Source organism: Thermobia domestica, chromosome 18 (genome assembly GCF_964235325.1).
Source record: "Thermobia domestica chromosome 18, izTheDome1.hap1.1, whole genome shotgun sequence".
Taxonomy (NCBI): Eukaryota; Metazoa; Arthropoda; class Insecta; order Zygentoma; family Lepismatidae; genus Thermobia; species Thermobia domestica.
The window spans coordinates 21,832,086-22,120,443 of NC_137471.1; the positions used below are offsets into that span (position 1 = coordinate 21,832,086).

The 288,358-nt window shown below is 36.5% G+C and overlaps 1 protein-coding gene across 5 annotated transcripts; it reads right to left on the reverse strand.

Moving 5' to 3' along the window:
• Window positions 1–473: 473 nt before the first annotated feature.
• On the reverse strand, window positions 474–194,344 carry LOC145675877 (chitooligosaccharidolytic beta-N-acetylglucosaminidase-like). 5 transcript variants are annotated; one of them, XM_081746664.1, is made up of 5 exons: window positions 194,041–194,344; window positions 146,451–146,673; window positions 23,521–23,654; window positions 9,652–9,669; window positions 474–3,094 (listed from the first exon to the last, which is right to left on the reverse strand). In XM_081746664.1, exons 2-5 carry the CDS (start codon window positions 146,652–146,654, stop codon window positions 1,321–1,323), a joined length of 2,130 nt encoding a protein of 709 aa, XP_081602790.1. In that variant the 5' UTR covers window positions 146,655–146,673; window positions 194,041–194,344; the 3' UTR covers window positions 474–1,320. The 5 variants fall into 5 exon arrangements, with proteins under 5 accessions (XP_081602790.1, XP_081602789.1, XP_081602793.1 ...); XM_081746663.1 differs by lacking the exon at window positions 9,652–9,669 and adding an exon at window positions 19,459–19,524; XM_081746667.1 differs by lacking the exons at window positions 9,652–9,669; window positions 146,451–146,673 and adding an exon at window positions 19,459–19,524 and having other exon boundaries at window positions 194,041–194,343.
• Between the last annotated feature and the right edge of the window lie 94,014 nt (window positions 194,345–288,358).

A 288,358-nucleotide genomic window follows, 5' to 3' on the forward strand; every position in this document is an offset into this window, starting at 1 on the left:
CAGAAAGCAGTTTCTTGCGGGCAGAAAAAAAGAATTTCAATTTGATGGTTCACCAGGTCTAGATTCATAATAGATACTCTTGTGAGGAATAATATATCGCAGAACCGAGAATAGTTCCTGTCCGTTATGAAGAGGTTATTGAAACATCTGGGGAAAAAAAAGGACTGTCCGCGTCCGTATCTGAGAGTGTCCGTAAAAGGGAGGGTTTTGTTCCATAAGGGAACATATATTTTTGCCAGGACAAAAAAAAAGTGTCTGTATTATAGAGGCGTCCGTTATTGAGAGGTGTCCGTTAAGGGAGATTTCGCTGTATCAATTTGGAGGTCTACTGGACCCCTGCGCGAGTACTGGTGTCACAAAAAAGGGCGCGAGTATTTACAGGGTCTTTTTTTAAATACAAAAAATACGCACATATATACCCAACCAGTAATGGATGTAAATTGTTAATTTGAACACACAGACACACATTGATGTTATTGTATTGGTTTATTTCTAAAGAACAAAGGAAAATATAAGTATTTATGTTGGTCAATCAGGCAGAGCGAGAATTTCCCCGAATTTTCACATTTTATCGAGAAAAAAATATATACCTTTTTCTCTTTTTGCTAAATTTACCTACGAAATTTTCCTAGATTAGGGAAATTTCCCTCAAACTACGAACACTTTCCTTTTGAACAATTTGAGTCTGTCCCGGCTAGACTGAAATGTCTGGGAATTATCTATACATGCATTATTTTGCTTTCTATCTTTAATTAAAAAAAAAATAGAAATTATCTCACTATCATACATCTAAATGATTTACTAATGACACAACTTTAATTGCTAAGGTACAAAATTCACATAAAAAAATAAAACATGTTTTTTTTTTTTTCTTGTGCTCAATATGTGTGGCCTATCACGTATCATGGTAGAACGAGGAAAAGAGTCTTTAAAAATATTTCAACAGTCTATAACAGTTAAATAACAATGGCGTTTTCTCTCAAACAAACAAACAAACAACAATTATTATTATTATTACTAATAACTAGAATATCACAGCACAAATTGTTTGCATCTTAAGCCACGTATAAAATGCAAAAGGAATTTTTTTTTTAGTTTGGAACAATAATTTTACATTCAACTAGAAATATCATTAAGTAGCTCTTGGAGCTTTAAGATATTATTATTTTGTCTTTTGGTGGCATTTTATGCCATCGTGTCCTGTCACCATTAATACAGGGTCTTTATTACTGCGATCGTATCACAGACACAACATACAGTTACGAGTATTTTCTACATAAGTTTCCAGCACACTTTTCTGTTGTTTAAATTTTAAAAAAATCACTCACATTGAGTAGGATTTTGGTAACACCATTCAGGATAAACGGGGTCTGCAGCAATACCCCTACTTACAAGTAACTCTCTTTGGTAAGCTATTCGCGTTTGAGCTTCTATTACGCTTGTTCTGAGCGGATTGGTCCATAATCTCTCTGCTAAAGCAGCTCCCCGCGGCCATAATCTACTGTCTAAAGAATTTTCGTCTACTATTTCAGTAAACATGCAAGCTTCACCACCTAACAATAGCTTCTTCGCATCCTTACGTGGAATACCATGTGAGTCTATAATTTCATCAGGTATATTTTCATATACTCGTGCCCAATTTGAATAAGGACTACAGGAACCATCGCTTATCGAGGGTCGCCAAGTACCTGTACCACAATCCAAGTACCAGGCGTCAACATTTGAAAGTATCACCCGATAACCTTTCTCTAGTAGTGATTCTAACACTGTGTCTTTTTTGTTACTCCACATTTGTATCACATAAGTTTCTTTATCGAGATATTCCTTAATATTGTTAGCATCTGTAAGCTGACTTGTCCATAAAACAACAATCGGTTTCTTTCCTCCGTAAGCTCTGACCAGCGAATCAAGCGCGCGTTTCTGGAACATACCCCACATCTTTAACATTTCTTGCGGAAAGTTATTGGCATATAGTTGGTCACGAGGTATTTTAAGAGCACTTAAGATTTCCTCACTTCGACCCCAGCACTCCAAGAAGACTTCGTCCCCACCCATGTGGAAAATGTCACTTTTGAATAACTCATGCCACTCTGTGTAGATGTCTTCTAATATTTTATAAGTGTTATTGTTTACGGGGTTCAATTGTCCACATGGTGGCTGATAACAACTAAGCATCCATGGCTGTTGATTAACACATAGAGATAATTTTCCTTTACCTTCCAACTCGCCCCACTGCCACCCATTCCCTGCATGTGCTGGTGCGTCCAATTCGGGCACTATTCTAATTCCTCGTACAAGCGCGTAATCCACGAGGGACTTTATGTCCTCATGGGTATAAACTTGTTCAGGTGAATAAGCGCCCCATTCGGACATTTGCGGCACTCGTTTCGATTGGAAAGGAAAGCTCTGGGAATCAGTCATGTGCCAATGGAATGTATTTAATTTATTCGCTGCCATTCCGTCAAGAGTTCGTTTAATAGAAGGCACACTGAAATAATTTCTTGATGTGTCCAACATTAGACCGCGGTATGCATACGACGGTTTGTCTGTAATTGATGCTGAATCAGCAATGTAAAGCTTTAGCGATGTATCATCGAATGCTATCAACTGACTAAGCGTTTCTAAACCGTGTCGAGCGCCAAAAAATGTATCCGCGTCTACGTACACAAACACTGCTTGCTGTTCTTGGCGACGAATTTTTAAGCTGTAACTTTCCGAAGTGCTAAGTGTAAGGTAACTGTCCGACTTTAAAACTTTTATATTCACTTTTATTTTAAAATCTTCAGTATAGTCACTAACCCCATCGGATAAATCTATTCGCTTTATGTTTTCCCGAAATATTTTAGTGGCTCTCCCGATTAACGCACGAACTTCTTTGCTGGGAGCCTCTATCTTCACAAACTGAAATGTGTTTAATGAAAATGGAACCATCTTCGTGCCTAGATCCCTGGTTCCGGTTGGCAGCGGCCAAAGAGCTCCTCCGTCGCCACATAAAATCTTGCACTTGCTCAGGCTTTGCTGGTCTCTACTTGTGGCCTTTTCCAGCTTCATACATACGTTACGCTGGCACTCCCACGTCCACATGGAAACGAGCCTGTAAAGAAAAGTACACAAACAAAAGGATTAATCGGAAATTATCTAATACTTCTATAGCAACGATACATAATATATGGATGAATCAAGTGAGTTCGCCATTTCCGGTAGGAATGAGAGTAATGTTCCAAAAGTTACATTATCAGTTTCAAACAATATGACAGTTTTCTTTCGGAAATTTACATGAAAATTACAATCTCCTTTCAATATAATATACACTTGATCAACTTAATGGAAACACCAGGAGTCGGAAATAAGACAAATGTTTTCGTTTTCAACCATCAAGCATTGACCACAGCGGCCGAAATGTTGGTGGTGATGTGTTAGGTGAAACTCCGGATAACATGAGGAGCAGTAAAATGCCAGTGTCCAGTGAACTGAGCAGAGGTCATAGTGTAAAATGGGTGACTTCTCTGATATCCAAAGAGAACAAAACTTTGGTGCTCGTTTATGTAGTGCGTGCGTAACAATCGTAGTTAAGTGTATTGGGTATGTCGCGCGCACGAGAGAGTCTCCAATGTGATGACGGCCTACAAAATCCACAGTAAAATCACATCGGTGAGGAAGAATAGTGGTTGGAAGGCAACTCTCAGTAACGTTACTCAGAACCGACGTGTGACTATGGTGCAACTGACGGAGAAACTCAACACAGAGACACCGACAGACACAGTTCGGCGCGAGTTACGTGACACGGAAATACGGGATCGGGTTTCACGGGCGAAAGCGCTGATAAAGAACCATCATGCTTTAGCACAACACCAACAGTGCAGCAAACGTGCAACATGGATCGCTAATGACTGCGAATGTGTGATGTGATGATCATTCAGTTTTTTCACACCATGGACCTGTTTATGTGTGCTAGGGGCCGAAAGAAGCACAAGATCTCCACTGTCTGTGCGCAATCGTGAAACATGGTGGCGGTCTCTGTGATAATGTGGGGCGCATTACCCTGGTTTTCAGTGGGTGCTGTGCTGACGCTTACCGGTCATATCACTGCCCGTGATTGTCACTAATTTGAGGTATTATGTGCATCTATGGTCCAGATGTTGTTTGTGGGCAATGACACCATATTTTAGGACGCTGGAGCTGTTATGGTGTGGTTTGAATAACAGCGAGATGAAGTTGAACACATCCCCTGGCCGCACGATCTCCGAACTTGAACATAATTGAACAGATGCAGTCCGTTTTGGAGATACGAATATGTCTCCATCTTCTCTGACGGAACTAAGTGGCGCACTGCACAGGGAATTGTCTAATACTCCAGTTGCTACCAGCCATAACCTCTAATGACCCAATTTCACGTAGCATCACAGTTCTGAGGACGAAAGGTGGTCCAACACCATATTAATTTGGTAAGTTGAACTTTTCTTCAGGTGTTTCCATTAAATTGATCGGTATATATAGAGAAATAAAGAACTTAACGCATACTAGTTCCTAAGTGAAGTCTTAACCCGACTACGGTAATTCTCATAACTTTGGAGCTATGGACCTTTAAAGTTATTTTTTTTTTATGTTTTCGGCAGCCTATAACTCCGAAAGGAAGCATTTGTGCACCCAGGTTGATCTATACTTTTTGTCTTACCCTTGGTGTCAGGAATCACCTCCCAAACGTTGTCGGTGTTGCTTTGAAACACTCTGTATAAACCAGCCGGTATTCGCACGGCAAATGCAGGAATTCTAAAAGATTTCCAAATACATATGATCTAAAAATTTAACAGTTAAGCTTGAAGTTAGCAGCATCAGGGGCGTCATTATACACCTCAGCGTCTACAACATCTATGGCGACTAATGGGGGCAACACGGTCATTTTCAAATATTTTGATATGTCACATCCCCCCTTCCACCTTCCCTCGTAAAAACCGTTCGGATTATTGTTCTCGCTACATTAACCTATATTTTGGAGGGTGAATATTCTGGTACTAATTCTGATTTACGAATGGCAACACTGAAAATTACTTTGCTGGATTATTTATTACTTGCCGTTGGTTGTCTTTACATGAAATATTCTAAGAATATTGCAAATTTCTACGTATTTCAACTTTGTTATTTTTGACACATGAACATATATTCTTTTTTATTTTATAATTAATACGTGAAAATGTTAATATGTATAGAAAACTTCACAGGTCATCCTCCGAGTCCAAGGGTTCTTTATCAGTGTCTGTAAAAATCATTATTATCACAGATCTCTTCATCACCACTACATTTACACATTTCTGTGCTCTGGTAAAGTCCGTGTTTTACACATGCGATTTACAACACAAGGTCCTTTCCCACAACCACAACAAACTAGTATCAGTAACCATTCTGGTTCACGTGGCATCGAACTCATCATAGGAAAATACTTGTTTCCAGATTTCTCAAATCCAAACTGTGATGGTTCTGGGAGGTTTGAGTGTTGCTTATCAGCATTGCGCCACCCCCACTTAAAATACGTGGTGTCAAGGAGGATTTTGTTGGAGGTAAATTTTCACTTTGCACATCTTTTCTTGAAAATATCCACCAGTGAATACCTATATCTGATATTTTTTTCCTGGTAAGTAAACTTGGCAAATGAATTGCTCGACTAGTTGCTCATCTTCTAATTTAAATTCTTCTAGAGATCCAAGTAATGCCAAAGACTGAAGAACTTCTTTCTTTGCTGTTTTGAGAGCTTTCCAAATATATATATATATATATATATATATATATATATATATATATATATATATATATATATATATATATAGTTTGCCTCTATTCTTGAAGGACCCGGTAATATCACTGCCTGAAAGTGCATGAAGAGCTAAACAATGCCTGAACTTTTGTCGGCCCTATACTGGAATAAACGAGATTGACATCGTTTATTAGCACCAAATCTGATGACAAACATAGTGCCTTTTGGAAAATGTGACCGCCACTTGAATATATGTGCAGGGTAGTAGAATGACGTAAGATGTACAGCTCACAGGTGACGAGAAGAACCCTAGCAGAAATAGTGTGACGTAGGTATATGGGCTCTCCCACTTTCCGCACGGGGGTTTCAAATGACACCACGGAATAGCACACAGATAACTACCCGGAGTAGCAGACGACATTTAAGTATAGACCACACCTCAAAAACCGAAAATGGACTTGACTGTGTCGTTGACCTTTCCCCGCTTCCCTGTTTTAGGGTTCTTCTCGTCATCTGTAAGCTGTACAATGAATGTAGAATAATTTTGGTATCAGATTCTTTCATTCCTTCAACTAGTTATCAGTTTTTTGTTTAATCATTTGTGCATGCAATATGCCTTTATTTGCGAGATATGATGTTAGTGCATCCTTAGTTTTGAATGAGATAAGAGAAATCTTATTGGAAATCTTTGGGTACTGGTAGAGTCTGTAATTTTGTACTCAACAGGCATTTCTTTCTCCTCTCTTGTTTTCCTCGGAGGGTTCTTGAGTGAATCTTCTAGGTAAGTACCTGGTAAAATTGAAACACCCTGTATATTTCACTAGATCAGTTTCAAGATTTGTAGGGCAAAACAACCTTAAATTTGTAGGGTCTTAAATGGTTACCCACCAAATTTGGTGTAACTCGGTAGAATAAGGGGTGAGAAAAAGCCCAAAAAAGGGGGCGAAAAGCCATTCAAAATTTGCTCATTGTCAGAAATTATCCTTTCACATTGCTCACTTCGCTCTTCTTAATTGTACTGCACCTCGCTTTTCTACTGTTTATTACAAAATAAATACAAATATTATTTAAAACGTGGTTACACAGGAAACAAGACAACATGGTAAGTCACCAATTACCGTTCAGTTCATTTTTCTAATTTCTTCCTTAACCTAGATATTTGGCTAATTCATATTCTGGCCACACTGTAATTTCTATGGACGGTAGCATAGAAAATTCTTTTTGATTCGTATTTTTGGGTATAGAACAACATTATCTATTATTATGGCAAGTTACATTTCATTATCTCTTTTTCACTTACGGAAAATGGGCAAAAGAAAAATGGTTATCTTTTGGATCATTTTTAGTTGTCTGCACCTTGAGGATGTTAATCAGAAGAAAAATTCTTTGCTAGTTTTCTTTAAGGAAAAATCAAGAAGTTCTAATTTAAAGCTATTCGTTGAATTTTACAATTTTTTTTCATTTTTTTAACATTACAGAAAATACTGTTATAGCACATTATCACAGTTTTGCTACAAAACTTTGTAGCACCTACGCCTACTACACCTAAAACTGCCCTTGTGCGAGATTTTCTTCTGATAGTCCATCGACTGCAACGGCAGTAAGTAGACCGTGTCATCACTATCTTCTGGGTGTCGGAAATTACTTAAAATAAATGAGCGTTCCGAAACAGCACCTAAGCCAACGCGTTGGCAAGTGCTGCACTGGAGCACCCTCACCCGTACCCCAACTTCTGTAGTTATTTTGCCCAATGGGCTGCGCTCCCACTGTCAAGCGGATTGAAACCAGGTCAATAAAAACAAGTTCTGATGTTCTAAACCTATTTAGGTTGGATTTTAGGATTTAGATTGAGATCTCTACGCTTTCGGTATCTAAGGCCATTTAGAGCCCATCACGTATGAGGGATAACGCCCCTCGGCGATCACACTATCCGGGAAAGGGAAAGAAAAAGGGATTGGGGAAGGAAGGAAGCGGCCTGGGACCTATAAGTTAGGTATCATCCCGGCATATGCTTGGGTGTGAATAAGGAAAAATCCCATTCAGAATGGCTGACCTGATAAAACTTTTTATACTTTTTCGACCGAGTGCTCCCACCAGGAACCGAACCCGGGACCGTTCGCACGCCTATGTAGGTTGGCCAAACCTGTTAGGTAATTGGCAGACAAAATCGCGTACGAATCGCCGAGATCTAATCAGACGTAGTTTGAGGGAAATATCCCAAATGTACGATGGATGAGAAAGGGCTTGACTTATGGAGAACGTCCTTTGAGCGATACTTACTCGCGGATTGTCGTGTAATGCAACAAGAGGACATAATGTCTTTTGAAAATTTCTCAATGCTTGTGACAAAGTTCACGATGTATTTCACGACGTTCGATACTATAAAGATCCGTACTTATCGTTCCGCAGCGACGAGAAACACAGGATGGTTCTACTCCACTTTGCCTCACCATATCAGCAACGGCATCTTCCAAGGTTTTGGAAACCGTTCTGGATTTTGATCAAGATCCAACCACTCTCCTGACCCTTTACGATTGTCGTACCTTAATGCATTTTTCATCAAAAGTAACAATACAATGCAGGGAGCTTTCTCAGTTATTCCTTACAGTCACAGAACTGCACACCTTCAAATGACGACCATTGTTGTTGTTTGGTGGCGCACCTATGACTCCAACTTTTTACCTCACTGATTGCATAAAGCAGCCGAACAACAGTGCTATCCTATATATGCAGGGTCGGCCCTAGGCAATTTGCCGTCCCTCTTTCTCCGCAAAGAACAAATCGTAAAAGATACGATTTTAAGTATGTTACCCCATCTCGAAGAACGAAGGAAAGGGGAAAGTGCATTTGCACTCAAAAGGACATAAACACTACAAATACAATCTCGCTGTGTGTGAGTTTTCTCATTTCTTTAAATAATAATCTATTTATATTAGTGAAAGATAAAGTAAACACGCCTACAGAAGAGAGATAGCTTCAATCTCAATATATCAGTTTGCAATTTCAGTGCAATTAGCTCTTTTACCTTTATTTCTTGATTTTCCTTCTACATCTCTTAAAAAATATTAAAAAACTTCCACCTTCAATGATATGGAACTTGTTTGTGAGAAAGACTAGTTTTCAGATCAAAATTGTGATAACTAACTAAATGGAACATGTGTTCGCTACCGTTCGAGAATTGAGTTCTTGTATTTGACAACAATCAAGCAATTCATGCTGGGTTTTATTTGATCATTTGTTTTAACACTGTCCATGTGACCTTAAAATAATGCGACCTCAACATGATTTATGAATGTAGTATTCAAATAGAAGGTCAACTTAGTAAATAGAACTACCATCATCATGAAGTCTATTTCCAACAAGAAATATTTATTTTAAATAATATAGTTATGACAGATTTTTCCGCCTCTCGAAACTAACTGCTTCATGCAAATCAGACCCGTATCCAGGGGGGTCTAGGAGGACGGCCCCCCTAAATTTTTACTGGCCCGCTCTAAAATTTTCACAGTAGGCTTGCAAATGAACTATAATATGGTGATGAACTACAATATTTTTGGATCGGGCCCCCCTACATTTTCGGGCTGGTTACGAGCCTGATGCAAATACATGTGTTGCACATACGGTAGAGCCGGCCCTGTATACGTATATGCCTACCTACTAAATATATTGCAAGCATTATTATAATTTTGTATGCAAATTTTGCAGATGTAAACCTAACCTAGGAATTTGATTTCGACATTCTCTTATTTTTACGTTCTACGATATTCTGATATATATTTTCATTTTACTAAGCGAATGCAAGAAAAATAATTATTTATAATAGTTATCCGATATTACAATCACTTTCTACTATCAGACAATGATAATGTAACAGGTTTTCTGCGAGTTTATCAGTTACTTACCTTATCGTAGAAATTGTCCTAAAGAAAAAACAATGTGTTGTTAGTAGTCTATTTTTTATCTACAGAAATAAGGTGAACAACTATGATTTTTTTAAATAGTGGTTTATGTTTATGTATTTCGTGAACGGGAAGATAAGTTCTGAATTTGGTTAACTAGAGCATCTGATTGGCATAAATTGGCAAGAAGCACCAAGAGACACCGATTACTTGAAAACGTGAACAGTAGGGGCTACAGCAAAAACATTGATGGAAGTTTGAAAACTAAAAGACATTTGATTTTGTACAGTTAATGGCGGACTTACGATTGACCACCTGCACTTACTACCGTTCGTAAACATTTGGCTGAGTGATAAGGGCACTGATCCTGGAGGGCCCGGAGCTCCCAATGCTCATGTGGGCCCCATATATTTTTTATTTTTATATGCATTGTTATATGTATTTTTTAATGAATATACAATATTTGGCATAATTTGAATTCAGTTTGTCTTCAAAATCGTCATACGTATATGCTTTCTTAGACCCTTCTCTGAAACCAAACGCGCACCCGAATGCCCCTTCCTCCCCAAGTTACAGAGAAAAATCTGCCCTTTCTGAGTAGTTATTATTACCAACGATCTATATGAAAACTAAAAGACATTTGATTTTGTACAGTTAATGGCGGACTTACGATTGACCACCTGCACTTACTACCGTTCGTAAACGTTTGGCTGAGTGATAAGGGCACTGATCCTGGAGGGCCCGGAGCTCCCAATGCTCATGTGGGCCCCATATATTTTTTTATTTTTATATGCATTGTTATATGTATTTTTTAATGAATATACAATATTTGGCATAATTTGAATTCAGTTTGTCTTCAAAATCGTCATACGTATATGCTTTCTTAGACCCTTCTCTGAAACCAAACGCGCACCCGAATGCCCCTTCCTCCCCAAGTTACAGAGAAAAATCTGCCCTTTCTGAGTAGTTATTATTACCAACGGTCTATAAAAGTAATAAATAAAGAATAATAAAAACATAATAATAGTACAAATATGTAACTAGTTTCGAAATGTAAACAATTTTGCACAGTCCGCAGCAAAACTACGCTTAACAGGGCAGGGAATCAACGTCTAAGTGGTATGAATCACGTCAGGAGATACCTCGGCGTCCTCCCTTGCACACTTATTTTGGAGCAAAAGACTTCGTCGTTTCACAAGAAACTTGCATGCTCATGTTGCAGGTTTTTTGCTGCGGACTGTACATACGTAGACAGTGTTTGAATTTAACCTCATGCAAATTGTAAAATTATGAATCCAAAATAATAATAATAATAATAATAATAATAATAATAATAATAATAATAATAATAATAATAATAATAATAATAATAATAATAATAATAAACTATTTAAAACGAAAGATTAAAACAAAGTGTAATATGACTAATGAAAAAGTAATTAAAATTACTTTTAGAATTAGAATGACTAAAAGTAATTAGCGAAACTAAGGCTATCTTGGTCAAAATTGGTACGAAATTTGGTCGTGCGAACACTTACTAATTGGTATGAGTTAAAAAAAAAATAAATGATCTTCTTAGACAGTTTTCCATACAAATAGAAAGGAAGTAATGTAATCGCCTGTATGAACAACTATTAATATGTTTAATTCGTGAGAATTCGTACAATCAAATTTTGTACGAATTTTGATCTAGTGTAACCGCAGCCTAAATAGTCGGCCAACGATTGGGCAACATGGTATTTTATACTACTGTATTGTATAATAGACTACAAAATGATCGACTCTCGGCCGAGCAGTTATAAATCGAAGTAAGTTGTAAGTCGCCGACTAACTACAAGTACAGTATATACGAAATAAATGTTCGCTCTTATTCAAAAAAATCATGACCATTGCAACGAAGATGTTCAAAAAAATAGAAAGGAAAAAAATAATTGCATGGGTCATTTGGCAATAAGAGACATTGAACTTTCATGCATTCACTATAGAGGTCAGGTGTTCTTGAGTAATTGATAGTAGTTCTAGTTTATGCTGCCATCTAGTGAAATTAACATTAAATAATGTAACCGATTACTCGGCGTATTCAGTGTTGAATTCAGACATTTTCACCCGGGGGGCAATGTCAACTCCTCGGGGGGAGGGTTGTTTTTCTGTATTTTTGCAAGAAAGCAGTATATTTAACAATTCCATTCACATGCACATCTTACCTAATATTGAGACTAATTGCTGATAAATATTCAATGTGAAATTATAATTTTAAAAAAACAATCGTTTGATTTCATTTAAAGCATTAAATAAAGACTGGCAAAAATATTTTACACTAAACTTTAACTGCTATTTACAGTAGCTATTTTTGTTATTATTTCCTATATTCAGTAGTTACTGTTTGTTACTAATGTAGAAGTTTTTAAAAAGATTTAAATTAACTCAAATATTTTTTGTCTTAAAACAAACACACACAGAAATATCTCAAAAAAAAAAAAAAAAAAAAGTTATCATTCTTTCTCACACTTCTGATTCTAAATCAAGCATATTAGCCTTGGTTTCTTCACTGCACACACATCAATAGTTTAGTTTACGAAATCTTCAGTAGGATTAGTGCCGTGTCGTGGAAAATCAGCGCTTGGCGCCAGAGTATACGACGGCACCCCCGTATATATGAGTGAGGTCGACAGACCAGCCGCGAAAGGTGAGAAAATTTTAAAAAGTAAACCATGCTTTTCCTTGATTTTGAGCACTTTTCATTACTTTTTTCCTTTCATTTTATATAATATGTGCACATGTGTTTTATTCCTCTGTTCTTCTTTCCTTCTTTTATTTTCTTTTTCCCTCCCGAATTTTGCACCCCTTACTTCGGCGCCCGGGGCCATCGCCCCGCTTGCCCCTCCCCCATGGCACGGCTCTGAGCAGGATCTTCATCACCTTCAATAGCAATCTTTCACTTATATACTACTATCATATTGATAAATTCTATATAAGTCTCTAATCCAGGAGGGATAACTGTTCCTCCCTGATCCCTCTAAATGACGCCCTCTGAATCTCTCCGTTTAACTGAATTATTTTTAATTAAAGAAAGGTGTGTTTACTTTAACGATCGTAAAACACATTTACGTCTGTTACTTCCGATGCGAGAAATGGGATTTAGATGCCCTATTTCAAATAATGCAAGAACTGTACATTTTCAAGGAATGAAGTCTGTTGACATCAGAGATCATATGGAATGATCGAAAGATTTTCCCTATCTTTTCTTTCCTATCTCAATCTGTGCTAATGCTACCTATTAACATACAATAGATATATAGGGCGAGAGTATAGTATCTACTAAAATACAAACCTTTCTTCAACAGTTGACAGTTTTATGTTCTGCCAAACTCGGTCATAGTGTTAAGAAACACAGGTTTTATTGACTATTTGGTATTCTATCTTGGATGTTACATGTTTAATATTTATATAGAGTGGGAATGCGTTATTTATATGTATATTGAGAGATTGGATTTCGTCTGCACGTGCACGGAAAGACAAGCGAATAATTGGGTGAGGTAATTTCTACATTTTGTGACTGAAATTTTTTGAGTTTCTCCGCGGGGGAATGAATTTTCTTCGGGGGGAGATTCCCCCCGGGCTACCCCCTGAATTCAACCCTGGGCGTATTGCAAAAAGGTAAATCTATCGTTTCAAGACGTACCCACCAGCGCCGTAGTCTGACATTCCGACAGAGCAAATTCTAATACGTTGGTTCTAAACAAATAAATCAATTGATGAAAGCAAATCAACTTTGATTTAATTCGTAGTATTTCATGTCTCGGATCCCCCTATTACGAAATCCTGCGAATGACCGTTGAAGGATTGTGAGAATTCGCTGCTAGGATATAAGAACAACAGGTAGCAGCACTGCTACTCATGTAACTCTTGTCAGACAGTTCATAGGCTTACAAAACTACTTTCGTGGCCGATTACAGGAGAACATGTTACGATATTCGTTAGTTGGCAAAAATGTCAAATATACTGTGCAAAGCTTTGTTTATTGCAAACAATAAAATCCAATTAAAATTTTGACTGACAATTACTAGTTACTACTGATATGCTCGGAAGGCCATCTCTTTGGTATTGAACTGGCCACCTGGAATCTCTAACCAGGTAAAAAAATAGGGTATCCGTAGCTGGCGGAGAAAAATAAACGAGTCATTTGGTGTTTCCATCCCCATTGTTTGAATTTTAATCGCGATCTTCTGTATACGGTTGGATTACTTGCCTCCTCGAGGTCCAAGGAAACAACCGTCGAATTGATTATAAGCCTCCACGGAGGCAAACAAACTAAATTGATCCTAATAGTTGACGACCCTTGCTATTGTTTTTGGCTTCTCGATTTATTTGATACTCTCCTCTTCGGAGGCTGAGATCCTCTCCTCCTGGACACAGTTGACGACCTTGGCATACCTATCGGCTAACGAATTCCTTTTGTGTTTTCCTAACACAGTACCATGGCTTCTCCTACACAACCCTCATATCAGCATTGCGGATTACCACAGATCATCCCAGGTCCATCTGACGCTGCTGCTCTTGACAGGCAACGCAGGGAAAGCCACAAACGTGCTCAAGGCAATAGTCGATCTCCATCTGGATCCCGATCTCGCTCACGTTCGCCAGCTGTTTCACGACAAACTCTGTCCAAGCCATCAAAGAAAGCACACACCATTAGCGATTCTGAATCTGAACTTCAGATAGATCTAGGAGACGACCGGCAATTTCCCCCATTACAACCACCGCAACGTCCACCGGTATACAGCTTTCTCCTTCAACAGTTTGATCCTAAATTCGCCAATCTCAAGATTCTGCTCCAGCAATTCTGTAAGTACGTACCTCGTACGTCAATGTCGGAGCTAATACCTACTCGCAATGGCATCATCATCAAATCCACAGATGAGAAACTGGCCTATAAAATTCTGAACCGCTGCAGCTATGAAGTCTTTGGCAAAACAGCCACTATGACAAAATTAACCGACAAAAGAGCCAAACAACCACCACCACCACGGAAATCGCCTACCTTGTCTGTAGTTATACGTGGTGTGGACCCGTCGATTACAGACGAAGAGGTTGCCGAAGAGCTCAAACAGGAAGGCCATGTCATTACGAAATGCATCTGCATTAAGAACAATATGGGCCCGACATATATGATGCGTGTTCTTACTTCGCACCAAGAAACTATCGATGAACTTCTAACTTCAGGGGCATTTATCTTCAAACGTCGACACCGGGTCGAGGCATGTCGCACTCCACAACCTCTCCCGCTCCGATGCAAAAAGTGTCAAAAATATAATTCGCATCCAACATCAAAATGTCCCAATCAACAAACGTGTGGCTTTTGCTCCGGATCTCACTTCACTAAGGTCTGTCCAAATACCCACCAACCTCCTAAATGTACCACATGTCCTGAACAACACCCAACGTTCAGTTACAAATGCAAAGCCAGGCCACCAGTGGACGAGACTAAACCTGAACTTGTGGTGCCTATCAGAACGCCCGAAACTAAATCTGAATCTCCGCCTATCACTTCAGTATATCAACCTATCACGATCGAACAACTTCTTGCATTTTTCACCGTAGCTCTGCAAAACATTCATCCATTTCAAAAACAATATGTACTCCAACAAATCCAACTTGCAGCTCAAGCAACTCTTAACGTCACATTAAATGCTATATATTCAGGTCCGTATGCTTATATCCATGCTACTGCGGTTCCACCTAGCTCTTAAACACCTCACTTACTGTATACCGATCATTATGGCTTTAATATTTCTGTTTCTGAATATCCGGTCTCTTCAATCACATAAACCACTGTTTGAACAACTACTACTAGAAGAACAAGTCAATGCATTTCTCCTTAACGAAACTCATCTCAAGCCTAAACAAAGCTGCAAATTTTCACGATACACACCGCTCAGACATGACACAACCATACCCATGTGCCGTGCAAATGGCGGAGTCGCCCTTGGGTTTTCTCCATCAATCGCCTATCGCCAACATTTACTGTCAATACCAAACATCCCGGAATAAATCATTACCACTCTATACTACAAAGATATATATGTCACTTTGGCTACCATTTACATCCGCCCTGGTCATGCCATACCTCTAAAATTTTTTCAGTATATCTCAGACACGTTCCGCACCTATATCATTATGGCAGACATAAATTTTCACAGTCGAACAGCCCGCCAAAAGGAAGAATTTCTAGATTTCATTGCAACCGAAGCATCCGGCATATTCCATATCCTGCCTCATTCTACCCGACCGATCTCGGATACCACTCCAGACGTTGTCATTACTTCAGCCAGTATCTCTGCACGGTGTACTCTCACAGTACTCGATCCGCTTGGTAGTGATCATGTTCCCGTTAAATTATCACTCACTTCTTCACACCGTCCAGCACCCCACTTACCTCCTGTCACTCATACCACGTTGCGCTTCGACAAAGCCGACTGGCCAGGATATCAAAATTACCTCAGTAGCATTTTTGCAAACTCAACTTTATCAGAAACGGAGGAAGATCTTCATAACTCTTTGGATAGAATAACTACAGCACTCCAAGACGCTACCAGCCGTTTTATACCGACTAGTACATCCCATAGTTATCACCCAACGCTCCCACCCCATTATTTACCACTTATCAGACGTTCACGATCGCTCTACAAAGATTACAAACGTACAGGAAATCTAGAGTCATTGCACTTACATCGTCAATTTCAACGCACAGTTCACAATTATGTTAAAGCATATAAACTCCGTCAATGGATAAAAGCTTGCAATAATTTGGCAGACGATGCACACCCATCCAGATACTGGAACCGTTTCAACATGCTCACTGGTCGCAAGACCCACACTACCTATCCTCTTCTAGAGAATGAAAATCCTCTTCACACAGATAAAGAAAAAGCAGACGCCTTCGCAACCTATCTACAATCTATTTTCCCTCCGTCTAAAGTAGCCATTCCTCGCAGGCATCCCACACATACCTTTAACATAAATTCACCAGAACTTCAACCCAGCACATCTCATGTTTTACCCGAACATCCTCTTACTACGCCTATCACTGTAACAGATATAAACTCCGTCACGGCTCGCAAACGCAATACTGCCCCTGGTCTGGACTCAATCACTTATCGTCATGTCAAAGAAGCGCCTCTCGCCTTACTACACCTTTTAGCAACTATATTTACGTTTATTCTCCGCACAGGTTATCTTCCCCCTCAGTGGAAGACTTCCAAAACACTCATGTTTGCTAAACCACACAAACCACTAAATTCCGTATCATCTTACAGGCCCATACAATTAACTCCGACTTTCAGCAAATATTGGAACGCATCCTTGTCAAAAGACTTCACACTCACTTAACAGCGAAAGAATTGCTACCTTTACATCAAGCTGGTTTCCGACCAGGATATAGTATTAACGATCAGTTACTTCGCCTCACCAACATGATCACTAATCATTACAATTCTTCCAAGCCTGTCTGTTTAGTTTTATTCGATCTCGAAAAGGCATTTGATAAAGTATGGCACCTGGGACTTTTATTCAAGCTTCTGTTTTTCCGTCTTCCAATCACGTACATCCGCTTCATTTTTAATTTTCTTTCAAACCGCCTGGCTTACATTTACATCAATGGCAGTGTCTCTTATCCTGTTTTTCTTCATAGCGGCGTTCCGCAAGGCTCTGCCTTGTCCCCACTGCTGTATCTGCTTTATGTCGCTGACATGCCGTCCTTACCGCAAAATATTCATACATTTCAGTACGCCGATGACACGGCTTTCCTGGCGTTAACAAAGACTATCTCTCAAATAAACACTGCGATGAATGAAGCTATCCGTCGCTTTAGCGATTGGTGTCGGACGTGGCGCTTAACAATAAACGCTACGAAAACTCAGGCCATAGTCTTTATTCCACCGAAACGTCGATCACGAGTTCATCGAAACCCAGCTCGTCTTGCCCTTACCGTCAATGATGCTGCCATACAGCACTCAAAGACAGTGAAATACTTGGGTATAACATTTGATCATCATCTTACATGGCGTCCACACCTCGCTACCGTAGTAAGCAAAGCCAAAAATAGATTAAATTTACTTAAATATCTCATAGGTACAACGTGGGGTCTCCATTCTTCTACGCTCATCAACACCTACAAGGTCTTCCTCCGTCCCGTACTTACATATGGTTTTACCTCCTGGATATCAGCAAGCGCAAAACATTACGAAAAGCTGTTAATAATGGAACGACATGCTCTCCGCCTAGCCTACCGCATTAAATTACCAAGTCCAACCCGTGAATTGTACGACCGCATCACATTTCCTCACCTACTTTATCATATTGAAGCTCTTCGTATTAAATATATAACTCAACGGTATGACAGCGAACACGCTTTATTTTTTGAAACCGTTTACAGCGACGCTCCCTACACTCACAGCCATCACCACACGTCTACACCTCTCTCACTGCTTTTCGCATTATATAAATATACCGTACCTCCAAATCATCCGGACTATAACATCATCAGTATCCTCAGCACATCACACGTACCGGCCCATATCTCACCTTCATATCATGCACAGTAAACCCGCTTGTTACTAACAGGACCTCCTCACGTATAATAAAATAAATAAAACTTATGGCGGTTTAATACAGTTCATAAATGTCTCTTTGCCCAACAGAAAATATTTTTTTCCGACACAAATATGTTAAATCTCTTTCCCAAATAGAGGGTGTAGCCATAGCTAGCTAACTTTAAAAAAAAACTTTGGTATTAACATACAAGTAACGCGCTAAAGTAGTATTTATTCTGAGTTTTAATCATGTATTTGGTATGGAACTTTCAGGGTATAAATACCAATACAACACGTTGTTAACAAAATTGAGAGTAGAGAATTAAAGGCGGGAGCATGCGTGCTTAAGGGCGGCACTAGCGGTTCAGATGAGGAGAAACGGCGGGTTCCGCATTATTACCGCCATGGCAGTAAAATTGCGGCATTCGTGTAATTTCGTAACGGTACCGTTGTCATCGGCCAGCCAAATTTTTGATGGTAGGCCGCCGCGGTTCGCAGTCGATCCAACTATGTCTTGTACAGGGATATTCAGTGTTACAAACTGAGAACATCACACAGTGTCACAAACATTCGCAAACGTGCAAATTTTGGATGCCTCCATTACAGCAATAGTGGAAATGAGATGAACGTGTTAATGGACATCGTAAGTACCTTAAGGTTTTTCTACGTGACTGTGACACAAAGGTGTGCCACTAAGATCTAGATTCTAAGGGCGGTATTCAGAGAGAATTCGTTAATCGAAGGTTAGTCGGAGACTAGTTAGTAAGCATACTAACTCTTTACTAAGGAAGGTGCACTTTTTGGTATTCCGAGTCTACTTTTAGTACAACTAAAATGATGATTTGGGTATGATTAACTTATAGAACCCCAATGCATCGGCGAGTAAAATAAATGTGGCAACTACGGAAAAGTAGATGAGCGCATGCGTAGTCTGTAAAAATGAAAATATACGAAATACGAAATATTGTGTCGCACGCTAAATCGTGGGTAAAAGATTAGACTCTGCTGTAGATTAATTAGTCACATGTGATTAACTTCGTCCAATACTACGTCCTAATCAGAGACTCTGAATACAATTTTGATAACCATCCGTTAGTCAACCCCGTAGTAAGGTGTTAATCAGACGTCAAAACTACTCTGCATAAGGCCCTAAAAATCTAACTACAATTAGACTAAAAATTACAAACAGCACCGCTACAATTAGAAAAATCATTCTTACTTAGGCTTTCTTTGATACGTATTGTTATAGATTGGAGATTGAAGGACCACGCTGAAAACTTCTGATCTGTAATCATAAAAGACGAAATGGTTTTGTCGTCATAGTGAACCACTAACCTAAGTATTAAGGTAAATTATACATTATAATTATATGTGTATCTATTGGCAGTCCAGAAATATTGAAAGCTCACATATTAAGATAAACCTAGCTCTTTGCTACTAATTTACTTCACTATTCTTTTGTAACGTCTTAATATATTTCAACAAATCCTTTCGATAACGTTGAGCGAATAAAGTAATTTATAATTTTGGGGTCTTGCTTTGGTGTCAAACTCAACACTGCGTTGAACTTCGTATCATTTATCAGAGTTATTTTCTGTTGTATCCCATATGGTTTTGTTCACAATCCACCGATACGTGTTTTTATTTACAAACATCAACCGTGTGCGCCTTACTACGGATTACTATAGCTGTAGACAACAGGGACATCAACTACCCCATTGGTCATGCGACAACGAAGGACCTCCAGCGCCACTGCTGCACTGGAACATCTATATATATTCTCTTGGGCTGTGATAAGTATGCATCAGTCCCCGGCTGGTCATATCCCCTTCCTTAGCGTGCAATGGAGCTTCGGAAGTACCTTAACTAACCCAAGCCTTTAGCTTGCAGTGGAGCTTCGGAAGTACCTTAACTTACCCAAGCCTCTAGCTTGCAATGGAGCTTCGAAAGTACCTTAACTAACTCAAGCCCTTTAGCTTGCAGTGGAGTTCTAGGCCTCTTTTCCCTCCTGGCTTGCACTGGAGCCGTGTGGAGACCTTTACCTCTTTCTTTGCTTGTAGTGGAGCATTGAAGAGATTCCTTATCACAATACCCGATTAGCTTGCAATGGAACTTTCCCGGGACTTTAACCCCTCACTGCTTGCAGTGGAGCATTGAGTGTCCTACTCCTGGACACCTACTTTTATCCAAACATTAGAGAACTTGTACTTGTTTGTATCATACTATTTTAGAATAGAATTTTATGACAAAATCTTGTAGTGGGAGAAAATGATTCCGGACGATGGTTTGTTCTACTAATGCTCTATCTAGACCTGCATATGCTGAACTTTACAATACACTCAAAAACTGTACTACCGGTTTTAATCTGTTCCATATATTAATTAATCCTTTTAAAATGCATGCATAAATAATATCGTTTTAAAACGATTAGAGATCCTAATTATCCATTTAGATTAATTAATAAATAACTGTCTATTATTTACTTATTTGCGTTGATTTAAGTAATCGAAACTTAATAACACTTTAGCCTACCTTTAGTAAAATTTCTGTGCTATCTTAGTTTACGGATACATACAGTACATTCATGTAATATGTACTTCTTCCATTCTAGTAGCTTATGTGCGAGGAACCCATTACTGAATACCCTGGGTGCACGGGGCGCGGTGGCTCAGTGGTAGAGCGTTCACCTCTGTTGCTTGGGGTCCCGGGTTCGATCCCAGCCCCCTCCAAGTGAACTTTGTAGTAGACAAACACCGTGTGTGGGGGTTTCCTCGGGGTTCTCCCACTTTCTTCATTCCACAATTTCATTCATTACTCATCATCACCTTCTCCTTTAGCCTAACCGGCGTAATCGTGGGACGTAAAACTCAAAGATTTCATTTCATTTATTTTTTCGGAAACTGAATTCATAATATAAAAGGCCATTTCGCTATGTCTTGCTCTTTTCTTCTATTGCAATAAAGGATACTGGAAATAGTTAATTTGGACCACTTTAGAAATCAATAGATGGATAAGGAAGGAGATAAAATTTCCTCTTGAGAAGCTCAATTGATTGCAAAAAGTATATCTCTTTATCTTCTACCGTTTTTGCTCTACGGAAATCAGTATTGAAAGCGGATGTAGTAATAAATTTCAACCACTTCTGGTTTTGGTAGAGTGTTGCGTGTTGTGATGGTATGTACTCTTGACATCCTGAATTGATTTCAGGAGATCGCTTGTATTGTTCTATGGCGGTAAATATTAAAACCCGTAATTCATTAATTTGAGTTGAGTCTTTAAGTTTTACATCCCACGTGTATGTCGGCTGGGTTAAAGGTGACAGTGATGATGAGAAATGGATGATATGGTGAAATGAAAAAAAGTGGGAGGAAACGGAAAAATTCCGAGGAAACCCATGCACACGGTGTTTGTCCACCACAAAGATAATTTGGCTTGTGCTGGAATAGAGCCAGGGACCCCAAGCACCAAATGTCCTCTACCACTTTTTCTTTTAAAGTTATCTGACTCACTAGTGTAAGGTGTGTCCGAAGAGAGCAGGCACGTCAGCGACGGTGGATATACGTGTAAGCGAGGATAGTTTCTCTTGTTTCTCGGTGTCTTACGTGGCAGACAGCTTTATCGTTTACTTATTGCGCAGCTTCATGGCTATAATGTATCATGGCGTCCTTATGGACTATTAAGTGCTTAGAAGCGTACGTGTTGGATTATTATTTATTTATTTTTTTTTTTTTAAGATTACTATATCGCGCCGAGTCGTGAAGCTTAGGCTCTAAACCAATCATAGAAATATTTTGATTGAGCTTCAACACATCGGAAAACTTCGGTACAATTCGTGGAGCCGCTTCCCGAGCGCACACTTGGGGAAACGTCGAACAGCTGAAATTCACCAACAATGTTGCCAAACTTTGAACACATAGTAAACGAGTATATAAAAAAGGGATTTAAAAATTACCAATAATAACACTGCACAACATTAACTACTGTAACAATTCTAAAATGGTAACAATAGCACAAATAGTAATAACGAAAATATAACGCAACTAAAAACAATTAACAAAACGGAACTTGACGCCAATCCGACAACACTGTACTCTCGGGAGATATTTTCCGTGTAGCGTGAGAGAAGACACTGACAAAATTTAATGGGTGGGGGTTGACGACTGGAACACACCCTCGTGTTCTATTGGCTGGTGAAATCGGTAGATCTAGGTCAAGCTTCACGACTCGGCGCGAGTACTATAGTGATGTAAAGGTGAGATACAAATATATTCTGATTACTTATGTATTCCTCCTTTGTAATAAGATCTGACATTTCTCCTGTAAATTTTACAAAATTTGTGCATCCGTAAACTGGGATAGGGCCAAAATTTCTTTTACACAACACATGCCTAAGCACCCCAACTTCTATAAACTTGAGACCCCTCATAATACTCATCTTCTGATCTCTACTATCAAACTCACTTTGCCTACAAGATGACCCCTTACGCACATTCTAAAAGGGGGTTGCCACGTTAGAAGAACTTGTAGCTGTCATAAAAAAATCTTGAAACCCTACCATATTTCACCATGTACACATGGTCTTGAAAGGTTCATAAACCATTTTTTCCATCTTGCAAGTAGCTGAACAGTGTGCAACTTTCTGGGACGTCTTGCTTGCTACCTGCTATCGCCCTCCCGCTGACATAAAAGTTTCGCAGCTTTCGAAACAACGGATTCTTTTGGACAGGGAGGGGACGTGCGCCAAAATACACGTTTTTAATGAGGAGGTTCACTATTCGTCCACTAGAGTGCAGTGCTGCATGGGTGGAGATACCTTTCTTGTTTTCAGGAAGTTGTAACATCTAAACAGTAAATTTAAAAAAATGGGTTGCAAGGTTTTTTTTTTTTTTATGACAGCTACAAGATTCATTTAAAATGAAACGTGGTCTAACAGCTATGGACATTCCCCAAGAGAAGTCCGGGTGGCAATGTAACAAATTGTTACCCGTGGGTCTTACTCCGCAATATCAGTGCATCGTAACGCATCGCAATAGGAACGATGAAGCAATAAGCAATTATAGAACTAGTAATGCTGACTTTCGAAAACTAAAAGGTGCATTTTTCGTTTAATTGACGCAAATCCGTACGAAATGATGCCTCTAGGGAACACATGGTTGATAGAATCATGGAACAAGCACCTCCTGCTTCAAGTAGACTCATTTACCCCTACTTTTCTTAGTTTACGGATCATCGACATAGTATATCATGATGAAATAAAAATAAATCGATAACCATTGCTTACTTTTGCTTTTCTGAGGCCTTCAGAATATCTTGGTCTGTGAACACTGACACCATGAAGAAGAAGGTGATTGTGAGAAATATCAGAGCCAGGATTATCCACCAGTAAAGCCTTACCCGCATGTCGGGCATTGCTTCCTAAAGAAAGAAACAAAAAAGTAGTAAGTTTTAATAATCCAAAATATATAATAGTATCTTAATTATAATATTCTACAGATTTCAATATTTGTTCTTAAAAACAATTGGATCTCATAAACGGTCTTAAGTTAAAACCACGCTTGCGCAGTGTTGCTGACCGAACAAGAGCTTAAACTGCACTAGTTAAGGAGCTGCGGTGGCTCTGGTGCATAGGATCTTGCATCGTTTGGCCTAATCCTTGTTTCGCCTAACCAATTATCTGACACTTTTATGACAGATAAAAGATAAGCTTTATGTCCGCCATTTTAGGCGACATAAGGATACTCGTTTGGCCTAATCCTCGTTTTGCCTAAAATGGTGGACTATAAAAAAATCGTGGAGATAAAACTGGAAGGAAATTTTTCGGAAAAAAAAATATTCCCTACTATGTGAAGAACTGAGAAATACAGATGCCAAACCAGTTAAATCTCTCTTCCATATTCAGTTTCATAAACTGTTAAATCCCAAACCTGCAAATAACCTAATGAGAAAAGCAGAATCAAACCCAGTTAATTTCATATTTCAAACAATTTGAGGTTTCGTACTGTATAGGATGAGTTTGGTAATCTAAATATTTATTGCAACTCTTCATAAATCATTCGAAATTTTATTTGGCAGAATTTGAAGGGTGTGCTTTCATTATTTTTTTTTATTTTTGGACTGAAAATTAAAAAAAAAGAAAATGAAATATTTAATTTTACGTCCCATGGTTATGCCGGTTAGGCTAAAGGAGACGGCGATGATGAGAAATGAATGAAATAGTGGAATGAAGAAAGTGGGAGAACCCCGAGAAAACCCACGAACACGGTGTTTGTCCACCACAAAGTCCACATGGCGCGAGCTGGATCGAACCAGAGGCCCCAAGCACCGGAGGTGAACGCTCTACTACTCAGCCACCGCGCATCCTGGACTGAAAATGGGGACACTATACGTCTTAACCTAATTGTTCGTGAAACTTTTCTGTGCTTATTTGTTTTTCTTTAATAATTACTAGACAAATGCACGCAAAATCGAAAGAAAACGATACTCTAAGCAGCGATGATCATAATTTTCTTATCAGACAACACCAAAATTGTCTAGAAAACGTACAAGACACATTAAAAACTGGAAACGAAATGTAGCCAAAAAGACATGGTGAGTGGACTATCTATGGTTAAAAGTCGTTTGTTTTGCATTTCAGGGTAACTCTTTACTTTGAACAGAACATTGTTGGATTAGGTTCTTCTCTAAACGGTCTCTTCCGCTTCAGCAGAACCTCTTTCTTAAAATGTCTCGTGTCAATTATCATTCAAAATTATAGCATGCTTCTGGTACATGTTAAAAATTTTGCCACTTATTTACCATTTCTGATTCTCTTTCTGCCACTGTTTTGCTCAAACTCAACATTTGCACATTTTGTTTTGCTATATTTCAAATTCATATATTGGGATAGTTGGCAAATTAATATTCACCCTATGTTAGTCCATAAAAGGTTACAAGCTCTTCCAAAATATAGTCATTCAGTTTAGAAATGTATACGGATAGGTATAATTAACTCCGCTTGTAGTTACGAAGGGTTTGACGATTGAAAGCAGCTCAAAGCTCGCGTTTTACAAAGAGGTTTTTGAGGAATAGAAAACCGAGAAAACGGTGATGCACCAGAGGACGACGACGATATGGATTTCCATTTAGTAGATGATGATGGAGAGGAGGTTACATAATTCAATTTTTTGCACATTTGGATCCATTGTTTTCAATTTAGAACAAAATTAATGTAGCATTTATGTATACATATTCATTTGTGCCAATCGTGTGCAATGTATAGTTGATAATACATTCCCCCCCCCTTAATATTTTAGTAGGCATAATACTGATTTCTGACTCTGATTCCCTTTCTTTTTGATAGGTTTTGTATCTTGAGCCACAACAAAAATGGTCGCTCGTCCAGATGCAAAAGCTGTTATTTCCATTTACATACGCAAAACCTGTTAAATCCAAAGTATTTTCTTCAATAACGCAATTCACAGACTAGTGTGATTATACAGCTTTCGACAGACCAACACTCACATTATTCTTATTTTTTAAATGTTCTCTAGTTTCTAATGTTATTTTACAATTATGGCGTGTTTAAACAGTTTTTCTCGATTTGTCACAAATTTTAAAATGTGAATTTAACGGGTTTTGCTATTTACCTACTCATATATAATCGTATATATCCATGGTCCTAGTAAATACATAAAGGAGTTTTGGTAATCCTAACTCCTCGAAAATAGTTAATATAATATTAATCTATATATTTTACATTTCTTAATTCTTTATATACTAGGGAATTTTCTCTTATATAATTTCCCTCTAGTTGAATTTCCACGATTTTTTCTTATTGTCCGCCATTTTAGGCATAACGAGGATTAGGCCAAACGAGGGTCCTTTTTTCGCCTAAAATGGTGGGCACAAATCTTATCATTTATCTGTCATAAAAGTGTCAGATAATTGGTTAGGCGAAACGAGGATTAGGCCAAACGTGGCGACACGGGTGCATAGAGTCCTTGGTTTGATCCCAGCTCACGCCAAATGAGCTTTCTGGTGGACAAACACCGTGTGCCTGGATTTAGTTGGTCCCCAGATTTGGACCCTTCCCCCAAAAAATTCTAACTCAAAATATATTTGTACATTTTCTTAATAAAACTATGTTTGTTTAACAGGGAAATAATTGGTACAGTAAGAAACATTTGATTTTACACTTCATCTGTACTCTTTCTCTTATAAAAACAATCTTTTATTTTTTTAAAAAAAATATAGGTGGAAGTATTTTTACAATTACTTATCGTCTTTTCGGAAGTAGGGTAATACCCGTTCAATTCTGCATATTGTATGTAGTATTTGACCCCACTCTCCAACAAAAAATTATGGGTGCGAACCTGTTCACATTGAAAAAATGAAATGAAATATTTTAGTTTTACGTTGCACGTTTGTGCCAGCTAGGCGAAAGACGGTGATGATAAAAAAAAAATGAATCAAATGGTGAAATGAGGAAAGTGAGAGAAAACGGGAGGACCCCGAGGAAACCCACGCACACGGTGTTTGTCCACCACAAAGCTCACTTGGCGCGAGCTGGGATCGATCCAAGAACCCCATGCACCAGAGGTGGACGCTCTACCACTGACATGTTCACATTGAGCACGATCGGATACATAGATTCTGGAAGGGGGGAATTTTCTCGAGCTGCCCCCTCAAATCGCTCCGAAATACGCCTCCTTATATCTTCCGAAATCGGAATGTTTTGGCCAATATCTCGGGAACGATGAGAGTGACGCGAAAAATGGTTTTTGATGCTCTACACTGAGAAAAAAAAATGTAGGTGGCGTACTTAAAAAGAGAGGTTACATGCGTAATTCCTGTAGTTTTTGGACTTAACGTACAGCAGACGTATAACTGAAAACGCATGTTTTATAATATTTTCTGTATAGGTGTTCCATCTATACTTACTTTCCGTATGAAACAATGTAGGCGGTCAGGATCTCACATACAAATGGACGTATATAACATATAGCTGACGAAGGTAACATAAGTATATGAATGTGATATACGGAAAACTGTTAGATGTCAGATATCCTGCAACGGCATGATGTAACATCTAAGGGGAGTGCCTATGTAGCATACAGATAACGTATGGTCCGTACTGATTTCTATAGTAAGCAAGAGGATACTGTATATTTGTACAATATACCACTGTCCGGAGAACGGATTTTTCTCTGTGTATGGAATAGAGGGCTCAAAATTGAAAAATTCGCAAGCAACAAACACACATAGACGTAGAGAATTCAGTAACAATTTTTTTAAAGTTCATTCAATATGCAATTCTAAATGTGTTTATAAGAAGAAAAAAGCAATATTCACTACGTGGAAACAATATAACAATAATTCCATAATTATTTAATGGGAAATACATAATAACACCCACATACATATATGTAAGATTAATCTCAGTATTTCTGAAGCACGGGATTTAGTTGAATCGTTCTCTATTCTTCTGTGACATTACTTTTATATTTATATTTTTTAACCTTTTAATTTTCTGTTTATGGTTTAGGATTATGTGTTAAATTTAAACCGACAATATTGGACACCTCAGTAAGTAAAATTATGGTTCTTTTCACGTCTGTAAACACTAACTATATATGGCAATGTCACCTTTGCGTTAACTAGTTTCCTATATTATATCTTTGCTATATAATTTCTTATATGGTTGAAAATAACGACAAAAAACACTCTAAACATGAAGTCAGTTTATGGGTTCATGAGAAAATTCTAGTTTTGTTTGATGTTTTACAACAACTTATTTATATTTTCTAACTGAACACTAAAAATAACGAACAAGAAATACGTTGGGTAAACGGTGTTTATATTTCCTGTACGTTCCGCAAATGACAACTATTTTTGTTCCTAACAATACGAGGTTGATTCAGAAAGTAAGGTTTCATTCCTTGACTTGTTCGAACTTTCCATCAGGCAACAGCAGGCGATTACTGCTTTATCTCACAGTCGTCGAATGCATTAGGCAGTGGCAGGGCGGGTGGGCAAGATGAGCGATAAAATGGACAGCCAGTTACGTGAAGTTACGTCATGACGACTTGCTGAGCTTCCATATTAGTTATGAATCATCTACCACCCAAGCATTTCTTCAACGACCCGATAACGATTCCATGTGGGAACACAGATTTCTCCTGTGCTAGCATCGATAACTTTGTGCACCGTTGAAACAAATGATTGGCAAACATGTTGACTTTATTCGAAAATACTGCGTAGCAACTTATATCTGCCTTTGAAATAAAATATTTCTTTGTCAAAATTTAGCATTTCTTCAGCACCGATGCTATATAAAACGTGGACCTGCAACTTAAGATAGATTCTGATAATCTTATGCGTACAAATTTCAATGCTTTCCACCGGGAATCAAACCTTAGACTGCGTCCACCAGTCGTGTGAGGTAGCTATTAGGCCAGAGAAAAAAGCTGGCTCAATGAGATATTTTCTTACTGGTTTTTGCATCATTCTCGTACATCCATGCCGGTAAAATAAAGTTTATGTCATATCGTTACACTTTAATGTAAAACAAAAGTGTTATACAGCGTTATGATACCCTGTTAAACAAATGTAACAGTTTCATAAAGACGATAATAGTTGTGCTTCACATTAACGTCTTAGATATTTAAGACAAATTCTAACGTAAGTCTAACCTAACGCTCGTCAATATAAAAGTAAGTTTAATTAATTGACTGATTAATTTGTGTATAATGAGACGTCCGCAGCGAGAGGATATTTGTCCCAATCACGATAAGCCCAACAGTCGACACATTCTGTACATTAAAATTTCAAAATAGAAGTTATAAAATAGTGAAATTCAAGTATCAATTCGTCAAACTACGACATGGATACAAAACAAAACGAAATAAACTAAAAATTCGAACAGGGGATGTGAAAAGGTGAAAATAATAAATAACAAAATATAAAACAAGGAATTAGAAAATAGGCTTTTAAAATTGTAGAAATAATAGTAACATATAACAAGGAAACATTAAAAAGTACATCTCAAAGCACGCTTACTATTTCAATATTAAGAATAAAAGCGAGAACATGGTTACTACACATCGCATTATCCCCAAAACCTTATTGAGAATTCATAAGTAGCCCTACATGTTTTCAGAGGTCTGAGTATTCCGGACATTCTGCTAGAATGTGCCGAATACTCAGTGGGACGATATAATTCTCACAATACTGACAGTTACCGCCACGTGATAAATAGGAATGAGTGAAGTGGGAATGTCCGATACGCAAACGAGTCAGGATCACTTCATCCAGACGCCTAATACGCGACGACGTCTGCCAATTTCCAAAAATAGCTGCCAATTTACTGAGTGGAGCTTAGTTAGGTTCCAATTTGCTTGCCAATGAGGGCACTGCCGTTGGAGTAAATTGTTATGGAGATCCGTGAACGGCAGAGAGTGTTTCAGTGCAACCCTAATCATTGCAACGCTCTTTGCTGCAATGTCGGTACACATTCATTTGCCCGAATCTCTACATGTCCATGCACACAGAAGATTACGATGACACTATCCTGTTACTGTAGCTAATGATATCTCACAATAGTCTGGTCTCTTAACAACAAAAATGGCTCGGATCGTGACAGATCGGACACAAGTATGAAACTTGGCAGACTGAAAGTACTTCGGTATTCAATTCGTTTTAGGGTCGGGTGCCAAAATTTTCTGGCCGCCATTTAGAAATATGCCGCCATATTGGATTTTATGTAATGTACTCTTAAAAGATCATTATCTCGGTAACTAATAGTCCGATTTTGATGATTCTTTTTTAAAATTGTAAGTTAAGTCCGAATGTAATCGATTATAACAGCAATGAAGACAAGAAAATATGATAAAAACGAGAAAATTAGAAATATTTAAGATTTTATGAAACATATTTACATATAAATTAATTTTTCTCCAAAATGGTCCATTTTATGAAAGCATGTACCCTTTGAAAGAGCATATAAAGAGCTTCAATTTGATGTATAATACGTTAAAATGCGATGAAAAATAACCGAAATATAGTTAAATTAAGAAATTAGTACAATAGAATACAAGGAGTGTGCAGAGAGTCAACTAGACGAAACTTGGTGTTATGTGATAACAAGCATGCTAGGAACCTGGCAAATTAATATTTTTTCTCCACTTTTGTGAATTCTTATTCAAATCAATATTATTTACATTATTACTATTGTTATTAAATGATCATTATACTGTTCATATAAATTATATTATGTAAGACACTAAACAGCCACATCATAAATACGTCTTTGCATATATGTCAATTTTTAAATTTAACTCTTTCAAACATAATAAATAGCTACTGAAAAACTGAATATTCCAAATCAAAATGCTAACAAAGTAACAAAAATTGATAATATCCAATCGCCTATTCCACAAAGAAAAAATATTTCTTAGTCACATTGCTATTCATCACAGGAGCTTTCGCAGCAGCAAAGATCTGAACACCATTCGTTGAACATACGCACTGTTTTGAGCAAAGAGGAAGAGCTTTGCAGCTATACTTTAGCAATTCTCTTGAACTTTTAGAAACTTCTGGTTTGGTCATCCATAAGGGCTTCCACGATCCACCGTCTTTCACCCAGCCGAAGGTTTCTTTATTTGAAAATATTCAGTAGTTCAGACTTATTTGACGACAGTAAAAGTTTCTCGTCATCAATGATGATGGCCAACTACGATTTTCATGAGAAAAAGAGTTGCAGATCACCCTCACGCGGTTTGCATGACATATACAACCCACTGAACAAACTGTAATCATTTCTCAATTCATCTATCTTCTGTTCAGATGATCTCCTACCCTTCTTTAAGTTTTCTCAAGAAAACAAAAACTATTTTTTTTATGGGAGACTAAATTGACTTGCTTTGTTATACAAACACCGAGTAAATAAAATCTTCATATTGGTTTTTACCAATCACTTTTATGACTGCAACAGATTTTGAAGATCCTGCAAGGCATATGCATGTGATGATAGATTCATTACCTGTTACGTATCTAAAATAGGATTTCCTGCAGCACAAATTGTGTCATGGAATGTTTAACAAAGATTCTTGAAACTTACATCACTTCCAACATAATTTTCGTTAATCATTTCTTCAATGTGTGATGCATCTTAAAATTCTTTTGTGGGTCTGCATAACTCAGGAGCAGTGAGCATCCACCGTTGAAACGCAAGTGGATTTTTAGTTAATGGCTCCACTGGAGTCTCTAACACTTCTGTTATTTTGGTCGAACGGCGTGAAACAAAACTTTTGGTTAGTCTTTGAAAACACTCAGTTCTTCTTAAATTCTGTCTTACCTTTATTTAAACTCTTCATGTCCCTGAGATGTACAGATAGAGGCAGAAGACGCTCCAACACAGTTATATATAATAGGAAGTTACTTTGTCGGTGAGCTCTAACAAATATCAAAATTAGAAGTTCCAATTCCAGTACAAGATCCCAATACGAAAACATAGATCTTTTCTATATCATTCCTTCCCGCCACTGTTGGAATTATAGTTTACAGTTTCTGGACTCTTGTTCTGTATGAAAGCCTGCCATTTGAAGAAAGCTAGAACTACAGCTGGTTTCTGCTGTGCTCTTCTGGTTCTGGTTAGGTGTAAGCAGTCCAGGAATGAATCAGCTGACTCTGAACCTGCTACTCCGGCCTCAGCTAAGGACGATGTCCATCCAGTACCATTTAGTATGTGGCCTAACACTCTTCAAAGGGCCATTTCTATGTGTAGTCCACCAAACATAACGTAGAACGTCTCCACAGTATGAATCGGACCATCTCCACTTTATTTGTTTTGCTATTGCAAAGAGAGGTTGGTCAAGGAAATTAACCTGTATTTGATTAGGATTACATCGATCAGTAACTTTCTTTATGATAAATATATCATGCTTCACCATTGAAAGAGACGCCGCTTTTCAGTAAAAATTGGCAACATGACGTTGGTACCTTTAGTAGAACGTACACTTCCTGATTGAGTCAAATTATACTCTGCCCACAAGCATTTATTTTCACCTAGCAGAGAATTTTTTTCAATCCACCGCCTCTCTGTCTAAAGTGCTTCTTCGAGCCATGACCGTATTGGTTCTTGAACAGTAATAGGAACTTGCAGTTTGTCAAAATCACATGATGATACTGATGGCACAATAGCACAGATATCTGGTAAATCTGGTAATAAGTAATCTTCTACTGATGAAGAAACTTCAATTCGCTTTGGGGGTAAACCAGGGTTGGAATTGGAAGGCAATTGTAATACGCTAATACTTGTTCCATGGAAAGATCCTGTCGAAGTAGTTGATGATGTGTTGTGGTCTAAATTGTCCAATGCACCGATGGTGTACACTTTAGTCATTAATGGAAAGGGGCAGACAAGACCCTCTAATTTGTAACGTCTGCATGTCATATAACGATATGGATAGGCATAAACTTTTAAATCAACCCTCGTATTTCCCCAGCGTCAACTCTTAGAAATATAACGCAATCAGCTAACATTTGGAGGAGAAAGAAACACCGGAATTTGTTACCAAAAAGGTACCTCAATTTTCCAGACAGCCCTGCTTCTCCCGTCAGTCCAAACAAGGTAAAGATTTTTTGCTACTCTCGTGCTGAACGCCCACGCAGCAAAAACTCATGACAATGACAGATTTTACGTGACAATGTAAAATCTATCAATAATCATCAGTTTCACGACTTATTGGAATTCTCAGTGCTTTTAATGTGATTTTAATCAACTCATGAGTCATCCATTATGCATTATTAGTAAAATAAAGAACCAAAAACTTAATGTTTTCTATGAACTATACTTCAGTTTGTTAGTGTATTCCTACGCTGTCGGACTGGCAACGATGTGACGCGCGAAGAAGCGGGAAGAGCGTTGACATCTGCTAAGCAAATTCGACGTATTCAACATACGCTCTCAAAATAAGTTTGATTTTAAAACTTCAGAACTAAGATGGATAGTAATTAAGTTCTCATATATATAAAATGCATCAAGAGATCTGGGAGCAGTGATATGTGTATAAATGATGTTCCGATAGGAAGAAGAGAACATGCATATGTGTTAATAAGAGTTATTCTTATATATTTCTTTCGCCAATGTAACGAACTCATAGAAGAACCCTACTGTACATCAAGGAATGGGATATTAAACTCATCGTTATCCAGCAATGGAAGTCAACTATTCAACAGTGCACTAGTGAATTTTTAGCATCGTAACCGTCGATCGCGAATATCGTGCGCGTTAACGACGTCGTCTCGTAATCGCGTTATGAAAGGGCCAATCTGGTTTTGAGTGAAGTATTATCAATCATTTGAAAATATTAGCGTATTGTTTTAAAGCTATATGTGATGTGTGTAGTGAAAGTGAATATTAATACAAAGTTTGCCTACAATTCTTGTTATTTTTCTTGAAAGTGAAAATAATAATAATGATAATGTGTATTTAATAAATTTAATAAATTGTGTTTTCTCCTTAGCTGTCAAAATACCAATTTAAAGGAGTATTTAATTTAACCGAGGATGTGAGCAAGGTATAGTATCTCTGAAGTAGATCAAACCAAACATTCACTTCGCATCTCGTTACTCATCTGGTGTTAATCTAGCATATAGATCCTATTTTATGTGTTTGTTACAGGTTCTGATGATGTTGTCCACAGCCTGACTTGACAGTGATGGTGGGCACACGGGCAATGCCTAATATATTATAACGCCCGGATCCTGTGACCGTGGGAGAGAATTTCTGTTATCTTGCCAGTATTTAAATTTGTAAATTTTTTATCTATGAAATTATATAATGTCGTACAGTGGTTTTCTCATTTTAAAGGTCCAAGGTTCAAATCCGTATTTTTAGACCCACTTACAATTAAATCTGGTACACTGACCTCCCAATACCATTATAGTCACTGCTGCTATCTGAACTTCAATTTGGAGCACACGATTATATGTTACAAAAATGTCTAAGTTATGTAAATTACTGACAATCTTTTTCTAGCAAGCGGCGGTTGATGAGATACGTTGTGCCTTTTTTTTGTGGTGCTAATATTCTGTTCTTAAATTTAAAATATATTAATTTGACTTATTGTTAGAGCAGTTTGCGAATATGTTATAGAAAATTCTTCTATGTTAGATCCATACAGTAGCAATTGAACGAAATTCTTTAGATTTTCTGGAACACTTTCATCTTGACAGTTTTCTGTAAAGTATCCTGAAAATGTTTGGCACTCCCAGTTTATCATATTTCTTCTTAAAGACTTTGAACACATTGAGAAGGCAAAAATCTCCTCTTCATTTGATCGTTTAGACATGAAATCCTCGAGTAATTTCTAGTGTCCTTTCTTTAAATACCAATAACATTTTGCCATCACTGTTCACTGTATCAATACCAATAACATTGTTTATGCCACTTCGCTGCATTGTCAATTAGTGTGTTTACTAATTATTCATTTCCAGTGACAAGTTTCATAGATATCTTCTAAGTTATCGAAATCTTTATAGGTCCTCAGGAATTCTGAACACGAATCGCGTATAAAAGACTTAATAAACACATAATTTCAAATACTGCAAGGAATGATATTTTTCAACTTAAAAGGCACACTACACTTTTAATATGTTCACAGTTACATTATAATAACCAATATTATGTAAAACAAAATAAAAGAACTAGCTGTTCATGTCTACATAGAACTGCTGCAATGAAAACTAATATAACAATACTAAGTAATGATTAAACGTAGTTATTATTAAGTAATCACGACAAGAATAAAAACTAAATAATTTAATGATAAAAAATTTCTGCCAGACACCGCTAAATTTCTCAAAGTTGACCGATTACGCAGTCTTCCTATCTGCTCTGGGTTTGTTTTCAAGACTTATATTTCGACTATTTCTCATCGCATTTTCACGTATTATACATCAAATTAAAGCTCTTTTTATGCTCTTTCAAACGTTATAGGGTACATGCTTTCATGAAATGGACCATTTTGGAGAAAAACTCATTCATATGTAAATATGTTTCATAAAATCTTAAATATTTCTAATTTTCTCATTTTATCATATTTCCTTGTCTTTATTACTGTTATAATCGATTGCACTCCGGCTTAACTTATAATTTAGAAAACGAATGATCAAAATCGGACCATTAGTTACCGAGATAATGATCTTTTAAGAGTACATTACATAAAATCCAATATGGCGGCATATTTCAAAATGGCGGCTAGAAAATTTTGGCACCCGACCCTAAAACGAATTGAATACCGAAGTACTTTCAGTCTGCCAAGTTTCATACTTGTGTCCGGTCTGTCACGATCCTATCCATAACAGACCAGACTAGAAGGAATGTCTTGCACGGTCAGTGCAAATAAACTCAAAACGTAGCTAGAAGCTGAAGTACATGGTGGACAGCAAACTTAACTGCAGTTAGTTCAGCTGTGAATTCTGAACATAGGTATTGCAACTTAATATCTGCCTATAACGAAGGCATAGCCAACAGTATTCTCATGTTGGAACCATCTATATAAAACACATTCAGCCGTATTCAGTCAGAGACGTTTTCACATGTGATTAGTCTCGTACTAAGAGTTTGACTAATGCATGAGTAATGACTAATGACTAACTTCCGTATTTAGAAACACATTGGTTATTTTATCAACGATTTCTAACGACAAAAGCCAGCCACGACTTTTCTGCAGGGTTGTCCAAGTACATTACGAGAAATCTAGGTAACAGAGAATTATTATCTCACCTTGATTTCTCTTAATGTGTTTGGACAACCCTGCGGGAAAGTCGTGGCTGACCTTTTTCGATAGAAATCGTTGATAAAATAACCAGTGTGTTTCTAAATACGGCTCATTAGTCATTAGTCACGCATTAGTCAAACTCTTAGTACGACACTAATCACACGTGAAAACGTCTCTGAACACGATTGATTAAGATTAGGGTACTGATCTGGCCACGCTGCGAATTTCTGTTGATATTCTGGTTACTTGTGTGGTGTTTAGCGCGTGACAACCGAAGATGAAGCCTTGATCAAGGATGTTATAAAATAGAAGATCTGCCGATACAACAAAATTGTGAAGCCATACGTCACAGTTTCGCCACACCTACTCTGCCCACTCCGAGCCACTAAGATCGCAATGTTTCGAGCCAACCATCATGGCGGAAACGAGAGTAGCCAATCAGACGTACCGGCTCCGATGATGCTCGGTTGTTTTCTTAGCTTTGAGTTAATATGATGAAGATACGTATGGGCAGATCCTCTATTTTATAACATCTTTGGCCTTGATAGAGTCAACGGCCATGTTGGATAACTACAAGCATATAGCAAATAAAGACATCGCTACAGAAACCTAACTTAGCGTTTGTGACTTAAAAAATAAGTGTAATATAGACAAAAATAAATTGCATTTTAGTAACCTTAAGATATCACATATTACATCAAACGAAATACTGAATAATGCACGCCTTGCCTAATCTATCCTTCTATCCCCCGTTAGTGAATATATTAAGTTCATGACTTCTGCCTTCCCAGAGAATTGTTAACCCCTTTCTGCATGATTTTTTTTTTCGTTCAACGAAAAAAATAATCAGTATTGAAAATACACACAGAGAACCACACACACAGAATATCACAAAGAATATGCCAGATGACACCAAAATCTCTTATTCATACACGTCAATATCACACACAGGAGACGAAACAGCCATTTGGCGCCTTTGATAAACCACACAAAAGCTAAAGTAAAAAACAGGGAATGTGCCATATATGGCACGGCATGCGGTAAGGGGTTAACTCGTAGTCCACCAGGGTTACCAATCTCAGATAACAAAATTATCGATTTTCGTCTAAAAAAATCGTATATTCGTTATGCACTTGATAATTGTAGAACAAATATACTACTACTAATAATAGTAATTAATATAGTGGAGATCGGGGTATTCACGAACACTTAAGCTTTGATTATAAATAACTCTTTTGTTTTTAGAGATAAAATTTAGATTTATTGCGTATAGAAAGCTTGGAGTTTTCCTGTTAACTAAAGTGCAGAGGAACATTTTTCAAAAGTAACATTTTTCAACAAATCAGTGAAATCTTTTTAAAATGTACCTATGTTCGAGATTGTCCCAGTGACCTGAACACACTGTTTACTTTAAACTTTCCTTTACGAAACAAGTGAAATGCATTAAAACACATTAAAAAATATACCGTAATTTAGTATTTAAATCTTTTTAACAAAAAGAGACACTGACCAAAGCTTAAAACCCACTTTATTTTAAATTATAATTTGTAACTGTTTCGGATATCTAGCATATCCTTCTTCAGACACTATCGAAATTAATGAAAATACCTTTGTTATTATTCGGTATTTTCATTAATTTCGATAGTGTCTGAAGAAGGATATGCTAGATATCCGAAACAGTTACGAATTATAATTTAAAATAAAGTGGGTTTTAAGCTTTGATCAGTGTCTTTTTTGTTAAAATAATCAATCCAAAGCCATGAATTGTCTTACTATTGTCTTACTATTTAAATCTTAATAAGAATTTTAGTTACAAACATAACTATAGCAAATAATATAGCAAAATATAACAAATAATAAATATAGGAAACTATTCTAATTAATAAAGCTAATAACACTTATTAAAAGGACATGATTTATTTCGAAACGAATTTCATTAATGTATTACTTACTTTTCAATTAAAAACATTATTATTATTATTATTATTATTATTATTATTATTATTATTATTATTATTATTATTATTATTATTATTATTATTATTATTATTATTATTATTAATACTGATAATTTATTTCACACAATAGGGCAATCCCGAACTCTCCGGGGTAGGTAAACATTCTGTCTGGTATTTCCCACATGAGACACCATTTTGTTGTTCAAGTTGAAATTAATTGTTGACTGTATACAGGCTAGTAAGATTACAAAGAACTATTGCCTTATTTGTAACAATATAGATAAGATAAGAGCCAACTTATCTTGCCCAGATTGTTGAATCAATGTTATAAGTGAATCGACAAGAACAACAAAACGCCTTCTCTCTGGCAATTCATTCAACTGTCACCAAATTTATGCTATATTTTTCCAGATCTATCCGCTAGCGTGCAGCAAAATCGTCTGTTTTCTAACAAGCTTCCTTGGACGTAAATTTGGGTGTTCGCCATTACCCCAGTGTTCGCGAATGGCTCGGTTTCCCCTATATAATAAATTTATCTAGTAACCTTCAGTATCGAACTCCAAATCGGTGTCTCTTCTCACCATTATATATATATATATATATATATATATATATATATATATATATATATATATATATATATATATATATATATATATATATATATATATATATAATTCTTTTTAACACTACTCTGACAATAACAATATTTCCACCCTCTCGTAAACGTAATTAAGCTTAAAGAATGGATGCAGGGGTTGTCATTTGCCAATTCTCAAACCTTATTGATTTATTTTTAGCTGGAATGACTTTTAAAAACCTCCGTGCGTGTGTTTTATAATTATTTATTGCATATCTACAATTTATTTCTACATTCAGAACTAAAACAAACAAAAAAAAAAGTGTGTGTTCTAAAATTATCGTACTTTCGGCTATTTATGGGAAGAATATTATCGTATATCAGGAAAAATTATCGTCTGCTTGGCAGCCCTGTAATGCACAAATATTCAGCTATGTAGTTTATTACCTAGAAATAAATCCTACCTTTTCTGGAGAAAATAAGCATCTCATTTGGTTTATCTTTACCATGTTGGGTACACAATGCTAAAAGTTTGCCTTGAAGTGACCTGATTTTCCCTCGCACTTCTCACGTTAATTGATTAGTTTTAAATAAAAATGCATTTCTTCTTTTTCTTTATCAAAATATCATTTGACGTCAAAAGCATACAAACACGGCTAATTATGCCACACGTCAACTAATATGGAACATGTGGAACATGTGAAGCGCCACCTAACTAAATCTTTAACAATGGCTCTCTTCATTTGATGCCGCTTTATCAGTGTTGCCAACAAATTAATACAAAAAGTCGCTAAATAGAAGATGGAATGACTCCAATTTTGAGTGAAAACTCGCTAAAAGAAATTATTTGTGAAATTTCGTCTCTCTCTCTCTCTCTCTCTCTTCATATATATATACATATATGGGGGGGTATGTATGTATGTAAGAGAAGTGGTCAATTCAAGTCATAATACTATCTATCAAGGATCTTATAAAATAGAGGATCTGCCCTTACAACAAAATCTTGAAGCCATACGTCACAGTTTCGTCACCCCTACTCTGCCCACTCCGCCCAATAGGATTACAATGTTTTGAGCCAACAATCATGGCGGAAACGAAAGTAGCCAATCAGACGATGGCAGAAACGAGAGTAGCCAATCAGACGTGTCGATGCTCGGTTGCTTTTTGGCTTCATCGATTTTAATAGGATGAAGATATATATGGGCAGATCCTCTATTTATAACATCCTTGCTATCTATGCTGTAGGAACGTAAATGAAAGATCGTAATAATGTAACTAACAATATTTTCACTTTTAATACAATATGCTATATTTTTTACTTTATGATCAATTTCACTTCAACGAATTCAAAAATGAGTTTAGGAAAACGAACAAAGTAAAATTTACAAAAAAATCTTACATACTTCAATTTTAGTCACGCTTCTACAGATAATCAGCTTGCTATCGGTAATGTATTCTTTGTGTCTCTAAGTGGAAGCTCTACAAACTAAAGGACATTAAAGGTTGGAGTTGATCCCCGCTAAAGGACAAGATATAACAGCAATAAAACCGGGAATGTGGAAATAAATGCTATGTACTTTCCCAGCTCGTCAACGCCTGCGCTGATTCAAATAACCAAAAGGAAAATAAGCATATATCTAAACTGATTCAAACTAATAGTACTTGATTACAGGACAAGTTTTTCACAGCACAAAAGTCGCTAGATTTGTAAGTAAGTCGCCAAATTGTCACTCAAAAATCACCAGAAAAGTCGCTAATCGCAAAAATTATTTTTTGTCGCTATCCTGGAAGTCGAATCCCCTAGATTTAGCGACTTTCCCCCCAAATTGGCAACTCTGCCGCTTTTGTCAACTATTTCGCTTTTAGTTCTTCAGTTGTTTATTGGTATGTGATTGGCTATGTTGGGAAAAGTTCAACATATAAATCGAAGCCATTTTACTTTCATCATAAAATGTCACATTTTTATGTGACACTAGACTACAAAAATTACGATTCACAAGTTTACACATATCGACCAACAACAATATAAAAGTTTAACAAAATATCAGGATAGTATAACGCGGGTATAGGTAACGCATAACCATTGATGTTCCAAATACAAGGAATAATTGCTGTAGGTCTACGGCTTGAAGTGAAAATTTGAGTTCTGCGTCAACGGAATAAGAACTTGGGAAGAACAATATGCTGACTAAGTTAATAAAAACAAAAGTTTAGTGTGGAAATCACACAGCCAAGGGCGCCCATGTTGTGGTTTCCAAGGGGGGGCAAGAAAAAGCGACATTTTCAAATATAGTTTCAAATTTTGCTGTAACTTAACTATTCTAAAAATTCTATTGGGTTTTCGATATTCCGGAGTACAATTTCCTCTAGGGGGGCGATCGCCCCACCTTGCTCCCCCCTGATGGGCGCCCTTGCACACAGCCCTTTACGCCCATTGCCTTACGTACGAGGAATGATCAAAAATAAGATTACAAAGCCTATTATGGCTTATATGTGAGACATAGCTGGAAGATCAACACACCTGATGATAGAGGGCACTCAAAAATATCCCTCGGTGTAATCACAGTTTTTGTTCAACCGCTTATCACAACGGCTGATAAAGTTTTGTATACCATTTGCATAGAAATCCGCGTAAAGTTCTCGTAGCCACCATGAGGCAGCGGTTTTGAAATAATCACATATCAGATAATGGTGGCCACGCATTGTTTGCTTTAGAACAGGAAGAAGGTGAAAGTCATTGGGGCTAGGTGAGGGCTGTAGAAGGGGTGGTCTAGTTGTTTCAAGCGTAACGTCCGTAGTTGAAATACTGTGTCTACGGCTCCGTAGAGGGTTGTCATTAACAATATTGGTCCGTCTTTCTTTAAAGGCACGACACACCACTTCCCTACATGCTGCTTTGAAATTTAGGCCTCCCCATTGTTATACGTGTAGTTCACTTATGTCCTACATTTCCATTCCACTAACCGGTGATGTTCACCTGTTAACCCCTCAAGAGAGGAGAGGTGAGGTAGGTATACTCCAGACGCAGAAATAATTTAGAAACACATAGATTTAAATATCTCTGACAGAGGGGACCACGATATAAAATCAAATTCTGAATTATTATCGGTATTTCCAAGAACATTTTGGCGTAATATGACAGTATTAATAAATTTTCTCAAAATTAGTCAAAATAATTTACAAACTTCAAACTACAGTTGCATTCTGGGAAAAGAAGCAATAGATCCGCTCGCTGACGGCCGGTGGCGGTTTGTAACTGACGCTACCTCTATTGAGGTCGCGAAATTCTTTTGAAATGTGTGAAAACCTTCTCAATAAGCGTCAGCAGGTGTAGTACTTTTAAGGTGGATCACTAGGTGTTCTCGGTGCTATACTAAAAGCTGCTTGAATAGTGCGGCGTTGCCAGATAGTGTCGAGCATTTACTGATACCAGATAATAAAGGGAGTAATCATGGAATTCTGCTTGGATACTTACTAGAGAAATTAGTTTTCGACCCTTACCACAATCTCGCTTCTCGAACTGCAACGCTAGAATCCAGGAATTTTCTTATTGTGACTACTACAGTAAACGTACAAATTTGGCAACAACGCATTATGGCGTTTTGCGCAAGTTTCGTTTCAAAATCTATTTCCTTAAATGTAAATTAATATGTAAATAAAATATGAAACATAACACGAAAAACGATCAAACAATATATATATTTTGTAATAAGATCGTTACTTTAAAATACTTTACACATACAAATAAACATTTCATAAAACGCAGCACTTCTAGTAAGATCTAACAGGAAGTGCCATCTTGTGTGCTCATTGTAAAACGAATCAAATATTTGCTTTTATTTGTTTCATTTCTCAATATCAGGAGACAGAACCAAATGAATCGGTGTCTTGTGCTGTAGCTGAAACATTACTCTATCTTAAAGTACAATATTTATAATATGTAACGTTTCATTGCGCAGTAGTTAAGGGAATGAGCTAAAACATGTACTGACTTCCGGGTAGCGATCCACCTTAAACAACAGGAACCGCACCACTGACTTCACTTCTATTCTTGACCAATTTTCCATACGAGTCATAGTTTTTAATGTCCGCTTCTCGGGTATACATGAACAGAATCCGAAGTCTTCAAACCTGCACCAAAGACAGACATGTTATTAATCTACAAATAGATTTTCATTAAGTTACAATCAATAACATAAAAGTTTTGTACTTTGTAATCTTTTTATTATTATTCTTATTCTTCGTATATTGTATTAAGCCACAGTTTTACTCGTTTTCTTTTGAATCGGAATAGTCCATTGATAGCATATCCGAAACAGAGGGGCCACTTTGACTTAACCTCGTCCAACCTCACGCTCACAAACTCGTTTCGACCTCACGCTCACCTCACCGGTCTGACCTCACGCTCACTCAACCTCACGCTCATATAACCAGTTTGACCTCACGCTCACTCAACCTCACGCTCACATAACCAGTCTGACCTCACACTCACTTCGTGAGGTTGAGGTCGAGTGAGTGTGAGTTCCGAGCTCGTAAGCGCCAATGTCGTGAGTTTGCACACCTTTGGTCCGAAACCTCGTCCAAATTGCCCACCATCAGCTTCTGTGCCATCCTCTCAAACGACGATGTTATTCTTGCTTCCGTCTAATGCATAAGGAATGAAGCACTTATTGAACCGACTTTACGATGAACGTGGCTGGAATGTTTTTTCCATATGGCATAAATTCTATGTGCCACCGCTCCCTAAAATGAAAATGAAATGTGTATGTTTGGACACTGCTCGCAAATCTTGCAGTACCCGGTCCACCGAACAGATCTCAACCTAGCTTGCTGCGTTTCATTGTAGGTAGTTTTGCTCTACCTGGGTACAAGGGCCATATGCAAAGGTTGTTAAATAAGTTAGTTCCCGGATGCTAGCACTAGCAAAAGTATTTAAAATCTAAATTAGATTAATACAATAGAGTCCCTAAAACTCGGCACTCTATAACCCGGCAGACCGGACAGTGGCGTAACTAAAGGCTTGGGGGCCCTCCCGCAGACAATGTGGAGCGGGGCCCCTTGCATACTTCCCACTTCACGATTTGGGGGACCCCTGATGGCTTGACCCCCCCCCGCAATGTGGGGTCTGCGGGGCCCTTATTTACGCCCCTGAGTCCAGATAACTCTGCCACACCCTGACAGTGCGGAAAAAAACTCAGCCCGCAGACCCGTTTAAGGCCATTGCCCGCGTGCGTGTGTCCCCTCTTCCCGCTCGCCTCACACTACCGTTCCTCTACCACGTGTCTGGTCAGTGTATTCATTAATTTTCATTTTCATGTATAGTAAAGGCTCTATGCTTTCGCGAAGTACGTACTTTACCTTTGTTTAAGGGTAAATGAAATGAAATCTTTGAGTTTTACGTCCCACGATTATGCCGGTTAGGCTAAAGGAGACGGTGAGATGGGTGATGAATGAAATGGTAGAATGAAGAAAGTGGGAGGAAACAGGAGAACCCTGAGAAAACCCACGCACACGGTGTTTGTCCACCACAAATTTCACTTGGTGGGGGCTGGGATCGAACCCGGGATCCCAAGCACATTGTTTAAGGGTAACTGGGTAGTTTATTCTCTGTTATACTCTCAAGCAACAAGGAGCTCCTCGTGACTAAGCGGTTAGCGTACGCGCCTTTGGCGTGGGAGACCCGGGTTCGATTCCCGCCGGGAGTTCATGTGGTTCGGATTCCACGTTAATCAGTAGGTCCACGTCTCATATAGCCTAGCTGCTGAACGGGACGTTAAACTCAAACTCAACTCAACTCTCAAGAAACCAATACATACAAGTAACAGTACTATCTTTTCTGAGGAAACATTAGTACTTATTCTTTTCTAACCCCACTCACGATAACCCGGCAATTTCACAAACTCGGTCACTCTTCAGTCCATATTAGGCCGAGATTTCGGGACTCTACTGTAGAAGAAAATTGAAAAAAAAAAAAGAGACAGAGAGAGAGAGAGAGAGAGAGAATCAGAAACAAAAGATCAAGAAATGGTGATTAATACCATTAAAGACAGATGCCTGAATATCAATAAAACAAACCATGATGAGAAAAACCATTGCATGTCTAGATTCTAGCATTTAGTAAAACAAAGAGCCCGTATGAAGGCCGAACAACGACGGGTAAAAACTTCCATTGCTGGCAGTGGCGTATTTACGATTTTGTTTCGGGAGGGGCTTTGATAACTTCCGGCGGGGTCTTTGCCTGGAAATGTGAAAATTCTGCAAGATATTTCATTTACTTTACTATACTAAGTAAGATTTCGGGGGGGGCTTAAGCCCGGAAGCCACCCCTCTAAATACGCCACTGATTGCTGGTAATTCAGTCAGGATTCGAATTAGATCCACTACAGGACAGAAATTCTATACCCCGAAAAGAGCGTCATTTGGCAATTGACCCACTGAGCTTAAGAAACATGCCTTTTAATAGATTATATACCAATCTAATCTAATATAAATAATTTGTTTGTGTGTTTGTGTGCGGCCTGGGGACCAGACGAGTGGACCGAGAGTTACCAAATTTGGGTCACGGGTACCTTGGTCTAGGTCCCAGATCAAGATGAAGCGTTTTTTTTTTAATTTCGAACCAGGGGGTCTCAGGGGGGGCGTTTACCAGGACATGTAAAAGTTGTAGAAAATGACCGATATTCGTGCCGAATTCATAGTTTGCGCGGTTGCTGAGATCAATGGTGAAATTCCGATCGTATTAACTTCCAAATTCACCCCATTTGGCTGCGGTCTGGAGGTCATCGGTGGGGGGGGGGGGGGATGCCGAGACATGTAAAAATAATCCAAAATGACCTACATTAGTGTCAAATCCTTAGTTTTCGCGGTCGCTGAGATCAATGGTGATACTCCCACAGGCGTTGACTTTCAAATACAGCCTCCATGCGAACAATAGGTATTTCAGCTAGTCTAATATAAATAAAATAAAGAGTTTGTTTGTCTGTGTGTCTGTTTGTCTGTCTGTGTGCGGTCTGGGACCAGACAAATGGATCGAGAGTTTCCAAATTTGAGTCATAGGTACCTTGGTTCAGGCCCCAGACCAAGACGAAGCTTTTTTTTAAAATTTCGAACCGGGAGGGTCTCAGGAGACGTTTTAACTGGGCAGGGTTATGTAAAAGTAGTAGAAAATGACCGATATTAGTAGCGAATTCATAGTTTGCGCGGTCGCTGATATCAATGGTGGAACTCCGATTGTATTAACTTCCAAATTTCTCTCATTCGGCTGCGGGTCGGGGATCACTGCAGAGGAGGGATACCGAGACGTAAAAATAACACAAAATGACCTACATTAGTGTCAAATTCATAGTTTACGCGGTCGCTGAGATTAATGGTGACATTTCTATTAGCGATGACTTTCAAATTGAGCTACGATTGTATGCGAGCCGTGGGTCACCTGCGGGGAGGGGGGTTATCGACACATGTAAAAATAAACCAAAATGACCTATATTAGTGTCAAATCCATAGTTTTCGCGAGTGCTGAGATCAATGGTGATACTCCCAAAGGCATTAACTTACAAATATAACCTCCATGTGAAGAATGGGTATTTCAGTTTATATATTAAAATGCTACAAAAGTTCGTACGTTTGTGGGCAATCCTTTCGACAATGAGATCTCAAAAACTACAAGTGCTAGAACGGTGCCGTTTACGCTGATCGATTCCAAATTTTGTGTAGATTGTTCAGTTCTCACTGAAATTTTCAACATCTTCCCTTTGTTTTTCTATTTTAGGTGTCGTTTTGGCCCTATTAGTTTAATATTGCAACTAGGTTGATACCCTTGTGGAAGGCAACCTGTAGAGGAGCAACGTATTGCGGGTTGACGGACTGTTCAGACGCTTTGCTTTAATCTGAATGACAAAACCTATTACAAGCTGGCAACTTCGAAGGTTTGTGGACCCACAATGAGGCATACTCAGATATGGAATTATAAGAAGAAAAAATATTTGCATTTGGTATCATCTATTACTTATCCAAGTTTGCTACAAGCTCAGTCCAACACAAGAGTGCCGATCCTGGGAGGCCGAGGGGGCCCTGGCCCCACCAAAGCTAATGTGGCTCCCCTATTGTATTTATGAATATACAATATTTGGCATAATTTGAGTGCAATTTGTCTTAAAATCTTCATATATATGCCTTCTCATCTGAATGCCCCCCCCCCCAATTTACAGAGAAATCGGCGCCCTTGGTCCAACATTCTATGTATTAAAATACTAAATTTATATGTTTGTCTATAGCAATTCACTCCCTTTGAGAGTCTTCCTGTCCTTTACTTGTGTTCGTAAATGGACTTGTACAGATATAATGAGAAGTGGGAAGGGGATTCACGCTCATATTAGAACTATGCGCTGTGTCAATAGCGCAGGTTCAGCTAGTACTAGTAAAAAAACACGTAAGTCTCATGTCGTTCGAAAACATTGCTCCCTTCCCCTCTGGCAAAACCTGAAATGGCACTACTTGTTCCGAGCTCTGAAGCAGATCCGAGCCAGCGTCTGAAATCGGGACTTGTTATTCTGCAGGTAAAAGGCAGCAAGGTAAGATAGTATGATCTGTATCATGCAATGAATTAATTTTTCAGACGTGTCTTTGAAGCAGCAGACGGGAGATCCTCAGGGACTTGCTTCTAAGGAATTTCTTTTATCTTTGACAAGTTCTGGAAACTGACTTTATGCCAGAAGTTGAAAAAATGGAAAATAATAGGTACAACACGTCATTGAACAATCTGAAACTGTTTGAACCTGAAATGGACTATTTTCTGTCGCGATTCATCACTATGGACGAATGCTGGTATATCACTCAGCACGAAAGCAAAAATCAATCCAAAAGTGGAATTACCCTTCAACTTTCACCCAAAGAAGGCAAAGGTCACTCCTTCCATAAGCAAGATGATGACCAGAGGTGGAGTGGGTCAGTGGATCGTGGGTCAAGTGAGTCAAGATTTGTGAATGGGTCAGTTGGTCATGGATCAACATGACGTGACCTACTGCGACCCACTCAGCTCAGTGCATTATAGAGAGCAACTTCTGAACACTGGTGAATTTGTCTACGTTTCACTTTCAAGGCTTCCATTTTTCTTCTTTTTTCATTTGTTTCTATTTGTGAACCGGAGACATATAAGTGAAAAGAACTTCAGGCATTTTTGGATATTGATATTAGTAATTGTAATAATAATAGCAATAGGACTTGCTACTTGGCTTTCGAGAAACAGCCTGTGCGTTTTTAGACGAGCTAACTACTGGAAAAATATATTGTTGAATCACCTCTCCTATATGAATTATTATATTAAAAATGAATGTAACTATGTGTGTGTGATCATCACAGCCAAATGTCTAAGCCAAATGAAATGACTTCTGGTATATAGTTAGGCCCCAATCCCAACTGGGATGTTATCATACCCGGGGGATCCGAAAAAGTTAGTATCTCAAGAGTGGGTCAGGGTTGGTCGTGGGTCAGAGTGGGTCGCTGTGGGTGAGTGGGTTGTGGGTCAAGTTTTCATTGACTCACGCCATCTCTTGTAATGACATTAGCTTTGGAGGGGTCATGGTCTGGTATTCATTGATTATTTTTAAAGGGATCACACCATCAGAGGACAATATTATGCTGACCTTACGAAAAAACTTAAAATTCAAGTCCAAGAAATACTGACCAGAAGAGTTATCTACCACCACGACAATGCTCCAGGCCATACCTAAGAAGTTGTCATGGTAACTATTCATGAATACGGATTTGCACTGGTTTCTTATCCTTCATATGCACAAGATTTGGCCCCTCAGACTTTCATTTGTTCATAAATCTTTAAAAGGAGGCTGTATGTATCTGGAGAACATTCTACAAATGATACTGATGTCATTATAGCTGTGAACAAATTCTTGTGATCACAACCTAAATATGATTTATTTTCCCACTAGGAAAAGAAGACTTCAACACCAAGGGAGCAAGTGTGTTGATCTACAAGAGAGGGGAGCACTCACAGGGTGCCCTCCGGGTTCGAACGCCCCCCCCCCACCCGCCACACACACAAAAACTTCCTAACTCAAAATGCACTTGTATACTTTTCAATAAAACTATTTTTGTTTAATACGGAAATGAAAAATGTGATCTTACACTTTATCTGTAGTCTTTCTCTTATAATAGTTCGATCCCCGGCCAAGTAAATTTGTGGTGAACAACACCGTGTTCGTGGGTTTTCTCGGAGTACTCCCGTTTCCTCCACTTTCTCATTCCACCAATTCTTCCATCACCATTCACTTGCTTTAATCATCGTCTACCTTAGCCTAACAATCATAATCGTAGAACGTTATATTCAAGGATTTCATTTCATTTCATTATTTTTAAAAAATCTGGTGTTATATACCCTATTTTTTTTCTCAAAATATAGATGAAAATGTTTTACAATTACTTATCATCTTTCCGGGTGCAAAATAATACCCGTTCAATAGTACATAGACGTATGGCTTGTTGTATTGGACCCCCTCCCTCAAAGTCTGTACCCATCCCAACAAAAATTTCTGAGTGTGCGCTTGCTACAAGAGAACTATATTAAAGAATGAAGACATTGTCAACTCTGTATTTCTTACAGTTTCCTGAAGGCTCAGAACATTTCAGCCACTCCTCGTATAGTACAACAAAACCTCCTAAATGTTCCTGAAGGAGTGTCCTCTGAGAATAAGAAATCTACAATAAACAACCAATGACGTAATGCAAATGTAAATTATATTCGTTTCCTTTTCCCCAAACAACCTACTTCCTGTGTCTTCATATTATGACAGCTCCTCCCCTATACTTCCTCCATATTAAGGTCTCCAATGAATCATACACTTGGATCTCAGTGCTCGTACAAGAATCGTCCCAAAAGTCAAGAAGATATTATACAAATGAGAAGAAATGTGTTTCTTGTTTTCTGCGCAGCACATGCTACGTAGTCTCTTCGCAATAAAGAAAGAAGACCAGTAGCAGTGATGCCAATTCCTTCAGAGCCGTTTTCCCTTCACGAGCTTCAGAATTTCCCTTTTCCGAACAAAATTTCCCTTCATCCAACCGTTCAAGTACTTAGTAAACGTATTTTTAATCGTTTTCGCTTCCACCCCCACACCCCAATCTTATAACCACATACCGTATCTGACAGCCTTCCCTTGAGCTTACGCAGAATTTGAACTTGATTTGTTGTTTAGTTATCTAAGGCGTCGCGATAGAGGAGGGGAAAGGATATGGAAAGGTGTAGGCCAGGACCTATGTTAAAGGTGCAATCTGTGCATTTGCCTGGTGTGACTGAGGAAAAACCCTATAAATACCTCGGTCAGGACGGACAACCTAAATAAATCATAAAAAATATAAAATAAATATTATGTAAATTTAATTTTTATCCTAGATATCATGATAGATTTTAATATTAATGTAACATAAGGTACAAAGAAAATATTAAGTATATATTTGGTATGTACTTACTTAAGAACGCACTCCCATATTTACTGAAACGAATACAAACAGTTACAAAGAAAACTCTAGCTGCTACTGTCTTTGGTTGTACACGAGTAATGTTCGTAAGCACAATACAAACTAAATCAAAGTTTAGAGATGCGGAATTCTTAAGAATTTATAATTCTGTGCGCACAGTCACCAGAAAATTTGTAAACTTACACAAACACACATACACTAATGACCCAGTATTTGCCCATATTGAAGAGAGGTTCAAATTTCCCTGCAATATTGAGAGATTACAAGCAATTTCCCTTTTTCCCTTTTCTCCAAAATGTACTCAAAATTTCCCTGCGCCAAGGGAAATTTCCCTTCAATTGGCATCACTGGTCTCTTCGCAATAAAGAAAGAAGACCAGAAGTTCAATAGCAGTTAGCTAACATCACAAGGGCAGCTGCGTAAAAAGGAGCTTAACCTTCGAACCTCCAGATGTTCGCTTTCATTACATAAATTTGCAACGAACCAGGTTTTGCTCACTTCAACTGTGCATATGCGGAAGAAAGGGGTTTGTGCGCAGGATTTTTTTTAGAGGAGGAGGCAGAGTTTATAGTCCTTTATTTTAAATTTATTTTTTAATTATTTGTTTTCATTTAGCAAAAAAACGCTCAGCTTGGGATAGGAGAAGGAAAAGGATGTAATAAGAAACCGCCCAGGGTGCGATCTGTATTGTACACTCTTGCTATTTATGACATAATTTCAGCAAAAAAAAAAAAAAACACACACACACACACACAAATGCTGACCAGCGAGTGTCACATAACAAGCATTTTTACAACAAAAGTGGCAAATACAAACTTACTCGGCGGTTGAACTTGGAAAACATTGCTCGTAATCGGAACTTAATTCAAATTATTGCTTCACTTGAATTCCAGGGAGAGACCATGGAACCATTTTGCTCCCTCCCTATTGCGGCTACAGGCATATAATTTGAAGTACTCTCCAACTTCCTCTATAACAATTGTTGCGTAAGTACTACAGGATTCTGAAACTTGGATAGAGCACATACTAGTTTCTAAGTGAAATCTTGACCTGACTACGAAAGGTCCCATAGTTTTGGAGCCATGGTCCTTTAAAATTCATGTTGTGGCACCGCGTAGCCTAGTTGCTAATGCTCACGCCTTCGATGCGAGCGGTCCCGAGTTCGATTCCCGCTGCGGGCACTCGATCGAAAAAGTGTAAAACAGTTTTTCAGGCCAGCCACCCTGAATGCGGTTTACCTCGGTTTTTCTAATTCAGACCAGGCAAATGCCGGGGTGGTACCTAACTTATAGGTCCCAGGCCGCTTCCTTTCTTTCCTTTCACAGGATAGTGTGCCCGAAGAGGGACGTCATTCCTCAAACGTGACGGGCTAAATGGCCTTAGACGCCGAAAGCCCAGAAATCTAAATCCTAAATTATTAAAATTCATTTTTTTGTTTGTTTTTTGTTTTCAGCAGCCTATAACTCTGAAAAGAAGCATTTGTGCACCCAGAATGGTCTATAATTTTTGTCTTATCTTGATGTCAGGAATCCCCTCCCAAACGTTGTCGGTGTTGTCTTGAAACGCCCTGCATAAATAATACTTCAATTATTTTTGTCACTCAAAAAACTGGGGGAGGGCTTAGGACGCTGGCCCTGGGTTATATCCGCCACTTGTCAGCATTCTTCACTACAGGTAAGACAAAAAAAAAAAAAAGCAAAAATATCTTTTAGTTGTTCTTTTTCCGCAACACTCTTATCACTTCTAAGGCTAAAAAATGAACGAAAAGCACACAAGAATGTTTTTTTTTTTTTCATATACGTAGAATACGTACAGAGAGACTTGATGCATGCAGGTGTGTTTACGAGTCAGAAATCCCGCATATTAACGCTTCAGATGTAACGTACAGAGACTTCTAATGAAGGAAAAGAAAAGCTTCGCCTATTTTGCCTCTTCTACCATGTTAAGTGAAACGGATAAACTCTATTAATCACATTTACCAATCACTTTTCAATGAGAGTTAATTGTATTCGTGGCCACAGAGGAATGTGTCATTTTTTTTTCAAACATTAATATAGTAATAAGCGTATAAGTCGTAAACATTCTTTTACTAACACAGAAACTATTTGCCAATATATTTTAGTATTCTGCCTTCTACGTTATTTACCTATAGGATTATTGGTAGGGATGGCCACAAAGTTCCGGTTCTGCGAAGAACCGGTTCTCGGAGATCCGGTTTTCAGAACCGGTTCCAGATCTGGATCCGAAAACCCGGTTCCAGAACCGGATCTTAGGAACCGGTTTTAGGCATGGATCCAAAGAACCGGTTCCAGACCTGAATCCGAAGAACCGGTTCTAGACCTGCATCCGAAGAACCGGTTCCAGACCTGGATCCGAAGAACCGGTTCTAGACCTGGATCCGAAGAACCGGTTCCAGACCTGGATCCGAAAAACCGGTTCCGGAACCGGATCCGTTCAGACCCGCAAACCAGTTCCACCAGGAACCGGTTCTGACCATTCCTAATTATTGGGCGTCCATACACAGGGTGTTACATAAATGTGTCAGTATTTTGAGAACAGATTCCTCATATAAAAATAAGAAAACTTCATACGGACCTGTGCTCAAAAGTGGATAGTTTTGGAGTTATAAGATGCCAAAAACGTGAAATAAATGAACTTTAAAAGTTCATAGCTCCATTACTATGGAACCTATCGCAGTCAAGTCAATATATCACTGAGGAACTGGTATGTGAACTATCCAAATATCCATCTTTCAGGACCTCCGGTACTTACACAATCATTTTTAGAGAGACTGTTTGGAAGTACTTGATCACTCCCCATCTACCTCTCTAAAAAATTGGTGGTTTCATTTTCGAACAAGCTGAAAACTGACGGCGCCAAGTTTGTAGAGTATGGAAGATGAAGCAACGCGTTTCCCATACGAGTTCTTGAATTGCGGCTTTGGGCATATTGACAAAATCAGGACGGGCGTTGTCGTATTGGAGAAGAATCAATTCCGCCTATTCGGTTCCTTTTTGCTGAATTGGTGCAATTGTTGAACGTAGAGCTTCGCAATCACAGTTTGGTTGCGTCGAAACAGTTCGCAATGAGTGACCAAGTGTTGAGCGATGTCGAGCGAGGAAATCAGCGGCAATTGTGGAGCGTTGATGATTGTTGTTTTCGCTGAAACTGTGTAGCACGCCAAGCGCGGTGTTTCTGAACATTGCCCATTGAGTAAAGGTGTTTTACCAGTTTTTTTTTAATCACTATTTATATGTTTCACCGATTCTCTAGTTGTTTGACGTGCATTTTCGTGAAGAATGGGGCTCAATTGCTCTTCATCGAACTAAGTTGGTCGCCGCTGTGTGGCCGTCCTTGAGGACAAAATTCCTATGCATGAAGTGCGAAAATCAAGGCTGTATGTACTTTAAGGCATTGTTCCTTCTCCACACACAGCACGAATCTCACGAGCACTTTGGCTCCTAACACACCAAGTGGGGTTCTCTAGAGACCCAATATTTGGTGATACTGCTGCAACTATAAGAACCAATTTATTCTCGATTTTTATATGTGCCCTGTATCCTTTTGGGATATCTGCTACATAATTAGATTAATGATACGTTCGTTGAAAAAGTGCAAAAAAATAAGTTGAGAAATTAAGCCGGGGTCAAGAGGAAATGGTGTCAAAAATGCTAAGTTTTGTCTACTTGACATTAATTTTAATGGAATAAATTTTTTTTTTTTTTTTTTAAAAAAAGCAAAACATATTATCTTGTAGAGGAAACAATTTAGCGCTTAAATAACATAAAACATTTGTTAATGTGCTTGAAAAAAAATGAAATGAAATCTTTGAGTTTTACGTCCCACGCTTATGCCGGTTAGGCTAAAGGAGACTGTGATGATGAGGATAGAATGAAATGGTGGAATGAATAAAGTGGGAGGAAACTGGAGAACCCCGAGAAAACCCACGCACACGGTGTTTGTCCACCACAAGGTTCACTTGGCGGGGGCTGGGATCGAACCCGGGACCCCAAGCACCAGAGGTGAACGCTCTACCACTGAGCCACCGCGGCCCCAGTTTTAATGTGCTAGATTTCTTCGCGCATTGAAAGAAAACAAAAAAAGTAAAGTTCATTAATTATTCTTGAAAAAATGATATGTGGAAAAATTTAGGGTAAGACATTAAAATATCTTGCGCCGAATACTTGAAGCTCTATAAAGGAGAAGATACCGATAAGCAGTGTCACTAAATAGAAAATACCATAATCTTGTGTAAAAAGATGATAAAACTGATTCGGTGAAAAAATAATTGAATTCTTGCCTACATTATTATTATTATTATTATTATTATTATTATTATTATTATTATTATTATTATTATTATTATTATTAATAATAATAATAATAATAATAATAATAATAATAATATTAGAACAGGGGTATATACGTTACGAATCAGTTGAGCAGACTCTATGCTGCAGAAGCTTAGGGGTTAGAGCTCGTGCCCCTGGGGCAGGAGGTCACAAACTCGAATCTCAATGAGAGAGCATTGAGCACACTGCATTGATTCACCTCCCACTTTAAATTGTCCTATATTACCTCGCTGCTGGGGGGTGCACTAGCGTAATCATAATACCATTACAAATTTAAAAGGTCGTGTAGCGTAATCCTAATACTACCACAATATTATAAGATCCACTAGTGCGTTCCTAATAACATAATCTTATAAATCCCACTAGCGTGATCCTAATAACATTACAATCTTGGAAGGTTCACTAGCGTGATCCTAGTAACATTACAATCTTATAAGGTTCACTAGCGTGATTCTAACAAAATTACAATCTTAGAATATCCACGAGCGTAATCTAATAACATTACAATCTTAGAGTATCTACTAGCGTGATCCTAAAAAAAATATTATGATCTCAGAGGGTCCACAAGCGTAATCTTAATAACATTACAATCTTATAAATCCCACTAGCGTGATCCTAACATTACAATCTTAGAAGGTTTACTAGCGTGGTCCTAATAACATTACAATCTTATAAAGTTCACTAGCGTAATCCTAATAACATTACAATCTTATAAAGTTCACTAGCGTAATCCTAATAACACTAGCGTAATTCTAATAACATTACAATCTTATAAGGTCCACTAGCGTAATTCTAATAACATTACAATCTTATAAGGTCCACTAGTGTAACCCTAATAACATTACAATCTAATACGAACCAGTAGCATGACAAACTGTAATAAAACATTTCTTAAAAATTGTTCAATATACACAAGCATTGACATGTACAAGATCATATACATACATGGTGAACACTTGTGTATACTATAAAATATATGCAGATTTATAGTTTATTTAAATGTAGGCAAACAAACGCTATATTGAATGTTCTAGTAATCTACATAGTAAACGAAAGAATATGGTTTTCTTTTTCCTTCCTGCGAAGGGAAATAGGTTAGATTCCTCAGATGGCAATTGTTTAAATGTTATGAAGCGTATTGTGTACATACAGGTACATTGATGCGTGCTTATCTCGATTCTGTATGCGACAAACAAAATCCAATTTCTCTCGCAAAGATATACTTTGAACGATATGTGTCAGATCTTAACTCCAGATGACGAATGTAATATTATTTTTCTTGCACTGGTATGAATTCACGGGGTCGTTCAATAACTTCTAAGCGTCATACATAAGAAATAGATGGATGTTTGGATAGGTTTTCTGACATTTCTCAACGCATTTAGCACATAGATCATTCATTTCTACCGTTTCAAGTTGAATAAAGAGTTAATGCAGGACAGAGGTAACCTTATCTTGGAATACAGAATCCATTACAAAAAAAAAAAAAAAAAAAAAAAAAACTTCTATATATCTCTTACCGTTTTTGCTCTATGTAAACGAATATTGAAATCGGGGGTGATAATGAATTACTACATCCGGTTTTCGTAGATGGAGAAGTATGGAAGAGGAATGTATTCTTGAGATTCAGTCGTTCCAAGAAACAGCTTGTTTGCTATAAATTGCCGATTTTGATCTATGACGATCAACGTTAAAACGGAAAATGGTAGATTTTTTTAGCACTTTCAGTCTGAATTGATTACAAAAAATCGCGTCTCTATATCTCGTATCGTGTCTGATAGCTGTCGACAGTCGGACAGACAAAGCCGTCTCACACTTATACACTGCATAATTTGAAAGTCCAAAAACCAACTCAATTACTTTATGATATGATGATTTCCTAGTTTGATTATTTCCGTAAAATTAGGATGATTTCCTAGTTTGATTATCTTCGTAAAATTAAGATGATTTCCTAGTTTGATTGTCTCCGTAAAATTAAGATGATTTCCTAGTTTGATTATCTCCGTAAAATTAAGATGATTTCCTAGTTTGATTGTCTCCGTAAAATTAAGATGATTTCCTAGTTTGATTATCTCCGTAAAATTAAGATGATTTCCTAGTTTGATTATCTCCGTAAAATTATGATGATTTCCTAGTTTGATCATTTCCGTAAAATTATGATGATTTCCTGTTTTGATTATTTTCGTAAAATTATGATGATTTCCTAGTTTGATTATCTCCATAAAATTATGATGATTTCCTAGTTTGATCATCTCCGTAAAGTTATGAAGATTTACTAGTTTCATTGTCTCTGTAAGAGAAGTTATTCACTTGCAATCAATAAATACCGAGTGTGTTATTTTCTATCGTGTTCCCGGCATAAGATATCATAAATTGGCGCAACTGTTTGTTGACTGCGAATTCAAGCTGGATATCGGCAGCGATATCTCGTGCAGGCACCCTTTGTGTGTAGTCTATATGTATGTATGTATGTGTTTGTGTGGTCACAAATTGAAGAAAAATCATAACGAGATTTGTAGACAGAGTTTTCTGGGAAGAATTCAAGCTACACACATGTTCTGCCTCACACAGGAACTTTTTTCAATCTTCTTTCTGTTTTTCTCTAATATAGACAAAGAAATTTGTTTACGTTTAGCCACCAACGTCTATGTTGTATAAATCAGTGGTATTCAATCTGAGGTGCGCGTACGACTTCTTATAAAGTACGCAAAATTTTATAAATAATATATTGTACTATACTACACTGAGAAAAATCCGTTCTCCGGACAGCGGTATATTGTACAAATATACGGAATCCTCTTGATTACTACAGAAATCAGTATAGAGCATACGTTATCCATATGCTACATTCACACTGCCCTTACATGTTACATCATGCCGTTGCAGGATGTCTGACATCTAACAGTTTTCCGTATATCACATGCATATACTTATGTTACATTTCTCAGCTATATGTTATATACGTTCATTTGTATGTGAGATCCTGACCGCTTACATTGTTTCATACGGAAAGTACGTATAGATGTAACAAATATACGGAAAGTATTACAAAACATGCGTTTTCAGTTATACGTCTGCTGTATGTTAAGCCCAAAAACTGCAGGAATTACTCATGTAACCTACCTTTTTAAATACGCCACCTACATTTTTTTCTCAGTGTATATTTATGCCACGCTAACTGTAACATAGTTCTATTAAATTTACAGCACAATTCTTGTGTTTCTAATGAAACTGGATTATTTAATAACTGAGTAATAAACTCTATAATTAATTTTTGAAATAATTGTCAAAATCCTAAGGCGAATATTCGATCCAAGAAAGACGGGAATGGTGAATGGCCGAAACTTCACAAAGAGGATGGTAGTGGAGACTTGCTTTAAGTATGCTTGTTTCTAGTGTATCTAAGTAACACATTCAATATTTTAATACGATAAAATTTGTTTGCTCATGATCCGGGCTTCTGAATTCCTCTCTGTAGAATAACACAATATCTTGAACAAATTAATTAGCGTTTTTCCTGAAAATGTTCAAATGTAAATATTTTACTTTCTCGAATTCAAAAAAAAAAAAAAAAAGGGAGAGAGGGGGCATAGTGGTAGAGCGCTTACCTCTGATGCATGGGGTCCCTGGTTCGATACCCAATCAAATAAGTCTGTGGTGGACATCGCGCACATGAGTTTTCTCAGAGGTACTCCCACACTCTCATTCCACTGATTATCTTATCATCATTCACTCTCCTTAATCATAATCCTGGGATGTTAAATGGAAGAATGTCATTTCATTCCATATATAGGGGAGAGAGGGGTAGCTCCGGTCAGGAGATAGCCTTGATCAGTTCGATATAGCGCGAAAATCTTGTCGTAAATAGAAGCAGATGTTGGCGCCTCACTGGCCGCTGTCAGATAAAGTAATTTTGAGAGCGACGCCATTGTAGGAATGATAGGTATTAAATAAAGGCGTTTTTTTCGCTGCGTTTGATGTAATATTAGGGAAAATATTCGACACTGTAAGTACTATTCCATTTGATGTTATTATTAAGTGACTTTTTAGATAGAAACTATGCTTATATAGTTCTAAAACAATCTATAAATTAATGCATTCATTTGTTTGTATGTTTGGTGTTGACCGTGTTGTACTCAAAACATGCGTTTCGGGTAGCCCCGGTCAAACGGATGGGGTAATGGCAGTCAGTGACCGGGGCTCCCCGGCATTAAAATAAACGATAATAAATAAGTCTTGGCAGTCAACCTCCAAACAAAGCTCATCAAGTGTAGACCCTAATCTAACTCAGAGGCCAGAGATGATGAAGTTGAACAAGGAACTTCCACTGGATCAAGACGTATATGTTCATTTGATGATTTTTTGCCAATACCAATAGATTCATATTTCAAGTATATTAAGGTGTTGACGAAAAATATATGTAACTTCAAAGAATAAGTAGTTTTTTTTAAAATCTTCTTTACACGAAACTGCGGTTTATTATCTGTCCCTGTACGTACCCAACTATTCTAAAGTTAATTTGAAATGAATAAATTTGAAATCTTAATGGTGTTGAAGTTTTTTTTTTCCATATGTAAAGCATGGGGAAATCCCTGACTGCCATTACCCAACCGTGTGGGAAATAACGGTCAATTGAGTATGCTCAAATTTTCGTTTTTAGCTTGGCAATGAAATAAGATACGTATTTTGAAATTGGTCACAATAAAATAGACAGAATTACCTATAGAATCAACTTATCGCGGAAACTTTTCGTGTCTTGCGAGATAGATTATAACGATTTTTGCTTAGGTGACCGCCATTCCCTTATTCTCCCCTATATATATGTATATGGACGTATACAGGGGTGGGTCCTAAAGCTCGGGACTTTCCTTTCCCGAAATCCCGATTTTGTTATAAATTTAGTTTAATTTTAGGGGCAATGTTACAAATTGTAATATAATTTATTCTCATGTTGAATTTGGACCCCTGAAATAAATTCCTGCGTACGTGTCAACCTATTTTATACCAAGTTAGTATTCTACCTTTAGTATCAACAGTGGCGTATTTAGGGGGGTGGCTTCCGGGCTTAAGCTCCCCCCTCCGAAATCTTACTTAGTATAGTAAAGTAAATGAAATATCTTGCAGAATTTTCACATTTCCAGGCAAAGCCCCCCCCGAACGTTAGCAAAGCCCCTCCCGAAACAAAATCGTAAATACGCTATCAACCTAAATTGCTGGGATAATGAAAAACCGGCAAGTAATTAAACAAACTTAATGGAGAAAAAAAACTCACAAGATCAAACTAAAAAGCAGAAAATAATATTTTTTTTAAAAAATATTAACTCAGTTCAAAAAAAGCGCTAAAAATAGCAAATATAATAAAAACGCTAAACAGTAGAATAATAATAATAATAATAATAATAATAATAATAATAATAATAATAATAATAATAATAATAATAATAAGCGCTTAAAAACAAAAGAGAAATTATTACCATTGTCTATAAAAAATTTGAAGTCTATGCTGAGCCAGACAGATTAATACTTAACATAAAATTAGCTTCGATGTTAATTGTAAGAGGCATTAACCCCTTTATTAGCTTTCGGATATCTGGAGATTTGCTGCTAGCAGTAGCGAATTTCAAAATAGAGCTCAGATTAATGTTAATCAGAATATCGCTGGGATCTTGAAAAGGGATGCGCACGAGACAAGATTTGAGGATGTCTCGTCTCGAAAATGTGTTGTAAAAGTGATGTCTCGACTCGAAAAATTCATTCTTCTCTATTGGAGGAGGTATTGTCTCGACTGGAATTTTGTCAGGAAAATTCTGTCTCGACTCGTCTCGTGCGCATCCCTAGATCTTGTTCCTTCTTGTAAGTGAGAAAAGTTATTCACACTGTAAATTATAATTATTTTTTTTAATAATTTTCTTCCACTGAATCGAAGGTCGCAGATAAAGGAATCAAGGGTTGCATGTGCCCCGCGGGGGGAGGAGGGGGAGTTTGACATGCCTGTCGTACAGCATAAATATAAATATTTTTTTTTAAGTTTCGCACAACCTCATAGCACGTTGTTTAGTTCAATAAAACCTATCGAATAGTATATGTCTAATTTTTGGACAACGGGCGCACCTGGGTCCGCACCTCTCCAAATTCCGTAACTCGATAGACATTTCTATACTTTCTTATGTGAAACTATGGTTCCTCTACGAGAGAAATGGTTGATGTACATTAAAAATTTGATCTTTCACTGCATTTCAATTCTTTCTTTTCATACGCAAACAATTTAGTTTTATTATTTTTGCTGAGAATATAGGTGGAAGTACTCTAAAATTACTTATCGTTTTATCGAATGTAGAATAATACCTAGACATAGCGACTACTACTGGTGGACACCCCCAACATAAATTTCTGAGTGTCCCCATATAGCGTAGTCACCCAAGTAGCATTTTGGGTTGGCAAACGGTTGGGCCAACCAACCATGGTTGGTTGGCCAACGGTAATTTTGGCAGTACTGCAAATCGTTATGCAAACAATTATTTGCAACTTTGGGCCAACAGAAGATTGTGTACAGTTGGCCAACCAACCAATGGACAATAGTGTGCTAACCATGGAGGAGTTGGGCCAACGAAATTCTAACAAAATGCCAACGAGAAAATCACAGTTGGCCAACGATCGTTATCCTACAATCTACCAACTATGGTGTGGTTGGGCCAATGGAATGCCAACAAAACATCAACGTAAAAAAAAAGTTGGCCAACGACCGTTATCCTACGGAACGCCAACATTGTGACAACAAAATAGAATATCGTCTTTCGATTTGTTGCCAAAACAACGATGCACCTACGTTGTTTTGTTTTCGCCTGTTGGCATCGATGGTTGAGATTGTCGAATTTGCCGTTGGCATTTAGATAGTGGCTTTGCCAACAATGCCTACAAATAGACAACGGTTGGCACACCGCTTGACAATGAAAATGTTGCTTGGGCACTAACGTTTTCGTCTTTTGTGTGAGCAGTCCTGGTTCGATTCCCGGTTCGAACACTCGGTCGAAAGGGTGCAAAAGCTTTTCCAGGCCGCCATCCTGAGTGTGGTTTCCCGGGTTTTCCACATTCACAACGAGATCAGGGTTGCCAACGTTCCTTAAGAAAAATCGGCACGGGACAATTGGTGTTTGAGTCCCCTCCTGACCGGGACGGTTGGCAATACTGACCTGGACGGTTGGCAATCCTGACCGGGACGGTTCGCAATACTGACCTGGACGGTTGGCAATCCTGACCGGGATGGTACCTAACATACAGGTCCCAGACCGCTTCCTTCTTCTCTTTCCTCGGATAGTGTGATCGCCGAGGAACGTCATCCCTCATACAGGCTAACATGGCTATAGATGACGAGAGCCCAGAAATCTAATTCCTAATCCTAATCCTAGTGACAGGTTAACGTGGCCCCAAATGCCGAAAGCCCATAAATTTAATTCCTAATCCTAGTGACGGGTTAACATGATCCTAGATGCTGAAAACCCATAAACCTAATCCCTAATCCTAATCCTAATGACGGGTTAACATGGCCCTAGATGCTGGAAACCCAGAAATCTAATTCATAATCCTAGTGACAGGTTAACATGACCCTAGATGCTGAAAACCCAGAAATCTAATTCCTAATCCTAATCCTAGTGACGGGTTAACATGGCCCTAGATGCTGAAAACTCAGAAATCTAATTCCTAATCCTAATCCTAGTGACGGGTTAACATGGCCCTAGATGCTGAAAACCCAGAAATCTAAATCCTAATCCTAATCCTAGTGACGGGTTAACATGGCCTAGATGCTGAAAACCCAGAAATCTAATTCCTAATCCTAATGACGGGTTAACATGGCCCTAGATGCTGAAAACCCAGACATCTAAATCCTAATCCTAGTGACGGGTTAACATGGCCCTAGATGCTGAAAACCAAGAAATCTAATTCATAATCCTAATGACGGGTTAACATGGTCCTAGATGCTGAAAACCCAGAAATCTAATTCCTAATCCTAATGACGGGTTAACATGGCCCTAGATGCTGGAAACCCAGAAATCTAATTCATAATCCTAGTGACAGGTTAACATGACCCTAGATGCTGAAAACCCAGAAATCTAATTCCTAATCCTAATCCTAGTGACGGGTTAACATGGCCCTAGATGCTGAAAACTCAGAAATCTAATTCCTAATCCTAATCCTAGTGACGGGTTAACATGGCCCTAGATGCTGAAAACCCAGAAATCTAAATCCTAATCCTAATGACGGGTTAACATGGCCCTAGATGCTGAAAACCCAGAAATCTAATTCCTAATCCTAATGACGGGTTAACATGGCCTAGATGCTGAAAACCCAGAAATCTAAATCCTAATCCTAATGACGGGTTAACATGGCCCTAGATGCTGAAAACCCAGAAATCTAATTATTAATCCTAATGCTAACAAAATTTCAGGGTGAGTACTTGGGATTCTTTTTTTCGCTAAACACTACTAAGATTGAAATTTTTAAGTTTCGTATTCAAATGAAATGAAATAAAATGAAATCTTTTGAGTTTTATGTCCCATACGTTCATGTTGGTCCTGAACCGCACTGTAATAGTGAGTTGAAAGTAAAAGAAACCAAAACGCACGCCCTTGGATTGTTCGTATCAATAGACAGATGGAGGTTAGCTGTTCAATGAAGCATCGTCCTCATTACCAAAGATTCAATGCACAGGAAATAATATTGTAAAAAGAACGGGATCGTCTATGTGATAGGCCATCAACCGTACAATAAACGTCGTATTGTTCAATTGATTTTTCCATCGCTGTCACGAGATGTTTTTCAACCTGAGATTCATTTCCTTTTCACCGGTGTTTTCCAACAATTAACTTTATGGGAGGCAACAATGTTTTTATTATTATTATTATTATTATTATTATTATTATTATTATTATTATTAATTTTTTTATTCATATTACTTGGAGGCGTGTGGGAATACCTCTCTCTATCTGTACGAACGTAGTTTATAGTTTTTTTTGTGAACGAATACAAAAATACATAAAGTGAGGGTAAAAGACTACCAAATCCCCGTCAGATGGCAGTAGTTTCTTTTATCTTCCCCCTTCAATTTCACAAGAGGTCGTAAGGTAAACCTTTAACCCTTTCCGACCCAGGTCATTTTTGGCATTTCCCTACATTTTCAGTTAGTGACTTATTGCTCAAAAACTGTCTATCCGACTGATATGAGGATGTGGATGAAGGATGTGGCTATTTTCTTACAAAGATGTGGCTCTTTTTTTTTTTTTTTTTTTTTTTTTTAGAGTAAGTTACACTGCAGCGTTGCCAACGGGAGGGAAATTATTCAGGTATATGAAGGACTGAAAATTTACAAAAAGTCCCTAACCGAATTTCAAGATCTTTTGAACTGGCATCACTGTTGCCACATGGATCCAAGTCAAATAAAAGAATTCTTTGGTGTGTTGACAAGGCACAGTGAAAAGCTGAAGTCGCTGGCTGTCATACAAAGAGAGAAAGAAAAAAATCCCTGTCATCATACACATGAAATCTTTACACTTTTTACGCCTCAGAAGCAAAAAATTAACGGGTAAACGGCTCCTGAACGGGACATGATATCATCTCCATGATCTTCAAATACACTCTCAATAATTAGTCAGGTTTCTAGCCTCAGCAAGCCATTATCGCACTTCACATCTCTCAACAACTGGCGTTTCATGGTTGAATGAACTTTCTCTTTTTCCTGAAATCAGCATTGCAACCTTCTTTCTTAAGATAAAAAATTTTAAATCTAAATGTTTAACAGAATAAGGAGATATCACTAATAAATTTAATTTCGAGAGTGCACTAAGTAATACGAAGTACATCGCACATAATATTATTAACTTCCTAGTAATGATAGGAGACAAGACTTGAAACTTAAGGCTTTTATAAGATTCAGGAGTAGTAGTTAACTCTTGCGAGTGACATCTTTCTGGACTATCTTCTCAAACGTGAATCAGTTTTATCAGAAACGACTCAGGAGATTTTGCTTATATTTCAAAATTAACAGATATACCGGGGCTACAGCTTCCTTAATTATGCTATTGAAACTTTTTATAGTGCGTTCTGTAGGCCATAAGGACGAGGCTTTCAGATAGTGATACGTTTGTTCCAATGTACCTGTAGCCAACAAGAGGGAAATAACAGAGGGGAAAAAGGGACACATTCCGAATTTTTCCAGACTATGTTCCTTGTTAACTTGGAGTCGAAATCGGTCAAGGATAAGGATTGAATCTTCCTTCTTAACTTGGATTGAAATCGCTCAAGGATAAAGATGGAATATTCCTTGTTAATTTGGGGTTGAAATCGTTCAAGGATATGGATTGAATGTTCCTTGTTAATTTGGATTGAAATCGCTCAAGGATAAGGATCGAATGTTCCTTGTTAACTTGGGGCTGAAATCGGTCAAGGATACGGACTGAATGTTTCTTCTTAACTTGAATTGAAATCGCTCAAGGGTAAGGATTGAGTATTCCTAGCTAATTTGGGCTGAAATCGGTCAAGGATACGGATTGAATGTTCCTTGTTAACTTGGATTGAAATCGCTCAAGGATAAGGATTGAATATCCCTTGTTAACTTAGGGCTCAAATCGCTCAAGGATAAGGATTGAATGTTCCTTGTTAACTTGGGGCTCAAATCGGTCAATGGTGGAATGAAGAAAGTGGGAAGAAATGGTAGAACCCCGAGGAAACCTACGCACACAGTGCTTGTCCACCACAAAGTTCACTTGGCGGGAGCAAGGTTTGAACCCGGAACCCCATGCACTAGAGGTGAACGCTCTACCACTGACCCATTGCGGCTCCGTCAAGGATAAGAATTCAATATTCCCCATTAACTTGGGGTTGAAATCGGTCAAGGATAAGAATTCGATATTCCTCATTAACTTGGACTTGAAATCGGTCAACGATAAAGATTCAATGTTTTCCATTAACTTGGGGTTGAAATCGGTCAAGGATAAGAATTCAATGTTCCCCATGAACTTACGGTTGAAATCGGTCAAGGATAAGAATATCTTTGACGGTTATGCTAGCTAGGCTAAAGAAGACGAGGGCTAAAGAAAGTGGGAGGAAATGGGAGAACTCCGAGGAAACCTACGCACACAGTGCTTGTTCACCACAAAGTTCACTTGGCGGGAGCAAGGTTTGAACCCGGAACCCCATGCACTAGAGATGAACGCTCTACCACTGAGCCATCGCGGCCCCGTCAAGGATAAGAATTCAGTGTTTCCCATTAACTTGGGGTTGAAATCGGTCAAGGATAAGGATTCAATGTTACTTGTAAACTTGGGGATCGAAATCGATCAACGATAAAGATTCAATGTTTACCATTAACTTGAGGTTGAAATCGGCCAAGGATAAGGATTGAATTTCATCCCTTAAATTAAGGTTAAAATCGGCCAAGGATAAGGATTGAATTTCCTTCTTTAAATTAGGGTTGAAATCAATCATGGATAAGGATTGAATTTCCTCCGTTAACTTAGGATTGAAACCAATTAAAGATCATTATTTAATGTATCTCACTTCTTAAAAATTAAGTTTCTCTTACCTCTATTGTAGTATATGATACAGCTAGTAATTGATAAGCAACGAAACAGTACAGAAAAAGAGACAATTTGTTAACACACAATACAAAGAGTAAGGTACGTAAACAGTAATGTTTCTTTTATTTTCAAGCTTCATTAACTTTTTGTTTTTAGAACGTTATCAACTTGAATTGTTATATGTCGTTTCTTTGCCTACGGAATCACTGCGACAACAAAAGTAAGAAACCTTGTGTGCGTAAGCTGTACTCGCACACGTATCATACAGCTATAGCTATTATCATTTGTTTGTCATTGGACAGAATACATTTACCTTAAACAGCGAGTTAACATGCACAGAAAATATCGCATGCAATGGAAAGAAACCGGTTCGAGAAGCCACCAGCAGGGATAAAAGCAAATTCTCGCTTCGCTTGTATCTTCTTCGTATGGCATTAGGACAAAGAAATTAAATAAATGGGGCAAATACAGTATCGTTTTTCGATCAACTACAATTTTGTGCAGGACTCATAAAATCAAACCCTACACTAAGTTATTGTCTGAGTATACCGTATACAAAAAGTAAAAGAAAGAAAAAAAATTTTTTTGTAGACTTTTCCAATACAATTAACCGTGTTCTTTAAGTAGTTATGTATGAGATCACTGGCGTCTCTGGCATGTAAAATTTGTGGGGCGGGGGGGACTCAAAGAAAATGATTTAAACGGTATTACCTAGCCCAAACTGTTTATTAACTTCCATTCTATTTGTTACCTTTCTGCTTACCTTCACACACCCCCTAAGGTGTATCAAGAACTCGATTACAATCGTTTCACAGCCTGAATATTATATTCCAAATAAATATAATTATTATTATTATTTATATGATATTCTGTCGTTAGTACATAAATTAGAAAAAAAATATTGATTATTTTGTACTTCAAAATATTGGGGGGACATGCCCCCCTCGTCCCCCCGCCAGAGACGCCCGTGTACGAGATTAGATAATTCCATTTTATTAGAAATTTTTACGTGAGACTTGTTTTGTAGAGGCCTTAAAAATGCAATGTGTGATCAAAAAATAAGGTGAATAATTTTATTAGAAACAAAGTAATAAGCTTACATGGAATTTTATTAGAAACAAAGTAATAAGCTTACATGGAATTTTATTAGAAACAAAGTAATAAGCTTACATGAAATTTTATTAGAAACAAAGTAATAAGCTTACATGAAATTTTATTAGAAACAAAGTAATAAGCTTACATGGAATTTTATTAGAAACAAAGTAATAAGCTTACATGGAATTCTATTAGAAACAAAGTAATAAGCTTACATGGAATTTTGTTAGAAACAAAGTAATAAGCTTACATGGAATTTTATTAGAAACAAAGTAATAAGCTTACATGGAATTTTATTAGAAACAAAGTAATAAGCTTACATGGAATTTTATTAGAAACAAAGTAATAAGCTTACATGAAATTTTATTAGAAACAAAGTAATAAACTTACATGGAATTTTATTAGAAACAAAGTAATAAGCTTACATGGAATTTTATTAGAAACAAAGTAATAAGCTTACATGGAATTTTATTAGAAACAAAGTAATAAGCTTACATGCAATTTTATTAGAAACAAAGTAATAAGCTTATATGGAATTTTATTAGAAACAAAGTAATAAGCTTACATGGAATTTTATTAGAAACAAAGTAATAAGCTTACATGGAATTTTATTAGAAACAAAATAATAAGCTTACATGGAATTTTATTAGAAACAAAGTAATAAGCTTACATGCAATTTTATTAGAAACAAAGTAATAAGCTTACATGGAATTTTATTAAAAACAAAGTAACAAGCTTACATGCAATTTTATTAGAAACAAAGTAATAAGCTTACATGCAATTTTATTAGAAACAAAGTAATAAGCTTACATGGAATTTTATTAAAAACAAAGTAACAAGCTTACATGCAATTTTATTAGAAACAAAGTAATAAGCTTACATGCAATTTTATTAGAAACAAAGTAATAAGCTTACATGGAATTTTATTAGAAACAAAGTAATAAGCTTACATGCAATTTTATTAGAAACAAAATAATAAGCTTACATGGAATTTGATTTAATCTCTTTCAAAGTACTGTCCTTTACAGCAATGCATTTTTCTCAACGTTGAATCCATGACTGAAAGCATTTCTGGAAGACTTCTTTTGGAAAGTCGTTGAGCCGCTCTGTCGTGGCCCTCTCCATGTCAGGAATGGTGTCAAAATGTTTTCCTTTTAAGCATGGTTTTAATTTTAAGGAAAAGCCAGAAGTTGCATTATGGGTGCTATATCCGGAGAGCACAGCGAATGTGGACAGGAAGGAATTTTCGGCCCAAAACTTGCGGATTAAAAGCAAGGTGTGGGATGGCGCGTTTTCGTGCTAAAGAAAGAAGCCATTTGCCCATTTAATCGACAGGTTAAAATGCTTTCCAGGGACCCATACGAGATGTTTAGTTCTTCGGAAAGCTCTCGAATAATAACCATTCATCTGTTTGAACAAATCATTTGTGCTACTTTTTGCACGTTTTCATGTGTTTTAGGCGTCAAAGGACGTCTCGATCGTTGCACGTTTTCAACCGGCTCCTTGCCGCTTTTGAATCGCTCAAAACACTTGTAAACAGTCTTCAATACCACCGATTCATCGCCATACACTGGTTTTAGCATTTCATGAGCTTCTTTGACACTTTTTTTTTTTTTTTTTAGCTTAGAACGAAACTTCATATTCGCGCGATCAGTACCGTGCCGTGAAGGGGGCGAGCGGAGCAATGGCCCCGGGCGCCGAAGTCAGGGGGCGCAAAATTCGGGAGGAAGAAAGAAAAGAAAGTATAAAAAATGCAAGAAGAAAGTAATAATAAAATGTGCTCAAAATCACGGAAAAGTAGGGTTTATTTTTGAAAAATTCATTACGCTTCGCGCCAACCATGGTGGCGCTTCGCGGCTAGTTTATTGTCCCCACTCATATATTATGTACGGGGGGAGGCGCCATCGTATACTCTCGCCCCCGGGTGCTGATTTTCTTACGCACGGCACTACGGGCGATACACCCTTGTAACACATCCTCACTCTTGTGCCTTTGGAAGACACCTAGCATGTCACATCTCGTTCAAAGTCGACACGGATTGTGTCAAAGGTTTGCGGTACCGGACTTACTAGTTGAAATGGATACAACATCCATAGATGACACTGTGGAACTATAGTATATTCATCATACTTTTTGATCAAACCACCAGTCAATGAGCGAAGAGAGGCGAGGAAGTTAGGGCGCCGAAGATGCAAAAGTGGGCGCTATTTGAAATCACTAAGCCTTAGAATTTTTTTTAAAGATGTCCATATATTGTGTTGGAGTGTATATACTGTGTGCAGTGCTTCTCTCATGCATGTCACTGGTAGTGTAATCACAGTTACATTGATTAGTTCTTCTTCATTACTATACAGGGTGGTCCAAAATGTGGAAACGCCCTATGTCTAATAAGTGGTAAAGCTGCAAATTATAACCAAAGCTACAATGTAGTTGGGGAATAGGGACGGGGACTATGTTTGAGGACGCAACACAATGATGTCCCCATCTTCAAATTTTACGTAATTATCTTAAATGAAGACCATAGCATGTGACATGTCATTATAATATCAGTTTTTCGTAGAAATTGAATGGCACTGTTATTGTTTCTCTAATGCTAACCATAACGAATATTGCTTTGTTTGTATCGTTACAAGTGACTTACTAGCAGAAGATGGTCTTAATGCTTACAGAGCGTATTGAGATCGTGCTGATCTCTGTAGAACAAATGTCAAGTTGATTGTAGATGATTTTAACCTCCGTCAGAAGACGCTATCACTGCTATCGAAGGATCGGTGATTTCCTAAGTTTTTTCAGCACAATAGTGCCCCACCCCATTACGGTTCATATGTTCGTGGGTATCTCGATCAGCAATTTCCAAATGAGTAAATTTGTCAGCTAGGTGCTGTGGCATGGCTCCCTTGTTTCCCTGACCTGACGCCACTGGAATACCATCTGTAAAACCATGTTAAGCCTGTTGCATCATCCATATGCGGTGAAAATTTGGGATTGCTAGCATCTCAAGAAACGAATTGTGGACACACTTTCCAACATTACAGCCGACACTATGCGCCATATATTGCATGACTAGGAACTCAAAATGCATCTGACAATCGACCGGAATGCGGAACACATTAAATGTGTCCTGTAATAGTGTGTAGTCCTTGCAGTATGATTAACCTCTTTCGCTTGAGTATCAATAAAGAAACTGTCATGGCTTTGTAACGGTTAGTGTTCGAGCAAAAATAACAGTGCCATTCAATTTCTATGAAAATTTGCTATTAAAACGACATATCACATACTATGATTTCCATTTAAGGTAATTGTGAAAATTAAAGACGACAGACGTTATTGTAATGTGCCCTCAAACATTTCTCTTCATCCCTATTCCCCACTTACGTTGTTACTTTCTTTATATTTTCCAACATTTACCACTTTTATTAGGGTGTTTTCATACTTTTGGAGCACCATGTAATTACAGATTTGCCGCTTTCATAAAGCAGTGGCTTAGGCATTATTCTTTCTCTGTGATTGAGCCCATGTTTACAGGAACTGCTAGATGAACTCGGCGAGGGTTGGTTCCATGTTTTGGGACTACAAGAGAAAAAAAAAGGAGAGATCCACTCTCTTGAAGAAAAACCTAAAATGTTTGGCTCAGATTGGCTTCTCACAAGATAGGGTCTACAGAGTTTTTGAGTTGAGTTGATTTTAACGTCCCTTTCAACAGCAAGGCTATATGAAACGTGGACCTACTGATTAACGTGACATCCGAATCACATGAGTTTCCGCCGGCAATCGAACCCGGGTCTCCCAAAGGCGCGGATGCTAACCGCTTAGGCACGAAGAAGCTCTACAAATGGTTTATGTCACTTTCCTTTTCGACCTTGAGAGGTAAATAATGGAAGCCATATTGGATTATGGGCATAGTAATTTAGTTGTAGAGTGCTCATCCCTGGAGTGAGAGTTCCATGTTTCGATCCCAGGCTATCTCAGTTTTTGGTGGACAACATCGTGTTCATGTTTTTTCTGCAGGATCCCAAGTACCCCTCTCGTCCATCGTTATTCACCAATTTCTTCATTAATAATTAACTTGCATTAATCACCTGTCTCCTTTAGGTGGATACCTCAGGACATAATCGTTTCAGAATTTTCATATACATATTTTAATATAGCAAAGGCAGAGTTTTTTTTTTAAAAAAATACTTTGATCAACAGGGGAGGTTAGAATCCGGAATCCTCCCTATTTGGTACGCGACTGTCTTTAATGTTAAATTGAAAAAAAAATAAATAAATGAAATCTTTGAGTTTTACGTCCCACGCTTATGCCGGTTAGGCTAAAGGAGACGGTGATTATGAGTAATGAATGAAATGGTGGAATGAAGAAAGTGGGAGGAAACGGGAGAACCCCGAGAAAACCCCCACACACGGTGTTTGTCCACCACAAAGTTCACTTGGCGGGGGCTGGGATCGAACTGCGATAGAAGTGATCTGAAGAAGATACGTATATGAGACATTCAGAACACAAAGGAACTAAGTCCATTTACTAAAGTTGAGACAAAAAATGAATGAAGTTTTTACGGTACGCTTACATATATAGAAACATTAGCACTTTTTTTTTTTTTTTTGTACATTATAAGATATTTACAATATCTGGACATGCATCTTTTAGGCTTTGAAAGGAGTTTCAGATAGAGATCTTAATGACGAAAATGTCCAAAATTACCAAAAAGTGAACTTGATTCCAGAACTGGCGTGGGTCAATGAAGAATTGGCCCACAGACCCACCACCCACCATGAACCACTCTCATGCACTGTGACCTACTCTGACTCACCAAAACCCATCGTCATCAACTCTGACCCATGATTGACGCCCTCCTCTCCATTGATTAAAGACTTTACACTTGTAATAAAAGAAGACTGTGACATTATTACTAATCGGAGTTTGCCCAGCATGTTTTTTTTTTCCGCTTAGATATCTCAGGTAAGCAAATAGAAACAAATTGAAAAAGGAAGAAAAATGCAGGGCTTCAAAGTAAAACGTTTACAAATTCACCGGTGTTTAAAAGACGCTGTCTACAATGCACTGAGCAGAGTGGGTCGGTGGGTCACAGTGGGTGGTCAGTCGTAGTGAGTCACGTCCTGTTGACCCACGAACCACTCACCCACTCCATCTCAACTTGATTCCTTTGTGCACTGAACGCCCATATCCCTTGGTGACGATGAATTGTTCAGACTGGTAAGTTACACTTTGTTATTTCTATCTTTCTTTAAAAAAGACTTAAAACTGTGTAGAAGATTAAAGAACGAATAACTCAATCATTTTAGTGTTTCATAAAAAAGAAGTCATCAGAAGAAGAATTACACGCACTATTTGCTATCTTATCTCTGTTCTTCGTGGCATAAGAGCTCCGTATACAAAATGTATATATATATATATATATATATATATATATATATATATATATATATATATATATATATATATATATATATATATATATATATATATATAGATAATATTGTAACAATAAAGCCGTATCTCTTAGCGGTTGACATCACTTAATCATAAAAGTTAGTGGCGCATGTAATGAGGTTTTCTCAAGCGTTACCTCCGTCATTGGAACGCCATTCGTGGCTATATTGCATTCGATTAGATGTAAGAATACAGCCTTCGACCATAGGTGAAACACAACGTTTTATAGCGATGGCGTTACTCTCGCTAAAGTTATAAAAATAAAAAGTATATTTTTAACACTAGGACATCCTTTAAATTTTAATTGAGATATTTTCAAAAGTCATTTTTCAATGGCATCTTATCTTTCAGTTTTACGTCCCACGTTTACGCAATGTACACAAAAGGAAACGGATAATTAATGAAAAGAATTGATAAATGAGAATGAGGAAAGAAACGGGACAACCACGAGAAAATCCACGAACATAAACAGGGCTGGCTCTACCACCTGTGCAACACTTACATTTGCACGGGGCAGCAAAAGCTGTCATATCGTTTAAAATAAATATTTCTTGTTGGAAACAAACTTCATGATGATGGTAGTTAAATATATTAAGCTAACCCTCTATTTGAATACTACATTCATAAATCATGTTTAAGTCGCATCAGTTTAAGGTCACAAGGACGGTGCTAAAGCAAATGTTCAAATAAATCGCAGCATGAATTGCTTGATTATTGTCAAATACAAGAACTTAATTCTCGAACAGTAGCGAACATCTGTTCCATTTAGTTAATTATCACCTAGTCATGTCTTTGTCACAAAGAAGTTCCTTATCATTGAAGGTGGAAACAGTTTCTTTTATTATTATTAAACAGATGTAGAAGGAAAATCAAGAAGTAAAGATAAAGAAAGCTAGTTGCACTAGAGCTGCAAACTGATACATTGAGATTGAAGCTCGATACTGAATTCTATATAAAAAAAATGATTACCATCTTTCCTCTGCAGGTGTGTTAGCTTTATCTTTCACTAACATAATAGATTATTACTTAAACAAAAACATATATAACGGAATTATATTTGTGGTGTTTAGGCAGGGCTGTAACTTGTGGGCAACTGCCCCTCCCAAGGAAGCTCCCTGCCGTTCAAGGGGGCCCATTTTAAGACAATATTGTGTTACTCCATATATGATACTAGTGATGAGCGCAAGAGTCTTGGTCTTGCAGTTTTTGCAAGAGTCTTGCATGCAAGACCAAGACCAAGACCAAGACCAAGACCAGGAATCCCGATGCAAGACCAAGACCAAGACCATACCTGCAAGACCAAGACCAAGACCAAGACCATACCTGCAAGACCAAGACCAAGACCAAGACTCTTGCGCAAGAGTCTTGCATAAGTATGGTACTACTTGATTTTTTATAGAATGTAAAAAGGAAGTGGAAAAATCATTATATCTTTCACGTGAACTTCTTGGCTCCAGTGAAAATACCGCCGGAGTGAATTTGTTCCCAGTAGTTTATGCAATCCATGTGAGTCGATCTGCTCCTGTAACATATAGCTACAGTATGTCGTTTTTTGAATCGGTTGTTCACGAGACGACCGACAGCATAATTCTATGAATTGTTACAAGCTATAATAACTTCAGTGTCTGATTTACTTTGGTCATCATTTGATCATTCACGACGGCCCATGATTGGATTTTGGGAAATCATACGAAGAATAGTTGTGTCCATAAGAAATGAATAAGCAAAAATAAACTAGAGCATGTTATGGACACGGTAGCTCAGTGGCAGAGCGTGCACCTCTGGTGCATGGGGCCCTGTTTCGATCGCAGCTTGCGCTATGTGAGCTTCTTTGGTGAACAAACACCCTGTGCGTGGGTTTTCCCGTTTCCTCGTACTTTCTTCATTCCACCATTTCTCATCATCACTGTTTCCTTTAGCCTCAGTGTAATAAGCGTGGGACGTTAAAGTAGATACTTCATTTCATTTCAAAACATATTAATGGTGTTCTTCCTTCCAAAACTAAAGAAATGTAGTATTGAACATCGGCAATTCCGTACACCATACATGCCGACTACATGGGTGTGGCCTTGGCTCTGAGGTTCAAGCATCCGTTGGAAATGTTTAATGTGTACTTATAAAATTAATATTGAAATAACATTTTCATGACATTGACAAAAACTTAGCGCATGTGATCGCAAGTTTGATTTCATAGGTGGATGCTTATACGTTGAATAATTGTTTATCAATATAACTTATAGCCCCCTTAGGTATACGCCATATCTAGGATTTAACGATATAACATTATACAGCAATAAATAATCTATATTTACAACTGAGAGTGATTTCGTACTTATTTCAAATAACTTGAAGTTTGATGCCGTTATTATGTATTTCTAATGTAGGTCAAAAGTATTTACATAAATTGAGTTTACACAAAAGACATAGACAGTTGAGTCATTTTCAGTTTTCACTCAAATTATTCTAAGATATTGGGGCCGCGGTGGCTCAGTAGTAGAGCGTTCAGCTCGGGTGTTTGGGGTCCCGCGTTCGATCCCAGCCCCCGCCAAGTGAACTTTGTGGTAGACAAACGTGGGTTTGGGTGTGTGCGTGGGTTTCCTCGGGGTTCTCCCGTTTCCTCCCACTTTCTTCTTTCCACCATTTTCATTCATTTTTCATTATCACCGTCTCCTTTAGCCTAGCTGGCATAATCGTGGGACGTAAAGCTCACAAATTTAATTTCATTTCATATTCGAAAATATTAAGAGGTTTAATTATTATTATTATTTTATTTTTTTCTCTCTATTTTGGTCAATATTGCAAAACATACCATCATCGTCATAATAATAGCTATTCTGCCATTATTGGCAGGTCACTTGCTGCAGCTGAGAAGGTTCAATGATGTGGTCCTCAGCTAGTCTCTTCGTCTTAACGTAGCAATTTTCTGTCTTAATATCTTTATTCAACTACAATCTCTTTCGCCCCCTCCCTCTAGCATGTCACTCATAATACAGTTCCTCCTCAGCCAATGTCCTCCTCTTCATTACATCTAAAATTCTTCTTTTCTCCCCTACTGCTACTATTTCTAAAACTTTCGCATTCGTTTTCCGTTCAACCCAGCTGATTCTCTCCTTTTTACTCCATGCCCACATTTCGAAAGTCTAACTGTTTCATCGTTTTTGCGTACCGGTAATGTCCTTGTTTCTGCCCCATACAGTACATATTAGAATCAGTAAAACAAAATTTCAATATTTAATTGGGAGTTTGTTTAATACAAAGATGAGCTAATCGTGGTTGGAAAGAAAAAAATCTGACACCTTTAGAGTGTAAAAATAATTTTGCAATTTATGGTATTTCAGTAATCTGTGCCGTCTTGGTTTTCTTTCGTGCGTCTCACTGTCAGGGCTAGCCTCCCCAGTTTGGGAACCAGTGGAGTATTGTATCTGTTAAAACATAAAAATATTACGAAATGTTGTGATTTATCTTCTAAGTAGTGAAGCGTGATCACCCATTGAAAAAAAAAAAAGTAAAGGTCATCGCCTATGTTATACAGTATCATCACACTTACACGAAGGTAAAATATATTACATTTAGAAACATACATTGTATTTCCCTCACTATTGACGCAATGTAGGATTTATTATTCCTTATATCCAGAGTAAAATTTACTTATGAAAATCATAGATTTCTTAAAAGCAAAACTTGCAAGACTCTTGCAAGCAAGACCAAGACTGGGTGTGCAAGACCAAGACCAAGACCAAGACTAGGTGTGCAAGACCAAGACCAAGACCAAGACCGAGGGTTCCAGTGCAAGACCAAGACCAAGACCGCATGTGCAAGACCAAGACCAAGACCAAGACCACCCGGGTCTTGGTCTTGGTCTTGCATTTGCTCATCACTATATGATACTAACGTGAAATTACAAATGAAGCATCAAACAGGTCCACTACCTTACATAAACAAAACAGCGCACAAAAGGTAAATAAAACAAAAATGAGTCGTGGGCCCATTTCAGTAAAAAAAAACAAGTCTACTATGAGGGGCCCTAGTAATAATATTTATTCGTATGGCTTTGAGATTTGTCAATATTGTCCCCTTAATTAATTTGTCATGTATGGAATGGACCAGGAGCGCAACTAACAGCCCCGCAGACCTTGTCGTGCGGAAGGGCCCACAGGCTCTAGGGGCTCATAAGAAGTAAGAGAAAGATGGAAAGAGGGGTCCAACAATTAGAAAAATAACTTTTTCTAGGGGTCCTAAATACGCGTATTAATGCTTGTCTCCCAGAAAAAATCTAAGTTACGGCGCTGTGTTTAGGCCTTTCTGAGTGCGAGTGTACTTTCCCTCCCATTCGTTGTTCATGATGGAGTAACATACTTAAAATTGTGGCTTTTAAGATTTGTTCTTTTCTTGTAACTTTCAATTTCTTGTAACTTTGTATCCAATCGAAATGTGTTACATCATAATTCTGGCTCTACATGAACTCCTTAAGATACTCATCTCTAGTGTCCTTACTTTGTAACACTATAAAGAATGTATTGTAAATTTTTGTTTAACATATAGACTTGAAACATGTAATCAATAAATTGACGTTGTTGCACTTTAAAAACTATAACTTATATTGGATTGGCATACGAAATTCCAGAGTTTTTAGCCTTTAGTTTAAAGAGTTTTAATTTAAAGTAAGAAGCATATATCAGGACATGAATCTGCCACACACACACACACACACACACACACACACACACACATATATATATATATATATATATATATATATATATATATATATATATATATATATATTATTCTGACTAAGGAAGAAGTTGGCCAAGTGCTATATATGGAGTATTGGACTGTAAGGTTTAGAGACTTGAACATTACGGAAGTTGGTGATGATATGGTGTTGGAGAAAGATGGAGAAGATAAAATGGACAGAGAGAGTAACAAACAAAGATGTTTTAAAACAGATAGGAGAGAAGAGAACGCCTTTAGCCAGCGTCCTTCGTAGAAACGCCAATTGGATTGGACACATCTTGCGAAGAAGTTAAAAGTAATTCGACTTCACGTTTCAATGTTGATTCCTATTAAGTAATATCTGCAAAAGATGGCGAGAAACTGGCTTTCAAATGGATTCAGCGTCCAAAAAACAGGTTTCATCTCTCTATTTATCCTCCTATGGCAACCTGAAGTATGGATCTACTACCACCGGTTTTACTCTTCAATTCGCATAGTTTGTAAGTCTACATTATTTCTCAAATTCCGTGTTCTCCCATGTTAAAATTTTAGCAAATAATTAGCAAAAATGTTCGTATTTTGCACAGGAAGAGTATTATAGAAATTGCAAGGAGAAAGCAGACTTTGGTAAATGAACTTCAGGTCCGTCTTTCGCGAGGTACTAGTGCACATTTAAAGTGTTAATATTACAAAGTGGGAGAACGCAATAGCCAGAAATAGCCTAGCAAAAGCACCTTAAAGTTTCCGACTCGCCGCATATATGATACGACTTATAAAGTCATCAAGTGATAGCGTGGCAGAGTGAGAAGCATCTACGACTCACATGCCACGGGTCTCGGGTTCGATTCCCGCTCTAGTCAAACTTTTTTGTTTTTGCTTTTATCAATAAAGTAGTCATTTGTAACTACAAGTAAAATATTAATTCACCATATGTTTATAATGCATAAAACAATAGAAATGTTTAAATCAGTTGTAAAACCTGTCAATGTTCCATGTTAACTAGCAACAAAATGTAACCTATTCCGTAAATATATTGATATCACGAGTTATATTATTGTTACTACAGTCGTTGTGTAAACATGATCTTGACGCTTCGTGGACACTGTGCGAACTACAAGGAGGATGAGGAGGAAATTCCCTTTGGTAATACTGGATGTATGCTATAACCAGAGGCGTCATTTCAGATTTCGCTTGAGGGGGCAGGAGCACCACCGACATAAGACTCACGTTTTGTACTAGTATATTAGAAGACAATCGATTAAAGTATATGTGTTTCTCAAACTCTTCGGGTAGGCAATTGCCCCCTCTTGCTCCAATAAATGACGTCCCTGGCTACAACTGTTATACTTTCCCATGCTATTATCATCTGAAATGAAAAAGAAAGCCCTTTACCCGTTAGAAACGGATTTTCGAAAATGGACAAACGTCTGTCTTTTTATATGTATCTAACTATTTTATTCAGTGTCACATTCACAAAAGCTTTGGATTGACTTCTGTTCTTAGCCAACATGATCCAGTCCCTACTTTGAATTCCTATTTCTGCGACATCTATCTTGATATTAACCTGCCGTTCGTACTTTCTTCCATTCTGGTTACTCACCTGCTCACCTGATCCTCCTAGACTTGATGACCCCAACAATGTTTGGTAAACCGATTAAATTATGTTTTTTATATGTAAACCGCTTACTGCAGAACGCAAACATGTCCACATTTCGTAACGTTTGCAGGAGAGGCAAAAAACTGAATAAAATATCTTTACGATACTTCCACCACAACTCGGAAAATCAAAGGCGTCGAGATGCCCGTTGTCATTGAGCGGACAAGTGTCATTTCGGTGCTACACGATCCATTGACCTATTACAATTACACATCATTATCACCACGCAAAAGGAAATGTGTAAATATTGGACATGTTTACTTTCTGCAGTAAGAGGGTCATGTATCTAAGAATTTAAAACACATGTATATATGTATGGAATGTCGTATCTTTAACTTAAATGAATCTTCACATAAGCACTTTCGGAATAAATAAAGGGAAATCTAAACCTTGCAGATATGCCACCCTCCATCCACGCATTTCCTCCCTTAGAAACGGAATTTTTGAAAATGTTGAAACATATATTCTTTTAATTTTCATTAAAAACTAGTATATTGAATTTTACTGGCACTGGACACTTTCCCAATAAATACAAGGAATTTGAATATTGTGAAAGTGGCCCCCCCTTAAGAACAACATTTTCGAAAAACGCTGAAACATGTATTTCCTTATTTCTAATAAAAGATTATGCACTGAATTTGCAAACTCCAGCTTAAGCAAATCCTTAATTTCGGTATTTTCGAAATAAATAAAGGGAAATTTGGATATTATAAAAATGATCCTTCTTTTCTCCCTATAAGAACGAAGTTTTCGAAAAACGCTGAAACACGCATTCCCTTGATTTTAACGAAAAGTTTGTACGCTAGTTTTATGATCCTAACTTCAGGAATTCGTGAGATACACTATTCTTGCGAAAAATTTTGAAGCACCTTTTCCCACCTTAGGATAAGTATTTCCAAAAATCCCTAATTTATCCCTTGCTTTCGCGACAAAATTAATTTTCTGTCCAAATTTCACATTCGTAACTATAGTATGACCTGGACAATGATGAATTAGTCATTTCTACTCTTTTATATAGGGGAGAGGTGGGCAATGGCGATCATCTAAGAAAAATGGGTTTTTACTTAGTTTCATTTGCAAAATATATTTAAACAAATTTGTAAATACGTACTCCAATCCTTCTACAATAAGTGTGTAAAATAAAAAGAGGATCATTTTTCCAGTTCGCGAACACGATGGAAAAAACTCAAATTGCTACTTTGGTCGCCATTCCCATCACATGCTGGTAATGGCGATCACAGTACAAGCTTAATAAACACACACAATTTCATAGGCAGTTCAAGTTTTTTTTTTCTACACTACGCCTTCGAAAGACTGAGAAACGTCAACTGAATGTTTTATTAACGTTTTTTTTTCAAAGACATGTCACAGATATATCCATGTGGTGCGTCCACAAGAGTACAATCAACATGCACCCACGATTCACAAAGGTTACACCGATACCAAAGTTTCAGTGTTTGACTCAAGTAGGCGTATTACCTATCTTAGGTCCAGCCTCTTTTATAATTTTTGGCTGGAGAAGTATTCCAAATGTTTGTTAGAAATGGAGATCACCATGATGGTAAACCGATCACGTTGATCGGCATCCCCAACATTGCGCCATTTTGAAAATTGAGCTGGTTATACTGTAAAACGTAGTTTATTTGAAATATAACTATGTGTCGTGCATTAGACGTAAATATAACTTGTTATGAATCTTAGTAACTTCAAGATCTTACGACTTAAAATTGTACGCATCGTAAGTTGAAATATGCAGATCCTTATAAGAAAATCAACAAAAACAAGTTTCAGCACGCTGTAGACTTCAGTCTTCTCTCGTCAATACACAAGAAACCTTGCTACAAGAGGCAGATGGCAGCACTAGTCTGACTTCTCCTCGGGTCATGCAAATGGGCAAAGTGGGCTGATCACCATTCCCTTCCTCTCTCCTACAAGGTATGCTCAAAAAAGTGTCAAACCTTTGGTTGGAAAAACTACATTTATTGATTTGGAAATCCGAAACACTAATCCCCTTCATAGCAGCCTCCTTGATGATGCGCACATTTCTCCCAGCTATGGGCACCCGAATTGGGGACAGGAGGTCGCCCTCCTAGCTCAAGAAAATGTATACTAATATAGCAAACCACATGTATTAAATACCAAAAATACCATACTAATATAGCAATCATGGAGCTAGCCCTCCCTCTAGAAAATTTTCTTCGGGCATCCCTGCTCTCAGCGCTCCCACCATTGTCGGAAACACTTCTGAAACGCAGTTTTTGGAATGGTGAGCAATAATGCCGTCGCATTCGGCATGATGTCTTTTCTTGACTCAAATCGTGTACCTTTTAATGGCATTTTCAGCTTCAGAAATAACCAAAAATTACACAGAGCCATATCGGGTGAATAGGGAGCCTGATGATACACAGGAATGTTGTGTTTGGCGATGAAAACCTGAATCCAATTTCGCAGACATTCTCCTCATGCCCAAATTCTCGTTCAAAATTGAATGTATTGATCAGATTGAATGGTTTCCGTTGCGTATCGCCAAGCTTTTAGCAAAATTTGATGCTATATCGGTGCTCAAGTTTTACTGTCATTTTCCCAAAAATAAATAAATAAATAAATAAATAAATAAAACTCAAATCCGAGAACCGCTCACAACACGTCTTCACTCGTTGGCTGACTGCCAGCGACTGATGCATTCTGCGGGCGGAAAAAAAATTCACGACTGCGCATGAGTGTCCCCTCTACATCCACACTGAAGAAAGTGTTCCGCGCTTCATTAATTTACGCGGGAAAAATTAAGGTCCGATACTTTTTGAACACACCTCGTGTTCAAGATAGATTATAGACTAAACAAAGAGTTATGGGGAAAATACAATTCAAGGACGATAAAGAAAAGCATGATCATAGTCTGATAGTATTATCTACGAAATACTATAAAATCATTTCCAGACCTTTTCGTATAGTCTAAACTAGGGATGGCCACATTTTCCGGAAAAGGAAAATACTTTTTCCGGAAACCGGAAAATTGAAAACGGAAGACGGAAAATTTTCCGGAAAATCGGAAGACGGAAAATTTTCCGGAAAAACGGGACGGAAAATTTTCCTTAAAAGCGGAAGACGGAAAATTTTACGTAAAAACGGAAACGGAAAATCGGAAGACGGAAAATTTTCCGGAAAAAGGAAGACGGAAAATTTTCCGGAAAAACGGAAGACGGAAAATTTTCCGCAAAAACGGAAAATGTGATTTCTGGACACCGGAAAACTCTTTTTTCCGGAAATGGTCATCCCTAGTCTAAACTAGAAAAACTGGTGTGAAGTTCATGACGTGATATAAATTCGAAGGACTCAATTTTTTTGCATTATATGATAGATCTTGAAAATGAGTATTACCAGATTACTTAGTAACAATTTGTGAGTTTTAAATTATGCGAGCGGCTCCCTCATTTGTATACAGGGTGTTAAAAAATGTGTCACTATATTATGAGAATGGATTTCTCACATCAAAATAAGAAGAAAAAAACCTTCATGTGGACCTGTGCTCAAAAGTGAATAGTTTCGGAGTTTTAGTGTGCCGAAAACGTAAAATAAGTGAACTTTAAAGATTCATAGCTCCACTACTATGGGACCTATCGGAGTCGGGTCAAGACATCACTGAAGAATTGGTATGTGAACTATCCAAATATCCATGTTTAAGAATGCTCCAGTACTTGAACACCAATTTTTAGAGAGGTAGGTAGAGAGTGATCAAATATTCCCAAACAGCCTCTCTAAAAATGATTGTTCAAGTTCCAGAGGTTCTGAAAGATGGATATTTGGATAAGTCACATACTGGTTCCCCAGTGATGTCTTCAGCCGACTAGGATCGGTCCTATATATTAGTGGAACTATGGACCTTGTTTAAAGTTACTTTTTTGACGTTTTCGCCATCCTTATAACTACGAAATTATGCACTTCCGACTAGGGACGGCCACAAAGTTCCGGTTCTCGGAGATTCGGTTTTCAGAACCGGTTCCGGACCTAGATCCGAAAACCCGGTTCCAGAACCGGATCTTAGGAACCGGTTCCAGATCTGGATCTGAAAACCCGGGTCCAGAACCGGATCTTAGGAACCGGTTCCAGATCTGGATCCGAAAGCCCCCAAAGACCCATAAAGGAGGCACAAAGTTCACCTTCAAAAATAATGCAAAGAGGACCATGCGCTTGTGCCTTCCCCGCCCAGACCCGCTTGTGCCCCCAGAAAAAAAAATTTGGTCCACCAGTGGGTGTTGAGCCAAATGAGTTGGCCAGTTTGCCTGTTTAGCCAATGAGTTTATTTAGCCAAATGAGACAAGCGGCCGCCGCCTGGGCGCCTATCTGTCGCTTCCATTTCATTTAGCATACTGTTCACAGCCTGCCAGCAGCTCGGGTTTAGCGTAGGGATGGTCACAAAGTTTCGGTTCCAACGGAACCGGTTCTCGGACATCAGGTTCCAGAACCGAATCTTGGGAACCGGTTTCATACATGGATCCGAAGAACCGGTTCCAGACCTGGATCCGAAAAACCGGTTCCGGAACCCGGATCTTCTAGAACCGGATCCGTTCAGACTCGAAAACTGGTTCCACCAGGAACCGGTTCTGGTCATCCCTACTTCCGACCACAGGTCCATACCAGCAACTTTTTCTTTCTTATTTTGATGTGAGGAATCTATTCCCAAAATATTGTGACACATTTTTGTTAACATCCTGTATATTAACTGTATGTGTATTCCTCTGTCCGGTTCAGGGAGACAAATAAATCACTGAAACTACTCGATGGATCAAAACAAATTTTGACCAGGATGTAGAGAGACAAAAATTAGGAACCACGTTCATTGATGGAGAGGTGATATATCAACAGTCTCCTACTGCAGACTTAAGAGTCTTAATCCCGGCGAAATTAAAATACCGCTAATTTTACAGTAATTATGTGATATCATCAAATAGATAAAAGATAATCGAAATATGGAACAAGAGCGCCCTAGACAATATTATTTTACATAAGAAACCGTTATCACAACTCACTTATCTGCTTTCGATTTCGAGCCATTTTGATAAATCGGCATTTATTTTCGCGTTTCTAAACAGCTGAAAACGGAAAGCCACTAGGTGACTTGTGATAACGGTACCTCACGTAAAATAATATTGTCTAGGGCACTCTTGTTCCACATTTCAATTATCTTTTATCTATTTGAAGATATCACATAATTACTGTAAAATTAGCGGTATTTTAATTTCGCCAGGATGAGGCCTCTTAATACGGCGGCATAGTTCCCATTATGCTATGACTACTCTATATTTGAAAAAAAAGAAGAAAGAAAGAAAGAAAGAAAGAAAGAAAGAAATGAAATCAAGTTTTCATTTTATTTTCCCAAAGTTATGTGCTATAGGCTTAGAGAGGCGGATGATTCAGGCGGATGGTGAATAAGGATGCGCACGAGACAAGTCGAGACAAGATTTTCCTGACAAAATTCGAGTCGAGACATGGCTCTTCCAATATATATATAAAAAAAATATACATTTTTCGAGTCGAGACATCACTTTTACAGCACATTTTCGAGAGAAGACAGTCTCAAATCTTGTCTCATGCGCATCCCTGCAGGTGAACGATGATGGAAGAATTGGTAGAATAACTATGTGGGAGAAAACAGGAGTGCCTCGAGTAAACACACGAACACAATGTTGTCCACCATACACTTACTTGACTGGGGGTTGAACCAGACACCCCACGCACCAGAGACAAGCGTTCTACTACTGAGCCACCGTGCCTCCCTCTTAATGTTGATGTTAAGCGTACAGCGGTGCAATGTTGCCAGTTTGTAAATGAATGTTACACACTCCGATGGCATACAATAATTTGTTGCTATTGTGCTGCCAAAATGTCTTGAGACGTGGCAAAAATGCGAACTAAAGCTTACCCACCCACGCGTTGAGCCAATAAGGGTTCAGCTGTTGCTAAGCGAGAGAAAGCGAGTGGAATTCCTTCCGCCGATAGCAGCGCTTGCAACGGAAGATTAGGGATCAAGGCAATGTGGTATATCTATAGTATTGTTTGTCTTCTTTGTAATAAAATCAGTCTCGTTATTTAATTGTGATTGTATACAAATCCAGTGTCATTCCAGAGATGATGATGAATTTATCGAGACCTCTTGTCAATGGCATACGCAAAATTTCATTAAGGGGGAATGCAATTCATGCACTCAATCTCATTTTTTTAAGAAGAAGCATGATTTTTCGTATATATTTACAAGGTGTCTCAAAAGTCCTCTGACATAGGATAACTGTTATTATCAGAGTTACAACAAAATGTAAGAGGGGAAAATCGTCTCCAAATATGATGTTTTCAATCTAAAGTGAAGGTTTTTTTTTTTTTTTTTTTAAATCGGACGAGCCGTTTCGGCTGTACACCCTTTATGTGCCCAACGTTAAATGAAAATGCAGCGTTGCCATTTACCTGGACCTGGATACATTTTGTAAGAGTATAGTGAATGGGGGAATGTCTGAAATGGGGGCTGCCCATCTACACGTTAGTGTAAAGACAGTAGCTTCATTCACTTATGTTGTGGGTTCAGGTAAATGGCAACGTTGCATGTTCATTTAACATTAGGCGCATAAAGAGTGTACAGCCCAAACGGCTCGTTCGATTAAAAAAAAAAAAAAAATCATTCACTTTAGATTGCAAACATCATATTTGGAGACGGCTTCCTCTGTTACATTTTGTTGTAACTCTGATAATAACAGAGTTACCCTATGTCAGGGGGCTTTTGAGACCCACTGCATGTATATCTTAATATCGTAAATACTTATCTTTTCATAATATTTTGCTATTGCGTATGACACTGCCTCTTACACAATATTATATCCAGCCGTTTACGTTCTACGTGACAATAATAATAATAATAATAAAACTTACGATCTTAACACACATGCACACACACTCACATAAAAGACATTATTCTTATCTTAGCTTCGAAAAACAAAACAATAACACTAAAAACTCACGATAAGAAACTTGTTGCTAATCCATCAATTTCTAATCCATGATAACTATAGTTTACTGAGAGGTACTTTTGAAAAAAAAAATCTGTGTCTTTTATCTTCCGTTTTACAACACAGATATTTTGGGAACAGAAATTTATCTGTTGTTGTCACGGAATTACAATCCTCGAAGGCGACATGACATTTTAGTTAAATAGTATACTATATGTTCACTACATTGAAGATGAAATCTAAGTTTTACGTCCCACGCCTATGTCATCTGTAGGGTAAAGTAGATGGGTGATTCATGAAAATGATATGAAAGGGATTGATGAAATGGCAATGTGAGAGGAAACAGAAAGACTTTGAAAAAGCTCATGGACGTGACTTTGTACATCACAAACTTACACTGAGAAGAAGCCGTTATGCGGACAGCGGTATATACTACAAATATACGAAATCCTTATGTTTATTACGGAAATCTGTACGGAGCATACATTATCCATATGCTACGCACTTTTCCGCTTAGATGTTACATCATTCCGCTGCAGAATGTCTAACATCTAACAATTTTCCGTATATTACATACGTATACGTTTGTTACATACGTCAACTATATATTATATACATTCATCTGTATGTGATATCCTTACCGTCTACCTTTCTTTCATACGGAAAGTACATATAGATGGATCATTTAATACGGAAAGTACGTATAAAACATACATTTTCAGTTATACGGAAACTACAGGATTTACGTATGTAATGTACGTACGCCACATACTTTTTTCTCAGTTTACATGGCCTGGTATCGAACCATAAACTTCTTTCAGTACAATGACTCCCAGTTATTTGAGGCAGTCTTTTTGCTGGACGTGAACACTCGAAACATATTATGAAAAAGAACTATCATAAAATATCTTAAAACAAATGAAATACAATTTACTTGTACAAAACATTAATCATTACTTAAATTTTATTTTTCTCTCCAATACGAACGTTGAATTGGTATTTAAATGGAAATTATTATGTTCAATGAATTCGTTTAGAAATTTTGATTGTGCATAATTTGGAAACCCAAAGCCTGCTATTTCACACGCTAATATAACAGATCAAGGTTTACCACGATGCCAAGTTTGATTCCGATGGGATGAGTTTCCTGTATGGGTTTTTGTTTTCGAATATATGGCACAAATTTTTACAGCCATAACACACAAATCGAAAGCCTGTACAACATAACTTATCTCAGTCTTATATAATAAATTAAGATCTAACACCATGACAAGTAGGGATGGGCACGAGCGAGTTCGAGCAAGTTTTCTTTGAAACTCGACTTGACTCGAAACAGACACCTTTGAACTAGATTCGAGAACTCGGCTCGAAACTCGACTTAAAAAAATCTATTGTGGTTTCGTTATCGACACATGAGATGAGATGCAAGCAGTGTCCCCTCTCGTGAGCAACACTAAATGTATTCTACATTACGGCTCACATTTCTCATGGCTTTCGCTTTCCATTTTAATCAGACCATGATTTCAAAACGAGCTAAAACGAGCTAAACGAGCGAGCCATGTATCAAACTCGACTCGACTCGAAACTCGATCTCAAAAACAGCAACTCGACTCGGAACTCCACTCGAGAAAACTACCTTTGACTCGGCTCGAAACTCGACTCGAATTCCAGTCGAGTCGAGTTTCAGCTCGACTCGTGCCCATCCCTAATGACAAGTTTTATCCTGATCGAGTGACCTCGGTGTATTGGTTTTTGTTTTCGAAAATATCACGCAAAATTTGATCCCCTACAACTTAGCGGCCCCGCGCCGCCTGGGTGAGAACGGTCCGAGGTTCGATTCACAGGGGGTACCCTCGACCGAAAAAGTGTAAAAGCTTGTTGAAGCCAGCCATCCTGAGTAAGATTTTCCTCATTACATAACAGGCAAATGCCGGGATAGAACCTAACATAATGATCCCAGACTACTTCCTTCCTTCCCCATTCCTTTCCTCCCTTTCAGTTTCCCGGATAGTGGAATCGCCGAGGGACGTCATCCTTCATATGTGACGGGCTAACATGGCCACAGACGCAGAAAGTTCAGAATCTAATTCCGAATCTTACTATTTATATAGCAAGTCAAGGTCTATGATCGTGTCAAGTTTGATCCCGATTGGATGAGTTCGGGTAAACTCGTACGTGATCCAGTGTCTTTGATTTTTCAGGGCGGGGGGATAAATGAAGCACCTAAAGGGACATAACATAGTTATTCCCTTATGTATATACAACCCGCAATGTACTTGGGCCTTTTGGGTTGCCTAATTCGTAGGATGCAATCCATTAGACAATGATTTTGTTTTGTTCTCATTGAAGAAGTCCGTAGCACCAAATAAACCTTAAGTCGGTCCTATGATTCAAATCTGTTTTTCCATAGTTTCTTTCTTCTAAACCTTTTCTTCAGTTGGCTGGAGTCGACTTTTTGGATCACTGTTCTCCATCTGCTTTTATCTTGTGTCATATCCACTAATATCGTTCTTCACATAATATCCCAGTTACCCACCTTGGTTTTCCAATACACCCATTTTACAGAGGGGTAACTCACTGAACTGTATAGGACAGAGGGTAGAACGAGAAAATGGGGATCGAACCCCAACCATGAAGTCAACAGGTGTCATAACGACTACGCTACCCGCTACTAGAGGTCTGCACGGGCTCGGAACGAGCCCGCGGGCCGGACTCCGGCATACAAACCATAGATCACTTCGGGCTCAGGCCGTAATCTTTTAAATATACAATGATATTTCTCGGGCCTTTTCGGGACTAATTTTGTAAATATACTGTACAATGATACTTATCGGACAGTTCTTTCTGGAGCAACTTTTAAAGCACAACTGCAAAATTAAATCTCTAATTGCTGTAAATAAAAATACAATTTTGCGTTAATTATTAAGTTTATGTAATTCGGGCTTATTTCGGGCTCATTATTACACGGGCTCGGGTCGAGCTCGGCCTAAGGAATAAAACATTTCGGACTAGGGTCGGGCTTCACATTAGAAATTCACGGGTCGGAACTGGGCTAAAAATTCCGGCCCGTGCAAGACCTCTATCCGCTACTGAAGGACAAAATTGTCCTATGACTGTTAGAGATTTCTCCCACATATCCGCGCTATTTAAACCTTGAAAACTATGATATCGAGTCTGCCAGGTGGCTATGGAAACATTGCCGTACGTACTTGAAGAATAAAAGCAATTCACTCGTTTCTCTAAAAGTTGTTGTATAAACAAGCATATTTCAGATAAACTGGAATGAATAAAGTTATTTGAAAAACGTTTTATCACTCTGTTATCAAATATTTAATGGCAGCTACTCATACAGTTGACTCAGCAATTTTCCATTGTGTTTGTTTAGCCTCGTAATGTTCTTTATTATTTTTTTTTATTATTTAATTCAATATTACTAACACTTAACGCGGGGAGAGGATTGTCGAAAGATGAGATATTTTCCAATAAAAAGACATTACCGAGCTAAACAAATTATGTGCGTGACTGCAGGCCCGTATCCAAGGGGATCTAGGGGGGCCGGGCTCCCCTAAATTTTTCTGGCTCCCCTAAATTTTTGCTGGCTGCCCTAAAATTTTCACGGTAGGCTTGTAAGTGAACAACAGGGTGGTCCAAAAGTAGGTATACAGTTCCGTACTGATCAACTCATTACTTTTTATATCATTTCTTATCGTTATCCATCACGTAGACTTAGTTTCTTTACTATTTGTTCTTAATGTCTTATACCTTAAGCTCGGAACAGTCGACGCAAATAAACCTATAAGCTAGAATGTTATACTTGATCAATGCAAGGGTGTATACCTACTTTTGGGCCACCCTGTATAATATGGTTGGATTGGGCCCCCCTAGCTTCTACCAAGCCCTCTCTACATTTATGGGCTGGCTACCGGCCTGCGTGACTAAAAAAAGCGTATTTTTTTTTCAGAAAATGGAGGAAAACTAATTTCTTTCTAAACTTTAAAACTGATGCTGATACAAGAACCATGCCACTTATTGAGCAGTAACTGATATTGAAACTCACTCTACTTTATTAAGAGATTGACATACGGTACTAAAAGTAATACAAAATTTATCATTTTTCTTTCACTTATTTTTCATAAGTGAAAGGAGCTAATGAAATGCAAGTTACCACAATCATATAATGTTATTCTACAACAGAAAATGTGAACCTAAAGAATTTTCAATGTTGCCATCCATAGAAATTACAGTGTTGCCAGAATAACATTTCCCCCAAAATCTAAGTTAAGGCAGCAACTAGAGGAACGAACTCAACTGCATTTGATTACGTATCATGTTGTTTAGGTATCCTGTGACACGATTCCAAGACAACATGGTACGTAATCAAGTGCAGTTGAGTTCCTTCCTCTAGTTGTTGTCTTAACTTAGATTTTGGGAGAAATGTTATTCTGGCAACATTGTAATTTCTATGGATGGCAACATTGAAAATTCTTTAGGTTCACATTTTCTGTTGTAGAATAACATTATCTATGATTGTGACAAGTTGCATTTCATTATCTCCTTTCACTTATGAAAAACAAGCAAACGAAAAATGGTAAATTTTGTATTATTTTTAGCATGTCAGGCTCTTAAGTGGGTTCATTTAACAAACATTAATAATATAAGTAATTAAAAATATATCTCAAGTTAATGCTACCAATGTGGATATACTCACAATACTCTATTAATAAAAATGCTACATTTCGAAGTTTTTTTTTTTTTAAGGTAATAACCAGAGTTAATATTATCCATGATTTATATTGAAAAAGGCCAGCCATGACCTTCCCCCAAGGTTGTTCAAACACATTAGGAGTAATCGAGGTAAGATAGACAGATGTTCCTGCGGAAAAGTCGTGGCTGGCCTTTTTCGATATAAATCGTCGATGACATCGGAATTGGTTGGCAACCATCAAACGGCGACTACAGCGGCCGGACTGTTGATGGTGATGTGTTACGGCAAGCTCCGCCGGACTACGTGAGGAGCAGTAAAAGATACTGGTCTAGTGGCTAGCGGACGCCTTTCGTGTAAAGAGTTTCCGTCTGGATTTCCCGTGGAAAGGCCTTGAAATTTGATACTTCGATAGGATGCGCACTCCATACTATTCACCATATGTCGCTCCTTCAGATTAACATATGTTTCTGTTCATGCAACATGACCTTTCTAAACAACAGTTAAAAATCTTTTGAATGAAGATCAAAAAATAGATCGATAAGGATGGCTTCGGAAGAACCTGCATTTATTTTTATCGCAGAATCCATGATGTTACCCAAAAGGTTGCAGCATTGGAAGGATACTACTTTCAATAAAATATAACATACTATACTTTTGAAATTAACGTGAGTTTTTGTTGTAGAAAACAGCGAGAATTATTCCAATAATCTAGTATATCATAAACATTCAATTTCAGTAATCAGTCGTATTCTTTAGACTACAGGGAACAAGCATACGATGTTAAAATTTAAAGATTTCAGTTCATAATTTCAACTAAGTTCTTAAATCATAGTAAGGTAAACGCGCCGGATTTCGACAGGTTAAGGACCTCTTTCAAAATCAATTGCCTATTATGGCCATAATATTGGTCGGTGTTGGCCCATTTTTTTCCTTGAAATGTACAGTCTCTACTAATACTAAAAGTCACTTCAAGGCTCAAATGCTAATGTTAAAATTTTTTATAAAACTGGAACTCGCCAATGAAACCCGAATTCGACACACTTCACCTGGTTTCGACAGTTGCGGTATCTGAATTCGACACCTTCAATTATATCCATGTAAAACATTAAGTCTGCATTATTATTAGTAGTAATCTCTTCTCAGCTTCAAATATTGTTTTATTATTATGCAGAAATTATTAGACGGGCAAAAAACCACAACTTAAATTTTCTGAACTGAGTAGTTACTTCGATGATCCTCAATTCGACATGCAGGAACCTGATTTCGACATCCCATATCGAACTGAGGTTACAACTATCGGAGAATTATGCAACAAATAGCTTTATGAAATACTTTGAACATACTTGTACGTTTAGATATTCAGTTAAAATTATATTTGCACTACTGAGTATGAATTCGACAACCTTGTCGAAATCCGGTTCACGTTACAAATAAAAGCTCGTGTTTTCGACAACCCCCCGTTCATGTTACATCACAACCTTTGTCCTCACAGAAGAAAACAAAACGCACTGATTGAAACTCCTTTACAACATTAAAGTACCACTATTTGCTTGAAGCGAACCTAGCTTTAATAAAAGTCTTACGAAAATTACCTGCCGTCTTATGATTTTCTTAGGATTATATGTTTTTCTCGAAGAGTGTATCACACACACAACAATGTATTTCTTTTCTCCATGCGTATGACTCATCTACTGTAACCGCATTTTTGACACGAGAAAAGACACTCTCATAATGTTGCCACTTCTATTCACGATCGCAGGGATGACATCTTACGCTTATTTCAAAACATTTAAGCACTGGTATGTCGAATTCGGGTGCCTGTCGAATTCAGGCGCGTTTACCTTATATGGATATTTAGAATATTGGAAGTAAGCATAAGAAGTAGTTTCCTTATTTTATAAGTGTAGAAAAGCTCGTTTAACAATAAAGAAATACTAAGTTTACAAGTTTTTCCCCTTCTAAATGTTAATATGGCAGAAGTTCATAACTAACTCTATGGCCTATGAAACCCAGAAGTTCAATGCCGCGTTCACAAAAGCTCTCCATTGACTTCTATCCTTAACCAACTGGATCCAGTTTCTACTTTGTATTCCTATTTCTGCGAATTCCATCTTAAAATTATTCTCTCATCTGCGACTAGGTCTTTTTTCCGATTGGGTTTCCAGTTAAAATTTTGGAAGTGTTCCTACTATCTTCCATGTTGGTTACATAACCTGCACACCTGCGACTCCTAGATTTAATGACCGTAAGTAACAACGTTTGGTAAACAATATAAATTATGTAGTTCCTCGTATAAAGTTTCTGCTATTCACTATTCTCATTTCTCTTGGGTCCGAATAGTCGTCTTAGGATCTTATTCTCAAATACTTGAAGTTCATAACCTTTAAAATTCTCCGACCATAAAAATAATAAATTTGTAACACAACGGTGCTTAACCTTCCGATAGTAACATAAATTGAACAAACTAGTCAGGTAACATGGGGTTACACATAACCCCAACGCCAGAACTGTACAAAATGACACCACATTTTAAGCATTCCCACTTACAATGTAAAATAACTTTTATATATAATCTAAGCTTACAATGTTAACGTTTATATAACTGTAATTTATAATACAAGCGTGTTTTTAAAATACACTTTAATATTGAAGTACAGCATCATTGACTGCAATGGTTTTTCGGTATCACGTAAGTCATTACACACAGTGGATGCAAATTTCTCTTCGGTTCTCACTACATGTAGGTAAGTAGCACTTGCAACATGTTGTTTTCACCCTTTAGTCCCTTGTACGACGACAGATTCCACATCTTGTTTGCTTGGACAATTTCTGAGAAGGATCATTATTGTCAACGTTCTTGTCAATACCCAAATTTCTTTGATATTGGCAGTAAGCACGAAGAATCTCCATATTATTACGGACAACGATCCTTGAACGTTTTGGAGGCACAGTGGACCAAAGGGGTTGTCTACCTTTTAGTATATTATCTCACTCTTCCTCGATGTCACAATCTGGAGCTTCTGTCTCTATTTCAGACTATGAATCCGATTACACTTCATTATTATCCTCTTCCTCACTAGAAATATCATCAACACTTAACCTCAGCCTCTTCGTCTAACATAGACGAAACAGTCCTTAAAATGTGGAGCAGACACCTTGATACTAGCCACTATACAAGAAAAATATTAATATTACGCTTCAAAACTTCACTAACACGAATGGTAACAGGGGTGACGCACCACCCCAACAGCTCTATTTCTCGGTAGACAAATCGAATTCCACCGCGAACACTTTAGCACCGCGAACTACGCTTTGAATTTTTCCAGGAATACACAAAGACTGAAACTTAAGTGCAGTGGTGCTAGGTACATACAGAAAAAAAATATTTTCGCTGGGGTTACGTATAACCCTTGTTACCATCGGAAGGTTAAAATTAGCACTAGCCCGAATATTTAAAAAAAAAAAAAAAATCATAATTATAATTATTATAGAGACACACGACATTGTTATAAAATACAGCAGAACTCATGGGAAATAAAAGATTTACAACGAAGGAATCTCGCAATTATTTAATTTAGTGAAGCAGGGAATGTACGTATCGTTTTAGTAATCATTAGGGAAAATGTGTCAACTGACTTGAAAATGTTAACGAAACGGGTATCCCAACTAGGACTTCATTTTATTGAAAGTTTTTGCATAATATTTTGTGGTTCAAAATTTGGTTTAGTTCTCCTGAAAACGTTCAGTTTATGGACTTTGATTGTTTCTCTTCTGTACTACTCATTCTCGAGCCAAGACTTCTCGCAGCTATATGGTTTTAGTGTACTCGCTTTCGGTGCTAGAGAGCCAAGTTCGATATCCGGTGAGACCTCAAGTGGTTCGGATTCCACGTTAAGGTGTAAATTCATGTCTCATACAGGCTCAGTGCTTAACGAGGCGTTAAAGTAGTCAAAATCAACAACCAATCATTTTTTAACTAGTTTCACGAACCTCAAAAAGTCCTACGACCACACGTAGAGAAGTATTATTCCTTTAGTAAAGAGCCTGGTCCAAAAACCAAGAGAAATAGGAAGATATACCATTCGACTTTTGGGAAAAATACAAACCACCGCATGGCATTTTTTTTTTTTTTTTAATTAATAGCCTTTTACACTCACTATTCTCGGAAAGAGCAACATAAAATTCTCACAGACTGAGAAAACAGTGTGTCAATGTAAGTGTGGATGGATATATACAGTAATCATTCTCACAGCATGAGTGGCGCCTTGAATTCAGGCCAAGGGAATCTTCATTCTAATGTCTTGTGTTGCTCCATATATCTTTACACTACTGTATTTATTTATTTATACATGCTACGATTTTTGCCATATGCACACCAGACTGTCTAAGACATTTTAAAGGCAGAATGATGGAACAGCGAATATTTCAGCCTACTATGACTAATGGAGAGCTACGGCGGATTTAATAAGGTTTAAAGGTTTGGAGGATATGTGTCCAACATATTGAAATCATCATCCTAATTTCTGTCTTTCTGAACTAGAGTTCACTGCTCCTTAATTCAAGAGTATTTATGTATTCAACAATCTTCTAAATACAGTCATATAAGTTTAGACTGGAATCATTAACAAGTAAACAACAACTATGGGAAAAAGAAGGTTAAAGAAGTCAGCCTGAGTCTTCTTAAAGGTACCATCCGACGGTTCGCCTTACAATACTATCCTTTGACAGAACTGCTAACTAATTTATAATTACACTAGCGTCAATTACCTGCTACGCTGAGTTAAAGTAAGAAAAAATAATAATATATCCCGTCAGTCAGTCACGTTTTATTATTACTGAAGTGCTCTCTAATACTGTTTATTTTCGATCACTTTTATACAGGGTGTTTCAAAACAACACCGACGACGTTTGAGAGGTGCTCCTGAGGATTTCCTTGCTTCAGCACAGTTGTATCAGACAAACGAAATGAATTCTAGAGCCTCTGTTTTCCAAGTTTTTGTTTTTCTTCCTGTAATGCAAATTTCTTTCTTCTTCTTCTTCATAGGCTGGTTCTAAATTCAATACCTATTTTTCATTTAGATTATCCTAAAAACTAGGACCAGTTCTAGCTGGCGTATGACACTGTTTACTAATGTGAGGTTTACCATTTATGATTTCAGTAGTTGATCCAATGAAAACCGCAAAATGGCTGCTGTATACAGTGTAGAACACAGAGCTAAGACCAACGTCAGGTATGAAGTTTGGAGGTCGGTGGTGCGTCTGGGATCGACAGAATGGCCTACACGCAGCCCTGATCTAATACCATGCGACTTCTTCCTTTGGGGTTGGACTAAGGAACAAGTGTACACGTTAAAACCAAGGGATATTAACAGTCTTGAACAAAATATCCGTGAAGTGTTTGCAAATGTTCCAGTTGAGATTCTAAGAAGAACAGTGGATTTTGTTCCTAAAAGATTCCAGAAGTGTATGGAAAATTCGGGGAAATGTAACTTAATAACCAAATGGTAAATTCTAATAATGTATTCAATGGAAATATTCATTATTACGAATAGGTACTGCCTTTACAACCACCCTGAACCACTATATATATAAACTCAAAATAACAATTGGAATCACTTTTAAAAAGTGACAATTATTATTTAAATACATTTTCTATAGCTCACAAAAGAACAATGAGAATTTTATTTACTAACAAGAGAAAGAATTAGAGGAACAGTTATAGGAATAAAGATAAAACAGAAAGCTTGTACCGATCTAATTGTATCAGCTCTAAAGTGTTTCGAAGCACTAAAGTTTGGTTTGAGTGATTTATGTTATCATTTAGACACCTACGTATTTGTTCAGCAATCATGAGTTCATATGTTGAGTAGAAGGAAAGAAAGAGAGAGAAAGAGAGAGAGGAAGAATGGATTATGACATAGTCAAACTTAAAATGCGAAGAAAAAAATCACGTTGCCTAAACCGGATAAAGAAATGCTTCTTTTAAAATTGTTTTCGAAAGAAACAGAATCTTCTATTTATTTATACTACTTGTATTACATTATACATACAAAAATGTTTGTTTAAAAATACACAGTTACATATGTATCTCCAAGCAAAGAGAATCCAAGTAGGTTAGTAAGTTATTTTGTTTGCTATCTTGTTATAAGTCACGGGTTCGATTTCATGTAAGAGGGAAAGATTCCCTAGTAGGAGAGACAACTTGCAAGCCGCTTCCTGTCAGCTTGCATTGGAAGTCGGCAAGCTTGCATCCGGCTTGATTGGAAATCGTGCAAGCATGCCGCAAGCTGGATTCCAGTAACGAAGTTACATGGGGGCAACCTTGTATTCAATGTTCAATTCAAGCTTGACGCAAACGTTTCACGTTGGAGGCAAGTTAATAGCCAATGAACTTCTATGACGCTCTGAGAAGGATCTTGCAAACCGCTTCCTTTAAGCTTGCATTGGAAGTCGGCAAGCTTACATCCAGCTTGACTGGAAAGCGTACAATCATGTCACAAGCTGGATTCCAGTAACGAAGTTACATGGGGGCAACCTTGTATTCAATGTTCCATTCAAGCTTGACGCAAACGTTTCACGTTGGAGGCAAGTTAATAGCCAATGAACTTCTATGACGCTCTGAGAAGGATCTTGCAAACCGCTTCCTTTAAGCTTGCATTGGAAGTCGGCAAGCTTGCATCCAGCTTGACTGGAAAGCGTACAATCATATCACAAGCTGGATTCCAGTAGCGAAGTTACATGGGGACAATCTTGTATTCAGTGTTCCATTAAAGCTTGACGCAAGCGTTACACGCTGGAGACAAGTTAATAGTCAATGAACGGCTATGGCGCTCTGAGAAGGATCTTGCAAACCGCTTCCTTTAAGCTTGCATCCAGCTTGACTGGAAATCGTGCAATCATGCCGCAAGCTGGATTCCAGTAACGAAGTTACATGGGAACAACCTTGTATTCAGCGTTCCATTCAAGCTTGACGCAAGCGTTTCACGCTGAAGGCAAGTTAATAATCAATGAACGGCTATGACGCTCTGAGAAGGATCTTGCAAACCGCTTCCTTTAAGATTGCATTGGAAGTCGGCAAGCTTGCATCCAGCTTGACTGGAAAGCGTGCAATCATGTCACAAGCTGGATTCCAGTAACGAAGTTACATGGGGACAACCTTGCATTCAGTGTTCCATTAAAGCTTGACGCAAACGTTTCACGCTGGAGACAAGTTAATAGCCAATGAACGGCTATGACACTCTGAGAAGAATCTAAAGTATCGCTTGCAAGTACAACGAAAGGCAGGTTGTGTGAAAGCACGCGTTGAAAGGGCAAGTGTAGAAAGCCAAAAGCCAACTGGCCAAACGCTTTCTTGTTACTTGGGATAGACATAAGCTTGAATCAAAATCTACTAGCAGTTATGGGAGACCACGTACTCGAAAGATTTCGTAATTGTTTTATGCGGAAACATTTAAACGTCTGTATCATGACAACACTTTTCCGATAATCGAAACGAGATAAGAAGAAATTTCTAGAGAAGAGAAACAAGACGACGGTTACTAAATCAGTTACGAGAGAAGATAAGGAAGCCTTATTTTTCTTCTCGCCTCGCCTCATGGACAACACTATTCTCCCGGGTCATTTGGTTTCGCAATAGAAACTTTAAGGATACTGAAAATATCTGATGGATTGACATTAGAAATTAATGATATGTGCCTGTTATACGACAAAATTTTAAGATGTCCGAAAGTCATTGAATCATTTTACGGTAAAGAGCCCAGAAATATCCATTCAGGAAGTCCCGTTTTAGGACAAAGCGGACGTTACAATTAGACCACTCCATGGACATCCCAATATCCTGAGATTCTAATCTATTGAACCTCCATAGGATTTTTCTGTGGGAAGAGAGCTGATGTGGCTCGAAATGTCCCATTAAATTATAAAATCTACTTCTTCTTATCAAGTTCGTGATGGATGCTGAAGTCTCGAAGAGACCAGCAGAAGAAAGCACATAGTAATAATAATAATAATAATAATAATAATAATAATAATAATAATAATAATAATAATAATAATAATAATAATAATAATAATAATATAATGTCTTGTACAAATCAGAGTAATTTTCACGTTTCAATTTTGAAACTATGGTCAAATCACTCATTTTCACCCAGAAAGGAACATATTCCGTGGAAGTCAAATTCTTCAGTACACATACTCTCGATACCAGATTAGCTTAAATGTTCAAAATTTAACCAGAAAGACAAAGAGAAAGATTTGTTAACCTTTAAAACTCGTAGTATCCTTTCGGACTATTGCTAAATTTATGTCTTAATGCCTAATCTGGATAAACCGAAGATAGCATACTGGAGTAACATATATAACTGGAGCAAGGGCGCCGATCAGGGGGGCAAGGTGGGGCGCTTGCCCCCCTAGAGGAAATTGTACTTCAGAATATCGAAAATCCAATAGAATTTTTACATTAGTTACAGCAAAATTTGAAACTATTTTTGAAACGTCGCTTATACTTGCCCCCCTCTGGGAAACCACAACATGGGCGCCCTTGAACTGGAGTATCTAAATAATAAACAAATCAAATAAAATACTTTAAATATTTTAACACTAAGAAAAATGAAACAAATCGTGACACTTGAGTGACAACAACAAGCACGATGAAGCATTATTATGTGTCTTTAGAAACGTTGTTGTAGTGTATATAGTTTGTTCTAACTGTTTTGATGTATTATTATGTGTCTTTAGAAACGTTGTAGTGTATAGAATTTGTTCTCAGTACGATTGGTGCATTTTTATGTCTTTAGAAACGTTTTAGTGTATAGTTTCTTCTCAGCACTTACAGGGTGGCTTAGTGGTAGAGCGTTCAACTCCGGTGCTTGGGATCCCTGGTTCGATCCCAGCTCGCGCCGTGTGGACTTTGTGGTGGACAAACACCGTGCTCGTGGGTTTTCTCGGGGTTCTCCCGTTTCCTCCCACTGTCTTCATTCCACCATTTCACTCATCTCTCATCATCACCGTCTTCTTTAGCCGAACCGGCATAACTGTGGAACGTAAAACTTAAAGATTTCATTTCATTTTTTTTCTCAGCACTTACAACCATTTTATGTATCATTAGAAACGTTTCAGTGTATACATTGATACGTTTTTATGTGTATCAAGAACATTTTAGTATATATTTTGTACTAAGTGTATTAATATGTTTGTGCCTTTAGAAACGTTTCAATGTATATTTTGTTCAATTTACGAATATTAATGTGTCATATAAATCTGTTTCAGGATTATGTATACTTGGGGTAACTTAGCAGGTTCACTACAGAGGGAGAAAAGGATTACGGATTACACAAGTCATCAAAGTGACAATCCATATTTCTAGGATCAAGCAAGCGTGACTTACAATATTCTAACGTTGGTGTGTCCGTTACTCCACACAATAAAAGATGAACTTAGGAGAATTTTCAATGTTTTTTCGCAATAGATAGGCAGAGCAATTACCTCGTTAATAGAGTCAATTTGTTAAAAATCTTAACGAGTAACAGCGATTTATGTTCATCCATTACTCCACCGAGTTCATTATATTAATTTAGTCAATCCGTTAACATCTTAGCGGCTAACGGCGACTTACGTTCATCCGTTAGCTAGTCCACACGATGTCTTGAGTGAAAGCGAATATTTTAATTCTATTTCTTTAGCAATAGATAGCTTGAACGATTATCTCTCGAATGCGTTAACGGAATCAACCCGTTAACTCTTAACGGCTAACGGTTATTATTGTCCGTTCGTTAGTCTACACGATAACTCCTGAAAGACGGTGAATTTATAAATTCTCTTTTCTGCAATATATAGCTAGACCAATTATTTATGCCAACTTTGTTAATGTAGACAATCTGTTCATACTTTAATGGGTATCGGCGATTGACGTCCGTCAGTTAGTCCACACGATAACATTTGAACGTAAACGGGAGCGTTCGTTAATGGAATCCATCCGTTAACATCATAACGGTGAGTTTAACAGTTGCTATCCATATCCCATTTTCAACCAATGAAACAACGGTAGCAAAAGTTTACATATCTCGCCGTTAGATGGTAACAGAAGCAACTTCCAGTGATTGCCATCTACCGAACGTAATTGAAACTTCTAATGCGTGATCCTTCTTGTCCGTCTAATACGTGAGTCCATCAGAGTTTGTTATTCAACCTTCCGCGGAAATTTATTTACATTTTAATAAAAATATATTTTATAATACAAGTAGCTAGAATTACATACTGTACTTATATAACGTCTATTATTTTGCCCATAGTGATCTGTCTTGAAAGGTTGGGTTTGAATTTGAGTTTTTTGGGTGTTATCTTTAGGAAATACCAAATAAGAAGAAAGAAAGAAAGAAACTCTCTCTTTCTTTCTCTTTCTCTCACTCTCTCTAGAAAAGAAGTCTCTCTTCTCCTCTACTCTCTTTCTTACTTTCTCTTTTCTCTAGTTTTCTTCGTTTCTCATTCCTTTCTTCCTCTCTTAGAGAGAGAAAAGAGAGGGTGAAAGGAAAAAAGAAAGGGAAGAAGAAACGAAAGAGAAAAGAGAAAGAAAGAGAGAAGAGAAGAGAAGAGAAGAGAAAGAGAAGGAAGAGAGAAATTTCTCTCTCTCTCCCTCTTGTTCTCTCTCTCTCTCTCTCCTTCCTCCATTGCAAAAGGTAGAAAGGGAAAGAAAGGCAGGAAAGAGGAGAGAGTGTATTATGGTCATGACCTGCCACTAGTATTGTCTCCAAATCACGTCCAGTTCTTGAGTCCGGTGTAGTTGGCGAGTGTGCAGACCATCATGTAAGATCAACTGTCAGTCCAGGCCGTTCCCCATCACACACTTTCTCCCCCTCCAAGAGTTGAAAAAGTTTGAGCGTAAAAAAAAACACACACGAAAGAGGAAATTATTGCATTGTCACACGTCGTAGTTGATGAATTGCCAAGAGGCTGCTGAAGTGGGATGAATTAATTGGAATAATTAATATTTGTAGGCACGTATTGATGCAAAAAAATAATTGCACAACAGTGGAAAATGTAGCGACTAATTGGTGATATAATCTAATAATATATAGTGATATAATCTTGCAACTTCTTCGTATAACATTTTTGTCTCGTGGTGCTCAAGTGTAGATCTTCTTTAAGTACATTAAAAACAAAAGCATTTAAAAGATACATTCTTTGTTACTTTAATGATGCTCAATTGTAAATAAGATTGGCAATGGCAGATCGAGAAGATAAAAACTCGGAGTGCAGTCAGAACCCAGACTAGGATAGGTCCCATATAGCACATGGACGTCCACGGGACATCCGAGATTGATCCGCAATGAACAACGGGACATCCTGGAATCATCCAAATTTACTCCTAGGACATCCATAAAACCTCCGCAGGATATCCAGATGTCAGCTAATATTCCGGAAAACAGGATATTCAACGGGACCTCAAAGGGATGTCCACTGGTAAATCGTGGGATAATGTGGTCCTAGGTATGTTCGGCGTGGGATTTCCCTGTGATCTCCTGTCTCATCCGGGACGTCCCGTGGACATCCTACGTGGAAATCCTCTAGAATGTCCCATGCAGGACGTCTATGGGATCTCTACTCATTGTCCTGATAATCCCGGGAACTGTGTAGGATAATTGGGATCAAAATGGGACGTCCTATGGACGTCGTGTGCTATGTGGGGTATATCATGAGTTTACTATAAACTTTAAAGCTTACAATATTTTTGACACTAAAAAATTGGTGGAGCCTAGGGCCCCGGGCCCCGGGGTGGATCCGCCACTGGAGATTGCCCAGTAACGAATAGATTTTCATGCAGATTACGAATGCCCCCAGCAAGAAAGTTAAATTTTATTTATAATATGGATTAATGCATGAAGATGAAACATAGAAACTAGATATAAATTCCAATCAACCAAACTATCTTGACTCGAGAGTGTAGTTCGAAGATACCATTAAGCTAAATACATGTTAATACCTTAATGTATGAAATTACATTTCTGGGTTTTACGTCTCACGATTATGACCTTCAGGCTAAAGGAGGAGGGTGCTAAATGAAACGAACTGATTACAAAGAATTGGTGAAACGAAAAATATGGCAGAAAACCCATGGACACGGTGTTGTCCACTTTAAATTCACAAGGGCTGGGTTCGAACCAGGGTTCTCTCGCATAAGATGTGAGCGCTTTACCACTGAGGTCCCGTGTCTCCTTTAATAAATTATTAAATGAACTGTATATATGGAACATATCTACGGAAAAGGATGAATAGAAATAAGAAACTAAAACAAACTAAATAACTGACGTGTAGTAAGTGTATGACATTGTTACTACTAACATCACTGGGGCTGCGGTGGCTCAGTGGTAGAGCGTTCATCTCTGGTGCATGGGGTCCCGGGTTCAAACCCTGCTCCCGCCAAGTGAACTTTGTGGTGGACAAACACCGTGTGCGTGTGTTTCCTCGGGGGTTCTCCCACTTTCTTCATTCCACCATTTCATTCATTTCTCATAATCACCGTCTCCTTTAGCCTAACCGGCATAACCGTGGGACGTAAAACTCAAAAATTTCATTTTTTACTAACATAACTATAAAATATTTATTTTTATGCATAAATGTTTGAAAGTGATGTATTTAGTTTCAACTCAGCGATTTACCGTGAGGGCTGCGATTCCCTCTATGAAATTGGTGCAGGGGTCTCCCTTCGAACTCTCCTTGAATTTAATCTCTACCGAAAATAACATAAATAGTGTAGCGTCCTTTCCAACGTCCTGCGATTCTACCATTTATGCAGCAAGAAAAGATGATAAATGACTTATGATAAATGAAATGAATGGGGAAAAGATAATAACATTTATACAATGAACGAGATTTGAACCCGTGATACACAGGTGAGGCCTAACGATTATACTGCCTTACCATCAAAGAAGAATCGTTATTTCGATGTAATCCTCCATAAGAGAAGCAGTAGGTACACTAAACATACTTCGACATCCGATATGAAATTCAGCAAGGTATTTGTATGCCCTAGTGCCTTTAACAACCGCCTGCCTCTGTGTCATCAAAACCCTAACCTTCCGTATTACATGTCCGCCTGAGTGAGGTCTCCCAGTATGGTACGAATGAAACAAATCCCATCGTGCAAGTCTCCGTAAAAATGGAAAAGGGTCTCTAGAATGAGGCTTTTTAAAAGCATTAGTCGCATAGGCGTAACTAGAGAGGGAAAAAAGCTTTCTGGAATACTATTGGTCTACAGGGTGAAACTGCACTACTTTCTTGTAACTCTCAGAAGTAAGAGATCACCCAGTCTCTACAAAATATCCTACTCTATAACGCCATTGCACATTAGAAAACCAGAGTTGTCAAGAAAGTTCATTTGTACTCGTAATATGTATACTGGTTAATTCTCAGTTTATTAATTGGGAATCTTTTAGACCTGAAGACTAAAAATGGCTTTCGATCTTTTATTTATTTCTTTATTTTATTTAAGAACAGGTGACATGATACCCAATAACATCAACTCTAGGGACGCCACTGATTTTATCTTCCCTAAAACGGTCTGGTAATAATCACTATATGCGTTCCTTCATGGAACACATATCGGTGTTGCAAATTTTAATTTGATACATACAAGGATAGTCTTTCTTTGGGTGTTCCCTCAGAATGCAGGTTCTGGCCAATCTACCCTAATTTTGCCAAGTACGATCACTAATAGCCATTAGCCTTTCACGCTGTTCTATTTGCTAGCGCGTGCACGGAGACCCAGATTGGATTCCCAGTAGGAGAGACTTGGAAATTTGAAAGTATTATAGCAGTTCGAATTATATCTTAAAACTGTAGATCCACGTATCGTATAGGCTCAGTGTTGAACAAGGCCACTAACTTCGAACTAATCAACCAAACAAAAAACCATTAAAGCAAGGGTAGGGCGACCAGTTGCTTTCCCCTTGGTTGTAAAGTTGTACGTGTGCTAGAAAGTAACAGCGGACAGTAAAGGACTGGATGGATAATTAAGGTTAGAAAAGCACGTGCACATGGAGTAACTAATTGTTACTTAATCATACAGATACTAAATTGCATACATCAATTAATATTACTCCGGCAAATAGTGTTCTTCTATCAAGAAACCAGATTTTTCTCAAAGAATACGGTGGTAGCAGAATAAAAAGGAAACCAGTTGAGAATGCTCCAAGAGCTAAGGGCGCTGATCCTGGGGCGCCCGGGGCCCAAAGCTCATGTGGGACCCCAGATTGTATTTATTGAATATACAATATTTGGCATAATTTGAATTCAATTTGTCTTAAAATCCTCGTATATGCCTTCTGCATCTGAATGTCCTCCCGCCCCAAATTTACAGAGAAATCGGCGCCCTTGCCAAGAGCATTGCCAGAACGAACTTAAATAGAATTAATTTTTCTTACTAACTTCTACAGGTTTTATATCAATGCACTTTATTATTATACTCATTAAACAATTCTTGTAATATATCTACCCATTTATAATTTCCTTGAGAACTTAACTTTTTTCCACATCAGTGCACTGCAGTGGCGTCATTTAGGGGGACAGGAGGGGGCAATTGCCCTCCCAAGAGTTTGACGAGCACACATAATTTAATCAATTGTATACTAATATACTAGTACAAAACATGAAAGTCTTATGTCAGTGGTGCTCTTGTCCCCCCGCCCCAACCGAAGTCTGAAATGGCGCCCCTGTTCCACATGTCTTGTTTACGAGTTCTGAAAAAAAAAAAAGTTCTACGATATGTTGTTTTACGAAGACATACTCAAAATGGAGGGCTCACAACTGAAAAATTCGCAAAATATGATCTCTCTATGATCTACGGTTACCGAGGTATGGATGGCTTCTTAAATCTCCCGAAATCGGAACTTTTTTTGGCCAATATCTCGGGAACGGTAAGTGAGACAAGAAAAATTTCATTTATTCTTTCATATAGCTTTTCATATGGAATCGAAATCAAAATTTCATATCGAATGGAACGCTGAAAATTATATATATATAGCAATTAACACACACACAGACACGGAGAATTCTTTAACGAACTTTTTAAAGTTCGTTGAAAGTGCATGCAACTTAATTTTGGCTAAGACAACTTCTTATACAGTAACTAATATTTCTTTTGAAAAAGAAATTTATCATACTATTTACCTTTGAATCGCGCGACATGGTTAAGTTGCTTTTCCGTGCGACAATTCTTCGTTGTACTTTGTATTTTGTTTGACAGCGTCCGTCAACAAATGCCAACGTCCTTCATCCTTCCGTTTTCCTCTCGGTGTATGTCCCGTCGGAAACTTTTTTTTTTTTCTTTCTCAGCACCTACACCAACCGAAAGACTCACTGATTTCTTCGGCACTACAACTGTCACGCACATACTGTAACAAGCCTTGCAACTGACTGATTGAGCTGCAGTGTAGCCAACAAGCAAGACAATTTGCTACAAACGTTCACGGGCTATGCACACAGTTACATAATACTGCTCTCGTTTGTTGATTTATTTTATGTTCTCAGCACAGAGCAGCAAGTTATATAGAATCGATCCAATTGTTTTAGCTCTACAATAATACTCTTAGCATATTTGGTTTGATTTGATTTTGAGATTAGCGTCCTTTTCAGTATCGAGGCCATATGAGACCTGTCATAACTACATTATTTAAAATAAACATTTCTTGTTGGAAAAAGATTTCATGATGATGGTAGCAGGCACCCAACCAAGAGGAGGGTCCGGTGCCCCCTCCCCCCTTCGAGACCAGAAATGAAAAAAATAAGGAAGATGAAACAAAATGAAATGAGAAAAAGAAGGATAAGCATTAAAAATTTAAAAAAAAATCTACAGGAAGCTTTTGGTTACTCTTTCTTATGAGGAGATTTGTATTACTTGCAGTACATGGTGGCGAGGTGAGCGAGATATCCTCATAAGAGTTTTCTAGAAAAGTTACAGAATTCTCAGAATTTCTGCTACTAGTCAGGGAGATTGCAAGCTTCCGAAAGCATAGTGCCGTTGAGTAACAGCGTGGACATTTTTTATCATAATTTTTCGTCATCTCATCCTTGCAGAATCAAACATGTTACTTCAAAAACAATTTTCTACTGCTCCTTTAACCTGTCATTTGGAACCGACAATAGTTGACGGAATAATAAATACAAAGATTTATATGGAAAAGGAATTCTATTAATATTTGATTCGACAGAAAAAGGAACGCAGATATTGTAAAATATTTTACAAAACATTATTGAGTATGTACTTTTCATAATACTTGAGATCATAATGAAAGGAAAATTGTTAGGCCTATACTTAAATGAACAAAGAAAGGAACATAAATATTGTAAAATCTTTTTCAATACTTTTTTGATTCTTTTATTACTCGAGATTTCTTCATAGTTTGTTATTAAAATACTTGCCAACATATCCTCATTTTATTGTCCTAACAAACCAATATATGTTGATAGTAAAGTAGTTTACATTGATCAAGCTCCTGAGCCTTCAGAATTTCATATCACGTCCCCCTCCCCCCGTTACGAAATCCTGGCTAAACGAACCAATATATGTTCCAGTAAAATAGTTTAGAATGATCGAGCCCCTGGTGTGATGATCACAGTATTTCATGTCACGGACCCCTTCCCCCTTCACGAAATCCTGGCTACGTGCCTGATGGTAGTAAAATTTACTAAACTGATCTTCTATTTGAATACTACATTCATAAATCATCTTTAGGTCGCATTAGTTTAAGGTCACATGGACAGTGATAAAGCAAACGGTCAAACAAATCGCAACATGAATTGCTTGATTGTTGTCAAATACTAGAACTCAGTTCTCGAACAGTAGCGAACTCCTGTTCCAGTTAGTTAATTATCACAATTTTGATATAAAAAATAGTCTTGTCTTTGTCACAAAAAAGTTCCTTATCACTGAAGGTGGAAACAAGGTTTTGAATTTTTTTAACAGATGCAGAAGGAAAATCAAGAAATAAAGGTAAAACAGTTAGTTGCACTGGAATTGCAAACTGATATATTGATATTGAAGCTTGATATGGAATTCTATAAAAAGGATTACCATCTTTCCTCTGCAGATGTGTTGCTTTTATCTTTCACTAACGTAATAGATTATTATTTAAAGAAAAAAATACAGGCACAACGAGATTCCATTTGTAGTGCTTAGATCTTTCTGAGTGCGAGTGCACTTTCTCTCCCCTTTCGTTGTTCATGATTTGGTGGCATACTTAAAATCGTGGCTCTGAAGATTTGTTCTTTCTGGAGAAAAGGGAGACGGCAAATAATGCCATTGCGCTTGGTGGCAAATTGCCTAGGGCCGGTCTTGCCTACAACTTAATGTGAGATCCGAACCAGATGAGTTCTCTCCTGGAATCGAACCCGAGTCTCCCACGTTAAAGGCACATAAACTAACCGCTTAGCTATCAGACAACTGGAGACTTACCATATACCTGAAAAAAAAGTATCCAAAGATGAGAACACACTAATCAACGTGTCTTATTGAGGTGAGCAAAATTATGTGTGACTGTAAATTCTCATGTGTAATTTTTGAGGGGGGGGGAGACTATTTTTGTAAACCTCAAACGGATACTGAACGATAACAACGCCACCTAGTAGGCTGAAACTGATATTGAGGTACAACCTCATCAACCTCTTCATTGTAACCCTAGGGAGACGATAGTTCATACAGTAGTCGAATAGTAATAGATAAATAGATAGTAATAGATAAAAGATAATCGAAATGTGGAACAAGAGCGCCCTAGACAATATTATTTGGCGTGAGGTAACGTTATCACAAGTAACCAAGTAGTGGCTTTCCATTTTCAGCTGTTTAGAAACGCGAAAATTAATGCCGATTTTCAAAATGGCTCGAAATCGAAAGCAGATAAGTGAGTCGTGATAACGGTATCTCATGTAAAATAATATTGTCTAGGGCGCTCTTGTTCCACATTCCGATTATCTTTTATCTATTTGAAGATATCACATAATTACTGTAAAATTAGCGGTATTTTAATTTCGCCGGGATGAAGACACTTAAGGAGATGTGGTCCAAAAATTAATTCTAAAAACTGTAATTTTCGATATGACACACATATGAATTAATGGATAGCATGAACCTGAATAAAACGACGCTGTTAAGGATAAATTCTAATGTGTAGTTTCGAGAAAATCGAATAACTAATTTTTACAGCGCTAAAAACATACGAGGTGCGTTCGGAAAGTAACCTTCCATTGGTCACTGTGTGTGAAGGCATAGGTACCATCTTTGCACAGACGTGCGCGGTAGATTAGTCTGCATCCAGCCGTAATTGAGTGAAGGTTGTCTGATCACTAGTTCTACTTTTGTAGCGTCTCAAAATGGGTACTGCAGTAGAAAACCCTGCCAAGTGCGAGGTGCGAGCTGTTATACGTTTTCTTAAGAGTCTTCATCCCGGCGAAATTAAAATACCGCTAATTTTACAGTAATTATGTGATATCTTCAAATAGATAAAAGATAATCGAAATGTGGAACAAGAGCGCCCTAGACAATATTATTTTACATGAGATACCGTTATCACGACTCACTTATCTGCTTTCGATTTCGAGCCATTTTGAAAATCGGCATTTATTTTCGCGTTTCTAAACAGCTGAAAACGGAAAGACACTAGGTGACTTGTGATAACGGTACCTCACGCAAAATAATATTGTCTAGGGCGCTCTTGTTCCATATTTCAATTATCTTTTATCTATTTGAAGATATCACATTATTACTGTAAAATTAGCGGTATTTTAATTTCGCCGGGATGAAGACTCTTAAGACAAGACAATATTCGGCAGCAGCTATTCATCGGGAACTTTGTGCCGTGTACGGACCAAGTGTGATGAGTAGTGGAGTTGTTCATTTAAAAGTGGACGAACAAACATTCATGACGAAGAGAGGAGTGGCAGGCCATCAGTGGTCACTGATGAAGTCGTTCAGAAAATTGATGGAAAAGTCCGTGAAAATCGACGTTTCACAATCTCAGAGCTCTCTGATGAATTTCCACAAATTTCCAGGATTTCAGAGCTTTCCGGTGATGACGAGGAGCTGAAAGATGCGGTCACAGCCTGACTCAAGGCAAAGGCGAGAGATTTCGTACGCTGATGGAATTTTTAAGCTAGTGCAGAAATATGATACGTGCTCGAATGTTTATGAAAACTATGTTGAAAAATAGAGCAAAGTAGAAGTTTTGAGATGTATGTAGTAAATTATTCTCATTTACTTTGGTGTTTCTTCTTTTTTTAACCAATCGGAAATTACTTTCCGAGTGGCCCTCGTATATCGTTCGTTGCGAAAAGGTTCGTTATTCTGCTGGAACAGTGTTTATTTGTGCAATCCACTGTTAAGCAGTAGATTGTATCCTTCTTGTTTACTACCAGTAACACACACACACTTCTAAGCTCGTACATATCCCTATCAGTGATACATATACTCTTATTAGTGATGAACTTACTCCTAACCAGATTGCAAGGATTTGTATTTAGTTACAGTCACTTGTCAGTGAATATCCAATTACCGATCTAAAATTTTCAAATTATTATTATTACTTTTCTCCTACAAGGTATTTTTGTTGTTTTTGTCCATTTTTTAATCTATGATGACTGTTTCAACAGCATCGTGGTAAATGGGATTTATAATATTGTAATGTTAGTCCGTTACGCCACAAGATAACTCTTGAAAGAAAACTAATATTTTAATTCTGTTGTCTTGCAAACTCCGTTAATAAAAAGTCAATCTGTTAATATCTTTAAAGGTAACAGTGATTAATAATAGTATACGTGTCCCACGGTGAATTTAACGGCAGTAACTATGTCCCACAGTGAATTTAATGGTAGTATCCATATCTCTCAATGAATTTAATGGCAGTATCCATGTCCCATGATGAATTTTACGGCAATATCCGTGCCCCACGGCGAATTTAACGATAGTATCCATGTCCCAAGGTGAATTTAACGGCAGTATCCATGTCCCAAGGTGAATTTAACGGCAATATCCATGTCTCACGGTGAATTTTAAGGTAGTATATATATGTCCTACGGTAAATTTAACGGCAGTATCCATGTCCCACAGTGAATTTAAGGGCAGTATCTATGTCTCACCGTGATTTTTACGGCAATATCCACGTCCCAAGGTGAATTTAACGGCAGTATCCATGTCCCAAAGTGAATTTAACGGCAATATCCATGTCCCACGGTGAATTTAACGGCAGTACCCCTGGCTCACGATGAATTTTACAGTATGTCCCACGATGAATTTAACAGTAGTATCCATGTCCCATTTTCCACTATTGATAGGTAACAGAAGTTACCCATCGCACCATTTAGATGACAGCAAATATCCTCCACTGGTTGACATCTAGCGGACGAAATTGAAACTTCTTAGTGCCTTATCCTTTTTACAGTGGACCAGAGTTTATATATCTTGATCAAGCTACATTTTGATCTTGAAAAGGGAAAATTATATTACTGTATCTACAATTCAGAAACGGCCACACGGAAATTCATACTACAGTAAAGTAATTTATTCTGTACCGTATAAGACGTAGAAAACGGAGACAAAATAGCTCCGGCGTACTCAGCCTAAGTGTGTTAATCCGATCCTGATCTCCTAGGATATTGTTAGGAATAATTTACAACGGAAGGGAGAATTTAAGGGAGATGTCGTGCCCCATAGCACTCTCTGATGGTAAGAATGGTCACAAAGGAAGAGATAATTCACATTTTGCGCCCTAATCGAAGTTTGTGAATGGGCAAGAAACAAATAATCGCAATTAATTTAATTTAAAAAAGACATATACATGGTGTTACTTAGGAGAAGGGATTGGACATTAGGTTTTCTAGTGGTCTCGTAATGTTTCAAAATCGAATTTTCGTCTCGAATAATTTCTTCTCGTCACGTTTCGATTCTTTAAAAGCTTTTCTCATCCTACCTCGGAAATTTTCTTGTATTGTTTTTTTTTTTCGTAAATTTATGTACAAGATTTATTTCCTGGTTTTGTTTTTAATTTTACGTCGCGAGAGGTGCACGAAGGGTGTGATATAACAACATTCAAACTATATTTATTATTGGAGAATAGCCTATTGAATAATGACTTGCATATTCATAAGCGTTGATAAATGCCCTTCATTGTGTTCGTACAATCATTTCATCAATTTATAGTTTATATCCTATGAATCATTTAATACTACAGCAGTGTTTGGCATCAAAGACAAGGGTGAACTACAGTTGCCCATGAGCCTCCAGAACTTTCTTTACTCATTTTCAATCTGGAAATACACTTCTCGTCTTGTTTTCGAGATGAAAATCGGGACGAGACGATACATTTCCACACCTACACAACAAAAACAAAACAAATAATTGAATTGAAATAAAATGAAATCTTTGAGTTTTACGTCCCACGGTTATGCCGGTTAGGCTAAAGTAGACGATGATGATGAGTAATGAATGAAATGGTGGAGTGAAGAAAGTGGGAGGAAACGGGAGAAACCCGAGAAAACCCACGCACACGGCGTTTGTCCACCACAAAGTTCACTTGGCGGGGGCTGGGGTCGAACCCGGGACCCCGAGCACCAGAGGTGAGCGCTCTACCACTGAGCCGCCGCGGCCCAAAACAAATAATTGTTAGACTATTGCTTTTAAATATCGTAAACAAAAGTTTTAAAGATTGGATTCTTAATAATAATAATTTAAAAAAAAAAGAGTTTGTGCAAACTCAGAGAAATTCGAACTGGATTGTTAAAAAAAAAAAACAAGAGACAAACATGCCATTAAATCGTTAAAATAAAGCATAAAGACAGAATAAAGAACGGCCAATAAATGAAAATAAAAGGAAACCAAAATAAAAAATTAAGTGTGAAGATAGATTAGAATAGGTACAGTCCGCAGGAAAAAAAAACCCTGCAAGCTGCAACATGAGCATGTAAGTTTATTGTGAAACAACGAAGTATTTTGCTTCAAAATAAGTATACATGGTACGACGCCGAGGTTTCTACTGCGTGATTCGCGCCGTTTAGACGTTATGTTGATTCCCTACGCTGTTAGGCATAGTTTCACAATAAACTTACATGCTCATTTGTAGGTTTTTTTTCTGAGGACTGTACATATAGCAAAAGGCCGACATAAATATTGTTTACGATAAAATTGCCGTACATAATTTATTCACTGCTCCTTCAAGCTGTCTGACAACCACGTAAACATAACTAAAATGGAAGAAATTGCTGCAAAATAGGTAAGTGTTATACATTTATCTTAATTTGTCATTCCTCCTATCTGTCTGTCATAAAACCAAACTAGAGAAAGTTCACGACTAAGAAATGAGGCATCACAATCAACATGTGAAACACAGGTGGGGAAATAGTTTACGGAGTTTCTCCCCTCCTTATTATCAGAATATATATGACTTAAACGAAGTCAAACATAACCAGAAATTAAACTTTCCGTTACAGAAATTGTAAAGAACTTGGGATTGCTTTCAATAGTCCTAATCGCCATCATCAAGGTTTCTTCGTTTATTTGTTGAAGTTTAGCGTCGACCACGAGGTTATATGAGACGTGAACCTAGGGGTAGTCACAGGCGGGTTATAGCGCGCAGGTTGCGTCCATGAGAATATTTGCGAGAACATAGTTTTTTCATTAAAAATGATAAAGTCACACAGGAAAATGGTAAATTTGGGGTTAGAATGATAATTTTGGAGGGAGAATTGTAAATTTAGGGTCAGAGTGGTAATTTTGGGGACAAATGGTAAATTTGGGGAGAGAATGATAAATTTTGGGAGATAATGGTAAATTTGGGGTCAGAATAATGAATTAAGGGGAGAATGGTAAATTTGGGGAGAGAATGATAGATTTGGGGTCAGAATGGTAAGTTTGGGGTCCAATTGATTAATTTGGGGAGAGAATAGTAAATTTGGAGTCAAATTGCTAATTTGAAAAGAAAATGGTAGACCCTAAATTTCGGGTCAGAGTGGTAAATTTGTGGGAGAATTATAAGTTTTGGATCAAAGTAGTAAATTTTGGAACAAAAGAGTAAATTTGAGGACGAATGGTAAATTTGGGGATAACATAATAAATTTAGGGTAGGAATAGTAAATTTGGGAGAGGATGGTAAATTTGAGGTCAGAATGGTAAATTTAGAATAGTAAATAAAATGATAGATAAATTTTATTTTAGAATGGTAAATTTGGGGGAGAATAATACATTTGGGTTCAGAATGGTAAATTTGGGGGTATGATGGTAAATTTGGAGTCAGAATGGTAAATATTGGGAAGAATGGTAAATTTGGAGGAAAGTGGTAAATTCGGAGACAGAATGGTAAATTTCGGGGAGAATGGTGAATTCGGGGTAAAATATGGTAAATTTGGGTTAAAATAATAAATTTGGGGGAGAATAGTAAATTTGAGATCAGAATGGTAAATTTGAGGTCGGTATGGTAAATTTGGGGAGAAAATGGTAAATTTGGGATCAGAATGGTAAATTTGGGGTCAGTATGGTAAATTTGGAGAGAGAATGGTAATTTTTAGGTCAAACAGTAAATTTGGAAGAGAATGGTAAATTTGGAGTTTAGAATGGTAAATTTGGAGAAAGTGGTAAATTTGGGGTCAGAATGGTACATTTGGGGAGGAGGAAGATCGGTAAATTTGGGAGAGGTTGTCCCCCAAGTCCTTGAGGGGAATATACACATCAGCATTAACTTACAATTTAAGATCGAAACGAGCTAAATCAATCCGCTCAATGTTCTTCCCCGGGGTAGGAACTCGGGATCGCGTGCATCAAAGACACAAGTGTTAGCTACTAGACCAGCGAGGAGAGCTAAAGAAATTGGAGCTATTTTCAATGGTCTTGTAAGGATTGTATCATCATAAGCATTTTCTTCTGTCTGCCATTACGAGCAGATTACTTTCCGCAACTAAAAAAAAATACCATACACTAATCCCTCGACTAATGTCTTTGTCTGTCCTGCAATCATTTGATCTATTTGTAGTTTTTGTAACAATAAAACAGTGTTTGAGATCTAAGATTGGGTTAAACAATATTTCAAATTAAACTTGTGAAATTTTCGTCCTGTCTAGAAAACAATTGTTTACTTCTTGTTAAGAATGGTCGTTTTTTTGTCTAGTCTCGATTTTAAAAAAATACTTCTTGTCTTATTTTTGAGACAAGACGAGAAATGTCTCATCTAGTGATAACACTATTGAGGATAGTAAATTTTGAGTTCGAATGAGCCAGCCTTTTTTGTTTTTGTTTTCAAAATTAGCATCTTATGTTGATATGCAATTTTTTCAAGAAAGTACCGGAAATTGTACATTTACAAAGCCCAATGAAAGGGACAGGCCCGTGCTGGCCCACCGGGACACCGGGACGTGTCCCGGTGCGCCCTTCGAAATATCACAGAAAAAATAAAGGTACAAGTTTTTAGTAATAAATTCTTACAGTTTTATTGGTAAAGAACCCGTGAAAGGTGCAGTGCGCCCTTTACATTAGGCGCCCTTCCGAGACCACATCAAAGATAAACGATTTTATTTACTTTTCTGGTATAGCACAGTTCTGTACAATAAATGCACACAGTTACTGTTGGCGAAGAACCCGTGAAAGGCACAGTGCGCCCTTCACATAAGGCGCCCTACGAAACATCACATTATAGATAAGTGGTTTTAGTTATCCTGTATACCGTAAATGCGGGCTACTTGGACCCTTAAGGGGCTACTTGGACCCATACCAAAAACTCGTTTAAAGTCACATGTGCAATGCAATAATGAGTGAGTTCAGAGTTAGATCCGTTAGATGGGATCATAATGCAGGCGTACACATATTGAAACTAGTTCTGTGGTAGGCTACGATTGAGCAGCATTGGTGAGAAAGGTCGTTGACGAAAAGAGTGTATTTATTAAGCGCCAAACTTTTATGTGTGGACACTATTTGCAAGGAAGTGGAACCAATGCTAAGTAAACACATAAGTAGTTACATATAGGTTAATGAAATTGACATGGTAAACTTTCTCATATACAATAAGATGTGTGCGTAATTGCATTATACAGTATATGAAGTGTGTACATATGACCTGGAAAACATGGATATTTTGTCCCACATCTTTTGTTATCTTTATCCCACCCCATCCTTTGTTATCTTTATCAATAAAAAATAAAGGTCTGTTGTCACGTGTCACACAAGTAAGGATTTTTCATTGTTTCCTTAAGGATACCGGTTCAAAATGGTACAACAATATAAAAGATTGCTGATTTTTCATAACAGCTTGAAGAATGTTTACCAGCAATTCAGTCGCGGAAAATGTCGCGAAAAGAAACAGAAGCTCACTTCAAGATAAGTCGTTCCACCATAGAAAGAAGATTAAAGAATAGGTCAAGGCAGAATCCGGGCCATCTGAAAGTGTTCACTGAAGAAGAAGAATTAACCTTCGCTAGTCATCTTGATAGAGTTTGTGATTTCGGATTCCTCGTTAATTAACTTGATTTCAGATTTATTGTGAAGTCCTATTTTGCCATGCATGGGAGAACTGTCATTGCTTTCTAAGACAATCTTCCCAGTCGAGATTGAGTGAAGTTATTTTAGAAAATGCACCTCCAGTCAACGACTAGATTCGCTGCTAATATAGATAGGGCTCGTGCAGCTGCAGAAGAAAACGTAATCAGCTATTACAATCATTATATTTGATAGTACCTCTTAAAATGTTCTGTTTGTGGTTTGCAGTAAATAAAAAAGTGTTGTTCTTGGAACACCTACGTCCTATTTAGTCTCAGAGCAGATTTCAATGGTTTTCTGTAGGAAAATATGGGGGTGGGTTCAAGTAGCCCGAACGCGAGTCTTACTTGGACCCATTTTTTACAATAATCGCCTGTGCTTTGTTTTCAATATATGTAACTAAAACTGTCCTCGATATATGCAATAAAGCCTGTAGTTTCACTTAATATGGGTTATGACAATAACTTTCGAGTTTTCGTGGATGAAAATAGGCCGAAAGAACGAATTTGTTGCAAAATTGGGTCCAAGTAGCCCGTATCTACGGTACCAACTTTGTTTGATAAATCCAAATACTGACTGGTAGTACAGAACCTGTGAAAAAAAAGAATACAAGGCGCCCTTTACATAAGATGCCCTGCGAAATATCACTTTTTTTTTATTTCATTCTTCTGTATTTCAGTTTTGTATTATAAATTCATACAGTTGCTATTAGCAGAGAACAGGTAAACAGTATAATCACTTACAAAAATATTATAAAGTTATATAGCTATAAAACGAAACAATGTGATACATCAAGAATAGTTCGGATAGTCAAACGTACGATGCATTTATGTAATACTACACTGACACTAGTCTCTAATTTACGATCTTTACGGCATCGAAGCTTTCAGAATCTTAATATGCATCCATATATCCGAACATATTCATTGTTCTGTTTGTTTTAAAGCAGTGTTCGGATGATCAGTACCTGTTGTATTTCTGAAATATAGCTGTATTAATTTCCGTAAAATGTAGTCTTCTAGTCAACAGGGCACGGCGCGTCCTCAGGTTGTGGATGGAGGAGAAGGCCTCTGGGATATAGAGGTTAGCTGCGAATATACTGAGTAAGCAGTGGCGGACAGACAAGGGGTGATAATCCAGCTTGAGAATTTGGTGTGAGGCTAACAACCTCATCCTGTTTTAAAAAAAAAAAATTGTTCAAATAAGTTCGCAGAATCCTCGGATCAGAACTGATAACTTTGCACGAACTCCGCAAAGTAAAATCGACATGAGATTTGGAACATGAAATATAAGAAGTCTCTATAGGGCAGGCGCGTTAAAATTTGTAAAATATGAGTTTAGAAATAGAGTTTGGACCTATTGGGATATCAGGAAGTTAGATGAGAAGGAAATGGAGGAGTCAAGTCGGGACATTTTACGTTCTTTTACGGGGAAGAAATTAAAAATTACCAACTGGAAACAGGGCTTTCCGTTCACAAACGAATACGTAATATCAGCAATTACACAGGTTGATTGTAAATGATAGATTTTCTTTTACCTCTCTTAAAGATTGGTGGTGTAATATTATTGTTTTAAATGCACATGCCCCAACAGAAAATAAGGATGGCGATTTAAAAAATACAGTTTTTATGAAAGAATAGAACGGGTATTTATCATCTCCTACAATACTATGAAAATGCTTTTAGGCGGTTTCAATGCGAAAGTAGGACCAGAGGGTATTTTCAAACCGATTATAGGGAATAAATGTTTGCATAAGGAAGGTTGTGACAACGGCGTTAGAATCGTGAACTGTGCAATATCCAGAAACCTTATCGTGAAGATTACAAAATTCCTACATCGCGACATTCATAAATATACTTGGATTTCATCAGATGGAAAAACACACGTTCAAACTGATCATGTTTTAGTAGACAGAAAAGAACAGTCTAGCACAACTGATGTTCGGTCGTTCAGAGGAGTTGATTGTGATAGTAAGAGAGAGACTATCGTTGAATAAAGGAAATATTCAATATCTGAAAACGGAGCGTTTTTTTTTAAATAGGGGAGAGTCAGGTGAGAGGGGAGCCAGACTGAAGTGTCGAATACATTCTCGGTTTTAGAAGGTTCGGAGTGCACTAGTGTTCAAGATACTTGGTTGAAATTAGAGATAACATTAAAATTTCAGCAGAAGAGATATTGGAGCACGCAGAAATACGTAGGAACAAACCTGATTCAACCAGGAATGTACTAATGTAGCAAGAAGAGAAAAAAAGAAGAAACTGCGTTGGCCACAAAATCCGAACGAAATAACTACATAAAATTTCATTGTCATCTGGCAGAAAACTTCTAAAATTGTTAGAACAAAGAAACGCGACTTTTGAAAGTTAAAATTAATTAACTTGAAGATAATAGTGAAAACAAAAACATTCAGGACATGTATAAATGCATCAACGAACTTAAGAAAGGCTATCAACTTCGTGCTTATATATTAAAAAAACCTAAAGGATCAGTTCTCACTGATACAGATAGCATCTTAAATAGATGGAAAGATTTCTTTGACGATTTGCTTAACACATAGCCAAAAACTAATGCGCGTGGAGAAAGTGAAATGCATGCAGGATAGCAGCATATTCCAGAACCTAACCAGACAGAAATAGAAATCGCTATTTAAAAAAGTTAAACACACATCTCCGGGTGTAGACGAAATTCTGATTGACTTAATTTTAGCTGGAGAGGAAAAATTGTAGAGCAAGATACACAAACTCATTCTCATTATCTGGAACAAGGAGGAATTACCACAAAAGTGAAGAGAATCAATCATTGTTCCAGTTCAGAAGATAAGCAACAAAACAGATTTAATAATTATCGAGGCATTTCTCTTCTGTCAACATCCAATAAATCCTCTTAAACATTGTATTAGCAAGATTGACTCCATACGCAGATGAAATTATTGGAGATTATCAGAACGGATTTAGGTAAAATCGATCAACTATCGACCAGATATTTACCATTCGACTAATACTTCAAAAGAAATGAGAGAATACAACATCCTGGCATATCAATTATTGACTTTAGATTCTGGTAGGAGGGAAACATTGCACAACATGCTTACAGAATTTGCAATACCGAAAAAGGTAGATTAATTAAGATGTGTTTAAATGAATCCCAAAGTAAGGTTCGAGTAGAGAAATTCTTGTTCACGAGCTTTCACGTTGAGAATGGCCTGAAACAAGAAATGCGTTGTCGTCATTATTATTTACTTTGTTCTGGAGAACACGATAAGAAAAATCAAAGACAGCAATCAGGTCCTAGAGCTGAATTGTATTTGCCAGGTTATGGCGTATGCTGATGATGTAAATTTAATAGGTAATGATAGAATAATAGAAAGGAATGCAGAAATTTTAATTAACGCTTGCAGGGATATAGGCTTAAAAGTTTATGCAGAGAAAACTAAATAAATGGAAGTTTGTTGGGATCGTAATACTGCATTTTATGGATGCGTTAAAATTCCAAATAATATTTTCTTTCGACAAAGTGGATACTTTCAAATATCTTGGATCATTATTAACAGACCAAAACCATAATCACTAAAAAAAAAATTTATGTCAACTGAAAGCAGGGATTACGTGCTATTATTCAGTTAAAATATTTTGTTGTCACCAATTCTGTTGAGGAATTTGTAGCTCAAAATATAAAACGATAATCATGCCTGTTGTGCTGTATGGTTGCGAAACATGGTCACTGACTCTGAGGGAAAATTGCAGGCTGAAAGTATTTGAAAACAAGATTAATAACCAATATTCGAACTCCAAAAGGAACGGGAATGGGGAAAGGCGGAAACTTCATAAGGAGGAAGTGCATAATTTAATACCGTTTACCAAACATTGTTAGATTCATCAAGTCTAGTAGGCTCAAATGGTCAGTTATTGTAGCCAGAATGGAAAAAATTATACACGCTTTCGAAGTTGTAATTGGAAATCCAAATAGGAAAATGGCCGTTAGGAAGACCGAGGCGCAGATGGGAGGACAATATTAAAATGGTTCTCGCAGAGATTGAAATATAAAGTAGAAACTGGGTTCAGTTTTCTAAGGACAGAAATCAATGGAGAGTTTTAGTAAACGCGGCAATGAGCCTCCTGTGTCCATAGGCGTGCTATATTAAGTTGTTGATACATTTAGCTTCTTTTTATTTGGCAGAAATGTTATTACAGGAACTAAAAAGTTTTTCTGTAGTAAAGAGGATTTCGATTCGAGGTTAAAATGGCACCCATACTTTCTTTCAAAGTCTCTCTCTCTCTCTCTCTCTCTCTCTCTCTCTATATATATATATATATATATATATATATATATATATATATATATATATATATATATATATATATATATATATATATATATATATATATATATATATATATATATATATATATATATATATTCGTTTGTATGGGCGCCCTTTTAGTAGACTTGTCCACCGCCCTCATTAATATCCCAGCACGGCCCTGGAAAGGGAGCGTCGAAATTCTTCTTGTCGTTACGTTAGCACAACTGCCTTTTATACTCACGCGGAGTTGGAACGCCATTTGTCACTTTGTTTGTCTACAGTGCTCCATTTGTTAGTTCATCGCAAGTGTGAGTAGGCGATTTTTACAATGGACAAAATTATCGAACAAAGAATCTGTCTGAAACTTTGCATTGCATATGGAATTGTGTGTGTCGAAGCGATTAAATTTGTTACATAAGGCTTACGGTGAATCCACTTTATCAAAAACCCGTGCGTATGAGTGGTACAGTGTATTCAGAAGGTGTCGAGAGGTGCTGGAAGATCTGCCTTGCTCTGGTCGATCATCAACGTCTTCAACTGAACCTAACATCGCTAAAGTAAAGGAAATGGTGACTGAAAATCGTCGTTTAAGTCTGAGAGAGATAGCTACTGAAATTTGTACCATTTCAAACTTTTGTTTGGGCATGAAACGTGTTGCTACTCGACTAGTCCTGACGCACCATTTCACAAGGCTTCATTGTGAACGAATTTTATGGCCAAAAGCTCAACAAATCTTCTCGTACAACCACCGTACTCCCTTGATCTGGCTCCGGCCGACTTTTTTTGTTTTTCCAAAACCCAAATTACACTTTGAGGCACCCGTTTGGAGTCGATAGAGTACAGCAAAGAGAATTCGCGGTGAATACTGAAGTTGATTCCGGAAAATGCGTTTCAAAAATCTTTTGATGATTTGATTATTTGGTCTATTCGTTGGGATAAGTGTATTATCTCGGAAGGGACCTACTTTGAAGGCGATACAATAAATTTGGATGAATAATGCATATTTTGTGTTTTATTGATCAATTCCCGGTAGAGCTCCTTCGTGGCTAAGCGGTTAACACACGCGTCTTTGGCGTGGGAGATCCGCGTTCGATTCCCGGCGGGTGGTCAAATGGTTCGGATTCCACGTTAATCAGTTGGTCCACGTCTCATATAGCCTCTCTGCTAAAAGAAACACTATACTCAAAATCAAATCAACTCAACTCAATTTCCGGTACATTCTTGACAATGTATAAGCACGGTCGGCTATAAAACACCAGAAGACAAATATTCTGTACTGAAAGAAAAGAATCCAGTAAACGCCTACATTATTTTCTTCCGTCATCCATTATTGGATATACCTCTTTCTTTCACTCCTATAATACACCTATTAATGGTCATGACTAAAAACACATTGACAGATTAATATGTGAATTTATGTGTGTACGAACCACATAAGAAACAAAGAATGTTTGCACACTACTTCTGAACCTAGTTGCGAATCATTTGCGTTTCTATAAATTACTCTTTTCCGATTAAGTAAGACAAAAAAAAAAAAAAAAAAAGGGAATAAACAACGATAGTTTGTTATTACACAGTTATTGTATCGCGTGTCACACGCGACAAATAAATTTCCTTTCTTTCGCCTACCTCGTAATATTATCATAAGAGCAAAAGAATGAAAGTCAATCGGCAAAGAATAGAGGAAAAAGCGACTAATGCTAATCAAGGCATTTCATTAGAAAAGGACTAATGAAACCAAATATCACAGAATAGACATTATATATAGCTGACGTTCTTTTCATGAACAAGGACACTAGTGCGATAAGCTGTAAGATGTCAGATGGGAATGGAAATTGCGGCGTAGAGTGTATTTTAATGATAGAACTTAAAAAAAGAATATACAACTGAAATTTGCAAAAACAATGATAGATAAAATAAAAAAGTCGAGGCAAGCAACTTTAAGTGGCGAGAATTTTTTGTTTCTGTTTTACATTTGTATAATAATGAATAAACTAAGTTTCTTTTGGTCACCTAGAATGTTTTCATTACGAAGACGTTTTAATAATTACCTGTAATGCTTCTTCTTTTTGGATTCCTTCACAGTGTTGTCACGCAGCCCATTAAATAAATCTTGCTTTCTCAATTCTTCGTGTCTACTTCTTTCCATAAAAGTAACCAAGAAAGTTCTGTAGCTTTTTCACCCACCACCTTCGAACATTGATATGTCACCTAAGACGTATCTGGAAGATCAAAAATAGTCCCCATCAGCATCGATGATCTTCTGCCAACGTTCTGGAAGGCCATGGATTCCATCGCGGTAGAACTAGGTTGGCCGTGAAGCGAAGAAGGTATCAAGTGCATTTTGCACCTCTACTAGGGATTTGAACTGGCGTCCTCTAATGTGATTGTTCAAGGAATGGAACAAGTGATAATCGGACGGTGCAATGTCCGGGGAGTATGACGGATACAATAATGTTTTCCATCCAAGGCGTAGAATGGTGTCCCGGGCCATTCTAACCACATGGGACTTAGCGTTGTCCTGTAACAGGAGAATCCCTTTGCGATTCAGAAATGCTGGCTCAAGAGTTTTGAGTATTTCTTGAACACGATCAATTGTAGACAGTACACAGTCGCATTGATGCTGTGACCAGCTGGTAGCACTTGCCGATGCACGACGAGGCGAGCAGTCCACCAAACACAAAGGAGGACCTACTCATGGTGAAATGCTGGTTTCGGCTGTTTTGGAACCGGTTCATGGGATGCTAACCAATAATAACGGCGCCGTGGAGCTTCGTACAGGACCCACTTCTCATCAGATGTCAACACCCTGCCCAGAAATGGCTCCTTCCTCAGACAAGACAGCAAGGAAACACAGGTGTCTGCTCGGAGTCAAATCATGTGGGACCCATCGACCCAACTTGCAGTGCTTCCCAAGTTGATGGAGGTGCTGCCGAATGGTTTGTCCACTCACACTTACAAGGGAACTTTTTCTGGTATCATACGAGATATGGAACGAGACTATGGTCAATCGATTTGTTTTAGTGAACAAGAAAATCCATAGGTGTGAAAAACCCGGGATCGCAATCGTTCCGTACTTATGGTGGGAGTAGGAGCACTGGCAACATAGCACGTTGTAGATTTTGAGACGAAATATGTAGTGAGTTCGATGCAAATATGCATAGAAGCGCAGTTAAACATATACTACAATGTGGCATTACATTCGACAATACTCTGACAAGTGAGGGCAGAGGCATAGAACGTAACGACAGAGGAGGAGGGCGGATAAGCGTGAAGTATAGCGTAGGCGAAAACTTCCATAGACGATATGAACAAATACAAGCTGTCTGTCCATTTCAGTATGAAATGAATTATCTCTCGACTGGAGAATTCAACTTCTTAAATCAATATTGTCTAAAATTTCCCTTCAAACATTGAAGAGATGTTGAAATTTTCAGAAATATAATCTGCTCGTTTACTTCTGCTATCCCATCACGGCACAAACTGCGCAGGCTTTGTGTATTTTAAAAAAACTTTCGTTACTTCTGGTAGTTTTTTTTTCTGCTGTAAGTTTCATAGTGCATATTCCATCTTGTTTCAGAAAGGCTATGAAAAAAAAAAAAAAATTGCCCACAAGTGTATTTCAATAATATTTGTAATAATCTCTGTTATCTTGAAAATCGCCAATGAGCAATACAAAAGTCACTAAATGCTCATATTATCAATGGACTAAACTTCATTCTCGTCACGAGATGTGTTTAAAAGATTGTTAAATCCATAAATTTAAATCTAATTTTGCTTAATGTAATCTCTAGAAAAGTTATGAAAAATTAAAAGAAAAATACAAATTTATCAAAGATCCAGGTCCCCACCACTTTTATAGGTGGAACTAATGATATGTCTAGACTCAACGTTGACTGCACATCCAAACACACACAATTTGTGTGTAATATAAATTTTGAAACGCATTTGGTAGGTTTGTATGTAAGCACACAAATGATTACACTGAAGTCAACTTGAGAAAAACTTAACTACAGTGCAGAGTTAACAGCCGACAGCGCAGTAATCCAATAACATGCTTGACCATAACATTTCTATTTATAAATAGAATGGGTTTGATTGTTATAATATAGTCATTTGGGAACCTTTATGTTATGAGTCGATTTTGGATAGATCTTCATGATTATGATACGAGGTGTGTTATGATGATACAATATACGAGGTGTGTTTAAAAGTATCAAATCTTTGGTTAGCAAGATTACATTTACTGATTTGGAAATCCGAAACACTAATCTCCCTCAAAGTATTCTCCTTGGAAATGCATATACTTCTCCCAACGCTCCTGTCATTTTTGGAAACACTACTGGAAAACACAATTTATGGAATAGTGAGCAATCGTTCCGTCGCATCCCACATTATGTCTTTTCTAGACTCAAATCGGATTCCTTTTAGTCGTATTTTCTAGGGATGGCCACAAAAATCCGGACCGGTTCTCGGAGATCCGGTTTTCAGAACCGGTTCTGGACCTGGATCCGAAAACCCGGTTCCAGAACAGGATCTTAGGAACCGGTTCCAGATCTGGATCCGAAAACCCGGTTCCAGAACCGGATCTTAGAAACCGGTTCCAGATCTGGATCCGAAAACCCGGTTCCAGAACCGGATCTTAGGAACCGGTTCCAGATCTGGATCTGAAAACCCGGTTCCAGACCTGGATCCGAAAAACTGGTTCTGGCCATCCCTAGTATTTTCAGCTTGAAAAATAACCAAAAGTCACACGGAGCCATGTCGGGAGAGTAGGGTGGCATGATGACGCATAGGAATGTTGTGTTTGGCGATAAAAGCCTGAATCAAATTTCACCGATACTCATACAGAAATTCTCGTTCAAAATTGAATGTACCGATTCAGTTGAATGGTTTCTGCTTGGGTATCGCCAAGCTTTTAGCAAAATTTGATGCAATATCGCTGCTCAGGTTATTTCAGTCACTGCCAGCGACTGACGCTGTCAGCGGGCGAGAGAAAAATCACGATTGCGCATGAGTGTCCCCTCTACGCAGTGGTGCCAACCCGTGGGAAAAATCCCATTTCGTGAGATTTTTGGGCCTTAATTTTCAAGAATGGGGTAAAGAGATTTTTTTCATGAAATTGGTCACATATATGGGATTTTCCCCTCACCTACAACATATTTCTCAATTATGGAAACCTGAATGTGGTTGTTCCTTGTATTGTCCTATTTTCACAACAGTTTTGACTAGCTGTTGCAACCACACGCTGTCGCAATTCGCCGCCAGGAAAACACAACCACAGGTAAATGCATTTGTTTAGGAGCAGAAAACTCAATTATAGAGATCGGGAATGAAAGGTCAAGGGAGGTAATGTTATGTTCAAGTGCGTCCGCGAAACAAGTGCTCTTTCGTCTATTTCCCATGTTACACCCAATGCGTCGTCGAAGTCTTGACTGCTCAATTTTTGTTTAATCTGTTATTACTATGGAAGAATTGGAATTTTTTGGAACATTTAGACTTACATTAAGAAAGATGGGTGTTATATTTGGAGTTTTTAAATGCAAATTTCGTAATTAGTGCAATATGGGAATTTTCAGGACAAAATGGGAATTTTTGCCTCACGAAATGGGATTTCGAAACATTTCAGGTTGGCATCACTGCCTCTACGTCTACACTGAAGAAAGTATCCCACGGGGAAAAAAAAATAAGGTTCAATACTTTTTGTATAGCCCTCGTAAATCAGCAAGAACAATACCGTGACAAACAACACCTAATCTTAAGTTCTACTTATAAACGTTTCGGTGTGGTTTGCGGTGACCACATACTGTTTTCATTCATTAATTTTAAAATAAAAACACTGCTATAAGTAAAAATTCATTAATCTCTAGTCCGGGCAAATGACACTGTGGGAAATAATGTTGAAATGCGGCAAATGTTGAACAGTGATAATCTTTAAAAAAAAGAAAACTGAATTTTCTGCCTTTTATATGATACACTTCAGCTATTTTAATATAATTATTCTTATTTAAAACAGTATAAAAATGTGATGTGTATGAGTATATATATATATGTTTTAGTTCGTGAAATTTGAAATTTCCTTGTCTTTATACAAAATCATTTAACGAATTCTATTACACGACATATTTGCATTTTAATAATAGCAAAAGCTTTTTTATACATTGTTAAAAAATATATTATACACAACATATAACTGTCAATATTTCCATTATAGACTTGATAGCAATTACAGTTTCAAAGAAACTAATGTACAAAAAAGACATAAACTGTGTGTGTAGTGCACATGCAACAGGAGACAATAATAAAATTTAGACTGTGTAAATTTCCTTTATTATTTTTTTTAAAAATCGATGTATTGTTTTCTCATTTATTGTGTTACGTAATATAATGCCAAATGTTTCTAACTGTAAGATTAATTTTCCGTCGATTTATTTTCGGAAGATTACAACTTATAGTGTTAGTGTTAGTAATATGTGTCAGTGTTAGTGTTAGCGTTAGTAATATGTGCGTCTCGGTTAGGAGAAACCAAACAACCATAGATACAAAACAGACTAATACTTAACAGTGTATTTTGTTACATATTTTAAAATTCTCTCTGTATATAGGATAGTTAGAGGTTTGGTAGAGTAAATTATAGCCCGGAATCGACTCCCACTACCATTTTTATTATAAAAATCTTCTATAAATAGTATTTTACAAGAATAGTACAATAATGTAATTTTTTCTAATACAAGGAAGAGAACGGTGACCCAAGGTCCGAACAATCTAGGGCAGGATGTCCACAGAACTCCGCATCAAGCTAAGTGGAGTGGATTTGGAATCCCCAATGCTCCGAAGCAAGCAAAGAGGGGGCTAAGAGTCACAGAGTCCCGGGCAAACTAGGTGACTGAGGAAAATCCCGACAGAGCTCCGAAGCAAGCTAAACAGAAGGAAAGGAAAGCCTAGAGTTCCAAAGAAAATTCGAGGCTTGAATTGGGAAATTCCTAGAGCTCCAAGCAAGCTAAAGGAGGGATTGACTCATGGGCGCCCGAACAAAAATTCTCTGGGGCTCAAATTCCTGGTTCTATATTATGGTTGTTATTTTTTATTTGTATAAAGAAAACCTTAAGAAATTTAATACATTTTCATGAGCCAGGCGGCTCGGGCCCTACCCTGTAGAGACCTGCACGGTGCCGAATTTTTCGGCCCGAGTCCAATCAAACCCGAACGTTCCTAGGTCCGGCCCAGCCCGGGCCCGAAAAGCTCTGGAGATTTTCGGCCCGAGCCCGGCCCGGCCCTGATAAGTTTTTTAAAATTCTCGGCCCAAGCCCGGCCCGGGCCCGATAAATTTTAAAAGTTTTGGCCCGACCTCGGCCCGATAATTTTTTTTAAGAAATTAGTGAGCCCCAATCTTTCTCAAAATTTAGTACTAAATTTGACCTAACCCTCAGGAACATTCTCTAAACTCTGGTTCACAACCTGACGCTTGCCTCCCGAATGGTACCATTACCTCGTAGAACTTTGCCTGTCATCGAGAGAACAAAAACTCCATTCCCTGTAACAAAAATCTAACTTAATTGACTTTTAGCATAAAGTGAAGATGGTAATATAGCGACAGGCAAAACATTCCCACCTCTTCTTGTTATATTTTGAATTCAGTAAAGGTCAAGGTCAGAGCTCAATTTACCGCATAATGCCTGCAATCCTCTATAGTGAAAGTGGAGCCGCTAAGCAACACAAACTGTAAATAGCTATTGCATTCTTTGTAACATTTTCACGGACACACTTCTTCAACGTTTGGCTTTATTCCAATTATAGTTTAACGAAAGTCAATAATTATTAAAGAATTGCAATTGATCGGCCCAGCCCGGCCCGACCTGAAGAGAAATCAGTGTCGGCCAGCCCAAGCCCGGCCCAGCCCAAAGAAATAAGTGTCGGCCCGCCCAAGCCCGGCCCGTGTAGGTGTCTACTACCCTGCTCTTCCCTTCGGGCGCCTATCAATTGACTAGCTGAGACTGATGACTATCCATGAAAACCTCTCGGTTATATAGGCGCTGTTGTTCCCTCGTCTCGTCATGTGACTGGCTGGTGGGGTCGATTTTGTCTCTGTCGTCTGCAACTGTAGTACTCCATAGTAAGGTGCACCTGGTTATTGTTCATAAACAGGAGCACATGTAGTATGTTTGTAGACACAAGCATATGTTAGATGTTTGTAAGCACAAGCACGTGGTACATTAGAATATATAATCATTTATTCGAGAAAAATAAAATATTAACTGCATCAGATTGGCAACAACGACTTGTCTCGAAAACTACGCATAAGAATTCACCGTCAATAACGTGATTTTGTTCAGCTTAATGCGATCAATCCGTTTCATATGCGCCTTATTTCTTCACAATTTTAGCTAAAAATAAATCATAATTTTCCGCCTTATGCAGAGTCATTTTGACGTATGATTAGTGTCATACTAAGGGCCTGACTACTGCAGGAAACATATGCTAGTCGAACTATTTAGTATGGCACTAATCACGCGTCAAAACATCTCTGCATAAGGCGCTTTGAGTTTATATCTCATCGACTAAAATCTCTACCAGGGGCGTATTCAAGGGGTACACCGGGCCCGGAAGCGCCTCCCCCAAAAATATAATTCGTAACTCTACTACGCCTCATCTGTACACTCATGTCCAAAATTGTCGCATATCTATAACCGTCTTCTTGTAAGAATATAATTTGATAATGAGTTTGCAGGGTACTTTTAATATTGATACTATGTGTATAATCAGGAAATGTATATTTGTGGTAAATTTCATAGGAAAAGAATTATTAATACGAAAATTAGAATGAGTAAAACAAAATGTTGCTGAATGGACAAGAAAGTTTTATTTTCGTTTTATTGTTCTTATTTACTGTTTTTTTTTTTTTTTTTTTTTTTGACATGAAATTTGTCACATACATGTCTTTGCCGATTATACACATACTAACATTATAAGAAATACCGGGCGAATTCGTTATCAAATTATATTCCTACAACATGTTTATAGACATATGACAATAATTTTGGACATGAGTGTACTTTTTTCCTTTGTTATAAAAATAATCTAGTTCTATCGTTTTTTCTAAAAAAAACATAGGTGACATTGATTAACAATTACTTATCGTCTTTTCATATGCAGAATAAGACAGGTTGAATATTAATAGACGTACGGTATTTCCCTCCTTCCAATACTTTGGATTCCTCCCGCCAGACATTTCTGTATGCGCGCCTCTTCTGTACACACTATGATATTAAACTATCACTATCGCATTTGCCCTCATTCCCTGTACTAGAGCGTGTAGACAAAGGGCTAGTTGGTAGTTGGAGTGGAGGAGCAAGAACCACATTTGAGATTGAAGAGCCGGACAAGAGTAAAGTGCAAGGGACAAACTGAAGTTGAACAAGTACAAGGCGAGGGTTAATCGGAGTTGAAGGGTAAGGACAAGTGCCAGCTCGGAGTTAGGTAGTGAGGGTAAGGACCACTCGGAGTTAGAAGATAATGATGAAAGCTAACCGGAGCTGGTGAGTGAAGAGAAGTGGAGAGAGATAACCAATTTGGATTTGGAGTGTTAGAATGAACTGCGAGCATCTGCCAGTAAGGGTTGAAGGATAAGAATGAGGGAAAGCCGAGATTCAGGTGACCAGTTGGTTGTTGTTGTTGTTGTTTCGGATTGAATTACTCTTTCTTCAGCGAGGCTATTTAAGAGGTAAACTTATAGCTAGACGTGGAATTCGAACCACACGAGCTGCCACCGGGAATAGAACGTGTTGAAAGATTCATTTCCAGCTAAAAATATGGTCGACATGAATGGATGTACAGTACGTGTGATCAGCAATGAACTGCCGATAGCGAGACGTCATCATTGTGCCCTCCACACGCACTGGGGGTGGCCTATGACTGGCCATGTGAATGTTCCTCAAATCATAAGTGAACCACTACTGTCCTGTAGTCAATCTGATCTACACGTCTCAAGCAATAGATCCCCTGAAAGACGACGGATCCTGACCCGGCAATCAAGGTGATGAAAATAGTATCGTGATTCATCGGATCATGCAATGTTGTGTCATTGCTGTACGATCCAATGACGATTCGCACGTGCACATTCCAATCGTTATCGATTATATCAGAGAACAGTTGTGGAGGCCCATATCTAACGGTGTACGGTGAACAGAATGCCCACCCCAGACACATTCGTGCTTTGTCCACCGGTACAGTGTTGAAGTTTGCTATTAATTTGCCACATATTTTATCCTATCTGAGTTTTCAACCTCGAAAGTCTACGATTTCCGACATTTTTATGAGGTGTGGCCGCTCCAATTTCTTATAGTTTGGTATGGTGTGGATTTACTCGTTCATTTCCCATCCTTGAAAGACAATAAGCATGGCAGATGGCAAACACCCGATAAGTCACGCTGTTTCCCAAATGCCATTCCCAGTTATCTGGCCACCCTATCAGGCTTTGATAAATCGCAGTCCTTCCCCATTCAACGCGCAAGCATTGCAATGACCAATCGTGTAAGATTCCTGTCACCGTCAAGCGAGCGATTTTGCTGTGGCCCATGGCTCTTACGTCAGCCAAACGATGTCGCCGGTGATCATAATGAATTGGCTGGTCAGTGTGTTTTGGTGGCCTTTAGTTTACTGAACAATCGCAGAGATGTTGGCGTCGTCACAGGTAAAATATCAGATACAACTGCAACCCCCCTTTTTTTAACATCACATAATTTTAACAACCTAACAAAGTTAATCTTCGAAACTTTTGCTCTGGGCTCCCCTACATTGCGGGCCTAACGGGTTCGTTAATTACGCCACTGGTTGAGGAAGAGCAAAACAACATTCAATCAACTTGTACGTTGTGACTTCTGAGCACCTGCAAAGCCTTCATGCATGACGACGTTGATTACATGAATTGCTTAGTTTTATTTCAATTCGTTGCGTTGGCAACATTGTCCGCTGTGTATGAATGACATCGACGCAGTGCGTGGCGGAGGTAAGGCACGACCGTTCCGCCGGCTTCTCTTTCCCTCCACAATAACAAACAGATGAACAGAAATGGGTCAGTGCTTCGCCTCAATGTGACACTGTGTCATCGTTCCAGAAATTTTTGGTATTCTTTTCCCACCTAAGAGAATGGCTGCCATTGTTCACTGTTTATGATTCTTGTTCTTTCCCTCCAAAAAACATGTTCCATTCCGATGATGGCTGTAGCGGAAAACTAACTGTTCATCACCAATTACGCCATCAAATATTTCTCCGTTTCTACTCTTACAATATCTTCATCTTTTTCATTTCCACCTTAAAAGCTCATTGAACGCAACGGGGAAAGTTGGATTATTGATTTGGCGTCCCTTTGAGCACCGAAGCTAGATGAGACGTGGACCTACGACCAGGGATGAATTCAGGGGGAGCCGGGGGGAGGATTTCCAAGGGCGACGATCCTGGGGGGCCGGGGGGACCAGGCCCCCCAAAGCTCATGTGGGACCCCTATTGTATTTATGAATATAAAATATTTGGCATAATTTGAGTGCAATTTGTCTTAAAATCTTCATATATATGCCTTCTGCATCTGAATGCCCCCCCCCCAAATTTACAGAGAAATCGGAGCCATTGGGGATTTCTCTCCCGAAGAAAATTCATTCCCCCGGGAAAACTCAAAATTTCAAACACAAAATGTAGAAATTACCTCCCCCAAACTCCCCTCCCCTCGAGGAGTTCACATTTACCCGGGTAAAAATGTCTGAATTCAACACTGCCTATGTCTTAACGAGGAACAAAACCGCATGAGCTACCACCGACAATCGAACCCGGGTCTCCCGCGTCCAAGACGTGTTCGCTGATCGTATAGCCACGATGGAGCTCTACAATGGGCAAGTAGAGCTCCACTTCCTATACTTTAAAACTCTATTGATGACAGGGGCTAATCCAGGACGGACTTCTGGGGGGGGGGGTTGTAATACTGCTACTTAGAGTTACTTTTAAGAGCTCCAATCTCTGGGATGGGCTTTATTTATATATAAAATAAGAAAGTTTCCTCTTCTGGGAGGGGGCGATTGCCCCGATCAGCCCCCTGGATTCGCCCCTGATTGATGATCTGCTAAATCTTCATTTCTTTTTTTCTACTATCAAGAGTTCAGTTCCTCTCTTCTTGGCATGATTTTTTGGTTCATTAAAAGTTAGAAGCCGGAAACTTGATAAATAAGGCTCAGGAAATAGCCATCGTGGAGTAATTGATGAAGCTACCATGTTCAAAGTCGTGCAATACTTGCAAACATGTAACTTTCCCAAAACAATAACACTTACACAAGGGTAAAAGTGGATCTGAAAAGGTGGGGGACAGTAGGTAGCGGCATGATATAAGCCGTTACCCCTGCCTATCTTTACCCTTTGTATTTTTTTTAGGAACTGGGGGAACGCCGTACATATTTTTTCAAGCTGGGGAACGGCGTCCCCCTGTGTTACCATCACTTTTACCCCCTGCACTTACATTCAGCGATGATTTCTCGGGGTATCCCGGGAGAGAGGGAAATTTCTCACCCGGAGCCACGAAAATTCCCCCAGGACCATATATCCTAACGTGCTCAATGTGGAATCCCAGTATTTTTGTAATACAACTTTTCACAACCCAGTGGCTTGAACCCCCCCCCCTCCCCGCGGAGAAATTCTGAAATCAGCACTGCTTCAAATCAAAGACTATTAAAAAATATTTTCAGTTACATCAGGGGCGTCATTCCGTAGCAGTCTTCGAAAAAAAAAAGTAACGTAATACAACGAAAAACGAGCAAATATCAATTATAACTGCTGCGGCCATTATCGTAAATGAAAACGCAGATTTTCCATTGCGTTGGCGCAAACCATTACGGAATGGTGCCCTGGGAGTGTTACATTATTTTGAGCTAGAAGGATACTGCACACAGTAAAAAAGAGTATTTATTACTGTTCTTATTTGTGAAGTTTTGTCTCCACCACTGATCGATTCAATCACAACCAACAAAGGTAATTATATAATCTGAAATGCAACGCATACCGTCTTCTTCTTTTTTACTGTGAAAAAATCTTCAAGTTGAGAAGAATTCGCTCCTCTGCCACTAACAACAGAAACAAAAATATTGGGATTTTGGGAGATGAAGTTTTCTACGTATAACAAGGGAAACGGGAAAACTCCGAGAAACCCACGGACACTGTATTTGTCTACTATAAAGCCCACTTGGCACGAGCTGAGGTCGAACCAGAGACTCCACATACCGGAAATGAACGATGTACCACTGAGCCATCGCAGTAAGCATCCTTTTGTTTTCTACTTTTAAAAATGATTTTCCTATAAAACTGCCAGGTTTTGTTTTCCGGTTATGGATCCTGTGATTAGGAAAGTGATTTCACAATATACCTAGGCTACTTAAGAATAAGTCTTATGTTGAATCATGGGCTGGATAAAATCGTGGTTGGTATACAAACTGATATTACTTGGCTTGCCTCCAAGGATAAGATATGCAACCTATACTAGCACTGGTGTCCTTTTGGCTGCCTAACTACCTTCCCGGTGACTGCAAAGTCTACTTTTTATTTTGTATAAAATTTACTCTAGGAGCGCGTCCCTCTTTCCAGAGACACTTAATTGTAGACTACCGACATTTTATTAGAACTTAATGTAAGCTTAGCATGAAAAAAAAAAATAAAGTCCTGAAAAACCATTTTGGGAGTGAAGTTATCTTAACATGAAATTAGAAGTTCATTTTTTCACATAGTTTGGTATTTCTTTACTGTTATACAGTGTTAAATGTTTGAAACAGAGAACTTGAGAATAGCGTTTCTATTTTTCTTATTCAAATTTCCTTCTATAAAAGTATATACCTGTTTCTTCGGGCTAAGCTCCCATTTAAATATGACTTTAACCCCAAAACACACTACTAATGATATTATAATTTATACTGTAATGTCTCGCACATGGGTCTGTTTACTAACAACCAACACGTGCTCATTTATAAGCATTAACCATGTGCATCTTACTACAAATCATTACAGTGGCAGACGACAAAGACACCAGTGACACCACTGGATATGTGACGACGAAGGACCACCAGCGCAACTGCCACACTGGAGCAGCTATAAAACTAGGAGGGTTTTAGCAATTATTGTCAGTATTTAGCTAGTCACTTTTACTTTTTAGCTTGCTTAGAGCTCTAGGAGTTACCTAACACAAAGCTTTTAGCTTGCTCGGAGCTTTAGGCCTAATTGCTCATTTAGCTTGCTTGGAGCTTTGTAGATTTTAACACATTAATCATGTGCGTCCTCCTCCAAATTACTACAGTGACAGACGACAAAGACACCAGTGATACCACTGGTTATGTGACGACGAAGGACCACCAGCGGCACTGCCACACTGGAACAGCTATAAAACTAGGAGGGTTTTAGCAATTATTGTCAGTATTTAGCTAGTCACTTTTACTTTTTAGCTTGCTTAGAGCTCTAGGAGTTACCTAACACAAAGCTTTTAGCTTGCTCGGAGCTTTAGGCCTAATTGCTCATTTAGCTTGCTTGGAGCTTTGTAGATTTTAACACATTAATCATGTGCGTCCTCCTCCAAATTACTACAGTGACAGACGACAAAGACACCAGTGACACCACTGGTTATGTGACGACGAAGGACCACCAGCGGCACTGCCACTCTGGAACAGCTATAAAACTAGGAGGGTTTTAGCAATTATTGTCAGTATTTAGCTAGTCACTTTTACTTTTTAGCTTGCTTAGAGCTCTAGGAGTTACCTAACACAAAGCTTTTAGCTTGCTCGAAGCTTTAGGCCTAATTGCTCATTTAACTTGCTTGGAGCTTTGTAGATTTTAACACATTAATCATGTGCGTCCTCCTCCAAATTACTACAGTGACAGACGACAAAGACACCAGTGACACCACTGGATATGTGACGACGAAGGACCACCACCGGCACTGCCACACTGGAACAGCTATAAAACTAGGAGGGTTTTAGCAATTATTGTCAGTATTTAGCTAGTCATTTTTACTTTTTAGCTTGCTTAGAGCTCTAGGAGTTACCTAACACAAAGCTTTTAGCTTGCTCGGAGCTTTAGGCCTAATTGCTCATTTAGTTTGCTTGGAGCTTTGTAGATTTTAACACATTAATCATGTGCGTCCTCCTCTAAATTACTACAGTGACAAACGACAAAGACACCAGTGACACCACTGGTTATGTGACGACGAAGGACCACCAGCGGCACTGCCACACTGGAGCAGCTATAAAACTAGGAGGGTTTTAGCAATTATTGTCAGTATTTAGCTAGTCACTTTTACTTCTTTTAGCTTGCTTAGAGCTCTACGAGTTACCTAAACCAAAGCTTTTAGCTTGTTCGGAGCTTTAGGCCATTTTTACACATTTAGCTTGCTTGGAACTTTGTGGAACTTTTAACTCAAGTTACTTAGCTTGCTTGGAGCTTTGTAGATTTTAAAACATCTTTGCTTACGTGGAGCATTGGGGATCTTAAATTTACTTTACCTAGCTCTCTCTGAACTCTGTGGAGATCTTTTCCTAGGCTGCTCGGGCTTTGGGATACCTCTTTTTACCCAGTATTAGTCAACTATTTATATTAAAGAGATTTGTATTACACGGTTTATAATTGTAAATAAAATATTATAAAATTCGGTAGTAAAAGAACGTTCTCGTGTAAAATTTTGCTTTATATATACTATGTGATGAAAAGTATGCGGACACCCCCAAAACATACGTTTTTCATATTAGGTGCATTGGGCTGCCACCTACTGTCAGGTACTTATTATCAGCGACCTCAGTAGTCATTAGACATCGTGAGAAAGCAGAATGGGGCACTCCGCGGAACTCACGGACTTCGAACGTGGTCAAGTGATTGGGTGTCACTTGTGTCAGAAGTCTGTACGCGAGATTTCCACACTCCTAAACATACCTAGGTCCACTGTGTCTGATGTGATAATGAAGTGGAAACCTAAAGGGACACGTACAGCACTAAAGCGTAGAGGCTGGCCTCGTCTGTTGACTGGCAGAGACGGCCAACAGTTGAAGAGGGTCGTAAAGTGTAATAGGCAGACATCTATCCAGACCATCACACAGGAATTCCAAACTGCAGCAGGATCCACTCCAAGTACTATGATAGGCGTGAGGTGAGAAAACTTAGATTTTATGGTCGAGCGGCTACTCATAACCCACACATCACGCAGGTAAGTGCCAAACGACGTCTCGCCGCCTCGCTTGGTGTAAGAAGCGTAAACATTGGACGATTGAACAATGGAAAAACGTTGCGTGGAGTGACGAATCAAAGTACACAATGTAGCGATCCGATGGCAGGGTGTGGGTATGGCGAATGCCCGGTGAACGTCATCAGTGTGTATAGTGCCAACAGTAAAATTCGGAGGTGGTGCTGTTATGGTGTGGTCGTGCTTTTCTTGGAGGGGGCTTGCACCACTTATTGTTTTGCGTAGTGCTCTCACAGCGCAGGCCTACATTGATGTTTTAAGCACCTTCTCGCTTCCCACTGTTGAAGAGCAATTCGGGGATGGCGATTGCATCTTTCAACACGATCGAGCACCTGTTCATACTGCACGGCCTCTGGCGGAGTGGTTACATGACCATAACACCCCTGTAATGGTCTGGCCTGAACAGAGTCCTGACTTAAATCCTATAGAACACCTTCGGGGTGTTTTGGAACGCCGACTTCGTGCCAGGCATCACCGACCTACATCGATACTTCTCCTCTGTTCAGCACTCCATGAAGAATGGGCTGCCATTCCCCAAAAAACCTTCCAGTACGTGATTGAAAGTATGCCTGCGAGAGTGGAAGCTGTCATCAAGGCTAAAGGTGGGCCAACACCATATAAATTCCAGCAGTACCGATGGAGGGCGCCACGAACTTGTAAGTCATTTTCAGCCAAGTGTCCGGATACTTTTGATCACATAGTGTATATATATTACTGAAATATATTTGATCTCCAATAGCTCTACAAGTAATTCGTTTGAACTGGAAAACCCCGTATCACCGATGTGCTCTTTGACTTTTCTATCGAACGGTCGATTTTTCGTTAACTCTTTAACAGGTTGACTGTCACGGTCAAAATGTGTGTGCGACTTAATGGAGTCAGATGTGATTGAAGATAGTCATTAAATCATTTTGTTTTTCATTTTCACGAGAGTTGCCGCGCGTAGTGGTTCCGCATTCAATTCCCAGTCGGTACACTCAGTCGAAAAAGTGAAACAGCTTTTACAGACCAGCAATTCTGAGTGAGATTTTCCTGGGTTTTCCTCATTCACACCAGGCAAATGCCGGGACGGTACCTAACATACGTCAAGATCGCTTCCTTCCTTCCCTTCCCTTGGATAGTGTGATCGCCGAGGGACATCATCCCTCATTCGTGTCGGCCTAATATCGCCATAGATGCCGAAAGCCCAAAAATCAAATTCATAATCATAAAAGTTCTGGCTACGCCTGTGGTATCAAACTTCTAAAAGTTCTACCTGTAGAGTCACCTTTCATGTACCCCAGTTGCTGTAAAGAAGCATTAAACTGCAAACGAATAACTTGTAATGTTCACTTTTATACGATACATTTCTTCCTAACAACTGTTCAAACATTCTGCAATTGGCAATTCATTTTTCCCCTTTCTTTTGTCGTCGTCGCAAATAAATTACGTTTGCAAGAAGAGAGCTGGTAGCTCTCCTAGCCAATGATCTAATTTGTGTTTCGTTGAACGTGAAAAGCAAAAATAAAATTAACTATAACACAGTGCTAAACCTCTCCTAATGATTGCTTTGAATGGCCTATTGAATGAAGCCATTTGACTAATGCCTTTGTGAGGCGATGATTCATAATGACTTTATTTTAGATCACTCGTTCCGTTAATCATTTCGGCAAGGTGATAAGATCTCTTGTCCAACCATCAACCAACGTTAGCTATTCAAGTCAATAAAATAATTCCACGCAGAACAAAACCCAGTAAGTTAATGAACGTACTAAGGAGCACTTAACTCGGTCATATTTTGTTAATGTCCTGGAACAGAAAAGCATGTGAAATCATCTCGATAACACAGTAAAGAATGTTCGTAGTTCTTAAAATTGTAATATTTTATACGAGGGTAAATCAATAAGTAATATTTTCATTATCACTGATGTATCACTGATATTATACTGATGTAAAACATGAAATTTAAAAGGAAAATCTTTGAAACTCGTCTTGTAGTTGGCAGTATCACTGTAGTTCGATTATGTGTATCTCTAGCGCTGCCGTGTCGCGACAAAACGCTGTAACTTGAGTTACATTGTTTTGTCGCTATAAGCATTTTTGAATTTCCCCCACCGATACTTATGTTCACCAGGCCCAGCATTGAGCTGAGTCAAATACTTTTGAAAATATACCAACGAGAATTTCGATGTAAGTAGGAAATTAGCCGGTCTGTAGCGACTTTACGGCTGTTTTTCTCAAAACTGCTCCGCCAAAGTTACAGCGTTTTGTCGCGACAGGGCAGAGCGGCAGAGGTATGAACCAGGGGTGTCATTTAGGGGGGCCAGGAGGGGGCAATTGCCTCCCCAAGAGTTTGAGGAATACACATACTTTAATATATTGTCTACTAATATGCTAGTACAAAACGTGAAAAGTCTTATGTCGGTAGTGCTCTTACCCCCCTCAAGCGAAGGTTGAAATGACGCCACTGGTATGAACTACTGGGTAAAAATAAAGAGTTACAATCATCTACTTCTGAAGAGGAGAGGTGGGTGTAGTTCATTTTTGTAGGCAAACAAGGAAACTCGAGTGAAATTCACTGGGAAATGATGTTTGAGTAGGGAGAAATGTATGGACACCAGTTACATCTGCAGGTAGTGCAATTTCTTTGAAAAGGATTGTGTGAACATTGCGGATATGTCACTTCCCGTGCGTCCAGTAACAGTGTCAGGGAACAGAATGTCACGGCCATTGAAGAGCCAATTCGTAATAACTAAAGACCGTATGTTAGGCAAAATGCTTATTCTTTAATATTAAACATATGATCAAAAATAACATTATAAAATTTATATGGAGGGTTATAGTTTTAACTTAAGCCCATGTTATTTTGCCTATCTAGCCCAGTCCTGCCTAAATAATTGCTTTAGTGCCTACTGTTGCCTATTCTATGCAATTTCTTCAAAATAAGACTTTATTGGGGGAAAATATATAATTTAGTATTTCAAGAAAGGATTCTGCCTCTTCCGAGAAATATAGCTAAGTGTTATTTGTACTGATAAGATGTGAAACTTTGGGCTGTTATGTGTACTGGGAGCAGAGTTGCCTTCAACATTGGGAGGCGGGCAGATTTGAGGCTTATTCTGGAGGGTCATCAATTTCATCTTACTTTCCTTTGTGGCAATCGGACATAAATCATCACATTTTTTCCCCCCACAAAACACATTTCAAATCGGATTATTGGGGGGGACAGTCCCTCCAGTTCCAAGATTGGAGGAGACATGTCCCTCTCATCCCCCCTGGGATTTGCTCTAGTGGATGGAATACATGTCAAGCTTCTTTTTTATATATAGAGTAAAAGAAGATATTAATAAGCAGGTATATTTCTATATTCTTCGAACGTTATCTATGACTTGAATTTATTTTTTAATTGTATTGAGTATTTTTCTTCATTATTTCGAGTTTCATTTTAGTGACTATTTTAATGCCTATTTTTTTAAATTTTAAGTGTCTATTTGCCTGCCTATTTTCCAAGTTTTTAATGCTTAAACATCCGGTCTCTAGTAATAACCGACTGTCATCTTTTTTGGTCCTATGAGGAATCTCTTGACCGGCTAATGTTTCAATTCTGATTACGAAGTCAAATCGGTAAAGCGCCGACGACTATACTCCTTAAAACACGAACTTCTAGGAAAAGAGTATACTGAAACTTGTTTTAAGATGGGTGGAAATATGTTGAGAAACTTGATGCCTATGCTATAAAGTAGCTCTAATAAGAACTTTTACTTTTTATATATTTTTTGTGTGCTTCTTAGTACACTTTCTGCCATGGACGTACGCAGGGGGTGGGTCCTGGGGGTCCTGACTTCCCCTCGAAATTTCGATTTTTGTGTAAATTTAGCCTAATTTTAGGGGCAATTTTAGGAATTTTAATATAAAATACCCTCATATTGAGTTTGGACCCCCCGAAATAAATTCCTGCGTACGCTATTGCTTTCTGCTACGTCAACTGTTGTACATTACTTATTGATCCATCCTCGCACGTTCCAGTTACTTCACTTTTTTTTTTCTTTTTACAACTATTAAACTGTTGCATTTTCTTGTTAAATAACAATTGACCAGTACACAGTTGTATGCACTGGAAGCAGATTTTGCTCTCACGAAATGCTGTGTTTAAGTTACTTGTCCACAGTTTATGGCTTTGCCCTTCAACTTTCGTCTCCTCAGAGTGTCAGGTTACTGTGAGCTAAGAAAATGATCAATCGACGACACTTGATTAAAACAGTTGCATTTATTACAGCATAAATTTGACGGAAATTTATTGAATCGTTTATAACTTTTTCAGTATAATTAATTCTTGGAACGGATTGACGGAAACACATATTTTGTTCCTGGATAGCATTATTTCCAGAAAGCATGTGTTGAGGATGCAAACAAATAGTCAATTTAACAGATCAAAGTTTTGTTTTGTGGAAAGGACAACGAATTTTAAAAAATTAAAATTTGGCAATATGCAGAATATTATTGATTGACACACAAAAAAACAGAGGCGGACCTAGAAGATAAAAACTGGGGGGTGGGAAGCAACCAAAACAAGACTATGATAAGTATATCATGAGTTTACTATATACTTTCAAAAATACAGGGTTATTATAAATGATGGAAACATTTTTAAAAATTCGTAGTAATTAAAGTACAAATCCAAAATGAACAATCTTTATACCAATGGAAAGAGGAAGGTTGAAAGTTTCGGTGGGCAATGATGGTTCCCGAAGCGGCCGGTAGAGTTCGCGCGGCAATAGGCCGCCATTCGTTTCCCCCCCCTCTCAGTTCTGAGTGAGATGGCTACCATTGAGCACAAGGTTTTCTGCGTTCTTGAGTTCGTAAGAAGTGAGTCACAAATTGTAGTGCAACGGGCATTTCGTACAAAATTCGGTATTGAACCACCAACTAGAAAAAGCATTAAGCGTTGGTTTACACAATTCCAACAAACTGGAAGTGTGTGTAAAGGGAAAAGCACAGGCCTACCGCGTGTGTCAGAGGATGATGTCAGACGTATTGAAGAAAGTTTTGTTTGCAGTCCACGTAAGTCTACCAATAGAGTTAGTAAAGAACTTGGAATATTCCAAGCAACTGTCTGGAAAGTTCTCAAACGGCGTTTGCTGTACAAGCCCTACCCATTACAACTTGTGAGGGCTCTCAACTCTAATGACAAAGAGATGCGTCTCGAATTTTGTGATTATGTGCCAGGAATGATGGAGGATGACGCGTTTCTACAGCGCATCCTTTTTAGCGATGAAGCGACTTTCCACCTTAGTGGAGAAGTCAACAGACATAATGTTCGCATATGGGGTTTGCGAGACTCACCGAAGGTAAACGTGTTCTGTGCCATATCCCGCACAAAGGTTTATGGGCCATTTTTCTTTGCGGAAAGAACTGTAACTGGAACAACGTACCTGGACAAGTTGGAACAATGGCTGTTCCCTCAAATTATGGAAGATTCACAGGACTTCATTTTCCAACAGGACGGAGCTCCGCCCCATTGGCACCTTCATGTACCAGGCTTTTTGAATGTACCCCTTCCTCAGCGCTGGATAGGTCGCAGGGGAAATGAAGACCTGGCTCTACACTTCTGGTCTCCTGATCTCACCCCATGTGACTACTTCTTATGGGGTTATGTTAAGGAAGCTGTTTACGTCCTACCTCTACCGATAACTCTGGACGATCTGCGGAACCGTATCACAGCTGCCATGCACTCAGTAACAGTAGATACACTTGCTCGTGTGTGGAACGAGTTCAGCTAACGCATAGATGTTTGCCGTGCAGCAGACGGTGGACACATTGAACATTTATAATGTATTGCAAAAAAAAAAAAAAAAAAAAAAAAAAAACCTGAAACTTCCACTTTCCATTGGTATAAAGATTGTTCATTTTGGATTTGTACTTTAATAAATACACATCTTTAAAAATGGGTCCTTCATTTATAATAACCCTGCATATAAATAGTAGCTTCAATTATTTTCGTCACTCAAAAAACTGGGGGGGGGGGGCTAGGCTCCCCCAGCCCCGGGCTAGATCCGCCACTGCAAAAAGACTTATAACATGACTCGAAATCAGGGGGTACTCACGCGTGAGGTCCACCGGATTCAGGCCACCTCAAATTTCGTAGCTCAAATAACGTTCGTACACTTTCTTAATACAGCTATACTTGTGTGTCCTAAAGATTGGATTTTACACTTCGTCTGTACTCTTTCTTTTCTTATGAAAATAATCTAGTTCTATCATCTGTTTCTGAAAATATGGGTGGCAGCAATTAATAATTGTTTATCGTATTTCAATACTACATAGACGTATTGGACCTTCCCAAAAATTTTTGGAATCCTCCCAAGAAAAAGTTTTTGGGTATGCTTCTGCTCGAAATGAACATAAATTTTTGCCGAGGTGCAGAAACATAAAGATGTAGAAGGCGAAGAATTGCTCACACTAAAGTTTGTCTTTGGGAAATAAAGAATGACTTTTCCAAAAGTAATATTTTTACCTTGAATACATGTTCATTTCGAATTGATAAAGGTCAAAGCTGGAGTGTCTATGAAGAGGTACCGATACCATCCATTCGGGTTACAGGTTACTCCTATAACTTCAAACTGACCGGATACGTTGTGACTTATTATTTCAACGCACTTTAGCCAATGCCATCTGTTGTAATTTTGTGAACTAGGTACACTCTTGCTGAATTCCGTGCTTTGATTGTGCAATTGGCATTACTTTCACAAAAGTAAGAAAAACAAGCATTTAGTCGAATAATAGAAATTTTCTAATTCCACTAGTCAGACGCAATTAGAAAATAACACTTATTCCCCAGGAATAAAAAAAAATGTTATATAGTGGCGAAAATTGCGTATAACTTTAAAAAAAAAAAATAATTAGATAATTGAAGAGAAACAAATAAGTCAGCCAAAGAAGGCGTTCGGAGAGAAACAGAAGCTTGTGACCGAAAACCAGAAATATTGACATAAAGAAAAGGCTGATGAAGGCATAAGTATGGAGTGTAGTGATATATGGATGTGAGACATGGGAACTAAGATAAGAAAAATAGAAGCTCCTAACCGGAAACATCGACATAGAAGTGAGGGAAAGATTGATTAAAGCATAAGTATAGAGTGTGATGTTGTATGGATGTGAGACATGGGAACTAAGATAAGAAAAATAGAAGCTTCTAACCGGAAACATCGACATAGAAGTGAGGGAAAGATTGATTAAAGCATAAGTATAGAGTGTGATGTTGTATGGATGTGAGACATGGACTATAGGTTAAGGAAATCAGAAGCTTATAACCGGAAACATCGACATAGAAGTGAGGGAAAGATTGATTAAAGCATAAGTATAGAGTGTGATGTTGTATGGATGTGAGACATGGACTATAGGTTAAGGAAATCAGAAGCTTCTAACTGGAAACATCGACATAGAAGTGAGGGAAAGATTGATTAAAGCGTAAGTATAGTGTGTGATGTTGTATGGATGTGAGACATGGATTATAGGTTAAGGAAATCAGAAGCTTCTAACCGGAAACATCGACGTGAACTAAAAAAAAAAAAAAAAAAAAAAAGGCTGATGAAAGCGTAAGTATCGAGTGTGGTGTTGTATAAATGTGAGACAAAATCTGGGAGAAGAAAAAGGAGATTAGAAGTCTTCGAAATGTAGTGCTATCTAATGATGTTGAAAGTGAGATAGAATAAAAGAATCTTGAATGAAGAAGTGATGGAAATGGTAGGAGAAAATGAGTATAGTGAAGAATATTTCGAAAAGAAGAAATAAAATGATGGACAAATTATGAGACTTAGAAGAATCACGCTACTAGAGTATGGAGAGAAGGCAGAAGGAAAATACGTAGAGGAATTGAAACCGACTAAATACTGCAATAGAAGATATAGGAAAGAAAAACTACAAGGAAATTAAATTATAAGCTTTGTCAAACCAATCGGGAGTTGGCTGACTAAAAAGAAGAAATAAATAAAAGTGAAGGAGTCTGAATAGGAACATCAGAATATAATAATTTGTACACACAATTAAAATTTTACATTGACATCAATATTGTCCATGAATTCTTGAACACTTTTTGAACAGCTGCTGGTGACAGACAGGAAGCAGGTCCGTATCCACGGGGGGTCTAGGGGTTCCGAAGCCTTCTATATTTTTATTGCCCCCCTAAAATTTTCACGGTAGGCTTGCAAATGAACCATAATATGAGGATGAACTATAATTAATATGATTGGACCGGACCCCCCTAACTTCAACCGCCTCCCTACATTTTTGGACTGGCTACGGGCCTGACAGGAGATCCGGTGAAATATTGGTTAACATATGACGAATGCAATCCTGTAGTTGCTGCATAGTTTATAGATTGGTGTGATAAAACCATTTTGCCATACAAGAGTCTTACAGAAAAAAGTCACAAGTAAGAAAGCATTATAGTATTGAAGATTTAGGTGTTTATTGCATGACGCAGACACGGAAGAAGAACTTCGATAAATCACTGTAAAACATTCTGTTTAGAGATTTTCGGGATAGACAATTTGATCAATTCTAAGATCAACGAGGTCGAGAAGTGGTGGTGGGAAGACGAGGTTAAGGAGTCAGACTGGACAGATCTCATGACGATAGACCATCACTGAGATGCTATATTGAGACGATGACTAGATATTTTAATCCACTGATTGACCACAGGTCCTTACTGTGGGTATTTTATCACCTTGTGATCCACTGCCATCTCCCTGTTTTCTGCTGTTTCGCGCGTAGACACCAAAACGCTCTGGACATAATCCAATGAAGTGGATAATGACGATACGCGTGATATACGGAGATAATCCTCTTCAAGGTTTCACTGGTGGCATCGAACCACGATTGAACTTTTACTAGCATTGCTTAGGAGCCTCTCACAATTTCTAGAGCAGTCGCAAACGTCCAGATCACAAGTGGGGTAGTGGGTTATCAGTCAGTGGGCTGATCCACCAGTAATACCTACTCCTGGCAGCAGTGAGGTTATGTGAGCCATGGCATCCGAACCACATGAGCTTCTATTATGAATCGAACCCAGGTGTAGCAAATATGAGTTTGCCAGGATCGGCATCGGAGCGTTTAAGAGCAAGCTCACAAGCCCCTTTTGGTGTCACGAAATGTTTCTGACATCCAAGACACCGAATCTCACAGTACAACCCCAACTCTGCCAGAGAACAACCAATTTCTGAGTCCAGATGAGGGACTTGCTAATCCCAGTTCTGCCTACCCCAATTTTATGTGCTCAGTTACAACGTGCACTGTAGGAACCCAATAGCAGATAGTAGTCGCCCATTTAGGAGATGGGACAAGCCTGTTCTTATCCTGGAGGGTCAGCCATAACCTTTCCAACCAAACTAGTGACACAGTGTCATTCTTTCCACGTATCCCTAAAGAAAGGAACCCATAATTGCCAATTTGATCCCCGAAGAGGGAGAACAGTGATGCTCACTCACATTCAAGGATCGACAATGGGGAAAAGAACCAGAAAAGCTGCAAGCCATCAGGACGAGCCAAACAAAACAGCAAGAAATTCCACGACCACGAAGTAAACTCTGCCATCCAAAACCTCGAAGTTAATGCAGAACTATCACATCCAAATGGCTGAAGTACAATCAAACCATAATTTAATCTATCCTTGGATCTCATGTAACTCGTATCTAAACATTTCTATTTGTTTCCACCCGATTTCTTTATAGCTACAGCACCTAAAGGATGCCATTTGTACACTCTCTCGCAGGACACGCGTACTATCCCCAGGTAACGCAGGAAAAGTAAGTACTTTGTGTGATTATCTGAACCAATCTTAGGTTTCGCCACTTACCTGGATGTGGAGGGACGACCACTTCTTGGAATACCTTCCAAAGAACTTCGATTGATAATTCGCAACCGTCTTTGAAAACATTCTAGTACAAGCTCCAAACACTCTTCGCCACCATCTCTGCACGTGTAGTCCTACCACTGAACCCCACACTTCGTTCCTTGAGCCCAGTTGAGCCCTCTCGCGGGATGACGAACATTGCGCCATTTTAAATTCTCTTCTGCCACTAAAATATTAAACATAAAACTGTTGTTAGATTTCCAGCACTTTAAGAAATAGAATGGGTACATTTGTTGGATGAAAATCCATTAGTAGGGCTATTTGGAAAAGTTAAAAATAGAGAGAGACAAAAGATGGTATTTAATATTTTAAACCGTAACTCGTAGGACAATGGGAACAAACATTTAAACGTTTCATAATACGTCGAAGCAAAATAACGTGTTCTAAATGTTCATATTCCGTATTTAGAAGCATTTCTTCATATTCTACGCATGGGGCCGCGGTTGCTCAGTAGTAGAGAGTTCTCCTCTGTTGCATGTGGTCCTTGGTTCGATTCCAGCTCACATCAAGTGAGCTTTATGGGGAACAAACACCATGTGCGTGGTTTTCTCGGGATTCTCCTGTTTCCTCTCACTTTCTTCATTTCCCGTTTCAATCATTTCTCATCATCACCGTCTCCTTTAGCTTAGCCGGCATAACCGAGGGACGTAAAACTTCAAGATTTCATTTCATATTCTACGTATGTAGTGTGCCTAACTTTGTTGAATCCAGTGACCTTGCGTCACTTTCAAAGTTAAGAGTACACTCCCTCCCCAATGTAGTATGGAAGGTTTCTTTCTGAGCAGAATAACAGTGATGCACTGAATCCCACGTCCCAGCTATACTTACTGAAAAAGAAAACTATCATAGCAAGTGGAAATCTGTCAGCATTTCCAGTATTTACACCGCGGTGTTTTGAGCCAATACTACACTTCGTTTGATGAAAATAAGCGTCCGACATCGCTAGATATCGAGTCCTACAGTATGACCAGAACATGGCAGAGTCGAACTCATGATCTGAAATCAAGGGATGGGATACAACCCTAGTCCTGCTTACCATAAATTAAGGCTGAGATATCACCTGTAGTACCGGAACCAATGACATTTTCCATATGCCAATTTGGAAATGCTTTCTCCTCCCCCTGCATATTTTCATATCTTCATATTTGGCTCACTTTACATTATGAGAATGAAAACCAGTGCCAGTGCCACCGTAGGATTTACTTGTACCGTTAATACATTCCAGTTGAACTGAATGCCGATTAACCGAATTTCTGGATTCACTGAATCACCAGAGAAAAGAAAATATCAAAATTTTTTCACAAGCTAAATTAAACTTCGTTTTAGTTGTAGGGCTTTAGTTTAACAACGTTCAGTTTTGAAGTGCCTCTAGTGTATAGTGACTGTTGGGGATTTTTGTAATCTCCTGTTAATATTTTTTACATTGATCCAGTAGCGTAGCGTGATATTCCGAAAGGGGGATGCCAAAGTTAGTCATTTGTGCGATATAGTACTACTGCAAGCAGCAATACATAGCTATTCCGAATGGAAATATAGGGTTATACAAAATTTAGGAGGAAGCCTCCCTAATTGGAGGTCTAGTGGGGCATAGAGAAGCGAATGCGTGGATTACGTTAGAATTTAATAACTAATTGTCTCAGCTCCTTCTTGCCACTACCGTTGTGACGAGAAAACTAGGCCCCACTTTTGTATGAACATTGTTTCCAGTATCGTTCCCTTCATTTCTTTCTCGTGGGCGGCTTTTTTCTCCACATACCACACGTCAATCTCGTTCTTTCAAAAAAAAAAAAAAAAAAAATATATATATATATATATATATATATATATATATATATATATATATATATATATATATCGCCCCTAAAAATTTGTCATCTTGGGTCCGGAACTCAGATGCCCGTTTCTGAATATGGGGGGGTGGACAAGATTGTAGGGAACATGTTCCCCTTATGTCCCCGAGATTTGTGGCAGTGACTGAAGGGCCCTGGCACAATCTTTGCGAGTGACGGGGAGTGGTGGCTCTCTTGTCAGCTCCTTTACGATGAAGATTACAATTACGATGCATTTAGTTACGATTAAGGCATAACTATTTTAATACTATTATTTACATAACCGGCATGCTTCAAAAATGCGTTGAACTAACCATTTCCGTTTTGTTCTATTTCCTTTATATTAGGGCTTGTACGTTCTGTTCAGAAACTATAGCTTAGTTCAAAATATATACAGTTGGAAATACTTGAATATGCCAGCGTATATCTAAAGCGAATGTAGGGTCGCAAGGGATGAGGAGGAGTGAGAAGGGAAGTATTGCGCATGCGCATTCAACAGAAAGCAGACGAAAACCCCGATGCTTTCAGTAGGCCTGGAAGCCCGAGGAAAATAGCATACGACAGGAGGAAAGACAGAAAATGTGCATCTGAGCGACGCGCATGCGTAGATTCCTCTTGTCAAAGTAAGTCGAGAGAGCGCGCCAGAAGATTGCAGTGGAAATAATTGTGATAATTTCAAGCAGACAATTTATATATAATGAAATACGTACTTTTTCTTATTAACAGGGGATGCCGGGCATACCGGCGTTCCCTTACGCTACGCCGCTGCATTAATCTGGCAACAGTATTAAACAGTAGTGATTGATCTGGCAACAGTGAAACGCAGTAGTAAGTGAGAGTGTTCAAGCATCAACATGATAAGATGAGGAACAATTTCTATCAGGCTGATTAGAGCAATTATTTAGTGCAGTGTTGAACATTTGTTACCTTTGTACAGTTTGAACATCTATAATCTTAGATATTGTAGTGCAGTAGAAATAAATTGGTTGTTTCATTTTCAGTGTGGATTTAATTTCTTTATTGCACGTATCAAGGCATTCCATTCACAGACAGTGACATTGAACCCTCCCAGGCTTATATCCCTTTGTTTTATTATGATTACGCTAATGAGCCTTCTAAGATTATAATGTTATTAAAATTACGCTAGTCGGCCTTATAATATTGTAATCTTTGTAGGTCCGTCAGTTTTTACACATGACATGTTTTGAAAGAAAGTTAATTTTTAATTATTTTTTTTAATAGAGAGCTAAAGTGACTTTTTTTTTGGCAAAGTTCATTGGTAGATTCAATCTATGAAGGGTCTTCACTACAGCGAAATTAAACTACCGCTAATTTTAGAGTTTTTTTCTGTAATATCTCCAAAACTAAAAAATATTCGAAAAGCGGAAAGGTAGTGAATTAGACAATACGATTTTGCATTTGATACCTTTACCACAATTTATCTATCTGCTTTTGGTACGCCGCTATTTACAGAACCCGCAAAAAATGCTAAATCTGTCCACAGTTGCAAATGGAAAGCAGATAGATGTGTTGTGTTAATGGTATCACATGCAAAATCGTATTTTCTATTCACTAAGTTTCTGCTTTTCGAATATTTATACTTGTTTTGAAGATATTACAGAAAATCTCTAAAATTAGCGGTAGTTTAATTTCGCTGCAGTGAAGACTTAGCGTCTTCACGGGTTACAGTAGATTTACTGCATGTTATTGTATCCTGAAGGTATAGTACCAATAATGTACGGCATCAACAACAACCTGTGCTTGATATGTTTAGAAAGATACGCAAATATAAAGTGATATATCCGTATATATACAGTGGCTTACACAGAATTTCATCAACGGGGTGTGAGGTGTCAAACTCAAAAGATTATATCATTTCAGAGTTTTGTATACATATTTTAATACGGTAAACGTGTATTTATTCATATTTTGTTAAAAGAGGTCGAGTTAATACACAAAATTTCTCTTTATGTATGCCATTGTATATATTGTTTATCTTTCAGAAAACATAGAAGCAAAATTTCTCAACTGAGATTTCATATTTTAGAATTTTGATTTTCATATTTTCTTTCTTCTGTTTGTTCTTCATAGTTTGTCTCTTGTTAGTTAATGTTCTATAAACAGTTTCCTCCTACCCATCGCGTACCTAAGTGGAGGAAGTGTGTTAGAAAATGTTCCGCTCATTTCTTCTCATTTATGATTTAATTGTACAAAGTTGGTCAGTAACTTGCTTCTAAGATTATGTAATTCTTATGGTCATATTGCATTATACACAGTGCAGTCATCAGTTTATTTAGTCATGCAAATATGTTCCACCAGACGCTTCATCGTCGGAGCGAATATTCATGTTTTCAATTGCGGCCAACGCGTAACATCGGCTACTGGAGCTAATTGGATAATGTAGTAGACATCACTTCCAACGTCCTTGCCGGACTGGAATATTGCGCTGCTCGTGAGATCAGCATTTTACCCAGAAGACCGACCGTACTCACCAGATGGTGTTGTAATTGCAGTCTCGACCAAGGATCTTATAAAGTAGAGGATCTGCCCTTACAACAAAATCTTGAAGCCATACGTCACAGTTTCGCCACCCCCACTCTGCCCACTCCGCCCAATAGGATCGCAATGTTTTGAGCCAACAATCATGGCGGAAACGAAAGTATCCAATCAGACAATGACGGAAACGAGAGTAGCCAATCAGACGATCGGTTTTTTTTTTTTTTTTTTTTTTGGCTTCATTTATTTTATAGGATGAAGATACATATGGGCAGATCCTCTATTTTATAAGATCCTTGGTCTCGACAATTGATGAGCTACTTGAAGGAAAGAAGCAGTGAAACTCTGATCTCAAAAGCGGCGAGGGGAATCGATTTGCTAACCACTTATCACCTTAAAAGTCATTAGAGCTACAAACTAGCTGGTAAGTTCTGGTTCCCTAAGGACTGTTGCGCCAGAAGATTAGTTGAGTAGACGTGATAACCCAAATAGCAAGATAGCTTTCGACCAGTTGGCGCGTGCTTGACTTTCGGCTTTCTACACTTGCCCGTTCAACGCGTGATTTTATAAAATCTGCCTTTTGTTGTACTTGCAAGTGATAGCCTACTTTAGATTTTTCGCAGAGCGTCATAGCATCACTGGTTCTTCATTGGCTATTGACTTGTCGCCAGCGTTAAACGCTTGCTTCGAGCTTGAATGGAACACTAAATGCAAGGTTGTCCCCATTAACTTCGTTACTGGAATCCAGTTTGCGGCATGCTTGCACGCTTTCCAATCAAGCTGGATGCAAGCTTGCCGACTTCCAAGGCAAACTTATAGCAAGCGGTTTGCAAGTTGTCTCTGCTGCTAGAGAAGTACACTGGCTCAGCGATAGAAGACTACAATTTGAATACAGTCGCCAAGGGTTAAATCGTGTTCCCTGTGTATTGTAGCGTCCAAGGCACTTCATCTCCTCATCATAATCCTACCAATATTAATCCCTTCGTCCCTTGTTTATTTGTTTCTCTCCTTTACTTACGCATAACATATGATTATTGCAGTCCACTCTTGAAGTTGTTCATGATCTGTGTAGGGAGCACGGTAGCTCAATAGTTGCCCACGCCCGCTGACCTAGTGGCTAGCACATACGCCTTTAGTGTACGGGGTCAACGACGCCGACTTTTTAAAATTTATGTGGGTGCATATCAATGTCGGGACGTGTTAGCCTATATATTTACAGGGAAATCTCAATATGCGATTGATTTATTTTTAATTAAAATCTGTTATGAACACTGTCATAAAGGACTGTGCTGTGATAAAGTAAAATATGTCGGTACTATATGGGGCTGCCCTAGCACAGTCGGTAACACAACTGATTTAAACGCAAGCGAAACGGGTTCAAACCCAAGTCCAAACTAAAAATCTTGTGGGTGCCAGAGTCCCGGAGCACCCACGTAGTCGGCGCGCATGTATCGGATCCCGGTTTCAATTCCCGGTGGGAGAGCCTTTGGAATTTTAACTGTCCTCGATGTTTCTGTGTTCGTGTCGCTGTCGTTCTAGGTTACTGAAAGTTAAACGAGTAAAATAAAAGAGAACCCTAGTAATAAGCAGTTAAGCAAGTTAATGAGGCACTTTTGGCGAATCAGTTAACTTTTTTTCTTTAAAAAAAGGTAGAGTGCTTACTTCTGGTGCGTAAGGTTCCTGGTTCGATTCCCGGATAAATAACTTAATGGCAGACTACATCGTGTCTGTACGTTTTCTCGGAGTACTTCCGCTTCCTTCCACATTATCATTACACCAATTCTTTCATCATCATTCTCTTGCTTTGATCATTGTCTCCCTTAGCTTAAGAGGTATAATTGTGTGACGTTACACTGAAAGATTTCATCTTTCTCGTTTCATTCCATTTTCTTCATTCCACCATTTCATTCACTTCTCATCATCGTCTCCTGTAGCCTAACCGGCATAAGCGTGGGACGTAAAACTTAAAAAATTTAATTAATACAACACATTTTTTTTACTATTTACCTGAAATGTATTATAGCGTATTGTGTATACATTGGGTAGTGAAACTGATCATTTTTCCTCATTATATTCTAAGATATTAGGGTACGATACCCAGATTTGAGGATCAAAATGTGGAAATACTTGAATCCGGGATTTTGTCCGGGATACTCGGATCTGTGACAGGCCCGTATCCACGGGGGGACAAGGGGGGCGGGCCCCCCTAAAATTTTGGCTGGCCCCCATAAAATCTCACGGTAGGCTTGCAAATGAACTATAATATGGTGATGAAGTATAATATGATTGGGTCGGGCTCCCCTAACTTCTACCGGACCCCCCTTAATTTTTGGGCTGGCTACGGGCCTGATCTGTGAGTGTACCAAATGTGATACGTATTAATGCCTATTACGTGTACTACCTGCCTATTTTTGAGAGACTCTGGTATCTTCATTAGTTCCGGAAATATGCTCCTTGAGAGCAATATGTATGAAATAGAGTGGCCTTTCAATCAATATCTCTAAAACACAGTGACGTAACTAGGGGTGGCAAACCGGGCTTGTGCCTCGGGCGCCAGATTGAGAGGGCGCCGAATTGGGCAAATATTTGGGGGAGCGTTTTGGTTTGGTTGGTCAGGGGGCGCTAAGGCAAGTTCTTGCCTTGGGTGACAACTAGCATAGTTGCGTCGCTGCTAAAACGAAGCGGATGAAAACATGGTTTATGCTTGTCATGACCCATGCTATCATTTCTCAAAATATGGGCCTTTCCTATATCAGTGGGTAGGACATATACAGTATACATACCAGTGGGTAAATCCAGCACTTTATTCTTAGCTTACCCTTTATATTCAAATGACAATATGAGATCGGGTTTACCATCTTATTCTTGATGGAAATAAAATCTTTAAGTTTCACGTTCCACGTTTATGCCGGCTAGGCTAAAGGAGACGGTGATGGTGAAAAAATGAATGAAATAATGGAATAAAGAAAATTGAAAGAAATCGGAGAACTCCGACAAAACGCACGCACACGGTGTTTGTCCACCACAAAGCTCTCTTGGCGCGAACTGAGATCGAACCAAGGACCTCATACACCAGAGGAGAACGCTCTATCACTGACCTACCGCAGCCCGTTATTCTTAATGGATTGCTAGTCCAAAAAATAATGTTATTTCTGCAAATTGATGGAAGGCGTATCCCAAATTTCATTAAAATCGGATAAGTTTTATGAGAGTTATCGTGAGATACAGGCCCGCAACCAGCTACAGAGGTTTGGGGGGGCATGAGTATGTTTGGGGGGCCATGAATTTGTTAAGTCATTAAAATTTCTCTTACAAATAGCTACATTGTGTTTTTTTAAAATTAATAATAGCATTTTGTGTTAAGGTCTGGAGGTGCCACGAAAAGTTTAGGGGGGCCAGGCCCCTAGCCCCCTCTGGTTGCGGACCTGGTGAGATAGACGAACTGACAGACAGCGGCGTAGTCACAACTTCATCAAGGGGGTCCAAGTCTCAATCTCATGTATTTTCTTTACACGGGTTACGGATGTAAACTCAATGGTTCATACAAGAATTCAACCTCATACAACAAACGTTGTACTGGATTTTCTGCATGAACATTTTCAGCTCCGTGTGACGTAACGTCGACATCCTGAACATTTTCAACATGATGTAATGTGGCCGCCACACAGTCCGGATCAGTGTGCGAATTGAAAAATTTTCCTAGGGGGGGATGAATTTTACCCATATGCGCACCCAGTCCTCCCCCCATATATATATATATATATATATATATATATATATATATATATATATATATATATATATATATATATATATATATATATATATATATATATACTAACAAGTACAAAACAGTTGAGATGTGAGATCTTTCATAAATTTTCACTCAAGTAATATTTAGGTTAGCTACGCAGCAAAGTAGACCTACTTATCTTTATGTCCACTTAAAAATACTCCAGAGGGGGAAAAAGTTATCCCTGCCAGGGATAAAATTTTTCTTCTCCAGGGTGGGAAAGATTTTTGTCAGGGGGGAAATCCCTGGCATCCCCCCCGCCAATTCGCACCCTGGTCCGGATCATAATCCCTATGATTATTTATGGATATATTTAAATGAAACTGTCTACCAGAGCAAACCACGAAATCTCATGGAACAGCAAACAACCATTTTGACATATTTTTCAGAGTTGGGGAGGATTTGTACAAGGGTACCGACCCTGGGGGCAAGGGGCCCGGCCCCCCAAAGCCCATGTGGGCCCCCTATTGAATTTATGAATATACAATATTTCGCATAATTTGAATGCAATTTGTCTTAAAACCCTCATATATATACCTTCTGCATCTGAATGGGCCCCCCCCCAAATTTATAGAGAAATCGGCGCCCTTGGATTTGTGTCGTAGGGTTATAACTAACATCAATGTTCGTCTCATTGAAGTAATATACCGAACAGGTTTACATATTGAATATGTCCTTCATGACCATTAATCATGCACGTTTCAAAGAATAAATCGATGTTCCGTTCTATCACATATTTTGTATATTAAAATTATATTAGGAAATTTTAAGTGTATGACATTTCGTGCGCCACCCTGTATATCCGTCCTCTGCCCTCCGCCGAGCCACGTTTGTCGAAGTGACTAGAATATTCCTTCGGGGAGAACACCCAGGCAACACACACAAACCTACAGTTAGAGAGCAGAGAACCTACATAATTAAAATCGTTTAAAACTGTCTTTTTAAAAATAACCACGTTGAAAGAGCCAGTCTTGTTTATGTATACACCAAACAATGATTTAAAAAACGTGAAAAACCACCGTAGGATAATAACAGATACAACTTGTGTTCATGATAATATAGTTCTTTAGTAATCCTATCTATTTTTTTTTTTTTTAAAGTAAACATTTGACCTTGAGCCTTTCTACCGGTGTGGATAACAAACCTTGCTTGCGTCATATTTTAAAGTTATAACGGAAGTGCTAAGGCACGTCAAACTCTGTTTGGAATAACGCAACGCAAATGTTTAGTTGATGAAACGTGGAAAACGTAACAATACATTATAGTACTTTGCGCAAGATAATCTACTATCATTGTTACCAGTTCCTCTGATGATACAATGATTAGCGATTCCTCGCATTAACCACAGTTAACCCTTATCCGGGCAAGCTATTTTTGTAACATAGACTGCAACTGGGGCCTTACCAACTCTATTAGCCTTACCAACTCAATATGTTCATAACTTTAACTTCGACCAAAGATAGAATAATTCAGAATTTTATGACATCGAAATATTTATGGTTATTAAGAAATTCGAAGAAAATTATGAAGCTACTGGGCCTGGGAGGCCCCGGTTGCCCGGATAAGGGTTAAATGTGCACCTCACAGTAGTAATTACATTTATCAGTTGATAGCTACAATGTATTAAAATGTATAACTTGGACAATATATAAAATCGGAACATGTGGCGGTTTGAGATCTCACCCATAGCAGGTATTGCTCGGGGTTGGGAGATCAACACTTCGATATACAGTGGCGGAACTAGCCCGGGGCCAAGGCCTCTCAGGTTTTTTGAGTGATAAAAATAATTTAAGCTATTATTTATATATTTTTGAAAGCTTATATTAAATTCATGATATACCTATCACAGTCTGAGTTCTTTCTGCCTTCCTATTTTTTATCTTCTACATCCGCTACTGCCGATATAAGCAGATTTTCATGTTTTTTTTTTAATTAGTATGTTGTTATACTACTAATTTAAAATGTATACATGGAACAAACTCGGGGAAAGGGGGCAACTGACCCCCTTAAAAGACCCCAATGATCTCACTGGAAAAAGTAGGAGGTAATTGTTGACTTGATTTTTTGAGTTCAGCGTTGCTTTCAGCGGTGAGGCTAAAGGAGACATGTACTTCAGAGTTGGCGTGGGTCAATGAAAACTTGACCCACCACCCACCGTGACCCACGACCCACTGACCCACCACCCACCATGACCCACTCTGACCCACGACTCACCATGACCCACCACCCACCATCAACCACTCTCATCCACTTTGACCTACTCTGAATCACCAAAATCCATCGTCATCAACTCTGAACACGATCCACAGCCTCTTCTGAACTGACTAAAGAGTTTACACTTGTAATAAAACAAGACTGTGAAATTGTCACTAATCGGAGTTTGAATTTCTAGTCAATCGCTCAAGCACCACTCTGTTACAATAACAGTGGATCTGACCTTTACGATATAATATGGTAAAGTGTTTGTCAGTGAGGAAATTGAAAGAGTTCGAGGTGGAAGGAAATTAGTGTGTACCTAAAATATACTTGTACTAAGAGAGTATTCTTGCAAAGGAAAATACCCCTGAACAATATGGAAAAGGTTATGGTTTCTCAGTTCACAGTATTTTTCTCACAAAAGACTTGGAAAATCAGTTGTTCATAGGGTATAAAGGTGCTCGGGTACCCTATGTGAGAGCATCCCCATAAAGTATGCTCATAATTGTAATTTGTGTAATCACTAAAACACCACGTTAAATTTAAATTACAAATATGCATAATTGCAATTATTATGAATATTTATTCAAAGTAGTTTGCCTAAAGCAAAGAAGGGACTTACTAAAAAATAGGTACAAAGTTGAATAACACAAATAAGCCATTAGTAATACAAGTATACATTTTGCGTACTTGTAATTTTGCATACTCGTAATTTTCCACCTTAAAACAAATCTGAAATGGATTTATTTCTTGTTGGTAACTTTTTGGCGGGAAATCATCCGCAGTGGAATGATGTCCATCCTTCAGCCAAGAAATAACTAGCTCGTCTACTTTGAGCTTGTCTAGCGGTGGGCCATTAACATTGATGAACAACAAGTTAGACAATGTTTGAGCACTTAGTCTATTTCTAATATCAGTCATCTGTAAATTCATAAGGGGAAATCCCCGTTCGCACTCTGTCATAAGGGGAAATTGATAATACTTCTACCCGATTTCTGCAACTCCTCATCGACCATCTGCTCGTTAGACTTAAGTCTGATAACGATTTTTCTTGGTCAGGTTTGAAATACTCAGCAAGAAGTATCTGTCTCTATCACCATACAACATCTTTTCCATATCGACCATGTCAGTTGGCAATGTCGATTCATGGAGAACAGAAACTTCGTCTACTACGCCTTCGATAGCGAATCTTGTGAATAAATTATCAATTAAAGCCTGATAAACTGATGATTTCTTATTTGTTTATAAATTTAATTTTTGTAATTACACATGAAGGTTTGATGCCATTACCAAGTTCCCTACCCCGTCTAGAAAGCGAAAGGGAACGAGATTCCTGGAAAGTGTTCAGAGCTGAATGGGAATTTCCCTTCTTCTTCAACTTCAATTACCGCACTGCTGTTTGCCATGTGCCAAATTACGATGAATTTCAATTAAATTATCATAATGTTGAATTATCGATACTTCTCAGTGAAAAAAGGATGAAATTTGAAAGTTCCAAATCAAGGTAAGTAGACCAACGTAAAGGGGGGGGGGGAGGAGTGTAAAATTTTCCATATAATTATGCGTACAATCCAAACTTCAAATTTCCGTGTAATTAAGCTTACACTACAAATTTTATGCCTATTTTTCTCACAACTTTATGGGTTGATTGCCCTGTGCTGTAAGCGCTCCATATAATAAACATAAGCTTCAGCAATTATTATAGCAGGAAGCAATGGATATATGAAGCCAAGCACTGTATAATTTGTTTCTGATTTTTTTTTCTTAAATAACATCGATCGTTTTCGATCATTTTTACAAACCAACTCGCTACCAATTCTCCATATATAGAAAGTGCCCCTTCCCCACATAAAGAATAATTTTAAAAAAATGCTAGAATACATTCTGTTTATTTTCAATAAAGAGTTAATACACTGAATTTCAGCTCCGTAAGTTTAACGGCTTGCGAGATACTCATTTTTTTTTTCGCAAAACTTCGGATCCTCCTTAGGATATTATGCATTATAATAAAAGCAATATAACATCCCAATTTGGATTAAGGCCTAACTATATACCAAAAGTAATTTCATTTGACTTTGCAATTTGACCGTGATGATCAGGCACACATAGTTACATTCATTTTTTATATAATAATTTATATATTACAGTGATTCAAAAATGTATTTTTTCCAGTAGTTAGCTCTAAAAACTCACAGGTCTCGAAAGCCAAGTTGTAGTGTAAGTCCTATTGCTATTATTACTATTAAAAATATCTATATCCAAAAGTGCCTGAAGTTCTTTTTTCACTTGGTTAGATATACTCACCTCAGGTAAGTAGACAGAAACAAGTGGAAAAGGAAGGGAAATGAAGGTCTTGGAAGTAAAACGAAGACAAATTTACCAGTCTTCAGAAGATACTGTCTACAATGCAGTGAGCAGAGAGAGTCGGTAGATCATACTGAGTCGGTGGGTCGCAGTGGGTCATGGTAGGTGGTGGGTCGCAGTGGGTCACGGTGGGTGGTGGGTCACATGCTGTTGACCCACGACCCACTGACCCACTCAGAAAACTTGACCCACTTGACCCACTGACCCACTCCATCTCTGATGTACTTACTGATTAACGTGGAATCGGAACTAGAGGAGCTCCAGCTGGGAATCGATCCCGGGTTTCCCAAGCCAAAGGCGCGTACACTATCCTCTTAGCAACGAAGGAGCTCCTGTAGGAGGTAATTCCCCAGACTCCAGACAGTATTACACATATCATTCTTTTTTTAATCAATAGTATGTTAAGGTACGGATTAAATACGTGAAACATCGGTGGAGAACCTTGCTCCCCATCCCCGCGCTAAGCAAAATCTGAAATGATTCTGCTGTTCTGATGTAGAGGACCTTCAGAACTCAAAAGGTTGGTTCAATTTCTACTTGAACGCCAATCTTAACACAGAGGCGATGCGAAACGTGGACGGACGGCTTAAATCGAACTACATGACCATCGGGAATCGAACCAGCCCCTCCCGCTTCGGTAACCATAGGGTAAGGAAGAAATCCTTAAACTGTGGTCTACAGACACCTAATTTCTGTTAACTTCATCCTTAAAAAAATACGTTAATAATGATATTGTGCTAAATAAAACTTTTTTTCGTGTTATTAATGAAGCTGCTTTGGCAGTCGTTTTAAGTACGCACTTAAATGTATGAATTTGATCGAACTCATCCGATAGGGATTAAACTTGGCATAGTAGTAAACCTTGAATGTTTTGAACGCTCTCCGTTCCCGAGTGTGAATGGGTCATATTTTAAATTATATTTTCGAAAACAAAACCATACACTGAAATCATTCGATCGGGATCGAACTTGGCATGCCTTGACCAACAGTATACCTTGACCTGCTACATAAACATGTAAAACATTATATTGTGAAGCAATTCTGTTCCCGAGATATGAGCGTTGAAATTTTGAGCCCGACTTTAGAAACAGAAAACGCACACGAAACTTATCCGATTTGGATCATAGTTGACACGGTGGTAGATTTTGATTTGCTATACTAGGGTGAGAAATATTATGGTGTGTGGACTTTCGGTTCACGAGTTATGGTCGGTCCAAGTTGTAATTGAATTGATTTCGCATAATAAAATCGTACCGTAATAAATACTGTTTTAATAGAAATTAAAGGTCAGCCTTAAAACGGGGGGGGGGAATAAAATGAAAAACGGTTTCTTTAACCAGCGATGATTCCAGGGGATGTCCCTAGGAGTAAATTCCCCGGAGCTACGAAATTCCCTCCCCGGGAGCCATATCTTCTATTGTTCTCAATGAGGATTCCAAGTACTTTCATAGCACTTCTTTTGAGCTCCTTCGTGGTTAAGCGGTTAGCATATGCGCCTTTGGCGTGGGAGACCCGGGTTCGAATGCCGGCGGGAGCTCATGTGGTTCGAATTCCACATTAATCAATCAGTAGGTCCACGTCTTATATAGCCTCCCTGCTGAACGGGACGTTAAACTCAAACTCAACTCATAGCACTACTTTTAATTTCCCTGGTATTGAAATCCCCCAAAATGAAATGAAATGACTACTTACAGTTTAACATCCCACGATTAGGCTAACGGAGACAATGATTAAGAGGCCTCATCCCGGCGAAATTAAAATACCGCTAATTTTACAGTAATTATGTGATATCTTCAAATAGATAAACTATAATGGAAATATGGAACGAGAGCGCCCTAGACAATATTATTTTGCGTGAGGTACCGTTATCACAAATCACCTTGTGGCTTTCCGTTTTCAGCTGTTTAGAAACGCGAAAATAAATGCCGATTTTCAAAATGGCTCGAAATCGAAAGCAGATAAGTGAGTCGTGATAAAGGTTTCTTATGTAAAATGATATTGTCTAGGGCGGTCTTGTTCCACATTTCGATTATCTTTTATCTATTTGAAGATATCACATAATTACTGTAAAGTTAGCGGTATTTTAATTTCGCCGGGATGAAGACTCTTAAGGTAAATGAATGATAATGTAAGAATTGGTGGAATGATAATGTAGGAAGAAACGCGAATACCTCGAGAAAACCCAGAGACACGATGTTCTCTATCACAAACTTATTTGACTGAGGCTCGAACCAGGGACCCGACGCACATGAAATAAGCGCTCTATCCTTTTTTTTTTAAAAAAAAAAAGTTAACAGATTTACCAGACCTTCCTCAGGAACTTAATTACCTAATTACCAGTATGTTTAATTTCATTTTTAAGGTTTCTACAATTAACTTATAACGAAGGACACGAACACACAAACACCGAGGATAGTTAAAATTTCAAAGGCTCTTCCACGGGGAATCGAACTCGGGCCTATGTACACTAAAGGCGCACGCGCCAGCCACTTTTTTTAGTAACTTACTTGAACTACTTATTACTATTTTTTTCTTGCTTTACTCGTTTAACTTGTTTTTCCAACTACCGAGAATGACAGAAACACGAACACAGAAATATCGAGGACAGTGAAAATCACAAAGGCTCTCACATCAGGAATCGAACCCGGGACCCCGTACACCAAAGGCGCCCTTGCTAGTCACTTTTTAAAAATAAAAAATCAACCGATCATACCTCAGTTTCCTGAGCACCCAAGTTAATCGTATACAAGTTTTTTTTTTTTAACCTTTACCAAATTCGACAGGAACACGAACACATATATATCCAAGACAGTTAAAATTCCAAAAGTTCTGCTACCGGTAAACGAACCCGGGAGCACGTACACGAAAGGCGGACGTGCTAGCACCTTTTTTTGTTTTTTAATAGTCACTTTATTTTCCTATATACATGGTATTACAGAGTAGATTTACAATGGAGAACAAACATGTCTGATCAGCAAAGTGAAGAAATAAAGTGATGGCTTTATCCTACTTGTCTAATACCACTTTAAGAAAAGTTTTCAAACGTTTTGTTTTCCTCCAAAAACTGACACGTCTTCCATCTTGTTCTTCTCAAATCTTCCACTGTGAGGAAAGATCTATAGCTGTCAATATACCAAAGAGTATTGGCTATTAGCCATGATACAGCGTTATTTTTAGATTTCGGATAGTACTTGTAGTCAGGGTAAATTATTATTTCAGGCAAAATAGCATTGGGGGATGTACGACATATTAACGCTAGCATCGTTACAAGTTGTATCCAAAGGGCCTTAACGGTAGTACACTTTGTAAGTCTACGTATTAATGTATCGTCATCTCCACATTTTCCACAGGCACTTGACACCTAGACCAGCGGGGAGGGCTCCACTAGACCTGCCAGAAGGGGACCACTGGACCACTGCTGCCCCCACACTTTGATTAAAAGTTTGATGTCCGGAATTATATTCCCAAGCTGACGGAGACGTTGATGATGAAAATTAATGAAATAGTGGAAAGAAGAAAGATAAAACGGGAGGACCCTGAGAAAACCAATCCACATGGTATTTGTTTACCACAAAGTTCACTTTGTGCGAGCTGGGGCTGTACCAGAAACCCGATGCAACAACAATGAGCGCTCTACCACCGAGCTACCGCGGTTTGTAAGCACTAGTGGATAGTGAATATAGTGAAAACTAGATCGTATATAAAACATTTACTTATCTTCTATTTTTAAAGAATTGGTTATTGGTCCGACAAAATGGATCATATCAAAAAAGTCCTCGCAGTCACAAAGTTTACGAGCCGCTGAGATAGAATATATAATGTCTGCATTGTGTCAAGTGAGGCAAGGGATCAACAAATGAAGCCGGTACTCAACAAGCAACCCGTCAAGTACTAGGATCAGGCTCAGTTTCAGTAACCTCTGTCTATAAAAGAAGAAATCCTGTCTACGACTAAATGACTGATTGCCTTATCAATGTCTAGGCCAAAGCACTTGAAGATCCGGAAGCATTTACTCTGTTCCTGACACGCTAGATGTTACCGGAGGAAGTCGCTTCAACTGCCCTCTGGTAGCTGTGTATGTAATTATTCTTAGTGAATCACAGTAATAGTTTCCATCTCAGTGTGGAACTTTTCGTCTTCAGTAATAAATATTGAACATTTAGAAATCTCATTATACAGAGTGAGTCAAAAAGACTTTACAACTTTGAAACCATGTAGAAATTTATTCAGATTACTTACAAGAACGAGAGAGGTCGTTAATTTGTAGCAAAACACTTCGGGCCTTATGCAGAGTCGTTTTGATGCGTGATTAGTGGCATACTAAAAGAGTTCGACTAACATATGTTCCCTGCAGTAGTCAGGCTTTTAGTATGACGCTAATCATAACGTCAAAACGACTCTGCATAAGGCGGTTCAAGTTTAACGTCAAAGTCTCATTTTGATTCGATGTGACTGCCGTTGGCAATGCGGTAAACATCCCATCTTAACTCAATTTCTTCCCATACTCGTCCCAGCTGATCGGGCGTAACTTCTGCAACGGCAGCGTAGATATGATTTCTCAGGTCTGCAAGAATAGAAGCTCGATCTTTAACAAAACCCCACAGAAAGAAATTCATAGGTGTTAAGTCTGGGGAGCGAAGTGGCCCTGCAGTTGGACCTGCACGTGGGAAGCGAATATCAAGTGTGATGAATCTTTAACATCACCACGTACATTACCAGGGCAATATGAAAAAATAATAAATTCATTTTGATTTAAAAATTGCAAAATGGAAAACATCATTTGGTTAACAGGTTATTCTTGTGTATGTAGTCCAGATAGAAAGAGAAATCAGGATCCAGTATTCTCTTTTAACTCTCAGTAGCTAAATCTGAAATAGAAATCCGTTTGTTAGAAAGTAGAGTTCCGCAAACGGCAACTATATAAACTAAGAGAATGTGGGTCAAGAGGTCTCAATTCCAATATTCATATTGTGCGTGGAGTTGCTGTGTGACGAAGTCCTAATTTTCAAGATTATTTGAAAGCTGAATTCATCATTAATAGGGATGCGCTCGAGTCGAGACATGTCTCGAATCTCGACTCGACTCGACTCGAATTCGAGTCGAGATTCGAGTCGAGACACACTTTGTAAAATTCGAGACGAGTCGAGACAAACGTATTTCTCGACTCGAATTTTCGAGTCGAGACACGAGTCGAGTCGAGACGGCTCTTAAAAATCTCGACTCGACTCGAATGTCTCGAAAATTTTTCTATAATTTTTAATATTATTTTGAAGAAAGTATTCACTCAGAAACAGCCTAGAAACCAATTCCAGCTTTTATTCCTTCAGAAAGGTACAGAACGCATAAAATTAATAATTAATCTTTAAAGATCAAGATTTAATTTTCAGCTCAATTCAGTTAATTAGAACTAATAGTTAATGTTGTTGTATTTGGTTGTACTGCAAATATAATGATAATAATAATAATTGATTATCTAGTTTGTATAAAACTATTATCCGTAGTTTAAATCTAGTTTGTATAAAACTATTGCGATAAAGTGAACTTCATAAATTCTCTGAATGAGCAGTTGATAGTCTATAGTAATTTAGCATAGTTATAATTATTGTTTTTGTTCCCATGAACGCAATAGGGTTACGTAACTTCTGGATTATTCGCTTGCCCAACTATTTTGAGGCTTTAATATGTTGCAGCATATCAAGAGCTACGGATAATATATAATGAAACATTTGTTGTACATCACATATTGTGATACGAGACTATTTTACATAGTATATCTTATCTAATATAAATAAAATAAAGAGTTTGTTTGTGAGTTTGTCTGTCTGTTTGTGTGCGACCTGGGGACCAGACGAGTGGACCGAGAGTTCCCAAAATTTGGTCACGGGTACCTTGGTCCAGGCCCCAGATCAAGACGAAGCGTTTATTTTTAAATTTCGAACCAGGGGGGTCTCGGAGAGGACGTTTACTGGGACCGACCTGAGGACCAGACAAGTTGACCGAGAGTTACCAAATTTTGGTCACGGATACCTTGGTCCAGGTCCCAGTCTAAAGCAAAGCGTTTTTGTCAAAGTTGTAACCAGGGGGTCTCAGGGGCGCGTTTACCGAGACATGTAGTAAAAGTAATCCAAATTGATCGACATTAGTGTCAAATCCATAGTTTTCACGGTCGCTGAGATCAATGGTGACACTTCCATCAGCGATGACTTGCAAATTCAGCTACCACTGTACGCGGGCCGGGTGTCAGCGGGTGAGGAATACCGAGACATGTATAAATAGCCCATATTGATTGATACTAGTGTCAAATCCATAGTTTTCGCGGTCGCTGAAATGAATGGTGATACTTCCACAGGTGTTGACTTCCAAATACAGCCCCCATGCTAAGAATGGGTATATTAAGCTAGTATTACAGTAAATGGACTGCTTGGATGCCAAGAACTAGTACAGATAAGTACCTTTCACTTCTGTGAATAGATATTTTTTTAAGGGATTTTTGTAAACACTAAATTATAAAACAATGAACTACATACAGTAGTTATGGTTTTGGTTCCCAACATAAAAGAAATATGAATTGTTCATGAGATATTGAACTTTAACTTTCACTCCTGGAAAATTTCAATTTTGGAGTTAGGCCACTTGGCATCGAAGCAGTTCACTGTAAGATAAATACATCCCGCACATTAGTAACATAGTTGTTCAGGAGCCTTCGATTTCCATCCTCTCAAATGAAAGCTGAACGATTGCTTGGTACATGCTGACTATATAGGAGAAATAGTGTATTAAGTTTTCGAGCTTTGGTGCGTATCCGTATTTACACTCTGATATAACTTTAAGTTCACACTCAAATCGAGCTAATTGTTTAATACATTTCGAAAGCTTTTGTTTATATGCAGCTCATTAAGGAAAATCTATTTCATAATCGTAACATTTATGTACTAAGAAACTATGAACGTAAAGTGGACTCGACCTAGCCTCGTGGCTGGTGTGACTCAGTGGCACAGCTTTTACCCTTGGTGTGTGAGGACTCTGATTCTGTGTGTGTGTGTGTGAACTCCGTGGCTAAGTGTACGCGTCTTTGTCGTGGAAGACTCGGGTTCAATTCCCGGCGCGAGCTCATGTAGTTCGGATTCCACGTTAATCAGTAGGTCTACACTTCATATATCCTCGCTGCTGAAAGAGACGGTAAAGTCAAAATCAACTCAACAATATATATGTGTGTGTGCTTATGTGAATTTCCTCGTGGCTGTATGGTTAACACATACACCTTGATCGCGGGAGACTCTGCTTCGATTTACGGTGGAAGCTCATGAAGTTGTTACCGGTATTCCACTTTAAACTGTAGATCCATGCCTCATATAACCATACATATAATATATATGCCTTTGATACACTTATTTTCCGACTTGGAAGCCATCGAAAATTTCCGAACACAGTCCCGTAGACCGAAAATGAGAAACATGGCTACAGAGTAAAACTGCCATAAAAATTTAAGCTTTTTAGGCTAACTTAATCCTTATATATAATGCAACTAGCTTGGCCAAGCTATAATGAAGGAAATGCTATCATTTGCAACACTCTGAGAATAGAAAATGTTCGCCAGGTATTACTATCCTCCCCTCTCCTGCAGAATGAAAACCCTCACTAAAACTCAATATTATATATATATATATATATATATATATATATATATATATATATATATATATATATATATATATATATATATACAGTGGCGGATCTAAGGGGGGCTATAGGGGCTATAGGCCCTTGACGCTCGGGTATACACTGGATAAAATGGACTTCAATCCTGCTTTACACTGGATAAAACGGAAAAATATGGTTTAGCCCCTCCCTTGATCATATCCTGGATCCGCCCCTGTATATATATAACTATTTTGTGTAATGTAACAAACAGTGGCGGATAGTATTCATGTTTTCTTGCAGAGGTCCTTACGAGGGTTCGCTTCCATCTTCCTCTCCCCAAGAACTAATAAATTAAAAAATTGCGATTACTTGTTAATCTTGTAAAATTGCGATTACTTGTCAATCTTGTACAAAGGACGCAATTAAAGTCCCAGTGTAACACCCCTTCACATTTAGATTTTTGCCCTGGAAGAAAACCAGTTATTATTGTTTCTTGATTTCTCAGTCTCACCTACATAAACATACGAATAGAATTAAAGGATAAGCCATGTTTAGAGTGCTTGCACGTGACATCTAACTATATTTCTCATCAAATGTGTCACAGATGAAAATGTCCGTTTGTACTGCCTCTATTTTCTGGTACACATGTTTCATTTATGTTATGTTGCTAAAATTCGTTAGGAAACAAGTACAGACTGCGCCTGTGTGCCTGACAAAACGTAAATGTACTGGATAATTATTTCTTCACTTTCTTAAAAAAAAAGTAACACATCTAATGTCGGCTAACAAAAGGAGGTAGCGGACCAAAGATAGCCGTTGTTTACCTAAGGTCGTTACACAGCAGGGGTTTCACTCAGTCAGAGAGAGAAAAAAAAATAATTTAAAGTTTCTACATTTGTTTTGAACTGCAATATACTTCTTCCTTTTATTTTAAGAACCATTTCCTTGTCATTTGTCTGCATCAGAAAAAAATGCAAAAAAATCACTAGAATGTGCCTATTTACCCAAACGTACTAGATCACTAGTTCAATAGTAAAATCACTAAATCTAGTATTATACGAAATCATAAATGTGGCATCCCTGGGTTGGAGCGAAAGTAATGGTTGAAGTAAAAACTAGTCCGTATTTCTACTGCGTTCTGTTGTTGAATTCACAGAAATGTTCAAAAATAAATTCAAGAAGTAAAACACGATCCTACAAAAGACTGTTTACTTGCTCACTGGTTTTAGTATTGTGAACTGAAACTCAAGTCGCAGTCATGTTGAATACTTCTGTCCAGGGGCGGATCCAGGACGGACTTCTGGGGGGGGCGGTCGGCGGTAATACTGCTACTTTTAAGAGCTCCAAACTTGTTATGGATGGGTTTATTTATATATAAAATAAGAAAGTTTTCTCTTGTGGGGGGGGGCGATCGCCCCGATCGCCCCCCTCTGGATCCGCCCCTGCTTCTGTCCCTTTCTAGTAGTTTCTACTTTACAACTTGAGGTAGGATGAGGGTCGAGTCGGAAGCGGTATGTATTGTTTATACTACTTACAATGTTACCCCCCCCCATAAAATATAAATTCACCCTTTCTCCCTTCCCTTTTTCGAATACAATGAACCGACTCTTTTGCTGAAGAAAGATGCTAAGAGAAAATTGAAACATCTGTGTCTAAACTTTCTTTGAAGCGCATTCTTTTGTATTTGTAGGGTTTTGCGAGTGTTTTCACGTCAATATGAAGAGATAGTTAGCCAAATCTTTTACCATGGACTCCTGCTGCGAACTGACCGTGAGTAAACCTAAACACCCGATCTCGCTGTGCTCAATTTCTCTCGCACACGTGAAATGGGTGTTGTTGTTTCCAAAACAAATAGGAAGTTATCTTGTGCTTTTGCATTTCTGCACGCACACAGGTACCATTGCTATATTTTAATGATCAGAAGAAATATCAAAACCATCCAATATATATGATACGAAACAGCTAACAGAGGGAGGCAAAGATTATAGTATACCAAGTTTTCCGCGTGGTACCATTATGGAGAATAAATATTTGATAAAGTCACGTAGATGCGCTTAAACCTATTCCATCTGTCCTTATAATGTTTCTGGTCTCATCAATTTCTCAGGAAAATACGTACAACATATGTCCAAATTCCATATATACTATTTCTAAACTAATGAGTAAACTCATTAAGAACACCAACTGATATCAATAAACAGGAAAGAAAACAATACTTTATACTTCTATCATTTGGTACACATCTCTATGAAGCACAGCTTGTTTCTTTTCGAAATAGCTCCTTCGTGTCACAGCTGTGGTTAGTTTTGTTTTGTGTTAGGATGAAAGAGAGAAATGCAACATTTGCTTCGCGGTGAAGTTATATATATATATTATTAAGATGAGCGGTGATAAGCGAGGTTTAACAAAGAGTGCCTTTCGGATGCACAATTTAACGGGTAGTTGCAGTCCGTGTTGAGAATTGAACCAAAGCTATGTAAGACATGTCAATATTGAGCTCTTTTGTGGTAAAAGTGAACTTCAGAAACACACAAAAGACTTGAAACATCAAACTAATGTAAAGCAATTGAAAAATAGCCTACCTATCGCTGCATCTTTTCTGTGGCTAGGAACATGCAGTGTGTAGCAACAAGAATCGTGTTAAGGACTTTTTTTTTTTCGAACATAACATTCCCTTCCACACCATAAAAGACAATATAATGTTTGTTAAAAGAAAGTGCACATAATATTTTTAAATTTTGTTTGTGATCCTATCATGCATAATTATAAATAATGCCTTTCATACTACGAGAATGAGTTCAACTATACGTCATGGCCCCTCTAAAGCGGGGCCGCGGTGGCTCAGTGGTAGATCGTTCACCTCTGGTGCTTGGGGACCCTGGTTCGATCCCAGCTCGCACCAAGTGAACTTTGTGGTGGACAAACACCGTGTGCATGGGTTTCCTCGGGGTTCTTCCGTTCCTCCCACTTTCTTCATTCCACGATTTCACTAATTTCTCATCACCCCTCTCCTTTAGCCTAACCGGCATAACCGTGGGACGTAAAACTCAAAGATTTCACTTCATTTTTTCCCTCGAAAGCGATATCTTTGAAAATTATTTATTGTTAGATATTGTAAATTTACGGTATCTATTTTAGTGGACGGGAAATTTTGCATCTAATCGGATAATTTCATGGCTTCTAACAGGAATTCGCAGTTACGAAATTTGCATCACTGTCTTTTGAAAGGATGCCTAGAAAAAATACTACTAGAAAATAGCTGAAAACACAAAATGGATTTGATAGCCAAATTCACGTCATCTTGGTTCGTCATCATTTTTCTTTAAATATTTGTATTTAGTATTAGATTAGAATTTAGTGTCCCTTTCAGCATCAAGGCTATATGAGACGTGAACTTACAAATTAACGTGGGTTCAGAACCATAGGAGTTCCCATCGGAAATCGAACCTAGGTCTCCCGCACCAAAGACGCGTACGCTAATCATATGGACAAGGGTGTTCGATATTTAGTAATGTGTACATGAAGTTGTGAAATTGCGCTTGTATAATGGAATGCAATTCCTTCTACTGACATAAACCTTCACAATACTTAGCTGGACAAAGTATCTTTAAAAAGAAAATGTCACTCTTAATGTTTCAGTTCCTGGTTCGACTGAAGTATGGAACAAATTGCAATGAGCGTTTTTGGATCCTACGTTGTGTAGTTGATTCATCATAAACTTGGTATTTGATACGGATATGAACTATTACACTTATTTGGTGTTTATTTCTAAATAAGTCCTAATACAATTTCATAAAGTTGTAATTCTTCTTTAGTTTGTATCACTTTACACAATGACAAATCCAAAAGGTGTGTTGTATCGGTGCAGTACCAGTTTTTCACGTTTTTCAAAATCTTCCAAAACCCAAAGAATAATCTTTAATTTCTGATATTTTAGTCGTCACAAATTCCAATTTTATAATGTAGTCAATGTAACGTCCCGTTCAGCAGCGAGGCTATGTGAGACGTGGACCTACTGATTAACGTGGAATCCGAACCACATGAACTCCCACCGGGAATCAAGCCCAGGTTTCCCACGCCAAAGGCAAGTATACTAACCGTTAGCCACGAAGGAGCTCCACCATAATTTTAGTGGGCGATAAGAAATATTTCGCCAGTGCTTTTACAATAAATAAAATTTTATAAGTATTAAAGAATAGTGGTAAGAGATTTTATAATAGCTCTTTTATTTATGAGATATGAGTATTTAAAAAAAAACAACTAAAGAATAGGTTGGCGGAACCACAAAAGACTCGTAAAATAAACTTTCTTATAAATACATACGCACCTTACTCACCTTTTATAATTGGTATGCTTACGTTCTCCATAAAAACAGAAATTCTCTTTTAATGATACTTTACACAAGATCATGAAGTGGGTTCAAATTTAATTAAAGGCAAAATACAATACAATAATCCACAAATATTGCCTCAAGTGAGTTTAAAGATTTCTAAACACTAGTGCGAAACCGGGCTCTGCCGTTGCGATCGATTTACAGGTCTTGAGACGAAAGTAAGAAGGGACTTACGCACACAGTAAGTAAAAACAATTAATATGCCTGTAACTTTCCCCCAAATGGGTGTATCTTAAAACTAACCTCACCATTATTTTTCTAATTAAATTCTAGCCCGAAATTATGTATCATATTACCCTATTCCCATTTTGAAAACTTGACCTTAATTCAAAATGGCGGATTTCAAGATGGCTGCCATCAAGGTCATATCTACCATACGACTTCCCCCAGGACTTATATGTATCCACATGGTTTTTCTTCACTTTTCTTCATTAACGCTCCGTTTACAAAGGGTAGTAAGGGACTTCTGTAGTAATCTCTAATAACCACATCACAACTCTTAAAAGTTATTTAAAAAAATAGAAAACATGCACCATGGCAAAAATTTGTCATCACAAGTAATGATGCATACATGCCTTCTATCAGCAAAAAAAGATCATTGAAATTGGAGCCGTACATTTGAGTGATGTCCCTTGTGGGATGTGATTGAACGTGACGTCAGAACACATCGCCCCCCTTCCCGGAATTTACGGGAATTAGGTGAACTGAGTGAGCACATGTGGTGCCAGCTCTCTCCAGCGACCTATCAAGGATCATTGCGTGTATGCAAAGACGTGTCGCCGTTTTTATCCATGCCAAAAGTCGACATACTGACAATTAGGTAGGTAGTCATGATGGTCTGGCTGATGTGTGCGTATATTTTAACTCGTACATTTTGTCTCGACTCGAATTCGAGTCGAGTCGAGACAGAGACCGTCGAGTCGAGACAGAAACATATTTTCGAGTCGAGACAACATTTTCTCGAGACGAGTTGAGACAGGCTTAAATCTCGACTCGACTCGACTCGAATGCATCCCTAATCATTAACCAACTACCCACAGCAAGAGGCTTTTAAACAACATACGTCAATTTCCACTTGTGACACTTCAAGACGGCTCCATGCACTAAGCCTGGTGTGCTATATAACTACTTTCATTCGAGAGGTCCTGGGTTCGTTTATGGACCTTAGCCACTCTGCCTGTAGCAGTTTGGGCCACCAAGACAATGAGGAGTCGACAGCGTTCCATCACAGAGGACAGAAGAGGAGGAGCTTGTGAAGAAACCTTCTAATCGCTCGAAAGACAGATATTATGGTTAGTGCGCGAAGTGCATAAAACTCCATTTGTGTGTTTATGAAGCTGGAACAGAATCAAGCGGCCAATGTAAGTAATTTTTGCAATGTAAATTTCTGAATTCTAAAGGGTACACAGACACTCTGAAAGAAGTTTCTCTCATGAATTACTGCTAAATGACATATCGAGTGTCTAGCTATAATGTGTTTTGATTTCAATCGATTTTATTATTTATACTTTAAAACTAACGTTTCAATGATTTCATAACTCTGGCATGTAGGTAACTAAATGTTCTTTGTGAGGATCGTTAAATTTCCAATCTTGATGTAGTTCTTTGTATAGAGCATTCACATAGCCTAAGCATACAAGTAATGTGAATAAAGACTCATAATCATAAAACAAAATAGTGTATCGAGTATTTCTTAAGATAATCACCCAAAGGTTGAAGAAAGGCACGAATCTAGTTGTAATGAATTACAGAAGAAAGAGCTTAGTATTTGTAAAACAGATTTTCCTTTAAGTGTGTATTGTCGGTGACCAAGAGCTCAGTCACTTTGAAAGAAAGATTTATTTACATATCAGGGCAGCATTGCTTGTTGCCTATCTTGAAGGAGATTGATCTTACCCTGCCAAAGATAAGGTTTATAATCCGGTCTCTCGCAGACCATCACTACTACTACAAAATTGCAATAGTAATATCTCACAAGGGCATCTCGAACTTCCTTCAGGAAATGAGACGCTGCGCCGTCTTGCTGGTAGTAGTAAGTCTCGTGTAGTTGTTGTTCGTCTTCATCTATCTGAGGAATTAAAAAAAAATTCAATATGTCAAGATACACGATACCATTGACTGTCTCCTCCATAAAGAAAAAAAGGACCGTACACTTTAAATTTACCTTTGGACTGTCACGGACGTGTTCAATGGTTTGACGTCGGTTTTTGCTGCCCCAGATTCTACAGTTGCGTCTGTTGATCATGCCATTGATATGAAATGCACTTTCAACGCTGAAGATACTTGTGTTAAGAAATGTCTCGTCTTCCTTCATCTGATCCAATATTTCTACACAGAATTCTCCACAAGGAACCTTATCTACATCAGTAATTTGTTGTACCATTGTAAATCTGTATGGTTTCAAGTGTAAACGTTTACGTAGCACTCGCCAAACTCTTTTGTGGAATGCCTTTCTCGCGAGACTCACGCCGCGTTGATTTTCTGGGACTACGGGCAAAGCTTTCCCTAATCTGTTCGACACAAGCAGAAGCAATGGGCGGGTGACACGGTGATTTCACATGACGAACAGAACAACAAGTCTCAACAAAGTTCTTGTGCCAACTGTAAATTGTAGGTCTGTTTTGAGGTTCCTTACTTTGTTCTGTACACAACCTACGCTGAGCAGCTGTTACAGTTCGTTTCATGAAATAACACAAACCGAGCACTCTCCGCACCAGCGAAAGTCGCCATTTTAAGAATGCACTACGGTGGTGCTTACGGTGGTGGAATGTGGTACTATGGCACTACGCGAATCATACTTGTAGTGTAAATTATAAAATCTTGTGATAGACTTGGTATTTAAATTATGTGGTAGTTTTATGATTACGTGTACCATAATTGACACAGTTGTTACCATCATAAAAAGACTGCGACAGCAATACATTTTGTTGATCCATATCAGGGGCGGATCCAGGACCGACTTTTGGGGGGGGGCGGTGGGTTGTCATACTGCTACTTTTAAGGGCACAAAACTATGGAATATGTTTTATTTATATATATATAAAATAAGAAAGTTTTCCTCTTCGCCCCCCCCGGATCCGCCCGTGATCCAGAGATATTTTTAACCATATAATATTGTTCCCCAGCTATAAGTATTGCCGAAGCCATATTGTTGCATTCAATCATACTTCTGATTCTTACAACTGTGCCGCTTTTAGAGTGTACATCTTCCAGCAAACGTTAGCAGTTTAGTTTCGAAACCAGCTCGCTTTGTGTTGAGTCAGCTACTGCATATGTGGAAAAGAGGATTTTGCCTGTGTGAACTTGGAGTGATTGACCACCTCCATGTGATCATGTGTGTCACCACCTTCTTCTCACTAATGACGTCAGAGGGACAGTCGGATCAAAAGCAATTGAGAAAGTTCGATCTTGGTCATTCGTAATTCATTTCGCGATCTTCTTTAATTGATCGTCTTCGTCTCGAGATGGGAACTTCCGAGACGCCCAGCTCTTCGAATCTCCTGGACATGTAGAACAACGCTCATCGTCACCCTATGAGAGACGGAGGAACATGGAACAACATCTACATTTGGTGAGACTGTTCTACGTATAGGTTGCTTTTCCTTGCTCTACCAGCTTTGCCCTTTTACATCCTAATTGCTACTAATCATTATTATTTGAATTATGCACGGAGAAAAATGCATAATCCAGTCGGCATGTAAATGCTGTTTTTACCAGGTTACGCGCGTCACCACATTAAGTAATGTTGTTTCATCAGTAGTACGATCTACACCACCGTCCAGCGAAAATTTTGTATTGTGGGACCACCATTTCAAATCTAGAATTAACGCCATACCCATTCCGACGGTGGTAACTTAGGTATATAATGTTGTTACTACCTTCCTACGAGTGTCCCCTCTTGCTTCTTTCTAAAACTGTGACTCCCTACCTTCGAGAGTAATAGTTTTTAACACAAAATCAATCATGTGAATGAAATTATCCAATCACAGCGAGTCTAGTTCGACGCCGAACTCCAGACTTGGCATGGTGTTCCCACCTGCTGTACTTTTATACATGAAATTACATTACTTAAGGAGCGCACCCGCGTAAATACGATGTATCCACACGGAAATCCTAGTCCTTTTTTTCTCAGTGTGTGCTTCATTGCAATTATATTTCTTAAAGTTATCCTACACCTTTGGTGGGCCTCTTGTTTCGACCCCAACCCCTTGAAGTCGTTTCGTTTCAGAAGGAAAAGTGATGGACTTGTTTCAGTAAGATGGCCATACTAGGCGTTCGAATTTAGTACGAGGTTTCGACTTCAAACAAATTCGCTTCCATGATATCATTAACCAATATTTAAAAAAATACAATAAACATTATAAAAATTAAGTAATAAAAAGGACAATCATGACATCATATCGAATATATATATATATATATATATATATATATATATATATATATATATATATATATATATATATATATATATATATATATATATCGGGTGTTGCAAAATAAGTGTTACAACTCTTGGGAGGTGAATCCTGCCACTGAGACAAGAAAAAAAATTCTCTTGAACTTTCGGCTATCGGACATAGTTTCAGATCTACAAGGTGCCGAAAGCGTGGGAAAATGACTTTCGGACGCCAATAGTTCGGAAACTATCCAACGTAAAGAGGGCGGGTAAAAAATTCACTGAAGAAATCATACCTGCTGTATTGAATTTTGCATGTTTCACAATCCTACCATGCACGCGCAAGGGATTCCCCAAAGAACGTAGGGAGTCCCGGATAATCTGCTAAATGAAAGTTGGTCGAAATGGATATGAATTGATGGGGTTTCTACCAGGTAACAATAATTCGTTTGTATTAAGTGGATATCTGGAAGAAATACAAAATGGCGGACACTTTCATGCTCGTTGTGTGTGGTTGCATAATCGCCAGGTACGGATGCTGGCCAACAGTGAAGTTCTGAGTATTAAGTGTAGCGAATTTGTACTTAGATGCTCTAGAAAGACGTCTGGAGTGTCGGTATAGCACAACAGATGGAGCAGGGTGATTCACATGTGTGGAAACACATATCGAAAAATGCCCAGAAATGCACTCATACTCAGTAAACGTGAGTTCAAAGCGTCGGAAATGTAAGGATTAGCGTCAAGAACATGAAAACCAATTCACCAATAATATTCCCTCAAACCGACGCAATATGATGTGCACGGTTGCGTACCAATAAGGATGCAACAACTGAGACCAAGTTGAAATTGTGCAAAGGGACTCACTACGAAACTCGGTAAACTAAATGAATGTCTCTAGTGGGATAACATGATCGATATTGAAATGTGGCCAATGTGTGTGTTGATATCGACATGTAGCTAATGGACAAATGTCAACATGTACCACTGCTGCTGGGACACCGTATCACATGCGAAAACTAGGAAGATAACGTTGTACATTCTGCTATTACATCTGGTGCACTTTTTGGTAGAACGTAACTAGAACAAGATTGTATCAATGTCCCACTTTGTTTGGGACATTATGCCACAGTCGACACATATAAAAAGAAATATCTTAATCCGTGGTTAAAATTGTGATAAAGCGTGAAAATAACAAACTTGTATCATGTCTCACGTCTTCTGGGACATATGACGTACTCGATATCAAAATACCTCCAGAAATATGTATCTTACACACAGTACACATGCCAAGACAATGACGAAAATGAACCAATTTGGCACATGTAACACTACAGCTGGAACACTATACATATCGAAAATAAAACATGAGAAATAGGAAGAAACGTCTTAAAGCTCTGATTGTTTACAACTGTGCAGTAGGAGTAACAAAATGTAACACATAAACATGTCGGGAGGCTGTACAAGAGCGCTTGCCAAACAAAGTGGGTACTCCTCAAAGAAATGTATACAGAGAAAGTCAGGCTCCCTCGAGCCTCAGGGCTAGAGCGCTCGCTTTCGCTCGCGTGGTCGCAGTTTCCAATCCTACTGGGAGCCCACGGCCTCAGATTCAAGACCTGAGTAGTTATTTTCCTATTTTTCCCACGTGGGATGGTGTCTCAGCAGTAGTGGCACATGTTGACATTTCTCCACTATCGATATTAACACACAAGTTGTCCGCATTTCAATATCGATCATGTTATCTCACTAGAGACATTCATTTAGTTTACCCAGTTTCTTAGTGAGTCCCCTTGCACAATTTCAACTTGGCCTCAGTTGTTGCATCCTTATTGGTATGGAACCGTGCACATCATATTGCGTCGGTTTGGGGGAATATTATTGGTGAATTGACTTTCATGTTCTTGACGCTAATCCTTACATTTCCGACGCTTTGAACTCATGTTTACTGAGTATGAGTGCATTTCTGGGCATTTTTGGTTACGTGTTTCTACACATGTGAATCACCCTGCTCCATCTGTTGTGCTCTACCGACACTCCAGACGTCTTTCTAGAGCATCTGAGTACAAATTCGCTACACTTAATACTCAGAACTTCACTGTTGGCCAGCATCCGTACCTGGCGATTATGCAACCACACACAACGAGCATGAAAGTGTCCGCCATTTTGTATTTCTTCCAGATATCCACTTAATACAAACGAATTATTGTTACCTGGTAGAAACCCCATCAATTCATATCCATTTCGACCAACTTTCATTTAGCAGATTATCCGGGACTCCCTACGTTCTTTGGGGAATCCCTTGCGCGTGCATGGTAGGATTGTGAAACATGCAAAATTCAATACAGCAGGTATGATTTCTTCAGTGAATTTTTTACCCGCCCTCTTTACGTTGGATAGTTTCCGAACTATTGGCGTCCGAAAGTCATTTTCCCACGCTTTCGGCACCTTGTAGATCTGAAACTATGTCCGATAGCCGAAAGTTCAAGAGAACTTTTCTTCTTGTCTCAGTGGCAGGATTCACCTCCCAAGAGTTGTAACACTTATTTTGCAACACCCGATATATATATATATATATATATATATATATATATATATATATATATATATATATATATATATATATATATATATATATATATATATATATATATATATATAGCCTATGTGGCATTACTTTACTTTGAAAACGTTTCTTCCATAGACCTATTACAAAAACCATTAACGATCTTCAGACATTGTTTGATGATAATTTTAATGGCACAAGAAAAGAATCGCCATGGCGCCTGTACGGGAAACATTCTTATCTACAACCGTGACGATCCACGCATGGCGGTCTGTACATGATGACATTGTGTATATAGGTACAAATAATTAAGAAAACGTTTCCTTTGAAGCAAGTTCCATGTCACGCACACAATAGAATTACTTCACACTTAAATGCGATTATGGTTAACAGACATCATATTACAAAGATCAAGGTCGAGGCAAATTTATTTAATTTTATATAATGTTTAATTGTCTCGTAAAAGCGTAACATTTTTTTTTTTTTTTACATGTAGGCTACTTTGTTTATACATGCAAATTGTGTCACTGCCTTTAATAAAATTGGCTGTAATATTTCAGTTTCATTTTATAACTTACTGGCAGATTATTTGTTCTTCGCACGGGAAGATTACGTTTCATTTTAAACCGTTTCTGATCGTCTCAGCGACCCCGAATAAACATTAATATCTGTCGTTTTCGATAATTTTTAATATCTTTCCTCTGCCCCTCCCCTAAGTTGATCCGTCAGAGTGAAGTGATAAAACCCATCTTAGGCCCGAACCTCATCTATGTTGAAAATTTAATTTTGATCGGTAGAGTGGTTCAAAAGTTATGAAGTCAAAAAAATAGTTCATTTCATTATATATATATATATATATATATATATATATATATTGATTTTTATATATCTCCCCTTCCCCTTCCCGTACGTGGTATCGTCCAAGTGAAATACAAAAACACATCCCAGGTACGTATCTTATCTATGTTGAAGATTTGATCGAGATTGGTAAGGTGGTTCAAGAGTTATTAATTCACAAACATTGTCACTTTCAATTTTATATATTAGATTAGATTTACAAGTGTTAAAAACGTATAAAATATATCGAGTATTTCAGATAACACGTGCACTATTTATAAATCACAAATGTTTGAGTTAAAAGGATGAAAGAAAAAGTGCAAAAGGAAATGTTAAAGGGCGCATCGAGTGAAGTGCTCTGCTTGCCCCACACCTTTCTTGCGGCTCCGGAAAACACCCGATTTTTTTTAAAAGCGAGGTGTACTTAAAACCTGTCTATTGTGACTCAAAACATTGTGGAACTGGTAATATCACCACGGCCGGCTCTACTGTATATACTAGGGATGGGGAAAACCGGTTTTTATAAAAACCGAAAACCGGTTTCTATAAAAACCGAAACCCGAAAAACCGACATTTCGGATTTCTCCAAAACCGGTTCGGTTTTCTCCAAAACCGGTTCGGTTTTTCACCGAAACCGGTTTCGGTTTTCTCCAAAACCGGTTCGATTTTCACCGACACTGGTTTTGGTGAAAACTTTTCGGAAACACGTAAAACTATTTCTGTGAAAATGGATTCGGTTTCTGGAGAACAACGAAACACCATTCTGGTCAGAAATAGAACAAATTTTGGAAAAAAACCGGAATCGGTTTTGAAGAAAACCGAAACCGGATCAGGTGAAAAACCGAAACGGTTTTGGAGAAAACCGATAACCGGTTTCGGAGAAAACCGAAACGGTTTTGAAGAAAACCGAAACCGGTTACGGTGAAAAACCGAAACCGGTTTTTTGAAAATTTTCAAAAACCGATTTCGGTTTTTCTAAAAACCGGTTTTTGTGCCCACCACTAGTATATACACAACACGTTCATTTGTACGGGATGGCAAGTTTTGACGCCGGCAAAAATTGACTTAAAGTACTCTTTACAACTAGAAAATCGGACAAAAATGGACTGCTCCGGCTTAATTTCTGATCTGGCGAGTATGGAATTTCCTTTTAGAAATGTGCAGCATGATTCACATTATAAGTTGCAGTGTTGTTACACATGCTTGCTTTTGTGGTTCCTCATGATTTGACAACATGAGAAGTCAACGTGGGACTGTAGTTTCATTTCTTTTTGTATTCATTTGGCAGCGTCGCGTCGACACGTTTGTCCTAGCATTATTCTTATAACCTTTCCGTTATTTTACGTTGTATCGAATAAATAAATACTGAAACTTATATTACTAAACAAAATACCCCAGCAACATATATTCTATATTTTCATAGCGCTACTATATTATGATAGGATCGTCGTCACAGGTATTCTGGCATAATTGCCGCAAATGGTCGTCAGCTAGCCTTTTCGTCTTCACGTACAATTTTACTGTTTTGATATCGTCCATCAACTTTAGCTTCCTTTGGCTTCTCCTTCGTTTCCTTCCACTATACCCTGTACTATGTCCCTCATGATACAGTTCCTTCTTAGCCAACGTCCCAACCAATATCTCTTCCTCTTCTTAATAATATCTTAAGTTGTCCTTTTCTCCCTCGCTATTTCTAACACTCTCTCATTCGTTTTCCGTCCGACCTAGCTTTCCATTCTTCTCCACATCAATAAGATATTAGAAAACTTGAGGAAGGGTTGTGAAGAACATGGGATGAAAATAATGTTAGAAAGGCAAAAGCCATGGTGAAGCGGTCAGCGTCAAATATGGAAGAAGGGGAGAAAATAGAAGGGGAATGTTACTAGTTTTCGATACCTGGGTAATGTAATTAGTGATGATATGAAGTGCGAACATGAAATAAAAGTAATGAGAGTAATGGCGAAAGAAGACTTTAGGAAGAAGAAGATATGATACTATATTGTGGTATCTTTAACCGATTTAAGCTCCCTGGGTCGAAAACGATTCACGAATTTTGTTACTGCTAAAGCTTATTTATTTGCCCCCGGGTCGTTTTCGACCCAGTATCATAATTTGCCACTGGGAGATGAGCAGAAAGAAATTAACAGTAAATTCACTTTCCAAAGTAATTAAAAATACAAAACAAAACAAGATAAGGGCATATATGGGTTAATAAAGAGTTGAGAAAAAAACATTCATAAAATGCTTCGTGTGCCGTATTGTACTGCATGGGTCAGAAACATGGACATTACGCAAAAATAATTAGAAACGACTTGAAGCTTTCGAAATGTGGGTGTGGAGAAGAATGGAGTGAATTAGGTGAGTCGAGCGGAAAACGAATGGGAGGGTGTTAGAAATGGCGGGAGAGAAAAGATCGATTTTTAGATATTATTAAGAAGAGGAAGAGAAACTGGTTGGGACATTAGTTCAGAAGGAACTGTATCATGAGGGACGTGCTATAGAGGGGTATGGTGGCAGGAAAAAGAGGGAAGGGGCGAAGAAGGCTGCAATTAATGGACGATATCCAAACAGAAAAGTCGTACGTGAAGACAAAGGGGTTAGCGGAAAACCGTGGAGGATGGAAGCTTCTCAGCTGGGGCAAGTGACCTGCTAATAATAGCAAATTACCTATTATTATTATATTATTATTATTATTATTATTATTATTATTATTATTATTATTATTATTATTATTATTACTGGTTAAGTTCCTACTTGTTAACAACAAACAGTAATTTTATAATATTAAGTGATTTTAATGTTGGAGGAATCTACTGGGAAACTGGAACTATAACCGCTCGCAATTTTTATGGTAAGAAAAAAGCAGAAAAGGTAATAGTATTAAGCAACCTTCTCCAATTGAATCAACTAAATAAGTCGTACGATGCCGTGAATAAGGATAGAGTACTAGACCTGTTGTTTACGAATATAGAAAATAGTACAATAAATTTTAAAGTTGAACCATTAACAAAAATCGATCGTTTTCACTCACCATTTGTATATTCATGGAATATTATAAGAAACAACAACTCAAAAAAACACAAAACAAACTAGCAATTATGACTTTAAGAAAGCTGATATCCTACATGTTTATTACGGATTGAAGAAAATAAATGAAATTGATGATCCTACCAACAATGTCGATAAAATGTCTGAAAACTTGTATGACGAAATTTATGAAGTTTTTGGTTCTCATGTACCGAAGAAACTGTGTGATAATAACATGACATATAAGGACCCGTGGATGAATAGAGACCTTAAATCATTAATAAATAAGAAAACAAAATATTTTATAAGGTCAAAACACACAAATAATAAAATGTGGTATCAGAGGTACTCCGAGTAGTCAAAAAGAAATATCTAGAAGCTAGAAAATTTACTTCTTAACGTTGGGGTATAGTATTTGTAAAGACAACCTGTACTTCTGGAGAACATTCAAAAAAAATCACATTCAAACAAATAGCAAACCAGATAAGGTATAATAATACATCAGTGTTAAAAATGATTGACCCAGCAGAATGTTTTAAAGTTGTATTTCATAATTCTTTTAATTTTGACTCCAACCACGATAAAATGTGAGGTTATGAAACTTACAAAATATAATGGTAATTATATGTCGATTTGTATTCCATCTATCACACAAAAGAGATGTAATTGAAACAATCAGTAAAATTAAGGGAGTAACTAATGACATTCCATATTATGTCATTAAAGCCTGTAGTAATGAAGTGACCTCTCCAAATGGAAGCAATTATATGTCATGCCAATATACAAATCTGGCGATCGAGATGATGTTAAAACTTATAGGTCTATAAATTTAGTAAGTATATTCTCTAAGATTTTTAAAATTAATCGTACACATATATTTATATTTTAATATAAAGACTATTTTAAGTGATACGCAATATGGTTTCTGTAAAGGTAGATCGATTAGTAACAAATCTTATCCATTTGACAAATTTTAAACAATTTGCACTAAAAAGTGATTCACAAGCACATGTTTACATTGATATATCAAAGGCCTTTGATTCCATTCGTCAGAAATTACTTCTGAGTAATGGAGGTTTGAAAGTTACTTATTAAATAGAACTTTTAAAGTAAAAATAGTCAATGTAACATCTAGTCAAGGTCAAATAGGGAAGGGAATACCTCAAAAATCTCCCCTAAGGCCGCTTCTTTTTTCTCTATTTATCAATGATCTATGAGGAAAGGTCAAATACTTAAAATTACTATTATACGCAGAGGACATAAAGCTCTTTAGAGTAGTATTATCTGCTGCAGAAAGATTTAGATATAGCATACAGTAAATCATTGGTGTGAAAATAATTTATTAATGATCAACTCTGAAAAATACTAACATATGGCATTCACTAATAAAACAATATTTTGTCACCAAATACAAAATTAATGGAGTAACAACAAACAAAGTAGAACAAAGTAAAGCTCTCCGTACTTTGTATCAGAGACAATTGACATTTGGTAATCATATAAATGATATAGTGCAATCAACAAGAAAAAAAAACAATAGTTTTATAAACCGGTTCTTTTAAGTGTACCTATACAGAGTGGTGCTAGTCTAATTTTTTAACAACCGGTTCTCTCTCTCTCTTTCTCTCTCTCAGATATAATTCTTTTGTGATATGTAGCGATCTACACAGCATACAAATAGTATGACGAAATTATGTTGCATTTCAAATAACTTGGAAACGAATTATCCAAGATAGATGGTTGCAGTGGCGGCGGTTGGACATTAAAAGTGAGGGGGCAAGACATGATCTGAATATTTGTATATAAATGTTAGTTTTCCTGGTTGTTTCTAACATTTTGTTTGACGAAAGGTTGTATAACTAATAGGATACTATATTTTCAGTTAAAATACCGTATATCGTATATAATAGTTTCTTAAGTAAATTGAGAAGAACAACGCAAGTAGATACTAGCCCTTTGTACTCTTAAACAACGAAAGTGTAAGAAGAGATTTGATTCCTTGCTCATGAACATCTTAAAATTCTGTCTGGAAAATTGTGTGATCAGATTATTTAATAAATTTGCAAAACAAATAAATAGAAAGGATAATATTAATCATAGTAATGAATAATGATGCTTGTTTTGCAAAAGTTATATTGAAACTGAGGATTGATGAAAAACTTAATATTTAATTCCACACATGCTATTAAATGTATGTTATTACTCTTAGAAAATGAAAGACAGTAAATACTACAAGCATATGCTACGACATTTAAAGAAATATTTTCTTTTGCAACTTCTTGAAATATGTTCGTTGCCATTAGGTGCAGATTTCACTTTCTTGGAACACATAAAAACACAACAATACTTACAATCCACACTTCATTATACAAAATAAACTTAAAACCTAGAATTATGTTCAATTTACTAAATTTTATTGTATATACACTCGTACATCCTTAAACACAACACTTCACTCGTATATTACACTACAAAACAATGGAAAAGGTAGAAGTTGTTTCTTATCACGCTCTTTTTAATCGATATTCCTTACTTTAGAAAGAAGAAAAGACATTTTAGGAACTGTCAATTTTTGTGCAATTAAAGAATAACTTGTGAAATAGGCCCTACTTTTTTGCATAATGTTCTTTCGATTAGCTTCAAAGCGGCTCACTAACATATCGAGCCCTTGTAAGAAGAAATGAAAGTATGCTGAAATTGTGCTGCAATAGGTTATTTTTTGGGGTTATTTTCTGTGGCGATTAAAACGCAATTACTGTAGCTTTCTTTACTCCACGGGAAGACAACCAATACGTATTCACGCAACAGCAAATATTATATGGCAGCATTTTTTCCTATTAATCAGTAACACATACAAAATCGTTACATTTCCAAATGAAACTATATACATTAATTGGTTACTTAAAAAAAAGTGCGGGGGCAACTGCCCCCCTTTGCCCCCCCTAATCGCCGCCCATGGATGGTTGTCAAAAACTATTTAAAACAACTTCATCCAGCAATGGATCGACTATTGTTAATAATGGTATGTATGCGTTTCAAATATAAATAACCCTCACTACTTCACTCATATGATTCCAGTTCTCATTCTTGCTATCTGAGCATTTGAGATTAAGGAATAAACGCCTATACCTTCTTCTGAAAGGTCATACGTTCAACATTGTAGCTGTAAGAATTAATAAGAACAAAGACATTTAAAATAAAATTTACCGTTCCCTGCCCTCCATTAATCTTCTCGTATGTACAGAGCAAAGTAATGTTCTTCAAATAGGTCATTTTTGGCTGTGAAAGATTTGTATTCTACAAGCTCTCCCTTCCAGCTGACATTTGCAATGCATATACTTGCTATGCTAAAGGAAGTACCAAATTTCTCAAAAGTAAATCCCCACGTTGAGCGGGTTTGCATATCCAGGCTCCTAACTATGAAAACATTTACGATCACTCCAACCCCAATCATTTCACAGATTCAACCTGTTGTATATAAGTTATTAGGACGTAAAATTGAACATAATTTATACGAAAAAGACTTTTATGCATTGCAAGACCTGTAACTGCCAAATATTCATCACAAACTTATAGTCGTATCGACATAAACTAAAAGAAGTGTGGAGCAGGAAATTACTATACCCAAAAGTCAAAAGAGACGTTATGAAGACCTGGTTGAGCGGTTTGGGTCACTAGTCTATCAATTAGAAGTTTATGTGTTCAAGCCCTGAATGGGGTATTCGTTTTTTTTAAGTGTGTTCCTATTTTCATCAGAGGACTGAGAACATTTCTTTAAATAAATCTTCGGCAACTACTTTTCTCTCAAATTCCATTAGAAGGGAACATTATATGAATTGCAAATCTAAAATCCAAAAATTATGTTCAATATTTCATTATTATCCTTTGATTTGTAATGAAAAACTAATTATAAGCATTGACGATTTCAGAAGATTCTCCCCCAGTAATGGTCAATACATGAATGAGAGAAAACTGATAAAACATTATTAGTCCACTTTGAGCATGATCGAAGATAACTTATGGCCACGAAAGGGAAAATTTATGTCGACAGAGTCTCAAATTCTCCCACAGGTCATGCTCTGAAATCATCACTGTTTGAAGCGTTTCCTTAACAAATAGAATATTACATTTATTTCTCGTTCTACGTTTTGAAATGGAAAAATCATAATTTTAAAGTGAATTATAATACGATAAGCATAAAGATTTATAGAACTAATGAAGTAAATATTCTTGTGTAAGTTATCGATTTCTAATCGGATTAAAACTCGAATATTCGTTTGCATCGCACTTTAAGGAAATCCTCTCTATATATAATTCTTACTGGAAAGTATGTTTAACTCCAAACGGTTCTGCGACCTCGAAATATATTAACAACCGATTCGCCCGAATTGCACGAACCGGTTGAATAGCACTGCTACCTCGTACAAGCTACTTGTTAGATCCAAACTTGAATTTGGTTCAGTTGTCTGGAAAAGTTGATCTAACATACTTATTAACAAAAACGAAACTGGAGCTTCTTCGTGGCTAAGCGATTAGCTTACGCGTCTTTGGCGCGGGAGACCCGGGTTCGAATAACGGCGGGAGTTCATGTAGTTTGGATTCCACGTTAATCAATAGGTCCTGTTTCCTAGAGTCTCGCTGCTGAAAGGAGTGTTAAACTCAAACTCAACTCAACTCAAAATAGAAGCTGTACAGAAATGTTTTATAAAGTTACTATGTAATACAATGAAAAAGGAATACCATTGACATGACTACACAAGTATTGGTTGAATTCCTATCGGAAAGACTCCATTCTTATCAGAAAGGAGCAAATTTATTGATAGATTCTTTATTTTAAATGGTATTGGATAACAAATATAGTAGCAAATATTACTTAGAAAATATAGAAGCAAAAGTGCCGATTTATAGTGTTAGGAATCGATCGACGTTGGTAGCACTAAATTCTAAACGTGAAATATTGAGAAAAGTATCAATAACTTAAAGCAATTTAAAATGAAAATATGTTAAGAGAAATAACAGAGCAATTCTTATTTAAAAAATTAAACTGTTTTAACGTTATGAAAAGGGATCTAGCTGCTAATCTTTATTTATTTGTTATTATGTATCTTCAGTGTATCTCTACGTTATAATCTTTTATCAAAGAACCAATCGTCTATGTTGAAATATGACAATAAGTGAAGATTTTTGCATGCGGGATATGCAATTTTAAGCAAGGTGACTCGTTCTTTTAAATGGAAGTGATGAAACTTTAGTTTGCATAGTTCTGTTACTAGTATAGTATGAAATTGACTATTTTTTATATTATTATTATTTTTCTCTTGTTTTGTAAATCAATTGGAACCTTATAATTTGAATATATTAATCTTCTGACAAGGGCCTTAACCTGCCCTAATATTCATTCTATATTATAAATTTTCTGGCCTGTCTGAAATTATGCAATATTTTTTTTTACATGGTGCTGTATTTTTGGCTATGAGCTGTTGACAACACTTAAATGTTATTATTATTATTATTATTATTATTATTATTATTATTATTATTATTATTATTATTATTATTATTATTATTATTATTATTATTATTATTATTATTAAATATAACTTTTCATCTATGAAGTGGCCTACATTCAAAAATTATCAGCTAGTTTGTTGTTGGTAAGTTTTTCACTATAAAGAAATAAATTAAACTGATGGAAATGAATTAAACATCACTGAATTTATAGGTTCATCCACTCTTTTGGGAAACTGAATCGCAAATTGGCAGCGAAATTTTTTGCTATACATATGTCCCAAGAAAGGAAGATTAAAAAAAAAAAAAAAAAAAAGCTTAGGACATCAAAGACAATGAGTAAAAGAATTGCAAATACTTACAACATATAAAGGATATAAGTAGCAAGAGAAATATCAACAATTCTCAGAGTTGCTTGGTTGTTGCAAAGAACACAGACACTATGTAACAGAAACTGACTCTGAGATTTTTTTGTAGCTTACAGTTAGTGATACGGAATAAGATGAGACTGTATTATGGGTCTCGGAAGGACTTATCATTCTTCTCTCTCCATCTCTTTGGTTCGTGTTTATTTTTGTGGAAGGGGAACTTTATTTCCGCTGTCCTTGGGGGGTGGGGGTGGAGGGGGCAACGCTCTTACAATAATTATATCGTGCAGTTACACAATTTACTTCCCCCGTTTTTTTTCCTCTCTCTTTTCAGGCTCTATTACAAAGTGTACACAACGGATATGTTTGCGGATCGTATATAACAAACATCTGGCTTATTTGAAATGCGAAATAGGCTTACTTATAGATAAGATATGGGAACTGGTAGCTATGTAATTTTCACTTCCTTAGTTACATTATGAACATACATACATCATCATCATCATCATAGGTTTTCTGGCATTATTGGCAGGTCACTTGCCGCAATTGAGGAGCTTCTATGCTCTATGATCTTCCGCTAATATCTTCGTCTTCACGTCGATTTTTCTGTTTTGATATCGTCCATCAATTGTAGCCTTCTTCTCCCCCTCCCTTTCTTTCCTGCCCCCATACCCTCAAGCATGTCTCTAATGATATAGTTCCTTCGTAGCCAACGTCCCAACTAGTTTCTCTTTCTCTTCTTAATAATATCTAAAACTGTTCTTTTCTCTTCTGCCATTTCCAACAACCTCTCATTCGATTTCCGCTCGACCAAACTAAGTCTCTCCATTCTTCTTCACACCCACATTTCGAAAGCTTCCAATCTTGTTTCATCATTTTTCCGTAATGTCCACTTTTTTGACTCATACAGTACAACACTCCACACAAAGCATTTTAAGAGTCTTTTTCACCACTCTTTATTCAAGGTCCCACAAAACAGACTTTTCTTCCTCATAAAGGTTTAGTTCGCCATTCCTATCCTTGCTTTTATTTCACGTTCTCACCTCATATCCTCACTAATAATACTACCCAGGTCTCGGAAACTAGTCACCTGCTCTATTTTCTACCCTTCCAAAGAATGGGGTCTCTTTTCATGGAGCAGACCATCATCGTCGGGCAAGGGGTGAAGCTGAGAGGGCAGTTTCATTCATCATTCATTTGATCATCCTTCGTCTACATGTTCTTTGCCTGACCTCTCAAGTTGCGAATACCGCTGTCCAACTTCCGGGTGGTTGGTGGGAGATTTGACCGAAGATGAACAGTGAACCTCTTCTTCTGACAGAGGTAGATGTGCACTATTTGGCCATAGTTCATGTGTAAGTCGAGTGTTCTGTTTATTTTTGTATAAAATATTTCCAAAAAGTATTATTACCACGCCAAAGAGTTCATGAGAACTAATGCCACTCCTTTGAACTTAGGGGAAGTGGGGGCATAATGACTCCCCGGGGCAAGATGGTCACCCCGGTATATAACGGTGTTCCTCTGATGATAGAGAACTGGTACTATTGTACGTACAAGCCGTAGTTAGTGTGGCGCGAAGTATTGAGAAAGGAAGATGTCGCTACCTTCAATAACGTGAGAAATAAGCGGGGGAAACTATTTTCATGGTACGTCGATATAAGGGATGTAGTGAATATTCTACTTGTTGCTGAGCAAAGTGATTACTTGAATGAAACATGTGACACATATAGACATTGAGAAAGGTTTGGCCATCAAACAAACAGGCATTATATGCTTGTGGAAGATGTGGATAGCAGATAAAGGGTTTTTGAAAGTTATATCGGGATTGGGGCAAACGGACCCTTAAAATTGTACAGGGGACCAAAATGTCTTCCTGATCTTTGTTCGTCTTTCATTGATGTTCTTCCAATTTGGAAACGCGCATGCCAGCCACTCAGGTCCCGTATCCACGGGGGGCTAAGAGGCCGATCCACCCTAAATTTTTGCTGGCCCCCTAAAATTTTCATGGTAGCCTTGGAAGTGAACTACAATATGATTGGATCGGCCTCCTAACTTTCACCGCGCCGCTCTACGTTTTTGGAATGGCTACCGGCCTGATGCCACTCAAGCTTGTCGTTGATGTTGGAATCGAAAAAGGGGTGACGCATGCAATCATAATAGCACGAAATGCACAATTACCGGTACATACAGTAAGATATCTCTTAATACACTCAGTGTTCCCTGTAACCGAGCGTGTACCCTTGTTCTGGCATCTGTTGGCCTATTAGAGACCTAGTTTTGATTTTTTTGATAGCCCCTCTATTCCACTTTGTATTTTCTTTTTCATTTAGTTTTATTTTAGTATTATTTTCGTTTTTATAGTTTTCCGCTCATTGTTTTATAATTGTACAACTAATTGTTTCATTAACATTTTCAATGAATAAGGAAACTAGCATTTACTTATCGAAACAGAACATAATTTTGGTTAATATGTATATACTCAAAGGAAGGGGCCATTTTACCCAGGGACGTGGTGTAAAATGGTCATTCACAATAGTCAATTTATTTGCACATACAGCTTGTTTGGTAAATGTTTCACGCTGACACTTCTTTACATTTGTAGAAGAAAGAATAAAGAATATTGTACTGCAAAAGCATCGAGTTTTCATTCATAACAATGCTGTTATTTTAATTTCAATCTTAAGGTGTCCATTATGCCCCCACCTCCCCTATATAAATGCACCGTTCGAATATATCAACAATATAGATAAATGGAAAAAATATTCCTCTTTATGAAACTGTTACAAATCTGGTGGTAATAATAGATCAATTTCTTGAGGCAAACTCACATTAATGCTGTATGTAAGTAAGCGTTCTGGTGTTTGCATTCACTCACTAGACTCAAGAAAATTCTACTCACTGAAACAAAATTACTACTTGTAAAATTTCTAATATTTCCTCACGTTGAATATTGTGATGTACCTTTATCAGATTTAAATGAGGACTTAGAGTACCGTTTGCAATGTATCTGAAATGTCTGTATACGGCTTGCTTATAATCTCAAACGATCAAATCATTTAACCCCATAGTACAGAAAGCTGGCCCGTCTGAAACTTGCCGATAGACATTTGCATTGACTCACACTTCTCTTTAAGGCTTTGCGCTTTCAAGAATTTTTCCTATTTATTTCGACGATTGCAACCAACAAATGCTCACCATAATTACGATACAAGATCAGGTGTAAATAAACTCCTTTCACTTCCCCTACACTCGTCGAAATATTACTCGAAATCGTTCGTTGCATCCACTACCCGTGCATGGAATGAGCTTTCATCCAACGCAAGACAATCTCAGTCAATCACTCTATTTATAAAAAGTCTGTTGAGCAGATCCTCATCAGTGTTGCCACAGTCCTAACTCTGGAGCGGGCTGAAAAATAGTGCCAAATTGAAATAAAAAGGGCTGAATTCATTATTTTATACCAGTGTAATACATGGCTCTATAACACGAAACTAAAAGAGGTAAAGTTCTAGAACAGCCTCCCACCCCCATCTTCCAAGAGCCCAAATCGAGAAAGTGATTTTTTTTTAAATTTAGTATTAAAAAACATCCAAATAGGAGGACCCCGAACAACTGTGGAAGTAGATGAAACGTTTCTCGCACGTAGGAAGTATATCAGAGGCCCCCAATTAAAAGAGAAAACATTTATCATCTTCGGTATGTATTGTAAGGAAACCAAACGCGCCTTTATTTCAAAGTGACCAATAACCCCAAACAGTATTATGGACAGGACTAGCTCAGGAGAGTAATGCTCCCGGAAGTAGGAACGGAAAACACAGTTCTGATTGGTTGGCGTTATCTGTCTTGCCACGTTGCTTCAAATAGCAGAATTCAGACGCTCATAGTTGTCGGTCCTCGTGGCCGAATGGGCTAGCGCTATATGCTAGTAACGTTGATCTCTTTTGGCGTGAGTTCAAACCCGGCCCGAGGAAAGTAAAGTTTTTTAAACATTTTTTTACAATTTTATAACACTTTTTAAATTAAAATAATACTCAAAAATGTGATTTACTTATTTTGTGCAGATAAATAGTTATAGTAGTAGGAACGGGTTAGAAGCCCCGTAGGGCTCGTTTTGTTGTCCTTGTACTCCATGATATAAGACTCGTTTTGTTCCCCTTGTACTCAATGATATAGATTATGTGACCAACTTAAAACAACTGATTAGGATAGCGCGTAAAACAGCTGGCTAGAGTAGCGCGCGAAAAAACTTACTTTTGGGAGTATTACTCTCCCGAGCGGGTCGTTTATGGACATGGCTATATGAAAAAATATATATGACGCCCATCTAGCGTCATTTGTTTCCCAGTATAGTTCGAGTTACGAATTTTCCACAGAAACTTTGTAGCGTTATGCGGTCCAAATTCACAGAATGAATGTTCAACAGCATTTTTTAAGAGTCCAACACACAGTATGAGTAACGTGAGATGTAGGAAAAGTCTTACTGACACTTGAAAAATGAGACTATTTGTTAAATAGTGCTAAAGAGGATAGAATTGTAGCAACTTTTCCACAAAAGGGGCTGAAAATGTCAGCGTGGTACCAACGGGCCGATGAATAACAAAAAGGGCTGAATTTGGTACAATTGTACCAAGTGTGGCAACACAGATCCTCATTAAGTCTGTCATGGCTTACTAATATCTGAAAAAAAAATGCTGATTTTTATACTTCTTACCTTTTATTTGTTCTTTTATTCACTAAATTAATGGGAATATATTATAAATGGTTATTTGTAGAAATCTATGTATGTGGTATGAGTGTTTTATATTTTTATGCATAATGAATTATTATTATTGTAATACTAATCATGATCATTGCATGGTTAAGTGGGAGACAAGGCACGATTAGCCTTAACTTCGCCATGTAAAATAATACTAAATAAATAAATAAACCCCGTAGGTACACCTTCATCGAAGGATCGGTATGGAATCAACGTGATCAAGGATAATAAGATGCTTACCACACCACCATTCCCATCGAGTAGACTCGGAATAGTAATAGAAATCTAAATTAACACAAACACAACACCCAGAAAACAAATAAAGTGGACCTTCTACCTTTTTAGTGGCCATCTAGCGCAAGTTGGTTAGTAGCTTTTGTGGTAACAGTTTAGAGATGGTGGGCCAAAAATTGCCAAAAACAGGATGATTTACGGGAAAAGTGATAACTGGCAATTGATAGAAAATGTTGTAGCTGATAAAAAAAACCTAACCTAATTTAACGTATTGATCCATAAAACGGATTAAGTATAGCCCGCTCCCCGCAGTGATTTTAAACGAATCATAGTGATTCTACCAATTCATATTAGTTCATAATGAATCGGAATCACATGTTATAAAGATTTAAGATGTAAATCTTGTGGTAAGGAAGCTTTAGTATAAGTAGTGGTAGTAGTAGTAACGGTAGTAGTAGTAGTAGTAGTAGTAGTAGTAGTAATAGCGGTAGTAGTAGTAGTAGTAGCAGCAGTGGTAGTAGTAGTAATAATAGTAGGAACGGGTTAGAAGCCCCGCAGGGGTTGGTTGGGTTCTGTTCCTGATATAAGTATTAGTAGTAGTACCAGTAGTAATAGTAGTAGTAGTAGTAGCGGTAGTAGTAATAGTGGTAGTAGTACCAGTAGTAGTAGTAGTAGTAGTTGTTGTTGTTGTTGTAGTAGTAGTAGCAGTAGCAGTAACAATAGCAGCAGCAGTAGCAGTAGTAGTGACTCATCCAGTTCCGGTGACAAAGAACTGGGGGGAGCGGGCTATACGCAAGCCCATAAAACGACCGAATTGAGTAGAAAATAGCAAAAAAGTAGGTGAAAAAGCTGGCTCCCTATCGCTAAACAAAGGCCATTATTCTATTGTGGAATTTTACGCCACAGTTCGGAAACGTATTTATACCAGCTAACTCTTTGTTCTCCTAAAGTGAATTAGTCCGATAAGTGCTTTTCCGCCGTTAAGAAACAATTACTAAAGTGGGTACGATTTCATTTTGTGACGAAAGTAGTACGGAAATGATCATGACCATAAAATAGCATAGCACGTAAAATAAAAATGCTCTAAAAGCATGAGCAATACATAAGTTCAGATAAAGTGGATTTTGCTTACCGAACATTTTAGTCTCATTCTGTGCAACGTTTCGTAGAAAAATCACCAACTGCAGAATCAGATGTCGAATCATGAACTTGAAACACCAAATGCCATATTTTTTACATTTCGAAGCACAGTTTATTTTCAATTCCTTCTTTAACTTCGTGTTTTTCATATTGTAATAATATTTATTTAATGCTTAAAAGATTTGCTATCACCCGTGCAGGTTACCTACTTTTGGCATACCACTCGAAATAATTGTTGAAAATTTTTAATTCTTTCACTAATTTTCTTCCTATCGTTTTTCAAAAGGTTTTCGCTGAGCGACATGAAAATATCTCACTTGCCATAGGTAAAATTCGAGGAAGCCACCAGAAGTAATTGTTGAATAATTACAATTCTTTTTCAATTTAAGCATAAGTACCAGATGTATGTCATAAAAAACCTAGTGAAAAAATACAAACCAACCTGTGGTAGATGACAACTAAAAAGCACGAATGCTATTTAACCGAGCCAGGAAAGGGCGAAGCCGGTGGGCCGGGATCGATAGCGCGGTGTACTTCCGAAAGGAGCAGGCGTTTCAGTGATGGTAGGTATACGCGTAAATGAGGATAGTGAAAAGATGTGGGTTTAGGCAAAGATTCCAATTTCAACAGCACTTGTCATGTTTTGATACTAGTAACGCTCCACTTGTAAACCTAAAATACAGCTGTATTACTTTGTATAAAATTCTGTCGCTTAGAGAAATGTATTCCTTATAAATACTATCATTCCATACAGTGTTCAACTTTACCAAAATATGGTGCCCCAAAACTACACCAGCACCCATTCACCATAGATGTATTAAGCATAGATTGAGAACATACGACAGCGTTTCCCAACCTTTTTCAACTTGCGGCACACTATGGATGTTACTTGGATTCTCGCGGCACACTTATGGGCGTTATTATTTGTAAATATAAAACACAGTGGTATTTTTTCTGTGATTATTGATCTCCTCACAGAGAAGAAAGCTCTTTCACTGTTTTTATCCCTTGGTAAATTATTATGCTTATTTTTCATTCTCATTAGAAATAGAAAACAATTGCAATGAAATTGGATTCAGGTTTCTAAAAATACGCTTTCTTTTTAAAAACTATCCAACCTTTTACTAAGAAGGAAGATCACTAAATAACGAACGAACAAACAAATCTCTTTTACTTTTAAAACACAAATGTAGGTAATCTGTCGAAAGGATTGAATGATATTTTAAATTTTCAAGTTACAAAATAGTCTGCAACAATAAAGAAGCAATAATGGTCATAACAATGATAACAAATACTTTTTTCAACATTAGAAATGTACAGAACAGTAACCCGGTATGAAACTTAAAATTGTAGATTCATAGTAGAGATTCATAGTAATGTGAAATACAAATATACATTTTTCCCAATGTTTTGCAATTTGATTGCTATAAAATTAATAATTTTGTTTCGATTTCTCGCGGCACACCAGTGGCCCATTCACGGCACACCAGTGTGCCGCGGCACACCGGTTGGGAAACGCTGACATACGACTATAATTTGTGTAGATGGCTCTCGGGAAGGAAACGGAAACAGCGAACTGCAATTGAGTAATATTTTGTATTTTTGAGAGAGTACAATTGAAGAATATGAGGACGTAGACTTAGAAAATTTCCGAGTACAAACATAAAACTAAAAGTACAAAATAAAACGGATTTATGTAAGAAACATTCCTCTAATGTAATAAATTAAAGATAAATCATGTAAACTTCACTGTAAGTCTTACCATCAATAAGGGAAAAACTACCGATTGTAGGCCTATGAGCTAGAGCAATCTAACGGTCTCTCATTCGGGGAATTCATAATCATTTACTATCATAAATCATCTGTCTCCCTTAGCCTAAAACGTATAATCGACATTAAATTAAATATTTCATTTCATTTTGAAGGTAATTTCTGACTTGAGACAAAATAGCACTTGCCTGTAGGCCCTCGATTACCTAACCCTCTGATCTACTCGCTAACTCAAGCTGCTGCACTTCTCCGTATGATGTGCAACGAATTTGTGTGATATAGCAAGTAAAACTAGGAAACCGCTACTGGAAAAAGTTTTAAAACATTGAGCGACGAGTTTTGTAAAGAACTGTAAGTAGTCATTATATGTGATAACCAGTGGTGCATTTAGGGGGCTTCCAGGCTTAAGCCCCTCCCTCATAATTTTATTTACTATTTTAAAATGAATGAAATATCTTGCAGGATTTTCACATTTCCAGGAATAAAGTTAGCAAAGCCCCGAAACAAAATAGTAAATACGTCACTGGTGATAGTGTAGGTATTCTTTCAATAGAACATTATAAGCATAAATATAATGCGAACGTCTAATGGAACACTTTTCAAAGCAATAGAAGATGATTTCTGTGATGCTTATAATGTTCTATTGTATCTTTAAAAGATTCCAAGTAGTAAGCGGGAGATTTGCGTTGCATACTGCAATGCAAAGCAATTGATCTGCCTGTGAAAAACGTTTTCAGCTGTTTGGAAACAGACTTAATTTTATTTCAGGAGACCAAAATGACGTAATGCGTACTAGTGCAATAGCTGTAAACATGACAGTCAATAGATGAGTCAAGTAACTATGTCGCTCCCAGTGGTTATTTTATGTGTTACCGGGCCTACGCGGTAGCCCTAGAATATTACAAAATAAAGTTATTATAATAAAAACTAATTTATATTGATAATTTTATACTTTAGTATCTTGTTTCAATGATACAAGTTTGTGAAAACTTTATAGGCCTTATGCAGAGTCGTTCTGAAGCATGATTAGCGTCATACTAAAGAGTTCGACTAACATGTTTCCTACAGTAGTCAGGCCTTTAGTCATACACTAATCATACGTCAAAACGACTCTGCATAAAGCTCTGTCTATTTAGAAACGTTCACTAAATCTTTGCACGCATTCTGTCTTGCTTCCTTAGAGATCTTCGAAATGGCAACGTAGCTGAAACCACTTGTCTAGTTACTTACTGCAACAAAAGACGTATAATTGGCGCATTCTCGTTCTCTCCACCTCCAACTACAGCGTACGAAGATGCTGCCAGATAGCACCGGTTGCCTATAAAGTAATTGGTTTATTGTGCTTGCGCGAAGGATAAAGAGAAGTTATACGAGTAATGATGGCGCACTTTGGGAGTCGCTGGGAATTGATTCGGACATCTTGAGTCTCGTCCCGTAGCATTTCGCGTCAACGCAAAGCATATTTTGTTTTAAAGTATTTTGATATAGTAGGTATATCTGTTATAATTCCCTTTTGTATTATCTACGTTACATTGCGAATGCTCTTATAGACTCAAGCTCCTTTGTTGTCTAATCGCCTATTTCATCGTTCTTTATTACTCGAACATCTTGCATTTAATCTGGTGAGTAGGGTTACCACGTACCCAAAGCAAAATATAGGGACACTTCACTCAGCACATGAGGGTAGTAATATACGATCCAAATTAACTAATAAGATAAACTAAGTGTTTCTAGTGAAGAGTAAATTATATTTATCTACTTGATAAAAGGAAAGTATGTTATTAGTATAACTTTTCTCTTATTTTGAAGACTGTAGTCTATAATAATGTAAAAACTCAACTCCAATAATAATAATAATAATAATAATAATAATAATAATAATAATAATAATAATAATAATAATAATAATAATAATAATAATAATAATAATAATAATAATAAATGTACAGGCGTTATAAAGGTTAGTGGTAGCTCAAGCCATCAAACCAATATACGCCACTGGTCATTTCCAGTGATAACAAAAATGGAAGATTCCAAAAATCATATTTCCGGTTTCAAACAGCATAGCTGCTGGGTATGCAATCCGTTTCCTTGCCTTCTTTATCTTTGATCTATTTCCATATGAATAATCGGTTGCCTAAGTCATCGTACCGTTGTCAGCCCACGATTGGCCACAATCATAAATCCGACCCAGAATCGACCCGAAAGCAGTATGCTCATAAAGTTAAGGCTGTCTCAGACGAGACTGAAGTAAGGCTGCGATTCACGATCTAAAACTCAAGACCTTACTTAACGATCGTTTGAGAAATAACTTGTCTTTAGTCCAGGTTGAAATTTTCTGCTGTCCTTATTTGGATCCTAACTTGGAAGAAATAGAAGCAGTTTCTATTTTCTTCTGGACTTGCATACAACTACCAATCAGAAAAGAGTAGCGCTTGACAACATTCAACTTTATTTCTCCTGTAATTTTAAAACAACGCTGCCTGGACAAGAAAAGCATTAATGGTATTAATAGAATCATACGAAAAATATGATTTTTTTAAATATAATGTGAAGCACGATTTATATTATTTTAAAAAATGCAAGAATAGAGGCTTTAAGGAAGGTATGCAGTGAAGTAAGTAGTATCCGCCCTAACACTACAGGTGTGAACAAATGTAATTACATCTTTTAAAAGAATAAAAGTAGGTGATTTAAGCATAGGTTCGTGCAGATTTGCTTTTGGCGCGCCACTCGAAATAATTGTTCAAAAATGAGAATTCCTTCACTAATTTCCTTCTTATTGTTTCCTAAATGGTTTGCGCTGGGCGACATGAAAATATCTCACATGGCATAGTTAAAATTCAAGGGCACCGTCATAAGCATTTGTTAAAAAATTACATTTTTTTACGATTTGCATATAATATGGCGTCCGGGTGTTGTATACATAAAATCATTGCAAAAGTCCAAACAACCTGTGTTAGGTGGTCACTAAACAGCACATATATTATCTAACAGAGCCAGAGCAGGGAAAATCTGGAGGGCACGAGCGTTAGCGAGGAGGTGCGTCTGATGGGAGCAGGTGCGCCAGCAAAGATCGGTATAAGCATAAGCAAGGATAGTGAAAACGAGAGGGTTTAGGCAATGATACGAATTTCAATAGCACTTTGTCATGATTTCATACTAGTAGCGTTCCACTGTAAACAAAATACAACTTGTGTACACTGTGCAGAAATTCACTCAGTTATTTTATCCGTCGTAAAGCATTTGTAATGATTTTACACTAGTAATTCTACACTTGTAAATATAAAGTACAGGTGTATTACTTTGTATTTAATCCTATCGCTTGCAGAAATTTGTTCTTTATAAATATGTATTTTCATCACCGGAATGAGGGGACATGTCCCCTTCAATCTTGGAACTGGGGGGACTGTCCCCCCAATAATCCTATTTGAAATGTGCTTTTTGGGGAAAAAATGTGATGGTTTGTGTGCGATTACCACAAAGGAAAGTGAGATGAAATTGATGTCACCGCAGAATAAGCCTTAAATCTGCCCGCCTCCCAATGTTGAAGACAACTCTGCTCCCTGATTCTCCATAGGATTGTTTTTCAACTTCACAAGTATTTTGAGCGTCGCTTAACAACAAAAAAAGGTCTTATGTGTCCCCCCAATGTTGAAGACAGATTTGCGCCACTGCTTTTCATGCAAAGTGTTGAATTTTACCTGTAAATCTTCCAAAATGTGGTGCGCCGAAAGTAAACCAGCACCAAAAACAGGAACAATGAGAGTTAATTGTCATCAGCGTTGTGTGGTCTTCGTGCAATTTTGGGAACAGTTCTAGAATGCTGGCACAATACAAAACTTCCGGGTGTAACGCATGAGAGGGGCTCCCGGCGCAGTATAAGTTTATTTTATGGGGTATGTAGTAGAGACCTGCACGGGCCGAATTTTTCGGCCCGAGCCCAATCCAGCCCGAACGTACCTAGGCCCGGCCCAGCCTGGGCCCGAAAAGTTTTGGAGATTTTCGGCCCGAGCCCGGCCCGGCCCGATAAGTTTTTTAAAATTCTTGGCCCAAGCCCGGCCCGATAAATTTTAAAGTTTTTGGCCCGACCCCGGCCCGATAATTTTTTTAAAAAATTAGCTCGAGTCCCAATGTTTCTCAAAATTTAGTACTAAATTTGACCTAACCTCAGAAACATTTTCTAAACTCTGGTTCTCAACCTGGTGCTTGCCTGCCGAATGGTACCATTGCCTCCTAAATTTTTGCCTGTCATCGAGAGAACAGAAACTCCATTCCCTGTAACAAAAATCTAACTTAATTGATTTTTAACATAAAGTGAAGATGGCAATATTGTTTAGCGACAGACAAAACATTCCCACCCCTTCTTGTTATATTTTGAGTTCAGTGAAGGTCAAGGTTAGAGCTCAATTTACCGCATAATGCCTGCAATCCTCTATAGTGAAAGTGGAGCCGCTAAGCAACACAAACTGTAAATAGCTATTGCATTCTTTGTAACATTTTTCACGGACACACTTCTTCAGCGTTTGGCTTTATTCCAATTATAGTTTAACGAAAGTCAATAATTATTAAAGAATTGCAATTGATCGGCCCTAGCCCAGCCCGACCTGAAGAGAAATCAGTGTCGGCCAGCCCAAGCCCGGTCCGGCCCAAAGAAATAACAGTGTCGGCCCGCCCAAGCCCGGCCCGGCCCAAAGAAATAACAGAGTCGGCCCGCCCAAGCCCGGCCCGTGCAGGTCTCTCGTATGTAGGTATTTTTGAAGGTAGTGAGCTGATCGAATACCCTCAGTACCTATACTAGAAAATTGCTTTTCCTCCTTTAATTTAACTTTCCGCTCCTGATAACTGCTCTCATTTACATATTTGGTCAAGTCATTTGATTTTCAGTTCTACAATCAGGTTGATGCAAAGATCTACAAATATTTTTTCAGCTGAAACAGATTCCATCATGTTCGTGGCTTGTTTCCGAATTTTAGGAGTTACCAACTCCAGTAGCGTATGGAATTTTGAATAGTCCATTCTGTAGAATTTTTTGTAGGAACGAAGATCTTCTCGAAGTAGTTCATTATTCACCATTGAAAATACGATGCTTTCCTGTGCATTATTACACCGAAGAATAAACTCCCTGGCCCAGCAGCTCCTCTTTATTCTCTCTCTTTCTTTTTTAAGGGGGGCGATTGTGTGCCAACAACAGAGGACATATCGTTGCTATTGCTATTTCATTATTTCGGATGAACTCATATTGTGAAATAGAAAAACAATAATATTTACGATTACCATGTACTTCAAGTGTTTTTCGTCTGTTTAATACAGCGGCCACTAGAGGCTCTGCTGGTAGAACCTATCTAGTTTTAAGCATCGTTTGAGACCCCTACATCACGTCAGGATAAAAGAAATTCCATGGAATTTTGAGTTTAGCAACAGTGTCAAGTCTATCCTGGTTTGAGGCCTCAGTTCAGGTCCATGTGAGAAGGGCTTTATTCTTTAAAGCTTTCATTTCCGAAATTTAGACAAAAATCAGAATTTTCAGTTTCCTTGCAGTGCTTATACGTAAATACAAAATATAATCATTTCAAATTAACATAGTATAATTTTAATCAGCTTGTCCTCTGGAACAAAAGATGCCAGTACTTACTATAAATAGGGCTGTGTTATTATAGAAACTTCCATACTCCTGGACACACCCCCGTAGATTCTACATCGCTTTTTGTTTTTGATATCACTGCAGAATGACGACATCGAAGAAGCCATAAGTCCACATATTTGCTAAAGTTAAACAACAAGTGGTCCACGATGATTTGGTTCGAAAAAGTATTGAAGGAACTCACCTTACAAATTTTGCAGTCTCCTTATGGGCTCATACTGGGTGTGAACATTCCTCATGCCGTAAAGTCGGCAACACCTAGTGGCCCTCTTGTCGGTAAATGTCGATCGTCGATATAGCGACACGTAGAAGGATAGCCGCTAGTGTGCCACTGGCGGAAGGGTTTCGTCGAATCGAAACAGATATCTAGAGTCGGTATGTTGAAGTTACCACCGCGTAGCAGCGAGGACTTCATTTTGGTCCGCGTTCCTTCGATTCGAGGCGGATAATCGCGAAGGGATCAACACAAACTATCGCCAGTCATATGCATGCGTTTATTATTATATATTATTTTTTCCTGACGGATTGTTCCTAAAGTGAGCTCCGGGGCTCAAGAGTAACCCTTACCCCTACATCATGAAGTGAAAAAAATTGAGATGAGTGCCTATATAATTGTATGAATTTCGATGCCAACTGTCGCTGATCATTAGAAAGTGAATATGGGAGAACTATGAAATAAAGTAAAAGAAGTGCATAATTTTGTTATAAAATTACATGGCGAACACATTTTATTTGATCCCAAACGGTTATCGTCGAATATACACTATTAAATGAGCACTCTGATTGGCCAAATTAAAAAGACCTCAACGATTTATTCCACTACATGCGAGGAAGGGGTGTAGCCAGCAGGTTTGTGTAGGGGGGGCCCGTCGTTTTTGAGGGGGGGGGCAGCTACAATGTACAAAGCCAAAAAAAGTGTTGCTGCTAGTGTTTTTGAGGCCTGAAAGAAAGGAAAAATTTTGGTTTCCTTCTGGAAGACTAAAACACTATTTTAGCTTCTTCTTCTTCTTCTTCTTCTTCTTATTATTATTATTATTATTATTATTATTATTATTGTTATTATTATTATTATTATTATTATTATTATTATTATTATTATTATTATTATTATTATTATTATTATTATTATTATTATTATTATTGCCCATAAATTATATTCAATATAGTTTTTATGCTTAATCAAGAACTACTGTCCGTGACCAAACGCTATACTTCTGTGCGTAACTATAACGGTAACCAAGAAAGTTCTGTCCCTTTTCGTGGAGGTCTGCGTTCAATTGGACCTCACACTGTGAGTTGAATGCAAGTGGAGATAAGGCGAACGCCAGTTGTTGGTGTGGGTATATCCAACATATTACCTGGTTGTGGGAATTCAGACACACCGAGAACTTGCGTAGACAGAGGGAACATGGGACATCCACAGAGCGTCATAAGAGCATGTATGCTGAACGAGTTCAAATGGAGGTCAAACACCGCTGTATCGGAACAGAAGATATGTCAGGCCTTTGGTGAGGGTGTCGTGACGACGCGGACAGTGCAGCGGTGGTTTAACAAAGTTAAGGACGGTGACGAAACACCCAAAAACACCACGTGCCAGAAGACCAACACATGTACAAAGAGGAACTGGGACTACAATTCAGTATGTGGTGAAACCATTCGGCAGCACATCCATCAACTTGTGAAGCACTACAAGTTGGGTCGATGGGTCTCTCATATTTTGACTCCGGGCCAGAAGGCAACGCGGCAGTCGCCTGTGTTTATTTACTGTTTCGGAGCCATTTCTGGACAGGGCGTTGACATGTGATAAAAAGTGTGTCCTATACGAAGCTTCACGGCGCCGTCATCATTGGTTAGCATCCCATGAACCGATTTCAAAACAGCAGAAACCAGTACTGTACCAGAAGAAGGTCCTTCTGTGTGTTTGGCGCATCGTGCATCGGGAACTGCTACCAGCTGGTCAGAGTATCAGTTCAACTGTGTACTGTCAGCAGTTGAGCTGTGCTCAACAAAAACTCAAAACTCTGGAGCCATCACTTCTGAATTGCAAATGGGTCCTCGTTTACGGGACAACGCTAAGTTCCACGTGGCTAGGATGACTCAAGACACCATTTTCCGCCTTGGATGAGAAACAATATTGCAACCACTATATTCCCCGGGTATTGCACCGTCCGATTATCATCTGTTCCATTCTTTGGAGAATCACCTTAGAGGACGCCAGTTCAAATCCCTAGTAAAAGTCCAAAATGCACCTCATACTTTCTTCGTTTCACGGCCCACCAAGTTCTACCGCGATGGATTGCATGGCCTTCCAGAACTTCCTCAGAAGGTCGTCGATGCTGATGGGGACTATTTTTGATCTTCCAGGTTAGGTGACATATCGATGTTCGAAGGTGATGGGTGAAAAAGCAACAAAACTTTTCTTGGTTATCTTTATATTTAAATTTAAGACCTTGTATACACAAGCTATCTACACAAGATTGATTTTCTTTGAAATTTCACTTAATTTCTTTATGGTTTCCTGACAAAAATATTTATTTATTATTCGTGACTAAAACAAAATAGAATTATTTTATTACACTGAGTAGAAATAAAAGAGAGCGAATGAAATCCAAATTGAATAAAAGCATTGTTTCTCACCAAATTTTCCATCCTCTATGTCTTTTAAAACACTTGTTAAAGCATATAAAAATATACTGTACTTACAAATCAGTTTAGTACCTTTGTTTTATGGCTGTATTTGTAGTACCTTGTTAAAACGTTTGTCTTCAAACTGTCAAATATAAATCGCAGTAAATTGTGTAATATGCTGTCACAAAAAAGTATCCTATTTTTCGATCGGTATGGAAAAAACAACATTTCTTCATACTATTTTACCATAAATTATTAATTGTCAATAAACTTTGTTACTTTTAAATGAATGACGCGAGATAATTTTACTATGATGTTTTAAAAGTTGGTCATTTGGGGGGGCCAGGAAACCATTTGGGGGGGCCGTGCCCCGATGGGCCCCCCCTTGGCTACACCCCTGATGCGAGGTCTTCTTTTTCACCTTCGTGGCGAAGTTGAAAGAACACGCGCCTAGTAATCATAAGGTTGATGGTTCGCCTCAACCCCGAGATATGTTCTTTTATAGTGTTTTTTTTTTTTTTTTTTTTTTAGACTTTCTTTAATGTTAACGAATCACGCATACAGGCGATTTAAAATATTTTGGAGAGTAATTTCGTGGTTCATTGGCGTTTCGTCGCGTCCCTGCCACTCCTGGTATAATTTTCAAAGCCGAAGTGGGGCCACCGCGGATCGTTGCTGCAGGACTGCCAATTTTTAGTGACAGGTCGCTAGTTGCCCATCGGTGGTCCACTGACGCTTACGGCATAGAGTTGTTTGACAAATATTTTCCGGAAGGACGTCCCAGTATGTTCTGGTCTGACTAAACAACTAGTGGTCCCGCTATCCTGATGAATATCAGCATAAAAGTTTTCCATACAAGCAGGGATTCATCTGAAGAAAACCCTTTTAAATTCAAAGGAACATATTGCAGTTGTGGTCAAAGTGTGCTTTAGATTACATACTATGTGTTCGAGATATTATTTTCTTGAATATACTCACGGAGACGACAAAATTTATTCTTTCATTTGCGGGATTTTAGCGCCTGCGAAAGCAAGGGTCAAAATCTATATAGCCGTGGAAGAAATTAACAGGCGCTGAAAACTATTGGTTATTGTAACTTTTTAAAAGTACATACAGGATGTTTCAAAACAATACCGACAACGTTTGGGAAGTAATTCCTGACACCAAAATAAGACAAAAAGTGTAGACCAACCTGGGTGCACAAATGCTTCCTTTCAGAGTTTTAGTCTGCCGAAAACATGAAAAAATGAACTTTAAAGGTCTATAGCTCCAATACTATGGGACCCAACGTAGTCGGGTCAAGACTTCACTTAGGCACTAATATGTGTATTATGCAAAAATACATGTTTCAGAATCCTAAGGCATTCACGCAAATATTTTTATAGAACTAATTTGGCTACCGGCATTTAATGTGAAGTACTCACAACTACTTCCATAAAAATTGTTGCGGAAGTACGGCAGGATTCTGAAGCTTGGATATTTGGATAGGGCATATACTAGTTCCTATGTGAAGTCTTGACCTAACTATGATAGGGTCCCATAGTTTCGGAGCTATGGGCCTTTAAAATTCATTTTTTCTTGTTTTCGGCAACCTATAACTTGAAAGGAAGCATTTGTACACCCAGGTTGGTCTATACTTTTTGTCTTATCTTGATGTCAGGAATCACCTTGTAAACGTTGTTGGTGTTGTTTTGAAACACCCTGTATATTATAGGTCTAGTGTTGTTCCAGTTTTCAAATCGGTTTAAATTGAAAAATTCAATTCATAAATACAAACATAAAATCACGTTTTTCTTAAACTGAAGAAAAAGTGCTGGTACTGCGTGCATTTGTGTACCGAGGGACAACAGTATACAAACTATTTTTAGGATGGGACCAAAGAAGAAAAAGTACATTAGACAGGCCAATATAATTTATCTAAAATTGTAATGACCGTCAGTGGCTTGATTAATACAGTTCGGAATCATGTCATGTGCCGGACAGAACTAAGGTTACTAACTGACCGATATTTTTTTTCCGACTCAACTACATAGAGTCAAGTGGGGTAATTGTGAAACAGAAAAAGTGGAGCTATTGTGAAACACCCCAGTTTTTCAGAACTCTGTGACTTTGAAGTATCAAATAATAATAATAATAATAATAATAATAATAATAATAATAATAATAATAATAATAATAATAATAATAATAATGTCAGTAAATTTATTGCTATATCTATTACATACATCTCAAATATTTGAAGTATGACAGTTTTTGAGAGAAAAAATACAATCTGAAAGCATCCATTTTTCAACGAAAAAACTCATTTTTTTCTTGCAAAACTTTTGTTATATCTCTATATCAAATGCCTTACTAACTAAATATATATTCTTGTAGAGGAAGTCTTGACAATTTCGGACCATGTGAAATGATGTATGGAGAAGGGGCAACAAGGATCAAAATTTAAGGGACTATTAAGAAACACAGTGTGGGGCTATTATGAAGCACTGTGTGGGGCTATCATGAAGCACTGTGTAGGTCTATTATGAAACGCGATAACATTTAAATATATGGAGGACTGTATGCTAACTATGATGTTTCAGTGCCAGTATGTTGTAGAGCATCTTCTGATGATGACAATAATTTGGATGACTCAGAACCTGACGATTTCGTCGAAATAGAGGACCCTGAAACAAAATGCATGAGGCCAGGAGACTTTGTTCTTGCAAATTTTAAAGGAGGTCGAAAAAATAGTACCCCATATCGTTATATTGTGACAGCATTAAGAGTCCTACCTCATGATAAATTTGAAGTTATGGGCCTTAAATCAGATGTGAACAAGAAAACATTTAAACTTGTCGAAACTGACATTTCGTTCATTAAAGAGTCGAATATCATTGGTATTTTGGCTACTCCACAACGATAATGTCTAGTGAGAGATATAAATACTGTTTTGAACAGACTTGGTGTGTTTGAAGAGTAAAAGCTAGAACTGTTTGTAGGTACTCCAGTAAAAAAATGACAATCTTGAAACTTGTGATGGATGCAACAAGAGTGTGTGTCTACGTTTATTGTTTATACAAGCTGCAAACGTTTCGTCTTCTTTTCTGTTTTTCCTCATTTATTAAGATAATGTTCAATCACGAAAACGGCATGATATTTTATAACTGACATTTCCTGCATGATATTGCTTTTCATAGAAACAAAGGAATTTTTGGTGAAGACAGAACATGATTTTTTTTTTTTTTTTTTTTTTTTACTAACTGAAAGCTTGCTCTGTATCATCACTTGCAAAGTTATCATTGGTAAAGTAAGTACCAAAAAATGAGTTATTATTCATTTAATTTTTGATCGTGAATAACTGACTATCAGAGATAATTATACCAAAATTTTGCCATGTGAAATATTACACTCAAAAACATTTTATTATAGCCCCTTATATTCTTTATACTATTCAATCCTGTAAGTTATGCGGATGTTTCACAATAGCCACCTTGCCGTTTCAAAATAGCCCCAAATGCAGGGGCTATTTTGAGTTGAGTTGATTTTAGTTTAGCGTCCCTTTCAGTAGCGAGGCTATATGAGACGTGGACCTACTGATTAACGTGGAATCCGAACCACATGAGCTCCGCCGGGAATCGAACCCGGGTCTCCCACGCCAAAGGCGCGTACGCTAACGGCTTACCCACGAAGGAGCTCAGGGGGGGCTATTTTGAAACACATGTTTTCATTTTTTTTCAGAAAAACTAAATGTGATAACGGAAAGTATTTGTTCAAAGCTATTTGTGTAACATATATAAAGGTGTTTGTTCACGTTTCTAATGTAAGAAGTTTTAGCTGTTCACTAAAAAGTATGTTTTCTTATTTCACAATTACCCCACTTGACCCTACGTATTTCAAGGATTAATATATATACAATTTTTCTTCATATATTTTAAGAATTATGAACGGACGTTAGCAATTTTATGTTTCAAACTTTATCACTCCAGATGGAACTTTCAGAACGTCCGATTGTGGTTCGTGGGTCTTAGTTTCTCCATCTTTGGTTTAGGACGACCAGAGTACGTCACTCATGGTGATCTGTATAGGAGTTTAGTCGAGAACTCGTTGGCAACGAGACATTTGCGCAGATAAATTAGGAGAAAGGATTGTATGAAACAGAATTAGAAAAAGCTTGGCAGAAACAACCCTAGTTGGATCGGATTCGTTTCTGCTGCTATGAGCTTCTTTTTTCTTTCTTTTCCTTTTTCAAATTGAAGTGTGGAATAGAGTGAAATAGTGTGACGTCACATCCTTTTCGTTGCCATGGTGATCACCATTTCATTTTCTAAACAACAAGTAGCTTAAATACCTAAGCAACTTAAATGCAATGTGGAAAGAGTGATGAAATATTTCAGAATTGCAAACATTAAAGTGAATGAAATATTTATGTTTCTTTTTAAATATTTCTAATAGACGAAACTAAAAAAAAAAAAAAAAAAAAAAAGGATATAGAAAGAGAAAAAGAGGAAACAAATGTACTCATCTTGTTCATAATCAGGTATTGACCTTAAATAATTCGGGAAAATTTATGATTCATTAATATAGATGCTGAACCATTTATAATTGGATGTTTTTTATAGTACTGTTTATAAAAGCTTTTTTGTTTTGAATAAAAAAAAGTTGATACGGAATATAAGAATAGATCTTACCTACTGTATATCCATCCACTGATGTTTCGGATGGAAAATTTCCAAAAGCTTGCTTTTTTCCCTTTCTATTGTAATATTGCAGATTTCCATTATCAAGAGTGGACATAAGAAAAGTAAATGTCCCAATAGAATTAACACTGTTCTATAAAAGATCTCTTAAAAGTCGTATATTTTTACCGTTTTCCTTGTGCTTCCAGCTTGTCAATCTTCACGTTACGGAGTTTATACTGTGTATAATCGTTTCTTAAGGTGAATCACATGATACTGACGTTTGCATTAATTATTTGATTTCTACCTTGCCACTTACAGATGTGGTGCTTTTAGAAATAAGTTCCTCAGATATTAGTCTTTATGAATTTTTTAAAATTTTATTTGTAGTTTCCTAAACGCATTTCCATGTCCTAAATCTGCACCAACCTTATTAGTCGTTAAAACATTTTATAATCGTAAATAAATTTACAGCCGTTGTTCTTGTTTGTACTAGACTTTAAAACACACCATTGGCTTCACGCGTTTGTATAGGAAAAAACATGGTGATCACCATGGTAACGGAAAGGAAATGACATCACTATTTCAGTCTATTGGAAGGTTGACAGACCTAGATTCATGCGCCATGTTTCATTACCACTTTTCCTTTCCATCAACTTTTACATTAAAATCACTCGCTATTATTACATTACCTATCGGTATAGATGACTCAGAACTAGATCTGCACCTGAAAGTTTAAAACCTCAATCGAGTGGAGTTTAGCTAGTCGCAACACAACATTCAACTAATATCTGACCTTAAGCAAAAGCAATACTCAAAAGCAAGATAGTGTTGCGTGTTGCTGAAACTGCTTATCACAGATATAAACCGGTTTATTTCCCCCAATTCAATCTTCTCTACTCTGTTGTTAGATAAAATTCTCTTCAGTACGTCATGCAAAATAAAAGCTTCCTTAAAGAAATGTCTTATTCAGAATTAACTCTACGAACATGCTATATTAACTTCGATCGGTGACAAGACAAAGAAACAATTATTTCTTTTCCTTGCGACAAACTTCTTTTCTTCTGACTTCGTAATAGAGAGTTGTACCACTCCGTGTCATATCATGATAGCAGACCATTTCTTGACTTATTGTCTCTGAAACCACTGTAATTTATCAGGTTATTTTCAAACAGAAAGATTTCAGTGTAGAACAATAAGGGAAAGAGAAAGAAAATGTATGACATGAATTATTCAAAACATTGTTATCACTTGCCGTATGTTAAACTATTATCTGACATGAAAGATCGTTGGAGTAATTTACTGATATTTAAATAGTACTTTTTTAAATGTAGAACATGTTGCTCAAGTTGTTCATACAATGCACTGTAGGTTAGTAGTTCTCAATTTTCTCAGTATGTGTCTTCACTTTCTCAGATTAGAGACATTTTTGAGAATGCGATAATACATCATATTTTGTGCTGAGCAGTAGTGCCAGATCTGAAGATTAAAAAGTAGCAAGGTTTAGCTCCAAAAGTAGTAGATTTGAACTATTTGTAGCCCAAACATAAAAGTGAATTATTTTCCAGCTATACACCTTTATTAACCACAGTTTACAATATTTACAGTACTGTATGTTTTTTTACTGTTATTCCTCATTCCTTTAATTCATGTTCTAAATTCTTTATCTGAACCATGAATTTTATTGTTACTCCACATACTTATTATGTTAATATGGGTAATACAGTAACATAAATTTAAGATGTTTACGTTTACACAGCTCCGTACAGCTATTAGGTCTAGACAACGGTCAGTGATACTGCAACAGTTCAAAATCATCAAAAGTCTAGTGTTGTCAGATCTGGAGATTAAAAAGTATTAAAACAAAAATTGAACTAGTATACCCGTGGAACATGTTAATTTTAGTAAAACTATTTCAATTTGAATAAAATACTTAACAAAGAGAACTTTCACTGCATTATAAAACAAACTAATAGTTTGTGATTTCATACATGAAAATAAGAAAGTGGGGCACGTTATAATAAGTAAGAGTTATAGCCTGCAGACAATTAGAAGTAGCCCTAGAAGTTGTGTGTTGCCCAATTTGAAATTTTGCTAGCGAGGACACTTTTAACAGTTACCTAATCCCGCTATTCCCAATCTGGCAACACTGGTATTGGGTGGCCTGTAAGTCCCTACTCATTCATATACCTTATGTGTTCAGTAGGCTTCCTAGAATTTTCAGAGGAAAAACTAGGATTTTATCATTTTTAGTGAAAGAAAAAGGAAAATGTCTGATATTCTGAATTTACATGAATAACAGGCATATACACTATATGGTGTCACACAGTAACGTACATTAATTTTAATTGAAAACTTGAAAATAGAATACCACGCGCATTTTTATCGTATAAGCATGTACACTCATGCCCAAAATTATTGTCGCATGTCTATAAATATGTTGTAGGAATATAATTTGATAACGATTTCGCTTGGTATTTCTTATAATGTCAGTATGTGTATAATCAGCAAAGACATGTATGTGGCAAATTTCATGTCAAAAGAGCAGTAAATAAGAACAATAAAACGAAAAGAAAACTTTCTTATCCATTTAGCAACATTTTGTTTTACTCACTCTAATTTTCGTATTTATAATTCTTTTCCTATGAAATTTACTACAAATATACATTTCCTATTTATACGCATAGTATTAGTATTAAAAGTACCCTGCAAAAACATTATCAAATTATATTCTTACAAGAAGATAGTTATAGATATGCGCAGTGGCGTATTTACGATTTTGTTTCGGGAGGGGCTTTGCTAACTTTCGGGGGGGCTTTGCCTGGAAATGTGAAAATTCTGCAAGATATTTCATTTACTTTACTATACTAAGTAAGATTTCGGGGGGGGCTTAAGCCCGGAAGCCACCCCCCTAAATACGCCACTGGATATGCGACTGGCGTGGGAGACCCGGGTTCGATTCCCGGCGGGAGCTCATGTGATTCGGATTCCACGTTAATCAGTAAGTCCACGTCTCATATAGCCTCGCTGCTGAAAGGGACGTTAAACCAAAATCAACTCAACAGCGACAATCATTTTGGACATGAGTGTACATTCACTCTTGGCCCAAAATTCTAGAGGGCCCAAAATTTCCAAATAGGGATTTTTTCCTAATTACTCTTTCCACGTACGTTATGGGGCCATGAGCATTATATCATCTGAAAGCTGGTTTTATTCTGAAGAAAATTACGTGTGAACCAAGAATTTCTTATGAATAGTACTGAAGCAGTAGCTACTTTACTGAAAGTCTATCTACTATTTCATTTAAAAACCCCCAAAGTGTTAAACGGGCTTACAACACAACATTGTTCGAAAATGGATTTTAGATGTTCAGGATTCCCCTTACATTACAATGTGTATGTTCCCTGTGCCATTTTTATTTGTCCTGAACGTTCCGTTCGAAAAGTCTGCTGATCTAGAAACTTCATAGAGCGCTTTACCAGTGTGGAACTCAAACAGCTGGGTCAATTTAAAAAAAAAAAGTAAAAAAGAAAAAAACTGCCAAAGACTTTAGATTAAAACCACCAGGCGTTCAACCACAATTTGTTATTGAGATAGGTTCAAAGCTTATGTGCCCTTTTCAGCCAGATTCTATATTCTTGCTCTGTGTCTAAAAAATCAGTGGTGCTAGTTTGATGTCAATACCAAGGGCGCCGATTTCCCTGTAACTTAGGGGGCCCATTCATTAAAAAAAATACATGTAACAACAAAAATACACATAAAATTATATATTTTCATAAAAATACATAGGCTCACATGAGCTTTGGGGGGCCCGGGCCCCCTCGTCCCCCTCAGGATCGGCGCCCTTGGTCAATACCTTTAGAAAATGTGTCTGATACACCTGTTTGAAGTCGACGATGTCATATGCTTTCTGATGCCACAGGTGGTCAAAATAGAAATTTTCTGATCACTAAGTTTACTCTTTTGTTTGCAAGAGTTTATAAAAAAGGTGTGCTTAAACTTTTTTCCGGTGGGAGCAATGCGACTTTGGTCTGATCAGAAAGAAAATTTTAGAAAAGGAGGTGATTTGTAATTCAAAGCCTTCTATAATTGCAATGGCCTTGTGAAGGGAAATCATATCACTTTGTGAAGTTGTTAATGAACACAGAGCTTTTACACGACTGGCAGCAGTGTTGCTACTGCTGTGGAATGGGCTGAAAAATAGTACCAAATTGAAGCAGAAAGGGCTGAATTTATTATTTTATACCATTGTAATACATGGCTCTATAACACGAAACTAAATGAGGTAAAGTTCTAGAACACTGTCATCAAAATCCAAATAGGAGGACCCCAAACAACCGTGGAAATAGAAAAACTATTCTTACATGTATGAAGTATATCAGAGGCTTCAAATTAAAATGTAAAACAGCTATCATCTTCGGTATGTATTGTAAGAAAACGAAACGTGCTTCTATTTCAAAGTAACCAATAAATCAAAATGGTATTATGGACATATATGAAAAAAATATATATAAATTGCGGAACAAATTAATCATCTTCGAGTTCGTGTGTAAACAGTACGTCCAGTGGCGTATTTAAGGGGAGGGTTTCCGGGCTTAAGCCCCACCCGAAATTGTATTTACTATCTTAAAGTAAATGAAATATCTTGCAGAATTTTAACATTTTCAGGAATAAAGTTAGCAAAGCCCCTCCTGAAACAAAATCATAAATACGCCACTGAGTACGTCATAATAAAATACTAAAATATAAATTATTGCATCTTATTCTCGCTTAGTTCACGATCGAAGAACAACAATAGACAGTGAGAAAAATATAAGGTAAGTAAACTGACATTTGCAAAAAAAAAAAAAAAAAAAAAAAGTTAAAACCGGTCCAGGGTCCTCTTCTTACTGACACTTTTTCAAAATGAGACAAGTGTTCGTTAAATGGTGCTGAATTGGGTAGAATTTAACCAACTTTTTCACAAAAGGGTCTAAAATGCCAGCGAGGTACCAACGAACCGATGAATAACAAAAAGGGCTGAATTTGGTGCAATTGTATCAAGTGTGGCAACACTGATTGGTAGCCTTTTCTGAAGAGTTTGTTTTTGATTATAAACATTACGAAAGGGCAGTGGCGTATTTACGATTTTGTTTCGGGGAGGGCTTTGCTAACTTTCAGGGGGAAGGGCTTTGCCTGAAAATTTGAAAATTCTGCAAAATATTTCATATACTTTACTATAGTAAGTAAGATTTCGGGGGGGCTTAAGCCCAGAAGCCCCCCCTTAAATACGCCACTGCGAAAGGATACCGTAGTCATTCATATATGATAAAACTAGAAATGAAATTCTCGTGTAGGTTTGGTACCATACTGATGCTTTGGAAGCTTACGAGGTTTTTCTTTTAGTTCTTTCACTTTTTTTTTATTTAATAAACCATACAGGAGGAACAAAAGAACTTGAATAACAAATACATAATCAAATATCTTTTCTTTGAAGAACGTTTGTAAACAAAAATGTGGTTTGAGTCTTCACAATTTTAATATTTTATTGTTTTAAACACAAAGATACAAAGTGAAATAATGTTGTTACTACAATTCACTCAGCAATTTTACTGACAAAAAAAAAAAAAAAAAAAAAAGAATTCTCGTTTGAAATTAAATTCCTAACACGTTTACATATCTTTGTAGTTTACAGAGTATTGTCTGCAATAACATCAAGAAAAATATGGTGTTTGAGATTAAAAATTGTTTTCCCCGCCCCTCATTGGTTCACACACACGAAGTCAAGATTTATTGATACGTGTGAAAAGTGCTAAAAACAAGTATTTTATTAATTCGACATACTGTATTGCTGACAGAACATAACTTCTGACAGAACATAACGCTAGATAGAACACAAGAGTAGCATGATGCCTTCTCAAAGTATTTATAAGGCAACAAATCATTACATAACTCATTGAGAATAAACGTAGCACTTCTCTGAATGGTCTAATGAGTAGGGTGCGTACTTTGGTGCAAGAGTGTCGGGTTCGATTCCTTGTGAAAGAGCCTTGAAATGTAACACACATTAATGCTGGAATGGTGAAGGTGAGAGAAAAAACGTGAAAATCCCTAGAAAAACCACGCATACGTTATTTGTACATCACAAAGCTCACTTGGTGGCTGCTGGAATCGAACCAAAAAATCCACGCACCAATGGTGAGAAATCTACCTCTATGCCACCGCGTTTTCAGTTTCAACATGAAGGGATTTTCTGTGGCAGGGGCGTCATTTAGGGGGGGCAGGGAGAGGCATTTGCCCCCCGCCCATAGTTTGAGATTTATATAGATTTTATCAAAAGAATAGTAGTAAGTCAGTGAAAAACGCGAAATTTTACTTATATCAAGGGGTCTTGCTTCCCCCCAAGCCAAGTCTGAAATGACGCTACAATTCCGTTCTGTGGTACAATTCCCCCCCCCACAAACTCTATATTCATTTCGAACATTCAATACTATATGATGAAATTAGAGTTAGGGGACTCGGTGGCTCAGTGGAGAATGTTCACCTCTGATGTATGAGGTCCATGGTTCGATCACAGATCGCGCCAAGTGGACTTTGTGGTGGGCAACACAGTGTACGTGGTTTTCCTTCCCACTTTCTTCATTCCACCATTTCATTCATTTCTCACCATCACCGTCTCATAGCGTACACGGCATAATCGTGGGACGTAAAACTGAAAGATTTCATTTCATTTTATGAATTAGAGTTCTATCGTAGCCTCTTACCAACAATGCTTACTTCCTCTGCCCATATTGATGGGCTCAAACCCCCCTGGTAGTATAAGGACTCAGTTACTAAACCCAAATAGTATTTGGATTCTATTTTAATGGTAGATTTCGTTCTCCCAAACGGACGAAAAGCATAACCAACTAAAACGTTGGTTTTAAAAGTAGCTGGCCCCATAAAAATTAGAGTTTAACACTAAGAGACTTAACTTGAGATAAATGAACTAAAATACCAGCATTAGCAAAACAATTCATTTTGCATACACCATTCTGATTGTATGACTTCTGCCTGAATTCCCAGTTTAGTGAGCCTTTGTCTATGAAATGCTAACCTCCTCTCCGCATGTCTCCAATCTAGAGGCTCTGGGTTCGTCCACAACCTCTCAGCAACAGCAGAAACTTTTGGCCACAAAACGCCATCAAGATTTGCGTCATCGACTTCACTCGACCATACAACAGCTTCACCTCCGACGACAAATACTTCTTTCTGAAATTGCTTCTGCAGATTCGAAGCGTAGGCTGTTTTCCAAGTCAAACCACGAGTGACAACGGATTGTGGTGAAAAATCCCATGCTTCAACATTGGTTACTATTACACCATAATCACTCAATAAATATTCAATTGCAGAATCGTTGGAATTCGTCCACAAGTGTAGAACGTAAGAGTCTTTTGCTTGTAAATGTCTTAAAGATTCTCGGGAGTTAGTTATCCTCAGTGCAATTGTTGGTCTATTCTCAATGCTTTTATCAGCCATTACAAATATGAATTTGTCGAGCGATCTATTCTGATACTGAGCCCACAGATTCCAAAACCCTTCTCGAGTTCTCGGAATTCTCCTCTTCTTCATCCAGTGAAGCACTTTTCTGCTAGAGTTCCAACAATTAAAGTTCATATCATCCCCGCCCAGATAGAAAAGATCACTATCAAATGCCTTCAACATATCACGATAGATTCCTTCTAAAACTTTATAAACATGATCGTTAATTGGATTCAAGTAGGAACAGGGTGAGTGAGGACAATTGCCCTTCCAGAAGTCTATTGGCGTCTTAAAGCACAAGATCGTTTTCTTCTGACGACCTTGTTCTTCAAACCACTGCCATCCTTCCCCAACGTGTCCTGGGGAATCGAATTCAGGTACTATTCGAACACCTCTGAGTCGGCCATATTCAACAATACTTCTAATGTCATCAGGCGTGTAGATCTCCTCTGCAGAAAATGATCCAAACTGTGTTAGCTGAGGATAACTTTCAGAATAAAAGGGAAAACTTCGCGAGTCTGTAATATGCCAATGTAACGTGTTTAGTTTGCAATACGACATTGCGTCAATGGTACGTTTCAACGTGTCCACACTATAAAACGTGTTGCCAGTATCAAGAAATAATCCTCGGTGCTGGTAGATTGGTTTGTCACTGATTCTTGCAAAGCTAATTATTTGTAGGCACTGTTCATCTTCATCGTATACTACTAACTGACTCAAAGTCTGCAAAGCGTGCCTAACACCGAAATACGTACCACTCCAAATCCGTATATACACGTTCCCACTCTCTATGTGTCTGATATACAGAACGTAACTCTCGTCCATGCCAAACCGTGGTTTCTGTTCTGCTGATGTAATACTTATGTGTAACTGCACTTCTTGCCGATGAGTTATCAGTTCGTTGGTATCCTGGTCGAGTTTGTCTAAATTTTCCTTCAGCACTTCAACCACTCTGAAGGTCATCCATCTCAAATGTCCTTCCGGAGCTACGAACTCTACAATTTTTATATTTTTAGCATTGAATGGAACGGCCCTATCACCAAGGACAATTTCTCCCGTCGGTAATGGCCACAGAGTAGAAGCATTGCCACAAGTCAGTCGACAAACTGCAATGTTCCTTCTTACGTCACCCAGTTGATACGTCACTTTTACACATTGTCCTTCCACGCATATCCATGTGTAAGGAGAAGAAATTCTGAAATAAAAATGTAAACAAAATTTTACAAGATAGTGTTAACAAATGCTTAAAGCAAAAGAACAGGCTGATATAATATGTATGTGATGCTTAAATTTTATTATATTCAATTTTCAACTTACCCTTAACTGTGCTGGTGGGGTATTTACCGGTAAATACCCCATGGTCTCTCTTCAGCAACGTACATTTTCACGTTGTAGGCAGATACATGTGTTGTCCAATGTGATTCCAAGGAAAGTATTTACAAGGAATATCATTTATACGTTTATTCTGATTATGTGTAACCATATCTGCAGCTACTGCGCGCAATATGACTATCACTACAAGATTTATAGTGTAATTTTAATATGGGGTTTTCAGATACCCCACCAGCAGACAAACGTGACCTTTTTCACCAACACAGTTAAGGTTAATAATTTTTTGTTAAAACAGAAAAATACGCGTTATTGTCTATCATTCTGTAAAATTTCAACATTTGTATATACAACATGTATGTATGTATGATATCGAAGATGCTGATACTGCAAGTTTATGTAATGAAAATGTCTCTTTACATAAATGTGGATTTGGATATTTTAATTTGTACACAAACCGAGATTCCGTATCCTCTGAAAATCTAAACACATTAGGTTGCACGTGAGAATTATGTCTAAACGGTTGTGACAGGAAATTAATAACTCAGCGTTCAATTCTGTATAAAAGTCTTTTGGTCAGAAATTCAAAAACAGGCAGAAAGTAGTGAGTTAAAACAGACATATAGTTTTAAAAAAAATGGAAATGGACCTGAAGTCGACATCAGAGTTTATACGTCAAATTTTAACTATTCTTCAGTCGTTAGCTAATGCTATTATTATTAAGAACTCTGCCTTTTCTTGGCAACTCTTGGAACTAATAAGATTTTTTTTTTTTTTAAATTTATTTTAGGTTTGCGCCTAGAAATGTTTCTTCCACGTTTCTTGATCTTCGGCTTCCTCTTGAGAGTTGGCAAGATGGCGTAGAATGTTCTACACAATGGAGCGTCATGCTCTTCAATTATTTCAATTTCATTTTTAACAACAATTTCAATTTTGGACATAATTTAGTGCATTACAATTTTTATAGTGATTTACATAATTTTTTGTATGTTCTACGCTTCTGCCTTCCTTTTTAATTCACAAACTAGTGTGGAAACAGAACTATTTGAAACAGGCCAATTCGTCCATTTTGGAACGGGCCATCTACAATTATAATAACAAAAATATTTAAAACAATTCTAGTGAAGCAGTCAACTTGGCCTTAGTGCTGTGACTTTTAATTATAAAATCTCCCGCGAGGGAGATGAATAGAATAGAATAGAATAGCTTCCTCTTTTAACTTCCAATATTTTCTACTATTTTTCAAATCATCGATCAATTGTTTTCTTCTTCTTCCTATTCCTCGCTTTCCTTCCATCTTTCCTTTTATGGGTGTATGAAGAAGATAATTTCTTTGTAAGATGTGTCCAATCGAATTGGTCTTCCTACGAAGGATGCTGGCTAAAAACGTTCTCTTCTCTCTTATCCGTTTTAAAACATCTTTGTTCGTCACTCTCTCTCTCCATTTTATCTTCTTTATTAACAAAGCTTTAGTAAAATCCATCCATTATAAAATGGTCACATAAATACTCCAAGAATATAAGGAAAGAAACTGGAGAACCACTATTAGATATAATAAATTGTCGTGTCAAGTGTACACCACGTGAAGAAGTTTGGTTTGTATTGGGAGATATTTGGGGGTGATAACAGAAAACCACTTCTCGTTATCTATTTCTGTTTCTGTTCTATACTATAGAAATAGTTGATTTATACAAATTCTGGTCTGAGTATCTCCTTGATCTATAACCTCGATTTCTAACTTTTGATCCTCTATTTTCGGAGTAAAGTTGGTGATAAAAAGTATGATAGAACTGACGAGATTAATAGTGTGCATTTCAGATATGGCCCTAATATCTTCATCAAGAACAGGTTTGTTACCTTCACGGATTTTGTGGTGTCAATGAAAAGATGGTTTAAATATGCGGCAAGAAAAGAAAGTGACATGTAGCTTCAGATGTCAAATACCGAAGTACAGAAGTAACATCAGCACACCACCCAAAAACACGTTTTTTTGTAATGTTGTTTATGAGAAAGTTCACCATTCTGATTTGAAACTATTATTTGTAGAGAGCACTATTGTCCAGGGAGGCCAGAAAGTCCCTTTATATCTGCACTTAATTTCATCCCTACATTAATAATACTTAGATTTAGGTGTCAAAAACGTCCGTATGTTTACATACATTACGCTTCCTGCTAGTAGGTTAAGTCATCGTCGGTTAGTTCATTGACGGTTCGTTTTCATATGAAGCTGCAATGCGCTCCTTAAAATTCCAAGTTCTACAGAACACTTTCTGCTGGTCGACTTGTAGGGTGAACGCATCACTGACGCACTGAACTGAATTTCTGCACGCGTTTCCTTTCGGGTTGAGGGGCGACCAGAACAAGTCGCATCCGAAATATTTCCCAGGCGAAAAGCTTCCTTCTCCCAACGTGATCAAAGTCTGACGACTTGGTGGATCCTTATCGAGCCGTTCACGAAACCTATTCATCACTTTGTGGCATATTTCCGTTGTTGTCCTTTCGTTCATGGACCCACACACTTGCCATTAAGCGCTCCGTCAAAGTGGTCATTGTTATCTGCCATTGTTGTTCACCAAACATAAAAGAGTGAGACAATGAACTGATTAATGCACAAGCTTTAGTCTGCTCCCTTGACGGGCAGTCGTCAATCACATGTTAATTCACATGAGGAGCACTGTTACCATATCAATAATTAGGATGGGAATTCAAATGTTAAAATATCTTATAACATTGTTACACGCATTTGGTTCGGGTGTAAAGGGGCTTTCTGACCACACTATACATTATACTCACCTCCGGTGCTTGGGGTCCCTGGTTTGATCCCAGCTCGCGCCGTGTGGACTTTGTGGTGGACAAACACCGTGCTCGTGGGTTTTCTCGGGGTTCTCCCGTTTCCTCCCACTTTCTTCATTCCACCATTTCATTCATTACTCATCATCACCGTCTCCTTTAGCCTAACCGGCATAACCGTGGGACGTAAAACTAAAGATTCTTTTTATACATTATACGTAGAAATCATCCCCTTGGCATCAACATATGGTGCCTAAAAAGTTCGGGAATGAGTGACTGCTTCCTATATACTCCATTACAGAATTTGCAAGCTTTTTTCTTTCACTCTACGCCGTACTGCGTTTTGCAATCCGGAAATTTTTTATTTTTTCCGAAGAAATTGTTCCCGAATGACTGCATCCAATTTTGGAATGAATTCCATATTTAATTTTTCACCAAAAACCCTCAAGGAGGGTTTTTTTTTTTTTTTTACAGAAAAGTCAGGATTTTGGGGAGTTCGAACCAACACGACCCACCCCCTGCATACGTCCCTGTTCATATCCACATTTTCACAATCACTCTTTAAAGTTACCATAAAGATTAAATTTTCTTGCCAGTTAACATGTAACATTGAAAGATTTTACAAGTGATTTAAAAATTTCTGTTGTTTTATTCATTGTAAACATAGAGTGAATTAGTATTTTATTTATAGTTACAAATGGCTACTTTATTGGTAGAAGCAAAAAACAAAACAAAATTTGACTCGAACGGAAATCGAACCGGGACCCTTTGCATATGAGTCGCAGATTTTCCACACTCTGATACGCCGTCACTTGATAAATTTGCGCGTCGTACGATATATGTGGCGGGTAGAAAACTTTTTGAAGACGGGTTTTCTCCGTTATTTTTGTCCATTGCGCTCTTTCAGTTTGTAACATTAATTCTTTAAATGTGCACTACCATCTCGCAAAAAATGGCAACGAAGTTCACTTACCAAAATCTGCCATCTCCTTGTAAGAAGTATTGAAACTACAGTTGTTGTGATTTGAAAATAGTGGAAAGTGTAATGCCCAGAACCAAGGAGTGCAATCCAAGCCAAAACTAAAGTACGAAGAAGGATCAGAAACTAAGATTACAAGGCTGATATTTCTCAGGTACGTAGCCAGAATTTGATAATAGGGGGTCCGTGACGAAATACTGTGGTTATTATACCAGGGGCTCGATCATTCTAAACTATTTTACTGGCAACATATATTGGTTCGTTTAGCCAAGATTTCTAATGGAAGGGGGCATGGCATGAAATACTGTAGTTACACACCAGGGCACAGTGGGCCAGAATCAGAATCTGACTGGAAAAAAATAGTTTTGGCAACTACGTCTAATCTACATTCGAACAGCACAGTTGTGTTAAATAATAAATAAGGTTTCTTGCTGCGTATCAGTAAACACAGATAACAGCATATAGTGGCGGCAGCAGCACTTCAAAATTGATAGTTCATTATCTGTTTTATAGCGCGCTGAATTGTGGTAGTATGAACGTAAGGTTTGCGGTTTAATTGCACATGTGAAAAGGCAACGAACGATCGCAAAATAAGCTATGAGTAAAGGTATGTATATGTACTTGCTGTTTGACTAAAGTTTTGATTGATTGGTTTACGTTGCTGTTCTGTAGAAGCATTTATAGAGAGTCGAAGTATTCACGTATTGAAGAACTGCTATTGGAAATTGAAATTGAGATTTAAAAATGTACGTTCATGTCTGTATTGAGATCTTTCGTCATGGTGTAGTTTGATATATGTATTTCGAAATACAGTTGTGATCTACTGCCCGTTCTTGCCCGATTTTTATATTTATCGTCTTTTCAAAGTTAGGTGTAGTGAGCCGGATACGCTCTTCGTGACGTGAAGAACCTGTACGAGATATTGCGTTCTAAACCATCAAACGAAGCACTTTATAATTATGATACGAACAGTTATGGAATGTAAATTCTTTCTGTGGATGTTCTTCGCAGTGTGAGAGTGACTTTAAGTGCCTTCAAAGTGATTTCGAGAAGCGTTGGAAGCTGTGTAATAGAATGACTAATAAATTTTTATCCAAATATAATGATTGGTTGGAAAGACATAATAAGTTCTCTGATAAAGTATTTACTGGTTTCAAAATGATCTCTTGAAGCCAAGAGCATAGGCCTTTGACAAGCAAATCAGGCAGACCTAGTAAACTCTTCGAAGATCCGGAAACAAAGTCGAAGAAAAGACTTGTACAACCACTCGTTACAGAGCATTCTGAGTAAGAGCTGGTGTTGGCTATCCAATATTCATTGAGAGCTGCTGGAAAAAGAGATGCCGCGGTTGTATTAGGAGAAATCACTCAAACTACACCTAAGGGAGCAACGAAAATCAAAAAGGCTTATCATTCGCCAAAATTCTCTCAAACACTTATTCTCCGGATGAAGTCGTGGCACTTATTATAGATAACAACTTAACAAAAAGACAGTATGCACATTTGAGACTAGGTGCAAAGGCAAAACATTGTGACATATATCCGTCGTATAAAGTGGTGTGGGAAGCAAAATTAAAGCGTTATCCCGGAGAAAAGCCGGATAGTAACTGACACGTCAGCCGAAGATAATTTACAAGCAATAGTAAATCAGACAATTGAGCGCATCGTGATTTTACATGAAGATTATATTAAACAGTGCATCAAAGATGGAGACATAATGAAATTAGTGTGTGAGTGGGGTTGCGATGGAAGCAGTTGTCATAATGTATATAAGCAGAAAGTTCAAACAGAAGATAAATTGAACTAGTGGCTCAAATATTTTTGGTATCTTTTTCGTTGCCCTACAGTTGTATTCAACATCAGATGGGGAGGTTGACAAAGCAATTTTGTAGCAAAATCCCAAACCATCGTCGCCTAGATTTTGTCGACCCATTAAATTATTATACCAGAAAAGATAACTGAACTTAGGACGTAATCGTTGAGCCCTAGTTCAAATAAGTGAGTTGCACACGTATTAAATTAGCACAAAAACTGCAAATGTTGCTTATTCGAATGAATTTATTGTATAGTTAAACCTAGGCTGCTTACAGCCATTTTACTACCATCTGTTATATCGTTGCTATCGTTACAGAATCAACATTCTAAGATACAAAACATTTATATAATAATAACTTCTTAAAAATATATATAACTTCTTCTTCTAACCTATATAAAATAATTAAATAGTTGGCTAGTTTATAACACCTTTGATTAAAATATCTAAATGGTGCAGGTAAAGAATAATACATGCATGCCGAATAATTCATGCTGTCGTTCTATCTTTATGGCTCCCGACAGGACTTCTTGAAGTGATTTAGCACTTCTAGAAAGAATTCTGGACCGTATGACAACTTTACAAAGATAAGTATACATTAATTATTGGATAGCCCTTGTATATACAAAATTCACAATACATATAAATACATATCTTTATATTCCTTTTTATTTATTCTTTATATCAATAATATTCTTTTATAATTAATTATACTTCATATTCTCTATAACATCGTAGAGGAGGGTCTATTCCAAAAATTATGAACAATTAAAATGTTTTTGGTCCAAGCATATTTTTTTTTTTTAAAGTAACATGGTCGAGGCTCTTTGAATATTTAAACTCATTATAAATAAGGATGTTACAAAATATATTTCCTGCATTTGACAATTAGGTGTCACATATATTCATTACATAGGTAAAATATAACATAGATAATATAGAATTCAGAAGAAGAAAAATAAGATGAAATTGTGATAAGAAAAATCAACACAATTGATGTTAATTAAATTATAAGATAACGTGGTTTAATATTGGATCACAACTGATTAAAATGAAATATCAGTTAACATACAAATATTAAATTAACATATAAGGATAGCATAAACATTAACAAAATTCTAAGTATAATCTAATAAAGTACATTGTATTCCGCACTCTTGAGTATGTTCCAATCGATTACTTAAAGATTCTGAATTTGAGTTTCTGTTACTGCAAACTTGTCCATCTAGGAATCTATTTTGTGACCAATTACGCTGATTCGTATTGCGATTTCTACTAGGATTCCTATTATAATTCCGGTAACTTCTGTTACCGTTACCATATCTATAATTAGGTTGAGTTGAATTGCCGGTACTATTTTGATTATTTGTTCTAGTACCAAAATAATGGACACTATTTCCTTGAGAATTAACACTATCTTTATTTTGAATATTTAAATTTCGAATGTGCGCATAATTAATATTATTACATCTAGAGGTAACCTGACTTTTTTCTGGATTTCTGCTATTTCTTTGTGCTAGAAATTGACTTTCGTAGCTCTGAACTAAAATGATTAAATGATTAAAATTGACACATTGAGCGGTCATCAACATTTGTTGTAATCTAAATGGTAATAAAATACGGACAGAAGCTATGATACGTGATTCTGGTTGGTTTGGGTTGAGTGCTTTTAATTCATTGTATGTAGCCACTACAAACTCAGTAACATTTTTATGTATCTTAGGGTCAAATGATTTCGTTCTTAGCAATGCGTCCCTATTTGCTAACATGAAGTCGTTTTCATAGTTTGCCAATAGCGCCTCTTTAAAATCAGAATACCCATTAATGTTATCTCGGATTGCTTTGTACCAAGTCAAACATGGGGGCAATAAAACATGAGGAAGAAGTTTCATGAATTTCGACTCTTTAATTCCCATTAATTCGCACTCATCCTCGAATTTTTCTATAAATACCCTAGCCGGGATATCCTCAGGTACACCACTGAATTTTGTTAAGGATTTTATTTCACTGAATCGCAAAGGCGTATCAGTACTATAAGATTTAGAACACTTACAGTTACCGTGAGAGTTCTTACTCTTTCGTGTAGGATGCTTCGTTCTTCTTCCTGATTCGGTGCTCGCTTCACTATCAACCGATGATCCGCTATCTTCAAAAATTACTTGGGCATGAGGTGTTGGTTCAGTCCCATTATCAGGAGGTCGATTGATATCCCTAGGTCCATCAAAACGCTCCATCTCCTTAGCAAAAATATACTTTTCCTGGAAAGTATGAAACTCCTCTTGAAGTCCTTTAATCCTATTAGAATGTTCGTTTACAACCGATTCTATAACTTCGACGGTCTGTTCGCATTTCTCAAATCTGGCATTAATTTGTACATTCATTTGGTTCTGCTGCTGATGTAACTGTTCCCATTTATGGTCGTTTCTCTGCTGTAACTGTTCCAGCCGCTGATATATATTATCTTCTAGTTTGTGTTGGAGTCGGTTCATTTTGTCATCAAATTGGTCTTCAATTTTATGCTGCAAATCATTCATTTTGTCCTCAAATTGCTCTTCAATTTTATGCTGCAAAGCATCCATTTTGTCATCCAACTGCTGTTGAGAATTGTTCATTTGCTCTTCAATTTTATGCTGCAAAGCATCCATTTTGTCATCCAACTGCTTGTTCATTTGCTCTTCAATTTTATGCTGCAAAGCATCCATTTTGTCATCCAACTGCTGTTGAGAATTGTTCATTTGCTCTTCAATTTTATGCTGCAAAGCATCCATTTTGTCATCCAACTGCTTGTTCATTTGCTCTTCAATTTTATGCTGCAAAGCATCCATTTTGTCATCCAACTGCTGTTGAGACACATCAATTTTTCGTTGCACGTCGTTCATTTGACGAGATATTTGTTTGAGTACATCTGCCAAATTCTCAGATGCACCTGCTTCACTTTGAATAGTCCTAATATCGTTAACCTCGCTATCTGACAAATCCATTTTAGTGTTTCTATATATTATCTTTCCACTCCTCAAGATGGTATAATTATTAATCGACTCAATGATGTAGGTAGTTTTACTATACTTTCAAACAGTACACAGTGGATAAAACAATTTTGTAGCACTCACCTGTATTCTCTGCTAAACTTGGTTTACTAAACTTCTTACCAGTTTTTAGCTACTCCCGGTGTGTAGGCACCATTATAGGACGTAATCGTTGAGCCCTAGTTCAAATAAGTGAGTTGCACACGTATTAAATTAGCACAAAAACTGCAAATGTTGCTTATTCGAATGAATTTATTGTATAGTTAAACCTAGGCTGCTTACAGCCATTTTACTACCATCTGTTATATCGTTGCTATCGTTACAGAATCAACATTATAAGATACAAAACATTTATATAATAATAACTTCGGCTTGTGTATAGCCCGCTCCCCCCAGTTCTTTGTCACCGGAACTGGAAGAGTCACTACTACTACTACTGCTGCTACTACTACTATTACTACTACTAATACTATTACTACTACTACTACTACTACTACTACTACCACTACTACTACTGCTACTACTACTACTACTATTTCTACTACTACTTATATAGAGAAGAGAACCCAACCAACCCCTGCGGGGCTTCTAACCCGTTCCTACTACTAGTACTACTACTACTATTGCTACTAAACACCACCACCACCACCACCACTACTACTACTACTATTACTACTACCGCTACCACTACTACTTATACTAAAGCTTCCTTACCACAAGATTTACATCTTAAATCTTTATAACATGCGATTCCGATTCATTATGAACTAATATGAATCGTTAGGATCACTATGATTCGTTAAAAATCACTGGGGGGAGCGGGCTATACTCAATCCATAACTTCTTAAAAATATATATAACTTCTTCTTCTAACCTATATAAAATAATTAAATAGTTGGCTAGTTTATAACACCTTTGATTAAAATATCTAAATGGTGCAGGTAAAGAATAATACATGCATGCCGAATAATTCATGCTGTCGTTCTAAACTGTCGAGAAAAGAGGTATGTTCAATGGAAACGCAAATACGTAATTTAAAGCCTACTAATGTACCAATTCAGGAGAAGAAAGTAAATGATATCCCTAAACTTGTGTTCACAATGGTGAATTGGAAGATGTGAAACCCTGTTACAGAAACTTCCTCCTCAAATGTACTCCTTGAAGGCACTTAAAGTCACTCTCACACTGCGAAGAACATCCACAGAAAGAATTTACATTCCATAACTGTTCGTATCATAATTATAAAGTGCTTCGTTTGATGGTTTAGAACGCAATACCTCGTATAGGTTCTTCACGTCACGAAGAGCGTATCCAGCTCTCTACACCTAACTTTGAAAAGACGATAAATATAAAAATCGGGCAAGAACGGGCAGTAGATCACAACTGTATTTCGAAATACATATATCAAACTACACCATGACGAAAGATCTCAATACAGACATGAACGTACATTTTTAAATCTCAATTTCAATTTCCAATAGCAGTTCTTCAATACGTGAATACTTCGACTCTCTATAAATGCTTCTACAGAACAGCAACGTAAACCAATCAATCAAAACTTTAGTCAAACAGCAAGTACATATACATACCTTTACTCATAGCTTATTTTGCGATCGTTCGTTGCCTTTTCACATGTGCAATTAAACCGCAAACCTTACGTTCATACTACCACAATTCAGCGCGCTATAAAACAGATAATGAACTATCAATTTTGAAGTGCTGCTGCCGCCACTATATGCTGTTATCCGTGTTTACTGATACGCAGCAAGAAACCTTATTTATTACTTAACACAACTGTGCTGTTCGAATGTAGATTAGACGTAGTTGCCAAAACTACTTTTTTCCAGTCAGATTCTGATTCTGGCCCACTGTGCAGGGGCTCGATTAATCTATATATATTTTACTGACAACATACCCATATTGATTTGTTAGGACAATAAAATGAGAATATGTTAGTAAGTATTTTAATAAGAAGCTATGAAGAAATCTCGAATAAAAGAATTTTAAAAAAACATTGAAAAAGATATAGTCTTCCGAGGTCATTCGAACTCGGTTCTTCTTGTCTTCTTTCTTCTTCTTTCTCTTATCTTCGTTTAATGCAGTCAGGGATAATAATGAAATCTCTTTTGGCAGTAAAGATATCCTATAAAAAGGATTAGTGTTGCCGAGAAACTGATGCCAGGCTCATATTATTGGTGATTATGGGCATTTCTGAAGTTCAACCTGAGAGTCTCTCTGATAGAATCGCTTTATCGATCGTCATTTGTAGTCCATAGGATTTTCATGGAGCTAGATGGACTTCGGAATGCTCCGTTACAATAATATTCTCCCCCCCCCTTCCAGTTTTCTCCACACATAGATCCTCGCAAGAAAAAGTAATGAAACGCTTGCTGTAGCTTTATATTTTTAACGCTGACTCTTCTTTTTCTCGTTTCTTTTTGTTACATCCTTCCTTAATTTTTTCATTTCTGATTCCGAAGGGGGGTGTCCGGACCCCCGGGCCCACCCCTTGGCTACGTGCCTGTATTTCTGGAGTTTCGTCTGTTATAGAGTAATAAAGAGTGTGCGCTAATTGTAATAAATAGAGTTGGCAACTATGTAATGTTTCAGCCACCTGCCACCTACGGCAATAGTTGTGGGTAAACACAAATGGATGGCGACATGTTTAAGAAACTGGACTTGCGAAGAAGTCCCCTCAATGATTCTATTTCTGTGGGCGAAACAAGTAACCACGGCTGAAATTCACCGGCTGCTGGTAGAGGTTTACGGAGAGACTGTAATTTCTAGTCAGCATGTGGAAGAATGATGTCAAAAGTTTGCGGTTGGTAGAGAAAACGTTCCTGACGAGGAGCGCAGTGACCAAATCAACATGGCATCAACAAATTTGAACACAACTCGTGTGGAGAAGCTGATTCAGAACAACAGGAGAATCACATTATGACATCTGATGACAGAATTGGGAATGTCGTTCGGAAGCGTCCGCCGCTTCGGTTCAGACGAGGATGTGAAACACTTCGTGACTAGGGATGGCCAGAACCGGTTTTCGGCTCTGAACGGATCCGGTTCCGGAACCGGGTTTTCGGATCCAGGTTTGGAATGAGTTCCTAAGATCCAGTTCCGGAACCGGTTCCTAAGATCCGGTTCTGAAACTGGGTTTTCGGATCCAGGTCTGGAACCGGTTCCTAAGATCCGGTTCTGGAACCTGGTTATCGGATTCAGGTTTGGAACCGGTTCCGAAACCAGTTCTGAAAACCGGATCTCCAACTGCTGGAACCGGAACTTTGTGGCCATCCCTATTCGTGACAACGTGGCGGAACATACAAGGACAGGATTTTTACCAGGAGGGAATCTTCAAACTCATCCCACGATGCGACAAATGTCTCAACAGACATGGAGACTATTTTGAAAAATAACCTAATGTATGTACTATCTGCTGGCTATAATGGTTATATGAAATAATATGTGTACATGTTTCATTGTAGGGTTTGTAACCTTACTTTCTAATTACCCTCGTAGAATATTGTTTCCTCACCTGAATTTCTGGTCAGAATCATTCTTGCTGGAATCAAGTAGCACAAACACTACCATACACAGCATGAAAACAGTAGACAACACAATGGTCACTACCAACACTTCTGGTATCAGGGAGTGCTGCTGCTCAGAAAACACTTCTCGGTAGTGAGTGTTCCTCTTCCTATAAGATAAATAATGAATATTGATACCAGTTCTCTGAAACAAACAAAGCTGCAAAAATTTTAAATTGAATTGTATTTGTTTAAGGTTTATGTTGAATATATTTATTTCGAATACTGCGTTGTTTTAATGATGGATACTAAGTGTGGAATAGCGTCTTATTATAATGAAGAAATCTTTACATCCCTATCACTATTATCAATAAATTTAGCAAAGTTCTGCCATGTTTCTTTAGGCGCAGTTTAAGTTTAGGGACACTACATTTATAAACTTAAATAAAATCGTTAAACCATTTAAGTTCAAAACCTGATCAGCCATTAGTTAAATAAATTACAGGGTAACAAATTGAGTTAGTGCAAATTGTAGAAGAGACAGGTATTGAAGAAGTGACGTTATTTTCAGTTTTCTTTACTTACGTAATGATTGGAATACTGATTAAATTATCTAACAATCAGTTACCAGAAACTGTAGACGTTTTTTTCAAATGAGTATACTTTCAGATCCTCTATAAATAAGCTATTTTTGTAATGTCGCTGTTGTGTTATATCATTTTGAGCACAAATTGTTATTCGATTGTTATGTTGTCAAAATGTTAAAATGTTTCAGTGTAAAATGGCCTAGTGTTGTATCTGAAACATATTATAAATAAATAAATAATAGAGAGAAGCAAGAACCTAAACTCTAAAGTAGGGATGCAAGCGAGACGAAACGAGACGAGAAATGAAAAAGTCTCGTCTCGTCTCGCAGCCTCGAATGTTGGTCTCGTCTCGCGTCTCGTTTCGTCTCGCAAATGTGAAGTCTCGCCTCGCGTCTCGCATAAAATTTTGAGTCTCATCTCGCGTCTCGCGCGAGACTTTCTCGCATGGTCTCACAGTCTCGCATATATTCTGGGTCCAAATTTTGCAAGGTGTTATTCTATGGCTGTTAATGAATGATGATGTGATATTCTGTCAGAAGGCAAGTATTTGACCTAAAAGTCCCTTGGCAAGATGAATCCATGGTGGTTTGCCATTGCTTGCCATGGGATGAATGTTCATAACATCCTAAGGAGACGGAGCCTAGAGTTCAACATGGTATCCGAACTTGTGCCCTCCGCTCCAAATTAAAAGAAAAGTTGTGCTGGAATTTGATTGCTGGACCATTAATTTTCGTCAAATTAATAGCATAATTTACAGCAAAACCAGCATAAATTGTTGCTGGATCCAACATTGTTTTCAAGCTTAGAGGTCTCCAGCAATATTTGGCTCTTCTAAAATATCGTTGCCACTATCAGCATTTACAGGTTTTGGTCGTTTCCTTGAAGGGTGATTTTTCATTATAAAGATGTTTTTATACGACCAAAAGCGCTTGTAGACAACAGAAGAACTACTCACAACGCAATACGACCCAATTCTTTCGGTTCGTTCGCGCTTGTAGCAATGTTGCATTATCGCATTTTATCAACTTTCGCTTTCAACTTATATAGTGTTGCCAGATCTAGAAAATAAAATTACTGACAGATATAGGGCCATTCCTACCATCTCCCACCAAACCTATAGGGCCATCCTACCAAACCAGTGTTTGAATTAAACTTCCGAAGTAGAGGGAGATGTTTTTGATAAATATATAGAAAGAAAATACTTATTCCATGTAAAAATATCATGTTTTTTCTGCGAGCCGGGCCGGGGATAAACTTTGATGAGAGAGGATTTACCCGCCATCCCCCAACATTAATCGCTAGTAATAATGTGAAAAAGACTGAAACAACAGAAATATCACATTTCGCAGCAATAGGGAGTCTTATTCGCTTGTCAGACCAAAAACAGAAGTTCATGTATTCGTGCGCGCCCGCGTGTATGTGTTTGTGTCCCAAAATAAAGTCCTAAATCGATGCTGTAATAAATTTCCAATTTACAAAGCTTTTTTTCAATGATGTTTAGAAACTAAAGAAGGCTTTAATTCTGAAAATCAACCTTGAATAATAATAAATCTCATAAAATGTCTATTGCCCCAATGACTTTTTTGTTCCTGGAGGCATTAACGCTCAACTTAGAAAACTCAATATAAATATAAAATCACTAAATATACAATTAAATGTAATTCATAAATGTTGCAAGACTGCGAGAAGTCTCGCGAGACTTCTCGTGCGAGACTTAACCGAATCTCGTCTAGCGTCTCGTCTCGCATGGTTTAGTCTCGTCTCGCGTCTCGCATAAAATTTTCACTCTCGTCTCGCAAATGCGAGACGAGACTTCTCGCGCCTCGCGTGCATCCCTACTCTAAAGCACTGAAGTGCAAGAAAGACTGTAAGAGTTGGTTCCTAGTTTGACCCCAGGCCAAGTAAATTTGTGGTGGACAACATCATGTTGGTGGGTTTTCTTGGATACTCCCGTTTCATCCCATATTTTCATTCTTCCAATTCTTCCATCATCATTCTCTTCTCTCAATCATCGTCTTCCTTAACCTAAGAGGTCATCATCATGGGACGTCAAACTAAAATATTTTCATTTCGTTTTACTCTCTTATCCACCGTTCCGTCTTTTCTGTCTAATTTCAATAACATTTAATATTATTTTTTCTTGTACTTTCTTAAGAGGCCTCATCACTGTGAAATTAAAATACCGCTAATTTTACAGTAATTATGTGATATCTTCAAATAGATAAAAGATAAATCGAAAAGTGGAACAAGACCTCCCTAGACAATATTATTTTGCGTGAGATACCGTTATCATGACTCATTTATCTGCTTTCGATTTCCAACCATTTAGAAAATCGGCATTTATTTTCGCGTTTCTAAATAACTGCAAACGGAAAGCTACTAGGTAACTCGTGATAACGGTACCTCATGCAAAATAACATCATCTAGGGAGGTTTTGATCTACTTTTCGATTATCTTTTATCTATTTGAAGATATTATATAATTACTGTAAAATTAGCGGTATTTTAATTTCGCAGTGACAGGGACTCTTTATTGGCCATGTGTTTGCTCTGTGTGTCATTGCTGACCTAATCACTCCCTTTATTCTTTGCCGTGATTCTGCGTTCACACGGAACGTCTCACACTTTCTTCCAATTTCGCCATCCTTTTTGCATTCTGTGTGAGATTTCCACATTCAAATCATTATTATTGGCAACATATGATTTAAAATTTTTCACTTCATTTAATCGTTCTCCTTGTAGTTAAACGTGAGAAAAGATCAACATTTACAAAGAAAAAGGTTCCCACGCTTTTATACTTTTTGTAATTGCACGTTTTATCCTAATTTGAGGGTGCTGAATCCAATGAAAACATTTTCAAACATATCCGTTCATGTGGTCATTAGAGAAATGACTCTAAAGTTGAAATCTTTGACGTACCGCTTGTACAGTTAGCGGCAAAAGTTCTTTCTGTTTGGTGAAATTAGTTTCGTAAAAAACTTCAGAATGAAAGGACAACTTGAGTACAGTTTTCAGCAAATTAAAAAGAATATCAATTTTCTGTACGTTCAACCTTGAATCTCGGTGAAACTGCGTACGTTGCACCGTTATTCCCAAAATAAATTTTATCAAACGGAAACAACTTTTGTGACTGACTGTATCAATAGTAAAAATTTCCACGCTTTGATATATTGTGCTTTTTTATACTAATTTGAGCATGCAGAATCAATCCAATACAATTATTGTTTTGAAATATACATATCTGACAATGGGAGTCATGGGAAAAATTATCTCAAATTTGGGATATTTATATTTATTTATTTATATCCCAACCATTCCTTTTCTAGAAATACCGTGGACCCATATGTCCATAAATAGTTTAACCCTGCACGTACACACTTATTTTCTTACAAAGTACATACTGGGGTTCGTAGGACCCCAATCATATTTCTCTAAATTATGGAGTTTCTTTTTATTTAATGAACTCATACATTTTTACACAATATCTATCAACAATGCTCCACCATTTTACTGAAAATAGTATTTCTAATGCCATTCTTGTAATTACTGCATTATTTTGAAAAACATGAGGGTAATTTATAAAATAATTCTTCCTTTAAAATACATACTGGGGTCTGTGGGACCCCAACAGCAGTAAATGTTATCACATTTCTGACAATTATGAAACTAAACTTTGTGATACTTTGTTGTAAGTAGTATATGTAAACAGAACATTTTAGACATAACTAGAGTTTCGAAACTGTTTCCAAATCAATTTTATCAAAACATTTTTCAAAAAAATTCCCCCGCTTAAAGTACACACTGGGGTATGCTGGACCCCAATCAACGCATGAGCGAAAATAACGTCTATTTCCAACAATGAGTCTCACTAAACTGGCTAGACTGCTATTATTCCGCATAGAAAGTGTTGCAAACTTAATTTACATTGATGGACCACACTGCTAAAATAAATAGAATTGTTATAGAATTAGAATGAATATGCCTTGGGGTCCCACAGACCCCAGTGTGTACGTGCAGGGTTAATTCGGTTGAGCGTCCTCAAGTTAGCTAAAGCTGTATATAAACAAGCATGTTTACTTTTTGTAGTAGCATGGTCGCTAGATATTTCACCATAAAAGTAGAACTTTTATATCGTTGTGCAAATTTAGTCTTAAGGAACCCTACAAATACTGTATGAGACTATGAATTACACTAATATTATCCTTACCTATATGATGCAAGAGCTCGCTTCTCTTCAGGAATTGCCGACATTTAGATGCAAATTAAATATGCAGTTTTCTCCTGAAATTTGCCTTCACTATATGTAACATACTCAGTTCTAAGAGTTGTTAAGCATAAACAAGTCGAGACAAGTTTCATTGTCTAGGTTAGTAAGGCATTTTCCGAGTGACAGTAGCCAGAATGTAGATTGTTGATACTTATTTTCTTTTTTTGTGCTGTATTTCGGAAGATAACACTGAGTAAATAAGGTTTAATATGTGCTAATGACAGTTTGTTGCTCGTAGATAGTAAATACACAGATAAATGCTACACAATAAGTAGGCCTACTCGTTTATAATGTTTTAATATTTTTGTTCGTTCACTGGGTACGCAAATAAATTTCTTTAGGGCAAGTTGTATACTGCATACACATTATAACCAGTCAGAAAATTGAACAACCAGTTTGAAGTAGCAACAGTGGTGTATTTAGGATTTTGTTTCGGGGGTGGTGGATATGCACAACACGTTAATAAGCACCTATTTTTCTTTTGGGTACAGACAAATTTTAATTAAGTTGTCTATACAACAAATTTATTTCGGGGGCTTTGAGCCCGATAGCCACCCCCTAAATACGCCGTTGAGTAACGACATAGTAAGTTAATCCAAACAATTATTATTAATTAAGGTTCTATATTTTCAGAGTGTGAAATTTGGACATTTTTCTGAAACTTTCCAATTGAATGATAGGCAGTTAAGGACACATGGCAATTATTGGCAATTTAAAGTAGAACCCCTCTCGTCCACCTTTGACTGGTCCGCCACTCCGGTTGATCCGACCGTGCTGGAGCCGAACTTGTCCCGACTTGTCGCCGATGACTTAAGAAGCCCATTGTCGTTTACTGCCGTCGCGGTATTGTTGTTTACTTGCTGTTACCTCATATCCGCTCTTTAGTGCTCCGTCATCTCTTGTATCCTTTCTTTTGTTGTGTGTGTTTTCTGTACTGTACTGTGCAGTTTTTAGTACTTGCGGTTCGTTTGGTTTTACTATAGAGTCCAGAGATTGTTTAGTTTACTGTAAATCCTTATTTTTCTGTATTTTCTGATAATCCGACCTTCTTTGCGTTCCGATCATACAATCAGTTCCAAAGGTGATGGGTTGGAGGGGTTCTAATGTACAGTACTTTAATATGAAACTTAAGCTACAAGAGCAAAACTTAAAGTAGACCGGAAAGCACTGGAAATTCAAAATGAAATGAAATCTTTGAGTTTTACGTCCCACGGTTATGCCGGTTAGACTAAAGGAGACGGTGATTATGAGAGATGAGTGAAATGGTGGAATGAAGAAAGTGGGAGGAAACGAGAGAACCCCGAGAAAACCCACGCACACGGTGTTTGTCCACCACAAAGTTCACTTGGCTGGAGCAGGGTTTGAACCCGGGACCCCATGCACCAGAAGTGAACGCTCTACCACTGAACCACCGCGGCCCCCCACTGGAAATTCAGTCTGGTATACCAGTATGAAACCGAAACCAAGTTACTATAAGACATATATCTCGTAGCAACATTTGGATATTTCTTTTTAAGATTATTTTATTATTATTATTATTATTATTATTATTATTATTATTATCATTATTATTATTATTATTATTATTATTACATGTTGGTCTAATGCTTACTAATAGCGCTGGAAAGAAACTTTCTATCCGTTACAGTTTTTATTTTACATACGTATATGTATGTACACTGAAAAAATGCATGTGGCGTACATAAAAACGTAGGTTACATGTGTAATTTCCTGTACTTTTTGGACTTCACTTACAGCAAACGTATAACTGAAAAAGTATATTTTATACGTACTTTCCGCATAAGTGTTCCGAATAAACGCACTTTCCGTACGAACGAAACAATTGTGTATATGTAGACAGTCAGAACCTCATATACAGATGGACGTATGTGACATATATCTGACGTATGTAACATACGTATATGTATGTAATATACGGAAGACTGTTAGATATCATACATCCTGCAACGACATGAAGTAACATTTAAGCGAGAAAAGTATGTAGCATACGCATAGCGTATGCTCTGTCCTGATTTACGTATTAAACATAACGATTCCATATATTTGTACAATATACCGCTGACCCGATAACAGATTTTTCGCACTGTTTGTGTGTATGTAGGTATTACCTGACCAGCGAACGAGTGCGGGCGGCCGGTTTTGGAACTAAAATGCAAGCAGCAGTATTTCTAACCGGATTACTTGTAATCAATCTATCACAGTTCTTTTTGTCCTTTTCGTAATAAACCACTTCACGCATATGCTTAAGTCAGGGGCAATCCAGGGGGTGGGGCGATCGGGGCGATTGCCCCCCAGAATAGGATATTTTTTTATTTTAAAAATAAAACCTAAGAATTTTTACCTTTGTATTATAAATGTAAAATAAAACTTAAAAAATTGGTAGGCCTTACTTTTTTTTGTTGTTTTACGTTGCAGAAGTCAAATAAAGCAATAAATTGCAAGATATTACTTACCTTGGCTTCTTTCAAAAAAAAATGTCTACCTTCGAAATCGCAGGTGGCCATTTCTGTTCTAGAAATTGCAGACAATAGCTACTTCTCCTTTTCTAAAGTTGTTTTACTTTTTTTTCTTTTTTTCTTCTTCTTCTTTTTTTTTTTTTTTTTTTGCAATACATTCTTACCTTGATTTGACTTCGAACGACTGCTCCCCAAACATTCAGCCTGGATCCACCCCTGGCTCAAGTTAAGACAAACATTTTCAAAAGTTATTGAAGTTATTTGCAGAACATCTTAAGTAAAAAGCAAAAAAAAAAAAAAAAAAAAACTACAACAAAAATACACCTTCCAGATTAACTTGCGAACAAACTAGCGAGTAGCGTTTTACAGGCTGCTCCTGTTTTATAATGACATCGAATAAAACGTAATCAATTTTTATACAATCTGCTTAATACACGGTAGAAGCTCACTGAATTGTCAATTGTGCTATGTTCTTAAATTGGTAATTTCCATTCATATATCACTATTCACAATACATCTGCATTACTGCAGGAATGATTCACTACAACAACATAGTTTACGGTGTTCTTTATTAAGCGGAAAGAGATTAGCCTATGCATAACATCCAAACTGCAACATTTTAAAACCGTTGGATACACTGCAGAGTGAAACTCTCCGCTCCCCTGTCCCACCTCGCTTGCCAAGAAACTAATGTAAACACAACAGCAGCGCCATCCTCCCAAAATCGCACTGCTATCCTGGTCAGGCAATATATGGTATGTATGTATGTATGTATGTATGAATGTGTGAGTATGATAAACAGTGCTTTTCCAGTTTACTTTGATTTTCTTTACAAGTACCACAGAAATAATAATAGTATTTCTGTTTTTTTATTAAATATTTTAATGTCTTTGAATAATAGATATGTGCAAATGCAATTATTTAAACCGGAGTGATTTTGGCAGACGTTCGTCCGCAGACAATTCAACAACTACCAGGGTTGCCAGTAATATAAAGAAAACAATTATCTATATAGACAACAACAAACAAGTACTGTTATTAAAAAATTGTGCTATCCACAAAGCATTCATCCACTACATATATTAATTAAAAAGAGAAAAATAGTATCAAAAACAGTTCTTTTAAAATACTTGCAAAACCTCCTCAACACAAAATTAAAGAATCTAGAAAGGACATGAACTTGAAAGAAGTGAAATTACCCCTCTCGAAGTTTCATTATCTTTTGATTTTCTAACAGAGAGACACTACATACAGCACATATGTTAAAATAAAAGTGGGGAATTAATATTTAAATAAGATATGTACGAGGGAAGTTACTAAACATCCTCAAGAAATATTATATCGAAATGGGCTAATATTAGGTCAATTTACCCCTCTCCAAATTTCATTATCTTATGATTCTCTAACAGACAGACACTACATACAGCACATATGTTAAAATAAAAGTGGGGAATTAATATTTAAATAAGATATGTACGAGGGAACTTTCTAATCTTAATCAAGAAATATTATATCGAAATGGGCTAATATTAGGTCAATTTACCCCTCTCTAAATTTCATTATCTTATGATTTTCTAACAGAGAGACACCACATACAGCACATATCTTAAAAAAGAAGTGGGGAATTAATATGTAAATAAGATATGTACGAGGGAAGTTACTGAACATCCTCAAGAAATATTATATCGAAATGGGCTAATATTAGGTTAATTTACCCCTCTCCAAATTTCATTATCTTATGATTCTCTAACAGACACACACTACATACAGCACATATGTTAAAATAAAAGTGGGGAATTAATATTTAAATAAGATATGTACGAGGGAACTTTCTAAACTTAATCAAGAAATATTATATCGAAATGGGCTAATATTAGGTTAATTTACCCCTCTCCAAATTTCATTATCTTATGATTCTCTAACAGACACACACTACATACAGCACATATGTTAAAATAAAAGTGGGGAATTAATATTTAAATAAGATATGTACGAGGGAAGTTACTAAACATCCTTAAGAAATAATATAGCGAAATGGGCTAATATTAGGTCAATTTACCCCTCTCCAAATTTCATTATCTTATGATTCTCTAACAGACAGACACTACATACAGCACATATGTTAAAATAAAAGTGGGGAATTAATATTTAAATAAGATATGTACGAGGGAAGTTACTAAACATCCTTAAGAAATAATATATCGAAATGGGCTAATATTAGGTCAATTTACCCCTCTCCAAATTTCATTATCTTATGATTCTCTAACAGACAGACACTACATACAGCACATATGTTAAAATAAAAGTGGGGAATTAATATTTAAATAAGATATGTACGAGGGAAGTTACTAAACATCCTCAAGAAATATTATATCGAAATGGGCTAATATTAGGTCAATTTACCCCTCTCCAAATTTCATTATCTTATGATTCTCTAACAGACAGACACTACATACAGCACATATGTTAAAATAAAAGTGGGGAATTAATATTTAAATAAGATATGTACGAGGGAAGTTACTAAACATCCTCAAGAAATATTATATCGAAATGGGCTAATATTAGGTCAATTTACCCCTCTCTAAATTTCATTATCTTATGATTTTCTAACAGAGAGACACCACATACAGCACATATCTTAAAAAAGAAGTGGGGAATTAATATGTAAATAAGATATGTACGAGGGAAGTTACTGAACATCCTCAAGAAATATTATATCGAAATGGGCTAATATTAGGTTAATTTACCCCTCTCCAAATTTCATTATCTTATGATTCTCTAACAGACACACACTACATACAGCACATATGTTAAAATAAAAGTGGGGAATTAATATTTAAATAAGATATGTACGAGGGAACTTTCTAAACTTAATCAAGAAATATTATATCGAAATGGGCTAATATTAGGTCAATTTACCCCTCTCCAAATTTCATTATCTTATGATTTTCTAACAGACAGATACCAAATACAGCACATATGTTAAAATAAATGTGGGGAATTAATATTTAAATAAGATATGTACGAGGGAAGTTAAAACATCCTCAAGAAATATTATATCGAAATGGGCTAATATTAGGTCAATTTACTCCTCTCCAAATTTCATTATCTTATGATTCTCTAACAGAGAGACACTACATACAGCACATATGTTAAAATAAAAGTGGGGAATTAATATTTAAATAAGATATGTACGAGGGAACTTTCTAAACTTAATCAAGAAATATTATATCGAAATGGGCTAATATTAGGTCAATTTAACCCTCTCCAAATTTCATTATCTTATGATTTTCTAACAGACAGACACCACATACAGCATATATGTTAAAATAAAAGTGGGGAATTAATATTTAAATAAGATATGTACGAGGGAAGTTTCTAAGTATCTTCAATATATATTATATCGAAATGGGCTAACATTAGGTCAATTTACCCCTCTCCAAATTTCATTATCTTAGCATTTTCTAACAGACAGACACTACATACAGCACATATGTTAAAATAAAAGTGGGGAATTAATATTTAAATAAGATATGTACGAGGGAAGTTTCTAAGTATCTTCAATATATATTATATCGAAATGGGCTAACATTAGGTCAATTTACCCCTCTCCAAATTTCATTATCTTAGCATTTTCTAACAGACAGACACTACATACAGCACATATGTTAAAATAAAAGTGAAGAATTAATATTTAAATAAGATATGTACGAGGGAAGTTTCTAAGTTTCTTCAATATATATTATATCGAAATGGGCTAAAATTAGGTCAATTTACCCCTCTCCAAATTTCATTATCTTATGATTTTCTAACAGACAGGCACTACATACAGCACATATGTTAAAATAAAAGTGGGGAATTAATATTTAAATAAGATATGTACGAGGGAAGTTACTAAACATCCTCAAGAAATATTATATCGAAATGGGCTAATATTAGGTCAATTTACCCCTCTCCAAATTTCATTATCTTATGATTCTCTAACAGACAGACACTACATACAGCACATATGTTAAAATAAAAATGGGAAATTAATATTTAAATAAGATATGTACGACGGAACTTTCTAAACTTAATCAAGAAATATTATATCGAAATGGGCTAATATTAGGTCAATTTAACCCTCTCCAAATTTCATTATCTTATGATTTTCTAACAGACAGACACCACATACAGCATATATGTTAAAATAAAAGTGGGGAATTAATATTTAAATAAGATATGTACGAGGCAAGTTTCTAAGTATCTTCAATATATATTATATCGAAATGGGCTAACATTAGGTCAATTTACCCCTCTCCAAATTTCATTATCTTAGCATTTTCTAACAGACAGACACTACATACAGCACATATGTTAAAATAAAAGTGGGGAATTAATATTTAAATAAGATATGTACGCGGGAAGTTTCTAAGTATCTTCAATATATATTATATCGAAATGGGCTAACATTAGGTCAATTTACCCCTCTCCAAATTTCATTATCTTAGCATTTTCTAACAGACAGACACTACATACAGCACATATGTTAAAATAAAAGTGGGGAATTAATATTTAAATAAGATATGTACGAGGGAAGTTTCTAAGTTTCTTCAATATATATTATATCGAAATGGGCTAACATTAGGTCAATTTACCCCTCTCCAAATTTCATTATCTTAGCATTTTCTAACAGATAGACACTACATACAGCACATATGTTAAAATAAAAGTGGGGTATTAATATTTAAATAAGATATGTACGAGGGAAGTTTCTAAGTATCTTCAATATATATTATATCGAAATAGGCTAACATTAGGTCAATTTACCCCTCTCCAAATTTCATTATCTTAACATTTTCTAACAGATAGACACCACATACAGCACATATGTTAAAATAAAAGTCGGGAATTAATATTTAAATAAGATATGTACGAGGGAAGTTTCTAAGTATCTTCAATATATATTATATCGAAATGGGCTAACATTAGGTCAATTTACCCCTCTCCAAATTTCATTATCTTAGCATTTTCTAACAGATAGACACTACATACAGCACATATGTTAAAATAAAAGTGGGGAATTAATATTTAAATAAGATATGTACGAGGCAAGTTTCTAAGTATCTTCAATATATATTATATCGAAATGGGCTAACATTAGGTCAATTTACCCCTCTCCAAATTTCATTATCTTAGCATTTTCTAACAGACAGACACTACATACAGCACATATTTTAAAATAAAAGAGGGGAATTAATATTTAAATAAGATATGTACGAGGGAAGTTTCTAAGTTTCTTCAATATATATTATATCGAAATGGGCTAACATTAGGTCAATTTACCCCTCTCCAAATTTCATTATCTTAGCATTTTCTAACAGATAGACACTACATACAGCACATATGTTAAAATAAAAGTGGGGAATTAATATTTAAATAAGATATGTACGAGGGAAGTTTCTAAGTATCTTCAATATATATTATATCGAAATGGGCTAACATTAGGTCAATTTACCCCTCTCCAAATTTCATTATCTTAGCATTTTCTAACAGATAGACACTACATACAGCACATATGTTAAAATAAAAGTGGGGAATTAATATTTAAATAAGATATGTACGAGGGAAGTTTCTAAGTATCTTCAATATATATTATATCGAAATGGGCTAACATTAGGTCAATTTACCCCTCTCCAAATTTCATTATCTTAGCATTTTCTAACAGATAGACACTACATACAGCAAATATGTTAAAATAAAAGTGGGGAATTAATATTTAAATAAGATATGTACGAGGGAAGTTTCTAAGTTTCCTCAATATATATTATATCGAAATGGACTAACATTAGGTCAATTTACCCCTCTCCAAATTTCATTATCTTAGCATTTTCTAACAGATAGACATTACATACAGCACATATGTTAAAATAAAAGTGGGGAATTAATATTTAAATAAGATATGTACGAGGGAAGTTTCTAAGTTTCTTCAATATATATGATATCGAAATGGGCTAACATTAGGTCAATTTACCCCTCTCCAAATTTCATTATCTTAGCATTTTCTAACAGATAGACACTACATACAGCACATATGTTAAAATAAAAGTGGGGAATTAATATTAAAATAAGATATGTACGAGGGAAGTTTCTAAGTTTCTTCAATATATAATATATCGAAATGGGCTAACATTAGATCAATTTACCCCTCTCCAAATTTCATAATCTTAGCATTTTCTAACAGATAGACACTACATACAGCACATATGTTAAAATAAAAGTGGGGAATTAATATTTAAATAAGATATGTACGAGGGAAGTTTCTAAGTTTCTTCAATATATATGATATCGAAATGGGCTAACATTAGATCAATTTACCCCTCTCCAAATTTCATTATCTTAGCATTTTCTAACAGATAGACACTACATACAGCACATATGTTAAAATAAAAGTGGGGAATTAATATTTAAATAAGATATATACGAGGGAAGTTTCTAAGTTTCTTCAATATATATTATATCGAAATGGGCTAACATTAGGTCAATTTACCCCTCTCCAAATTTCATTATCTTAGCATTTTCTAACAGATAGACACTACATACAGCACATATGTTAAAATAAAAGTGGGGAATTAATATTTAAATAAGATATGTACGAGGGAAGTTTCTAAGTTTCTTCAATATATAATATATCGAAATGGGCTAACATTAGATCAATTTACCCCTCTCCAAATTTCATTATCTTAGCATTTTCTAACAGATAGACACTACATACAGCACATATGTTAAAATAAAAGTGGGGAATTAATATTTAAATAAGATATGTACGAGGGAAGTTTCTAAGTATCTTCAATATATATTATATCGAAATGGGCTAACATTAGGTCAATTTACCCCTCTCCAAATTTCATTATCTTAGCATTTTCTAACAGATAGACACTACATACAGCACATATGTTAAAATAAAAGTCGGGAATTAATATTTAAATAAGATATGTACGAGGGAAGTTTCTAAGTTTCTTCAATATATATTATATCAAAATGGGCTAACATTAGGTCAATTTACCCCTCTCCAAATTTCATTATCTTAGCATTTTCTAACAGACAGACACTACGTACAGCACATATGTTAAAATAAAAGTGGGGAATTAATATTTAAATAAGATATGTACGAGGGAAGTTTCTAAGTTTCTTCAATATATATTATATCGAAATGGGCTAAAATTAGGTCAATTTACCCCTCTCCAAATTTGATAACCTTAGCATTTTCTAACAAACAGACACTACGTACAGCACATATGTTAAAATAAAAGTGGGGAATTAATATTTAAATAAGATATGTACGAGGGAAGTTTCTAAGTTTCTTCAATATATATGATATCGAAATGAGCTAACATTAGGTCAATTTACCCCTCTCCAAATTTCATTATCTTAGCATTTTCTAACAGATAGACACTACATACAGCACATATGTTAAAATAAAAGTGGGGAATTAATATTTAAATAAGATATGTACGAGGGTAATTTCTAAGTTTCTTCAATATATATTATATCGAAATGGGCTAACATTAGGTCAATTTACCCCTCTCCAAATTTCATTATCTTAGCATTTTCAAACAGACAGACACTACGTACAGCACATATGTTAAAATAAAAGTGGGGAATTAATATTTAAATAAGATATGTACGAGGGAAGTTTCTAAGTTTCTTCAATATATATTATATCGAAATGGGCTAACATTAGGTCAATTTACCCCTCTCCAAATTTGATAACCTTAGCATTTTCTAACAGATAGACACTACATACAGCACATATGTTAAAATAAAAGTGGGGAATTAATATTTAAATAAGATATGTACGAGGGAAGTTTCTAAGTTTCTTCAATATATATTATATCGAAATGGGCTAACATTAGGTCAATTTACCCCTCTCCAAATTTCATTATCTTAGCATTTTCTAACAGATAGACACTACATACAGCACATATGTTAAAATAAAAGTGGGGAATTAATATTTAAATAAGATATGTACGAGGGAAGTTTCTAAGTTTCTTCAATATATAATATATCGAAATGGGCTAACATTAGATCAATTTACCCCTCTCCAAATTTCATTATCTTATGATTTTCTAACAGACAGGCACTACATACAGCACATATGTTAAAATAAAAGTGGGGAATTAATATTTAAATAAGATATGTACGAGGGAAGTTACTAAACATCCTCAAGAAATATTATATCGAAATGGGCTAATATTAGGTCAATTTACCCCTCTCCAAATTTCATTATCTTATGATTCTCTAACAGACAGACACTACATACAGCACATATGTTAAAATAAAAATGGGAAATTAATATTTAAATAAGATATGTACGACGGAACTTTCTAAACTTAATCAAGAAATATTATATCGAAATGGGCTAATATTAGGTCAATTTAACCCTCTCCAAATTTCATTATCTTATGATTTTCTAACAGACAGACACCACATACAGCATATATGTTAAAATAAAAGTGGGGAATTAATATTTAAATAAGATATGTACAAGGCAAGTTTCTAAGTATCTTCAATATATATTATATCGAAATGGGCTAACATTAGGTCAATTTACCCCTCTCCAAATTTCATTATCTTAGCATTTTCTAACAGACAGACACTACATACAGCACATATGTTAAAATAAAAGTGGGGAATTAATATTTAAATAAGATATGTACGCGGGAAGTTTCTAAGTATCTTCAATATATATTATATCGAAATGGGCTAACATTAGGTCAATTTACCCCTCTCCAAATTTCATTATCTTAGCATTTTCTAACAGACAGACACTACATACAGCACATATGTTAAAATAAAAGTGGGGAATTAATATTTAAATAAGATATGTACGAGGGAAGTTTCTAAGTTTCTTCAATATATATTATATCGAAATGGGCTAACATTAGGTCAATTTACCCCTCTCCAAATTTCATTATCTTAGCATTTTCTAACAGATAGACACTACATACAGCACATATGTTAAAATAAAAGTGGGGTATTAATATTTAAATAAGATATGTACGAGGGAAGTTTCTAAGTATCTTCAATATATATTATATCGAAATAGGCTAACATTAGGTCAATTTACCCCTCTCCAAATTTCATTATCTTAACATTTTCTAACAGATAGACACCACATACAGCACATATGTTAAAATAAAAGTCGGGAATTAATATTTAAATAAGATATGTACGAGGGAAGTTTCTAAGTATCTTCAATATATATTATATCGAAATGGGCTAACATTAGGTCAATTTACCCCTCTCCAAATTTCATTATCTTAGCATTTTCTAACAGATAGACACAACATACAGCACATATGTTAAAATAAAAGTGGGGAATTAATATTTAAATAAGATATGTACGAGGCAAGTTTCTAAGTATCTTCAATATATATTATATCGAAATGGGCTAACATTAGGTCAATTTACCCCTCTCCAAATTTCATTATCTTAGCATTTTCTAACAGACAGACACTACATACAGCACATATTTTAAAATAAAAGAGGGGAATTAATATTTAAATAAGATATGTACGAGGGAAGTTTCTAAGTTTCTTCAATATATATTACATCGAAATGGGCTAACATTAGGTCAATTTACCCCTCTCCAAATTTCATTATCTTAGCATTTTCTAACAGATAGACACTACATACAGCACATATGTTAAAATAAAAGTGGGGAATTAATATTTAAATAAGATATGTACGAGGGAAGTTTCTAAGTATCTTCAATATATATTATATCGAAATGGGCTAACATTAGGTCAATTTACCCCTCTCCAAATTTCATTATCTTAGCATTTTCTAACAGATAGACACTACATACAGCACATATGTTAAAATAAAAGTGGGGAATTAATATTTAAATAAGATATGTACGAGGGAAGTTTCTAAGTATCTTCAATATATATTATATCGAAATGGGCTAACATTAGGTCAATTTACCCCTCTCCAAATTTCATTATCTTAGCATTTTCTAACAGATAGACACTACATACAGCACATATGTTAAAATAAAAGTGGGGAATTAATATTTAAATAAGATATGTACGAGGGAAGTTTCTAAGTTTCCTCAATATATATTATATCGAAATGGACTAACATTAGGTCAATTTACCCCTCTCCAAATTTCATTATCTTAGCATTTTCTAACAGATAGACATTACATACAGCACATATGTTAAAATAAAAGTGGGGAATTAATATTTAAATAAGATATGTACGAGGGAAGTTTCTAAGTTTCTTCAATATATATGATATCGAAATGGGCTAACATTAGGTCAATTTACCCCTCTCCAAATTTCATTATCTTAGCATTTTCTAACAGATAGACACTACATACAGCACATATGTTAAAATAAAAGTGGGGAATTAATATTAAAATAAGATATGTACGAGGGAAGTTTCTAAGTTTCTTCAATATATAATATATCGAAATGGGCTAACATTAGATCAATTTACCCCTCTCCAAATTTCATAACCTTAGCATTTTCTAACAGATAGACACTACATACAGCACATATGTTAAAATAAAAGTGGGGAATTAATATTTAAATAAGATATGTACGAGGGAAGTTTCTAAGTTTCTTCAATATATATGATATCGAAATGGGCTAACATTAGATCAATTTACCCCTCTCCAAATTTCATTATCTTAGCATTTTCTAACAGATAGACACTACATACAGCACATATGTTAAAATAAAAGTGGGGAATTAATATTTAAATAAGATATATACGAGGGAAGTTTCTAAGTTTCTTCAATATATATTATATCGAAATGGGCTAACATTAGGTCAATTTACCCCTCTCCAAATTTCATTATCTTAGCATTTTCTAACAGATAGACACTACATACAGCACATATGTTAAAATAAAAGTGGGGAATTAATATTTAAATAAGATATGTACGAGGGAAGTTTCTAAGTTTCTTCAATATATAATATATCGAAATGGGCTAACATTAGATCAATTTACCCCTCTCCAAATTTCATTATCTTAGCATTTTCTAACAGATAGACACTACATACAGCACATATGTTAAAATAAAAGTGGGGAATTAATATTTAAATAAGATATGTACGAGGGAAGTTTCTAAGTATCTTCAATATATATTATATCGAAATGGGCTAACATTAGGTCAATTTACCCCTCTCCAAATTTCATTATCTTAGCATTTTCTAACAGATAGACACTACATACAGCACATATGTTAAAATAAAAGTCGGGAATTAATATTTAAATAAGATATGTACGAGGGAAGTTTCTAAGTTTCTTCAATATATATTATATCAAAATGGGCTAACATTAGGTCAATTTACCCCTCTCCAAATTTCATTATCTTAGCATTTTCTAACAGACAGACACTACGTACAGCACATATGTTAAAATAAAAGTGGGGAATTAATATTTAAATAAGATATGTACGAGGGAAGTTTCTAAGTTTCTTCAATATATATTATATCGAAATGGGCTAAAATTAGGGCAATTTACCCCTCTCCAAATTTGATAACCTTAGCATTTTCTAACAAACAGACACTACGTACAGCACATATGTTAAAATAAAAGTGGGGAATTAATATTTAAATAAGATATGTACGAGGGAAGTTTCTAAGTTTCTTCAATATATATGATATCGAAATGAGCTAACATTAGGTCAATTTACCCCTCTCCAAATTTCATTATCTTAGCATTTTCTAACAGATAGACACTACATACAGCACATATGTTAAAATAAAAGTGGGGAATTAATATTTAAATAAGATATGTACGAGGGTAATTTCTAAGTTTCTTCAATATATATTATATCGAAATGGGCTAACATTAGGTCAATTTACCCCTCTCCAAATTTCATTATCTTAGCATTTTCAAACAGACAGACACTACGTACAGCACATATGTTAAAATAAAAGTGGGGAATTAATATTTAAATAAGATATGTACGAGGGAAGTTTCTAAGTTTCTTCAATATATATTATATCGAAATGGGCTAACATTAGGTCAATTTACCCCTCTCCAAATTTGATAACCTTAGCATTTTCTAACAGATAGACACTACATACAGCACATATGTTAAAATAAAAGTGGGGAATTAATATTTAAATAAGATATGTACGAGGGAAGTTTCTAAGTTTCTTCAATATATATTATATCGAAATGGGCTAACATTAGGTCAATTTACCCCTCTCCAAATTTCATTATCTTAGCATTTTCTAACAGATAGACACTACATACAGCACATATGTTAAAATAAAAGTGGGGAATTAATATTTAAATAAGATATGTACGAGGGAAGTTTCTAAGTTTCTTCAATATATAATATATCGAAATGGGCTAACATTAGATCAATTTACCCCTCTCCAAATTTCATTATCTTAGCATTTTCTAACAGATAGACACTACATACAGCACATATGTTAAAATAAAAGTGGGGAATTAATATTTAAATAAGATATGTACGAGGGAAGTTTCTAAGTATCTTCAATATATATTATATCGAAATGGGCTAACATTAGGTCAATTTACCCCTCTCCAAATTTCATTATCTTAGCATTTTCTAACAGATAGACACTACATACAGCACATATGTTAAAATAAAAGTGGGGAATTAATATTTAAATAAGATATGTACGAGGGAAGTTTCTAAGTTTCTTCAATATATAATATATCGAAATGGGCTAACATTAGATCAATTTACCCCTCTCCAAATTTCATTATCTTAGCATTTTCTAACAGATAGACACTACATACAGCACATATGTTAAAATAAAAGTGGGGAATTAATATTTAAATAAGATATGTACGAGGGAAGTTTCTAAGTATCTTCAATATATATTATATCGAAATGGGCTAACATTAGGTCAATTTACCCCTCTCCAAATTTCATTATCTTAGCATTTTCTAACAGATAGACACTACATACAGCACATATGTTAAAATAAAAGTCGGGAATTAATATTTAAATAAGATATGTACGAGGGAAGTTTCTAAGTTTCTTCAATATATATTATATCAAAATGGGCTAACATTAGGTCAATTTACCCCTCTCCAAATTTCATTATCTTAGCATTTTCTAACAGACAGACACTACGTACAGCACATATGTTAAAATAAAAGTGGGGAATTAATATTTAAATAAGATATGTACGAGGGAAGTTTCTAAGTTTCTTCAATATATATTATATCGAAATGGGCTAAAATTAGGTCAATTTACCCCTCTCCAAATTTGATAACCTTAGCATTTTCTAACAAACAGACACTACGTACAGCACATATGTTAAAAAAAAAGTGGGGAATTAATATTTAAATAAGATATGTACGAGGGAAGTTTCTAAGTTTCTTCAATATATATGATATCGAAATGGGCTAACATTAGGTCAATTTACCCCTCTCCAAATTTCATTATCTTAGCATTTTCTAACAGATAGACACTACATACAGCACATATGTTAAAATAAAAGTGGGGAATTAATATTTAAATAAGATATGTACGAGGGTAATTTCTAAGTTTCTTCAATATATATTATATCGAAATGGGCTAACATTAGGTCAATTTACCCCTCTCCAAATTTCATTATCTTAGCATTTTCAAACAGACAGACACTACGTACAGCACATATGTTAAAATAAAAGTGGGGAATTAATATTTAAATAAGATATGTACGAGGGAAGTTTCTAAGTTTCTTCAATATATATTATATCGAAATGGGCTAACATTAGGTCAATTTACCCCTCTCCAAATTTGATAACCTTAGCATTTTCTAACAGATAGACACTACATACAGCAGATATGTTAAAATAAAAGTGAGTAATTAATATTTAAATAAGATATGTACGAGGGAAGTTTCTAAGTTTCTTCAATATATATTATATCGAAATGGGCTAACATTAGGTCAATTTACCCCTCTCCAAATTTCATTATCTTAGCATTTTCTAACAGATAGACACTACATACAGCACATATGTTAAAATAAAAGTGGGGAATTAATATTTAAATAAGATATGTACGAGGGAAGTTTCTAAGTTTCTTCAATATATATTATATCGAAATGGGCTAACTTTAGGTCAATTTACCCCTCTCCAAATTTCATTATCTTAGCATTTTCTAACAGATAGACACTACATACAGCACATATGTTAAAATAAAAGTGGGGAATTAATATTTAAATAAGATATGTACGAGGGTAGTTTCTAAGTTTCTTCAATATATATTATATCGAAATGGGCTAACATTAGGTCAATTTACCCCTCTCCAAATTTCATTATCTCAGCATTTTCTAACAGATAGACACTACATACAGCACATATGTTAAAATAAAAGTGGGGAATTAATATTTAAATAAGATATGTACGAGGGAAGTTTCTAAGTTTCTTCAATATATTTTATATCGAAATGGGCTAACATTAGGTCAATTTACCCCTCTCCAAATTTCATTATCTTAGCATTTTCTAACAGATAGACACTACATACAGCACATATGTTAAAATAAAAGTGGGGAATTAATATTTAAATAAGATATGTACAAGGGACGTTTCTAAGTTTCTTCAATATATAATATATCGAAATGGGCTAACATTAGATCAATTTACCCCTCTCCAAATTTCATTATCTTAGCATTTTCTAACAGACAGACACTACATACAGCACATATGTTAAAAAAAAAGTGGGGAATTAATATTTAAATAAGATATGTACGAGGGAAATTTCTAAGTTTCTTCAATATATATTATATCGAAATGGGCTAACATTAGGTCAATTTACCCCTCTCCAAATTTCATTATCTTAGCATTTTCTAACAGATAGACACTACGTACAGTACATATGTTAAAATAAAAGTGGGGAATTAATATTTAAATAAGATATGTACGAGGGAAGTTTCTAAGTTTCTTCAATATATATTATATCGAAATGGGCTAACATTAGGTCAATTTACCCCTCTCCAAATTTCATTATCTTAGCATTTTCTAACAGACAGACACTACGTACAGCACATATGTTAAAATAAAAGTGGGGAATTAATATTTAAATAAGATATGTACGAGGGAAGTTTCTAAGTTTCTTCAATATATATTATATCGAAATGGGCTAACATTAGGTCAATTTACCCCTCTCCAAATTTGATAACCTTAGCATTTTCTAACAGATAGACACTACATACAGCTCATATGTTAATAAAAAAGTGGGGAATTAATATTTAAATAAGATATGTACGAGGGAAGTTTCTAAGTTTCTTCAATATATATTATATCGAAATGGGCTAACATTAGGTCAATTTACCCCTCTCCAAATTTCATTATCTTAGCATTTTCTAACAGATAGACACTACATACAGCACATATGTTAAAATAAAAGTGGGGAATTAATATTTAAATAAGATATGTACGAGGGAAGTTTCTAAGTTTCTTCAATATATATTATATCGAAATGGGCTAACATTAGGTCAATTTACCCCTCTCCAAATTTCATTATCTTAGCATTTTCTAACAGACAGACACTACGTACAGCACATATGTTAAAATAAAAGTGGGGAATTAATATTTAAATAAGATATGTACGAGGGAAGTTTCTAAGTTTCTTCAATATATATTATATCGAAATGGGCTAACTTTAGGTCAATTTACCCCTCTCCAAATTTCATTATCTTAGCATTTTCTAACGGACAGACACTACGTACAGCACATATGTTAAAATAAAAGTGGGGAATTAATATTTAAATAAGATATGTACGAGGGAAGTTTCTAAGTTTCTTCAATATATATTATATCGAAATGGGCTAACATTAGGTCAATTCACTCCTCTCCAAATTTCATTATTTTAGCATTTTCTAACAGACAGACACTACGTACAGCACATATGTTAAAATAAAAGTGGGGAATTAATATTTAAATAAGATATGTACGAGGGAAGTTTCTGAGTATCTTCAATATATATTATATCGAAATGGGCTAACATTAGGTCAATTTACCCCTCTCCAAATTTCATTATCTTAGCATTTTCTAACAGATAGACACTACATACAGCACATATGTTAAAATAAAAGTGGGGAATTAATATTTAAATAAGATATGTACGAGGGTAGTTTCTAAGTTTCTTCAATATATATTATATCGAAATGGGCTAACTTTAGGTCAATTTACCCCTCTCCAAATTTCATTATCTTAGCATTTTCTAACAGATAGACACTACATACAGCACATATGTTAAAATAAAAGTGGGGAATTAATATTTAAATAAGATATGTACGAGGGTAGTTTCTAAGTTTCTTCAATATATATTATATCGAAATGGGCTAACATTAGGTCAATTTACCCCTCTCCAAATTTCATTATCTCAACATTTTCTAACAGATAGACACTACATACAGCACATATGTTAAAATAAAAGTGGGGAATTAATATTTAAATAAGATATGTACCAGGGAAGTTTCTAAGTTTCTTCAATATATATTATATCGAAATGGGCTAACATTAGGTCAATTTACCCCTCTCCAAATTTCATTATCTTAGCATTTTCTAACAGGGAGACACTACGTACAGCACATATGTTAAAATAAAAGTGGGGAATTACCATTTAAATAAGATATGTACGAGGGAAGTTTCTAAGTTTCTTCAATATATATTATATCAAAATGGGCTAACATTAGGTCAATTTACTCCTCTCCAAATTTCATTATCTTAGCATTTTCTAACAGACAGACACCGCGTACAGCACATATGTTAAAATAAAAGTGGGGAATTAATATTTAAACAAGATATGTACGAGGCAAGTTTCTAAGTTTCTTCAATATATATTATATCGAAATGGGCTAACATTAGGTCAATTTACCCCTCTCCAAATTTCATTATCTTAGCATTTTCTAACAGATAGACACTACATACAGCACATATGTTAAAATAAAAGTGGGGAATTAATATTTAAATAAGATATGTACGAGGGAAGTTTCTAAGTTTCTTCAATATATATTATATCGAAATGGGCTAACTTTAGGTCAATTTACCCCTCTCCAAATTTCATTATCTTAGCATTTTCTAACAGATAGACACTACATACAGCACATATGTTAAAATAAAAGTGGGGAATTAATATTTAAATAAGATATGTACGAGGGTAGTTTCTAAGTTTCTTCAATATATATTATATCGAAATGGGCTAACATTAGGTCAATTTACCCCTCTCCAAATTTCATTATCTTAGCATTTTCTAACAGATAGACACTACATACAGCACATATGTTAAAATAAAAGTGGGCAATTAATATTTAAATAAGATATGTACGAGGGTAGTTTCTAAGTTTCTTCAATATATATTATATCGAAATGGGCTAACATTAGGTCAATTTACCCCTCTCCAAATTTCGTTATCTTAGCATTTTCTAACAGACAGACACTACATACAGCACATATGTTAAAATAAAAGTGGGGAATTAATATTTAAATAAGATATGTACGAGGGAAGTTTCTAAGTTTCTTCAATATATATTATATCGAAATGGGCTAACATTAGGTCAATTTACCCCTCTCCAAATTTCATTATCTTAGCATTTTCTAACAGATAGACACTACATACAGCACATATGTTAAAATAAAAGTGGGGAATTAATATTTAAATAAGATATGTACGAGGGAAGTTTCTAAGTTTCTTCAATATATATTATATCGAAATGGGCTAACATTAGGTCAATTTACCCCTCTCCAAATTTCATTATCTTAGCATTTTCTAACAGATAGACACTACATACAGCACATATGTTAAAATAAAAGTGGGGAATTAATATTTAGTTCCAGTGTAATTTTATTAAAATATTATCAGAATATAATTCCTTTGTTTAAAAGGTCCATGAAACCATAATATATAGGAATATCATAATCATAGATTCTTCAACATGTAATCACAAGCAATATTTTTTAATATTATTGCTATATAATTCATATGTATAGAAGGGGCCCTGGAAGTGGTGGTGAAAACCTGGTTGTAAACGTCAACACTGTGGGAACCATGGCTATGTTTACGGAAAGGGTCGTTCCACATTTCCACGAGACCTAGTTTCCACAAAAACATTGAGACCTAGTTTCCACAAAAATACTGAGTTCTACTTCCTACATCTCACATGTAGGACAACATCACACGTTTCCTCTCACTTTCTCCAATATCTAAGATTAGAAAACTAATTACAAAGTCATGTAATCAAAGCCTTTGACGATCCGCCGCCAACATCACTACTGTGTAAAACGTGCCTTTACTGTCTACTATAAGGATTCTTTTAATGTGATCTTGAAATAATTTGAATTAGAGATTTCGACGGATTTTAACATTTCATAACCCTTACATGACGAGAAATTCGTTTCTTGATATCCGTTCGTGTGATTTACCGAAGCATAGTGGCTGCTTCATTCAATGTATAAACATTTAATTTGAAACTTAAGTATTTATGCTGTTTTAGAGGGTATCTTCTGCAATTTTCTTTCTCCAAAACTTAATGTAGGTTACTGGAGGAGTGAAGTTGAAAATTGCATTGCTGGATGTCCTGCAAAGGGAGCAGGCGTTAGCGACCTTCCAAATTGAGCGATTACATGCAGTTCATTTCCATAATAGTAAGAAGAAATATAAATGCACCACTTCCAGAATGCAGATCCTACAATTTGTCAGGTTTCCAAATAATTCCGAATCTCGCATTTGTTATGTATCTATTATCAATAGCGTATATTGTAGGTGTTTTGGACGTAGTACATATTTTACTAAACTTCTTATTTTTATTAACTATTTCTACAACTATTATCTGATAAAACCATGAAAAGGCAAAAAAAGAAGAAGAAGAAGAAAAAAGTAGTAAGCTCGCTCTGTAACAAACGAGATGCATGGAGTTAAGTCGTGAGTGGGAACCCTTCACCCCTGGTGGGGATTATTTATGAAGCTATCAGCTTATGTCTAATTATATATATATATTTCATTTCTTACTTTCGAACCTACAAGGTATAACGAAATACTTTAGTTTGTATAATATTTACCTGTACCGTGGGCAAAAAGTGCTCATAAATATGTAATATACTTGGTGGAATGTTCATTTTTAAATTAACAGAAAAGAAGAATGTTTTTAATATGTGTAAGAGATTATTATGGGATAGTTGTGGCTATGTACATGGTATGTGTTGACCTAGTCAAGTGAATTTATGTATTTTACGGTCTTAAAAAGAATATTTAAGACATATCAAGCAATAAAGGTGAGACTAATGATCTTTAAATATCTGAGTTGATTCTTGCATAAAGAAAAGTTATTATCGCTTCGTAACATATATTTTACCAGACGGACCAGGTTGACGACGCTTTTCTATAGAGTCGTTATAAAAATTTGGTTTACCAAACCCGGGATCTTTTGAAAATTCAGTTCCCGAAGGAAAGTAGGGCTGAATTTACTTTGATTTTACCATTTATGAATACGAACTTAACCGTATTACGAAGCGGTAAGGTCATCAAAAGAAAAATGGATAGTGAAATAGTGCAACAGGAATCTAATACCGGTAATCCAGGTGAAATTATTGCAACACCAAGTTTGTCATCTGAGGATCGACTTTTGTTAGCTGTGCAGCGACAAATTATGCAAATGACGACTGAGATAAAACAAACCATGGAACAGAAGCTCAATGAATCTAACACAAACATGGAACAGAAGTTCTATGAAGCTAACCAGACCATGGAACAGAAGATAGAATTGAAATTCAACGAAGCTAACAAGACCATGGAACAGAAGTTCTATGAAGCTAACCAGACCATGGAACAGAAGATAGAATTGAAATTCAACGAAGCTAACAAGACCATGGAACAGAAGTTCTATGAAGCTAACCAGACCATGGAACAAAAGATAGAACTGAAATTTAATGAAGCTAGCCAGCAGTATGAAGAATTAAGTAAACGAATAGAACGGATAGAACTGAAATCAGACGATACGAAACAAACAATCGTCCAGGTGATGAACGACATATCCTCGCAGTTTGAAGAGAAGTTAAAAAGGTTAGCCGATGAGTGTCAAGAAAAGCACGATCATCAAAATCATGAAATCTGTGCTGTAAAAAAGGATTTAACGTTAATAGAATCTTCCGTTAAACATCAAAAGATCCAGTTGGCTACTATGCAGGAAGAAATTAAAACGTTACAGGCTAGAGACACCATTTATCGCAATAATCTGGGCAGTGATCGCTTCGAGTTTCCCCAATCACCGGATATAAATACACCTTCGCCGGAATCTGAGGAGGATATTATATTAGAGGAAAATTGTCCGAAGATCACTGATGAACGAAATATAAATGGCATAATGACACAGCACGCTACGGACCGGAACAATCACACCACAAGAACAAGGAGTGAGAAAAGAAAGGTAAAGCTAAGTGTCAAGATGAGCGAAATCAAAGCCATGAGTAAATTTAGTGGTAAGTGCAATGAAAATGCTAGTTCTTTCTTAGAAAAGTTCCAAGACGAATGCAGTATAATGTCTATCGACCGATCACAATACATGAAATTAATACCCCATGTATTACTCCCACCTTGTTCCTTATGGTTTAAGGCAATACGTGATCACATTAGTACATATGAGGAATTTAAAGCGGCATTGATCGCGAATTACGAAAATGACTTTTTGCTGGCAAACAGAGATGCCACTCTTAGAAATCAACATTTCAATCCTCGATTGCACAAATCTATTGTAGAGTTTGTTATAAATGTCTATAATGAATTAAAAGTTGTTAATCCCTTGCAATCGGAATCAAGAATAATTGCATCGATTCGCAATTTGCTTCCATTTAAATTACAGCAGATCTTATTTTCCACACAGTGTATGAGTTTCAGTCATTTATTAATGCTTGTACAATGCTATGAAACTCAATACCATGCTATGAATCTAACACAATCAGGAATGGGTAAAAATAAGAATAATTCAGATCATTTGGTCCCTGTTCGGAATTTGAATATCCGAAGTGTGAATAATAATGAACCGAACCTAAGACGAGTATACTCTAGCAATCAAAATGAACAAAATAGACAAGGTTATGTAGGGAATCCGCCTAACCTAATTAATCGTAATAATTCCTATGTTAGACCATATAGTCAAAATAGGTTTAAAAATAGACGTAATTGGAGATCAAGAGATGGGACTTCATACCAAAATCAAAATCACGATGAAAGACATGTACAACCTAATGTAGAACCTAATCACGATTGTGCGGTACAATGCACTTTATTAGATTCATATGCCAGTGCGAATGTAACATGATTACCGTTAACGAAATTAGGTTAAACCCATGTTGGTTATAGATTCTTGTGAATTTTCGTTTTAAAGTTTATGTGTTAATATCAATAATGAAAACGATTCTTAAAAATACTTGAAATGCTTAAATAGAGTTTTAAGTAGACTGGAAAATTGATTTTCAAATGATTTTTATTCAATCTAATTCTCTTTAATTCTCATTAATCAAAATTAATTTTCAAATGATTTTTATTCTTTCTTGTTAATATGAGGAATTATAATTCGATTTATAATTAATTAAAAGCAAAGATTATTTATATTAGATTGATTTGTGTTGAAAATTTAATTGTCAAAGATTATGTTACGAAGAAAATCTATTCTATAAACTTAATTATTCGACGACTAACGTGAACGAAATTCTTCTTTATTTATGACATCTTAATGCTATTATGTATACATTACAATTGCAACATCTAACTTATTTGTTATACGATGCGCCCGAAAAGAATAAATATTATTTGTCACATCATCGTTTGTAATAATGATCGAAACTAGTAATCTTGATAATTTGTGTTTCACCCTCGTTAATTATATTTCTAAGCGACGATGTTTTTAATGATAAAGAATAAATAATAATGTAATAAAAGAGAAATATTAATGAAATCAAAGATTTATTGTAAATGTATTTATGTGAATGATAATAACTAATATTTTATATATATATGAGGGTTAACAAAAAAAAATTAATGAAGATATATACGAGGTGTGATCAAAATATAAGGAACATATGTAATGTACGAACATTAATCTAATCAGACCAGTGGTTCTTGAATATAAAAGCCAAGCCTACTCATGACTTTTATATTCAGTCCCTTTATCGGGCGACATTTTCTATAACGAAATACTTTAGTTTGTATAATATTTACCTGTACCGTGGGCAAAAAGTGCTCATAAATATGTAATATACTTGGTGGAATGTTCATTTTTAAATTAACAGAAAAGAAGAATGTTTTTAATATGTGTAAGAGATTATTATGGGATAGTTGTGGCTATGTACATGGTATGTGTTGACCTAGTCAAGTGAATTTATGTATTTTACGGTCTTAAAAAGAATATTTAAGACATATCAAGCAATAAAGGTGAGACTAATGATCTTTAAATATCTGAGTTGATTCTTGCATAAAGAAAAGTTATTATCGCTTCGTAACATATATTTTACCAGACGGACCAGGTTGACGACGCTTTTCTATAGAGTCGTTATAAAGGTTCAACCAAAATGAAAAAAAAATCTTATATCGGACTTCCGAAGGAAAATAAAATAAAATAAATACCTGACCGTGTTTATATATATAGAATTCCCAGTCACGACCCCATTTTCTGTTTTATTTAAAAATAGAAGAAGTAAAGAAGAGAAGAGAAAGTTGGGATAAAAAGGAAGAGAGGAAAAGAGGGAAAGTAAGAAGATGAGAAAAGAGAGAAACTGTTACTGGATATTTTTGAGAAATATGGTAAAGGAAAGTGAATAATTATCGAATTGGGATCATTTTCAATAGCTATTGGGTGAATATTTGGTATTAAGGTGATCAAAGGTAGACACATGTCAACCCATACTTCCCAGACCTAGATCCATGTAACCCCAACTACTGAATTATCCCAATCTAGATCTGAGATAGATGAGAAAGTTTGATTTAACAGTTTATTCAATATTTCCGAAAGTTCTCGACTAGTATCCAACATTTGAAAGAAAAACGACGAAGTTGATGGCCTGTTAGAATCGACCGCAGAAGAAAAATCAGAGTAACACATCTATTTGTCGAAAATTTTGACTTTCGAAGTTCTTTTATGATGATCATTCGTTCAGGTTACTTCGGTCCTTTTCGCTTCCTTCATAGAGCCAACTTAAATTAAGTTAGTATTGACATTCAAAGACTTTAATTGCCAACTACCATTAATTGTAGTAAGTCACACATATATGTCAAAATAATTGGTGCGTTTAATACTAAACCTACATTCCACTCACACTCACATTCATACAGGACAATGTATACTTCAGATTGTATTTCGTTGAATTAAACTAACCTAACTACATTTCTATAGACATTTATTACATTTCAAGAAAAGAAAACTTAGTTTGACATAACAGAAAAAGTTTGATACATGAATAAAAAAATTATATTCATAATAATACATAGGCATGCACAGAAATCTGTTACTTTCAACAATATCAAATAACACATTTCTCTTTTAGAGATATTAAAAAATTGGATTACATTTAAAAAAATCGACAAAACCAAAGACGAAGAGAGAAGGAAAAAATCAAAGTTAAACATTAAACATATTTCAGATTCAGTATAATGAATACATATCATGGTGAAAAAGAAAAGAAAAAAATATAATTGGTTAACTAATCTTAAAAAAACACTTTTGTAGCATTTTATTGAGTCTCTGTCCCAAGAGGAGAAATTTCGACAATTTTATGAGTCTTTGTTCTCACGTCGATAGTAACTCCTTTTTCAACTCTCTTTATTCACTGTGATTGGTGTCCATGAGAGTATTTATTCGTTTGTCTTAACGACAGACAAAAAATTTAGTTTCTTCGTATTATATACAAAAATTTTCTTTCCGTCACTTGACGCACTTGGTATAAAATTTCAAAGTTAATTCAGATTAAAGAAAAATTATCGAATCCAGTCACAAACATTGGGAAAATATTTCCATAATACTATATGATATTTCAATGGAATTAGGTCTTTGGACCTATCTAGGTCCCGTATTCACATTACTAAATTATTAACCCAAATCAGTTCAAATTAAGATCACTGAATTTCTATTTCTAGTATAGATCGTGGGGTCAAGAGATGTTAGTCACGAAACTGACTAACGACAAATAGTGAGGTTTCCAATCGTAGAGGAAGGATTTGTTTCATAGTTTACTGATAGAAGGATTTGTTGGCGGGGCGCACGGTTTCGTAGTTTACTGATTTCACTATGATCTTGCCAAATAAATTTGGATAAGGATTAGGGTTTTGTTTTCTTACGACCTGCTACTTGTTCCATTTACATGCAACATTTGACATAGTATTAAAAAATTGAATAGTTAAAAACATTACTAACAAATCAGTAAGGTGTCATTAATTATAAGTTACGCGGTAATACTTTACATCACAAATAATTGGTCAATGTCGGGTGTCAAAAATCTATGGCAACCTAAAACAACCAGGGTAAATACCGAGCCCTTTACATACATACTCGCATATATATATATATATATATATATATATATATATATATATATATATATATATATATATATATATATTCATATTACTCAATATAATAAATTTCATTTTAATATCCATGTTAGTATTTCGTTGACATATAAATTCTACATAACCTTTTTATATTCAACAAGTATTCGCGCTTGCTTGGCTCAAAAATAAACAAAAACCCTGGCTAACAAAAAACTCTTTTTCATTTCATAAGGTTGCAACATTGAACTTTATATGTAAACCCGATAATCAATAATAATTCTCGATTTACGAAGATCCGCGTATAAAGAAATAGTTGGTGTTATGTAATAAGTTGACATAAGAGGTGGAAATACAACAAATAGAGCAGGCACGTAACTTTTCAAACTATGTAAGTATATATATAGATGTATATACAAAAAAATCAAGGTTATTCGAAACTAGTGGGCCCAAACTACTGATACATACACCATATAACCAATCAATAGAAAGAAATCCAGAAGTCAGTAGTCAATGGATATAATTTGTACGATCGATGAATAACAAGTAAGTTTCTGGGAATCTGAAATCATATTGTACCTTATCGCCAGTTTCTCCCGTGGTGGATTGAGTACCGTGAAAATGGTCCTGAGTTGTGCTGAAATATCTCCACGAATTGTATTCCTCGATGTCTCAGTTAGTACATACGATCAAAATAATTGATATGAAACATTGTATGTTTTCATGAGTTTCAGAACCGGGGGGAGTTTGGAAAAATAAAAAAAACTTTAGAGAAGGAATAGAAGAAGGATAGGTAAAAAGAGAGGAGACAGAACACTAGAACTACGAAAGATAAGTGGTCGAATTTACTTATACAACATACTATAACCAAATATTCTCTTTTATGCCAAAAAGGGGGTGGTTTACTTAAATACGTAAACTCAAAAGTTATCTCCAAAAACAGAACTAGTCTGTGCCCGCAAGGGAATTTTCAGAAGGACGAAAGCTTTAAGGAAATTCCCCTCCTCGCTTTATCCGGTTGAGTCCTTGGAAACCCCGGCCATGCCGGAAGGTTAGAGAAGGCTCTAATTTAGAATTTCAAAAAGGACAAAAAGTCATCCGACCTCTTAGAAACGAAGAAAGTCCAGAATAGTAATGAAACTAGAGTAAAATAATAGCTAAGATATCCCTAATTAGTGATTTGCCGAAATAAAAAAAATTAAAATAAACTGAATTTTGTATCGGTGATTTCAGTGACCAAACATCACCGATGGCTACCCTGCGAAGACATGCCAAAGTCTGGGACGTCGTTAATTTCCATCATCTAATTAAACTAAGAAACGAAAATACTTAAGAGGACTAGGGGTCGACGTCCGGGTACGCGATGGACATAAATATTAAATTAGTAGCGGTTGATTCAACCAGACAGTCCGATCTAAGTTGCTATATGAACACTGCTCAGTAAATAAGGTAAGCAACGAAAAAAATCTCGGAAAGTCAATGAATGTTAAGGGTACGAATGACCAAACCTGTACTTTTCGTTGATCACCGGATATAGCAGTTATTTTTCTTAATTATCATTTCTGTCAACCTTTAAAAGTAATTCCCACATGATGCTGCCCTATCTGTTGAAAGGTTTAAGATCCTGGGCTGTTAATATGAGATCCTTAAATACGAAGTAACACACAATTCCCAACTACACTTTACCATCCAAGTAGCAAACTCGGTTGGATGAAGGTACTGGTGTAAAAGTCAAAACGCGAGATATTATTAGTAAACATATTCATATTCCCACTATATAATATACACTAGGCCTATCCATTTAAATATAGGTGTCATATCATCTCGTTCATTTCACATTATAATCGTATTATTATTATATCATTACATTTAATTATTATTTACTCATTTCCACACGAAGTAATATTTTATAGACACCCTATTTCATACATTTTACACGCAGGCCATACACATATTTATATTACGCACTAATAAATATATAATTATCACAATCTGTCGCGCTTAAACTACTACACGATAACATTCATCGAACCACGGACTCTTTGTTTCAAAGCACCCAAATTATATTTACTTCGCAGTTGAAAAAAATCATACGTGTATTCACTGAAAGTTAAGTTGTCAACGATGATTTTATTTCTGATTTGCTGATAAAACTAAAGCAACAATGGAATTTTTCTACAGCCACGGGAAAAGAGAATTTAATACTACATTTTGAAACAAACAGTAACAGCATGTGGGCTTTACTTCTATTAAGAAAATAGGTATTCTTGATTTCAATGGATATTTCGATTGCTAATTGACCCATGCTATTTCATCAAAACGTTTCTAGATCTCATGCTATTTCATCAAAACGTACACTCATTTGAACCGAAAACCATGTCCACGGGATGTAATTTAGAAATAAGGGGCCAAAATCAAACAATCTAGATCACTAACTTGGGCGATGACATAATGTTAACAAACAATTGATTAGGGAAAACGGACACGATGGCGCTGTAGTGGAGACATAATTTACCGTGTACTGAAATATATACTTGTACTTATTAATCAGAAATCTAATATTTACTCTCTTTTAGTGTGCTTTGAGTTAGACAAATGGTATTAAACTAACGCATGTGAACTACACTGTCCTAAAAGTAGAAATGACGCACTCACACAGAACTACTAACTACACACACCACTACAAATAATACACATAAAAACTACTAACTAAACAAGCACCATTTAATTACATGCATATTAAAGGCAAGAACCTTTAAACATATTACTCCTTGTCGGTATATAGAGTTGGCCCTATTAAACTTTAGGGGGCAAAATGAGAAGAGTTAACCCTAGGACCAACTCACACACACACACACAAACACATAATATATATATATATATATATATATATATATATATATATATATATATATATATATATATATATATATATATATATATATATACGTACAGGATGGGGCAAATAAAAGTGGCCCGGAGAAGAGAGTTCCAGGGTACAAAGAAACACAGCAAAGGAAAGAAAATAGTTCGATAACCTGCTTATAGCAGATGTTGAAAAATAACGATCCATTCATCTCTTGGCCTCCCCACAAAAAGTACACGGACAGATCAGGTGACAGGGATAGCCAACCATGGCCGATACCAGACTGACCTCTGCTGACAACTCTTTCAGGAGTGAAGATTTTGTAAATGTGATCCATGGAGTATTTGTCCCTATGATTGACGTGATATGCCGGTCTCTTTGACAGGCATTAGGTTGATTCGGTAGGACTCTGGAGCATTTTCTGATTCATTGCATCCTCAATTTCAGGTGTTCAGACACGTTTCGGAATATTTTTTGCCTGTTCAAAATAGATTCTGTGTGACGCTATTTTCTGACTAATCGTTCCCTTGCATTCTTTGGTACTTTGGTACCATGCAATTCATGAGGAAACAACTGACCACACTCTTTTCACGAATTTTTCACGCAACTTTCCAGAACGAACACCCTCTGCTGCTCTGTGAGTACCATTTTCACCTGTTCAATGTTCAACTCAAATTGACACAGCCCGCACTAAGATGTGAACTGGTGGTGTGCGTACACGTGGTATGGTTCCATGCGTACATTCAAGTCCAATGGTATCCACTTGCCTGGGCCACTTTTATTTGCCCCACCCTATATATTTATAACGCAGTAGCTGAAATGCATGAAGCAGGAGGCAGGTATGAGTAAATCGATGATCGATCGATCCAGGGTGCAGTAAAACTAGTTACATCACTACTTTTTATAACGCTCTCCTATGTAACACTACTCTATATAAATTCTGTTTCTATAACTAGTCTCTGAACTTATAACTATTCTACTTCTGTACCTTTCTACAACTATTCTACAGGTTATATTTGTGATTGTTTTATTTCTAACAAAAAGAGTTAGATAAATGTGTGATGAAAACGAATTATAGTAATTCCCCACATAATACTTATAAAATATATCGGACCCAATGCAAAAAATAAATTCCCTTTTCTTGAAATACGTAAAAACATTTTATTCAGTGCATTTTGTGGTGTTTTCATTTTCACCATATGAAGTTTTATAAGTTATCGTAAGCAGTTCACCTTACACCTACCTTTCCCCACACCGAGTTTTCTGTATTCCAAATTTCTGTGCACCGAACTTTCCTACACCGAATCTTCCTAGACCCGAACTGGTAGTAATTGTAGTCTTTATTATGTAAATCATATTCATGAAATAAAAACTTAAAGTGGAAGCTTACGTAAATTAGCTGGATTCAGGATATTTAGGACAGTGTTTATTCTGAATAACTAAATATTCCATACTAGGGTAAATTGATTTAAATCACTCTGATTTAAATCACGATTTAAATCGCGATTTAAATCACCTGTTTTTTTAAAAAAATGGTTGATTTAAATCAAATTCCGAAATAAATTTGAAAATAAATTTCCTCTGTTGTGTTATTTCAATTATGGAAGATAATCATAATACAATAAGATGCAAATGTATGTACAGCACAATACGAAAACGAGTATTTCATGCAGACGATGATTAGGGAAAGTCCCGCTTTGAACGGGTAACCGAGGAATTCTTCGTAACATAAGGCTTTTAAATCGTTAACTATTCCAACGAGAAAATCACCATGGACATTTAAGACGAAAATTATTTTGTGTGCGCGTCTGTTTGTTTGTTCCCAGATAATAAGGGCGTATTTATAAAAGGGGTCATTCCCTCTCCGAAACTTAAATCTTTTTTAAATTTTATAACTTTAGGCTAGCTCTTTTTATTATATCTAGTTCTTTTTTTCTTTTTTTCTTTTTCTTTTCTTTTTTTTTTTTTTAGGTATGCCCCTGCCAAATATGAGTAACTTTTGTGAAAAAAGTATCATGTTGATAAGCGTCGCCGTACTTTTTCCTTAGTGCTTAAGAAACATTGTTTGAGATTAGAGATGTAAAATAGCTGGCTTTCTTGAATTGATGTTTTTTTTCACATAAAAAGCCGGCTTTTTAGGGAAAAAACGGAAATTTTGGCTTGTTTTCATTTTCATGATTTTTCTATCTAAATAGGTTTCTTATAGTATACTCTATAGTTAAACATTATTTCATGACCTAAATGCCATATTTCCCTCTAGAATTCACCTTCATGTTGGATAGAGCACATGTTTTATGAATTAATCATTAAATACGTAGTATTTGAGAACAATTTTAGAGGTTATATAACTTTATTTTAACTTCTGAGTTATCGACATTTTTTTCTTCTTTTCATTATTACATTTTTAGTTAATAGTGTTTCATTTCTTAGAGCTTAGTACTCTAGTTTCTAGCACATAGTTAAACTTATGTTTTTCAATATATCCGTCAGAGCATACTTCCACATTTCTGTTATACTGTAGCTGTGTAATGATGTAGCAATAATCTTCCGGTTGCAACCTTGAATACCATTTTATACAAATAATCAGTACGGATTTAGAAAAGTGTTTTGGGAGGGTTTTTTCTTATTAATGGTTAGTTCTTTTTTAAATGCCTAATTTTCATTTGAGGGGAGCTTGAAGTTTATGAGTAAAGACATAACTAAAATTTCGTTTGTTTAGAAATTTCGTAATTTCGGAGAACAGGCTTCAGTCCGAAAGACACCCCCACCCTAACGCCTTTTGCAAGTCCGTCATTGCTGGTAATTAGTAATAACAAAAATTTGAAACATAAGAAATGAAATCAGCCAGGAATAAGAGTACACGCACTATCTCTACATTCACAGATGGAATTAAGAACTTTTGTCGGAATAGTCGAATGCAGGACTGAATCCCGGATTTCCCAATAGAAGCGGAAAAGCTAACCACTCACTCATGTTTGTTGTGCTTGACTTAAATGTATTTCGTAGTTTTTCTTTTCTTTTCTTTTTTTTTTTTCTTTTTTAAGAAAAAGGGTAAGTCCCGTAACGACATATTGAATTCTTGTTAAAAATTCAGAAAACCTTCAGAACTGGGTAAACCGTGATGGTGGTTATGTATTCCAGGGCCTTGAAAACCAAACGCTCAGATGAACAGTATTATGCTTGTGATCCATGAACAGGAAATTCAGTAATTTCCTGACTCTAAACAAGCTTAAGGAACAGTCAGTGCATTACAAAATTTGGGACTTTACCGATTTTGCACGTCCGAAGCACCTGATAGGTGGTAACAGATTATTACGTATGTAATAAATGAATAGAAAATACATTTTCAACATTTCTGTTGCATTTCAAAGAAGTTTCTGTAGGGGTAGCAAAGGCGGAAGCAAGAGGTGCATTAACAAATTAGGTGATTTTTGAGCGTCCTATACAAAAATTGCATTTTTTCACTTTTAAAGTAATACGTTGAATTGTAATAAAACAATGATTATTTTTCATTGTTACTCTAGTACGAATCTTTATGAAAGTCTCGGAAGTCAGACATAATAAACTTGTAGGCTATAACAGATTGATGAGGGAATGATATTTATTTATTTATTTAACAATCACGAGATGCAGCTCAGAGGCTATTTTATACTGGATATCTAACATGGAAAGGATTTGGGAAGGCATTGGCCAGGGCCTGTTTAAGTAGGTAGTATCCCGGCATTTGCCTGGTAGAACTGAGGGAAACACTGGAAAACCCCAGTCAGGATGGTCGGCAGCGGGAATCGAACCCATGACCTCCCGAATGCGAAGCCAACATTGTACCACTTGAGCCACTTGATATACGTAATGAACAAAAGAGAAGAACATGTTATTTTTGAGAAGGCTACGGCTTCGAAACAAATTTGTTTTGTGCGTTTGTTCAGTTTATTATATTCCCGATGTGTTATTTGCTTAAACTCACACACATAGAACAATAAATTCTGTATGTCATGTAACAGTTTTTCCTAGTTTTTGTATTTTTAATTCACAATAAAAAATATTGATTATAATGCATATGAAAGTTAAAACTTAACTGCGACTTATTATATACATGGATTAATTTTTTGGGATTCATGATAGAAATGTGTTAAGAATTAAAATTGTTTGAAATATGTTTTCGAAATTCATGTTTATTTTTGAAGTTTTGTATTATTATCTGCATCCACTACTACTTAAATAAGTTTTTGTATTGTAGAGAAGCGAAACAAAACCTACTTTATCAATTTAAAGCAGAATTTGGAAAAAAGGCAAAATTTCCCAAGCAAGAAAGCAAAGCAGAAAGCACCGAATCCTCCCCCCCCCCAAAAAAAATACTTTTTTTCCGAACCCTTGCATCTGCATTTGGGATTGAAATAAGTTAACGACTGGCAATCAATTCAAAATTCAAGCCCAATACTTTCCCTTAAATGGCATAATTAACATTTAATATTAATTCCTAATGTTTTATCTTCAGTTCATAAGTTGTATTACGCGAGAAGAAAGATTTGATTCAAATCAAAAAAATCTATTTAAATAAAAAAAAATGATTTTAAAAAAAAATCATGATTTTTTCCCACCCTGTTGCATATAGAAAGGATATTCAATAACTACTATAGTAATATAGTTTAAGCCTGTCTTTGTAACCGTAAGCTGAACTGAACTAGCCAACTCTATGGCCTATGGAACCCGGGGGTTCAATGTTGTGTTTACAAAAGCTCTCCATTGACTTCTATCCTTAGCAACTGGATCCAGTTTCTACTTTGTATTCCTATTTCTGCGAAATCCATCTTAATATTGTCCTCCCGTTTGCGCCTAGTCTTCCTAATAGCCGATTTCCGATTGGTCTTAAAGTTAAGACTTTGAAAGCGTTCCTACTTTCTTCCATCCTGGATACCTGACCTACCCACCTGAGCCCTCCTAGATTTAATTACCCTAACAATGTTTGGTAAATCGTTCTAAATTATGTAGTTCCTCGTTGTGAAGTTTCCGCCATTTCCCATTCCAGTTCCTCTTGGGTCCGAATATTCGTCTCAAGATCTTGTTCTCAAATACTTTCAGTCTATGTTCCGTATGCATGAAATATTAAATTGACCTCACAAAACCAAGCATTTATAGCATGTTGTATGAGAAGAATATAGAACTTCTTATAATGGTAATGTACTGTACATTTCACACAAATACGTTATTTAGATACAATACCTTTTGTTCGTTCTAATTTGTTAATCCCAACTACTGCTGCTGTTATCTTTTGATATAAAGTGTCTCTTCGAGTTTTTTCTTTTTTCTCGATTCTAACATTCTTTGGGATTCCCGGAGGGGAAATGACCGTTATAGTATAACTAAACAAAAAATCCACTAAACATGCACTTTACAATTTGTTGCAAGATTATTCTACATCTCAAGGTTCACAAGGTCACCATCCCCGCTTTCTTTTTCCGGAGGAGTCTTTCGGGCAAAAAAAGATGGAAAATGGGAAGCGACGATTGAATACTAACATTTCCCTTTGTCCTTCATAAGATTCTTGCTTATGGTCATTTCGTCTTGTGTGACCACAAAATTGCAACGCTCCAGGGGAGAGAGATTCTGTCCCCAAATTGCCACACGGCTCATATGTCAGTCTTCACAGGCGACAAACAGGAGGACAAAGCTGCCCAAAACAAATACTTGAAAGAAAATAAGAAAATTAGAATGAAAGGAACAGAGACCAGATTGGTTTTCAGCCAGAAGGGGTCATAAATCTCTACCACCTAGGGGGAGGTTCAGAGCGCTCTCAATTCCTGAAAAAAGATTTTGCTAACCAGGTTCTGTACGTTACCAAGCGTAAATAGAATTACCTATAATTGATCTAAATTGATCTGAGCCATTAAATAAAAAAATAGACTGTGAACTTATAGTTATTGCTGTTTGAAAATATAGAAAATTTTATTTATTTTATTTATTTTAACACAACAGGCTATAGCCCAATTACAGTGTTGAGAATTACATAATTACATATTCATGACGGCATTTGTAAATTTCTTAGGCGACATATTATATATATCCAACTCACTGTTATTTGCACACATTCTACTCTATTATACAAAGCTCTTGTTCTCCAGATTGGTGATTTCAATACATTAGTGTTTGATGTGTTACGGTAAGAGAGGCCCGTGTTTTTATTGAAGGAACATGAAAATTCAATGAACAAACTAAGCCAGGACAGTCCAGAATATTTTGAGTTACTTTCTGAATAAATCATAAATCAATCAATGACGCCGTTGTTCTAGTGTTGGAAGAGGAAAGTTCTCAAGGATGTTGTTACAGCTGTCGTAACAGGGATGAATGTGCGTCACTTTTTAAGAAATTCATAAATTTTCCGTGTATTCTAATTGTTTACTACGCTTTTTTAATTGATATGGATTCCAAATAGTAGACCCATAGGGGAAAGTGGGGTACAGTGAAACACATTTTTTCCAGTAGGTAATAACTCTTGTATTATATAAGACATTAAAATTAAACAAAAACTGAACAGAAGGTTGGAGTTTAGGCTATCATACAATATTGGTTATTTTAGTTTAATCTTAACCACCTCTGGTTTACTTACTCATAAACAAAATATGACCATTTCTCTCACTATTGGGGTAGAGTGAGACATACGCATACTGAAATGTTCCATTCTCTGTTACGAAGTTCAACGCATATCCAAAAAATGAAAATCAACAGAAAATGATAAGTATGACATTTGACGTTTAGTTTTTCAATGTATTAGCGGTTATGGTAACTTCAGTTTGATGTCATTTGCGTTTATTGTTGCAATATCTTGAACAACTAGAAAAATAAATTTTCCGTACATTTTCCCACTTTTCCCAGAAAGTTAACTATTTGGTTATTGCCCAGTTTCAGAACCTTCCCAGTATAATAAATGACCTTTTTACGGTGAAATTCTACCAGAACATAATCATCCTCACTTATGTTTCCATGGTAGTCTTTAAAATCGTCTGGGTCAATTTCGAGTAATAATTCAATTTCCTAATCTGATTTGACCAATTCTTCCTCTACGTCTGGATCAACTTCATTTGTACTTGCTTCCTCTCTGTTGTTTCCTTGATATTTCTTTCGTCAGCTAATAATTTCTTCTTTGGACACATCTCTATTTTGTTTGAAGAAAGTGTCTCCCTGTACGCCAATAGCATATTATCACTGTCAAACGTATTTATTCAAAACCACAAAAAATAATAAATAAACAAATAATAAATAAATAAATAAATAAATATTAATAATATTGTGATAAATATCGACAAATAAAAAAGCATCTCCTGCTCTGAAATTAATATCCAATTACTTGATTTATTTTGATTTTTTCAGACATAAACGAAATACAGAAAATTTACTTTGCTTAATTGAAAATCACTGAACTCTCTCACAGCCTGTATCTTTGCGTGAGACACTTGCCTACTAAGGTCACAGAAGAATAGCAACGGCCACATGTCTGTACATCCATCGTTTCCAAAATTAATGAAACAAATACTCAAGAAAAACTGTTGTCCCACTAAACCCCACTGTCTCACTGTAGTCCACTTTCCCAACTCTATCTTTGAAAGAGCTCCTCCGTGGCTAAGCGGTTAGAGTACGCGCCTTTGGCGTGGAAGACCCGGGTTCGATTCCCGGCGGTAGCTCATGTGGTTCAGATTTCACGTTAATCAGTAGGTCCACGTATCATATAGCCTCGCTGCTGAAAGGGACGCTAAACTAAAATCAACTCAACTCTAACTTTGAAAGTACATTAGTATTGTACAACTTCCGTAATGAAGAAGAGTTCTTAATTTTTTTTCCTCATCCAACCATGAACAATAATAGTTTGAATGCTTCACTTGTTATAATTGGAATGTGACTATCAAACGTTAAATTAGCATCACACGTATTTAAATTTTAATATTAACATAATTACCTAAATACTAATTCCCCACTTTTGTTTTAACCTATGTGCTGCACGTGGAGCCTATCTGTTAGAAAATGCTAAGAGAGTGAAATTTGGAGAGGGGTAAATTGATTTAATGTTAGCACATTTCGATATAATATTTCTTGAGCAAGTTTAGTAACTTCCCTCGTACATACCTTATTTAAATATTAATTCCTCACTTTTGTTTTAACATATGTGCTGTATGTAGAGTCTATCTGTCAGAAAATGCTAAGAAAATGAAATTTGAAGAGGGGTAAATTGACCTAATGTTAGCCCATTTCGTAATAATATCTCTTGAAGAAACTTAGAAACTTCCCTCGTACATATCTTATTTAAATATAAATTCCCCACTTTTATTCTAACATATGTGATGTATGTAGTGTCTGTCTGTTAGAAAATGCTAAGATAATGAAATTTGGAGAGGGGTAAATTAACCTAATGATAGCCCATTTCAATATAATATCTCTAGAAGAAGTTTAGTAAATTCCCTCGTACATATCTTATTTAAATATTAATTCCCCACTTTTATTTTAACATATATGATGTATGTAGTGTCTGTCTGTTAGAAAATGCTAAGATAATGAAATTTGGAGAGGGGTAGATTGACCTAATGTTAGCCCATTTCGATATAATATCTCTAGAGGAAGTTTAGTAACTTCCCTCGTACATACCTTATTTAAATATTAATTCCCCACTTTTATTTTAACATATGTGCTGTATGTAGTGTCTATCTGTTAGAAAATGCTAAGATAATGAAATTTGGAGAGGGGTAAATTGACCTAATGTTAGCCCATTTCGATATAATATATATTGAAGAAACTTAGAAACTTCCCTCGTACATATCTTATTTAAATATTAATTCCCCACTTTTATTAAAACATATGTGCTGCACGTTGAGTCTATCTGTTAGAAAATGCTAAAATAATGAAATTTGGAGAGGGGTAAATTGACCTAATGTTAGCCCATTTCGATATAATATATATTGAAGAAACTTAGAAACTTCCCTCGTACATATCTTATTTAAATATTAATTTCCCACTTTTATTTTAACATATGTGCTGTACGTAGTGTCTATCTGTTAGAAAATGCTAAGATAATGAAATTTGGAGAGGGGTAAATTGACCTAATGTTAGCCCATTTCGATATAATATATATTGAAGAAACTTAGAAACTTCCCTCGTACATATCTTATTTAAATATTAATTCCCCACTTTTATTTTAACATATGTGCTGTACGTAGTGCCTATCTGTTAGAAAATGCTAAGATAATGAAATTTGGAGAGGGGTAAATTGACCTAATGTTAGCCCATTTCGATATAATATATATTGAAGAAACTTAGAAACTACCCTCGTACATATCTTATTTAAATATTAATTCCCCACTTTTATTTTAACATATGTGCTGTATGTAGTGTCTATCTGTTAGAAAATGCTAAGATAATGAAATTTGGAGAGGGGTAAATTTATCTAATGTTAGCCCATTTCGATATATTATATATTGAAGAAACTTAGAAACTTCCCTCGTACATATCTTATTTAAATATTAATTCCCCACTTCTATTTTCACATATGTGCTGTATGTAGTGTCTATCTGTTAGAAAATGCTAAGATAATGAAATTTGGAGAGGGGTAAATTGACCTAGTGTTAGCCCATTTCGATATAATATATATTGAAGAAACTTAGAAACTTCCCTCGTACATATCTTATTTAAATATTAATTCCCCACTTTTATTTTAACATATGTGCTGTATGTAGTGTCTATCTGTTAGGAAATGCTAAGATAATGAAATTTGGAGAGGGGTAAATTGACCTAATGTTAGCCCATTTCGATATAATATATATTCAAGATACTTAGAAACTTCCCTCGTACATATCTTATTTAAATATTAATTCCCCACTTTTATTTTAACATATGTGCTGTATGTAGTGTCTATCTGTTAGAAAATGCTAAGATAATGAAATTTGGAGAGGGGTAAATTGACCTAATGTTAGCCCATTTCGATATAATATATATTGAAGAAACTTAGAAACTTCCCTCGTACATATCTTATTTAAATATTAATTCCCCACTTTTATTTTAACATATGTGCTGTATGTAGTGTCTATCTGTTAGAAAATGCTAAGATAATGAAATTTGGAGAGGGGTAAATTGACCTAATGTTAGCCCATTTCGATATAATATATATTGAAGATACTTAGAAACTTCCCGCGTACATATCTTATTTAAATATTAATTCCCCACTTTTATTTTAACATATGTGCTGTACGTAGTGTCTATCTGTTAGAAAATGCTAAGATAATGAAATTTGGAGAGGGGTAAATTGACCTAATGTTAGCCCATTTCGATATAATATATATTGAAGAAACTTAGAAACTACCCTCGTACATATCTTATTTAAATATTAATTCCCCACTTTTATTTTAACATATGTGCTGTATGTAGTGTCTATCTGTTAGAAAATGCTAAGATAATGAAATTTGGAGAGGGGTAAATTGACCTAATGTTAGCCCATTTCGATATAATATATATTGAAGATACTTAGAAACTTCCCTCGTACATATCTTATTTAAATATTAATTCCCCACTTTTATTTTAACATATGTGCTGTACGTAGTGTCTGTCTGTTAGAAAATGCTAAGATAATGAAATTTGGAGAGGGGTAAATTGACCTAATGTTAGCCCATTTCGATATAATATATATTGAAGAAACTTAGAAACTTCCCTCGTACATATCTTATTTAAATATTGATTCCCCACTTTTATTTTAACATATGTGCTGTATGTAGTGTCTATCTGTTAGAAAATGCTAAGATAATGAAATTTGGAGAGGGGTAAATTGACCTAATGTTAGCCCATTTCGATATAATATATATTGAAGAAACTTAGAAACTTCCCTCGTACATATCTTATATAAATATTAATTCCCCACTTTTATTTTAACATATGTGCTGTATGTAGTGTCTGTCTGTTAGAAAATGCTAAGGTTATCAAATTTGGAGAGGGGTAAATTGACCTAATGTTAGCCCATTTCGATATAATATATATTGAAGAAACTTCCCTCGTACATATCTTATTTAAATATTAATTCCCCACTTTTATTTTAACATATGTGCTGTATGTAGTGTCTATCTGTTAGAAAATGCTAAGAAAATGAAATTTGGAGAGGGGTAAATTGACCTAATGTTAGCCCATTTCGATATAATATATATTGAAGATACTTAGAAACTTCCCTCGTACATATCTTATTTAAATATTAATTCCCCACTTTTATTTTAACATATGTGCTGTATGTAGTGTCTATCTGTTAGAAAATGCTAAGATAATGAAATTTGGAGAGGGGTAAATTGACCTAATGTTAGCCCATTTTGATATAATATATATTGAAGAAACTTAGAAACTTCCCTCGTACATATCTTATTTAAATATTAATTCCCCACTTTTATTTTAACATATGTGCTGTACGTAGTGTCTATCTGTTAGAAAATGCTAAGATAATGAAATTTGGAGAGGGGTAAATTGACCTAATGTTAGCCCATTTCGATATAATATATATTGAAGAAACTTAGAAACTACCCTCGTACATATCTTATTTAAATATTAATCCCCCACTTTTATTTTAACATATGTGCTGTATGTAGTGTCTATCTGTTAGAAAATGCTAAGATAATGAAATTTGGAGAGGGGTAAATTTATCTAATGTTAGCCCATTTCGATATATTATATATTGAAGAAACTTAGAAACTTCCCTCGTACATATCTTATTTAAATATTAATTCCCCACTTCTATTTTTACATATGTGCTGTATGTAGTGTCTATCTGTTAGAAAATGCTAAGATAATGAAATTTGGAGAGGGGTAAATTGACCTAGTGTTAGCCCATTTCGATATAATATATATTGAAGAAACTTAGAAACTTCCCTCGTACATATCTTATTTAAATATTAATTCCCCACTTTTATTTTAACATATGTGCTGTATGTAGTGTCTATCTGTTAGAAAATGCTAAGATAATGAAATTTGGAGAGGGGTAAATTGACCTAATGTTAGCCCATTTCGATATAATATATATTGAAGAAACTTAGAAACTTCCCTCGTACATATCTTATTTAAATATTAATTCCCCACTTTTATTTTAACATATGTGCTGTACGTAGTGTCTGTCTGTTAGAAAATGCTAAGATAATGAAATTTGGAGAGGGGTAAATTGACCTAATGTTAGCCCATTTTGATATAATATATATTGAAGAAACTTAGAAACTTCCCTCGTACATATCTTATTTAAATATTAATTCCCCACTTTTATTTTAACATATGTGCTGTACGTAGTGTCTGTCTGTTAGAAAATGCTAAGATAATGAAATTTGGAGAGGGGTAAATTGACCTAATGTTAGCCCATTTTGATATCATATATATTGAAGAAACTTAGAAACTTCCCTCGTACATATCTTATTTAAATATTAATTCCCCACTTTTATTTTAACATATGTGGTGTACGTAGTGTCTATCTGTTAGAAAATGCTAAGATAATGAAATTTGGAGAGGGGTAAATTTATCTAATGTTAGCCCATTTCGATATATTATATATTGAAGAAACTTAGAAACTTCCCTCGTACATATCTTATTTAAATATTAATTCCCCACTTCTATTTTTACATATGTGCTGTATGTAGTGTCTATCTGTTAGAAAATGCTAAGATAATGAAATTTGGAGAGGGGTAAATTGACCTAATGTTAGCCCATTTTGATATAATATATATTGAAGAAACTTAGAAACTTCCCTCGTACATATCTTATTTAAATATTAATTCCCCACTTTTATTTTAACATATGTGCTGTATGTAGTGTCTATCTGTTAGAAAATGCTAAGATAATGAAATTTGGAGAGGGGTAAATTGACCTAATGTTAGCCCATTTCGATATAATATATATTGAAGATACTTAGAAACTTCCCGCGTACATATCTTATTTAAATATTAATTCCCCACTTTTATTTTAACATATGTGCTGTACGTAGTGTCTATCTGTTAGAAAATGCTAAGATAATGAAATTTGGAGAGGGGTAAATTGACCTAATGTTAGCCCATTTCGATATAATATATATTGAAGAAACTTAGAAACTTCCCTCGTACATATCTTATTTAAATATTAATTCCCCACTTTTATTTTAACATATGTGCTGTATGTAGTGTCTATCTGTTAGAAAATGCTAAGATAATGAAATTTGGAGAGGGGTAAATTGACCTAATTTTAGCCCATTTCGATATAATATATATTGAAGATACTTAGAAACTTCCCTCGTACATATCTTATTTAAATATTAATTCCCCACTTTTATTTTAACATATGTGCTGTATGTAGTGTCTATCTGTTAGAAAATGCTAAGATAATGAAATTTGGAGAGGGGTAAATTGACCTAATGTTAGCCCATTTCGATATAATATATATTGAAGATACTTAGAAACTTCCCGCGTACATATCTTATTTAAATATTAATTCCCCTCTTTTATTTTAACATATGTGCTGTACGTAGTGTCTATCTGTTAGAAAATGCTAAGATAATGAAATTTGGAGAGGTGTAAATTGACCTAATGTTAGCCCATTTCGATATAATATATATTCAAGAAACTTAGAAACTTCCCTCGTACATATCTTATTTAAATATTAATTCCCCACTTTTATTTTAACATATGTGCTGTATGTAGTGTCTATCTGTTAGAAAATGCTAAGATAATGAAATTTGGAGAGGGGTAAATTGACCTAATGTTAGCCCATTTCGATATAATATATATTGAAGAAACTTAGAAACTTCCCTCGTACATATATTATTTAAATATTAATTCCCCACTTTTATTTTAACATATGTGGTGTACGTAGTGTCTATCTGTTAGAAAATGCTAAGATAATGAAATTTGGAGAGGGGTAAATTGACCTAATGTTAGCCCATTTCGATATAATATATATTGAAGAAACTTAGAAACTTCCCGCGTACATATCTTATTTAAATATTTATTCCCCTCTTTTATTTTAACATATGTGCTGTACGTAGTGTCTATCTGTTAGAAAATGCTAAGATAATGAAATTTGGAGAGGGGTAAATTGACCTAATGTTAGCCCATTTCGATATAATATATATTGAAGAAACTTAGAAACTTCCCTCGTACATATCTTATTTAAATATTAATTCCCCACTTTTATTTTAACATATGTGCTGTATGAAGTGTCTATCTGTTAGAAAATGCTAAGTAAATGAAATTTGGAGAGGGGTAAATTGACCTAATGTTAGCCCATTTCGATATAATATATATTCAAGAAACTTAGAAACTTCCCTCGTACATATCTTATTTAAATATTAATTCCCCACTTTTATTTTAACATATGTGGTGTACGTAGTGTCTGCCTGTTAGAAAATGCTAAGGTTATCAAATTTGGAGAGGGGTAAATTGACCTAATGTTAGCCCATTTCGATATAATATATATTGAAGAAACTTAGAAACTTCCCTCGTACATATCTTATTTAAATATTAATTCCCCACTTTCATTTTAACATATGTGCTGTATGTAGTGTCTATCTGTTAGAAAATGCTAAGATAATGAAATTTGGAGAGGGGTAAATTGACCTAATGTTAGCCCATTTCGATATAATATATATTGAAGATACTTAGAAACTTCCCTCGTACATATCTTATTTAAATATTAATTCCCCACTTTTATTTTAACATATGTGCTGTATGTAGTGTCTATCTGTTAGAAAATGCTAAGATAATGAAATTTGGAGAGGGGTAAATTGACCTAATGTTAGCCCATTTCGATATAATATATATTGAAGATACTTAGAAACTTCCCTCGTACATATCTTATTTAAATATTAATTCCCCACTTCTATTTTTACATATGTGCTGTATGTAGTGTCTTTCTGTTAGAAAATGCTAAGATAATGAAATTTGGAGAGGGGTAAATTGACCTAATGTTGGCCCATTTCGATATAATATATATTGAAGAAACTTAGAAACTTCCCTCGTACATATCTTATATAAATATTAATTCCCCACTTTTATTTTAACATATGTGCTGTATGTAGTGTCTGTCTGTTAGAAAATGCTAAGGTTATCAAATTTGGAGAGGGGTAAATTGACCTAATGTTAGCCCATTTCGATATAATATATATTGAAGAAACTTAGAAACTTCCCTCGTACATATCTTATTTAAATATTAATTTCCCACTTTTATTTTAACATATGTGCTGTACGTAGTGTCTATCTGTTAGAAAATGCTAAGATAATGAAATTTGGAGAGGGGTAAATTGACCTAATGTTAGCCCATTTCGATATAATATATATTGAAGAAACTTAGAAACTTCCCTCGTACATATCTTATTTAAATATTAATTCCCCACTTTTATTTTAACATATGTGCTGTACGTAGTGCCTATCTGTTAGAAAATGCTAAGATAATGAAATTTGGAGAGGGGTAAATTGACCTAATGTTAGCCCATTTCGATATAATATATATTGAAGAAACTTAGAAACTACCCTCGTACATATCTTATTTAAATATTAATTCCCCACTTTTATTTTAACATATGTGCTGTATGTAGTGTCTATCTGTTAGAAAATGCTAAGATAATGAAATTTGGAGAGGGGTAAATTTATCTAATTTTAGCCCATTTCGATATATTATATATTGAAGAAACTTAGAAACTTCCCTCGTACATATCTTATTTAAATATTAATTCCCCACTTCTATTTTTACATATGTGCTGTATGTAGTGTCTATCTGTTAGAAAATGCTAAGATAATGAAATTTGGAGAGGGGTAAATTGACCTAGTGTTAGCCCATTTCGATATAATATATATTGAAGAAACTTAGAAACTTCCCTCGTACATATCTTATTTAAATATTAATTCCCCACTTTTATTTTAACATATGTGCTGTACGTAGTGTCTATCTGTTAGAAAATGCTAAGATAATGAAATTTGGAGAGGGGTAAATTGACCTAATGTTAGCCCATTTCGATATAATATATATTGAAGAAACTTAGAAACTTCCCTCGTACATATCTTATTTAAATATTAATTCCCCACTTTTATTTTAACATATGTGCTGTACGTAGTGTCTATCTGTTAGAAAATGCTAAGATAATGAAATTTGGAGAGGGGTAAATTGACCTAATGTTAGCCCATTTCGATATAATATATATTGAAGAAACTTAGAAACTTCCCTCGTACATATCTTATTTAAATATTAATTTCCCACTTTTATTTTAACATATGTGCTGTACGTAGTGTCTATCTGTTAGAAAATGCTAAGATAATGAAATTTGGAGAGGGGTAAATTGACCTAATGTTAGCCCATTTCGATATAATATATATTGAAGAAACTTAGAAACTTCCCTCGTACATATCTTATTTAAATATTAATTCCCCACTTTTATTTTAACATATGTGCTGTATGTAGTGTCTATCTGTTAGAAAATGCTAAGATAATGAAATTTGGAGAGGGGTAAATTGACCTAATGTTAGCCCATTTCGATATAATATATATTGAAGATACTTAGAAACTTCCCGCGTACATATCTTATTTAAATATTAATTCCCCACTTTTATTTTAACATATGTGCTGTACGTAGTGTCTATCTGTTAGAAAATGCTAAGATAATGAAATTTGGAGAGGGGTAAATTGACCTAATGTTAGCCCATTTCGATATAATATATATTGAAGAAACTTAGAAACTACCCTCGTACATATCTTATTTAAATATTAATTCCCCACTTTTATTTTAACATATGTGCTGTATGTAGTGTCTATCTGTTAGAAAATGCTAAGATAATGAAATTTGGAGAGGGGTAAATTGACCTAATGTTAGCCCATTTCGATAAAATATATATTGAAGATACTTAGAAACTTCCCTCGTACATATCTTATTTAAATATTAATTCCCCACTTTTATTTTAACATATGTGCTGTACGTAGTGTCTGTCTGTTAGAAAATGCTAAGATAATGAAATTTGGAGAGGGGTAAATTGACCTAATGTTAGCCCATTTCGATATAATATATATTGAAGAAACTTAGAAACTTCCCTCGTACATATCTTATTTAAATATTGATTCCCCACTTTTATTTTAACATATGTGCTGTATGTAGTGTCTATCTGTTAGAAAATGCTAAGATAATGAAATTTGGAGAGGGGTAAATTGACCTAATGTTAGCCCATTTCGATATAATATATATTGAAGAAACTTAGAAACTTCCCTCGTACATATCTTATATAAATATTAATTCCCCACTTTTATTTTAACATATGTGCTGTATGTAGTGTCTGTCTGTTAGAAAATGCTAAGGTTATCAAATTTGGAGAGGGGTAAATTGACCTAATGTTAGCCCATTTCGATATAATATATATTGAAGAAACTTCCCTCGTACATATCTTATTTAAATATTAATTCCCCACTTTTATTTTAACATATGTGCTGTATGTAGTGTCTATCTGTTAGAAAATGCTAAGAAAATGAAATTTGGAGAGGGGTAAATTGACCTAATGTTAGCCCATTTCGATATAATATATATTGAAGATACTTAGAAACTTCCCTCGTACATATCTTATTTAAATATTAATTCCCCACTTTTATTTTAACATATGTGCTGTATGTAGTGTCTATCTGTTAGAAAATGCTAAGATAATGAAATTTGGAGAGGGGTAAATTGACCTAATGTTAGCCCATTTCGATATATTATATATTGAAGAAACTTAGAAACTTCCCTCGTACATATCTTATTTAAATATTAATTCCCCACTTCTATTTTTACATATGTGCTGTATGTAGTGTCTATCTGTTAGAAAATGCTAAGATAATGAAATTTGGAGAGGGGTAAATTGACCTAGTGTTAGCCCATTTCGATATAATATATATTGAAGAAACTTAGAAACTTCCCTCGTACATATCTTATTTAAATATTAATTCCCCACTTTTATTTTAACATATGTGCTGTATGTAGTGTCTATCTGTTAGAAAATGCTAAGATAATGAAATTTGGAGAGGGGTAAATTGACCTAATGTTAGCCCATTTCGATATAATATATATTGAAGAAACTTAGAAACTTCCCTCGTACATATCTTATTTAAATATTAATTCCCCACTTTTATTTTAACATATGTGCTGTACGTAGTGTCTGTCTGTTAGAAAATGCTAAGATAATGAAATTTGGAGAGGGGTAAATTGACCTAATGTTAGCCCATTTTGATATAATATATATTGAAGAAACTTAGAAACTTCCCTCGTACATATCTTATTTAAATATTAATTCCCCACTTTTATTTTAACATATGTGCTGTACGTAGTGTCTGTCTGTTAGAAAATGCTAAGATAATGAAATTTGGAGAGGGGTAAATTGACCTAATGTTAGCCCATTTTGATATCATATATATTGAAGAAACTTAGAAACTTCCCTCGTACATATCTTATTTAAATATTAATTCCCCACTTTTATTTTAACATATGTGGTGTACGTAGTGTCTATCTGTTAGAAAATGCTAAGATAATGAAATTTGGAGAGGGGTAAATTTATCTAATGTTAGCCCATTTCGATATATTATATATTGAAGAAACTTAGAAACTTCCCTCGTACATATCTTATTTAAATATTAATTCCCCACTTCTATTTTTACATATGTGCTGTATGTAGTGTCTATCTGTTAGAAAATGCTAAGATAATGAAATTTGGAGAGGGGTAAATTGACCTAATGTTAGCCCATTTTGATATAATATATATTGAAGAAACTTAGAAACTTCCCTCGTACATATCTTATTTAAATATTAATTCCCCACTTTTATTTTAACATATGTGCTGTATGTAGTGTCTATCTGTTAGAAAATGCTAAGATAATGAAATTTGGAGAGGGGTAAATTGACCTAATGTTAGCCCATTTCGATATAATATATATTGAAGATACTTAGAAACTTCCCGCGTACATATCTTATTTAAATATTAATTCCCCACTTTTATTTTAACATATGTGCTGTACGTAGTGTCTATCTGTTAGAAAATGCTAAGATAATGAAATTTGGAGAGGGGTAAATTGACCTAATGTTAGCCCATTTCGATATAATATATATTGAAGAAACTTAGAAACTTCCCTCGTACATATCTTATTTAAATATTAATTCCCCACTTTTATTTTAACATATGTGCTGTATGTAGTGTCTATCTGTTAGAAAATGCTAAGATAATGAAATTTGGAGAGGGGTAAATTGACCTAATTTTAGCCCATTTCGATATAATATATATTGAAGATACTTAGAAACTTCCCTCGTACATATCTTATTTAAATATTAATTCCCCACTTTTATTTTAACATATGTGCTGTATGTAGTGTCTATCTGTTAGAAAATGCTAAGATAATGAAATTTGGAGAGGGGTAAATTGACCTAATGTTAGCCCATTTCGATATAATATATATTGAAGATACTTAGAAACTTCCCGCGTACATATCTTATTTAAATATTAATTCCCCTCTTTTATTTTAACATATGTGCTGTACGTAGTGTCTATCTGTTAGAAAATGCTAAGATAATGAAATTTGGAGAGGTGTAAATTGACCTAATGTTAGCCCATTTCGATATAATATATATTCAAGAAACTTAGAAACTTCCCTCGTACATATCTTATTTAAATATTAATTCCCCACTTTTATTTTAACATATGTGCTGTATGTAGTGTCTATCTGTTAGAAAATGCTAAGATAATGAAATTTGGAGAGGGGTAAATTGACCTAATGTTAGCCCATTTCGATATAATATATATTGAAGAAACTTAGAAACTTCCCTCGTACATATCTTATTTAAATATTAATTCCCCACTTTTATTTTAACATATGTGGTGTACGTAGTGTCTATCTGTTAGAAAATGCTAAGATAATGAAATTTGGAGAGGGGTAAATTGACCTAATGTTAGCCCATTTCGATATAATATATATTGAAGAAACTTAGAAACTTCCCGCGTACATATCTTATTTAAATATTTATTCCCCTCTTTTATTTTAACATATGTGCTGTACGTAGTGTCTATCTGTTAGAAAATGCTAAGATAATGAAATTTGGAGAGGGGTAAATTGACCTAATGTTAGCCCATTTCGATATAATATATATTGAAGAAACTTAGAAACTTCCCTCGTACATATCTTATTTAAATATTAATTCCCCACTTTTATTTTAACATATGTGCTGTATGTAGTGTCTATCTGTTAGAAAATGCTAAGTAAATGAAATTTGGAGAGGGGTAAATTGACCTAATGTTAGCCCATTTCGATATAATATATATTCAAGAAACTTAGAAACTTCCCTCGTACATATCTTATTTAAATATTAATTCCCCACTTTTATTTTAACATATGTGGTGTACGTAGTGTCTGCCTGTTAGAAAATGCTAAGGTTATCAAATTTGGAGAGGGGTAAATTGACCTAATGTTAGCCCATTTCGATATAATATATATTGAAGAAACTTAGAAACTTCCCTCGTACATATCTTATTTAAATATTAATTCCCCACTTTCATTTTAACATATGTGCTGTATGTAGTGTCTATCTGTTAGAAAATGCTAAGATAATGAAATTTGGAGAGGGGTAAATTGACCTAATGTTAGCCCATTTCGATATAATATATATTGAAGATACTTAGAAACTTCCCTCGTACATATCTTATTTAAATATTAATTCCCCACTTTTATTTTAACATATGTGCTGTATGTAGTGTCTATCTGTTAGAAAATGCTAAGATAATGAAATTTGGAGAGGGGTAAATTGACCTAATGTTAGCCCATTTCGATATAATATATATTGAAGATACTTAGAAACTTCCCTCGTACATATCTTATTTAAATATTAATTCCCCACTTCTATTTTTACATATGTGCTGTATGTAGTGTCTTTCTGTTAGAAAATGCTAAGATAATGAAATTTGGAGAGGGGTAAATTGACCTAATGTTGGCCCATTTCGATATAATATATATTGAAGAAACTTAGAAACTTCCCTCGTACATATCTTATATAAATATTAATTCCCCACTTTTATTTTAACATATGTGCTGTATGTAGTGTCTGTCTGTTAGAAAATGCTAAGGTTATCAAATTTGGAGAGGGGTAAATTGACCTAATGTTAGCCCATTTCGATATAATATATATTGAAGAAACTTAGAAACTTCCCTCGTACATATCTTATTTAAATATTAATTTCCCACTTTTATTTTAACATATGTGCTGTACGTAGTGTCTATCTGTTAGAAAATGCTAAGATAATGAAATTTGGAGAGGGGTAAATTGACCTAATGTTAGCCCATTTCGATATAATATATATTGAAGAAACTTAGATACTTCCCTCGTACATATCTTATTTAAATATTAATTCCCCACTTTTATTTTAACATATGTGCTGTACGTAGTGCCTATCTGTTAGAAAATGCTAAGATAATGAAATTTGGAGAGGGGTAAATTGACCTAATGTTAGCCCATTTCGATATAATATATATTGAAGAAACTTAGAAACTACCCTCGTACATATCTTATTTAAATATTAATTCCCCACTTTTATTTTAACATATGTGCTGTATGTAGTGTCTATCTGTTAGAAAATGCTAAGATAATGAAATTTGGAGAGGGGTAAATTTATCTAATGTTAGCCCATTTCGATATATTATATATTGAAGAAACTTAGAAACTTCCCTCGTACATATCTTATTTAAATATTAATTCCCCACTTCTATTTTTACATATGTGCTGTATGTAGTGTCTATCTGTTAGAAAATGCTAAGATAATGAAATTTGGAGAGGGGTAAATTGACCTAGTGTTAGCCCATTTCGATATAATATATATTGAAGAAACTTAGAAACTTCCCTCGTACATATCTTATTTAAATATTAATTCCCCACTTTTATTTTAACATATGTGCTGTATGTAGTGTCTATCTGTTAGGAAATGCTAAGATAATGAAATTTGGAGAGGGGTAAATTGACCTAATGTTAGCCCATTTCGATATAATATATATTGAAGATACTTAGAAACTTCCCTCGTACATATCTTATTTAAATATTAATTCCCCACTTTTATTTTAACATATGTGCTGTATGTAGTGTCTATCTGTTAGAAAATGCTAAGATAATGAAATTTGGAGAGGGGTAAATTGACCTAATGTTAGCCCATTTCGATATAATATATATTGAAGAAACTTAGAAACTTCCCTCGTACATATCTTATTTAAATATTAATTCCCCACTTTTATTTTAACATATGTGCTGTATGTAGTGTCTATCTGTTAGAAAATGCTAAGATAATGAAATTTGGAGAGGGGTAAATTGACCTAATGTTAGCCCATTTCGATATAATATATATTGAAGATACTTAGAAACTTCCCGCGTACATATCTTATTTAAATATTAATTCCCCTCTTTTATTTTAACATATGTGCTGTACGTAGTGTCTATCTGTTAGAAAATGCTAAGATAATGAAATTTGGAGAGGGGTAAATTGACCTAATGTTAGCCCATTTCGATATAATATATATTGAAGAAACTTAGAAACTACCCTCGTACATATCTTATTTAAATATTAATTCCCCACTTTTATTTTAACATATGTGCTGTATGTAATGTCTATCTGTTAGAAAATGCTAAGATAATGAAATTTGGAGAGGGGTAAATTGACCTAATGTTAGCCCATTTCGATATAATATATATTGAAGATACTTAGAAACTTCCCTCGTACATATCTTATTTAAATATTAATTCCTCACTTTTATTTTAACATATGTGCTGTACGTAGTGTCTGTCTGTTAGAAAATGCTAAGATAATGAAATTTGGAGAGGGGTAAATTGACCTAATGTTAGCCCATTTCGATATAATATATATTGAAGAAACTTAGAAACTTCCCTCGTACATATCTTATTTAAATATTGATTCCCCACTTTTATTTTAACATATGTGCTGTATGTAGTGTCTATCTGTTAGAAAATGCTAAGATAATGAAATTTGGAGAGGGGTAAATTGACCTAATGTTAGCCCATTTCGATATAATATATATTGAAGAAACTTAGAAACTTCCCTCGTACATATCTTATATAAATATTAATTCCCCACTTTTATTTTAACATATGTGCTGTATGTAGTGTCTGTCTGTTAGAAAATGCTAAGGTTATCAAATTTGGAGAGGGGTAAATTGACCTAATGTTAGCCCATTTCGATATAATATATATTGAAGAAACTTCCCTCGTACATATCTTATTTAAATATTAATTCCCCACTTTTATTTTAACATATGTGCTGTATGTAGTGTCTATCTGTTAGAAAATGCTAAGAAAATGAAATTTGGAGAGGGGTAAATTGACCTAATGTTAGCCCATTTCGATATAATATATATTGAAGATACTTAGAAACTTCCCTCGTACATATCTTATTTAAATATTAATTCCCCACTTTTATTTTAACATATGTGCTGTATGTAGTGTCTATCTGTTAGAAAATGCTAAGATAATGAAATTTGGAGAGGGGTAAATTGACCTAATGTTAGCCCATTTTGATATAATATATATTGAAGAAACTTAGAAACTTCCCTCGTACATATCTTATTTAAATATTAATTCCCCACTTTTATTTTAACATATGTGCTGTACGTAGTGTCTATCTGTTAGAAAATGCTAAGATAATGAAATTTGGAGAGGGGTAAATTGACCTAATGTTAGCCCATTTCGATATAATATATATTGAAGAAACTTAGAAACTACCCTCGTACATATCTTATTTAAATATTAATCCCCCACTTTTATTTTAACATATGTGCTGTATGTAGTGTCTATCTGTTAGAAAATGCTAAGATAATGAAATTTGGAGAGGGGTAAATTTATCTAATGTTAGCCTATTTCGATATATTATATATTGAAGAAACTTAGAAACTTCCCTCGTACATATCTTATTTAAATATTAATTCCCCACTTCTATTTTT

Coding starts and splice junctions, on each gene's coding strand:
- LOC145675877 (XM_081746663.1), bottom strand. CDS start 146,654: ATGGCGCAATGTTCGTCATCCCGCGAGAGGGCTCAACTGGGCTCAAGG. Junction 23,655..146,450: donor GGTCGTCCCTCCACATCCAG/GTAAGTGGCGAA, acceptor TTCTTTCTTTAG/GAAGCAATGCCCGACATGCG. Junction 3,095..19,458: donor ACGTATCAAAGAAAGCCTAA/GTAAGAATGATT, acceptor TTTTCTTTACAG/GCTCGTTTCCATGTGGACGT.